Source organism: Anolis carolinensis, chromosome 4, assembly GCF_035594765.1.
Source record: "Anolis carolinensis isolate JA03-04 chromosome 4, rAnoCar3.1.pri, whole genome shotgun sequence".
Taxonomy (NCBI): domain Eukaryota; kingdom Metazoa; phylum Chordata; class Lepidosauria; order Squamata; family Dactyloidae; genus Anolis; species Anolis carolinensis.
In genome coordinates this window covers 222,031,512-222,319,869 of record NC_085844.1, presented here as the reverse complement: position 1 = coordinate 222,319,869, position 288,358 = coordinate 222,031,512, and the positions used below count along the sequence as shown (strand labels likewise).

At 39.8% G+C, this 288,358-nt stretch overlaps 1 protein-coding gene and 1 long non-coding RNA gene across 3 annotated transcripts; one reads left to right on the top strand and one right to left on the bottom strand.

Moving 5' to 3' along the window:
- Positions 1-67,312: 67,312 nt before the first annotated feature.
- On the bottom strand, positions 67,313-182,538 carry LOC134298474 (uncharacterized). Of its 2 annotated transcripts, XM_062978857.1 has the most exons (3): positions 169,945-182,538; positions 131,073-131,141; positions 67,313-68,722 (listed from the first exon to the last, which is right to left on the bottom strand). In XM_062978857.1, the coding sequence occupies exon 3, from the start codon at positions 68,368-68,370 to the stop codon at positions 67,402-67,404; it is 969 nt and encodes a 322-aa protein (XP_062834927.1). In that variant the 5' UTR covers positions 68,371-68,722; positions 131,073-131,141; positions 169,945-182,538; the 3' UTR covers positions 67,313-67,401. The 2 variants fall into 2 exon arrangements, with proteins under 2 accessions (XP_062834927.1, XP_062834928.1); XM_062978858.1 differs by lacking the exon at positions 169,945-182,538 and having other exon boundaries at positions 131,073-131,374.
- LOC103278767 (uncharacterized) lies at positions 177,377-182,999 on the top strand. The gene is made up of 3 exons (XR_506313.3): positions 177,377-177,436; positions 181,353-181,433; positions 182,888-182,999. It is a non-coding gene; the product is annotated as an uncharacterized LOC103278767 (long non-coding RNA).
- The last annotated feature ends 105,359 nt before the right edge of the window (positions 183,000-288,358 follow it).

Sequence of the window (288,358 nt, the reverse complement as noted above, 5' to 3'; positions counted from 1 at the left end):
TCTCATTAGTCTTTCTGAAATATTTGTCTATATTGGAGAAATCCTCTAATGAAGACTCACTTTTAAACAAAACCATTCTAAGATATCCCTTGTCATAATTTTGTCTTTCATACAGAAATTCTATTTTGTCTATCTTGCTAATATATCTTCATGGTCATGGTGTCTGCAACGCTGACTTTTGTTAAAATTCATAAATGTCAAAAATCAAACACTTTTAACTGAAAGGAATTGAGTTTTTTAAAATAAAAAATGAATGCAAAAGAAAGCAAAACTGGCTGATTCACCTATTTAAGAAGAGGTATTTTGAAGCTTTCCCCTTTAAAATCTGTCTTTGAATTTATGTGAATTTAGCCATATTTATAATTTTGGATTAAAGTTGTCATCTTATGTTCTTGAGGATTTCCTGATACAGCTACAAGAGGAACAAGAACTGTATAGACCTCTTCTTGCTAGAATAACTGTATAACTGAATGTTGCCAGCTCAGATGGTGGAGATTTTTGTTTGCTAATTTCTTTATGAATTTACTTAAAACAGCTTGAGATTCTTTTTAAAAAAGAAAATGAAGATGTGAGAAAGCAAAACTAACAGATTTATTTATCCTTCACTGTAATGAGTAAAGCACTAGAGCTGTATAAAATAAGTGTTAAATTTGGAAAAACAAAAAAGTTTAATTTTGTTCCTAGCCCACTCACATGAGTTCAAGATGAAACATTTACTAGATAGTCATGCATTAAAACCAGAGGTGCCCCTTATATTTATAAGACTGTTAACAATACTGACCTTCATGCACATACCTCAAATAATTTGAAACCAGCTGTTGCAAAGTGTGAACAACATGTTCTGCTAACAATCCATGTCATAGAGCCATTTGCACAATTAGCTGTTGGAATATTGAAAGAGAGCACATGTAAATGAGCACACAGACAAACAATTCTGAGAAGCAGGGTTGTTGTATGACTTTCAGGCTGTGTGGCCATGTTCCAGAAGCATTCTCTCCTGACGTTTCGCCCACATCTATGGCAGGCATCCTCATGTGGACAACTTCAACAGAAAGGAAGAAACCATGAAAATGAACAAAATCTGGCTACCAGTATTAAAAAACTCAAAAATCAGAACAGTAAATAAAAAGCAATACTCTGAAAACAGAGGATTTCCAGACATGAATCAACCAAGGGCAGTTAACGACTCTAAACAAAGGATGCCCCAGAGGCAGGAAGAAGACAGCAGATAAGCTTTTCAATGCTAATTAAAGTGATTAACTACACAACATTCACACTGACCTCTCTCACCCTAGACTTTCCACAGATATATATTAACCTCTTTGCTTAGTTTTCTCCATACCTCACAACCTCTGAGGATGCCTGCCATAGATGTGGGCGAAACGTCAGGAGAGAATGCTTCTGGAACATGGCCACACAGCCCGAAGGACATACAACAACCCTGTGATCCCGGCCATGAAAGCCTTCGACAACACAATTCTGAGAAGAATTTAGAAAGTTGCATAAAGTGTAAAACTACACTTTATGCTTCTGCAAAGAGAAGATGCAACTGAGAGCTTGTTAACATTTTCACACTCTGTGCTGTAAAGTGTGGGTTTTAATGCCACCATAAATATAAAATATGTGAATAAGTCATGGCAGCACTTACTTATAAAAACTAATCCAGAAACTCTTCTCCCTAATCTCAAAGTTTACTTGAGAGAAAAGAACATGATCTCAACTCATGCTCAGATACAATATTTTCTTACTTGGTTCTCAAGCTGTATTTCAGTTTTCATATATGGAACTCAATATAGAGTTTTCAGGCAAACTTTCATTTCTGGTGGTTTCATATTCAGGCCTGTTTAGATAAGCTGATACATTATGTGCTACCAGGCTATACAGTACTGTTGAGGCTCACTATGGCTTCCACTTGATCATATGAGGATAATGAAGATAGAGTTATGAGGAAAGTCTTTAAGGGATAGTTGATGCTAACCTTGAGAAGATATGGATGTGAAGAGTAAGGGAAAACATTATCCTACCATACAAAAAAGGGCTGCCGCAAGGAACAATGCAAAAGCAAAAACATTAGGAGAAGTGACTTGATGCTAAGAACAGATTAAGAATATAATTACTCAGGGGCCTTTGAGATAAATGTTGGATGTATAGTCATTTGTTAGGAATTAACATTCTAGATTGAGTGCACTGAGTAGGAGCTTATATTATATCGTATACAAAATTCTTCCAACTCTATAAATCTATGAGCAGAAAGAGCATTCAAAACAGGATCCATGCATACACTTGGGACTAAAATAACACTGAAAATCTGCTCATAAAGACCATACATTTGGCTGTAATCCTATTGGTGTATTGCGCCATTGCACAATAGACACTCAGACATATTCAGCTCATGATTGCAAATTTGGGTGTTCACGAGAGTAGCAGTTTCATAAATCTTGTTGTTATTCCCTGGTACATTAGAGCCATTGAATCAATTGGATTCTACCTATATATTGACTCAACATTCAACACCTGATTCAGTGGGTCTACTTTAGTCAGAATGAATGAACAGAATCCCAACTATGCAGTTATTAAATCTTGGATGCCAGTCCCTTCGGTGCCATTTTATTGACTAGGATAATAAAAACAGCCACCATGCATTGCACAATGGGACAAGAAGCAGACATATTGGCAGATACATAATTTGTTGTGCAATATCCATGGACAGTAGTATAGTTCAACCACCATGTAACCACATAAGTGTAGGGTTTATGCAACACAAACAATGTGGGATTTCAACCATAATGTTCTAAACTATCATATCGGGGGCAGGTTTTTCATTTCTTGTCCATCTGTCCAGTCAGTTCCCGGACCAAACTTTGATTTTTTTTCATGCTTCATATTCTGGAGCACAGGTCAGTCTCATCAAGCTTTTTTCTGAATTCATATGAACCAGAAACCTTTACCCAGAAGATAAAGTCAGTCTTCTCCCAGTTTTGTTTTGCTTTGGAGCTTTATAGAAGAAAATACTGATAGTGAAGTATGCAAGAGCAGCATCTGCTGAGCTGGGAGCTAGGCAGCAGAGATGGAAGCATGGTTCGAGTTATCTTTATTTTTTAAAGAAGCTAAACCAAATGTTTGCTTTATAAGCAGTATGTAAAATATATGTGACAACAGCAGATATGGCAAGTATTAGAGGACTGGAAAATGTTCTGTGATCCCTGAAAATGTATGGCATGTGTATATATGGGCTGTGAAATGTCTTCAGAGGAATACAGAACGTACAGCCAAACTGTGGTCAGTGCTAGGTTTTTGGGCTCCCCCCCCCCCCAAAGGCTTTCCATGCTGTACACTCCATTTATTAAGTTGACTTGTAGGTTACTATTTTTATATTTCTGAATAACCTAACAGAGGACTTGCCAACAAATGGAAGCGCAATGGAAGGTTCATGAATGTTGAATAGTAGTGTCTTCCACTCCAGTCGGCTTCTGCTCTCCAGCTGCTGTCTCTGTGTACAGACAATGAATCATTTCCCTCAAAATTAAACAACATATCTGGATAAACCACAATCTGTTATTGTCTCTGTTTGGTTATTTATTACAGGGAATGGACCAATCCAAACCCATGGTTTCGGCATAGAAGCCAGTGGAATTAAAATTCGCAGACACACTCAAAATGTGATTGCTAACTACTCTATAAAATATAGTATCAGGGTCATGCAAGGCTTCAGGCTAAAGGGGTATTTGAACAAGTCTATTAATAACCTAAAACTCAGATAAAGTTTGTGCCTGGATTGATAATAAAAAGGGGTTATTAAAATTCCAAGTTCCTGAAGTCATTACTGTTTGAATCTGATATTTGAAAATCTATGTATTTTTTTAGTTCCAGTATAAACAGGAGTAAGGTAACTTACAGGTCAATCTTGGGATAAGCATATTATGAGCTGAGACTATGAATTAAAACTATTTTCTGAGAAATTAAATGCATGAAAATAACATATACCTGTTTGGTATAGTGAATTGGGAATTGGGATCCACAGAACTATGAAATTCACTGGGTGATTCTGGGCCAGTCCCTGTCTCTCTATGACCTTGCTTAGTAAATTGTTGTAAGATAGAGAGGATGAAAATCATCTATACTGTTCTGAGCAAGGAAGAGTTTGGGTATAAATGTAAGCAATAACAATGTATAAAATAGATCAAATCTGATGAAAGAGATTATTTGAAAAGCCGAACAATGCAGATTAGCAGTCTGTACTAGTGAATTAATTGTACTAAAACATCTCCCAACCAGTGTTGAAGTAAATTTTTATTCTTTCTTTCAACTGAGTGGTGTGAGCAATGGAAAAACAAGAACCTGCACTAGTGATGTGAACCTGTAATGAGGTTATGATGGGGTAATTTCATGTCAACCTTATTTGTATCCAAAATATGAATAATATTGTTCTCCTAAGACTTAGCAGAGACATTTATTCATAGTATCCAATACCTCCACAAAAATTCTGGGCCATGGGAAGCTACCACTATGACACATTGTAAGTTGCCATCATCCTGTGGAAAGAATGTTCAAAGAAATGTATTTTTGACTTTGCAAAAAGTCCCACCAAGCTTAGTAGCATTTTATTTATAACAAAGGTCAGTATAAGGATAGCTTTATATCTGGCTTTCAGTGGTACTAAGATAAATAGATACTCATTCCTAATCATAAATTATGTACGTCGCTTTATACATGAACCCCTTTTCATAAAAGATAAACCCATAAGGAGAAGAAGCTAATTCAAAATTGCTGGTATAATATTGCTGTCACATCATCTGGCAGGTAGTGAGAAGAAGTTGTGTTTTGGAGTTAAAATAATGTGTGTCCAATTGGACACCTAGACCAAGGTTTTTGCCACCCAGTCATAATAGATGTATAATCAATGAATTGTCTGATTTTCACTACTTTTTCAATGCCTTCTGCAAACTTAAAACATACATAATCCTCAAATGCATCTCTTTTGTTTTTCTTTTAATTCAAATACTTTCTACTGGGAGGAAAGATAACAAATCTGGTAGATATTGATATCGGTAAATGTACTTCAGGCAAAGTCAAAGGATGCTCTGAAGTTTGCTGGAAACTCTGAAGTAGCCCATGATTTTAGAGCCATCTGATAGATCAGATGTAATTTGGATCAGTCTGCTGTCCAGACAGGACATAATCACCATTATCTTTTCCTTATGCTTATCAAGGCAGGGAAAAGTGGATGGATCATAGCCATGTTGCTGTCTCCACTCCCACCCATCCACAGTAGCCATCATGGACTCTCCATTCTGATATCAACAGAGGCACCTACCTGAACAGGAAGAAGTGAGAAGATTGGCCTCCTCCTTCTTTTTGGACATGTCACCACCTCTGCTGATGTTTGAACAGGATGCCTGAAATGGCCAGGAGCCTGCATGGAGCTCCATGTAATGCAGTGGCACAAAAGGTGAGGTGACAATCCAGTGAGGCTAATGTGATGTCAGTCTGGCTGGACTATGTGGATACCACACTACTGCTGACACAAATTCACCGCCATATATGGTCACCTCCGGGGCCAGTCTGGATTATTTTTGTTTGAAACTGACCATGGATTTACCAACCAGTGCAGATTAATGCTCAGACTGAGATTTCCCAGTCCAAAGAACAACTCTTTACTGAACTCCAATGTCTGCCTAAATTGAGCAGCATCTTAAGAAATACAAGTAGAGGAACTGTGAAGATGGGCAGCCATTCAGAATATACTATTGTTGTTTTAACAGTCTATACAACTCCATTGTTTTTTGCCAGAACAAAATAAGCTCCCTGAGAAATAATACAAAAAAGTCCTCTTACCTATTTTGTAGTCTTAGCCCCTTTCCCCTCCTTTATTTTCTTTTCAAAGAAAAAAAAAACAGCAGGAAAGTTCATAACATTCCACCCTGGAGGCAAGAGAATTTTTCCAATGTAAATTTCTTTTGGTCACTGCAATATGAACAGAAATCTTGGCTGGCCCTCTATTGCATCAGTTTTCATATTTTCTTTGCCTGCCTGGCTATTTGTCATTTTCCAATAATCCTATGCCCTGGAGATATTAATGCTGAGAGAATGGGCTTGCCCCATCACCCTGCCCTGCAAACATAATAATAATGTTGTGCTTTAAAAAATCAGTTCATCAGTGCTGATCGGAGAAAAAGATAAGATCTCTTCCTACATGTATGCTAACTATGAATGGAAGGAAATGCATGTTTGAGATCACAAAGCCCATAATTTTCCTGTGGAAATAAAACATAGATGTCTTTCCACCTCATGCCAACATGGTAGCAATTTAAAAAGTATACAAATGATTCTAAATGATGTATTCATGAGGCAAAATATTTTACATTGCCATATAAGGTAACAGATACAGCATCCTTAGGAGCTTTTCTCTCTTCTCAATATATTCATTACTTGTCACTAATAAATTTGTGATCTTAAATTGTTGTCAGATTCTGTGAACTTGTTTTCATTTCCAAAAACACAGACTGACTGACTGACCACAACCAGAATTCTTCCTCCAGAGCCTGATCCCAATTTGCTTAAGCCTCTTGTTGAAGTCATCATTTGGACAGTTCACAACTGACCCTAGGCTGGGATCATATATGGAAAAAAGGAAAAGAAATGAACAACATATTGCATCTAGCCAGCAGTTTCCTTGGATTCAGAAGCAAAATGCATAGATAATCCAGAGAAGACCTGCCTTTTCTCTTAACCTGTGGTTCTTGTCTAGTTTTTAAGTGTGCAAAAATAGTAGTCGTCACTGGCAACAGTTGCAATAGTGGGCATCTCTTTTTGCTGTCTATTCTTGCTCTTTCTTTTGCCTCACACAGACACAACCCCTAATTCCAATACAATTAAGATCTATGGCCTAAGAAACTTAGGTCCCATCTACAGTTCAAAGCTAGCTTCAAACTGCAACAGCCAGGCATCAAACTCCGACAAAAGCACATGAAATAAAGCCCTTAATGTGCATCAGTGCCATGTGGTTTGTGTAATCGCCGCCCAAGCCTCAAGCTGGTTCCAGGATTTCCTATGTAATCATCTTCACAGTGAAACCACTTTCTTCAATACCAGTTTGAAACTGCATTAAGTGGCATAGTTGGGATCTTAATCCAACCTAGACCTGACTAAAGGACTTAGACACTAAAACATTTATATATCAATTGCTGTGGTATAGCACAACAGGTTTCAAGTGCTATATTAGTCTGCTTAAAGTTTCTGAGCATGCTCTTAGTACATGCCAAAATTAATTCCTGATTTCTAAAAGAAGGCATTTCCGTTATGCTCTCCTGAGGCCTTTCAGTCTGAGACTGAAAGAAATGACTTAGTAGCTTTAATAGACTTAAGTCTAGTTCATCAAATACCTGGAATGAAAAAGTTATGCATGAAGTCTTGGGTTTTAATTACATGCTTCTGATTTATGCAAGAATACATACATTAACATGGCTATTCTCTTCCAGAAAATGGAAAGTGTTGCAGCGGGTTAAACTGCTGAGCTACTGAACTTGCTGACAAAGGTCGGCAGTTCGAATCCAGGAAGCAGGGTGAGCTCCCACTGTTAACCCCAGCTTCTGCAACCTAGTAGTTCGAAAACATGCAGATGTGAATAGATCAATAGGTACTGCTCCAGCGGGAAGGTAATGGTGCTCCATGCAGTCATGCCGGCCATTTTACAGAAGAGAAAAGAATGTGTGTGCTATAATCTGGTAAATGACCATAGTATTTCTGATTTCTAAAATATGCATTTTCCAGTCCCTTTTTGATCCTTGCCAGATTCTTTTGGTGACATAGCCAGGCATTGTACCAGGGTAAACATTTTTCTGCATCTTGTAAAAGGAAATAGCCTATATCTTCTTGTATGACTAACTGCGCTCCATGCAGTCATGCCGGCCACATGACCTTGGAGGTGTCTACAGACAACGCTGGCTCTTCGGCTTAGAAATGGAGATGAGCACCAACCCCCAGAGTCAGACATGACTGGACTTAACATCAGGGGAAACCTTTACCTTTACCTCTTGTATGACTATTTGGAAGTGCATTAGCTGCCAGATGCCACTGAGTTGCAGCTCTGGCTCTCATAGTGAAATGGCCACTAATTGGCCAGAATTGTACTGAAATAACTCTGTTATCCTGTCATTGGAGCTCTATGATGGAAGAGTAATGTGCCAGCACCTTTAATCAGGATCTCAGCCCCCCCCCCCCCCCACACACACACACACACAACTGCTGTGCTGGTTGATATTTCAATTTTTTTTTCACCTGGACAAAATGGAGTTTCCTTCTTTTCTTCAACCCCATAATAAGTTTCCGACTGCCCATATTTAGGGAGGTTTGTCTTCAGATTGCTTCCATCACCTGCCTTTCAGTCTCTTCTCAGTGCTAGGATTTCACTGCAGCTTTTGCTCCGAGTCTGACAACAAAGCTCTCAGGAATTCCCACTCAGCCAAGAATAATACCCATAAAAATAAAGACATTATTAAAGCCAGATTACAACTGATCTGATATTGCAGTAAGTGTAATGTGACTCAAATAAAAATCCCAAGTGAGCTGGAGACAGAAGGGGAGGAAATCTCTCACTTTCAAAGTTCTGAACCCCAAACTACTCCTGAGTTGGCGCAGATAATCCATCAAACAACCACAAAAAAGAATGCCTCCCCCGCTCCAGATGCAGCTGTATCTTGTCCCAGTCTGTCTTTCCACTGCATTGTGACTGTAACCACATCAAGACACAAGAGATAGAAATTAAAATATGACTGTCATTTAGGCTGGGCAGGTTGGAAAAATTCCCTGTCTATGTCTATACAGTTAAATATATACATATATTTTGTCATTAGATATGTGTGTATGTGTGTGTGTGTTAAAAAACAATAAGGCAGTCATTTACATGCATAGTATTTGCATAAAGATGAACTTTTTGTGCCTGATAATATGGCCCAACCGCATTAACTCATGAAAAACCTGAGGACCAATGTAGATGGCTGTTGGTAGGCAATTTCATGAGAGTAGAAGAGTCCCATCTGCTCAGGGTTTTAGATTAACTCCAAAGGAGTACTGTTTTAGCAAACTGGATATTTCATTTAAAGTTGAGACACAATACTTTATTGCATAAAGCAGGCACATTAATAATAGATCCACACTGAGATGAGCACCTTTCATATCACACCTCACATCATTCATACAATTGTGTCTATTCAATTATTCTTGGTCCTGTGATCTGCATACCCTTGTAACCCTGTCTTTTCTCAATTCCCCTGATCCATAATAAGAGCTCAGGTCCAAATCTGTATTCCACCCTCTAAAAAAACTTCCATTTGACTGGAGATTCAAAATGCCATCTCTGGTTTCTCTGAGAGATATTTAATTTCTAATTCATTTGTAATACAATAACACCCCCGTAATTGCAGAGCCCATATTCACAGTGTCACTGCCAAATGAGAACATGGTCTCTCCAGGAGTTTTCTAGGTCCTCCAGCATGATTCTATGGTGTGCTTCCCTCTGGAAATTACCAGAGTTGTGTTGGTGGACCTAGAAAATTCTTATAAATGCTTTCTCTCCAAAAATCTCTAGATCAGTGGTTCTCAGTCTGGGTTCCCCAGCTGTTTTTGGACTTCAACTCCCAGAAATCCTAAAAAGCTGATAAACTGTCTGGGATTTCTGGGAGTTGTAATCCAAAAACATCTGGGTACCCCAGGTTGAAAACCACTGATCTATATCTTCCAGCAGAACTCTATGGTATGCCAGAATTGGAAATCAGGCCATTTAATTGTGTTTGGTTGTCTGGCCTTAAATGTGTTCCCTATCGATACTGTGGTCTTAGTGTATTTTAAATTATATAAACATTTGATTATAATACTTAAAATTGATAAAGCATAGAAGTGCTCACAGAGTTGCTCTTGCCCCTGATTTGTTGGACTTGAAGTCCTCTTGCCTGTTTCCCCACAAGTTGCCCCAAAGGCTTAACAAATATTCCATATGGAAAGCAAAGGACTGGAAATCTTGATTTTAGTTTTTAGAATTTGTATTCATATCCTCCTCCTGACTTTTTTAAGATCATGGCACTAAGGGCACTTCATGAAATGAAGGAACTGTATGAACTAAAGCAAAATAAATGAGAAACATGGCCAGCCTACAAAGTCTGCAGCTGACAGAAATTCCCTATGGGAAGGAACAGGTGTTCTCCAGAAGTGAGATTGAAGAGAATAAAAATATCCCCACCTCTTTCTATAAAAATCCTTACACCCTCCTATATTAGCATCTCTCTGGAGAGAAAAGGAGAAGGAAACAAGGGAAGGTTGTTCATAGGCCAAATCACTCTCCCTCTGTTTTTTTTAAGTCTTCAAATAAAAGAAAAATGCAACTCTGTTTTTGTTTTTTTGTTTTTAAAAAGAACACATAACTAAAATGGCGGCAAATGCTCTCCAAGTAAAGATGGGAACAGCTCCTTAGTGGCTGCATTTCATCTATATCAAAGGATCATTTTGGAGCCCATCCCAGAAGGCTCCAGCTGTGTTTCAATAAAGTGACTGCAGGGTTTGAAAGCTCAGTCAAAAGCATTTTGAGAATGTCTTCAAAAAGGCATCCCATTCAATTAGAGACTATTTATTTGGGGGGGGGGGGTATAAAAATGAGGGGCAGAGGGAGGTGAAATATGTACAGGGTATATATTAGAGACCTGGCAATGTTGTTTTACATCCAATGTCTGGGGAAGAGAAGAGGTCAAAGCCTCCCCAAGGAATTATTGTCAGGAAGAGCTACTCCATTAATGAAACCATGCTATGCAATGCTTTACAATTCTGTAAAGGAAAACTGCCAATAATAAAATGGGGAGTACAAGAAGTGTCAGACTTCCAATATGAGCCATAAATTCATATCACGAAGGCTTTTTGAGTTTGTTTGAAAAGATCCATTTACCATGTGTTTTGAGTTAGCAATCACAGAAAGTGTACAAAATACTCTTCATCTGGGAATTTAACAAAAGTTCTGTTCTCTATGTAAAGCTGAAAATCCTGTTACGAGTGACCATGGCTCCTTCTACACTGCCATATAAAATCCTGATTATCCGATCTGAACTGGATTGTATGGCAATGTAGATCATATAATCCCGTTCAAAGGAGATGATGTGAATTATCTGCTTTGATAATCTGGATTATATGGCAGTGTAAAAGGGGGACCATGACAATAGCCTAAACTTTGCACTGCTATTTATGTTTTACAGCTGCATATTTGCTATTCCAGTAACTAAAGCATTCTACCTGTTAGTACAATCCTTTCCTTCCAACTGTTTTCCATTCTTCCTTTGTTTGTTTACTTATATGTGTGATAAACTAGGTTGGTTATATTAGCCATTCAGAGAAATAATCAAAAGTGCCCGTATGAACAGTCCAAAATGGATTGATTGGCTAAATTGCTCCTTGTTTTAGTATTTTCCAACAACAGTATCTGTGTCCATGGAACTTATTAGGGGTGAATATTGGGAGGATAACAGAAAAACCCAGAACACAACAGTATTAACAAAAAATCAACATGTGATTTGAAATTTGATACACCTTTACTGGTTAATGTGACATGGTGTCTAGCAAGAACAGGTTCTGGTTGATTTTCCATCCTAACATAGCTACAGAGGATATCAATGGGAATTACTGGATTATCAGTGTGTAATGCACTGAGAATTTATCATACATGTTTTTCTCACAACCCCAGACATAGGTAGCCCATAAGTTAGATTGAAACGTTCCTTCTAGTATTCCTTCAAAGAAGTCCATCTGTACATCAGCAAAGCCTTTGGAAGAGAAGGCTAAAGACTTTGTAAAACTACCACTCACATGATTACATAGCACTGGCCCATGGCACTAAAAGTGGTGTCAGGTTTCAAGAATTTTACAGTATAAATGTACAATCAGCAACATCAAGGACATACTTACTCTTCTAGTGCAAAAAATGCATTTCATAGTACTAACTTTGAAATGTGTTCTCATATCCTGTATGGATTGCCAGATAAGGATTAAGGTTAAAACTATCACATATGTGAAGACTGAAGAAAATGCAGAATATAATACTTTGTTCAAATAGTATTAAATACTATGTAATACTAAATACTAATATTTAAATACTATGCAATGGCAAATGATTGGATTCAGGTTTAGTCATACTTAAAGCAGTCTCTCTAAAACCAACGGGACTTAAGTAAGTGCTACCTAACCTAAGTACTTGATTTCTGTGGATCTACTCCAACTGTATCAAACCTGGATCAAATCCTAAGTATTTTAAAAAGAATATTTACTTTATATCTTACATATATATACAACAGAATAAGAAGAAAATATTTTATAATAGCAGAGAAATGCCTCATAAGAATTAATGTCAAGATTAAGATGACAGTTCATATAAACAATAATGCAGCTCAAGGCTTTCCAAAAGTTTTGCTTTTCTGTGTGCAATCACATAGCCACACATATACAATCAGTTTGGCTATTAAAGGGGCTAGATTCCAAATCTCTGAAAGCCCTTCTCTGAGTGCTGGAGGGCTAGAGTCACACCATTTTGTAGCAATTAACATTTGGCAGTGATTCGCAAATTCCAGACTAGTTTAGAAATGCTCATGATGCATCGAGACTTTAAAAAAAATGTAATGTATTATTTCTACCATACTTCTCCCCCTCCTTTTCCAATGTGTTCATGTAGTGAATAAGCTTGCTTTAATCAAGGAAGCCATAACCCTGAGTTTGCAAGGCCTGAGTAGGGCAATTGATGATCAAGGAGTAGGGCAATTGATGATCATAGGATCATCAAAAATTGAAATGAACTAGACAGAAAACAACTTTAATAAATTTAAAGTCACTGTCTATTTCTCATTCTGACTAGCAACTGCAAAAGACATCTGTTTGAACAGTTCTAATCATTAACAAAGTAGGCTTGGTCTGAATCATGTTTTTCTGGTTCGGCCCCTGAGTTCCATACAACAACTGAATTTGACTTTCTCAGACATAAATTCCACAAATATTGGTTATGAAGGGGAGATTAGTATCTCCAGTTCCTATATCATTGGTGCAGCAAATTTACTCTAGGTTTTAATCTAGAATTTAAAGAGCTATCCAAGGTATTGATGATAGGTTTGGCATTCATTCATCACACCATAGAGTTAGAAGAAACTACAATGCCTATAGTCCAATGCCCCCCCCCCTTCAACACAACTATAGTAAAACACTTCCAAAGAATGGTCACCCAACATCTGTTTAAAGATTTCCATAGAATGAGAATTTAATACCTTCATTCTATGCAGAGATGTTATCTGAAGTGACGACGACAATACTAGTCTCTGTAACATGACATTACTTTTGCAATAAGAGAAGCACATTATAGCAATACATTAACAAAAATTTGTATTATTTTATTCAACATTGTGTGTGTGTGTGTGTGTGTGTAAAAATAAAGATATAAATATGATTGTATCCAGATGCCTATTCCCAGCCTCGTTTCTCCAACTTCCTTCCCTCAATAATGCAGCACAGAACAAAGACAACACCTATGAGTCTGAAATACATGGGTGTTCCTTTTCCTCCAGGCAGCTGGACATGATACAATGGAATTCTGGAAACCCCCTCACTTTTTAAATTACTCCCTACCTTACAAATAGAGGATTTAGTTTGTCATGGTCTACAATGAGAACCTTTATTACAAATATTATAAAATACATGAGATGCCAAGCTCTTTTCTAGCAAACTGTTCCACTGAATTGAATTACACAAGAATAAATCAAGTATATTATCTGACTAATGTGCACAAATAAAGATTACCCAAACAGGAAATGCTGGAAATAACATCTTCAATCAAGAACTGGAGCCATGGAGATCAAATCTGACTTCTGCTTGATTCTTCAGACTATCCAAGTTGTGAAATCTTTGAAAACCACACAGTTTCCAAAGGCTTTTTCACATTTTGGGACTTATTCTGAGAAAGATTCTCATGTACTTGTTTTACAAAAAAAGGCTGTGGGTTTTTTGTATAACAAACAGCATTTTTTACACAGAAAATATATTAGTACAGAAATATTAATATCTGTGGAGAAAAGAAAAATTCATATCCCATATGCAAATTTTACCCCAAAAAAATCTTCATTTACAGATTTCCTGCACAGGAAAAAAAAAGAATTTGTGGCACAAAATTTAATATTTTTGCACTGAAATATTATTTCCCATGCCAAAAATGCTACTTTCCACAAAGACTGTGTGTGAATTGTGCACAGGGTAACTCCCAAACTGTGAAGATTCTCATCAGTCCAGGATTCTTCTCATTGGGGTTCGTCTACCATTTTTAATGTTTTTAAAATATTTTTCCCAGCTTCATTGAAGGCATGGGTTAAATAAAATATTCTAAACACAAGAAAAGAAAAATATATATTTACGGTGTGTGTGTGTATGAAATGTGTGTGTGTGTGTGTGCATGTGTGTGTACAGGGAATCTCAGAGCAGCTTGGCAATACATTATCTCTCCACATAATTATCAACTTTTCCTATATGACACTTTACAGGACTTGATTCAAGCATCTAAACACACAAGAGAAGAAACAGCTGTTAGACAGTTGCTGTACTTGCTGCTAAAGTGATTCACCAACAGCATTTCTGGTTTGCCCTCAATACCAAACTGTTGACTTAATTCTCATCCTGACACATTTTCCCTGACTCCCATTATACCATCGTTTGAAAGACAAATTTAAAAATGCATGTTCCTGATCCCTTTATTGAAGAACAAAAGGCAGAAACTTATAATCCAGTTATATATACTACCCAAGACAGAATCATTCATATCATATTGCTTTCATATGATAATTAAAAAGGCATATGTTATTACAGTAATCAGTCTGGATCCAAGTGAAATGTATATAATTTGGATTCATGTGTCAATAGTTTTAGATCATCCATATGGCAAAAGTAAAATAGTATCTATCCAGAGCAGGCATCCAATTTTTGACTATTATTGAATTAACTTGTTCATCCGTTAGGGATGACTAAGTTTTTCATCTCCCCAAAAAGCAATAAATACACTGATCTTGCAGAAAAGACAATCCTATGGAGATAAATGTAGGCAGTGGCACTATGTAGCCTGAAATTATCTATACAGTATGTAATATAAATAAATATATTAAATAAGGTCAGTAAAGTAAAATATTGTTTCTAAAATCAGTCAGAGCTTTAATGACTTTGATTACCATATCAATAGCTTAATCAAATCTCTAGAATTGATTGTTTGGATATCTATGCCACACATTTAATGCTATCAGGTTCAGAATTTTCTGTATTGCCTACCACAATATGCTTGTATTCTGAGGGAGCTCTAACTTAAAGTTTAGATATAGTGGGCTGGTGTATGCACTCCCACTCCCAAGTCTGCTTTTGTGTCCCTCTTCATATTGCTCAACTGCTGATTCTTGAAGTTTCCAGAATTGGTTATTCACATTTTAATAGGTCATAGTGAACCCACATATTTTTGAACATCAGGAGTGCCCGTTTTGAGAAATAGCTACTTTTGACACATCTCCCTCCTCAGTTTTAGCATTTATGTTGTACCATATGGATGTGTGAAGGATTTCAAAACCATTTTGTTATAGTAGAGGTAGTGGACAAAGAATATGAAGGTCTACAGCAGGCATGGGCAGACTTCGGCCCTCCAGACATACTGGGTATGGAGGGCCCGGGAGAAGGTGGGGCCAGGATGGGGCCGGGCCCGGGTCATCCTCAGGTTGTCCTCCCAGCATAAGGCCAGGGCTGCTCACTCCATCCTTATGCCAGGAGGAAGGAGGGACATGCAGTGACTGCCCCAATCCTCCCTCCCAATCCTCCTCACCCGATCTCAGGCTGTCCTCTTGGTGTTATGCCAGGAGGAGGGCGAGACAGGAAGGATCTGAGAGTGCTCCAGAGGCCTTTCACCCACCACGTGCCTTCCTCGAAACGTCCTCCTGCCATAATGATGGGGTTGCACAGTCCTTATGCCGAGAGGAGGGCAAGACACACGGTGGCTGAGAATGCTCCAGAGGGCTCTCAGCTGCTATGTGCCTTCCTCCTCCATCTTTTTGGCATAAGGACACGGTGAGCCACCATGTCCTTCTGCCAAGAGGACAGGGATAATTAGGAGGACCTGAGGTAAGCACCCAGGAAGCCGCATCTGGCCCCCAGACCTTAGTTTGCTCATGCCTGATCTACAAGATCAAAAAGGCACATTGGGCAATCAAGGATGAGCGGGGCAGCCAACACAGGTACAGATCAATGGAAAGGACAACAGTGTGTATGTGTCATGCAATTTGTTCCCAGTCTCATTAACTAGCTTTCTACCCTTGCTATCAGTGCTGAATTACGATTCACCATCTATATGTGGAATGGGAATTGAACTAATTAGTCACTTACCTCAGGAATGAAATTATCTTGACCTAGTAGGTAGGGGTTGACATGGGGTTAATCTGTATTGTTAATCTGTGCCTTGATGCACAGTCTCCAAGCATCCATTGGATTTGGGTGTTGTCTACAAAGGTGAAACATTCTGATTCAACTTGCAACAGTCTCTAGTGACTGCATTAACGCTGCACACATCCTTATTAAATTGAAGTGAGAGTGGCATTTTCAAACACATGTTTCTTTATGTGAGCTCATTTTGATGTTAAAGGGCAGTTCTGTGATGATCATGTGTACTGACCACATGACCACAAATGTTCGATTTTGTTTCTCCAACATGCATACAAATATATGTATGTCTCTATTTTTGAATGTTAATACACAGAGGTGCGCTAATACCAATATGCAACTTTTTGGACAAGCACACTTTCAAAAATAAAGTGGATTGCATGCTGGCAAAATAAAAAAGATTAGGCTTTCATTGTAGGAAGGATCAGGGGACCTCTTATCTACATGTGCCACTCACTTGCACGTGCATCTAAAAAGCCACTCAACACCAAAGCCAACTTGCACCATAGCATGAAAAAAAAATAACTTGGGTTTTCCAGAAACATGTGGGGTAAAAGGTCATTCTTTTTATCTCTGATTTTAGTCCTTAGGGATGAACAAGAACTGAATTAGATCCAAATTCTCAAAAGCAATTATGTTGTACCAACACCAGAGGTGACTACATTTTTTTGCCTGCATATACCTATATACAAAGGTTAAAATACTTAGATGTACAAACTTCTTGTATATATTATGGGCTTGGTTCTTAATCATTGTTCAGCACTTAAAGGCCTGGGAGAGCACATTGGCTGTACTTACTGTAGTTTGCGAATTACTTTGGGAAATAGGCTAACGTGAATTATGGTAGAAGAAATGTGAGCCTCTGCTGGCTTTTTCTTCAGACTAATTTGGAAGTATTCATTTATAAGACATATAGCAGGAGCCCCTTTATAACTAATGGCCAAGCATGTAGCCAGAAAATGGTGATAGCATAGGGGCAGTATGGCCACCATATGCACGCCCAGTATGTCCTCACATTTTAATTGAATGTGTGATCTTCTAAATCTAAATACCCTCCCCTTTGCTTCATTTCTCATTCAGGAGAGTTTTGTTTTATCTCCTGCTTTTTTCCTGATCAGTTTTATTTAATTTGGACATGTTCCCCTTTCTCTCCCTGCTTCTTCTGCCCCTAAATGTCAACCATTAATATTCTGTGGACCGTGGAACAAATGGGACTGTTGAAATGATGAAAGGGCAGGAAATGGAAGGTTTGGGAACAAGGTAGGGGGACAGATACATTTGGAGAGGCAAAAGACAGCTTGGAAACCTAGGATATGGACATAGAGTGCCTGAAAAAACAAACAAACCATTATACTACAAAGTCCTCAGTTTCCTTTTTCACATCTATGATGAGACTGTGTTCCATCTGGCTTGCAAAATGATAGGGCACCGACTGAGGAAGGAGGTGCAAGACGAGGAGAATGTTTTCCCATTAAGCTTGGCTTTTCATCTACTTCCCTGACAAATGTAGTTGATGCTGATGGTATTTTTTCCATTCCTATCTAATTCCTAGTAAGGCTGAACTATAGGCTGCTGTCTTGTGTCTTGGCTCAGATAATGTTTTTGTGCTAACATAACATAATGCCATACAATTAGAAATTATATGTTAGCTGTTAGTCATAGCCCACTGAGTTTACATTAGACAAAGGAAATTAAACGAGAACCAGAAGAGACTTAGTAAGTGCTGTGTTTCCTTTATACTCAAGAAATATTATGTTTCTATTGATGAACACACCGTTGATCTCTGCAGAAATAAAGCTGTTTATGCTGTGGGCAAGAGGTGTCTTGGATCTTTCTCTAGATTTGTATTGATTTGGCATGTGTTTGCAGTCTTTTATAACTGGGGTGGACAACAATAGTTGGTCAATGAGCTAATTTTCTGCCCCTAGTGCTTTCTGGGAGCCACATGGGCTTCCCCAAAGTGCTAGAAAAATGGGAAAACAAAATAAAAGCAGTCATAACCCGGCAGACAGTTCTACCCTGAGGGATGGGAAGTTAAGCACTGCAAGAGATTTCAGGCTCCTTCCACATAGCTGTATAAAATCCCACATTATCTGCTTTGAATTATGGCAATGTGGACTCAGATAACCCAGTTTAAAGCAGATATTGTGGATTATCTGCCTTGATATTCTGGATTATATGACTGTGTGGATGGGCCCTCAGCAATCCATTTAAAATGTGAATTACTGCTATGTGTTTCTAGAGAAGGGGATCCATATGTTGTTTTGCTGTAAAAGAAATGTGGGTGGCATCAGGAGCGGGGGAGAACCAACCTTGTTATCTTCCATTTTATTTATTTATTTATTTACAGTATTCATATTCCACCCTTCTCACCCCGAAGGGGACGCAGGGCAGATCACAATGTACATATACATGGCAAACATTGAATGCCATTAGACATGTGACACACACAGACAGAGACACTGAGGCTATTTAACATTTCCCAGCTTCTGGCTTCATGAGGGTATGCTCGATTCCAGCCACAGGAGGAGCTGCTGCTTCATCATCCACTGTAACACTGTAATGGAGTATTTCCTCATCTTACGGTACGTACGCACACTGCTGGACATTTTCATGGCGACGTAAATTAGTTAAATTAGCCTCCCCGCATAAGCGGTCCCTAAATTTCCTACTTTACAGATGCAACTGTCGTTCGGGTTGCTTAGGTAAACAACGAGCTGGGGCTATTTAATGGTTGGGTACTCAATCCAATTCGGGCTTTGAACTCATGACCTCCTGGTCAATAGTGATTTATTGCAGCTGGCTACTAACCAGCTGCGCCACACCACCAAAGTTGAATCCTTCTCTGCATCTTGAATATAGAGTCAGGGAAAACAGAAAGGGAAAAATCCTTTTCTGGATATGAAAACTGAACTCTGGAAGGGCTTTCCAAGGCATAGTAATTCTCCTTCTAAAATATCTTCACCTTGTCACATTGAGCAACTTTTCTCCTCATAATCAAGTCTCAAGGCATTTCTGTTCCCAATTACATGCAGAAGCTTGTGGGTGGATTCAACAAGATGTCAACTTGGAATATTTGGAATTTGAGCTTTTTATGATAGTCGGACACCTGTGGCTTCCCAGAATTAAAAATATGATAAAATTTAATAATGAAAATTATGTCTCTAAGGGGGAGGTTACTAGTTCAAGGCCAATCAAAATTCTACAGCTTTTATAGAAAGTCACTAAAATTAGGAATGTAAATCTTTGGTTATTTGATTTTTGCATGCAAGAAAAAAATATGTCAAAGGTTTCCTTCACAATTGGTATGATTACAGTCTTGAGAATGATTTTTCACATTTTGGAAATGATGGGGAAAAAACTGTTTTCTCAAAAAACTTTTTTTGAGAATTTTCCTCAAATATTTCCAAATGTGAGTGGCCTCATGTCTTGCTGGTTTTTTTTCAGTTGGGCATCTTGATGCATTGAGACTTCTTAACTCACTGAGGATGAAACAAGTACTTTTCATCCCTAAAAACAGTAGCTCCCTATAGCAGTTGGAAATTGTTGGATCACTTCATTTGACTCTATGGATGATTCTGTATTGCAATTATATCAGTTTCAGAGCACTTTAACAGTCATAACTTTATCCTATGGAATTCTGGGATTTGTGGAGCAGGACCTAGACTTCTCTGCTAAGATATCACAGGCTAAAATTCCAAGGATTTCATAGTATAGAGCTGTAGTTGTTAAAGTGGTATGAAAGATATTTTTTGTGATGAAAAAATATTCATCACAAAATGTAGGAATGATGTTCAATGTAAACTTTTGTATATGTTTTTTTTTCTTTTAAAATGCATACATTAGCAAGGAAATGGGAAATAATTTATGTGCACATAGCTTCAAACCAAACTGACTTGCCTACCGTTGCTGAAAATCAGGCCTAGGCTGACTCTGCAACTCAGATGTTCTGCAAATGTTATTCTGTCCTGTGACATTTCACTCTGCATTGTTTTTCATCTAAGACAATCTGAAATAAGCAATGTTTGGTTTAAAGAAGAGAATGTACAGAAATACTACCTAATCTCCAGTCATTTTTCATCTTGAAACCAGGGCATCCATGCTACTTTTGAATCTTCAGAGGGAAAGATATAGAGTCCTTGTAACTTTTTACATGCTATTTCCCTTGCAACCTAAAAAGTGTTTTCATGTGGATATGGACAAGATTCATTAACTCTTCAATTTCATACCAGCTGACTCAGCTTATATCTAACCACACAAAGATAAAATGGAATGCAAATAATTATTACATTTTCACACTTCTCTGACTTTTTGGAAGCGATTCTGTATTATTATTATTATTATTATTATTATTATTATTATTATTATTATATATAAAATCCATCCATGTGTTACATTATACACAAATAAGCATAACAAGAGAGTCTCTGGATAAACATGTGTAAAAAATATATCTGTGAACACAAAAATGACTATGAAGTTTGATGTAGTCTAATGAAAAATATGATAGAACCAATACATGCTTGAAAACATATGGATACTATAGAAGGGAAAATATAGTAGAGTCTTACTTATCCAACATAAACGGGCTGGCAGAATGTTGGATAAGCGAATATGTTGGATAATAAGGAGGCATTAAGGAAAAGCCTATTAAACATCAAATTAGGTTATGATTTTACAAATTAAGCACCAAAACATCATGTTATACAACAAATTTGACAGAAAAAGTAGTTCAATATGCAGTAATGCTATGTAGTAGTTACTGTATTTACAAATTTAGCACCAAAATATCATGATGTATTGAAAAGATTGACTACAAAAATGCGATGGATAATCCAGAATGTTGGATAAGCGAGTGTTGGATAAGTGAGACTCTACTGTACATGATTTTGTCAAAACCTTTAATTCTGAAGTGAAAAGGACATAGTTGTTAACCCATTTCTCCCCTACTTGCTGTTTCTAGAAACAAACACTCAGAAACGAAAATATGTGTCCACACAAAGTCTGCATTTATACTGTTTTGTCCCATCAAACCCCACCCCACCCTTTAGTCTCAGAAGTTAATGACACTTTCAAGCCCAGTTGTGAAGTGGATTAAAAATGAGAATTTATTCTATTTTTGTCTATGGTTCTCTTATTCATTAAGATTTGAGGCCTTTTTTGTTGTTGGATAGAATGGAGTTTTAGCTACTAATTAAAAGGATCATGTATTTATTGCTTAAGTTTAGCCCCTGGATGAAGGTTAATTTGTCCTTCATGCAAACCTAGTGAATAGGGAAGTAAAACCAGTCTGCCCATCCTAATATCCATCCTGCCTGTCTCTCAAATACTTGCCAATTGACCTTTCATGTCACATCTTTCCCAGGATGCATTTTGGTACTGGCCAATGAAAACCTTCCAGGGCATTGTAACCTTGATTCTATTGACCAGAGATGCTTTGATTTAAATTTCAAACAGCCTCTGATTTTTTTTCTTGCCTTCCCCACCTACAAAAGCAAATGTTATGGATTTTAGAGGAAAGGAAGCTCTTGCTGCACACTTGATTTGCACCATCTTTGCATGAGCAAAAAGGCAGTCGATAGAAACAGAATTAATTTTAATTAACCCTAATGTGCACACCCAATGCCAAAGGTTTTTTTCCCCCCTAGCAGCAAAATCTAGAAACAGCAACACAATACCATGCTTATTATTTACAGGTATAAGAAACAGGGTTAATTGCAGTGATTCTTATTACCAAACATTGTTATGATTAGAGTGAGCCATCATTTGGGTCAATAAATGTGTAAATAGGAAGGATTAGAGTGGCACCGTGGCACTCCACAAGAGGTCACTTATTCAAAAGACTTTTTAAAAAGCTGTGGTTTCTATTTAATAAACACCTTCTGAGATTCTCAAAAATGTTATGTGTAATTTAATTACAATTTCCCAATCAGAAAAAAATGAGTAAAAGAGTTACACTTTGATCATCAGTACAATTCAGAGGAATCAAGATGGAGAAATACCTACTAGCCTGCGATGCCAACATATCCAAAGGTGCCAGATCCTGTCTGATCTTGAAAGTTAAGCAGAGTCAGCCTTGTGATACCTGTATGGGAGACCATCAAGGAATAGCAGATGTTTTAGGCTATAATTCAGAGGAAGGAACTGGCAAAATTACCTCTGAGTATTCCTTGGCTAAGAAAACTTGAAGAGGAAACATGAAGACACATACACACACACACACACACACACACACACACACACACACACACACATACATACAAGTAAATACCAACTTGACTATTCACATTCATAAAATATTCCATTAAAAATAAAGAGTTGTAACACCAACATTTCCCCACAATATGCCAAGATATAGTAACATGTTTGCATTCAATTATTATTGTATTTGAATAGTTTATTCAACACTGCAGACTGGCAACCAATAGCTCACATTCCACAGACATTGAGTAACTTTGATCCAAATGAGAGCATGAGAGAAAATAAAAATGAGAGAGTGGAGGGTACAACTATAGATATAATAAGAGGGCATAATAGTGTATCAGATTCATATAATTTTAAGATTGGAAGAAAACATAAGATCCATCTAGACCAACCACCTGCCATGCAGGAATGCACAGCTAAAACACCCCTGAAAGATACCCATCAAAACTTTGTTTCAAGACCTCTGAAGTTGGAGAGTCCATCTCATCCAGAGGCAATAAACTGAGTTGTTTAGTAGTGGAAATAATTCTTTCAGTAGAAGATTTTAACAGTAAAAAGATTTTTCTAAAGTTCAGGTGGGATCTATTATGTTGTAATTTGAACAACTGGTTAATATTTTAGTCTCTGGATTATCAGAAAACAAGATGGCCCCACCTTCCATATGGCATCCCTTCAGATAGTTAAGATATCTAATTTGTCACTTCCCAGCCTTCTTTTATCAAAGCTGTACATACATGCCCAGCTCCCTAACACATTCCTCATACTGATAAATGTGTACCAAACTGATAAATGTGTATCAAATCTCCAGTTTCTGGGGATATAAAGAGATCCTGTTGGGAAATCGAAGGACAAGTGGGCTGGCATCCTTCATGTGGTGCCAAATATTGGAGGGTCCAGGTTCTTTGGTGCTGGGGAAAGTCTATTAAATGAGGTTATTCCCATATGAAACATATACATATGAAACATGTACCTTCTTTCAAAGCCAATTGCACTTTCAAAAGGTTGATAAGAGTCCTAACTCATTTTCAAACTGTTCACTCGTCTCACAACTCATTTTAAAAAGGAAGTGACTCATTTTAAAGAGGAAGCAAGTCATTTAATTGTGCTTTCGTTTAGGCTTCATTTAAATCCAGAAGCCTGGTGGCAAAACTGAAGGAAAAGAAACAACCCTTTATTGGTGGCTAAATATATCATCAATGGATGAAAGAAAGGATTCCTGAATGTCGGAAAACCCCTATGAGGAGAAACCTCTACAACCAGAAACTTCAGTTTAGAACTTACTATGCATGAAAAAAATGCCACATGAATTTTAGTGCAGAAAAGGGGTTCTCTTGAAAGATTGCTGTTTTCTGCACAGCATATGTACTTTTCTGTACAGAAAGCAACCTTATTATGGAGAAGGCATGATTTTTAGTGCAGAAGATGATGTTTCTGCATTGAAGATGCCATTTTCTGCATTAAAACCCTCCCAAACTAAGTGGTCTTTGCAAAATTTCTTGCACTTGGGAGAAAAATGATAAAGTTGTTCATTAAAGAAGATTTACATCTCTAGGTGGGAGATAATGATACCTATGCCCCTTCTTCACTACATCATCATGGGAAATACAAAAGACACCGGGCATTTATTTTTTCCCCTTCTCACTTCCGTGCAGCTTTCAGATTTGTTTGCTGACACATTACAACTTGACACACTCCCCCAGCCCCAAATTGTTAAAATGACTTTGGCATCGTAACAAAATCAACATGGAAAAAAATCATTTGCCTCTTTCTTACAGGCCAGTAAAATGTCAGAATTGCACTGTTCACAGAAAACCAAACTTTGAATGAAAATATTTGACAGTTAAACCACTTACTTAAGTGTGTATGTGTGCTATAATTGACTGCCATGTCAGTTGTTATAAGAAACTCATTTCCCTGTCATTGACAGGACACAGGCTGCTTTTTAAAATCTGGCGAGTCTAGCTATTTCTCTCTTCTGAATTAGTGAGGAGGTTTCTGAGTAGTTCTAGAAATCTGAGTTTTGCTAGCTACAATGGTTGTGGTTGTATTGTTATTTATACTCTTTCTTTTTCCAGATTTGGGACCCAAAGTGGGTCACACCTGTAAAAACTATTCAAATAAAAACATACAAAAGGTCAATATTTTAAACAGAATTAAATTAGATGCAATTATTAAAATAATTGAGTTAAATACAATTATAAAATAGAGGTATGAAATATGCCAATATATTACTTCCTCACACATACACAATTATTTATTCATCATCTGCCTCCAATTTTCCTGGTTACAACCTGCAACGTCTTGAATATCTTGGGACAAGGTCACCTGAAGAATCCTCTTTTTCATATGAGCTTTTGCTCAGTCTTGTTGATGCTTGCATGATGATGATGATGATGATGATGATTTTATTTCTTACCCATCTCTCCTCATGGATCGAGGTGGGTTACAACATTGCTAAAACATGTACCGTATATACTCGAGTATAAGCCGACCCAAATATAAGCCGAGGCACCTAATTTTATCACAAAAAAACTGGGATAACTTATTGACTTGAGTATAAGCCGAGGGTGGGAAATGCAGAAGTTATGGGTAAATTTCAAAATAAAAATAGATACCAATAAAATTTCATTAATCAAGGCATCAGTAGGTTAAATGTTTTTGAATATTTAGCTCTATAAGTGGAAAAGTAGAGGCAACAAAAACAATATGGTATCAACAATAACCTAATAATAATAATAATAATAATAATAATAATAATAATAATAATAATAAAAAAAAAAACTTCATTTGGATCCCAGCCGACTCAGGCCGGCTTCCAACATAGTAACAGGCAAACATTCAATGCTTATATAAACAATGCAGAGCTAGATATAGATCTATAATTATAGATACTAATTCACATATACATTTCCCCCTGAAACGTCTGCAAATCTGTGTGTGTGTGTGTGTGTGTGTGTGTGTGTGTGTGTGTGTGTGTGTACATTTCCCCTACAATATTTACAAGCCCTATACATTTGAATATGTATAAGGGCTTGCAAATATATGAATATGTATAGGGCTAGCCCCCCTATCTATCTAGGGACAACCTGATCCAGGCTACAGTCATCTCGAGACTGGACTACTGTAATGCCCTTTACATTGGCCTTCCTGTGTCGGTGATCCAGAAGCTCAAATTGGTGCAAAATGCAGCTGCCCGGCTCCTTGCGGGAGTCCCGATGAGATGCCACATAACACCAATCTTACTGCAGCTGCACTGGTTACCAATTGAGCACCGGATCACTTTCAAAGTGATGGTGCTTACCTTCAAGGCCTTACATGGTCTAGGGCCGATGTACCTGAGGGACCGCCTCACTCCCTACAAACCCCAGAGATCCCTCCGTTCTGAGGACCAAGACCTGTTGGAAGTCCCCAGTTTTAAGACCTTCCGTCTAACAACAACTAGACACAGAGCCTTTTCAGTAGTGGCGCCATCTCTCTGGAACACCTTGCCACCTGAAGTTCATGCCTTACGGGACTTGTCGGCCTTCCGCAGGGCATGTAAGACACACCTGTTTCGGCAGGCTTTTGAGTTCTGTTATTGATGTTTAAAAGGTGCTTTTAGGATGTTTTTAAGATGTTTTTTAAAGATGTTTTTAAGATGTTTTTAAATTGTTGTTTTTAGCCGGTTCTTGTAAGCCGCCCCGAGCCCTAGGGGAGTGGCAGCATATAAGTTTGATATATATATATATATATATATATATATATATATATATAGACATGTCTATATATATTTGTGTGTTCATTTCCCCCCCTGTAATATTTTCAAGCCCTATATATAGGTAGGTAAGAATATATTCATATTTATCCAGACATCTCTCTTTAAATAGATATTTGCAGAGACTTGCAAACATATAAGGGTAAATCCATATATAAAAATAATGTATATATATGGCTACAGATACACAGGTACATGGATCTATATGTATAAAGGATTTGCAAAGACCTGCAAACATATGAGGGGAAATTCATATATAAAATTAATGTATCTAGATAGATACACATATAAAGGTACATAGAGATTGCAAAAACTTGCAAGGGGTTATTGCCTATATCTGTAGGAGAGTTTAACAAATATTTCAGAGGAAAATGCTTTCATAAGATTAATGAATATATATTTTTCTTCTTCCTGACTTGCAAGGGTGTCTCTCTTTTCAAAACATTCCCTTGATTAAGAGCGAGGGAGGCTTTGCAAAAGTAAACACACCGGTAAGGGAGAAGAAGAAAGAAATAGATCACATATTGCAAGCAATAGCCTGCAGACTCTGTTGCCGGCCTTGACCTTGACCCAATTATAAGCCAGGGGAGGCTTTTTCAGCCCATAAATAATGGCTGAAAAACTCAGCCTATCTTCGAGTATATACGGTAATTAAAACACATAATCATTTAAACATATTAAACAAATTTCCATAAAATACATATTGAAAATACACAAAACAAATGTTAGACATAGAGTGAAAGTTTAAAATTCATCATTAAAACTGTCTGGGTAGGCCTGCTGAAAAAGATCAGTTTTCATTTCTATCTCAATTGGCTGAAATTGGAGAAACTCACTTCCAGTTGGATGCATACTAGCTGCTGATGAACCCTTCCTTAAGATCCCATTAACCCTTGGATGTCCTTCCACTATGACATCTTGCAAATATAAGGGTGAGCAGCATTGAATAAAGACAATTATGGGGAACACATGAGGAGTGGGAGAGCAAGTAGACAATGGCCTCTTCTTCTGAGCCTTGAAATCCTGGCTCTTTTTGTCCCTCTGGCACTGGTATATCTTGATAGCCACCGCCCAGTGGGCTGAGTATTAGCCTGAAATTTTGGGAGTTCACTGGGTCATCTTGGGACAAATCACATTCTCTCAACCTCAAAGGAAGGTAGTGGCAAAGTCTTTCTGAACAAATGGGAAAAAGCCCATGACATATTCACTTTAGGGTTGCCATAAATCACAAGTTGAGAGCACACAATATCAAGACAAATACTCCAAAAGTGATAACCAGGGCAGGAGGAGCATTCCTGGATGCATTTAGCAAGGCTTTGGAATGTCTGGATCTAAAGTCCTTTCATTATCCAAAATATCCACATATTCCCTCAACATGATCCTGGAATGGGAAGTAAAGTAATCCACACTTAAAGCTAGCATATTAAATTTCTCTCCAGATCTGTGCCCTTTTTATGGCCTGTGGGCTCAAACTCTGTAGGGCTTGGAGTTGGCAGTTTCCCTACTGTGGTTTCTCTTTCCCCTACTTTTTATAGATTGTTCCTTGTGTTACTCAAATGTATATCTCCATTTTTGTGGATGCAGACTGCAGACACAACAGCTGGATGATATACATGTGATGAATTGCAAAAGCATCACATTTTCTCCAATTGCCTTGACCACCACCATCTGCTTTTGACTCTGCTCTAGTGTGAGTCATTGGGCTCCTTATTAAAGTCCCTAGGATCAGCCTACCTTCTCTCAGATGCTTCTACATGATGTGAAACTGCCATAATAATGCCACTCATTGTACAGAATGAGCGATGAAACAATAGTAATATCTTGTTAGTATTGAGTTAATTTATGGCTGCCTTATTCATAAGGTGTTTTGCACTCTAACACAGAGAAATGAGCCATAAATGTTTAAAATACACAAATGAAATCCAGACAAGCCTACAGAAACAGAACCAAACACAACTTTTTTACTTTCAAAATAAGCACAGGGTTTCTTTACTTTTTAATTTTCCTTTTTATCAAATTCACATTTTATTGACTTTTTTTTATTTCATCAGCAATTAGTTTGCCTTCTTGATCTGACTTACATTGAATAGGTAGCCAAAGACCTGGTGACTTCTTTTGAATTCTTTGTAAAAACTGCTGGTTTTGGTTTAATAGGTGATCTGATGTATTTATAATACCTTCCAAATTCCATTATCAGACGAAAGTGCATCTTGTGTGCTGTCTTACCATTCATATAAAATCAATGGGTCTGCTTTAGTTGGAACTAGAAATTTGATTTTATGTGCATCCTTTTAAAAAGATTAATTTGTTTTTCATTTACTTCTTACATGGAACCTCTTCAAATTTGACACACACATTGAGCTATATCAATTGTATATGCAATATATCTTTTACAGCCAATCTTTCATTTGACAGTGTGCGTCTTCTTGAACTGTTGGCCTGCCAGCATATCCATGATAGACTAGGAATTCTAATCAGTGTTTTTTTTAATTATTCCTTTAGCAATAGTGTGTTGTTTTGTGGATTCTTTGTGTCCTTCTAATTTTATTTCAAAATAAAGGGGGTGACAGCTATGGAAAAATAATTTTTGTACTTATATTAGTATTTAAAGTGATTTTCCCTTGCCTCTTGTTACATAATGCCTTCATCTGGCCCTGTCAAATGTTTTTTGTTCCAGGGTGAAAACTGCTGGTGTTGAAAATATTTTTCCACAAAAGGACATTTTTGCTCTCATATATTGAAACGTTGGAGCTCTCCATATATCTGCACACATAAGCACAGATGTGCGTATTTTTCTGTCCCATTCTCATGTCTTAGTGGGACGTAAATTCCATTAACCTGAATTGCAGGCTTAGCTCACCTTTACAATAGCTGATATTGACAAGGTACTGGTGATCAATATGGGACAGATTGGAAGCTTCATTTCAACAAATTGATAAAAGTTCAGAATAAGGAGGGGTGAGGTAGTTTACAGCAAAGGTTAAATCTTTACATTCTTCTTTCTCTAATATTCACTCTTTTTCTTAGATGTTCCTAACCTTCAGAATTAACCCCATTTTAAAATACAAGCCGTGTCTTCTATTTATACCTTGCCCTTCATTTTCAACTCTCTACTATACCAAGGATACATCACTGTACTTATGATCGTGTCTTGCCTTATACAGGTGAAGCAGTATAATAGTGCACTAGTCCAATAGGCATAATGCAAATGTATGCAGCATGTTGGACTAAATTACACATAGTCATTCACACTATACAAATATAACACCATGATTCCATTTTAACAATCATGGTTTCATTCTATGGAATCACTATTATTGTTACTATTATTATAATATTTAATTTTTATTTCTTGCCCATCTCTTCTCAAGGCATAAGATGGGATATATAACATAGATAAAATACCTAAATAAAACCGGTAAAAACACATATACAGTAGACTGTCAACCTGCACCCATGGGGATTGGTAGATGCCAGATAAATGTATTTTCTGGTTGCTTGAGAGCTACATTTAAAATAGGCCTAACTAATACTATACCTCATACTATACTAGTCCATAAATTCTGTATTGACTATATTAATTTTGAAATGCAGTAATTAAAAGCAAATAAAGGAAAACCTAATTTAATATAACACAGCTTTACTGTATTGTAAAACAGCTGTGTGAATGCAGTATGCAATTTTAGTTAGATGGCAGTCAATACACTTTCAAACTTAATGAACTTCACTAGCTTAAACATGGGCTTACTCATGGTGCTGTGTGCCAGGTTTAAACTTACACTTCTACTAAAATTGATTTTATTTTAATTTCTATTTAAATTATTATTATTGCTTCGATTTCTTGCTGGTAGCTTGAGTTCTGGTTAACTGAAAGCCTTATGTATTAAAATACATAGACATAAGATTGAAACACATTAAAATCCTTTATACCAATAAAATGCCAGTTTAAAATCCATAGAATCCCAGAGTGTGTATTTTTTTTGCAAATTTGATGAGTCACTCAGGTTCTCTGGATGAGAACTCTAAATGTCCCTCTCTTAAGTGCAAATTCCAGCATTCCATAAAATTGAAATATGGTAGTTAAAGCAGAATTATAGAGCTATAATCGTGTAATGTGAAAGGGCACCTGGTGTATTGCACAACAACTCTAATACTGGTTGGGCTACTGGGGTTGACAATGCAATGGGTCTGGAGACTACAGCAAGTGAGTAACTGCTATGGGGAGGTAATATAAGAACACTGCCCACCAATAAGATTTCCCCATCCACCAAGAAATTTTATTTCTACTACAAAAGTTCTAGCATTGTAGCAACTTAAAACCTATGCTTTCAGAAAGGTCCCAACTCATGTCGACAGGAGCTTTTCCCCTAAGACTGCATACAATAGAAGAGCATTTTTCTGCCTGGAATCATAGCTAAGAAGGGAAGATTGTGCTTTCCTCCATGTGTCTCAATGAAAATTAGGGTGTGCATTTTGGAGCTGCTGAAATGAGCTGATATGAGCATAAATTGAAACATGTAACCACTAGTTTTTCAAACTAATGTATGCATCTACACCAAACCATTACAGGCATTTGATACAGTGTGTTAACTGAATAGAACAGTGGAATCCTAGGATTCATAGTCTTTGGATTTCAGAGGCTGGAGGCCTTCTGTCAGAACTGTTTAATTGTATTATCCTGCATGGCAGGGGGTTGAATTGGATGGCCTTTGTGGTCTCTTCCAACTTTATATTTCTATATGATTCAATGAACCTATAATATTTTATTTCCTGCTGAAAATCTCTGGTGCAGTCCTCTGAACTAAAACACTAGAGCTCTTGGAGCTCCACTGAACTACTGATTCCAGGATTTGTAAGATGGTACCATGGCAGGTAAACTGCTATAACTTGTAATGCAGACTCTACATTGGCAAAAACTAATATGTGATTTTCATATACGGAGGCCACTGGTTTGTTATCTTACTGTATTTTCAGCTGCAGCAGTGGTAGGCTTCTGAATGTTACTCTTGGGGCCTGCTTACACTACACAATTATAGCATTGCTATTCTACTTTAACTGCCACAGTTGTATCCTATGGAATCCTGGGAATTGCCATTTAGGGAGGGACATTTTACATTGTCCCTCCATATACCACAGTACTCTAGTCCCTCATCAAAGTACAAGCCCCATATGTCCATAAGAACAACCCATGGCAGTCTAAGTGGATAATAATGCTACAGTTGTCTAACACAAATGGCATCTAGATTTCCTTTTAAAGTAGCCCAATGCCTATGGCATGATTCTCTCATAGTCTGAACCAGTCATAAAATTAGACTGAACTGATAGTCGATCTGACTTTTATACATGGAATGTGGAGAGGACATCTTGTCTTTTCACCAGGGAGCAAAAGAGGTTGGGCTGGACATGGTCCAATCAATGCCTGGTTTACTCTAAATACTATAGTACAGAAATGCCTCTGAAGCGATGCACCAATCCACAATTCTGTCCATCATGTAAACTGGAGTAGTTAAACACAGTGTGCTTTCCATGAATTTCATTAATACTCTTAAACTTGATAACTGCTTGAATTTTGCTGTTGACACTTAGCTCTTATTTTTTGAGGCTGCTTCAAGTTACTTCAAGAAAGAAATCACTTCACTCTTAATTCCCCACAAACCCTATGCTGGTTTAAATTACATGCTTATATTGGGATAGGCAGACTATTTATTCAGCAGGCAAATTTCAGAGACATCTGAAATTAATTTCCTAACATTCCTTAGTACCAGCCTTCCATTTAGCCATGGAATTTCTTGGTAGAGCTGAACACGCTTTTAGTCTTTATGTTATAGGTTTCTCGGCACCACCAAGCTGTTGTTCTGCCAGCTGTGAAACTGAAGATCAACTCTTCCATAACTGTTGCCACCTCTGGATCGCTGCTGCTGTCTTTCACGTTCCAGGTTAGTCACCACAGCAAGTTATTCTAAGGTAACTCCAGTATCACCACCCTTACTGTGAGTAGTTCAAAACCCTTTATGTCTTGATTAGAAGATCCATGGGAGCTATTCCCCAGTTCATGAAGATTTGACAGCAACAAAGCTTTCAGATCATTCAGCATTGCTTTCCCCTCAATGGCGTAGCTATCTAGAATGATGAACAGAGTGAAATTCCTTTAAAAAGAAAAATAAATACAACATATATACCTATAGTTCAATGATCACTGTGCACTGAAAATTTTCTATATCACTGAAAGTGAGGCCCATCTAAGAAATAAAATAGATATGGCAAAAGTAGAAAAAGTAAAGGAGAGTTCTAAAAACACTGACTGAAAGCTTTAGAAACAATTACCTTTCTTCTTTGTAAATTATTAATTAATTCATTATATTAGGCCGCAACAACCTCCTCTTTCTTTCTGCAAAGACATAGAAAGTGCAATGGATTTGATTGCGATGGAATCGCCACATTGCCACTGATCCACATAGCTATACTGTATAAAGAGGTGAACAGTCAAACATCTTCTTTTCCATAGAAAAGGCTGTAATGTAGGCACCAGTTCAGCTCTCTGGAGGAAGGCAACAGTAAGATCACTTGTGATGAACACATTGATTTACAGAACAATCTTTGAAATGGCTGTCTACATGGAATTTCTAAAGTGACTTAATAATTGGGTTCCCAAACTTGGCTCCCCAGATGTTGAATTTCAGTTTACAGAACACCTAATGAATATAGTTAATGGAATTCTAGAAACAAAAGGCCAACAGCATTCAGGGATCCAAGATTAGAAATCACTGAAGTATGCCTATCTGGATGAGATCCTTCAGTCCCTTATACAAACAAAATGGATTCCCATAGTGATTTCCAGATGGCTAGTCTAAAGATTTGGATGAACAATGACAATATCAGATATAATAATACTACCTAGTATATTTTATGCTTTTTTCACATTCCTTCACTAACAAATCCGAACTAATGTGACCAAGCAAAAATTAGAGCAGATTGACTTTATGCCTTCACTGCCAGTGTACAATTACAATGCTGCTGCTTTGCTTTCATACAGAGGCCAGGACAAGTGTCTTCAGAAAGTGAAAAACAAACTGAAATAAGACATCAGATCAAGAAAAGAACCAGGCATGCAACTTCCAAAAGAGCATTGAATCATTGAAAAGAGAGCACAGTATCAGTACTGCCCATATCAAATCCTGCACATTCATGAGTACACCACTAAGAAACCTATAGACATTTGACAAAAGGTTTCATATAGAGTGTCAAGTGAAATTTTCTGCTTTTTAAGTAGTGTTAATCTCTGGCAAGAATCCTGGGAAAACTGGAAATGTTGTGTATCACTAGGGCCAATGTACTATGAATAAACACATGTGACAGGAGACGGATGTTTCTATGGAATTTAGAGAGCAGTTGATGTAGTGGCATGACCACAAGCCACATGCTGACATAACCATGTAATTAAACTCTGCATCAAAATATATATACATGCTATGGGTATAGAGTCCACATGACAGATTAAATAACAAGTATGTTATTTAATATACTTTCAGCAAATACACCATTGATTATAATTACTGCTCCAGCCTCTAGGAGCCTCCACTTAAAGACTAGGTCCCTATGCTGGTGGACAGTAAACAAACACAGGAAACACAAGTGGGTTGTATAACTGAAAAGAGGGAAGTAGATTTGAAGGACACACATGCAGTGAGACAATAGCAATGAGCCAGAGAAAGTCTATGTCTATGAAGAGAAAGTTTTGGTTAATTGCTAAAACAATTTCCTTTTTGTGCCAAATGTCTGCCTCCAGAGAGCATTCAACTACAGCATGAAGGAAAGAAATTCTCTAAGTGGGGAAAAGACACTGAGAAAGCCACTCAATATACTTTCAGTAATTATATCCAATACATAAGATATGGGGTTGGGTGATCAGAGATAACACGTATTGTCACTGCGTAGAGTCCAAACTATTTAACCCATAAGTATATTTCAAGGTTTATAAGACAAAATCAGCATCCTGAATTGTATGTGGGCTTTCTGACTTTTTTCTTTGATTTTCTGTCAGACAGAGATCAGCCTTTGGATATTGCCAAAATGCATTTACCATCAGTGTTTGCCCGTATAACCAATGGTGAGGTATACAGGAGAGCAAGAGTCAATTTCCCCAGTTTTAAGAGCTATGTAAAATTCAACACTTTACTTTCTGTACCCCCCTATACAAGAAAATATTTTAAGAATAGACCAAGATAGCTAGGAACAGAAACCCATGAAGAAGGATGAAGTAGATGATTATAATATACTCTACATCCATGCTCCTTAGGTTAACTGATGTAGGAGACCACTGATTATTCCAAGTATGGAAGGACCAGCATTACATTTGTGCCAAGCAGTAGCTGCCTCAAGGAAACAGCACTGGGCTCTTATTCATACTGCTTTATTCAGAGCTGTCTCTATAAAGCAGGCATCCTCAAGCTGTCGCCCTCCAGCTGTTCAGTGGTCAGGAATTCTGGGAGTTGGAGGCCCAAACAGCTGGAAGACTGCAGTTGGAGGATGCCTGCTATAAAGCATTTAGCAAAATTCATGGCAAAATCCATAGAACATTCTTCTGTGCAGTTGATATCATTGTAGAGCAGGGATGTCAAACTCAATTTCATCAAGGGCGGCATCACCCTTATGGTTTCCTTCAAAGGGCCATTGAATCCATGGATAGAGATTCTGTGGATACAGAGAGCCATACACACATACACGCAGTGGCCGGTGCTCTTTAGTATTTACCCAGATGTTATTGAATGACAACTCCCATCAGTTTTGATTATCCAGCATGCAGACTGGGGATAATTAGAATTGCAACCCAACAGCACTTGTGGTCCTGAGTTTGGGAAAAGGTCAAAGGACATTTTAAAATCAGATGTCATATCCACAAGCCTTGTACCTAAATTCAGAGCTCACTCTCTTGACTAAAATGAACAAACTGCAGTCTTCCAGATGTTAGGCCACATAAAATTACATGGGGGGGGGGGGGGGGGGCTGGATTTGGGCTTTGAATTTCACACATGTAATATAGGGGCACACTGCTGGGAATGTTCTGGGTGGGATTGTGCCAGGGGGGAGGGGTTTCATTTTAAATGTAATTTTAATTGTATCTTAACTGTATTTTAACTTGTATTCATGACATGAATATTTAATATTTTTAATTGCATTTTCTGTATTTCTAAATTTTATTAGGTTGTGTCATGTTATTGTTAACTGCCTTGAGTCCCTATAGGGAGGAAGACAGGACAGAAATAAAGGTGGTGATGATGATAGTAATAAAAATAAATATAATCTGCCCATTTTTTCAGATGCAGATCAAAATGCTGAGTCTTCTAAAGTCTTAGACTCAGGACTAAGTTAGTTGAGGTAGGTTATTTCTTATATTAGGATGCCAATATGTTTTAATATAAAGGAGAGAGTGACAGTCCTTTGTTTGAAGATCTCCACTATTTGAAATTCTCCTCTGCTTTAAAGTGTGTCCTTTCCAAATCTGATTTAAAGACAAAAAATCATAAAGAGAGAACAGGTGGCTTAATATTTTATTAACAGTTAACAGCTGAGCAGGTACATAAGTCACACAATCACAGTGTTCTCTACTATCATTTACAAACTGGCATCTGCCTGTATACCACATGTAAATACAGTGCAAACCTTTCACTACACTGGAGGGCCAGACATTTGCTTTTGGGGAGGCAGTATGTACATTGTCATCTCACCCCTTCTACCTTGCTCATCCATTACAGCAAGGTGGAAGGAGTACATCTAATCATTTTCAGAAGTTCTACTGCTTGGGACACAAGGCTACAGTTTTCGGCTAGTTCCCAGGTTGTAAAACTTCCTTCCTATAAATGTTTGATTGGACCTGTCTGTTTTCAGCTCCAGACATGCTGAATAAGACATTTTTATTTCATAAAACTCTGAATATGGGTTACAGTTCAGAATCTTTTCTTCTTCCCTGCTCTGAATTGTATTAATCCTGCCTTTAATGCACGAAACTGTGATCTTATAGTTTGAAACTTTTTATTGTAATTTGAACTAATTTGAACTGAAGGATTCCACTCATGGAAGCCCCTTCCTGCTAGTTTTTGGAGGATTATCCTTTTCACAGACGTACACCCGACAAACCACTTTTTGTTCGATTCAGCTAAATTTTTTGATACTCTGTGTAATGTTATCAGGTGGCTGAAGGGACTGCTGTAACACTGCATGTACAATAATTTAGCATCATGTTTATAGGAACTTAAGCAGATTTTGAAAATGTGGGGTGATGTTGTTGCTGTTGGTATTATTATTATTATTGTCCCAAAAATCATTTGAACAATAAGGCACTAAAAATAATAATTTTTCTGAGTTCTGAATTTGCTGATATATGAGTGGCTGGGCTGCATCATGAGTACTGCAGTCTCTTCATATCTTATTATTGCTAGCCCAGTCTCACAGGAACATAGATGTTTCCAAGTTAAGGTGACCCTAAGGTGAAACTATTATGGGGTTTTTTTTGGGGGGGGAGGACTTACAGTGTCTGACTCACCCAAGGTCATCCAAACACTGGTCTCCAGAATCATAGTCCAATACTAAAATTACTATGCCAAGCTGGCTCTCAGGGACAAAGGAAGTTACTATTGGAAGCTACCTTAGATCAGATTAAAATATTTGTCCATCTAAACTAATATCACCTGCAAAAGTTATCCCAGATCCTTCCCATCTACTGCTACCTTCACCTTTCAATTACAGTAACTGGGAGCAATTCTATGACCTTCTATACGCAAAGGATATATTCTTTCACTGAGTAGTGATTCCACTGTCTGCTGCATTATTCTTTATTTTTGCAGCTTTAGAATATTTCAGGAAATGTTTCCATTAGAACAACTCTGTACATCCTGTAACATAATTTCTCTGGCAAACAGAAGAGCAGAATCAAGGGCTTAGCTATATTATGGAAACCTGCTTTCAGAAACATTTTGACCTTAAGAATTCAACAGCCCCTTTCCCTCTTTTTTGATTCCCATTTCTGCTGAACTCCAAATCTTGAAAAGAAGCCCAGGATTGTGTGCATCCAATACAGGTTGAAAGTTTTATTTAAAGACCATATATATTGGATCAACCACTGCTCCAGGATCTAAAATCTGCCATATGTTAAAAAAAACTGCTATGTTCAAATAAGTGGGTAATGGGAAAGGGAAATGGGAATGTTATGAAAAGAAAAGCATTTTACTTTCCGCTTTTCTGCTCCCTTTGGGTTAAATGAAAGAAGTAAAAAAAATGCATCCAGGTTAGTTACACTTCTGGTTGTTCACAGAATATGCATACCTGGGTTTTTACCCTTACAGTGAGTCATATAGCTGTGAATGGTTTCCATTATTCTAACAACTACCACTGACTTACATATAAATCAAAGAAAACTCAGGCTATTAATTTTTGTGTATATTGGGCGGGGAGAAAATATATTGGTTAAAGTGTCCATGAAATATCTTAAAGATGAAGGAAGAGTGCCTGTTTAAAAACAAAACAAGATTTTCAGTACGAGTGCATGACTGAATATACTAAAAAAAAAACCCAAATATTTTAAAATAATAATAAAGCATGCATCAAACCTCTAGCACAATAAAGGAAGCAAGATGCACTTTCTCACATTTAACTCCAGGTGAACAAAAACCTGATTTAAGGGTAGCCATTCTTTGCTACTTCAAAGTCTTGATGGTATAAGTAATTCCTGAAGGGAGAGTTATTCTTAAAACATTTTGTTAACATTTAAGTTTTTTCCATCAAAACAACTAAATGTAATGCTTTCCAAATAGGGAGGGGTAAATAGAACCTTTTTTAAATTCTATAGTGTAAATTGTAGAAGGACCTTTTGTTACATATATGTAATTAGGTAAGGTAAAGCTTTCCCCTGATGTTAAGTCCAGTCGTGTTCGTCTCTGGTGGTTGGTGCTCATCTCCATTTCTAAGCCGAAGATCCGGCGTTGTCCATATACACCTCCAAGGTCATGTGGTTGGCATGACTGCATGAAGCGCCATTACCTTCCCGCCGGAGTGGTACCTATTTATCTACTCACATTTGCATGTTTTCGAACTGCTAGGTTGGCAGAAGCTGGAGCTAACAGCAGGCGCTCACTCCACTCCCGGGATTTGAACCTGCGACCTTTTGATCTGCAAGTTCAGTGGCTCAGTGCTTTAACACACTGTGCCACCGGGGCTCCTATGTAACTAGGTAGCTGATATCAAACATTGGTGATAGTCACTAAATTATTCTTGATACATTATAACTGCCTGGATTGTAGCTTGGCTGAATGGAGGGGGGGGGCAGGAAGAGATAAAAAGATCATGTGGCGATCTTCAGTGAAGCTCTGGAGACAGAGCCGGCCCTAGGTATTTTTCAAGTATAGGCAAACAGAATTTTGGCACACCCCCCCCCCCAAACCAATCACTGAAAAATAAAGCATTGGATAAGCGAAAATGTTTGATAATAAGGAGGGCTTAAGGAAAAGCCTATTAAACATCAAATTACATTAAGATTTTACAAATTAAGCACTAAAACATCATGTTTTACAACAAATCAACAGAAAAAGCAGTTCAATACCTTGCGGAGGCAGGCTGCAGGAGACAGGAGTTGCCTCGATGGTGCCCCCAACAAGATGGCACCACAGGAAACTGCCTAGTTGGCCTGGTGGTTGAACCGCCTCTGTCTGGAGATTCACTGCTGTGGACTGGCTCAGGCTTAACTGCTGAGACGGGGGTGTTTGTAAGTGTGTGTGTGGGGGGGGAGGGGTTGGAGGCGATGGAGTTGGGTTTGCTGCTAGTCCTGATAGGCTCAAGTGAGACTACGTGGATGGTCGCTATTTCCATTTTATTTTTTATTCATGTATAATATTTATGTCACTTACTGTCCAAGATTTCAAACTGGTTTATAGACAAATATATTCTAATATTACAAAGATAATCAAGTTTGTGTTTGTAATCTCACTGTGTTCCCCCCACCCAATATACCCAGTATTAGGAAAAGATATTGAGAGTATTTTCTCCCTTATAGTAAGGTTTTTTGTCACACTGAGAAATTCAGAAGAGAGAAAAAGACATACAACAGTATGTACAATGTATTGTATATAAAGACACACTGTTATCTATTCTTTAATGTGTTTCCTTTACAAAGAACCAATTCAGAACTTGTATCTCTTACACACTGAATGTGATTGAATGTTGTATATTTAACTTTGCATTGTAATTGATTCTAAACCACTATTGGTGCTCTAAAGGCCTGATAGAATGTAAATTTCAGAAATCAACTATCGGTTTTTCACATGCCTGCCTGAGAGAAAACCTGATCCAGGTGACAGTGCACTACTTTGGAGGTTAATATCAAGACATCACACTCTCATCACATTAGCACAGTGATGTAAAGATGTGTGATATAATCATTTATTGTTTGGAAGGGAGGGAGAGAATGGAACAATTCCAAAACCCTCCACACCAGGTTTTTATATATCTGATGATGGGCTTTGTTGTTTGTTAGTTAGTTTGTCTAGAATGTTTCTCTTATACAACAGACTCTCCCTATCCATGGATTCTGGATCAATAGACTCAACCATCCATGGCTTGAAAATATTCCCCCAATAAATATTCCAAAATGTGAAACTTGATTTTGTCATTCTATTCTATAGGAATACCACTTTTAATGCCATTGTGACTTGAGCATTCACAAGTTTGGGTATCCACTGGGGATGGATCCCTTTGTAGCCCACTGCCAGGCAGTGTACCAAAGTCCTATGCTACTGCCAGCAATATACAACATGGCACTGAAAACAATCACAGAAGTAATAATGGAGTTTAAATATTAGGCATTAGGTGCAAGGCAACCTTCCTGAGGAGAAAGTTTTCACCAGTCCCTATCCCATGTCTAAAGGGGAAGCGTAAGAGATCTCTCAGCTACAGTAATCAGACTGGTAAAGAGAAGATGAAGAGTCAATATCATGTCCACCCTCCATCCATGCACATATACACAGAGAGAAAAAGAAACAAGCATAGTGTTTTTGTAAGACACATAAAGGTAACTTTATTTATGCATTACTTTTGCAAATCAAATGCATGCTCTAGTGGAGGAGAGAGAAAGAAGAGAAAAATTCAGGTTATAGCAATGAAGAAAGAGAGAAGGTATGAAATAGCAAACAATCAAGAAATCACTGAAAAATATATTCTATACTTAAACTCCTATTAAGTAACATGGAAACTAGCAATTAGCTAGTATAGGCATGCAGAGCATGCTAACTCCCACTGTGCCGTCCGCCGGACAATAAAAAACTATAAAACTGAAACGTGCCGTCCTTTATCCGGGCGAACTGCAAATCCCTATAAGCTGTCCTAAAATATTGAACGACTGAGTCTGGATAACTTCAAAAAGGATGTTTATTCATACAAGGTTGTAAACCTGGCACAGATCTTAAAGTTGCAGAAAATGAAACAAATTTCTATAGGTTTTAGGTACAGAATTATCCCTGGTTCCAGAAAGCAAAGGTGATTATAAAACCACTATACCCTAATCACGCTGCCTATATTAGAAGGAGAAACTCTTTCCTTCCCTATCTTTACAGCAAAGATTAGTTCTAGAAGCGACAGAATAACCCTGCTCCTCCAACTAGATTTCCTATTCCAGATCAATATAATTCAATACTTATCTAATTTGGATAGGCTTAGATTGGCCTGGTTTTGAGGATGATTTGTCCCAGTTAGCTTTGCACAGCTCCAGCACGTTGGAAGACTATAGCCAGAATGAAACTCCAAAATGGAGACTAGACCCTGGTAAAAAGGGCGGTCCTAAGATGTTGCACTCTTTGACCAATCACTGCAAAGAAAACTGCAGCCAGCTCTTGCAGATTCCAAGCCACTTTTCCTAGGCTTTTGCAGCCAGAGGCTCAAACAAAATGTAAAGGAGGGAAAACAAACAAACGACCAATAGGTAAGGCAAACCATCGTCCTGGGGGACGGAACACTCCCCGCTAAATTCCCAGGATGTGGGAATTTACCAATCAAAAACATACAAACACCTTTGTATACACAACAATAAAACAGTATAAAACTTACACACTTTGGACAAGCAACACGAGATTGCTGGTTGGTCTGTCCAGGACAGACATTTTGTCCTTACTATGAGTCTTTACCTGAACTTTTCTAACCTTACCGTCAGGGCAAGGAAAGGTCTTTAGTGTAATGCCCATAGGCCAGGCATAGCGGGGCAAGTCTTTGTCCTTTAGCAACACAAGGTTTCCCACCTTGAAATTGTCCTCTGGGGTTTGCCAGAGTCTTCTGGTTGGAAGCTGGCTTAAGTATTCGGCCTTCCACCTCTTCCTGAAGTGGTTGGCTAAGGTCTGCACATGCAAAATTGGTGCCACAGTCCGATCGAATTGACTTAATTGGCCCTCTGAGGGCTATGAACCTTTTCAATGCATTTAAAAATGATGAAGTGTCCATTCCCTCTACATCCTCAATATAGACAGTTCGTTTTGACAAACAAGTAAACAAAACCGCACATCTTTTGTTATTTACAACACCACCCCTGGTTTTCCTAGTGACAACCTCCCAAGGACCAAACACATCGATTCCCACATGGGAAAAGGGGGGGTCTGTCAAAGTCCTGTCCTGAGGTGACTCAGCCATCAGCTGACTCTGAGTCGCCGACATTTGACACACTTAAAAATAACACTGCTGACCAAACTTTTAGCATTTACCACCCACAGGCCTTCATTTCTAAGGGTCGCCTCAGTCAGAGTTCTACCTTGATGATGGATTTTCTCATGGTAGTGACGAACCAACAACAAAGCAATATGGCTATTGGGGGGTACAATGATAGGGTTCTTTATACACACTTTGAGTTTAGCCTTAGCTAACCTCCCTCCCACTCTTAAAATGCCCTCCTTGTCTAGAAATGGGTTTAACTCACGCAAGAAACTCCGGCTGGGGGTGTCAATCCCTTGTTCTAACCTGGCTATTTCTAGACTAAACTCATGCCTCTGAACTGACCTGAATATTACTCCCTTAGCCTTCAACATGTCCTGAACTTGCAAAGGCTGACTATCTTTGCAGACTAAGCGATGTATAAGCCTAGCAACTGCTCTAAGAAGACTGTGCCACTCCGAAAAACGTTCAAAACGGTGTGGTTCCAGGCAAGATCTTTGGCCCATCTTGATTTCTGTGGTCATCTTGCAAACTTTCACCTCTGGAACAGACTCGGGCAATTCTGTATTATCGGTGGGAGAAAAGGCTGATGGAAAATTGACTTCGGTTAAGCATCTGGGGCCTGTCAGCCAACTTGAACTTGACACTCGTTGAGCTGAAGCTCCTCTGGAAGCGATGTCAGCTGGGTTGTTGCTGGTGGCGACATGGTGCCACTGGCTAGGCGTAGAACTGGATAGAATGTTGTTGATTCTATTAGCCACATACACCTTGAATCTTTTGGTTGTGTTGTTGATGTAACCAAGCACAACTGTACTGTCCGTGTGGAAATGGACATCTTGAAACAAGTCTCCTATCTCTTGCTGGATGATGCGCCAGAGCTGGACAGCAAGAACTGCTGCACACAATTCCAGCCGGGGTATTGAAGTTCCCATAGGAGCTATTTTAGCCTTTGCCATGATGAATCCTGCGTGACAAAAATCTCTGTCCCTTTGTCGCATGTATGCCACAGCTGCTATAGCTTGCTCAGATGCGTCACAGAAGATGTGAAGTTCTGTGGTGGGTTCTATCATCGCCTTGCAGGGAACAAATTGTCTGGGAACTGTGATGGTTTCCAGTCCTTCAGCTTGAGAAGTCCAATTTGCCCAAGCTGCTTTCACCGATGGGGTCAGCTCTTGATCCCATCCTATCTTCTTCAGTGACCAGAGTCTTTTTTCTGTCACATGCCTATTGTTTGGCAAAGTGGGTTTTTCTGCTTTAAAAGGCAGAGGGGCTATCCAATTTCCCTCGGGACTCCGGGAAACTTGAGAGTTCATGATCTCTAAAAACCTCTGTTCATCTTTGGAAAGCGCTGTAGTTTCATCCCTTTCGGAGACCTCAAAGATGGAAGAATACTCTGGTGTTATTGCTTGGCAGTAGACTGAGATATGACTTAGGCAACTGCGCACAAGTGTAGGACGTCCACCTTTAAGCACCTGTGCTTGATTGGAGTCCAACGACGATGGTGGGTGCATCTTGTTTATGCACACTGGGCCTATGACTGTCCAGCCTAATGGCAATTGTTGTGTGATAGGTGCACCTGGAGGTCCTTTAACTTGGTCGTTCACACAGAACAAGCTCGGGCAGTCCGAGCCAAGCAAAAGGGCAATGTCCACATCTGGCCGAAAGGCTGGTATAGCATTCTTTAACCGTCGCAAATGTGGATGAGCCTCCACAACTTCTCTAGTTACAATTTGTTTTTTGTTCCGAGGGATGGAGGAACACTCAATCAGGTCTGGCAACTTGAACAGTCTCTTCTGGTCACAAGAGGAGACAACAAAGCCGGATGCTATGCGACCCTGCAACTTCTTCTTCCCTACACAGGTGGACATGGTGTAGTCGACCGTCTGGGTTTTTATGTCAAACAGTTGGAAAAACTCTGGAGTCGCCAGGGAGGCGTCGCTTTGTGAATCCAAAGCCACGTAAAGTCTCTTTTTAAGCCAAGGTCTTCTGGCTGGATATACATCTGCTAGGCAGATGGGATGGCAGACTCTGAACTGGTGCACGTCAGAGCATAGTTCAGTACAGGCGACCGATGGAGCATCCTCCTGCATCCGTGACGCGGTCTGCATGTTGGTGGCTTCAGTAGATGACCCTTCTTTGGAAGACGTGTCCCCTTTGGCGCGGGAGACAGCGTCAGAGTTGTGCATCGCGGTGCAATGCTTAAGGCTGTTACACCTTGCGCATTTGACGTCCTCTTTGCAGTTGGATGCAAAGTGAGGAGTTGCTCCACAGCACCTAAAACATATGCCCAGCTTCTGTACAATCTGTTGTCTTTCTTTATAAGGCTTCTTGCCAAATTCCCGGCAGTTGGCCAAACTGTGAGGCTTTTGGTGAATGGGGCAGAGCACCTCCTTCACCTCTGACTTGGATTCGTTGGCCCTGTGCTGAGTTTCAACAGCCTTAACACTAACCGGTCTTTTGGCCTCTCTGGATGGTTTTTTCTCCACTTTAGGTGCCTTCTCTGGCTGGGTCCCTTGGTATAAGGTGGGGAGGCCCGTCTGCGGATCATTCCTTTCTCTGGCCGCCCTGGTGATGAACTGGACCAAATGAGAAAATGGAGGGTATGCCTGGGAGTGGGCCTCCTTGTAGTTGAAGACCTCCTGTCCCCAGCGTTCTTGCAAAGTGAAGGGCAGCTTGGTCAAGATCTGCCTCTGGGACAGGTGCTGATCGAGGCACTTCAAACCGGGCAGTTCTGGATTCTCCTTGGCCGACTCTAATTCCGTAAGGAGATCGCTGAGGTCCCACAAGAGTTTGAAGTCTTTGAGTTTCAAAGCTGGGAACCTTTGGAGCTTGTCCATAAGAGATGCTTCAATCTCTGTGCTGGCCCCATACCTCTGCTGCAACCTGGCCCAGGCCTTTTCCAGGGCTTTGTCGGGATCGGCTACGTGGGCTGCGTAGATCTTCTTAACTTGTGAGGATGAGGCTGGGCCCAACCATGCAGCCAGAAGAGTCAGTTCTTCCTCAGGCAATAACTTTAAGTCTCTGATTGCTCTCTGGAAGGTGGCCTTCCAGAGAAGAAATTCCTCAGGCTTGTCCGAAAACTTTTCGACACCCTTGTCCTTAAGATCTCTTCTGGGGCTTCTGATGATGGAGACAAGCTGGGACTCTGGCGTCGAAGGGAACAATTGAGGAGTTTGCTGTTGTGGAGTGGACTCCCACCGTGCACCTTGCGTCAACCTTTGGCCTCTTGGAGGGATGACATCGACCACTGACGAATCGGTGGCTCCCTGTGCAGCTGTCTGTAAGGGCCAACTAGCACTTGGCCTTGAGGCCCTGATTGACTGACCTAGGGATTTAGCAGGAGGCACAGGTAGCTCGGGCAAGGGTGAGCTCCCCGCTATGACGCTCTGCTCTGCAGGAAACTCAAAAGTGACTTTGGGGCCCTGCTCTGGGTAAGGAGAGAAGTCTTCCTGTTCCTCATCCGAAAACTGGCTGTTTAAGCTATTAAGATGCACAAGCACCTTGGAAGAAGGGTCCTGCTTCGGCAACTGACTTACATTTTCTTCTGTGAGTGGCTCAATTAGGGCCTTGGCCAAAGTCTCAGCCCTTACCCTTTTGGCTGTAGCATCCATCCTTATTCTAAGCATTTCTATTTCACCTTGCCTTTGGGCCTGTTCCATTTGCATTTCGCTTTGTCTACGGGCCTGTTCTATTTGCAGTCGTTGCTCTTCTTCTTTAAAGGGAAGGGTGAGATCAGCTGCCTTAGCATCAGCCTCCGCCCCCGCTACCTTGCTCTTTAGCTCCAGACGTGCAGCCTCCTTAATGTGCAAGGCAGCTAGGGAAGAGATGGCACTCCCAGCAGCAGAAGACTTGCTAGAGTGGCTATGTTTAGATGATGCACACTCCCTTAGCTTAGATACCTGGCTAGAGCGGTTGGACTTAAGACTAAGTGCCACAGCAGGTGATTTTAAAAGATTGGTCTCATGGCTGCATAAGGAAGACTGATTTCCTTTTGGCTCAGACCTTAGATTAACAGATGGAGAACTAAATTCCAAGGCATCTAGAATTGCCCTCACCTTATTTTCTTTCTCATTAGTGTCAGCTAAGACACTCACTATTTCTAACTCTGAATCCTTGGCGTTAATGCGCTCGAGGACCTGGACTATCTTAGACACCAAACCCCTCCAAATACCGAAGGTCTCTTCAAGGTCTGTCTGTAATATGGATGGCACCCTTGTAATACCCAAGCTCTCAATTCTGTCCATTAATGTTACAATTCGCTCCCATGCCGAACCTAACCTCACATGGAGGAGCTCCTTTTCATCTATTAGATGGGCTAGCATCTTGGCTGAAGGGTGCTTTATCCTTTGGGGCCTTTCATTCCTACTTTCAGCCTCAGAAGGAGGTATACCATCTGCATCATCTTGAAATTGCATAGACATTATGTATTCTTAATAGCAAGTAAATTTACAACAAAAGCAAATACAACATACCAGCAAGTAAATTTACAATAAAAGCAAATGCAATATATAATACAATGCACAACACTTAACCATAGCAATATATATCACTAAGTAACTATACTTTACAAAGATAGTGGCCTTTGGCGCCAGATTTTAGTGGGCAAGCTGCAAAATGCCAACTGACAACAACTTGCCACTTGATACCTCCCTTGCCCGAGTGACGTAAACTGCCAAAATGGCGACTTCGCCAAATTTTCAAGCACCTTGTGCTCCGCGGCTCGAGGCCTGCCGCCGAAGGAGCACCGAGGCTGGCTTTGGAAAGGAGGAGAGAAGAGACGCCTCCTCCCCGCTGTGAAGGGAGGTCACCACCGCAGGACGATGAGACAGGTCACCACCGCAGGTCAATGAGGCAGGTCACCACCGCAGGATGATGAGACAGGTCACCGCCGCAGGTCAATGAAGCAGGTCACCACCGCAGGACGATGAAGCAGGTCACCACCGCAGGACGATGAGGCAGGTCACCACCGCCGGACCATGAGGTAGGTCGAAGCCGGCCGAGTGCTCCGGCCGAACTCGCAGCAGCGTTGCCAGGCCTGTCCAGGTTCTAGCCTGGTTCTGGTGGGCTTCACGCCTCAGAGCCAGCCAAAGAACTGTCGCTGGTGCTCCGCGGCTCGAGGTCTACCGCCGAGGGAGCCCTGGACGTTGCTGGGAACTGCACAGCCTGTGCAAACCCAGAAAGCCACTGGGCCACGTGCGCACAAGCGAGCCAAATAGCAAGGAAATAGAGCCCCACTATTTGACTCCTTCAGGTCTGAGAGCGGGCTCCACTGCCTCAGACGCTGGTAGAGTCTTTAGGTATGCAGACTGAGCTCAGGCGGAAAAGCCGCGGCCTATACTAAACTTCCCAAACTATAAAAAACTATAAGCCGTGCAAGCTAGCTCAAGCGGAAAAACCGCTGATCTACCTCAAAACTGTGCCGTCCGCCGGACAATAAAAAACTATAAAACTGAAACGTGCCGTCCTTTATCCGGGCGAACTGCAAATCCCTATAAGCTGTCCTAAAATATTGAATGACTGAGTCTGGATAACTTCAAAAAGGATGTTTATTCATACAAGGTTGTAAACCTGGCACAGATCTTAAAGTTGCAGAAAATGAAACAAATTTCTATAGGTTTTAGGTACAGAATTATCCCTGGTTCCAGAAAGCAAAGGTGATTATAAAACCACTATACCCTAATCACGCTGCCTATATTAGAAGGAGAAACTCTTTCCTTCCCTATCTTTACAGCAAAGATTAGTTCTAGAAGCGACAGAATAACCCTGCTCCTCCAACTAGATTTCCTATTCCAGATCAATATAATTCAATACTTATCTAATTTGGATAGGCTTAGATTGGCCTGGTTTTGAGGATGATTTGTCCCAGTTAGCTTTGCACAGCTCCAGCACGTTGGAAGACTATAGCCAGAATGAAACTCCAAAATGGAGACTAGACCCTGGTAAAAAGGGCGGTCCTAAGATGTTGCACTCTTTGACCAATCACTGCAAAGAAAACTGCAGCCAGCTCTTGCAGATTCCAAGCCACTTTTCCTAGGCTTTTGCAGCCAGAGGCTCAAACAAAATGTAAAGGAGGGAAAACAAACAAACGACCAATAGGTAAGGCAAACCATCGTCCTGGGGGACGGAACACCCACTCCAGACATCTGCCTCACAAAAAGTGGCAGGAACACCCCGAAAAGGGCCTTTTGGGTGGGAACTAAGTACACAAGCATAAAACAGTGTTAGGTGGCATTGATTAATCTCTTCCAGACATTGGTCAAAACTTTTAAAAAGCAGGCCAGTCTATAGCATGTTGGATAGTTCCAGTAAAGTTTAGATTAAACACAAAGCAAATTCACCACTGTGTGATATGGAAGCTACCACTATAGATTCATAGATAAATGGAAAGATTACCAAAAGTGCCCTTTGCCCAACAATGTATACTGGTAACTGTGGAGGCAACAGGACCAACAGATTTTGATTACAAACATTTTATCTTGAAATTTGGGGAGCTCAAGAGTGGCCAAAACTGTCTTAGACATTTTATAAATCCTTGCTTGTCTTGCTGTGGCAGTGGCTCACCTCCCAGTAGTCACGGGCTCTTCTCATTAGCCACTGAGATAAAGGGCCCTTTTCCTTCTCACTAGGAATTCACCAAAATCCTCCACTTCATTTCATTGAATAGAATTGTGAGATCATTTCAACTCACCCTCAAAAGTAAATTAACTCATACTTTGCTTAGGATCTATTCATCAGTTATTTCAGATCTGTAGAGGAGATGAGAACTATGATGTTTCCACCTTACCTTCAGAGGCCTTTTATCACATGGGTGCCTGAATGGCTTTATTAGAAAAGAAAAGTAACACCAAAGAAAAGGAAAAGGAAAACCATCAGCATAACAAGCAAAAGAACATCTGACCTTCATCAGAGTTTGGCAAGTTATTTTTGAACTTGCTGGTATCCTGAAGCCACTGATAACTGGTCAGAGGTGGGGTGCTCTTCTGGGTCCCATAGCAATACCATTATTCTGCCACTACAATGCATATCTTCATGTCATTTCTCTCAAAAGTGCCCTTTCATTCTATGCCTTGGAGAGAGCATGTCAGCTGTAGGCTCTTAACAAAAGATCAGATTCTAGGGGACAGGAACAATTTGGTATCACATGTTCCTTTCTTCAGCTCACTTGTGCTTTCTGTTTTTCTCCCCCCTCTTGTTCTCTTCCAGTTTTTCCTACCACAGCAGCACTTACCATGGTGACAAATGAAGCAATAATAAGGATAGTCGTTTAACTCTTTGCATCCTACTTAAAAATCACCCTAATTACCATGTAATGGGTCCACAGAGAAAGTAGAGGCTGGGTGAAATCTACCCGGAGGGCATCAGTATAGTTCATCTGTCCATTCTCTAATAGAACTCTAAAGTTCACCCTTATAAACATGTCAACTAGTCTATAATTAACTGACTGGTCATTAGGTAACATATGTGGTACCTGTGGGTCACATATCAGTCAATTGATGATGGATATTTATCCAATAACTGTTCAGAAGTAGCTCTATAGGTCCCTGTCACCATACTACGTAACTCAGTCTGAACAGATGCAATGGGAACATGCAGACTAGTAAAAGTGTGAGACATGAATACTTTTTAAACAAAGGTGCATACATCACCATTCTTCCTCCATGTGGCCAAGTAAGTTAAGGATCCATAAACCAAGTCAAAAGTCTATGAAGAATTGTTGAAGAAGTTAGGTATGCTTATTCTGTACAAAAATAGATTGAAAAGTAGATATGATAACCATCTTAAAATACGTCAAGGCCTGAAGTGTGAAAAATTGAGCTTGCTTGCTTTCTTTTGCTCCCAAGAGAATGATCTGAACCAATGGATTCACATTTCAAGGAAGGAGCTTTATATTTCTTCTAGCTCTGCAGGTTATTTTAAAGTGTTGAACCTATGATTGGTGAACGAAAAGATGCAGGAAAATGAATTTCATAAATGATAACCCATTCAATATGTTAACTGTATCTTCAACATGTTACCATTTTCAGGTATCTATCAATCCAGTACAATCGGACTCTTTAAGGTAGCCTGAAAAAATTAATATGTCTGTTAAATGCAAAAGCATTTAAAATTGTGGGGAAATGAAGGAATGCTTTGCTTGCCCCAATATTTATCTGACAAGCACAGAAATAGTTTCAAAAATTACATAATTGATTCAGTAACTTCTAACTTACCTGTTTTGCAATGGGATTAATGAAATGGCTACTAGTGCCTCAGGCAAGAGAATATACCAGGCCCTGCAAGAATGAGCTGGAGTTAAAACTAAGAAGGAAAAATGAACTAAACTGAAGCTATTATACTTTGGTCATATTGGAAGATAATATGACTCAGTGGAAAAGACATTAATCTTTGGGAAAGTGGAAGGTAGTAGGAGAAAAGGGAGATTGCATTATAACAGATTACTTCAATCAAGGGAAACCACAGCCCTGCATTTGCAGTATATCAGCAGGGTAGTTGATGACTCTTTGAGGTCTCTCATTTACAGTCACCACAAATCAAAGTCAACTTGATGGCAAGTAACAATAAAAAAGCATATCGAAAGTCTACCTGTTGTTGCAGTATCAAACTCATAGGTACTTTTACCATGCAGTTTTAAAGTTTTTCTTCAGGAGAATTAGAAACATTCCCTGCTAGAAATGAGATTTTAAAATGTCCTTTTCCTCTCCCTGGCTTTAAATATGTAAAGAAGACATACAGTGCCTCCACTTGGTGTACACCTTCCTTTTACGGTTTGCAGTACCATTGAATGTGGTATCAATCATGCTGTGATTGACAGGTATCCTATACAAGGGTCACTAGAACCTCCGTTGTTTATTGAGCTGCACCACCTGACCCTCATTGAAAGTTGACGGTAGATCCATATGATTGAAACCTAATCAAAACGGTGATTTTCCAGTGTTAAGGACTCAAGATGCCACATGCAGATTGTGCCAGACTTAGAATGAGCTAAAGAAGAGAGAACAATGATAGTCTTCCTAAACAATTCTACCACATCTTCCCCTGATGCATTAACAAGATTTCACAATTTTTTAAAAGAGCAGTGGAAAAAGGAAGGATTGACCTTGCCTTTACCACTGTTCCCAGTTGACTCAGCGCTTGAAAAACTATGTGTTTGTACTACAAATCCCCAAATCCCAATCAGCATCACCACTACTCTGCATATCTTAAACAAAAATCAATTAGCAGCTATATCATATGCTTAACATTGTGGGCAGACTCATATGGGTGTTTTATACATGTGCAAGTTCCACATGGAACCAGTTGGGCTTTTTTCTGATATACTCTTTCTTTTTCCAAGTCATAGAGTAATGCACACAGTGACATCCACATCTCAGGTAATGTGTCTCTAGCTGCCCCTACTGAAACTGGCAATATTGTTCCTGACAGTCACAGTCTTTTGGTTGTCCCATTGCTCTTGCAACATTGTCATACAACACAAAGGTCATGTAGCACAATCAGTGCTTAACTCTGCATTCAGAGATTGTTTGGTGTATATCCCCCAGGTAGACCAATGTTTAGTTTGAACTTTAAAATGCTTTAAACCCCATCAAGGTCCATAAGACTTAAGCAGCCTTATCATGTGTGCTACAGGCTAAAGTTAAGTTATATGTATGTCTGCCTGTACCTACCTTTGCCTGGGGACTTATGATGATCCCATGAATTTCATAGGGTTTTCTTAGATAAGGAATACTCAGAGGTGGTTTTGCCAGTTCCTTCCTCTGAAATACAGCCTTCAAACATATTCCTTGATGGTCTCCCATCCAAGTACTAATCAGGGCTGACGTTGCTTGGGTTTCAAGATCAGATGGGATCTGGTGACTATTAGGCAGGGCTGAAACTGAGTTAAGGCCCATTACTGTAAAAGTACAGGGAGACTTACCATGTTTGAGCAGCATTACACTGCTTTCTTCCTAAATGATATTCAATTCAATACAACTGAATTTCCAGTGTGCAAAATCTGTGAAAATTCACGAGAAAGTTAAAACCTTTTCCTATCACACTGTTCTTGTGAGCAAGGGCTCTTATGGCTGCAGATGCACTGATGGCTAGGTGATCCTTTCCTCCCCCGTTCCTTTTCTATGGTTTACAAGTAGCCTTAAAGGCAAAGACACTTGGAGTGTTTTAACACATGTTAACCACTAAAGCTGCCTTTAAACACTTGAACTGTTTTAGTGCTTTGGGTCACCTCCAAGAGTATCTTGAGTTAATCAGAAAAGAGATACTTAAATCAGGACAACAGACAGGCTATGCTCTGAACAACCTTATAGGGGTCACTGCTAGAAGCATACTTCACACTCCTAGAAGCATACTTCAAAATGTTCCTGCAAGCCTTCAGCAGAAGAAAAAGGCTACACAAGAAGTATACTCTAAAAACCACTGTATTGAAATTTAAAACACTACATCTGATTATGCTTGTGAATTTTCAGCCCTAGGGACAAGAACCACTAGGGAGATACTAATGAGTTTGAGTCACTTGCAGATCTTGCAAAATACAGCATGTACAGTACAACAATGAGAAACAGCTCCATCTCTGTTGAGCGACTCACACATTCCAATTTCAGTCTGTTTTTAATGAACCATAAAACAATCAGTGAAAATTGCCTGCAATATTTTCAATAAATTCTCACAATCTCTCTATTTATGCCTGGTGTGTGAAAAAGTGTGGGGTGGCAAAGGGGAGGAGGACAACAATTGAAATAATTAGCCTGAGCTTTTCCAAACCTTCATTTGACCTCACTGCCTGGGGGAGGTAAGAAAGGTGCCATTAACCAAAAGTACTCCCTTTGCTAAATGGCTTCAAAAATAGTTCTTACATCTAATGAGAACAATGATGCTCAGGATTTGTTCAAACAATAAAGCTTCAGAATTTGCTTACAGGATAGGTTGTCACAAACGTCTTGCTGCCTTGGAATTCTGGGATAAGGCCAAGCTTCAGTTTATTTTACATTGGATTATATTGATGTCAATGAACTGGAATTCCTGTGGAGAACTATTTACTTTATTACTAATCAAAACATAGACCAAATGACAAGCAGGTTAGGATCATAACAGTGTGATTGTCCAGTCATGTGGAAATTGATGTGAACTGAATGCTTTTATGGTGGTGTAAGAAAATGATACGTGTCTTGAGCCACCTGTGTCCCATGAAGGCCATCTCTATGAGATTTAAGGAAAGGATCAGAAAAAAGAAATGGATGCTCCTAAATGTCATACAATCACACATACCTTTAAAAAAAATTCAGCATTTTTGAAAAACTAAAATTGATATCTGGATTCAAATTTTGGGAAGAGCTGGTGAGCACCTAGATGTGCTCAATAATGGCAAATTAGCCCCTAGATGACCCACCTCCACTTTACCAAAGGAATTTTCCCACCTCCACTATAGCCAAAGGAGAGAATAAAGCACACGGGCTATTAATTCAGGAGAATTGATTATATAAGCAGATAATTGTACTTTGAACAAAACAAACATCAACGAGAGCAGCAAAGACGTGGCTACTGCTGAAATTGGTCTGTTGGTGTTTACTAATCAAATGTTTTGGAAAATGCAAGAAAGCAAAGCTAAGTTTAAAAAAAATACACAGCAACATAGCTAATTACACTAGCCATGGGGGAATCACAAATGATTAGAGTGCCCAGCTTCACAAGGGCCCCTTTGGGATCCTTGGCATTTTGGAAAACGACTAGCTCAGCTGCTCCACAGACAATTCAAGTGAAACTGCCAAGTTAGATCTGGTTTCAATTAAAGGAAATAAAGATGAAATCAATGAATTAATTCCACATGGCTTCAACTACATTAAGAGGGCATATGATGTGTAGACAAATTTTAGTACGTTTGCAGGATTCTGCATAATTATTTTTAAATTTTGGAAATTTTATTATAATTTTCATGCTCCAACATAATTCTTTCCCTCCACTCCAACATACAAATAGAGAATTGAAGTATCACTGTTCTTTTGCATTCTTCACCTATAGGCACAGCTCTGGTAGCTAACTATTTGATTCACTTTCTACTGTGTGCTGTCACAACTGCTGCATTCAGTAGAGCATGGCCTCTGGGTGGCACCGTCTATCCAGCAAAGGCAAGGAAGGAAAGCAAAGAAGCATCCTTGGTAGTTGCTCTTTGGTAGAACTGGAAAGAATGTTCTGTTCTATTAATTCCTAGACTGATTAAACAGGTTCCTGACAGTCGAGGAACAACACTGGGAAGAATAATAGATTCTTCAGCAATGTTCTCCTTGTGTTCAAACATTCCATAGTGTTATGGCAAGATTATTCTGCCTAGAAAAACCTGTGATGTTTCTTTGAAAACCTTGGTTTTTTGCACAAAAAGATGTGGTTTGAGCAAAATAAATGTGTTTTTCTATTAAGAATAATTGCTTTACAAAATTTCAGAACATTCAAATGCAAAGGGAATCCTGTAGATGAATATTCTGCTTCCACAGCAGAAGAAAGCTACTTGAATTCATCAACACATAATAATGTTAAATTCTGGTAGTTTAGAACAGTAAGAAAATAAAAATGCTAGACTCAATCCCTTGTGAATATGGAGGGCCAACAGTATAGTAATCTCTTCTAACACCTCAGTTCTTAACACATACACAGGAGTAGGTCCCAAACCAGAATAAGAGCAGGTCCATCCAATGTTTGAAGACCCCCAGAGATGCCAAACTCATCGTCCCCAAGAACAGGATGGGTGGGACGGATTTCTACTATCATCAATCTGCCACTGTAGGACACACCTCCTGATATCATGGGTCAACCATCACATTGAATACAGGGTGTTTAAAAAAGAACTCCCTATTCACCATTTAAATTAAATTTAAATTAAATGGTGAATAGGGAGTTATTTTTCAAATACCCTGTACAACAGGATTCCAATGCATGAACCATTCCTGTGTATAAGGCAAAATGGTGGTGCCGTAGAGGAACCCAAGGCAATAGTTCAACCTTTCTGAACTTGGAAATGAACACAAAGAACTGCTTGGGCTGCCAGCAACTAGGAGTTTGGAAGGAAAAGAAAGATTTAATGTGGGAAAAGAAGTCAGCTCGGGAATGACCTTCTGCACTGATTGACTTTAGCAGAATGTAAATGATGGGCAGTAAATCAGGTGACACTCAGGCCCACAGTGAATCATATTGTTCCCTCAATCCCATCAAGAGTGGGAGGCATAAATCCTCCCAGTTCATGCCAGGCCATGAGCAGTCCTTTAAATTTCCAATTAAAGATATACTGTCCTTTGCCTGGTGCTCACTTCAGAGGCTGTATATTAATATGGTAATAAGCAACCAAGGAGTTCACCACTGTGGTCTTGCTGTCTTTAGAATATTGATCTTCAGACATCCAATGGGAAGAACTTATGGGACAGGTCCTTCAAAAAAAATTCAAGAGTTGAAGAGCTACTGTTATGATTGAGCCTCATGGCTCTGTTACTGACAGACGTGGGCGTAAGACTCCTCGGGAGTCAGATACTCTCGAGGAGCGAGAGAGAAAAAGACTGCGAGACATATTTGCAGCACCATCTGACGAAGAATCTTTCGAAGGGTTTACGGAGAGAATGGAGGAGGGGCTGGTTAGCTCAGAGGAGGATGAGATGGATTGGACTCGGGTAAGGGAGGAATTGGGTGCCACTGGCCATGATGGGACAGAAGATGAATGGGGACCTTCAGGATTAGACCCATGGCTTAGCTGGAGGGATGGGACGGGATCCACAGCTGGAGATGCTGTTGGGCGTAGTCAGAGGTGTTCCAGCTCTGACGAGGAAAGTGATGAGGAAACGCCCGGGTTAAGGAGGACAGCTGACAGTGATGAAGATTTGTAACTGGCATAAAATGGGGCTTGGGAGCAATTGCAAATTGCGTCGGGCAAGGTAATCTGGGCAAACGCTTGGGATCCGTGTGTGTGTGGGACGCTTCCCTGAAGACTTGTGTGCTTTCCTGTGCTGAGACGTAAGTTGATTGGAATCCAAGGTCAGACGGCGGGAGGGATTGTGTGGGCATTTGTTTGTGCAAACCTGTGCTTACTCTTATTAGCTTGACCTTCCGTCGTCTTTCTGACGGACGCCATCTCCTGCTTTGAGAACCCGGACTGAACTGACCACGGCTTGTCTTCCCCCCTTCTTGGACTTGGAAAAACTACAAACGTCTGCTTCTGGCTTTGATCTACGGAACGGAACTGGTCTACTCTACTTCTGCAATCCTTGGCTGAATTGCTCGTGTTGGAGATCCTGTCTACTGTGTGTGTGTGGGAGCGACGCAAGTTACTCTAAGCACAGTGCTGGCAGCAGAGAGGAATCTGCTGCCAATTAGTTGCATTCTTTGTATCTTTTGTTCCTTGGCTTTTGTTCTGTTAATACCTAGGCTGAAGCAAGCAGTTTGTTTTTACCCGGATTAAACTCCGGTTTAATCCGGTTTATCTTTTGAACATTTACTTTTGTCCCTTTTTGCTACTAAAGGCAAAAACTGCCTGGCCCTTGTGTTTTTACGGGCATTTTTGAGTTCTGTAATCTAATAAACTCTGTTACTTTGAATCTTGTGGCGTTCTGTCTTTGACAGATTGCCCGACGCCCATAAAAAGTTTATTGCAGCAATAAACCCGTCAGGAAGACGATGGATGAGTTAAGAGCCAAAGTAGACCAATTGCAAACGGCCTTTACCGTAAGCCAAACAGCTTTTGCTGTGAAAGGACATGTTTTGACTCCTGAACGCTTTGACGGAACCAGGTGCAAGTTGCCAACCTTTTTGGCACAAGTGGAGCTTTATTTTTCACAGCTCAGTGTTCATGCTTTTCCTACTGACACTAGTAAGGTGGCTTTTATTTTGAGTTTGTTGACCGGTCCCGCAGGACAATGGGCCACTAATTTAATTTTGGGAAATGACCCAGTCAAGGACAATTTGAATAATTTCAAAAAGTTGTTAACTGATACTTTTGGGGATCCTCTCCGCACGGAGAACGCTGGGTGGGCTCTGTATCGGTTGAAACAGGGAAAGGGGACTGTTTTGGATTACTTAAATAAGTTTAACCTGTATCGCCACCAGCTGGATTGGGGGGAAAATGCATTCATGCTTTTATTTACTGCCGGGTTAAGTGATATGCTCCAGGATGAATTAGCACGCTTGGAGCCGGCTGAAAGCTGGGACGCCTTAGTAGCTAAGGTGCTGCGTTTAGACGCAAGGTTCGAGGCTCGTAAACACTCAAAAGCAATGTGTGCGCCACCCATGCATGTAACCAGGGCACCTGTGGTGATGGGGGAAGAGCCCATGGAGCTTGGGGTCTTTAAAAAACTGTCTACAGAGGAAAAGAGCCGTAGGAGGCAGCTGGGCTTGTGTTTGTACTGTGGGAATGCTGGGCATTTTGCCAAAAATTGTAATGTGAAACCTTCCCAGCTTTCGGGAAAAGGCCAGCCCTAGTGCGACGTGAGTCCAACGCACTAGGGCTCCTCAAGCAGTCAACTGAGGGGAGGAAGCATGTTTTCGTACCCATTACATTATCTGTTGGGGGAAGGGAACTTGTTTCTACTCTGGCACTGCTGGACTCAGGAGCTACGGTCTCCTATATAGATATTGAGTTTGCTAAGAAGCATGGCATTCCTAGAGTGCGCAAGGCATGCGACGTGTGGGTGGAGGGAGCAGATGGGAGACTGCTGGAGACTGGGGTGGTTAACCAGGAAACCTCAGCAGTAACGTGGGAGGTGCAGGGAGTAACGGGAACGTTTGTGTGGGATATTACGAGCTTGCCTAGATATGATGTGATCCTGGGGATGGATTGGCTAGCTGTAGTAAACCCACAAGTGGATTGGGCAACACGTAAAGTGATCTTAAAGAGGCAGGATTGTTGCACTTTAAACGTTACTCATGCTGATATGGAGGGAGTGCCTGCTGAGTATGGGGAGTTCTCTGATGTATTTTGTAAAAGAGAAGCGGACAAATTACCACCGCACAGGCCATATGATTGCGCCATCAAGCTGGCAGAAGGTGCGAAACTGCCAGCAGGGAGGCTGTATGCCTTGACTGTACCGGAAAGGCAAGCTTTGCGGGAGTTTTTAGATGAAAATTTAGCCAAGGGGTTTATTCGCCCATCTAGTTCTCCAACTGCGGCACCAGTATTCTTTGTAGCCAAAAAGACTGGGGAACTTAGGTTGGTCTGCGACTATCGGATCCTAAACAAATACACCATTCGGGATAGGTACCCGCTCCCTTTAATCTCGGAACTGTTATCAAGGGTGCAAGGGGCTAAGGTCTTTACCAAGCTTGACCTGCGGGGGGCCTATAACTTAATCCGTATACGGGAAGGGGATGAATGGAAGACGGCATTTAACACGTGTTTCGGATGCCACGAGTTCCGAGTCATGCCTTTTGGGCTTTGTAATGCTCCTGCGGTCTTCCAGAGGTTCATGAACGATGTGTTCAGGGACCTAATTGACCAATTTTTAGTGATTTATTTGGATGATATCTTGATTTTTTCTAAGGACGAGAAAGAACATCGTCAACATGTCAAGCAGGTTCTGCACCGACTGCGGGCTAATGGGCTTTTCGCCAAGGCTTCCAAATGCGTCTTTCATGTGCCTGAAGTGGAGTTCCTAGGTCATGTAGTGTCAGGTAGGGAACTTAAAATGGACCCACATAAGGTTGACGCCGTCAACTCATGGCAGGAGCTGAAAACTAAGAAGGATGTACAAAGGTTCTTAGGTTTCGCTAATTACTACCGGGAGTTTATTCCGAATTTTGCAAAGCTCACGGTACCTTTGACGCAGCTTCTGCGCAAGAAACAGCCATTTGTGTGGGGGCGGGAAGCTCACGAGGCGTTTCTACAACTTAAGTCTAGTTTTCAATCGGACAACATACTAACCCATCCTGATGTTGACAAACCGTTCGTGGTAGAAGCGGACGCTTCTAGCTACGCGTTGGGGGCTGTATTGTCTCAGAAGGACTCCTCAGGGACCTTGCGTCCCTGTGGATTTTACTCGCGGCAACTAACACCCTTCGAGCAGAACTATACCATATGGGAGAAGGAGTTGTTGGCGATTAAGGTGGCGTTTGAGGTGTGGCGGCACTGGCTTGAAGGGGCACGGCACCAGATCGTGGTCAGATCTGATCACAAGAACTTAGAGCACTTGCAAACAGCAAAGAAGTTAAACCAGCGTCAAATCCGATGGGCTTTGTTTTTCTCCAGGTTTAACTTCAAGGTGCAGTTCGTAGAGGGGAAGGCAAACTTGCGGGCCGATGCTTTATCCCGCAAGCCGGAGTTTAAGACCAATGAGCAGGTTGTATGTCAGACCATCTTGCCTACTGCCTCTCTGTGTGTTGTAGATAATGAGCTCGGGTTACATGACCAGATCCTTGCGGCTCAGAGGGATGATGTGTGGACACAGGAGCAACTGATGCTGCTCTCAGCAGGTAACCGTACCATACTGCCGCATCTACAAGATCAAGACGGAGTATTGGTACGCAGGGGGCAGGTCTACGTACCAGTGGGGGCCCTCAGGTTGGAGGTGATTAGAGCCCACCATGACGAACCCATGGCTGGGCACTTTGGCAGATTCAAGACCGTGCAGCTCATTACCAGGAGCTATTGGTGGCCAAAGATGCGGCAAGACATTCTGCGCTTTTGTGACAGCTGCGCCGTTTGCCAGCAGAGTAAGACGCCTGTTGGGCGCCCTAGAGGGTTGTTGTCGTCTTTACCTGTTCCGGACAGGCCATGGCAAATCATTTCCATGGATTTCATTTCAGATTTGCCTAAGTCTGGGGGTTATACTTGTATTTGGGTGGTGGTGGATTTATTTAGTAAACTGGCTCATTTTATTCCTTGTTCAACCATTCCGGCGGCCCCTACGTTGGCCTTACTATTTACTAAGCACATCTATCGTTTGCACGGAGCACCCGAGGTGATTATTTCAGATAGGGCTCCGCAATTTGTGTCACGCTTTTGGAAACATTTCCATGAGTGTTTGGGGACTAAGTTAAACGTTTCTTCAGCTTTCCATCCGCAAACGGATGGACAGTCGGAACGGGTTAATGGGCTCTTAGAGCAATATCTGCGTTGTTTTTGTTTAGACCAACCCACGGCTTGGGTGAAGTGGCTACCGGTGGCGGAATTTGCTTACAACAATGCGGTGCACACATCTAGTCAGCATACGCCGTTTGAGCTAACTTATGGTTTTCACCCACGGGGAGGTGTGGCGCCGTCGACCAATGTGGTCTCTTCGGACCCTGTGTACCGCTCTACGGAAATGGCTGCATTGCATGATGTTGCCCGTCGCTTACTGCTGGAAGCTAAGGCAACGCAGAAGACTCAGGCTGACCGCCACAGGCAGGCAGGGGAGGAGTTGGAAGAAGGGGATTTGGTGTGGTTATCTTCCAAACATATTAAACAGGCTGGGGGAAAGTTTGCGCCTCGGTATTTGGGTCCCTTTCCTATCGTTAAAAAGATTTCTTCCGTTGCGTTTCGTTTGCGTTTACCGTCTAGTTTAAAGGTCCATCCAGTCTTTCATCGTTCACTGTTGAAACTTGATACCTCTAGTCGTCGTGGTGCTATAGCGGAGGGTATCACTGCCACTTCTCCGCCATCGGGGGAGGAGGCCTTTGTGAGAGGGGATAGTGTTATGATTGAGCCTCATGGCTCTGTTACTGACAGACGTGGGCGTAAGACTCCTCGGGAGTCAGATACTCTCGAGGAGCGAGAGAGAAAAAGACTGCGAGACATATTTGCAGCACCATCTGACGAAGAATCTTTCGAAGGGTTTACGGAGAGAATGGAGGAGGGGCTGGTTAGCTCAGAGGAGGATGAGATGGATTGGACTCGGGTAAGGGAGGAATTGGGTGCCACTGGCCATGATGGGACAGAAGATGAATGGGGACCTTCAGGATTAGACCCATGGCTTAGCTGGAGGGATGGGACGGGATCCACAGCTGGAGATGCTGTTGGGCGTAGTCAGAGGTGTTCCAGCTCTGACGAGGAAAGTGATGAGGAAACGCCCGGGTTAAGGAGGACAGCTGACAGTGATGAAGATTTGTAACTGGCATAAAATGGGGCTTGGGAGCAATTGCAAATTGCGTCGGGCAAGGTAATCTGGGCAAACGCTTGGGATCCGTGTGTGTGTGGGACGCTTCCCTGAAGACTTGTGTGCTTTCCTGTGCTGAGACGTAAGTTGATTGGAATCCAAGGTCAGACGGCGGGAGGGATTGTGTGGGCATTTGTTTGTGCAAACCTGTGCTTACTCTTATTAGCTTGACCTTCCGTCGTCTTTCTGACGGACGCCATCTCCTGCTTTGAGAACCCGGACTGAACTGACCACGGCTTGTCTTCCCCCCTTCTTGGACTTGGAAAAACTACAAACGTCTGCTTCTGGCTTTGATCTACGGAACGGAACTGGTCTACTCTACTTCTGCAATCCTTGGCTGAATTGCTCGTGTTGGAGATCCTGTCTACTGTGTGTGTGTGGGAGCGACGCAAGTTACTCTAAGCACAGTGCTGGCAGCAGAGAGGAATCTGCTGCCAATTAGTTGCATTCTTTGTATCTTTTGTTCCTTGGCTTTTGTTCTGTTAATACCTAGGCTGAAGCAAGCAGTTTGTTTTTACCCGGATTAAACTCCGGTTTAATCCGGTTTATCTTTTGAACATTTACTTTTGTCCCTTTTTGCTACTAAAGGCAAAAACTGCCTGGCCCTTGTGTTTTTACGGGCATTTTTGAGTTCTGTAATCTAATAAACTCTGTTACTTTGAATCTTGTGGCGTTCTGTCTTTGACAGCTACTGTATATTCTAATGTGCTGGAGGTATGAATCCTAGTGTGGAGTCTTTTTTAAAGAGTCAAATGCATCATTCAAAATAGATCAATCACTGAGACAAATTTGCAAGGATTTTCCACAATTAGCTTTATGTTGCATGTAGTTTGAGAAGCCATTCATTGAAAAAAAATTATGTCAGCTGCATGCAGATATGGATGTGGCTTAGAAGATACATTGCTTCATTACCATTCCTTTTCCACACCAAGATCACTAGAAAGTTCCCTACTTTATCAATCCATTTTCTACTAAACTTTGAACTGACACAGTTTAAGTAATACATTCAAATCAGGGTCAAGAAGCTTAAAGATACAGGCAGGATTTTTGGAGAAATTAGTCACACATATCTGTTTGAGATCTTTGCTCTTCCTATTTTTTTTTTTATTTTATTTTTTAAAAAGCCAGAGGAGGCCTGGATGAATGAATACAGAGAGTGGTGTAAAACACAGCAGAGTTGCGCCTCCGATAAGAAAATCTCCTTTGATCCTATCATACTGCTCCACTACCGACCACTGCCAAGATTCCATTTTGGGCTACTGAAGCAAATGGTGGTCACAGAACTATCTTTGTCGCCCTTCTCTAAACATGCTCCAACTTGTTTATATCCTTCTGAAAATGAGCACCCAGAACTGAACACAATATTCCAGATGAGGTCTAACCAGTGTAGAATATAGGGCTATGTTTTTCCTTGCCTTGGAAACCGTTTTTATTAACGTAGGCTAAGAAAACATTTGGCCATGCTTCTGCTATATGTGACCCTGATTATTAGGAATATATTCATAACCTGTTAGAATTATGATACCAATATGGTTAAATATTGGTGCAGAGTAGCAAAAATGCAGAAGACTAGGGGTTTATGTGAGCAGAGGTGAGAAAAAGCAAAATAGCCAGCCAAAGAGTCACTTCACCTGCGCAACCCTTAAATGGTGCCATCAACTTTGGAATGCAGCTTGGCTCAGGTTACTAAGCAACAAACAAAACTAACTACATAAACCATCCCACACTGAAAATGCATGCATGATTGCTTAGATAACCCAACACTGATCTAGGCTGGTATAGCGATTGTTTGTTCTTAACAAGATATATTCTATCCCTGTCCCCTCCAGGCATTTGTCACTCTGAAAAAGGACCACGATGCTTACCACCTCTGCAGAATCAGGTAGTTTCCTGCTTGGTTCATGTTCTGCCCCCAAAAGCTGTTTGCATGGAGGTATCCTGATCTTACTGGAAACAGAGTTGATATGCTCAAAGGAACAATTGATAAAGACCTTAATAAAACAATAGCAAGTTTCAAATCCAAACTCCTCCTGATCTAACTGGCAAAAGTCTCTTTAAAGGTTAGGGATTTGCTCTAACAGTGATCTTTGCCTACTTGTCTGTTGTCTTTTCTTCTTTGTTCTCTGTGTTTTCAGCAAAGCCATTTTGCTTACAGAACCAACTGTTCAACTGTTTCATTGTTTAACTTCTATTTATCAACCATTACCAATCAACCCTGACGTGGAATATTTTTAGCATTTTCACTCCTCTGACACCTCCTGGTCTAATGGCTAACTTCCAGAGATACGGCAGAGTCTAGCTAAGAGGCTCTGCCCCCGGGGAAGATTCTGAATGGGGAGGGGGAAGGGGATATCTTAAGATAAGGGCCTAACTCTGGATCCCTTCCATAATGGCAATTTTCAATATGCAGGCTAACCTCTCAAAACTAAGAAGGAAAACAGAGGAGGTTTCTGTGGGGGTATGACAGTCCATAAACCAATAATAATAATAATAATAATAATAATAATAATAATAATAATAATAATAATAATAATAACAACAACTTTATTTTTATACCCCACCCCATCTCCCCGAAGGGACTCGAGGCGGCTTACATGGGGCCAGGCCCGATAAAACAAACAAAACAGTAACAAAGCAATAAAACAATTATCCCAGTAAAAAACATCAACATCAATAAAAACAATCATTAAAATCAACAAGCAGGATACAGTGTTAAAAACAGGAGACTAATTCGTAGATCCCAGGCGAAATGCAGAGTGATACGAAATGGGAAAAGGAAATTTCACAGTTGGACAATAAAGTGCGGTATAAAATGGCAAGACAACAACAATGGGACTATTATGAAATGGACAGATAGATCAATCCAGCAACAACTAAACATCGAAGGCCTTTTGAAACAGCCAGGTTTTTAAGCTCTTCCGGAAGGAGAGGAGGGTAGGGGCCTGCCTGATCTCTCTAGGTAGAGAGTTCCAAAGCCGGGGGGGCACGACGGAGAAGGCCCTCTCTCTCGTCCCCACCAACCGTGACTGTGAGTGTGGTGGGAGCGAGAGAAGGGCCTCCCCCGACGAGCGAAGAGAACGTGTGGGTTCATAGAGGGAGATGCGGTCTCTAAGGTAGGTGGGTCCCAAACCGTTTAGGGCTTTGTAGGTGATAACCTGCACCTTGAATTGGGCCCGGAAAGTAAATGGCAGCCAGTGAAGCTCCTTAAACAGAGGCGTTGAACGCGCCCTGTAATTCGCTCCGGTTAGAAGCCTGGCTGCCGAACGCTGTACTAGTTGTAATTTCCGGGCCGTCTTCAAAGGCAGCCCCACGTAGAGCGCATTGCAATAGTATTGTCAGACCCCTGGCAGCAGGGCACCAAGAACCATACACGGAGGCCAATCTCTATCTAATATCTTTATTAAGGAAATGTATAAAAGTAATAAAAACAAGTGAAGAATATAATTCAGACGCAGACCTTTCAAATGAGGTCAAATATAGTCCAAAAATGTATTGTCCAATAAATGATATTAGAGTTCAAAGTTTAAATCCAATACCGAAACACACACTATTGCCAAGCAATAGTGTGGGGAAATGCCAGAGTCTTAGGAGTCCAAGGTAACTTGACAATAAGGCTGGATATATTCTTGGTTCTTTAACAAGGTCCGTGACTAGGAACAAGGCAAACAGTGATTCTTGGAACTAGATCCGTGGTTAAAAGCAAGGCAAGGCAGTACTTGAATTCTTGATCCGGGAAGCAAGGAACTGGGGTTACGAAGTCCACACACGATCTTACTCCTGAAGCTGCTCTGTTGACTCCGCAAAGATTCTCCCGCGTCAAGCACCTATATTGGGGTCTCGTTTTCCCGCCAACAATCTCTTTCCCTAGAGAACGGGAAGCGAAACCCAACTTTGTCCAGATGCAAGACTCCTTAGAATTTCCCAAGGGAAGCAGGTCTAATCAGCCTGTTGTTTGGCTGCAATCCGTAAACTCCTGCGATTCTGTTCCCTCACTCCTCTGTCAGCAGAATAGGATTCTCTCCTAGGGAACGGAGGAGAGGAATGTCCAGGGTCTGTTTTACTGAATTCTTGGGTACAAACATCAACATCCGGCAGGTGAAAAGACTCCGGCTCTTGTTGAGCCGGCAAAAACCCCATGTTTTCGTCTTCATCTGCCACGATGGCGCTAGGAACAGGACTACAAGGCCCATGAGGCATCACAAGTATCCAGAAGGATACCATGGTCGATGGTATTGAAAGCCGCTGAGATGTCCAAGAGAACCAGCAAGGTCACACTCCCCCTGTCCAGCTCCCTGCGGAGGTCATCCACCAAGGCGACCAAAGCCGTCTTGGTACTGAACCCAGGCCTGAAGCCAGACTGTGATTGGTCCAGAAAATCCGTATCTTCCAAGAATCCCTGGAGCTGAGAGGCAACCACCCGCTCCAAGACCTTGCCCAAGAATGGTAGGTTAGAGATTGGCCTGTAGTTACAAGGATTGGTCAGATCTAATGAGGTCTTCTTCAAAATAGGCCTTACCACGGCTTCTTTTAGGCTGGATGGAAATTTGCCCTGCCCCAAAGAGGCATTAATTATTGCCACAAACCAATCAACTAACCCACCACTGGCCTGTTTTAAAAGCTAAGATGGGCAGGGATCTAGGGCACAGGTAGTCACCCTCACCACTCCAAGAATCTTGTCCACATCATCAGGTTGCACAAACTGAAACGAATCCCACAAGATCGAACAGACAGATGCCTCGGTTACCTCACCTGGCAATGCTTCAAGACTGGCGTCCAAGTCGGAACGAATCTGAGCGACTTTGTCTGCAAAATGGTGAGCGAACTCGCTACACCGAGTTGCCGAGGAGTCAGGTGCCCCCCCCCACCCTGAGAAGGGTGGAGGAGCTCCCCAACAACTCGGAACAACTCTGAAGATCTATTTGTTGCAGACGCGATGCGGGCAGTCGTGAAAACCTTCCTGGCTGCCCGCAACGCCGCGGAATAAGCCCTAATAGCGGCTTTAGACCGTGCTCGGTCAGAAACGTCGCGAGTTCTCCGCCAGCGCCACTCTAGTCTCCTTCTCTCACATTTCATCTCCGCCAGCTCCCCGGTGAACCAGGGAGCCGGGGCAACTCCACGCAGCGAGATGGGACGTTCGGGAGCGATCATGTCAATAGCCCTGGACAACTCGGTATTCTAACGAGCGACCAAGGCATCGACAGGATCGTCAGCCTCCATAGCAGACAGAACCCCAAGAGACGTCAGGAGTCCCTCAGGATCCATAAGTCTCCTGGGGTGGACCATCTTAATGGGTCCACCACCCCTGCGGAGGTTTGAGGACACGGTGAGTCTTAAACTGATCAGATAATGGTCAGACCATGACAATGGAAGAATAGTTTGCTCTTCCACTCTGACCAAACCGTCGCCCACAACAAAGACCAGGTCGAGTGTATGACCAGCTTGATGGGTGGGACCCGATATTACTTGGGACAGCCCCATGGTCGTCATGGCGGCCATGAATTCCTGAGCCGCACCTGTCAAGGTGGCCTCAGCGTGGATATTGAAGTCACCCAATACCAAAAGGCGCTGGGAGCCCAACACCACGCTAGAGACCACCTCAGCTAGCTCAGGTAGGGAGACTGCTGTGTCGCGGGGTGGACGGTACACCAGCAAAATCCCCAAACTGTCCCGGGTACCCACCTTCAAGTGGAGACACTCAAACCCAGCAGTTTGTGGAACGGCGCATCTGACCAGGGCGATGGACTGCCGAAAGACCACCGCAACCCCACCTCCCCGCCCTCCAGGCCTGGCCTGCTGATGCACCCCGAAACCCGGAGGACAAAGCTGGGTAAGGTTTACCCCACCCAGTTCATCCAACCAGGTCTCGGTGATGCAAGCCAGATCCGCCTGCTCATCCAGGATTAAGTCCTGGATAATTGCAGATTTCCCACTGACGGATCTGGCATTAAGCAGCAGTACCTTCAGCCCGGAGGGACTGCCATGGAGGCTACCACACCTAACCTTCTCCAGGGTCGCAAGACACCTGTTGTGCTTCTCCCTGGGAAACTGTTGACTGCACCCCCTCCTCCCCTACACGACCTCGATGGAACCCTCCCCCACCCTCCGGACCCCACACCCCAGAGATCCTGGCTGTACTGAAATGTTATTAAGAGGGCCTAGTCAGCTCCCTGAATTCAAAGGGCTGCAAGGATCTCCATCTTATGTAGTGTCTAGAGAAGGGGACAGATAGAGCCTATCAAAGGAAGGAGACCTCTCGAAGCAGCTTGACAAGGTGTTAGAAAGCAGGGCTTGTGGGCAGGGTATGGAGAGGGGTTGAGCAGATTTAACTGAAAGCGGATTTACCGGGGAAGAGGACCTGCACAAAGGGTTAAACATCCTGTTTGACTTAGCCGGGGCTCGGGTATGTGAGGGCAGGTTGGGCATAAGAGGGCGAGTCGAGGGGTCTACAATTACCCTTCTGATGGTGATACCCCAAGAGTTCAGCTGGGACCTGAGAGCCCATAGTTCTTCTATTAACCGCTTGACCTCAAAGGTGGTAATGAGGCGAGGCGAGTGATCATAGGACTGGAAGTCCTTGTGAAGCCAAGAGATGGTCTTAATCTTGATTTCTTTCAGGCTCCTAGAAAGAATTTGGGCCAAGGACCTCCGAATCCCTCTTTTTGAGGTCCATCTGCCTCTATTCAGTTGAAAGTCTTTGATATCAAATGCCAGTTGTTCCACTTGAAACGGATGGTCATAATGGCATCCTGCAGACCAGAGGGGAAAGTCGATCCCCAACGAAGTGTTCATTATCTGCTTTGGTGCTCCCGTTTCAAAATCCATACTCTCATCTTTCCCCTGTCCATGTTGTTCACCAGACAGATTTCCTCCTCCCTCAGCTTCCCCATTGTCTAGTATTTCATCCTTGCTACCCTTATGTTGTCCAATCTCTCCCTCTCCGATCATATCTGAGGGCCAACTGATCTCCGTTGAGTTATGTCCAATGATATTAATTTCCTCCCCAGGGGTATTATGCTGAGGAAAGTTATTTGCCATCAACGAGAATCCTTTAAGAAGAAGATCTACTTTCTCGTTCAATGTTACTAGCTGAGAGAGGACTAGGCTAAAAGACCTTCCCATCAGCTGGCACAATTGGGACATTTCATGGTTTCCATAAATGTCGGTCATTTCTAGGGAATTGTGTGATAACCTAGTCCTAGTAAACCTATAAAATATCAATAACACTAACCAACAAGTATTAATGGCCTAGAATCAATTAAAAACAGTATAATTACTAAAAACAACATAAATTTAACAGGGGAGGAAAAGAACAGAAAAGGGGAGAAAAATAACTACGCCAAATGGTCTAGGATGGGTACACCGTTCAAATAGACCAATAGGTAAGACAGACTCTCGGTTCAGTAGCCAATGCTGAGGGAAAGCGAGGAGGGCAGTAGGCCCGCAGCAGGAGACAGAATGATTTTAACGTCAGTTCCTCTGCCTTCTTCTTCCTCCAGATGGCCTCTTCTGCAGCAGAACACTAAAAAGAGATGGAAAAGAAGAAAAGAGAAAGTTATGCCAGATCCAAACCTTGTTTGGACATTTGGCCATTTGGCCGTTAGGGTTAGGGTTGCCAGCACAACATCTGGGTGAGTAAAAATATTTTCAACAACTCCAGGCAGGGTTTAGATCCAGTATAGTTTCAGCTGGCCTAGTATCAGCTCAGATTACCATTGCCAGACTTCAACAGTAAGGATTGCTTTCTAATACAGAATCTCTTTCCATAATAAATTAGTGGAAAAATCAAAGCACATGCATGCATGCACACATGCAGTATTCTAAATAACCAACTGCCAAACAGATTATACAAACACATTTGAAAATTCTGTAAGAAGTTAGAAAAAATTAACTTCTGAAATGCAAGTTCCATAATCCCACAGCCAACATGACCACTGAACATACTGACTAGAGGGTTATAGGAATTGGAGTAAAAAAGTACACAGCAGTGGTTCACAAACCATGAGTCACCAAGTGTTTTGGTCTACAACTCCCAGAAATCCCAGCCCGTTTGCCAGCTGTTGGAATTTCTGGGAGTAGAAGGCCAAAGCATCTGGGGACCCACAGGTTAAGAACCACTAGTATATAGGATCAGAGCACAATGCTATCTAGGGTCATAAATGATGGGCTATGCCCAATGTGGGTCAGCATCTTTCCATGCCCAACTTCTTTAGACGCTTATGTAAGCTGAAGAAACTGAACTTTGAATTTTCAGCATATCAAACATGTGGTCTTTGCATCCTGGCCCACTCCTCTGAACTCAATTTGATGATTTTATTAATTAAACTGTACAATAGAAGCGAATGGATTTATTTATTTATTTATTTATTTATTTAATACCGTGCCCTTCTGACCCTGATGGGGACTCAGGGTGGGTTACAACAAATGCACAATTTGATGCATTGAACACATAACAACATATACTTTAAAATCACGTTACTAAAATATGTCAATTAAAACAATTGCTTAAAATTGCACAATCTGAAAACATAGAGAGAGCTGACCAAGAGAGAGCTGTCATGCAGCTTTCCATGCCTTTTGCACTCTGGTTGACTGCACAAATGGATAGACAAAGAAGAGATTGAGGAGCAATAAAAGTAATACCACTCCCACCTTTATTTAGTTTTCATTTCCATCACATTCCAAGGACTGTGCTTGGATATTTAAACTGAGGTACAGACAGCACCTGCTCTTATAAGCAGAAATGTTTCAGTAATGTGGAAGTCTTTTCAAAAGAGGTATTTGATTTGCCCTTAGCTTTCAAGTGGCTAACCTTCTGTTTAACTTAAGCAGTACAAGTAAATTGCTCCTTTAACTCAATAGTTGTTTATTTAGAGGCCAGATTATAAAACCCAAGTGCATGGAATTCAACTTAAGTTGCCATGATCCTAGACCAGCAGGCGCTGGATGTTTTGAAGAAGGAAGATTCAATTTCTAATGGATGCCAGGTGCCAGTTTGTAAGTAGAGGAATACTTGATGCCAACTTTATTCTATTTTAATATTGGAGCAAAATTTCTTCTAACTGTAAAAACCAACAATCTCTCCCAAGAAGATAGAAAGAAGGGATTAATACAGTATTGGATCCAGAAATTATTCAATTCTTTGAATGTTCTATAATGTCCCAGTTATTTTCAAGAACTCATTTCCTCATATTATATCAATGTACATATTTAAATACATTTCAGGATTCTCAGTATGGGTAAAAATGTACCATAGAGAGCATTTTAAAAAATAAAACAGAAACAAAAACACAGGAGACTTTAGCAATCAAGCACTTAGTTGAAGCAAAAGCGGTTCCCTGTATCAGCATGAAGAGCATTCTCTGAGTAACACTTTACAATAAAAGCAGACTTAATGAGCACAAGTTGTATAAATCTTGTTGAATTGCATATTGAAAAGCTGCATTCACACCCAAGGAGGCCATCAGGATGACTATTGTTAGCATGAATGCCAAAAGAATTGGGAAAATGAATTGCCGTTTTCTCATTAAGTACTTCAAATTTTCTCCATCCTGCCACCTGTGTCATCTGGAGGATGCAGAATTGCAGAGGGCCAAACTTAGACCATATGAAAAAGGATACATGAAAATCATATTTCTTAGGGAATTCCCACAGAGATGAGAGCACCTGGCACAATGTCAAATCTACCTACAATTCCTCACAAAATTTTAATAGTTTTAGACAGAGATGGAAAAAAAATTAAGGGACATAATTTCAATGGTAAAATGTGGATTTTTTCTCCACAAAATAATTTTGTTATTGATTTATTGACTAATTGATTCATTCATTTATCTATTTCATGTATATCCATTTTTTCCTGCCAATTGATCCAAGGCAGTTTACAAAAAGTATTCTGTTTCATCTGGTCTCCAGTCTAGTTGGAATCAGCTGTATATCCCAGGGATTACTTTTAGGACTAAAAAAAATGTTAAAAAAATAGAAATCCAGAATTTTTCCAACACTACTGCTACGAATAATAATTGCTGTTATTAGTATTTCATACACAACAAGGTTAGTACACAGAAAACAAGATCACTATGCTGGCTTTTGTATTGGATCACACGTCGGACACTACCCAAGGGTCTAGGACTATGTGATGTATTGTGAATAAGGCAGCTCAAGGCAGGGCACAACAAAGTTTAAACAGTTCATGAAACATTATATAAAATACATATATTAAATGTATTTTGATGAAATACATATATTAAAATACACAGAACAAAGTAAAATACAGTAAACATGACATGAAGTTAAAATTCATTGTTAAAAATTGAAGATAACATAGAAGCTTCCTTCACCCTGTTGCCAACTCCAGCATTTATCAAAATATATAAATATTTAGCCTCTCAGTTTTGACTAACACATAATGTTCATATCCAATAAAGGGCTGGTGTTACATTTCTATGTAAGGGGAGCCAGCAAAATGACTGATGTGTACTAGAACTGATACTCATTGGTCCATAATGCCTAGGTAACATTAAGTTTCAGGATACCAGCTAGGAAGTTGCTGATACACCTTAGACACTCTTTCCAGCATCCCATTACAGATAATATTTTGTGCAAACCCTGAGCCACAAATGCATCTTACAGTCAGATTCCATCTGCTTGCATTGTAACAAATTTGCTTCCTGCGTAGACTCTAATTGGCAGGGACAGTTCTGATTAATCCTTTGTCACTCCATTTTTCCAGCTAATTTTAGAGTGTCCCATTTTCTCTGTCTTCTGCCCACTATCCCTTTCAGTTTACTACAGTTGCTGCAGACTAAGTGCAAACTGCAAAAGTAGTTTACACCAATGAACCCACCAGGGGAAGAGTAAAGAGGGAACATAATCTTGTCATACCCAACAGGTTCAGGCAAAGGCAAATTTCTACAAGCTCTCCTAGCTTCTTTGTTCTTCCTTATTACAGACCTCCAAACCGCTCTGACATATTGTTGATCTGGTCCAAACCAACAGTGAGGATCTGGTCATTGGAGTGGAAGTGGTGGGATCCTTAGGTGAAAATCATTATATGCTCCTTGAGTTTGTGGTAAAAATGAAGGGTGAAACTAATAATAATGATACACTTCATTTATATTCTGCTCTATCTCCCCGAGGGGACTCAGATAGGATTACAGCATACAGATAGGCAAATATTCAATGCCATTATACAGTGAAATAACAATGACATACAAATACACATAACAAAAGTAAAGTCTTCCCCTTTCATCTCCAGCTTTCTGGAGGCGATGTTCAACTCTGGCCATGGAGAGGTGCTCTTGTTCCATTTCCAAGCCAAGAAGACTGTTGTCCATAGACATCTCCTGGTTGTGTTGCTTGCATGGCTGCATGGGCACCTTTATTATTGCCGAAGCAATACCTATTGATCTACTCACATTTGCATGTTTTTGAACTACTAGGTTGGCAGGAGCTAGGACTGAGACTGGGAGCTCATCCTGATCCATGGCTTCAAACTGCCAACCTTTAGGTCAGCAGATTCAACTGTTCAACGGTTTAACCCATAGCACCACCCTAAAAGAAGTCAAACAAGCATTTTAGACTTTAGGAAAGCTGACTTCAGGAAATTTAGGAAAATACTTAGCATGATTCCATGGACAGGAGTACTAAAAGATAAGGGTGAGATACTGAAGGCACAATTGCAAACAATGCCAGCAAGGAGTAAAAATAGGAGAAGTGTAAAACAACCAGAAAGGATGTCCAAAGAGCTTTTAACTGATGCAAGATTTAAAAGAGATATGCACAAGAAATGGAAAAGAGGAGAAATCACCAAAGAGAAATTCAAACAAATAACCAACATATGTAGGGAAAAGGTTTGTTGAGCTAAGGCACAAAATTAGCTCAGGCTTGCCAGAGAGATGAAAAACATTAAAAGGGGGTTCTTTGTTTATGTCAGTAGATAAAGAACGAAAAAGGAAACAGTAGGGCCTCTGCATGGAGAAGGTGGTGAAATGCTTACAGTGGATAGGGAAAAGGCAGAGCTGCTCAATACCTTCTTTGCCTCAGTCTTCTCTCAAAAGGAGATTGGTGTTCAACCTGAGCAGTATGGAGCGGACAAGGTAATAGGGGAAATGCAACCAAAAATAAGTAAAGTAGTAGTCCAGAAATACCTGTCTACTCTAAATGAATTCAAGTCTCCAGGTCCAGATGAACTACATAAAAGAGCATTGAAGGAACTAGAAGAAAACATTTCAGAACCACTGGCAATAATATTTGAGAATTCTTGTAGAACAGAATATGTCCCAGTAGATGGAAGGAGAGTCCCTTCAAGAAGGGAAAAAAGGAGGACCCAAACAATTACCGTCCAGTCAGCATGACATCAATACCAGGAAAGATTCTGAAGCAGATCATTAAGGATGCAGTCTGCAATCATATAGAAAGGAATGCTGTGATTATTAAAGGTCAACATGAATTTCTCAAAAACTAGTCATGCCAAAGTAATCTTATCTCTTTTTTTGATAGGGTTACAAGCTTGGTAGATGCAGGGAATGCTGTAGATGTTACATATCTTGATTTCAGTAAGGCCTTCAGCAAAGTCCCCCATGACCTTCTTGCAAACAAACTAGTCAAATGTGGGCTAGGCAATGCTACTATTAGGTTGATCTGCAATGTAAAGTCAGTGTTTCTCAAACTGTGCTCCTCCAAGTGTTTTGGACTTCAGCTCCCACAATTCTTAACAGCTGGTAAGCTGGGATTTCCGGAAGTTGAACTCCAAAACTCCTGGAGGAGTACAGTTTGAGAAACACTGGGTTAAGTGATCAAACCCAAAGGGTGCTCATCAATGGTTCCACTTCATCCTGGAAAGAAGTGACTAGTGGAGTGCCGCAAGGTTTGGTCCTGGGCCCAGTGCTGTTCAACATCTTTATTAATGATTTGGATGAAGGTTTAAAGGGCATGCTTATCAAGTTTGAAGATCACATCAAATTAGGAGGGATACCTAATACTCCAGTGGACAGGATCAGAATTCAAAATGACCTTAACAGATTAGAGAGCTGGGCCAAGGCTAACAAAATGAATTTCAACAAGGACAAATGTAAGATACTACACTTAGGCAGAAAAAATGAAATGCAGAGATACAGAATGGGTGATAACTGGCTTGACAACAGTAGATGTGAAAAAGATCTTGGAGCCTTTGTAGACAACAAGTTGAACATGACCAACAGTGTGATGCAGCAGCTAAAAAGCCAATGGGAGTTTGGCTGCATCAAAGGGAGTATAGTGTCTAGATCAAAGGAAATCATAGAGTCCTCTATTCTGCTTTGCTTAGACCTCACCTGGAATACTGCGTCCAGTTTTAGGCACCACAGTTTAAAAGAGATATCAACAGCTGGAAGGTGTCAAGAGGAGGACAACTAAAATGATCAAAGGTTTTGAGACTATGCCCTATGAAGAGCATCTTAAATAACTGGGTATATTTAGCCTGGAATTAAAATTGCTGGAAGAAACATTAACAACCTTAGATATGCAGATAATACTACTCTGATGGCTGAAAGCAAGGAGGAGTTGAGGAACCTTATAACCAAGGTGAAAGAAGAAAGTAGAAAAGCTGGGTTGCAGTTAAACATCAAGAAAACCAAGATTATGGAAACCAGACTGACTGATAACTGGCAAATAGAGGAAGAAAACGTGGAGGCAGTGACAGACTTTGTATTTCTAGGCACAAAGATTACTGCAGATGCAGACTGCAGCCAGGAAATAGAAGATGTTTACTTCTTGGGAGGAGAGCAATGACCAATCTCGATCAAATAGTGAAGCGTAGAGACATCACACTGGCACAAAGGTCTGCATAGTTAAAGCAATGTTATTCTACATAGTAACCTATGGATGCGAGAGCTGGACCATAAGGAAGGCTGAGCGAAGGAAGATAGACACTTTTGAACTGTGGTGTTGGAGGAAAATTCTGAGAGTGTCTTAGACCGCAAGAAGATCCAACCAGTCCATACTCCAGGAAATAATGCCCAACTTCTCACTGAAGGGAAGGATATTAGAAGATGAAGTACTTTGGCCACATAATGAGAAGACAGGAAAGTTTGGAGAAGAGAATGATGCTGGGGAAAATGGAAGGAAAAAGTAAGAGGGGTCGATTGTGCTTTCCAGCATGGCAGGGGGTTAGACTAAATAGCCTATGTGGTCTCTTCAACTCTATTATTCTATTATTCTATTAATCTATTAATAATGTTGCCATCTTGACCACATTCTGATATTGTTTCGTCACACATGTCCAATTTTCATCTATGAAATGTTGGAGGCTATGCATCTACACTCCCAATAAAATGCCATCCAAGGTAATGACAAAGAATTATAGGCTAGAAAGGTTAGTAAGTAGGTTGGACCAGTATTAACAAAATATATCTCCCTCCAGGATCTTTCAGTTAGGTATGGAAATCAAAGAGGCCCACAAAACCCATTCCAAGTGAATAGAAGTTACCGAACCAGCTCACAGCCTTTATCTGCATGAGCACAAATGTCCAAAGGAAAATAAAAATGCCAAGAGCATGGCCTCAAGAGTGCAACCACTCCAAGTTTTGGAATAAACTCCTAAGTGGTTCCTAGACTCTGCTGCACAAAGGTTTCAGGCTGTTGGCTGTAGTTTCTAATAGGTCTGATTTATTGTTGTCAGCATGGGACCTGATTCGAAAGCTCAATCACCGTGACTCCCCATGGTGGAGTTTGCATCCTGGAACGGAGCTTGGAATTGGAGAGAAATTTACCTCCTGCTGTAGAACATTACATAACAATCAACAGAAAACAAGCGGAGAGCAGCGGGTGGTCCCGTCATTAGCCTGCACAGTCATGTTAATGGAGATGGTGTACACACTCATCTATCTGGGCTTATTATGGAGTTTGCCAGCTTGAAGGATGATGCACAAATGAGAAGATGGAGGACAGAGGAAACAAATGGGCCAACAACGTGAAATTAAAGAAAAATGACTGGTAATCAGCCCATCAGTGGGTAGCTGAAGCACTCAGGTTTTCTTCTATTCTATGGACTAGGTCAGGATGCAATAAACAATTCTATACAAACTCCATAATTGAATTGTTGATATTAAAGTTACCAATGTGATTAATGTCCTACAAGTTTTCCACCCAACAACTCAACTTATAGCTCACTACCACATTATTTTTCAACATACACATATTATGAGTACAAACACTTCCTCTACCCAGAGTCTGCAACGAGCCCACAACAGTATTATTTCTACTAGTATCATCATTTTTCTGATATATTACATTCCTAACCTATCAGTTATATACAATTGCATGTTTATACGGAAAACATACACTCTGCAATACTTTTCTTTTGTTGTGACTAAAGACATGTCTCTTTATGATAATTTCCCTGACATTGCAGACTTCTCTGTATGTTAATTTTATGTGTATTGTTTTAACCGAATGGCCATGTAGAGTAGCAACATGCAAAATCCTCCTTAACTGAGCTGAAATTAATTGCTTGTGGGGTTTTAAAAAAAAAAAAAGAAAAGAAAAGAAAAGGAAGAAAGTCAAGGGATAATTCATGCATTTAGTCCAAGCCTTCAAAAACTTCAGTTATTTATTTTATTTCTTTCAATCTATTTATCCACTCTCACGGGTCTGTCTTCTCAACCTATACATCTATGTATGTGTGTGTTGACAAGACAAGAAACACTCTCTAATCCATTAACTGTACATAATATAGAGCAGAATATAGAGAAATTTGACCCTCCTGATGCACACTATGCTCTGCCTTTTAGTTCACGATTAGGGTCTTTAAGTATACATCTCAATCATTATTGTCTTTATCCTTTATTTGGGTTTGTAAATGTAGCCTTTTATGAAGTATGTGGCATACTTAATTTCTTAAAAAGTTTTCTTTATTTTCTTTATTAAAATGTAATAAAGAGCAACACAGGCACTACATTACAGCAACTTTCACTCTGAATATGAGAAAAAGAAAATGCTCATTTTGAGACAAACTTACTCCTCAAGAGTAAGAGGTTGATGGATATTCTGATGTGATCTTTAGTGTATCACAATGCAGGTTACTGTGCTTATCCCCCCTGTGCCAACTGAATTGGCCATGTTTTTGAGTTTCCAGAATGAAGCTCTCCAGATGTTTGTGGTGACACAGTGAGTCTTGAGCCTCCTCTATGGGAAGAGAATTTCGCAACTATTTCAGTAATCACAAGACAGCTTCACTTTCCCAAGCAAATATTCCTCCCTTTTCTTCTAAGGGAAGGGAATCAGAAACATTCCATAGTTCACCAGATAGGATGCCATCTAATATGCATGTGCCATGAGCACACCCACTGGTTTACTATTAACGTCTTGCATTTGCACTTCTTACTTTCCATAATGATGTGGTTCAATTCATGATTGATTAGATGAAGTGAGTACTTTCTTAAATCTATGCTGATCTTAGCTAACTGGCTGCTGAGTTCTACTCCCAGAAAATAAAGCAAGTCTCTTGTAAACCTACAACAATGTTAAATGTTAAAAGGGTCAAGACACCGGGATCACGCATGTTGATTTAGTATGAACAAGGCTTATCCATTTCCCTTCGATCTAACATTACCTAAATGCACAGCATTTCTTTAATGGCCCAATATCTCTCCCTTTAATGTCTCTAATATTCCCTCTGCCAAATATTGGCCCATTTCATATTATATTTCTTTTTTATTGTAATTAAAAGTGACAGTGTTAAACAATCAGGATTTCATAATCAAATCAGCTGGCATGTCATTAGTTTGTAGGCTGTCACTTCTGTTTGCTGATAAATGCTACAGTTTTCCATTAGGAACAATGACTCTTTCTCTTCCAACCCATAAGCGACTAGCACATTAACCCAGCTGAAATGGACTATTTTTATCCCTGGGCAAGTGATTAATCAGTGGGAAAGCTTCTTAGAGTTGTTCCCTATGTTTCCCTATTCTGGATTCTCTTAACTCCCTTTCCCTCCACCCAGACTTCCACCAGGTATTAATAAATATTTACAAACAATTACCTATCTATGCCATTCCTCACAACACTACTATTTCCACTACCACAATACTATTTCCACTAGAGCATTTGAAAATATCCTGATCTGATCTAGCACTAAACTTTAGTCATTGTGAATACATAGGAAGTCAGCTGAAGTCAATCACCAACCTGCGATTGCCTTGTTTCTTTTATATAGATCTGTTGTTATAATCAGTCCTCAATATGCCAGATAGTTGCTTGCACGTCTTTTTTCAAGACATACCCAAACAAGAGCTGCTTATAGAATCCCTACAGCTGGGGTAGATAACTTTGGAAACCTACAAGAGCAGCATCAGACTAATTTTGTTTTAAAAATGGCCTCCAAATGCCTCTAGGGGCATGAGAGCATTGTTCACCATGTTTTAGGTTTCCAAAAAAGAAGCCCCCTCTGAACTTATATTGGCTTGGGGGGGGGAGGTACAAAATGTGGTGGTACCTCACACCTCCAGTGGACACTTTGGAGGCAAGTAATGTTTTTGAAACATTTTGCAAAAAATAAATTGACCCCTGCAAAAGCTGAGGACCTCCCAACATGGCAAAAAAAAATATCTATACACTCTTAGTGGATTTGAGGGTATATTATTTTATGACTCAGGGGGTCATAAAAATGGCCTTGGTTTCCCAAGGATGAAGAACCAGATTAACTGGAAGTGGCTTCCATCCCCACAAACTCCCTCAGGCATCCACAAGACCACCAGGTGCACACACTCCATAGCCCCCAAGTCCTCGCATACAAACACACGCCCCCAGCTCAGCTGTTCAGCCTGAGCCAGTCCACACCAGTGAATCTCCAAGGCTGTTATGAGGATCACCCATCTTATCCTTTCCCTTCTCCCACCCAAGATGCAAGTCAAACAGCTAAAATGCAAAGCACCTCCATTTCCAAACTCCTGCTATTATGGATCTCTCTATATTTCATTTATTATTATTTTTCTCATTTTTCTTATGCAAACATGCAAATGTGTACATGAACGGAAAGGGGAAATACAAACATACAAACGTGGTTAGCAAAGCTTGCCAGACATCCCTCGGCTATCTACAGGACTTTAAAAAAAACTCCAAATTTCTGGCATCAGCTAGCCATACTACAACAAACTTGTCAGCTATCAGACACTGTATATTTAGTTCTGCATGGCATGCCACCTCCACTTCCAAGCTTTTTTCCCATAAATATTTTGAAACAATTTAGTAGCTAGGGGTTTCTAGAAATAATATAGGGTTATGAACTATGCCTCTTGTAGTGCAAAGTATTTGGGAATGACTTGCTTTTAATTGAGAGAGGCAAAAACTGGAGAGCACCCAAGAAAATCCACAGGACAATACAGATATATGTTCAAAGTGTTCAATACATGGCTGCTTTTATTATAAATACATTCCTACATACTTTGACCTCTACATATTTATGGCCTTCTTTTGAATATTGTATATTACATCAAAATGATAGAAAATGGGAGTAAGCACCTCATTGAAAGCTTTGCCAAGTAGAAGAAGCAGGCAGATGTTCTGTTTCTTTTATTGTTTCTATTTTTCTTTTCTGTCTTTTTCTCTGCCAAAAAATCCTACCAATTAATCTGGCTTTCAGGAATGATGCAGCAATGCCAATGTGTAGTGATTTTTTTCAGTGCTCAATGACAATATCTGACAGTGGTGTACATGGAATATCTGCCAATGGTGTAACACATGTGAAGCTATTGAACATGTAACTGTGCATTACAGTACACAGAATACTGTGCAAATGGACATTGTATCAGTGTATTGCCTTTGCATGTTATGCATTGTAGTGGCACAATGGGTTGCCAGTCATAACGCATTAACCACCACACTGTGTAGATTATGTGATATTAGTTTTCAGTATAAAGAATAACTCTGGTAACCGACACAAAACTAAAGAGATTTAGGATCTCAGCCAGAAACTAGTAATCCATGTATGTGTCAAAACACCTCAAGTCCTAACCCACTGTGGTGTTAAATCTGTGGATAACATCTGCAAAATTCCAGAAGGATACCTTAAGAGAGCTTTGTTATACAAGTTGTATGATCTTCCTGTCTTTTCTGCTAGTAAGTCTGTCAATGATTCTAGTCTCCGAAATGATTTTAAAATACCCAGGCTCCCAATGTGTTACTGTTTTGTTTGTTCTTTGCTTTATGTCGATAGACAGAAAGCTGAGTGTCATATTGCTCTCAAGGCTGGTTCTAAGTTACCCCAAGAAGAAGCTTTATGCCACAGTGAGCTATCCTGATAGTGTTTTTCCTACTGGTAGGCTATTTCTTATTTTTCTTGGCTGTTCCAGTACATTGACTTGAAGGACAATAACCTCTAGCTTGTTTAACAACTTGCACAGCAGGGGCAATTACACTCTCTTTGATTGCCTTGTGGGGTTTAATCATCCCCTGGGATACAACTTCCAGTGTTTCTCATTAATTGCCAGCTTGCATAGTTATTCTACAGAAGATGAGATGTATTAGAGGATGACAAACTAAGGGAAGCTTAGGGTCTCAAGAGACTGCAATGGTTACAGCCAAACAAGCAGTGGCAGGTGGTGACTTCCATCAGTGGGGTGGTAAATCTGCACCAAGCCTTAGTTTGAACTTTAAAGGTGTTGGACCCCATGCCTTAAAATAGGTTCAGCATCTTTACTAACTTGACCTGGCACAGATTCTCTGTTCCACCAACATGGAAACCACCAATCAGACAAGACAATGCATAATGCCAGTGGCATTTACCACCATATCATTGCATCTGTTACCTGATTCTCATGTTTCTCTTCCCCATTCTGTGCATGAAAGTGACTGATAGGTCATTGATGTTTAAGGTATTCGAGCATATGGATTTAGGTGATAATTTTATAAAATGGATAAAATCAATTTACACTAGACAGATGGCACAAGTGACTGTAAATGGAAATCTAACCAAGCCATCTGAAATTCAAAAAGGGACTAGGCAGGGATATTGCAGAGGACATGGCCAAGCTATCACCAAAATATTTATTTCTTTTGCTGCCACCAATTATATTTTATGTGCTTATGCTGCCACCATTTATAACATATATCTCCCACCGCTCACCACAGCTAGCACAGAGAGAGACCCAAAGATGGAGGGAAACTCTGTCTTATAGAGCAATGGCTATTTAAGCAGACAGACCACCTCTTAATACAATTAATAGGAAGACACACGAACACTTGAGGTGAAGTAAAACAGAAAAATATGATGTTTATTTGTATTTGAACCAAAATGTTGCACATTGGTTTCAATAAAATAACAGGCTTTTGCTTTAACAGAAAGTCATTCTTTTAACTTGAGTTTCTAGAAAATATGTTCCCTCTCAAAGGAATATAAACAGGTTTTTTAAACCTTTGAGTCCTCTCTTCTAGAGGTTCTAAACACAAGCACTCTAACCTTTAGAGGCTCACTACAATAATTAGCACTTCTCCCTAAAGGCTAATTAAACTTTCCCCTCAAAGAGGTTTCTCATTAACAGTTCCTAAACTCTTCCTTCATCTTCTAAATTACACTACCTAACTCTACAAACACCAAACCCTATCTCTTCAAACACCAAGTCCTACCTGACTAATTCTCTGGATGAATAGCTCTTACTGTCTCACTAACTCTGCCCACCTCTTATTGCTAAGCAACTCCCTCCAATTTCATCAGCCAATTAGACTGCACTTCTCCTCCCCCAGCTTTGATTAGCTTTTCCAAGAAAGGCTTTGAATTGCCTTTACATACCAACCCTGTCAGGTAGGCCAATCCGTTACTTTCTGCCCCCACCCACAAGACATTACGGATGATGAGGTGTTTTTACAACCTCATTGGAGCAATGGGTGAGCACAAAGACAGTAACAATATGCACATATAAACATATAAATACAATTCAGTTGCTCACTCTAATCTTTTATTTATACTAGTTCTTGAAGTGTTGTTAAGGGACATAAGAGGTGAGGAAAATATTTCTGGAATAAGGATTAAAAAAGAAAATTATAAATTACAAGCATTTGCAGATGACCTGGTAATTACTTTAGAAAATCAACTGAATGAAGTATAAACCTTGATGAGAAAGCTGGATGATTTTGGAATTTAAAATTAATAGTCAAAAACCAAAAAAAAAACTAAAAATATGGACATAAATGCTCAGGAAAAACTTTCAGATATAGCATGAAAAAAAATACCTAGGTGTTACTCTAACAAATAAAAACTGTCTACTGTTCCAAAAATAACTATGAAACCTTATGAACAGATATTTTAAAAGATCTGTTAAGATGGGATAAAGTGCAACTATCACTTCTGGCCAGGCTCCCTGTGATAAAATGAATGTATTGCCAAGACTGTTGATCCTTTTTCAAACAATACCTGTGATAGCAACAGATAAACCATTTAAGAAATGGCAAAAGATGTATCTAAATGTATATAAAAAGGAAAGAAGCTGAGAATTAAATTTGAGGTGCCACAAGATGCAAAAGAAAGGGGTGGATTAAGCATGCCTGATTTGAAACTCTATTTTGCTGCTTGCTATTTAGTTTGGATAAAAGATTAGGTTTTGTTATACTAGGATGTTAACCCTGGAGGGACATGATCTGAGATATGGTTGGCATGGATATGTGTTGTATGACAAAATGAAAGTGAATGTAGATTTCAAAAACCATTATGTTAAACATGCTTTACTACGAATATGGGAGAGATATAAATCAATCTTATGCCCAAAGAGCCCAGGGTGGGTATCTGCGCAAGAAGCATTTTATAGAAAAGAAACATGAGGTAAGAAGAAATGGTTAACATATCAAGATCTCTTAGAAAATTGAGAATTAGAATCAAAACAAGAGAACAATTAATTGCAGAGGGTTTTGGCTTCAAGTGGTTTTCTTATTTACAGTTTATGGAAATATTCAGACAAGACAAGAAGTCAGTTGGTTTTGAAATAAGCAAATCAGAATTAGAGTTACAAATATGTACAAATGATGAAGATTTAATTGCTAAAATGTTATTGAAATGGGAAATGGCAGATGAGCAAGGTAAAGAATGCATGTTAACATGGCACAAAATGTGGGGCACAATATAATGTTGGAACAATGGGAGAAAATGTGGAATAAAGGCTTATGTTATAACTTGAAATAAAATTTCTATAAAATGATGTACCAGTTGTATATGACACCTGAAAAGCTTTCTAAGATATTTAAAAAGAACTTCAATATTTGCTGGAAATGTAAACAACAAGTGGGGTCCTTCTATCATATATAGTGGGCATGTAAACATGCCAAGAAATATTGGATTCAAATACACATAGTGATCTAGAAAAATTAGCTGGAAACATCAAGCTAAAACTGGAAACATTTCTACTTGGTCTGACTTATATAAAATAACCAGGATAAACTATTGCAATATATGAACATATCAGCCAGACTGCTATATGCCAATTCTGAGTTTTGAAGAATAAATTTAAGGGTCTTTTTGTTGTAATATGATAAAAGAATTAGTATAGAGAGATCTAGAGGGTGAAGCATATGATATTAGCTTTCTTTGTGACTAGATTGAGATAGTCTGGAGGTCACCTATCTTCCCTTTCCCCACTTTTTTCTCTTTTCCTTTTTTCCCTTTTTTTAAAGAGAAGGGTGTATAAAAAGAGAGGGTGCAGATAAAAGCAATGTTACATGGAAATGAAATGTGCATAAATATGAACACCAATGGAAGCTAAGTGTAAGCAAGATATTGTGAAGTTGAAACAATAAAAATTGTTTAAAAAAGAAAGTGACTAGTAGTTTACAGTGCTGTGTACTCACATCACCAGCCATGAATTTATAAGACATTTTGTTCTTCACTATTGCTCAATATTTCTTCCTGCAGCTCAGTAAGATGTTTTGCATTCTGTCTACTCCACTTTTCTATTTAAACATCCAGTCTTTGAAACATAGCATTCAAAGTAACAGCAATAGATGATGTTATTTAAAGAAGGTATTGTTACCCTACAAATTCTGGCACTGCAGAAGCACAGCCAAGCACATTCTACATGCTGAAAAATTCTGGTACCAGAGCAGTGTCCATATAAAGATTATATTATATTAAGAGACTAAGATGAGAAAATGGATTAGGATCTACCTGAGAGAGCATCTGAAATGCAGCTCAACTGTTCATCTATCCTTCATGCACACAATAAATGGAATTGGGGTTTGTGGAGAAGGTTGACACACCAGTGGAGCCAACAGATGACAAGTCCGCCTACTTTTTCCATTTATGGTATGCATGTACTATATGTAATAAGAGTTTTTACATACAACTAAAATAGTGTTTAAAAGGAAGTCTTTTAGGTATACATTTAGTGTGCCTCTTAAAATTCATAGTGTACACTAGAGGTGTGCACTGTGTCATTTTTCAAAACGGGCTCCTGATAATCCAACATTTTCAGACACCAACTCACCCGCAACAGCATGGCTGTTTTTGGTTTCTTTCAGCTACACCTGGAGAGGCAGCCACACACGCACAAAAGGTTTCCCTATGAGCCCTGCTGCCTGAGCCAATCAGAAGAAGAAAGCCACTCATTTGTCATTTAGCTAAGCTGGTCTATAAATACTGGGGCAAGCTCCTCCTTTTTCCTGTGGTGTCCTAGTTGTTGAGAGAGATCTTGTGCTAGCTAGCGCGTTCGTTGTATCTCTCAGTGCCATCAGAAATTTTTAAAATTCTCTATAAATTGTGGACTGAGTGGATCTTTCTGAAAGTTTGCAGGAATTGTGCCCTGCCCTGCTGCTGCTCCTATACTGTCACTGTGGATAAATTTCAGAGAATGCCTCTTTGGATTTGTTTTAAAAGACATTTTGTTTCTAGAAACTTTAAGAATTTCCTAAAAATCAGTGGATAAGTCAAACAATTTGAAATTGGGGGGGGGGCTTGCAGTGGTAAATGAATCCTCCGGGTGTGGCCACTTTCATCCCAATAGCCCAAAAATGAAGGAAAGGGGAGCCTGGGAAGTCTCACCAGTGCTGCCAATAGCCAGCTCAGAACTGGAAGTTAGGGCTGCCATCCCAAAAAATAGCCTTTAGGCCCTCCCAATATAGGGATGTTTGAGAAAACGGAACAGAGGGGGGCAAAAAAAAGGACTGAAATCCAGAAGGATTTTTTTCTGAATTTCCCACCCCTAGTGTATATGTTATTTGGGTCATTTATGTCCTAGCACAAAACACTTACTGTATATATTCACATAGAGGTCTAGAAATTTTAGTCAAAAATCACTCCAAAAAAACTTAGGTCAACATGTCCATTGGTCAGTGTAAGTACTCTGCTATATCTCTTATCAAGAAGATTCCCTTTTTTGAGTAGAGTGGTGAAAGGCAAGAGTTTAGTCTATTCCAAAAGAACTCAAAAGAAGCACTGATTCCCTCTACCCAATCCACTATGGTACCACTTCTGACCTTTTCGCATATTTGGATGGGAAGATGACAGTGGCAATCAGAGTCAGCTGGTTCCCACAGATAGTGATAACACTTTTTCATCTCTTTGGAATGACTCTTGACTTATCCATAAGTCATATCAAAATCCATAATTTGGGGGCCAAAATCTAAATTTATATGTGAGGTTGACTTATGCATGCATATATACGGTATAAAGGGTTTTTTATCGTTTCATGTTTTATTATCAGTAGAATGAGAAAACCAGGGAACACCCATTCACACAAGGAATTCAATGCTGTTAGCACATTTTTGCAAGAGACCTGCTAAATCATTACTAGGCATCCCACTTCACTTGGCTGAGTTGGAAAATGGAGGATCCAGCCAATCTAGCAATGCTGTATTACAAGTCTAGCATTCAATTAGATGAGGTCAGGGGGATCAAGCTAAAGCCAGCCAGAGACTAAAAGACAGCTGCAGCAGTTTGGAGGCAGCTGCCTAGAGCCAACTTCATGGGAAAGGCTAAGTAATAGACAGTCTGGGATTTGGTGGACTGCCACTGGCAGGACAAGCCATAATCAGGGCTATGTTAAACTTACTCAATTGCCACAGCAGCATCCCAAGACATGATGTGCCAAACACACGGTCTGCAAGCCAAAGACTAAGTTCCATGTGCATAGCCAGGGTTTTTCTACTGCCAACTTTGCAATGACTTGTGCTTACAGATCCTTGACCTCAAAAACTGCAATGAGATGTATCTTTGTTCCCACTCATGTCATGTTCAGTAAAGCAATTCATTAGCAACAATTGGCACACTAGGTATGACAAATAGACTACAATATCTTTAGGCCAGTATAATAAAAAGATAATAGATTTGTGAAACCAGGATTTGCCAAGTTCTATGACAGAATGCAGCAAAGGAGGAAAAATGCACAATTCATGGTTGGTGGTAACACCTGGCAAAGAAGGCTTCTACCTCTCAGCACACAGATGATTCAGTTGCCCGAATTGAGCCATGGGCTGATGGTTTCTAGTTTTTGTGAATTTGAAAGTGGAGCCAGCACTGAAACCCACACATGAATCTATGTATGAGAATATTTCAGATATCATGAGCCTGTATCTCTCATGATACTTCATCATAGGCCATGCCAATTAGGACTATAGGTAAAGGTAAAGGTTTTCCCTGACATTAAGTCCAGTCGTGACCGACTCTGGGGGTTGGTGCTCATCTCCATTTTTAAGCCAAAGAGCCGACATTGTCCATAGACACCTCCAAGGTCATGTGGCCAGCATGACTGCATGGAGCGCTGTTACCTTCCCGCCGGAGCAGTACCTATTGATCTACTCACATTTGCATGTTTTCAAACTGCTAGGTTGGCAGGAGCTGGGGCTAACAGCAGGTGGTCATTCCGCTCCCAGGACTTGAACCTGGGACCTTTTGGTCCGCAAGTTCAGCAGCTCAGTGCTTTAACACACTATGCCACCAGGGGCCCCAATTAGGACTAAGTCCAACAATATCTAAAGTGCCATATGATCTAGTGCAGGCATGGGCAAACTTCAGCCCTCTTGGTGTTTTAAACTTAAATTCCCACAATTCCTAACAGTCAGTAGGCTGTTTGGAATTGTGGGAGTTGAAATCCAATACACCCGGAGGGCCAAAGTTTGCCCATGCCTAATCCAGTGGCATCACCAGTGTCTTAGGCTTAATCCTTACTCAGGCAGCAAAAGAGTCATTTGAATTGTACTACTTCAGACTGAAGATGGTGACTGTGTGGATACAGAAAACTAGCAAATGAGAAAGAAGTCTGGGTTAAACTCAAAGCTTGGAAAAGTTACTTTTTTAGATTACAACTCCAAGCCAGTTTGTCTAATAGGAGTTCCATTTAAGCAAACTCTTCTCCCTGAGATCAACTTTTCTCTATGAAAAAACTATTTGAACAGAATCATACTCTAAAATTTGAATGTGCACCACAAAATCTTAGGTTATTACCTCAGTGAGAAATAGATCTCCTTAACTTCTTGAGTACATTTTGTAGAGAAAACATTGTAATCCAGCAAGAAATAATAAATCATACAGATCTGGAAAAAGTTTACTTTGCTCCTGAAGTATCTTGTCCACCTTTCATATAAATTAGAGCAGCAGATAAAAGTAGATATGAGGTCAGTCCAGGACTATGACTCTATATTCACAAATTAGATTACATTAGATATTTTAAGATGATCATCTAGTCCACAGATGATTTTCCTAAGGAAATTTGAGACACATGGGGTCTTCCAAAGAAATAGGACTTTTAGCTTGCTTAAATCGAACCAGAATAAGAAGCCTTCAAATAGTCTTACAAGAAAAAAATGGCTTAATGGATTTATTTTACTTTTGCCTTTTTCACACAGTTCAAGCATAAATAAGTATCTAACCTCATGAGTGCTGATGCTACTCCTATTTGAAGTTTAGAAGTCATTCACCACGACGGTCACCACTAAATGCCAAGGACCTCCACAAAGCTAAGAAAAGTCTGTGTTTAGCATTCCGTAATGCAGTGGTTCCCAACCTGTTGTCGTCCAGGTGTTTTAGACTTCAGCTTCCACAATTCCTAACAACTGATAAGCTGGTTGAGATTTCTGGGCATTGAAGTCCAAAACAACTGAAGGAACAAAGGTTGGGAAACACTGCCGTAATTGACAGCATCCATTTACATCCTACTTTCCAAAGGCATCCCTCTACAATATACCAATGGCTGTCAGAGGACAGTCCTGTATTTGAAATCATCCTCTATATAAACAGCTGCTGGGTTTAAGTCTGGTTTAATGGGAAAGAATCATAAAGAATGGAGAAGAGGGGCCATGAAGTTGCCTATCAACCATTAGCACCCAAATGGCATGCTGAGCAGAGATACAAGCCAGTAACAACTTTCCCCAGTCTAGAAAGACACCCTATAATTCTATTCAAATTATAAGAATGCTCTCCAAGTGTTCGTCCATATAAATTACTAGTCCCCTGTGCACATGTACTGAAATATCTATCCTCTTTTTGTTTGATGTGTTCCCTCTCCCCACCCCAAAATACCAATGGTCAAGCTGATGGATTTTTATTTTAAGTAAGGAAGAAGAGAAAGGAAAAAAAAGAATGGTGTAGAACAAAGTTGGATGATATTTCCACCATGGCAGGAATTTGAAACCCAATTATTATTTGGTTATGCCCTGTAGGTTTGTTTGACACATACACACACACACCCAAATTAGGATAATGCAGCGCTCAATTCTTTTCACAAGGGAAAATGGTAGTTAATTATGAGTCCCACTGAAAGCTTAGAAATTATAACCAAATATCATAAAACGTTTACTTTTCAGTAGTCTTAGATTCAGCCACTTCCAGATAATGATGTTCTTTTTTCATATACAAAAAGATATACAGTAGAGTCTCACTTATCCAACACTCGCCTATCCAAAGTTCTGGATTATTCAACGCTTTTTTTAGTCAATGTTTTCAATACAACATGATATTTTGGTGCTAAATTCGTAAATACAGTAATTACTACATAGCATTACTGCGTATTGAACTACTTTTTCTGTCAAATTTGTTGTATAACATGATGTTTTGGTGCTTAATTTGCAAAATCATAACCTAATTTGATGTTTAATAGGTTTTTCCTTAATCCCTCCTTATTATCCAACATATTCGCTTATCCAACGTTCTGCCGGCCTGTTTATGTTAGATAAGTGAGACTCTACTGTACACACAAACTTTTTCAGCTGACTCACACTTGATTTTCTTCTCTTCATTAAAAGGCTTCTGGAACTGTTCTCTGTTAGATGAATCACATTCTGGCATTATAACCAGAAATTGGGTGGAGAAGGCAGACTTATCTGCAAATGGCATAACAAATCTCAGTTTGTAGATAGTATTTCAGGAAACAGTTCTAGGAAGATGATTAATGCACACTACACCAAAGTAGTAGAACTGAGTTTTTCTAGAAATTTTTCTCTCATTGTTTATGGGAGTTTTTAAAAAACTCTTTTTACATGCATCATTTTCATATACCCCACCCCCCAAAGAAAACTGCTGGGAAATGAAAGGGAATTAACAGTTTCCTGCCCTAATTGAGGTCCCATTGAACAATCATACCTATGTTTTAAAAAGCTTGCAAGTGTCTCATATGCTGTCATTTGCAGGACAATATTCTATAAAGGACATTAGAAAATAATGATAAGTGTCAAGTTGTGGATAAATAGATGTGTGATATTTGGTTTTGATATTATTTCTTTAAAAACAGTCACTTTTAAATTTTAACTTTATTTCTTTTAGAAATGTTGTATGGGCTTAACTGCATCAGGATATCAGGGCTGCCAGGTTTGGGATGAATAGACACAGGGACATTTGTGAAATACACAGTTTAGGAAAGTATTGAAGAAAGGCTGTTCTTATCTTATAGGCTACTTGTGAAGCATTCCTCTGCACAGAGGAACCCATAAAGGAAAAAAATGGAAGGTTTGAAAAGTATAAGGAGAGTATTTCATGTGAAATGAAAGCCCTATATTTGGGTAAGGCGATCAGTTTCAGATTCCACTAAGGTGTTTACACGCTCTCCTTCCAAACCGCAGGAGTGGAATCCTAGTGGTCCGGTGTGCTGAACCTAGTTTGGCCCCACTGGATGGTCACATTAATCTTTGATATCACTTGTTTCCACTTCTGGCCATCACCAGGTCTTCCTGTTGGTTCTTCCTTCCTTCTGCAGTTATCTTGGGATGTTAATTACAACCTTGCATCAGTTACACATAGTATGACTAAAGTCTGGTTTGACAGGCATTGAAGTCCACCGCATCTGGAAGACACAGAGGGATACATGCACTATACAGGTTTACTAGTGTGCTTCCAATTTGTTGTGTTCATCTGCTAGAGCACTCTGGTGTCATTACCCTGAACAGAGTTTTCAAGATACCTTCCCTGGGAACTCTTTATATAATATACCATCACACTGATTCAATCCCAATATTCTCAGGGTACCTTGAACCCATCTTCAAACAAAAACAAAAACAGGATTCCTTGTATGTAGCCATAACAATTACACCAATATCATCCCAACATAGTTCTGTAGCAATACTTCACAAGTTGGGAAAGGCTTGTCTAGATCTTCAGAATAGGACATTGTGGGTTTTTTTCCTGGTGGCAACTGAGAAGTAGGGGGCTTTCATACTATTGGAAGGAATTGCTGAAGGAGACACAAGGAGGTAGCCAAGCAACACGTTACAGGAATCATGCCTTCAACTAGACCAGTGGTTTTCAACCTGTGGGTCCACAGGTGTTTTGGCCTACAACTCCCAGAAATCCCAGCCAGTTTATCGGCTGTTAGATTTCTAGGAGTTGAAGGCCCAAACATCTGGGGATCCACAGGTTGAGAACCACTGAGCTAGAAGCATGCAACAAGAATGGCTGGAATCAGACATAATTTTGTATGTCCATTTCACATTGATTGGAAACACATTTGTGCACATTTCTCAAATGCATTTTAGTTGTGCACATTGTGTGTGTGTGACAGAGAGGGGGGGGGGGGAGAGAGAGGAAGAGAGACACAGATATTTTGACTTTATTTTTCTCTCTGAAGCACACTGCAAGCCTTAAAGATGTAGAGAGTTCTGGGACCAACAGTCTCAGGTATTGCAAAATGGCTTTTCCATACAGAAATGTGAATCAACCCATCTGTACTATTTCCCACTTTCAAGTAAAAATGTATAGCTTCTAGCCTTCGGTATCTCCCTAAAACAGTCAAATGGCACACCTAACAAAGCATATGCCTGGTGTTTATGGCCATTCCTAACTATCTCTGGTCTTACTTTTGTTGCCAGTTATTCCAGTCTTATCTTATTCTAATAAGTACAGTAGAGTCTCACTTATCCAACATAAACAGGCCGGCAGAACATTGGATAAGCGAATATGTTGGATAATAAGGAGGGATTAAGGAAAAGCCTATTAAACATCAAATTAGGTTATGCTTTTACAAATTAAGCACCAAGACATCATGTTATACCACAAATTTGACAGGAAAAGTAGTTCAATACACAGTAATGGTATGTAGAAATTACTGTTTTTACGAACTTGGCACCAAAATATCACGATGTATTGAAAACATTGACTACAAAAAAGCGTTGGATAATCCAGAACATTAGATAAGCGAGTGTTGGATAAGTGAGACTCTACTGTACTATATAAATGTATGGCATCCCATAATTCCTTTATGCCTATTTAGTCTTGTAAGATTCTGCTCCACTAAGTCAATTAATTATGTGAGATACACAAATAAAAGGTGATTAGAGTTCTTATTACAACTTTATCAAAAGCAAGCTGATTTAATTGAGAATAAGAGCAAATGGGTTTAAAAGAAAAAAAAAGTATGAGGAAAAGGGAACAAATGCAGACCCTAATTTCCCTTTTAAAACCTCAGACAGTAAAGACATTTTAGTACTGCTATCCTATATATGCTTGACCGAAGTAAATCTTTTGAGTAGGTGTATATCAGATTTCACTGTAATATGCTTCCCTCTGCTTCACATGAGAATGCAATGCTAAGCATATATACCTTGGAAGTAACTCCCAGTAAATTGCATGGGACATATTTCAAAGCATATATCCAGAAAAGGAGGATGGAATATTTTCTCTTGGTATGTAGCTCAAGTACAACTTATAGGGGGTTAAATTGTGTGTGTGTGTGTGTGTGTGTGTGTGTGTGTGTGTGTGAGAGAGAGAGAGAGAGAGAGAGAGAGAGAGAGAGAGAGAGAGAGAGAGAGAGAGAGAGAGAACGAACATGTACACAGATGTAAAAGCCTGAGTCTATTTTCCAATCAATGCAGCGAAAATCCATCTCTAACAAAATGGACAGATATAATTGCCATGCGCACGGGAAGAAGTGTGTGATTGATACAAGCAGAATGAAAGGTAGGGAGGTTGGAATTATAATGATCTATACAGATCTAGATGAAAGGGAAAAAAGAAAGGCAAAGAATCATTTTTAATATGATTAATACTGCAGCAAAAAGGGAAAGATAGGAAGGAGATGGGATTTCTCCACCGCCTCCCCCATCCCTAGTATAACACTCTGTTCCCCTGCAATTCTGCTTTGCAGGAAAAGCTTTCCAGCTGAGGGCTATGAAACAGTTATCACTGTTAGGTGATTAAGTTACTAATCCTTCAGGGAGAAGACATTTAGAGGCCCATATTAAAGGAGAGTGAGGCAAAATTACATTCCGTTTCAATTTAGTTTAGCAATTCTAGTGATTTAGTTAAATGAAAAGCAATTGTTCCAATTAATAGTATTGAATGTTATTCATCAAAAGTGTCAAAACAGCTGTGTTGGTGCATTAGTAACCTATTCTCTTGTCAGAGATATGGATAATTCCCCAGGACTGAAACAGGGAAATGGCATAGCTTTTAGAAACAACTGCAGAAAGCACTTTTTCCCCTACAGAGATTTTGTGGCACTTCAATTAAATTATTTGGTATCGTTTCAAAAGCATCAGAGTCAGACCAATATTCTGGAAAAGAATGTGCATTCTGGGAAACTATAGATCCATTTTAAAAATATATTTATTTATTAGCAAATCTATTGCCACATTTTAAAAAGGGGGAGAGATTGAGAGTCTGGCTGGAAAACAATAGAATTTCTATTAACTTATTTCTATGTTTAGCCTGAAAATATATAACTTACTAGGGAAAAAGAATAGTTATGGAGGGGATTACAAGAAGAATCATATGTGAAAAATATACAAGTTATATTTAACAGGAACACTGGCATTTCCACTTATTTATTGCAGTACATGTATGCTGGTTCTAGCAAGAATATATACAAATAGATATATCAGAACTTTGAAGTAACAATTATCAAGTTACTTATAGCAATATTACTCTAGTAAGTGTAATTAATTTGCTCATCTTTAGATCCACTCATGCCATGTGCCTGGTCGAAGCCTTCATGGTTAGAGGTCTCCAGCATCGTATTTTCTTCATCATGCAGAATACAACGGGGATAAGCAATCCCTCGGTCAGATAAAGCAGTTTCCTCAGCTGGCTCTAATAAGTCAGTTTCACAGCAGATTTCAGCAGAACTGTGGCTGCTTGGTGGTGTTAAGCCATGAAGGCTATGGAGCTGGGGAACTTGCAACAGGGAATCAGGGCCTGGTCTGTGGCAGGTAATAGAGCAAGGATATATTCTTTTGATGATCGGTATGTTCCAAAAGAGGCTATTTTGGTCCTGGGACCTGTGACATTGGGAAGCAGCCTATTGTTAAGGTGATCTAGTCATTTACTCTCTCTTACAGAGTCCTAAGTTGGGAGTGCCTTGGAGTTCACCTTTCAGTAAATCACTAGTCCAAGATAAATGCAATTGTTGGCCTGCCCTTGGAGCTTAGGTGTTTTGCCCAAAAGAATGCTGAGAAAGTTGTCAAGGGTTGCCTCTTGGCCTCAGCTGAACCCACACCAGGTTCTCCCTCTTATTCCTTTCCATATTTAACAAAAATTAAATAGATTATAGCTCAAATACTGTGGCCCTTATTTAACCCATTGTTCTGTAATTGGTTTTGCTATTCTGTGGGTGTTCATTACATGCCTAACCCATTCCACCAACTAATTCTTGGAGTTGCCAACAATTATCATTTGATCACTTAACAGGATTAAAACCCAGTTAACTTTATGGCTTTGCTAGAAGCCTTCTCACATTTTGGCCCACTCTGATTAACAATTTCTTCCATATTATATTCGGCAGCTCCATAACCTATACTTTTATGTATAGTGCTTCTTTTAAAAAAGATCTGTAAGTTATATTAAATGTTTCAGTTGCTCTTTCCAAGGAATCAATCCATCAAAACAAGTGATTAAAAAGCGAAGAGGAAAAATTCAGATGTAACCCCTGAATACAATGGGGTAATAAAACACTATGGTGCTGATAGCCTGGGAATATGACACTGGCACAAGATGGGGCCTTCTATTTTGGGAAACAGAGACTAGTCTGAATACAGCGGAGGGCATCCTGGAGCTCATTAATCTGTATGGGAATGACAGAGACAGGATAAGAGGTCCAATAAGGCTTTCCTGCAGCCCTTTCCTCACAGAACATTGGCCCTGCAGCTGGCACAGCTATCTCTACTCAATAAGGCTTTATTACATTTCCTCCCGGGACTTATAATTGCTGGCTCTGTATGTGTGACACTATCATCTTCCTTTCCTTTCCTTTCAAATTTCCACAGTCTTTTAAATGAGAGTTTACAAAACCCTTGTCTCTTTTCAATTCCATTGTTATGAAGGGGTTTCCCACCCCCTCTTTTTCTCCAACAAAGGGGGAGAAAAACACACATAACATATATAAACCATACTAGGGTGAAGGACAGGGGAAAATAATTTCAGAGGCCCAGATTTTAAGAAGTTGCTCATGACTATGCAAAGTTAAAGTCACATTTGGATCAAATTAGAATAGGGTAGCAGGTTAGCTTTTGCAGTTGTTGGTGGCAGTTGAGATTTTGCAGCTCTCAAAGCAATTTTCAAGGACAAATATTTTACCTGGTATTCAACAAATTATGCTCAGGGGGACAGCTTATTTCACAGTGAGCCAGATTGGGACAGTACTTGGTTTTAGACATTTGAGGACTTCATTCAGACACAAAGCAAACTGTATAACCCTGACACAAACATTTGTTTTCTGTTCAGCCTACCCAGGGAGATTTGTTTGGTTCTTTAAATGCCATCTTTCTCCTGAGGTGAAACCCAAAAGATTGTGTGCAGACAGATATGAGCTGCCATAGATAAAGTTCCACCATTTCTGCTTGAGGACTTCCTAACAGCAACAAAAATAGCCCCCCCCCCCCCCCGGCCTTCTGGAGCATCATTTCTATGACCCAGGAGGACTCCAAGAGTACTTTAATAGTGATCGGGTAAGTTGTTTTAATTTTTAAGGGTTTCCTTTGGGATTTGGGGAAAGGGGTGGATGCCCTTTCCGTTTTTCAGGCTCATGGAGCCCAGAAAAATTGACATAGCTGTGTAGATTGGGCCCAATTCACACAGGGCCCACACCTGGTAAGGCCTGGATCTTACCAGGTATCTAATTAATTTGCTTTTACCAGAGGCAATGTTTGGACACCTTCCAGACAGGCCCAAAACGTGGCGCCTGTCATACTTTTACCAGAGCCGTTCAAATGATACCTCTGGTAAAAGCATGACACGCCCTGTGTTTTTGGGCCTGTCTGGAAGGGCCCGGAAAAGAAGGGAAACAAATTGCCAAGTAGCAAATTCACAATAACTTGAATGTAGCCATTATGTATAAACATTCAAAGAAACATTCAAGTTGTCAGTGGTGTGTTAGAGAAAATCATCTAGCCTTTAGGTACACTCCATTTCATAGAGGCAGGCCCATAACCAGGATTTTGATTCCGGGGGGGGGGGGGGGGGGCTGGGATTTTGATTCTGCGGAGCTGGGATTTTGATTTGGGGGGGGGGCTGAGTATGAGTGAGAGAGGATCTACCCTAGCAAATCTTTAGTATCGTTATCCCAATACCCCCATGCATATGGGATATATTGAGCATGGTGATCAGGTCATGATATGAATAAACATAACAATTTAAATAATAAATGTAAGGCCTTCTCGCAGACCATCCTGAGAACAGCAATTCACAAGTAAAGCATGGCTGAGGGATATTAGTTAAACCTCTGTTTAAACGCCCCCCCCCCCCAAAAAAAGGAGAATCTGATACCCTCTGTTGACTACATCTTCATATAATAATAATAACTTTATTCTTATAGCCCTCCACCATCTCTGCGAAGGGACTCAGGCATCTTACATATGAGACAAAATGTCCACAAGACATAAAAACAAAAATGATCCATTACAACAACAAAAACCATTAAAATAAGAGCATCATAAAATACAACATGCCAGATAAAAACACAATGAAAACATAAAGTATAAAACAAGAACATTGAAGCAAAACAACATTTCTAATGCTTAGGTGTAATTGCCTTTCCTGGAAACAGCTGTATGAAGTTTTGAAAATTCTACCTCTTATTTACCCCACCAAAAAAGCTTAATTGGGGGCCCTTCCACACAGCCATATAACCCAGAATATCAAGGTGGATAATCCACAATATATGCTTTGAACGGGATTATCTGAGTTCACATTGTCATGTAATCCAATTCAATGTGGATTTTATACAGCTGCGTGGAAGGGCCCTTGCTTTCACATTTTCCCTTTCTTAGGCCCCTTCCACACAGTTGTATAAAATCCCACATTGTCTGCTTTTTCATATCTGGGTTATATGACAGTGTAGACTCAGATAACCCAGTTCAAAGCAAATAATGTGGATTATCTATCTTGATATTCTGGGTTATATGGCTGTGTGGAAGGACCTTTATAGATAAGCATAATCTCCTTTCCCTCTCATCTTCTGAAAATCTCCAATTTGTATAGATGTAAGGATATGTTTGGTTTCAGTAACATGGATTCTTTATTTTGATGAATGAGTTTGTAAGTGGGAGATGATCAATTATTGAGACTGCTCACTTCAAAAACAATTCCACTGTTTCCGTTTTTGTAAATCCTTCACTTATAATTATCCAGGAACTATTATAACTATTTTCTGAAAACACTTAACAACAGTTGTTAACTGTAGATTAGACCTTTGACATTCACTAATTAACATGCTAAAACAGATATTTGGCTGATTGGCATTTTATCACATCTTTCTCGGAAAGATGGGACTCAAGCCACCACACAATAATATTAAATAGAATACAATTAAAACACCAAGAAAATATGATTACAACAATTAGAACATATATAAATGAAAAACTCAAAAACTATTTTAAAACCAGCTTTAAAATGTGTTCTTAAGAAAAAGGCAATGTCATCCAAAGTTTTTGGAAAGACACAGGATGGAGACAGAATTGACTTCCATGATAGGGAGACAAGGCCCCTTCTACATTGCCATATAATCTAGATTATCATATCAAATAATCCACATTATGTGCTTTGAACTGGATTATATGAGTCTACATTGCCATATAATCCAGTTCAAAGCAGATAATCTGGATTTTATATGACAGTGTAGAAGGGACCCTAGAGTCTGGGTAGAAGTCACTGAGAAATGCTTCGCTGGTTTCATTTATTTCATTTCTGTATTTTTATATTGTTATCACACCTTTCAGGTCAGAAAAAGCTTCCTGAGCTGGGTCACAGATATAATATGGAACACATGAATAAAATATTAAAACAAACCAAGCAGAAAAGCAAAAAACAAAAACACCCAACAACTTCAAATCCCGATCAGCAATCCACATGTATTTAATCATCAGTAATCAAAAGCAGATGACAGGGGAAGATATTTCAGCCTTAGGTAAAAATGACACCCAGTTAAAAAGACTTAGCTCTTACACCTGCCAATTTGATTGGCTTTAATAATGTACCAATGAGCAGAGCTTATGCAAGCAATCTTAGAGTGCAGAAAGGTTCAAATGTGTGCAGGTGACTCTTGAAATAACCTGATTCAAACTATTAACAGTTTATAGGAAATCACTAACACTTGAAACTGGCTTGAAAGTAGACCAAGGTAACTAATATAAAATAGCAACCCTGAGCCCTGTGCAGGGATGAATGTAGGGAAAATCCAACTAACTAACTAAATAAATAAAGGGATTACATAAATCAGTAATTTTACTCCCACAAGCAAATCATATTTACAAGTCACCCCATGTATATCGTATTACATTAGTTTAAACAGGAAGTAACCTGGCTACAAACAATAGAAAATATTGGATAAGAGGAATGTTATTACTGTTAGACTTTAACTTTGGAATACAAAATACTGTTTCTTTAAAAAGTAATTTGATCTTTTGAAGACTCCATCTGCGTTTGTCCTGAATAAACAAAGGGCTTTATGCAGTAAATTAAGATCCATTGTTTCCACAAAATTACATCCATGTGCCATCTTAAGGTATAAACATATTAAGGGGATCTTGTGTATGAATGAGCCATCCTTGCCCTTTGAACAACAATTCACTTGTTGACTGTGACTCTAGGCAACATATCAATCAGTGTTAATATGAAAAGAGCACTGAGAAATCAGGATTCACATACCAATGACGATGTCCCATATACATAGAACAAGGATAGACAACTTCCTATAGAAGATCTGGCTTATACACATTGGCCTTTAGTTGGAAAGGTTAGTACCGTCTTGCAGAAAGTCTTCTTCAAGCATCCATATTGATTGTAGGAATGGGTGACAATTTAATTTCCCCAGAAATTACAAATTTCACCTTATTTGTCAAGGACAGAACGCCACAAGATTCAAAGTAACAGAGTTTATTAGATTACAGAACTCAAAAATGCCCGTAAAACACAAGGGCCAGGCAGTTTTTGCCTTTAGGAGCAAAAAGGGGCAAAAGTAAATGTTCAAAAGATAAACCGGATTAAACCGGAGTTTAATCCGGGTAAAAACAAACTGCTTGCTTCAGCCTGGGTATAAACGAAACGAAAGCCAAGGAACAAAAGATACAAAGAATGCAACTAATTGGCAGCAGATTCCTCTCTGCTGCCAACACTGTGCTTAGAGTAACTTGCGTCGCTCCCCCACACACACAGCAGACAGGATCTCCAACACGAGTAAATCAGCCAAGGATTGTAGCAGTTGAGTAGACCAGTTCCGTTCCGTAGATCAAAGCCAGAAGCAGACGTTTGTAGTTTTTCCAAGTCCAAGAAGGGGGGAAGACAAGCCGTGGTCAGTTCAGTCCGAGTTCTCAAAGCAGGAGATGGCGTCCGTCAAGAAGACGACGGAAGGTCAAGCTAATAAGAGTAAGCACAGGTTTGCACAAACAAATGCCCACACAATCCCTCCCGCCGTCTGACCCTGGATTCCAATCAACTTACGTCACAGCACAGGAAAGCACACAAGTCTTCAGGGAAGCGTCCCACACACACACGGATCCCAAGCGTTTGCCCAGATTACCTTGCCCAACGCAATTTGCAATTGCTCTCAAGCCCCATTTTATGCCAGTTACAAATCTTCATCACTGTCAGCTGTCCTCCTTAACCCGGGCGTTTCCTCATCACTTTCCTCGTCAGAGCTGGAACACCTCTGACTACGCCCAACAGCATCTCCAGCTGTGGATCCCGTCCCATCCCTCCAGCTAAACCATGGGTCTAATCCTGAAGGTCCCCATTCATCTTCTGTCCCATCATGGCCAGTGGCACCCACTTCCTCCCTTACCCGAGTCCAATCCATCTCATCCTCCTCTGAGCTAACCAGCCCCTCCTCCATTCTCTCCGTAAACCCTTCGAAAGACTCCTCGTCAGATGGTGCTGCAAATATGTCTCGCAGTCTTTTTCTCTCTCGCTCCTCGAGAGTATCTGACTCTCGAGGAGTCTTACGCCCACGTCTGTCAGTAACAGAGCCATGAGGCTCAATCATAACACTATCCCCTCTCACAAAGGCCTCCTCCCCCGATGGCGGAGAAGTGGCAGTGATACCCTCCGCTATAGCACCACGACGACTAGAGGTATCAAGTTTCAACAGCGAACGATGAAAGACTGGATGGACCTTTAAACTAGACGGTAAACGCAAACGAAACGCAACAGAAGAAATCTTTTTAACGATAGGAAAGGGACCCAAATACCGAGGCGCAAACTTTCCCCCAGCCTGTTTAATATGTTTGGAAGATAACCACACCAAATCCCCTTCTTCCAACTCCTCCCCTGCCTGCCTGTGGCGGTCAGCCTGAGTCTTCTGCGTTGCCTTAGCTTCCAACAGTAAGCGACGGGCAACATCATGCAATGCAGCCATTTCCGAAGAGCGGTACACAGGGTCCGAAGAGACCACATTGGTCGACGGCGCCACACCTCCCCGTGGGTGAAAACCATAAGTTAGCTCAAATGGCGTATGCTGACTAGACGTGTGCACCGCATTGTTGTAAGCAAATTCCGCCACCGGTAACCACTTTACCCAAGCCGTGGGTTGATCTAAACAAAAACAACGCAGATACTGCTCTAAGAGCCCATTAACCCGTTCCGACTGTCCATCCGTTTGCGGATGGAAAGCTGAAGACACGTTTAACTTAGTCCCCAAACACTCATGGAAGTGTTTCCAAAAGCGTGACACAAATTGCGGAGCCCTATCTGAAATAATCACCTCGGGTGCTCCGTGCAAACGATAGATGTGCTTTGTAAATAGTAAGGCCAACGTAGGGGCCGCCGGAATGGTTGAACAAGGAATAAAATGAGCCAGTTTACTAAATAAATCCACCACCACCCAAATACAAGTATAACCCCCAGACTTAGGCAAATCTGAAATAAAATCCATGGAAATGATTTGCCATGGCCTCTCCGGAACAGGTAAAGACGATAACAACCCTCTAGGGCGCCCAACAGGCGTCTTACTCTGCTGACAAACAGCGCAGCTGTCACAAAAGCGCAGAATGTCTTGCCGCATCTTTGGCCACCAGTAGCTCCTGGTGATAAGCTGTACGGTCTTGAACCTGCCAAAGTGCCCAGCCATGGGTTCGTCATGGTGGGCTCTAATCACCTCCAACCTGAGGGTCCCCACTGGTACGTAAACCTGCCCCCTACGCACCAATACTCCGTCTTGATCCTGGAGATGTGGCAGTATGGTACGGTTACCTGCAGAGAGCAGCATCAGTTGCTCCTGAGTCCACACATCATCCTTCTGAGCCTCAAGGATCTGGTCATGTAACCCAAGCTCATTATCTACAACACACAGAGAGGCAGTAGGCAAGATGGTCTGACATACTACCTGCTCATTGGTCTTAAATTCCGGCTTGCGGGATAAAGCATCGGCCCGCAAGTTTGCCTTCCCCTCCACGAACTGCACCTTGAAGTTAAACCTGGAGAAAAACAAAGCCCAGCGGATTTGACGCTGGTTTAACTTCTTTGCTGTTTGCAAGTGCTCTAAGTTCTTGTGATCAGATCTGACCACGATCTGGTGCCGTGCCCCTTCAAGCCAGTGCCGCCACACCTCAAACGCCACCTTAATCGCCAACAACTCCTTCTCCCATATGGTATAGTTCTGCTCGAAGGGTGTTAGTTGCCGCGAGTAAAATCCACAGGGACGCAAGGTCCCTGAGGAATCCTTCTGAGACAATACAGCCCCCAACGCGTAGCTAGAAGCGTCCGCTTCTACCACGAACGGTCTGTCAACATCAGGATGGGTTAGTATGTTGTCCGATTGAAAACTAGACTTTAGTTGTAGAAACGCCTCGTGAGCTTCCCGCCCCCACACAAATGGCTGTTTCTTGCGCAGAAGCTGCGTCAAAGGTACCGTGAGCTTTGCAAAATTCGGAATAAACTCCCGGTAGTAATTAGCGAAACCCAAGAACCTTTGTACATCCTTCTTAGACTTCAGCTCCTGCCATGAGTTGACGGCGTCAACCTTATGTGGGTCCATTTTAAGTTCCCTACCTGACACTACATGACCTAGGAACTCCACTTCAGGCACATGAAAGACGCACTTGGAAGCCTTGGCGAAAAGCCCATTAGCCCGCAGTCGGTGCAGAACCTGCTTGACATGTTGACGATGTTCTTTCTCGTCCTTAGAAAAAATCAAGATATCATCCAAATAAATCACTAAAAATTGGTCAATTAGGTCCCTGAACACATCGTTCATGAACCTCTGGAATACCGCAGGAGCATTACAAAGCCCAAAAGGCATGACTCGGAACTCGTGGCATCCGAAACACGTGTTAAATGCCGTCTTCCATTCATCCCCTTCCCGTATACGGATTAAGTTATAGGCCCCCCGCAGGTCAAGCTTGGTAAAGACCTTAGCCCCTTGCACCCTTGATAACAGTTCCGAGATTAAAGGGAGCGGGTACCTATCCCGAATGGTGTATTTGTTTAGGATCCGATAGTCGCAGACCAGCCTAAGTTCCCCAGTCTTTTTGGCTACAAAGAATACTGGTGCCGCAGTTGGAGAACTAGATGGGCGAATAAACCCCTTGGCTAAATTTTCATCTAGAAACTCCCGCAAAGCTTGCCTTTCCGGTACAGTCAAGGCATACAGCCTCCCTGCTGGCAGTTTCGCACCTTCTGCCAACTTGATGGCGCAATCATATGGCCTGTGCGGTGGTAATTTGTCCGCTTCTCTTTTACAAAATACATCAGAGAACTCCCCATACTCAGCAGGTACTCCCTCCATATCAGAATGAGTAACATTTAGAGTGCAACAGTCCTGCCTCTTTAAGATCACTTTACGTGTTGCCCAATCTACTTGTGGGTTTACTACAGCTAGCCAATCCATCCCCAGGATCACATCATATCTAGGCAAGCTCGTAATATCCCACACAAACGTTCCCGTTACTCCCTGCACCTCCCACGTTACTGCTGAGGTTTCATGGTTAACCACCCCAGTCTCCAGCAGTCTCCCATCTGCTCCTTCCACCCACACGTCGCATGCCTTGCGCACTCTAGGAATGCCATGCTTCTTAGCAAACTCAATATCTACATAGGAGACCGTAGCCCCTGAGTCCAGCAGTGCCAAAGTAGAAACAAGTTCCCTTCCCCCAACAGATAATGTAATGGGTACGAAAACATGCTTCCTCCCCTCAGTTGACTGCTTGAGGAGCCCTAGTGCGTTGGACTCACGTCGCACTAGGGCTGGCCTTTTCCCGAAAGCTGGGAAGGTTTCACATTACAATTTTTGGCAAAATGCCCAGCATTCCCACAGTACAAACACAAGCCCAGCTGCCTCCTACGGCTCTTTTCCTCTGTAGACAGCTTTTTAAAGACCCCAAGCTCCATGGGCTCTTCCCCCATCACCACAGGTGCCCTGGTTACATGCATGGGTGGCGCACACATTGCTTTTGAGTGTTTACGAGCCTCGAACCTTGCGTCTAAACGCAGCACCTTAGCTACTAAGGCGTCCCAGCTTTCAGCCGGCTCCAAGCGTGCTAATTCATCCTGGAGCATATCACTTAACCCGGCAGTAAATAAAAGCATGAATGCATTTTCCCCCCAATCCAGCTGGTGGCGATACAGGTTAAACTTATTTAAGTAATCCAAAACAGTCCCCTTTCCCTGTTTCAACCGATACAGAGCCCACCCAGCGTTCTCCGTGCGGAGAGGATCCCCAAAAGTATCAGTTAACAACTTTTTGAAATTATTCAAATTGTCCTTGACTGGGTCATTTCCCAAAATTAAATTAGTGGCCCATTGTCCTGCGGGACCGGTCAACAAACTCAAAATAAAGGCCACCTTGCTAGTGTCTGTAGGAAAAGCATGAGCACTGAGCTGAGAAAAATAAAGCTCCACTTGTGCCAAAAAGGTTGGCAACTTGCACCTGGTTCCGTCAAAGCGTTCAGGAGTCAAAACATGTCCTTTCACAGCCTGAGCTGTTTGGCTAACGGTAAAAGCCGTTTGCAATTGGTCTACTTTGGCCCTTAACTCATCCATCGTCTTCCTGACGGGTTTATTGCTGCAATAAACTTTTTATGGGCGTTGGGCAATCTGTCAAGGACAGAACGCCACAAGATTCAAAGTAACAGAGTTTATTAGATTACAGAACTCAAAAATGCCCGTAAAACACAAGGGCCAGGCAGTTTTTGCCTTTAGGAGCAAAAAGGGGCAAAAGTAAATGTTCAAAAGATAAACCGGATTAAACCGGAGTTTAATCCGGGTAAAAACAAACTGCTTGCTTCAGCCTGGGTATAAACGAAACGAAAGCCAAGGAACAAAAGATACAAAGAATGCAACTAATTGGCAGCAGATTCCTCTCTGCTGCCAACACTGTGCTTAGAGTAACTTGCGTCGCTCCCCCACACACACAGCAGACAGGATCTCCAACACGAGTAAATCAGCCAAGGATTGTAGCAGTTGAGTAGACCAGTTCCGTTCCGTAGATCAAAGCCAGAAGCAGACGTTTGTAGTTTTTCCAAGTCCAAGAAGGGGGGAAGACAAGCCGTGGTCAGTTCAGTCCGAGTTCTCAAAGCAGGAGATGGCGTCCGTCAAGAAGACGACGGAAGGTCAAGCTAATAAGAGTAAGCACAGGTTTGCACAAACAAATGCCCACACAATCCCTCCCGCCGTCTGACCCTGGATTCCAATCAACTTACGTCACAGCACAGGAAAGCACACAAGTCTTCAGGGAAGCGTCCCACACACACACGGATCCCAAGCGTTTGCCCAGATTACCTTGCCCAACGCAATTTGCAATTGCTCTCAAGCCCCATTTTATGCCAGTTACAAATCTTCATCACTGTCAGCTGTCCTCCTTAACCCGGGCGTTTCCTCATCACTTTCCTCGTCAGAGCTGGAACACCTCTGACTACGCCCAACAGCATCTCCAGCTGTGGATCCCGTCCCATCCCTCCAGCTAAACCATGGGTCTAATCCTGAAGGTCCCCATTCATCTTCTGTCCCATCATGGCCAGTGGCACCCACTTCCTCCCTTACCCGAGTCCAATCCATCTCATCCTCCTCTGAGCTAACCAGCCCCTCCTCCATTCTCTCCGTAAACCCTTCGAAAGACTCCTCGTCAGATGGTGCTGCAAATATGTCTCGCAGTCTTTTTCTCTCTCGCTCCTCGAGAGTATCTGACTCTCGAGGAGTCTTACGCCCACGTCTGTCAGTAACAGAGCCATGAGGCTCAATCATAACACTATCCCCTCTCACAAAGGCCTCCTCCCCCGATGGCGGAGAAGTGGCAGTGATACCCTCCGCTATAGCACCACGACGACTAGAGGTATCAAGTTTCAACAGCGAACGATGAAAGACTGGATGGACCTTTAAACTAGACGGTAAACGCAAACGAAACGCAACAGAAGAAATCTTTTTAACGATAGGAAAGGGACCCAAATACCGAGGCGCAAACTTTCCCCCAGCCTGTTTAATATGTTTGGAAGATAACCACACCAAATCCCCTTCTTCCAACTCCTCCCCTGCCTGCCTGTGGCGGTCAGCCTGAGTCTTCTGCGTTGCCTTAGCTTCCAACAGTAAGCGACGGGCAACATCATGCAATGCAGCCATTTCCGAAGAGCGGTACACAGGGTCCGAAGAGACCACATTGGTCGACGGCGCCACACCTCCCCGTGGGTGAAAACCATAAGTTAGCTCAAATGGCGTATGCTGACTAGACGTGTGCACCGCATTGTTGTAAGCAAATTCCGCCACCGGTAACCACTTTACCCAAGCCGTGGGTTGATCTAAACAAAAACAACGCAGATACTGCTCTAAGAGCCCATTAACCCGTTCCGACTGTCCATCCGTTTGCGGATGGAAAGCTGAAGACACGTTTAACTTAGTCCCCAAACACTCATGGAAGTGTTTCCAAAAGCGTGACACAAATTGCGGAGCCCTATCTGAAATAATCACCTCGGGTGCTCCGTGCAAACGATAGATGTGCTTTGTAAATAGTAAGGCCAACGTAGGGGCCGCCGGAATGGTTGAACAAGGAATAAAATGAGCCAGTTTACTAAATAAATCCACCACCACCCAAATACAAGTATAACCCCCAGACTTAGGCAAATCTGAAATAAAATCCATGGAAATGATTTGCCATGGCCTCTCCGGAACAGGTAAAGACGATAACAACCCTCTAGGGCGCCCAACAGGCGTCTTACTCTGCTGACAAACAGCGCAGCTGTCACAAAAGCGCAGAATGTCTTGCCGCATCTTTGGCCACCAGTAGCTCCTGGTGATAAGCTGTACGGTCTTGAACCTGCCAAAGTGCCCAGCCATGGGTTCGTCATGGTGGGCTCTAATCACCTCCAACCTGAGGGTCCCCACTGGTACGTAAACCTGCCCCCTACGCACCAATACTCCGTCTTGATCCTGGAGATGTGGCAGTATGGTACGGTTACCTGCAGAGAGCAGCATCAGTTGCTCCTGAGTCCACACATCATCCTTCTGAGCCTCAAGGATCTGGTCATGTAACCCAAGCTCATTATCTACAACACACAGAGAGGCAGTAGGCAAGATGGTCTGACATACTACCTGCTCATTGGTCTTAAATTCCGGCTTGCGGGATAAAGCATCGGCCCGCAAGTTTGCCTTCCCCTCCACGAACTGCACCTTGAAGTTAAACCTGGAGAAAAACAAAGCCCAGCGGATTTGACGCTGGTTTAACTTCTTTGCTGTTTGCAAGTGCTCTAAGTTCTTGTGATCAGATCTGACCACGATCTGGTGCCGTGCCCCTTCAAGCCAGTGCCGCCACACCTCAAACGCCACCTTAATCGCCAACAACTCCTTCTCCCATATGGTATAGTTCTGCTCGAAGGGTGTTAGTTGCCGCGAGTAAAATCCACAGGGACGCAAGGTCCCTGAGGAATCCTTCTGAGACAATACAGCCCCCAACGCGTAGCTAGAAGCGTCCGCTTCTACCACGAACGGTCTGTCAACATCAGGATGGGTTAGTATGTTGTCCGATTGAAAACTAGACTTTAGTTGTAGAAACGCCTCGTGAGCTTCCCGCCCCCACACAAATGGCTGTTTCTTGCGCAGAAGCTGCGTCAAAGGTACCGTGAGCTTTGCAAAATTCGGAATAAACTCCCGGTAGTAATTAGCGAAACCCAAGAACCTTTGTACATCCTTCTTAGACTTCAGCTCCTGCCATGAGTTGACGGCGTCAACCTTATGTGGGTCCATTTTAAGTTCCCTACCTGACACTACATGACCTAGGAACTCCACTTCAGGCACATGAAAGACGCACTTGGAAGCCTTGGCGAAAAGCCCATTAGCCCGCAGTCGGTGCAGAACCTGCTTGACATGTTGACGATGTTCTTTCTCGTCCTTAGAAAAAATCAAGATATCATCCAAATAAATCACTAAAAATTGGTCAATTAGGTCCCTGAACACATCGTTCATGAACCTCTGGAATACCGCAGGAGCATTACAAAGCCCAAAAGGCATGACTCGGAACTCGTGGCATCCGAAACACGTGTTAAATGCCGTCTTCCATTCATCCCCTTCCCGTATACGGATTAAGTTATAGGCCCCCCGCAGGTCAAGCTTGGTAAAGACCTTAGCCCCTTGCACCCTTGATAACAGTTCCGAGATTAAAGGGAGCGGGTACCTATCCCGAATGGTGTATTTGTTTAGGATCCGATAGTCGCAGACCAGCCTAAGTTCCCCAGTCTTTTTGGCTACAAAGAATACTGGTGCCGCAGTTGGAGAACTAGATGGGCGAATAAACCCCTTGGCTAAATTTTCATCTAGAAACTCCCGCAAAGCTTGCCTTTCCGGTACAGTCAAGGCATACAGCCTCCCTGCTGGCAGTTTCGCACCTTCTGCCAACTTGATGGCGCAATCATATGGCCTGTGCGGTGGTAATTTGTCCGCTTCTCTTTTACAAAATACATCAGAGAACTCCCCATACTCAGCAGGTACTCCCTCCATATCAGAATGAGTAACATTTAGAGTGCAACAGTCCTGCCTCTTTAAGATCACTTTACGTGTTGCCCAATCTACTTGTGGGTTTACTACAGCTAGCCAATCCATCCCCAGGATCACATCATATCTAGGCAAGCTCGTAATATCCCACACAAACGTTCCCGTTACTCCCTGCACCTCCCACGTTACTGCTGAGGTTTCATGGTTAACCACCCCAGTCTCCAGCAGTCTCCCATCTGCTCCTTCCACCCACACGTCGCATGCCTTGCGCACTCTAGGAATGCCATGCTTCTTAGCAAACTCAATATCTACATAGGAGACCGTAGCCCCTGAGTCCAGCAGTGCCAAAGTAGAAACAAGTTCCCTTCCCCCAACAGATAATGTAATGGGTACGAAAACATGCTTCCTCCCCTCAGTTGACTGCTTGAGGAGCCCTAGTGCGTTGGACTCACGTCGCACTAGGGCTGGCCTTTTCCCGAAAGCTGGGAAGGTTTCACATTACAATTTTTGGCAAAATGCCCAGCATTCCCACAGTCCAAACACAAGCCCAGCTGCCTCCTACGGCTCTTTTCCTCTGTAGACAGCTTTTTAAAGACCCCAAGCTCCATGGGCTCTTCCCCCATCACCACAGGTGCCCTGGTTACATGCATGGGTGGCGCACACATTGCTTTTGAGTGTTTACGAGCCTCGAACCTTGCGTCTAAACGCAGCACCTTAGCTACTAAGGCGTCCCAGCTTTCAGCCGGCTCCAAGCGTGCTAATTCATCCTGGAGCATATCACTTAACCCGGCAGTAAATAAAAGCATGAATGCATTTTCCCCCCAATCCAGCTGGTGGCGATACAGGTTAAACTTATTTAAGTAATCCAAAACAGTCCCCTTTCCCTGTTTCAACCGATACAGAGCCCACCCAGCGTTCTCCGTGCGGAGAGGATCCCCAAAAGTATCAGTTAACAACTTTTTGAAATTATTCAAATTGTCCTTGACTGGGTCATTTCCCAAAATTAAATTAGTGGCCCATTGTCCTGCGGGACCGGTCAACAAACTCAAAATAAAGGCCACCTTGCTAGTGTCTGTAGGAAAAGCATGAGCACTGAGCTGAGAAAAATAAAGCTCCACTTGTGCCAAAAAGGTTGGCAACTTGCACCTGGTTCCGTCAAAGCGTTCAGGAGTCAAAACATGTCCTTTCACAGCCTGAGCTGTTTGGCTAACGGTAAAAGCCGTTTGCAATTGGTCTACTTTGGCCCTTAACTCATCCATCGTCTTCCTGACGGGTTTATTGCTGCAATAAACTTTTTATGGGCGTTGGGCAATCTGTCAAGGACAGAACGCCACAAGATTCAAAGTAACAGAGTTTATTAGATTACAGAACTCAAAAATGCCCGTAAAACACAAGGGCCAGGCAGTTTTTGCCTTTAGGAGCAAAAAGGGGCAAAAGTAAATGTTCAAAAGATAAACCGGATTAAACCGGAGTTTAATCCGGGTAAAAACAAACTGCTTGCTTCAGCCTGGGTATAAACGAAACGAAAGCCAAGGAACAAAAGATACAAAGAATGCAACTAATTGGCAGCAGATTCCTCTCTGCTGCCAACACTGTGCTTAGAGTAACTTGCGTCGCTCCCCCACACACACAGCAGACAGGATCTCCAACACGAGTAAATCAGCCAAGGATTGTAGCAGTTGAGTAGACCAGTTCCGTTCCGTAGATCAAAGCCAGAAGCAGACGTTTGTAGTTTTTCCAAGTCCAAGAAGGGGGGAAGACAAGCCGTGGTCAGTTCAGTCCGAGTTCTCAAAGCAGGAGATGGCGTCCGTCAAGAAGACGACGGAAGGTCAAGCTAATAAGAGTAAGCACAGGTTTGCACAAACAAATGCCCACACAATCCCTCCCGCCGTCTGACCCTGGATTCCAATCAACTTACGTCACAGCACAGGAAAGCACACAAGTCTTCAGGGAAGCGTCCCACACACACACGGATCCCAAGCGTTTGCCCAGATTACCTTGCCCAACGCAATTTGCAATTGCTCTCAAGCCCCATTTTATGCCAGTTACAAATCTTCATCACTGTCAGCTGTCCTCCTTAACCCGGGCGTTTCCTCATCACTTTCCTCGTCAGAGCTGGAACACCTCTGACTACGCCCAACAGCATCTCCAGCTGTGGATCCCGTCCCATCCCTCCAGCTAAACCATGGGTCTAATCCTGAAGGTCCCCATTCATCTTCTGTCCCATCATGGCCAGTGGCACCCACTTCCTCCCTTACCCGAGTCCAATCCATCTCATCCTCCTCTGAGCTAACCAGCCCCTCCTCCATTCTCTCCGTAAACCCTTCGAAAGACTCCTCGTCAGATGGTGCTGCAAATATGTCTCGCAGTCTTTTTCTCTCTCGCTCCTCGAGAGTATCTGACTCTCGAGGAGTCTTACGCCCACGTCTGTCAGTAACAGAGCCATGAGGCTCAATCATAACATTATTAAAATTAAGAATTTTAAATTTTAAAAATTATGTCAGAGTGATGTTGAAATTTATGTGTAGGTTATCACAATATGCTTTCACAATTTACCTTAACAAGATGGAGTTCAGTCTGGGGACCACCCAGTATACTGGTCCATCATATAACCTGAACTGGCTTGATTCATAAGTAACTGCATTCCCCTAATATAGCCTGCTTCTCCTGGAACTTGGTACTTCTAAGTGTATGACAGATAGGCGACCATATTGTCAAAGTGATTGAGATACCAAAGCTGACAAATCTAAGGCTCCAGATGCCAGAACCATTAAAAAATCTGGGTTCCAATTGGGGAAGGCTGGAGACTTCTTATATTAGTGAGGCACTGAATTATTAAAGGAGCTAGGTGTTATTCCCAGAGGAAGTTCAGATCCTTGAATAGCACTTTTAATGGTCAGAATCAAACTTGAAGCAGATTCACTGCCACACTGATCAGGTATCACTGATTTGTACTACTATGTTTACCATATTAGTATTTAAGCTTGCAATTTCCTTCTGGCCAGTTACTCAACTTTAACAGCTCAAAAGTGAGCCATACAGTTCTCTCCTTGCTGGGGCAAGCTACACATATATTGTATTTGGCGGATTGATCTGTTGGACCACCTAGTTTGTTTGCTTTTGATAAACTACAAAAAATGAGACATTTTCTTCATATAGAAAGAACCTGAGACTGGAATAAATTCAGATGTGGGAGAAAGCAAAACTGTCATGAATAAGGAATGCCTGATGGGAGGTTATACTTGGACCTTTTTCCAAGTGGCTGTCAGTACTATTTGGTAATAACCAAATATGATCAGGTAATTAAGGCTAAAATTAGATCAGTAAAAATACTAACTTATATATAATAAACTAGCCATGCCCGGCTGACAAGAGGGAAATGTTTTTTGAGACTAGGCCTGATTTCAAGTTGAAATAATTAGAGGTTAAATAAGCTGCATATGAAAAAGGAGAGACAGATTTTGCAAAGTGATTTCTTAGCAGGGCAGTCTAAGAAAGAGAAAATGTGTGCTAAAGCAGCAGCAGCAGCAGCAACAACAAAAACAACATAGCTAATTTAAAGATAAATTTCAAAGTGCTAGAGCAAGTCTCAGAACTCCATTAATAGAAATTAAAGGGAAATCTAATAGGAATAGACAGAGAGAGAACATCCTCCCCATTGCTCCCTGGGGGAGACATGTAGACTGAGAGATGACACTTTATCTTTCCCAGTCCTCATGAGTCCAATAGGCACAACATTCACTCTGCAAATAATAATAATAAATATGGTCTGAAGTGACTCTAGCTATTCCAGTCTTAATAAATGGTCTGAAATAGTGGCAAATTCTGATACAGCGAGCATTTTTTCAATAAAAGTGAACAGGGTTGTTAATAATGTTAATAGAGTATCATACAGCTTTTCATGCTGAGAGACTCATACAGCCTATCATGCAATTTTATTATGTTTAATAACTATTCTGCTGTGCTCTCCTTATTCCATTGCCCTTCCTGCCTTTATATACACCCTCCTAGAAAACCTGTAAAATTCACAGGGTAGCTATAAGTCAACAGGCAACTTGAAGGCGCGCGTGCACACACATCATGTTACATTTTGCTGTACGTTGCCTGTGTTTTGTAAATGTAAATTTACCATTTAGTTTCTTCTAATGAGCTTTCTCCTCTAAACTTGATATGCCTCATTCAAAACATACACAGAAGGCCCAGGAGCATCAATACTAGAATATATTTCACATACATTGCAAGCAATGCCCAGAATCCTCTATAGTAATGTGTGTGTGTGTGTGTGTATATATATAATAGTTATGAGGCTACTCAATAAATCCCAAACTGATTTGCCTGATCTTTACTTACAAGGAAGCACCCAGTACGATCAATGGGGGAACCTGTTCTCCTATCATTCAGGAAGTAATAGTCTGCTGTTTCCACCTCCCCACATGAGTGAATTACCCGTTCAAATGGCAGAAGTAGGGCCTCTGTCATAATTCCTATTCACATCAGAGCTAACTAGCATAAATGGAGTGGGAGCATAAGCCAGTGCCTCCTGATCTACAGAGGAAAAGACCCTTGTTGATTGCAGTGGCTACTCCCTGGTAATTAGGGATTGGGGAGCTACATAGAGATTGTGAACACATAACAACCACAAGTAACTATGTTACATACTTGCAACTGCCATAAAGAATTCCAGCCATTGTTACTAGGTTTTGGATTAGGGATCAAGTTAGGATAATCAGAGTTGTCCCACAATTTTCTTTTATTGCTACAGAATGTAAGGTGACCCATTCCTTGAACAATTGCACTTGAACTTTGTTTGAATCGTGGCAATAAAATGGGGGGTTCTGTCTTATGTGAGAGTAAAAGGTCAAATCATCATCATCATCATCAGGATTTTGACTTTACATGGTTCATGAGATGTAAGAAAAGCCAAAAACAAACAGAAGCTGCATCACCATCATCATAATTATAATATCAAGCAGTCCAAGTGGCCAAAACAAAGCCACTTTTAGACAGTCCCAAAAGTGGAGGAAGCTTGACATAGCCAGAAATGGTTCTGAAGTTTCAGATGTAACCCTTTTTCCTAAGTCTAGCTATTTATTTCAAAGGCTTGTTCACATTGAAGTTTAGGAGAAGCAATTTGGACTCCTGAGCTAGAAATCCCGAATGCTTTATCAAAACACACAGCTCAGGATTCCATAGGATGTTGTCATGACAGTTAAAATGCTTTAATTATGTCAGTTGAAAGATTCCAGATTACATCAATCACAAATTGTCCTCCTGACATCTTGAAAAAAAATCCCTTTTCCAGACTGGAACCAGCATGTAACAGTTGTCTTGTGAATTGGGAGATTTTTGGAGTTGTAACCCCAAAAAGGAACCTTTTCAAATATTCTCTTTCACCAAATGGACCTCATCCTAGTGACAAAAATACAACATATCACATGAACAATCATCTTAAGGCCAGGTTTGAACTGGTACAGTGCCTCCCAATATAGACTTATTGCCTCCTTGGTCTTCAGGAAAGTTTGATTGCAAAAATGTATTATGTGGAGAATTTCTGTTTTTAAAAAAATATTAAGTCAATCCCCTCCCAAAAAAAAAACAATTAAAAATGAAGCAAAGTGTCTCTAGATTTCTTGACATTTATGGGAAGCCTTCCAGAAATGCAGGATGCCATTAATAAAGCTTCTCCTTCCTCGCTTTGATAATACGTCTCAGAGCACCAATTGAAGTCTCCTAGTACGAATTCCCTTCATGTGTTTCTTTAAGGGTGTTCTCCAGGTGTCAAATTCCTGGGAGACCTCAGGGAATTACAGGCAGATGCTTCTTGTCATTCCCTCTGTATTCTTCCCCCACCTTCTTTTAGCTTTGTTGCTACTAAGATGCACTTGGTTAGCAAACAGGATGGCTGTATGATTAAAAGAAGTATGTAAAAAAAAAGGCTTTTCTCCAGTCCCGCATATGGAGGCAAGAAAGTAGTAATCAAGAGCCCAATTGCTTTATATCACAGTGCTTTCCCCACAGAAAGTGAGTGGGGGTGAAATGGGCATGGATGAGGGAGAATAAAAAATTATAGAGTAGCAGAGAAATGAAATGTTTGAACAGAAAATAATTTCCCTAACTCATAGCCTGTGGGCATAACCTGTCATAACTCTGCATGAATTGAACAGTCAGGGAGTTCAAGTTTTCAGAAGCTTACCATAAACTAATATGCTCCGTCACTTCATCCTCGGGTGACAAGTGCTTCCATGTTTTAAGGAGCCACTGCTCAGCAAAGAAAAGGAAGGTTGGGGGTAAAGATGAAGCATTGGAATACCTGGATACAAGTCTAAAAGAAGCTTACAGACTGTGTTAGCCCTTGTGAAGCCATGAGGGGAGCCTTTTAAGAATGGAAGATTAAAGATTTCCATACATTTTAAACTCATGGAAAAGGAAGGGTTTTGCAGGGCAGGAGAAGAAAACATTGAAAATTTTAGATAAATTGAAGAGAAAGGTGACAGCAGTAAGCTTTGCAAACTGAGTGCTGCTATAGCACTTTAGGAACATAAACTGGGTTTTTTCTATCAATTAGTTTGAACAAAATTATAGCAGCGTGTAAGCACAATTGGTATAGCAAAAGTACATTTTTTCAGGCAATAATTACAAATTAAATTAGCATTTGTTTGTTTGTTTGTTCTTGGAAATAAGTTACTAGATCGTCAATTGCAACGAACTCTTGCAATATGTATACTGTGCAATTTGGGAGAAAGACACAGACAGAGAGAAAAAATCTTGAAAGCCTCTGCCTTTGCCCCCTCTACTAAAAGCTCATTGCTTCCCTGGATTGTTCCCTCACAGGAAGAGTTTGCTATGGCAATACCAGTTTATATATTACAGAATGAGTATCACAATAACTCCCATCTTAGAATCAGATCAACATGTTCAATACTCATTTTGAATGGGTTTAGTGACATGTTCCCATCCCCATGAGCCAGAGAAGGTATATATATATATGTCTGTGTGTGTAAAGGTTTTCCCCTGACATTACGTCCAGTCATGTCTGACTCTGGGAGTTGGTGCTCATCTCCATTTCCTAAGCCAAAGAGCCGGTGTTGTCCGTAGATGCCTCCAAGGTCATGTGGCCGGCATGACTGCATGGAGTGCTGTTACCTTCCCACCGGAGCGGTACCTATTGATCTACTCACATTTGCATGTTTTTGAACTGCTAGGTTGGCAGAAGCTGGGGCTAACAGCAGGAACTCAACCACTCCCCAGATATGTGTGTGTGTGTGTGTGTGTGTGTGTGTGTGTGTATAGCCTATTACACAATGACTGACAGTTCATCCAATGAGACTTACTCCTGAGTAAGAAGTCCACATGATTACATTTTTAGCAACTAACCATGAACTAACTTCTCTTCTTATTGTTTTGTGTATCTAGCTAAAGAAGGTTATCACAATGCTGAATGGTTCATTTTTTCCTAGCTAAGTAAGGGTTATTGAACTAATCAAGGAGAGCTATGTGTTTCTTACTGAAAGATGGAGTGTGCAATCCCAGATGTCATGTTGTAAGCATCTCTAGACCCACAAGGACATTAGTACCGAGACCTCTCACTATCCTTACGGCATTTTTCTATAACGAGAACCTGAAGGGATTGGAAACTCAAGCCAGCAAATGTCTTGTTAGAGTGGCACAATGCAGCAGCTCAAGGTAGCCTTTCAAATTTATGACCTGTCTATATAAAAGGATATCAAGTTGATTTCCTAGATTTATAAACAACTGTCACATCTGACTGTTTACTAGTATCCTCCATTCTGAGTTTGATTTGATGTATTCCATTCTTCCATCCATGTATTTCTCTTTCTACAAGAGTACAGTAAGGAGCCCACCTATTCACATTACTTTTATCATTATTTATTATATTATTATTATTATTATTATTATTATTATCATCATCATCATCATCATCACTATCATTTACATATATTGCACCATCATTATGCCTGACTTTTACAAGTAAAACAAATAAAGCAAGACAACCAATGGGGCCTTCCAAAGTATAGATAGATGATAGATAAATAGATGTTCGGCACAAACAAATACACAAAGAGTAGGAATAATGTTATGTCAAATTATTCAATCCAATTGTCAAACAAATATCCATATAAAATACAGTATAATATAAATGAAATTGGCCAATGTAATATACAAGATTATAAAATGATATTAAAATAAAATTCCAAAAGTTATGTAATACACGTTTTTTTAGCTGAGATTTTAAAATAATGAGGGAAGGAGCAGTTCTCAAATGTTTAGAGAGGCAATTCAAGGACACAGAGGAGCAAGTCAGAAAGGACAGAGCAAAGTCAAGGAAGAGGAAGCCCTTGGTTAGGTGAGAAGCCTAGAATTCCTAGAACCTAGAATCTTCAACAGGGCAGTAAAAAGAGACAAGGTGAAAGATAGGGGGAGCTAGGCTGTGTAAGGATTTGAATATTAAGGAATGGGTTACCAATGAAGAGATACCAAAAGTGGGGTAAGGTGATCAAGACGATGGATCAAAAAGTTAATCAGAAGAACGTTGAATGGAAACTGGAAAACTAATGTGCAAGGTAATGGAAGAACAGTTTTAAAATATTACAATAATTAAGTAGGGCAATGAGCAAGTGATGATTCAAGAGAAATTTATTCTTATTTTGGAAGAAATCAAATAATCATTCCACATTTTAGAAATCCCTCTGAAATCAATCCAAAGCTTGTAAGGCATCTATGTAGCAGTGGGAGTGGATATAAAAAGGAGTAACACTTAATCTAGGTTCTGCTGCACCTGCCACCCAACGCTAAGTAATAACCAATTGAAAACAATATAGACACACACTCATAATTGAGGTGGTGTTCCATGTGTCTTAAGCACCACAATCCAATTTAAAAGTCTTATTTAGTTGGACAACTGCTTTAGAAAAATATTTTAGAAAAAAACAAATTTATAAGCACATTTATCTAAATTCAAGATTGGTTTCCATCTGGGCAAGTCTGTCTCATTTTAGTCTCCTACTGAAATATCATTCCAGGTACAGTAGAGTCTCACTTATCCAACACTCGTTTATCCAACGTTCTGGATTATCCAACGCATTTTTGTAGTCAATGTTTTCAATACATCATGATATTTTGGTGCTAAATTTGTAAATACAGTAATTATTACATAGCATTACTGCGTATTGAACTACTTTTTCTGTCAAATTTGTTGTATGACATGATGTTTTGGTGCTTAATTTGTAAAATCATAACCTAATTTGATGTTTAATAGGCTTTTCCTTAATGCCTCCTTATTATCCAACATATTCACTTATCCAACATTCTGCTGGCCCGTTTATGTTGGATAAGTGAGACTCTACTGTATATCCAAAGTTTGCCCAGGACATAAGGAGTTACTTTTACAAAGGAACTTTTCATACCAAATGTTATATTTAAGCCTTCTTAATCCATTGCTGTTATTCACACTAATCAGGCTTGTCACACTGGTACTTAATAGGAACTGAGATTTCAATAGATATTTACACTCTTGTGTGCAATTTTTCAATCTTGCTGTAGTGCACATTACACTGCTCAGAAGAAAGACAATCCGTACACATGTCCCAAACAGCAAATTGATGTTGCTATTATCATTTTGTGTCACTGCCATGCTAAATAATAACTATTTTAAACAGTAAAAATTCTAAAAAATGATAAAGGTAGAGTTAGAAGAGTGATTAAGGTTGTAATTGTATACACTTCAGAATACGTCCCATTGAATTCAACAGAACCTGTTTCTGACTAGACTATAAGATTGTCTCCCATAAGATTCCCATGTCTCCTTTATTGCAGGTACTTTCATTCTCTGGTAACCCAGAAATGGCCGTATTGGGAGGGCTGCACAGCATACAAGGTGGGCCAGGAAGTTCTGTCAATTATGAAGTGACCCAAAAGTGCGTTGCAATGGTTTACATCAAACTTACTTATAAACAACTAGTCTTTTTATTTGGTGCTAATGTCATGCTTTTACAAATTCAACCCAAATACATTTTTGCTATTTCCCCAGCTTCTCGATAATATTGTCAGGATGCAGTTACGAAATAAACCAGGGGACTGCCCAGCATCGAAAACATGACCTCTCAGCTTGCCATGTTTTGCTATCTGTCTTTCATACCCAAGCTGAAGGATCATTCCAACACATGGTGGTTTCTTGAGTCCTTGGCAGCATAAATGTCCAGCTTCCCTTCTTTGTCCCCAGCACACTAAGAAAATGCCCGGGATGTGACCTGTTCGGTGACGGTGGCTTCCCCCAAAGCACTCCGTCTGACCTCAGCATAATGAACAGAATTAATATGGCAAAGTCACTAACACGGCACCACTTCCCAGCAGCACAACCACAGCCTCTAATTGATTAGTCCATAAAAACCTGTGCACTAAATTGAAAGGAGCTGCACTAATTCTCTTTTATGTTAAATTTCTGTCTCTCTCGCTTATCGAATTCTTCGTCCAATGCCCCTTTTTGCAGACTATTGTGGGCTTGCTGTGGGCCTGTTTTCCTCTTGGCCAGATTAAGTACCTAATCAAAATCTTGTCTCCCTTAATGGCATAAAATTGAAAGATAGATATTGCACTTTACACAGCTGATTAAACACTGGAATGTGGCTAAATGCTTTACAGGGCTTGTTACATTAACTAACTCTGTCATCTGCCAGCTATCTTATAATTGCATATGTTCATGTTGCTCCTGGTAAAGCCAAGGTAAGGATTCTTTTTTTCCTCCCTCCATTACCTTTCTTCATTCTCTCCCCATAGCCAAGATTGCCAAGGAATTGAGGTGTCAGAGAGCATCTGAAACCTGTCCTATCACAATTTCTGAAAGGAAAATGACCCCAACACAACATTTAAAGAAACCAGAGGAGTCTCTCTGTTTTCAAATCAAAGTTTATCAAATCTTAACATTTTGTTGCGATTATTTAAATGACCTAAGTAGGCCCAAGACATTTTATTGCCTAAGAAAGCACAGCAAATGCTACTTCCAATCAATGTGCAAGTACAGAATGGCCCAAGTTATGCTGATATATGTGGAAAAACATCCCACTCGCCACCCCTTTGCCATCCTTGGCAATAAAAAATACCAGTAAGACAAATTAAATAATAAACAACTTGCTGCTCTTTCATGACAGCAAGATTTGTTGCTTGTGGTAGTCATCTCATCCTGCCTCATGATAAGACCAGCCCTGGAAATGGTCCACTTGATGAAAGCACACCATTTTCTACACTAACTGCAACAAAAATTCCAGTAAAGCGACAGTGAACATGATTTCCAAGCTACAATACAGTCATTTGCTAATACAGTATCTATGTCTATAGGGTAGTAATATTTGGTAGTCACTATATTTAAATGAATGAATGAATGAATGAATGAATGAATGAATGAATGAATGAAAGAAAGAAAGAAAGAAAGAAAGAAAGAAAGAAAGAAAGAAAGAAAGAAAGAGAAAAAACTTCCCTACAATATATTTTGTTTTAATTTTGTATCTGGGCTCTCCTAGTCCATGCCAGCCCAATGTCCATCATTTGACTGCACAACTAACCCACACCATTTTGTGTACTCTTGTTGGCTGTTGTAAATTAATGTGGATGTTTGTTTAGATTTTATGTCATTATATAATTTTGCCTGAATATGTGTAGGTTATTTTATTGATATTAGGTTTAATTTACTGATGTTAGGCTTCAATTTGATGTTAGGTTTTAATGTTATTTTCATATGTGAGGTTTTCCTGGTTTTTATGTCAGTATTTGTTTGTTTTATGAGGCATTGAATGTTTGCCATTGTATGTTGGAATCTGCCTTGAGTCCCCTTGGAGAGATAGGGCAGAATACAAATAAAGTTTTTATTATTAATAATAATAATTTTATTTTGTCCTAATTCTCAGTGAGCTATTTCAAGTGAGGAAACATTTTAAAATGACATCTTCCCTGTGATTACATCATGATTATTCATCATTCTTCTCACATACATAGGAAATACCATTTACTATAATGTAGTTAATTAAGTGACTGCCATAGCCCATGTCTTCCATTTGTTCACAACTCTCATCCATTTATCTTACACTCTCCACATCTGTTCTACTTATTTTGGCCAAATAAAAATCCCTCAACCAATATGGCCTCTTCTCCAAAGTTTAAGTTGTCTACACAATTAGGACCATTTATTATTTATTTATTTATTTCCATCATTTATATGCCGCCCTTCTCACCCGAAGGGACTCAGGGCGGCTCACAGTCTGGCAAATTCGATGCCGGTATACAGTGCAAAAATAAACATAGCAATTAAAACAATCAATTTAAAACAATCCAATAAATACGTTTAAAACAGTATAATAAAATACTTAATCCATTCGTCCACATAAAACCTTGCACATAAACCTTAGTCCGGACCGAGTTAAAGCCATAATAATTCATTCATTAAATGCTTGTTCGCAAAGCCAGGTCTTCACCTTTTTTCTGAAACTCAGAAGGGATGGAGCCTGCCGGATGTCACTGGGGAGGGAGTTCCACAGCCGAGGAGCCACCACCGAGAAGGCCCTGTCCCTCGTTCCCACCAGCCGCACTTGTGAGGCAGGTGGGACCGAGAGCAGGGCCTCCCCAGACGATCTTAAAAGTTCTCATGCGCTCATAGGAGGAGATACGTTCAGATAGGATTTAGGATTTGTGAACCACAAAGAAGGTCAGTATTATTATTATATATAGTCACCTTCCAACCAGCCAAGAGTTACAGAAAAACTATATCTATTCACTCAGATTAATGTGCATTTCCCCCAAAAATGAATATTTCTTGATTGCTGCCCTGTGGTATACTGTAAAGCATAAATAAGAAATGGAAAGGATTGAATTCAGATCAGTAGCAGATAGAGCAACCACTGCAGTCGAATGCTGAATTGACTCTAGATTTTAGTTTGAACTTTAATTTTTGAGGTGAGTTCAGCACTTTAAATAGCCCTTTTAAAGTTAAGATTAAAATCCAAAGCAGATTCATCAGTCCACTGAGACCACCAACTGTGGGACGGAAGCAATTTGCTAAGGAAACTGTGAAAAGAACCAATTTGCTGAATAATAATTTGAATGACCTTTCATTGAATGGTTTTACTAAATAAAACTCACTCCTGTTTGCAAGTGCCCTGTTTCTTTTATGCTTGCCTCTTTTCATGCTTGCCCCATTTCCAACAGCAGAAGAATTCCTTCAAATCCTTGCGGGAAAGTCTTCCCAAAATACCTTCCCCCTTCATGCCCTAATAAAATGTAAAAAAAATTAATATGTTGCTATGGACCTATGTTTGTATCTTCTAATGAAAATACTACATATCCTGGCATTAAAGCAGACCCAAAGACCTACACATATCCCATGGGATGACTAGCTGTTGAATGAAATAGAAGTCATTTTTCTTTTCCATTTAAGTGGTGTTGAATTAAAAGGGACATGAATCAGACACAGCTGTCTGTCCTGAAGGCAATTAATAATCAATTCATCATTATTTCATTCCAATAGGACTCTTCTACTCAACTGACTCCACTTTCCATATGAAACCCATGAACGAGTTCATCAAACAGCTCAAAATGTAAGCTTGATAGAGTCTATTATGCAGACTTTACTAAGTGCTTCATATTAAAGATTCATAAAGGCATAATATATATTTTAATAAGGCAGGTTGTAAGATATGAAATTCAGCCCTGAACTAAATGCTTCCCACTTAGATAACATGGAAAGTTTTATCTCCCAGATCTATTCTGACTAAACGAATGGCAGGTTTGCTTGTCATGATCCAATCTTTTGTGACAACTTCATAAAGCAACACGTGTGCTTCAGAGTACTTGTGCAGATTCTATTGCCTGTATCCATTGAATTCAATGAATATTGGTGGAGAAACCAGTGTATGCTATATCCCATATAAATGTGATTAATCACTTGGCAAGATTTCTTTCTCAAGAACAAATGTTAGGACTCTAATCTATAATGACATTCATATTAATGATGTAAATTTTCACTTATCTTTTCCTACATAAAATAATAGCCTCAAAAATGTTATTCTCATTTGGTGACATTACAATATTTTTGCACATTTTGGGTTATTTCTCACACACATATTGTTGCCCAATATTTGGATTTACACAAAAATATTTTGCACAAAAAATAGTGCCCTGTGAAAAAATGCTGTTTTATGCGTGCATATACACACACTTACAAAATTCCTCTTGAGCAGGACAATCGAATTTTTCAAAGAGTCCTGAAAAGTAAAAGTCACACATCAGGTGATCCTTTTGTTTTCTATAGGGTCTATGTGGTAATTTCCTAGAGTGGGTATGATGAAGAATATGTCCCCCAGATGTTATAATTCTAGTTCCCATAAAATCTAGCTGCAGTAGACATGAATGAAGGATTATGAATCTTTCAGCCCAACAGATTATGCCTTGTCAATTCCAATCCTGCATTTAGTTGCATTGTAAATGTCTGTACTATGGATTGCTAATCATTCTAACTGTGCATACCTACTAAGTTTTTTATTTGATTTTTTTAAAAAATGGCAATGAAGTAGGCATCCAGGAAAGATAATTGACCTATCCCTAAAACAGCTGTACAGGTTTATCTTATTTCACATATATAGATTCAAGCTACAGGAAAAGAGAATTCAACTAAGCATTAGGAAGAACTTGACAGTAAGACCTGCTTGAGAGTGGAATATGCTGCCTTGGAATGTTATAGAATCTTATTCTTTGGAAGGTCTTGAACAAAGGCTGGGTGGCCATTTGTCAGTGATATTTTGAATGTGCATTCCTGAATGGCAAGCAGTTAGACTGGATTACCTTTGTGGTCTTTTCCAAGATTCTACCCAATGGTGTTTCCTTTCTAATTTTTCCATGGCCCTTCCTCAACTGGTAAAGAGCACTTTGTATCACAGTTCAGTCTGATGAACCAATAATAATCTATTTGAATGGAGCATCTGAGATAGTTATATGTGAAGTCTACTAGAGGCAAGTATCTTAATTTGAATCTCCAGTTCCCACTGGATTTGAAAGCCACCCTTCAATATTTTTGAGTGTTCCTTATACTTCTTGGAATTTTTTATTATTCCCATTAAATTGGTCTTTCTGTCATATTCAACCCAGTCCAAGTTAAACTAATAACACAATACCCTAACCAAGTCTCAAATATAACATATAAACAGCACAAAACTAAATCCTTGGGGCTTAGTGTTTAAGCATACACCAACAGCTGAAAGTAATACAAGGTCCAAATTCCAAGTCGAAATACCATGGTCATGCCAAGAGAGTTCCAGAGTCAACAAAGCTGGTCAGGTTGAAAATAACAGAGTTCAAGGTGAAATCAAAATCCAAATGCAGAAGATAAGTCCAAAGTCAACACAGCTGAAAAATCCAGAATCCAGTTTTACCATGAAGCAAGACGTTGCCTCCAGCAACAGGTATGCAAACGTTAGAGCCTTTTATTCTATGATCTCAGGTGTTGCTTGTGAAGAGTACGCTTTTCTGCTAATCGCACAGACCTGCGATTAACAGCACACTCCTGTCTAAATTGTAAGAGGAATGGAGCCCTGATGTACTGGCCTCTGCTTGCTCCTCCTGCTGGGAAGTGCTAACTTCTTTGAAAGCTCTTCTCCTGCCCTTACCAAAGTGGGCTGGGAGGGCTGCCATGGGGTGCTGATCTCAAAGGCAATATAGGCCCTTCTAACAACAACCTCGTCCTAGCTGTCAGAGCTGTCCAGAACGTTTGCAATGCATCCCAGATTTTGTAGTTTTTAAGTGGGAAGGTGATACATTTCCTTGTCTGACTGATTGATTGATTGATTGATTGATTGATTGATTGATTGACTGATTACATTATTTATCATCTATGAAAGCATTCCAGGTTGTTGATGAAACAGTTAATAAGGAGTGATAATACACAGTTGCCTGTTGTTTATATGATTTTAATATGTTGTAAGCCACTTTGGGTCCCATGAGGAATAAAAGTGGGCTATAAATAAAGATATTATTATTATTATTATTATTATTATTATTATTATTATTATTATTATTATGGCATTTTGAATTTTGCAGAAGCCCAAATTCCAATACAAAATCCAGTTCAAGAGATACTAATCCTAATTTATGATGCTTTGTCTAGCCATTATCTTTTTTCACATTGCAACAAGAAAAATGCGCTTAGAAGACCAGTTTGGATATTTCCAGAAAATGTAGAGAATAAGGAATAAATGCAATGTGTATGAATGATTTAAAACTGCACAAAGATTGTTCCCACTGCTCTCTTTCTAGATTTTTCGTTCAACCGCACTATTGTTGGAGGCCCTAGAAATGACTGACACTTAACACAGTGCCACCACGCTCCCATACCCACTTCATGCCTGATAGCCAAAGAGAGAGAAAAAAACCCATGCACACATCATACAATCATATGCAGATTTCAGATGCTTATGCTTGCTAGGTTCGTGCTTCCTCTCAGATACTCCTCAACCAAATCCCTTGCAAAATAACAATGGGGGAAGCAGCAACAGCAACAAGGAACCTTCCCATCTGGTGAAATGTCAAAATAATATCACTTCATTTGTCGCATGATTAAGAATCACTTCTCTCTCTGAAAGTAAACAGATACAGATAATTAACACACTTGAATGATGGGTGGCATCTTCAGTTTTAGCTTCCTTTTTTTTTTTAGTTATGCTACTTTTTCCAGCCTTTAATAAAGATGTTGTATGCGTGCAAAAGAGTAGGATGGGGGGAGAGAAGTTGTTGATTGTGGTTTGTGCAAGGTTTAACTTTGGACATGTATCATTCCAGATGTTTTGAAAAGTGTCAGAACAATTTTCCACATTAGCATATCAGTCTTCATGTGTGCTAATAGTATTTGTACCATTAGGTGGGAACATACAGTCCTTTAGTCTTACAAGGCTGAAGAAAGGGAAGGGGGAGAAGAAGAATACCCATCAAGCTTCTTTATAGTTTAAAGATACTATGCCCTTCATTAATTTACACATTAGATGGAGGCAGATGGTCCCCACACCATGTCCCCATATAGTTCACAATGTCTACCAATTTCACTGTTACAATCTCAGCTTTCAATTCATTATATTATAATCTGCTTCCTGTGGCAAGGTCATTTGAAGCCTAAACATCCAACAGGAAATGATCCAACTACAACAAAGAAGTAGATATCAAATCCATCACTTTGAGATTCTCTTCTACCAGTCTGGTTTAGAAAGCCAGATCCAGTGTGTCCTCCTGCTATATGTATACCCTGTTGAGATGATGGCCTAGCTGTCTTGGTAGCTATGAACTACCAGAACAAGTCAATCCCAGAACAGATCTTCATATATCACATCCCAAGAGGCTTCAACATCAAATTCAAGACAAATCTCTTTGCTTTGTCTTTGCTCAGGCAAAGAGACTGATTGCAACATGGTGATAGCTATGGCAAGTGTTGATTATATCAGCACTGGTAGAATTGTCTTGATTAGCAAAGTCCCTAATTTGTCCTGTGTGCCCAAACATAAAAAGGGTTCTCCATTAAACAAGATAATAGGGGTTCCTGCATAAATAGGGGTATAGCGTCTAGATCCAGGGAAGTCATGCTCCCCCTCTATTCTGCCTTGGTCAGACCACACCTGGAATACTGTGTCCAATTTTGGGCACCGCAGTTGAAGGGAGATGTTGACAAGCTGGAAAGCGTCCAGAGGAGGGCGACTAAAATGATTAAGGGTCTGGAGAACAAGCCCTATGAGGAGCGGCTTAAAGAGCTTGGCATGTTTAGCCTGCAGAAGAGAAGGCTGAAAGGAGAGATGATAGCCATGTACAAATACGTGAAGGGAAGTCATAGGGAGGAGGGAGCAAGCTTGTTTTCTGCTGCCCTGCAGACTAGGACACGGAACAATGGCTTCAAACTACAGGAAAGGAGATTCCACCTGAACATCAGGAAGAACTTCCTCACTGTGAGGGCTGTTCGACAGTGGAACTCTCTCCCCCGGGCTGAGGTGGAGGCTCCTTCCTTGGAGGCTTTTAAGCAGAGGCTGGATGGCCATCTGTCGGGGGTGCTTTGAATGCGATTTCCTGCTTCTTGGCAGGGGGTTGGACTGGATGGCCCATGTGGTCTCTTCCAACTCTACTATTCTATGATTCTATGATTCTAAGAGCTCTTGTAGACCTTGGTAACGCCACTCAAATCTGGGGCTGAAATGAATACCAAATCAGTACAGCTAGGAGAAATTCACCTCCATCCTCAGTTTTCACTCCTCCATGCATGAGTAAGTATATACTAGATTAGTAGAATCATAGAGAAATAAGTGTACAAAATCTTTACTTGGACTAATCACATGCATGGATGGGTGAAAGCTGAGGATGAGGGGTAAGTGTTAGACCTAGTGGTAAAATATAAGTAAATGCTATACCCAGTAAATCCACTTTAGCCTCAAGAACAAATATGAAGCAACTGAGTCTTATTCTGTTGAATTCCACCACATTTTCTATTGCCATAACCTGTCCTTTCACCTACTGCTGGCCTTGTCTCGATGCCAAAGCTTTTCAGATGCTGATCCCTTGGATTTGCTAGTATGGCTTCCAAGCATATGATGTTGTTAATGTGATTAAATCCTATTGAAATCTCAGGCTCATGGATGCCAGAAGGAGAATTTGGCAGGGAGCTTCTTATAAACTGATCTTTTCAAATTGGAGGGAAGAATATAACAGATTATATATAAAATGTACAGCAGTACAGTATCCCAATAGTTGGCAAAGTATATCCTGGGTTGTGGTGAGTTTTTCGGGCTGTATGGACATGTTCTGGAACATGGCCATACAACCCGAAAAACTCACTGCAACCCAGTGATTCCGGCCATGAAAGCCTTTGACAAAACAAAGTATTCTTAAGTGCCTAGATTCATCCAACCCAGGGATGAGGAACATATGGTCTTTCAGGTGTTCATGGACTGCAGCTTCCATTACATACCAACACTGATTCAGCTAGGACTAACAGGTGTTGCAGGATTTTTCGGAGGCAAGGCAGATGGAATTGTTCCAGGAGTTGAGTGTGACGTCTGTAGACAGTCCACATTTTGCAGGCACAAAACAGGATTGGAAGGACAATAGCTTTATAAACAAGCACCTTGGTATTCCTACAGATGTCCTGATCCTCAAACACTCTCTGCTTCATTTGCAAGAATGCTGCACTCGCAGAACTCAGGCGGTGTTGTATTTCAGTGTCAATGTTGACTTTTGTGGAGAGTTGGCTGCCAAGGTAGCGGAAATAGTCAACCTTTTCTAACATTACACCATTAACCTGCATTTCTGGTATTGCAGAGGGATTGGTTGTTGACTGCTGGAAGAGCACTTTGGTTTTCTTGATGTTCAATGAGAGGCTGAGCTTCTCGTTTGCTTCTGCAAAGGTGTTTAAAGTGGATTGTATGTCTTCTTCTGAATGCACACAGACTACATTATCATTGGCATATTGGAGTTCTATAACAGATGTTGTTGTGGCCTTGGTTTTGGCTTTCAGTCTGCTGAGGTTAAATAGCTTGCCATCTGTCTGATAGATGATTTCCATTCTGGTGGCAAGCTTCCCATCAACAAGATGAAGTATCATAGTGATGAAGATGGAAAATAAGGTTGGGACAATAGCACATCCCTGTTTGACACCTGGTTCCACCTTAAATGGGTCACTTTGGGAGCCATTGCTGTTCAAGACTGTTGCCATCATGTCATTATGGAGGAGCTACAGGATGTTCAAAAATTTGTCAGGGCATCCGCTTTTTTGAAGGATGGTCCAGAGAGCACTTTGATTCACTATGTCAAATGCCTTTGCAAGGTCAATGAATGCCAAGTACAGAGTTTGATTTTGTTCCCTGCATTTTTCTTAGAGCTGTTGTACAGTGAAGATCATGTCCACTGTTCCTCTGGAGCAAGGGAAGCCATTCTGTGATTCTGGGAAAGTGTCTTCTGAGAAAGGTAGACTGTCGTTTGCAAGGATTCTTGCAAGGATTTTCCTAGTGGAGGTTAGAAAAGAGATACCTCTATAGCCTCTGCAGTCTGTTCTTTTGCCTTTTTTGGAAAGGGTGATGATGGTGGCATCCTTGAAGTCTGCTGGGATTTTCTCAGTCACTCACACTTTTTCAAAGATCTGGTGGAGTTGCTGTGTCAGCTCAGGTCCACCCTCTTTAAAGATTTCAGCAGGGATCCCATCAGGTCTGTTGGCTTTTTTGTTGTTGTTGTTGGCTGATGGTGTTGCTGACTTCCTCCAAACTAGACAGTGCAAACTAGCAAACATTTGGCTTCTAAAAGTTTACCAGATCTGATGGAGACGTGCTGGAGCCTGGTCACAGATCATCTGCTATCTGCAATACCACTTTGTAGCACTGAAGTGGCATTTATACACCTCTGAGAGCACATCAGATGATCCTCCTTCTATCAAGAGCTATGGAATAAAAGCACCCAAAGACCACTGCCACAGGGCGCTTACTCAAGATCTCAAGCAAGCAACACATCTTTATGCCTTTAGTTTTAACTTGTTTAATTGATGATATGACGGTTACTTCAGAGCAAATTTGTACTCTCTTGATAATTAATAAATATAATAAAAAACAGAGCAATGAACCATTCCATTAGTTGGGGGCTCCTTGAAACCACACAACTTTACATTAACTACTAGTGGTGAGTGTCTCAGGCCACATCTACACAGACTTGCTATCCTGAAGGAGAAGAATCGGTTCCATGGCAACTGGATAATGCATGGCACTGATTCAGATTAACATGACCTTGAACCTCATGAACAGAAGTCATTGGTTGCTCTGAATTCCCCCCAAGAACCTGGAAGAAACAGCGACTTTGAGCTCATGTAAGCAGCTCATCCAGTTCTGAAACTAAACTGGCCACAATTGTTGTCATAGCCATCCCACATTCCCTAGTCTAAGGTGGACTAGAGACATGGAATGGCATTCACTATCCCCCTCCCATAGCGGCAGCCAGTCAGTGTGATATGGCTTGCTCATTGCCTGGAGCAATGTCAGCCAAGGCACCAAAATGATTGTAGAAAGGAGGGGAAAAGGAGGGATTATTCCTCGCCCCTTCCCTCTCCCACATTGCTTTGGTACCCCAGGCAACATCACTTCAGGCAATGAAGGACAGACACATCCTCTGGTTGGTACTGTGATAACAATGGGAAGGATAAGAGTGGCTTTCTGGCAATATCAAGCTAGGTTCAGTACTATCTGATGGTCAGGACTCCTTTCCATCTCTGCAGCAGCCTGGGATAGTTTTGACTAGTGGTCAAAACCATCCCAGGCCAATCCAGATTCAACATTCCAGATCAGTTCCAGGATAAAGGGTCAATGTAGATGTGCCCCAGCAACAGGGGCAATTACTACGAGCAAGCCTAAAAGGGCAATAAAATCCACACACTCTTCAAATTCACTTCTTACTAGTCCCACAATGTTTGCCAACTTCTGGAAAATATCATTGATTTTTCAGGTTAAATTAATTTGCTGGAAACTCCAGAGTATCCCATTGCTTTGGGAAAGTCTGAGCAATGGAATTGGGTAGACTCACCCTATCATTCCCACTATATCCCATTTCTTTAAAGCTTCAGAGTCCACACTGAAACATAGTTCTTTTACAGTCTGATCAGCAATATTACAAGTCTCCCTTTCTGGACTCCTACCCTTGTGAATGAAAATCAGCATGAATGAAGCTGGTTTGCCTCTGCTTATATCCGGACTCTAGGAAGTGAAGGTTTAATTTGATCTGAAAACCTCCCACAAGCCTATACGTTTGGAGGATCCAGTCACAAAGCCAATCAATAGGGACCATTCGGATACTTGCTGTCAGTGTCAAAAAAAGAAAATAGATACCGAGAAAGCCATAACTATGATAAATTTAGGGGCTGCTTCTGTCTGACTAATGTAGGCACTAAAACGCTGCATGAATATCCTACTTTGAAACGTGTCATATTTCTGAGAGGCCAATCAATCTCAGGTCCTCTGCGGACCACATTAAAATACATTTGTCACTGTGCGTTTATGAAATATTGATGGTGTTTTTAGGGGGGATTGTTAGAAGGTGGAGAGGTGGATCAAAATGTGGGGAGGAGAGCAACTTTAATGAATTATCTTTAGGCTAGAAGAAGAAGAAGAAACAGATTCTGAAGCTTATTATGGAAGGGTATGAAAAACATTAGGTGGGGTACTGTGCATCTAAAGAAGGTGTCTTGCTGTTTTACTTATTTAGAGAGAGAGAGAGAGCGAGAGAGAGGGGGGGATTAAGAAGACAACTGTAAAGTACACCAGCTTATCAGTTTGGTATATTATTTCATTCATCAGAAGAGGACAGGTGTCTCTACCTTTCTATACAGAGTACACTTTAATGAATAACATGTTATCATTTTAATGGTTATCTAGTTTGCTAAGCATTATTATTATACCATGCACCTATTAAACATGTCTCAATTACAGAAATCCAGCATTAAAAAAAAAACAAAGGGGACAGATTTAATATAATAAACATGATCTATCCACAGTTAAGTCCCTTTTTTTGTAGAATTAGCTTTTTATTATTGTAACATAAATAAAAGCTTTCTTAGTTCTAATTGTGTGATAATTACAGGATGCAGGTATATTCAAACAGGTTTTGGAATTTGGTATAACAGAGACATTTATGTAAAATAATCATGAAAATTAGAAAAAACAATAGGGGGGAAGAATCATATTAAAGGCTAGCTTAATACAAATATGCAAAACATACAGTACATGGGATAAGAGGTAAAATATTTTTTTTCTGAAAGGACATTGAATCTACATATACAAAATAATCCATCGTGTTGTCGAAGGCTTTCATGGCCGGGATCACAGGGTTGTTGTATGTCTTTCGGGCTGTGTGGCCATGTTCCAGAAGCATTCTCTCCTGACGTTTCGCCCACATCTATGGCAGGCATCCTCAGAGGTTGTTACCTCACAACCTCTGAGGATGCCTGCCATAGATGTGGGCGAAACGTCAGGAGAGAATGCTTCTGGAACATGGCCACACAGCCCGAAAGACATACAACAACCCCAAAATAATCCATCCTTACCTTGATTCCAGTCCTGCTTGAACACCCCACATTATTTCAGTTTGGAAGTAAAATCACTTGTTTAAAGATCTGTGGGATTTAATACAAAATAAATTATAAGAAAAATATTTTTTGCAATATGTTTCATATGTCTTGTGCCCAGACTGGGATCAGGGTAAAATTGGAGGGGGTGATTGGATAACAGGACAGATTGTATGCAACCTCCACACATAGTGTTGATATAGCTTAGGTATGGCACAGGATCTAGATCCAATCATTAGCTAGCTCCACTGCTAGCCTTGCTGATTTCCTAACCTAATTAAACAGGCGACACAATCCAACAACATTCACAGTGACAAACGGGATCCCTCATGCTGTGAATCTATCCTCCTGCTTGGCTTTGCAAAAGGTATTCTGTCCTCCAGGCCGGGTCTTTGCAAACTCTTCTAAAAATGTAATTTAAAAAAATGTTTTTGTTTCATTATCTATCCTTTAGTGATTTCTTAAGTGGACCTCTCTTTTGAGTGGGGAGGGGGAGAGAACCCACCCCACTCCTCTCAAATTGTTGGTCAATACAGTATACAAATTAGGATTTATTTATTTATTTATTTATTTCCAACATTTATATCCCGCCCTTCTCACCCGAAGGGACTCAGGGCGGCGTACAAAATTGGCAACAATTCGATGCCTACACATAATTAAAACAGCAATGAAAATCCAATTAAAATAATATAAAATATAAAACATATGATTAAAATCCATTCATCCAAAATCCTTGTGCTGTAGCCCTAAATCAGTCCGGGTCGTCTTTATCATTCAATCTTCAAAAGCCTGGGCACATAGCCATGTTTTCAGGGCTTTTCTAAAACTCAAAAGGGTTGGGGCTTGTCGTACATCTCTGGGGAGGGTGTTCCACAACCGAGGAGCCACGATCGAAAAGGCCGTGTCCCTTGTCCCCACCAGCCGTGCTTGCAAGACAGGCGGGACTGAGAGCAGGGCCTCACCAGATGATCTTAGGGATCTTCCTGGCTCATAGGAGGAGATACGTTCAGACAAGTAGATTGGGCCAGAACCGTTTAGGGCTTTATAGGTCAAAACCAGCACTTTGAATTGGGCTCAGTAGCCTATCGGCAGCCAGTGGAGCTGGCTAAGTAGGGTGCTGGTACGCTCCCTGTAAGCCACCCCAGTTATTAATCTGGCTGCTGCCCGTTGTACTAATTAGGGCTTCTGGGCCGTCTTCAAAGGCAACCCCACATAGAGAGCGTTGCAGTAGTCCAAACAGGATGTAACCAGAGCGTGGACCACCGTGGCCAAGTCAGACCTCCCAAGGAACGGGCATAGCTGGCACACAAGTCTGAATTGTGCGAAGGCTCCCCTGGCCACCACCGAGACCTGGGGTTCCAGGCTCAGCAATGAGTCCAAGAGAACCCCCAGACTGCGAACCTGTGTCTTCAGGGGGAGTGCGACCCCGTCCAACACAGGCTGTAACCCTATTCCCTGTTCAGCCTTACGACTGTCCAGGAGGACCTCCGTCTTGTCTGGATTCAGTTTCAATTTGTTGGCCCTCATCCATTCCGACACAGCGGCCAGGCACCAGTTCAGGACCTGGACAGCCTCCTTAGTGACAGGTGGGAAGGAGTGACAGAGCTGGACATCATCTGCGTACAGATGACACCGCACCCCGAAACTCCGGATGATCTCTCCCAGCGGCTTCATGTATATGTTAAACAACATGGGGGACAGTACTGAACCCTGCGGGACCCCACAATGGTTGTGGGGCCGAGCAGGTGTCCCCCAATGACACCATCTGGGAGTGACCCTCCAGGAATGAGTGGAGCCACTGCAGAACAGTACCTCCAAGTCCCATTCCCGCGAGGCGTCCCAGAAGGATACAGTGATCGATGGTATCGAAGGCCGCTGAGAGGTCCAGCAGAACCAGCAGGGACACATTCCCCCTGTCCAGTTCCCGGCGTAGATCATCAACTAAGGCGACCGAGGCTGTCTCGGTACCATGCCCCGGCCTGAAGCCAGACTGTGCCGGATCCAGAAAATCGGTATCTACCAAGAATGCTTGGAGTTGTGCGGCCACCACACGTTCCACGACCTTGACCAAAAAGGGGAGATTGGAAATAGACCGATAGTTCTCCAATTGAGTGGGGTCCAGTGATGGCTTTTTCAACAGCGGTTTGATAACAGCCAATTTAAGGCTCGCTGGAAAAATGCCTTCCCAAAGGGAGGCATTCACCACCACCTTCACCCACTCGGCCAATCGCCCTCTGGCTTCTCTCACCAGCCAGGATGGGCAGGGGTCTAGGATGCATGTGGTAGCCCTCACCTCTCCAAGCACCTTGTCCACGTCCTCAGGCTGAACCAATTGTAATGAATCCATCAAAATAGGAAAAGCAGGTGCTCGTGCTACATCCTCGGAGATTGTCGTTAATATGGTGTCAAAGCCAGAGCGGATCAAAGCAACTTTGCCCGCAAAGAACTGAGCGGAGGATTCCATCGTGTTTTCTATTCTATCTAGTCCCAAAAATGCTTGACAACATTTCTTAACATCATACTTCATAAAGAGAGCAATTAATCTAATGACCTCATCACACTCACCTAAAAAAGCATCATAGGATGCTTTCACCCCATTGTCTGGATGGAGCTACACGCCTGTCATTACATGATGTCATGTGACTCCCGATGGAAGCCCTGCCCCCAACCAGGGTGAAAGTGTTGCTGGCTCCTATTGAGCCAGCATGGGTCTTCCACGAAAGAGTGACACTTCCCAGGTGTGATGCACGTGGGATGACAGATTTGCCCTGCTGCCCCACTCTTTTTTTCTCTGAAGGCAGGCAAAGCAGGCCCTAAATGTGATGAGGCCCTAAGTGTGCAAGGCTAATTCACACATGACTCGAGCCTGCAAATGTACATACCAAACTGCATAGGAAAAAGCCTTGAGCTGAATATTCTCCAACCACACATATATTATTTAGTGTGCATGGAACACTGACACACACATACATATATATACAATTTTGCCTTGGCCCTGAATTTTGGTTACAACACATTGATGTTGTTTGTAAGTTGCACTGAGATCTTTTTATTATATAGTATGGGGTATACAGAAATAAATAAATAAATAAATAAATAAATATTAGGAAAACCCATTCTACAGGAGTTTATAATGGAATATAAGCCATATGCTGCACGGCCCTATGTTCCAGTTTGCAGACCATGCACAAAAATGAGAAACTGAAGTAGCCTATGCTAGCTGTACACTCCAGGAAACCTGCAGAGTGCCATGCTGAGAGTTTTCATCTTATCAGAGAAGCCACTTGGTATCCAGCCAAAGACATAGTGCAGGAATGGGCCAATTCCAGTTCTGAATGTTAAAGCCAAGGCCTCATTTTTATTCCTCCTACTTTGTACAGTCATTTATCTATCAAACTGATAGAGATAAAAATAGACCCAACACAAGGCAAGAGAGCCAGTTGCCAAATTCATTGTGCACAGAAAGGTTCATTATGCCATCTACGATAAGGTTTTCAAGTCAGCATTTCCAAAGGCTCTGTATTTACATTCCTAAGCACTTTGCAAATAGCTACTCCACACACAGAGGATTGGCAGCTTAGCTGTCAGCAAAAGGCCTTCACAATTTTGGAACATGGTTTATTTGGAACAGAGCCAGAACTAGGTTTGGCAACATTCACAGCAGCACATTAGGCGTTTTCTACTCAGTTGATTGTTTGATTCAACTTGTTCCCCTCAGCCAGCAATTTCAGCAGCAATAGTAGTTGTGCACTTGCGAACTTGAAGCAAATTACCTCCCCCATCACTATTTTTTTAAAAAGAACTCTTGCTCCAATTGGAGCAAATGAATGTCAAAAGGGGGCCTGCAAATAATTGTGGGAGTGAAAGAGGGGGGAAGAGAAACAAAGCCAGAGAGAACTGTCCTCTCGCTATCATCAGTAGAGTTGCCACACTGAAAATGAAAGATCATCTATAAACCTTTAATACCACAGTTCTAAGCATCTCTACTAAAATAAGACATGATGCAACCAGAGACATATTCCCTGTAAGTCTTCCAGAAGTGCAATAGGAGTTAATGAAACAGTAGCTTCTCTTAACTATTTCCTCCTCAACATTATTGTCCATTATAAATGTGTTTTGGAGGATCATAGCTGGAGGCATTATGGGTTGAACTATAATATATAGAAATGGGCAGAGATTTGACTGCTTTATCATCTGCTCTAGTCTTTCCCCTAACTCTTGAATGTTGTCCAGGTTTAATAACGGGCTGTTTGAAGGTGAGCAAGTGGAGGTTTAATTTAGACAACATGTGCAGGTTGCAGATAAAAATAAATCCATTCTCAAGACTGGAATGCTTTTATGAAAGGGAAAAAATTTCCATGACAATTCAGTTCCCTAGCTCCTTCATCCTATTCTGGCTTAATTATTTGGATACTAAAGTGGCAAAGAAAGTAATTCCACTATTACTCTCAGGGGGCCACTCACACTACACAATTATAACACTATAATTCTATTTTCTATGGAATCTTGGGGTTTGTATAAGTTTTATCTACCCCTTAAAATGGACCATGTCAACCTTGCCCTGACTACTGGTTCTCGATCCCTCGATGAAATGTTCTGACTGTAACTATGTCTATTTTAACTAAATTGTTTTGCCTTGTTATGATATGTTTATTATGTTTGCTGTGTTTCAAGTTGTTGTATGTTGTTTTGATAACTGATTGTTTTTGCAAACATGTTGGAAACTGCCCTGAGTCCACTCAAGGAGACAGAGTAGTATATAAATAAAGTTTTATTATATTATTATTGTAGTTTGGGGGAAAACTACAGTCTTCTGGCTCTAGAAGCCTCCACTTAAGATTCCAGAGGATAGCATTGAAGTGGAAATATAGTGCTATAATTGTGTAGCCTGAAAGGACCCATACTACACCAGTTTTACATATCTCTGAATCAATCTGATTCAGAAGCAGTTATCCCTATTGGTTATACCATGCTTAGATGACCTCAGTACCCTCTACATGAGTGGTTCCCAACCCCTTTTTGACCAGGGACCACTTGATCGGGGACAACTTTGACCAGGGATCACTCTCCAACATTAGTACCAAAAGGGTTGTGAATAAGTTTTTGGTCAACTTTAGATTTAGTTATTTGGGGTGTTGGTTCAGAAAATTGCATTGGATAGACCATATCAGCTCTAGTTTCTGATACAGAACACATGCCATTCAGTAGTTGCCATCTGCTCACCCACAGAAAACCATATTTAACAATTAAAGTTGATTTTCTCCACATGTCTCGTGGACCTTATTTTAGGTCTCACAGCCGTGGCCCACAGGTTGGGAACCACTGTTCTACATAGAGTAGAGGTTTAAGCTGGTGCAAAATGTGTCAGCTTGGTTGCTAGCCAGTGTACTGTAGAGAGAAATCCTCTTGCCATATTACTAAAAGACCTACACAGGTTGTCATTGTTTCCTGAGCTGAGTTTAAGGTGTTCATTTTAACCTTGCATGTACTTAGAGGCTGTCTGTCTCAGAGATTATCTGACTCATTATGACTATCTGGTTGTTAAGGAAGAAATTCCCACCATTATCCATAAAGACCCTTTACTGGGCACCCCATGTATTTCATCTGTCTCTGTTTGACAGAAACAGTTCTGACTAATCTTCAGTCATCCCACTCTTTCAGGTGCTTTTAAAATATTCCAGTCCTTGTGTCCCCCTTTGTCCTCAGCCTTGAACTGCTGCAAACTTTGTTCAAAGTGCAAAAGTAGTTTTCACTCAATTAAGAATGGAAGAAAATGAAGTAGCAATGGAATCATGTCTTAAGCATGAATTTTAAACTCGTGTCCTCTGTTTTAACATCTGTCCTGTATATTTAATATCTATTTTATATAAATATGTATATTTTATAGAACCAATTTTAATATGTGTGTTTATAGAATTTTTACAATGTTTTGTGTTTTGACTGTGATGTCTCTCCTCGAGCCATAAGAAGAGACAGGTGAGAAATATTATTATTATTATTATTATTATTATTATTATTATTATTATTATTATTATTATTTCCAGCAGACCAACAAAAGCAAATTGCTGCAATCTTTCATGAACTTCCTCATTAATATTTTTTACCACTCTGGTGCTACTTGGTCACATACGAAATATTAAAGAATGTAATGGTACTTATGAGTAATATTTCAGTATAACTATTCCTTGATACAGTTCTATTTTTATATATACAATGTTTTGGAATTTTGGGAAGTGTTGGACTGGGTGTAAATTGTCTGCTTCAGGGTTTCTATTATGTGCCTTGGATAGCTAGAGATATAGGTCTATAGCAGTGATTCCCAAACCGGGTGTTTTGGCCTTGAGCTCCCAGAATTCCAGACCATTGGACAAGCTGCCTGGGGCTTGGAGGACCAAAGTTTGGAAACCACTTATTTATAGCCTTGGACAAGATGATGCTTAATAACAAACAAAGCCTCCACCTTTTATGTATCTGAGGAGCTTGTTGTCTGGCTCCTGAGACCTCAGGCCTCCAAGCAAAGCAACAAGGAAGGTTTCTACTCCCACAGTGTGGAATGCATTATGATTATCCCACACACACACACACACAGACACACACACACACTGTATGGCTTTGACTTTGGGGAAAATGCTAGAACACTTCTCTTTAACCTAGCCTTTTCAATTATTTATAGAGTGCAATTATTTTATTGTTGTATTGCAGTTGTTTTTATATTTTAATTTTTTATAGTTCTAATGCCTCATTGCATTCATTTGCTGTTATTGTTGTGTTATAGAGGTAGAGCACACATTAGCAAAAAGAATGATATAAAAATATTAATAATAAATAAATAGAATCTAGGTATTCCCTAGTCTTTCTATTCTGACTTTTCAAAAAGAAACAAATGTGGGAGATGGAAATCAACACTAACAACAAAAATATTGTTCTGTCCTATATTATTCAATAGCATTTGATAGCAAATAGTAGTAGAAAAGGTAAAGTAATGTTTCCTCAAACTAGTGTGGCTTTTTAAACTAAAACCATGCTTTTGAGAGAAGCAATTTCTTATTCTACCTTATCCCCCCCCCAAAAAAAATTCCTTAATGTAAACCTAATCACGAAAAAATTTGCAGACTTGATGATAAACATTACTTCCTGCCAAGAATTATTGACAAAAAAATATCTGGGAAGTCTTTTTACATAAATACACTTGAAACAATTGTAAACTACCCTCCTGAAATTTACAGAGCCTGGATGAGGAGACTGAAAATTCCGATTGATTGAAAATGCAAACACATCAATCCTTTCCCCAAAACACAGCTTTTTCCATCACCAAAGATTTTCAAAAAATTATGTCTTACTCTAATAAATAAGCTGTTTTCTAACTCATCACATTATTCAAGTTCCCCCTTTAAAATTTTTATGACATACTAAGGGTCAGCCATGCAGCAATGATGTTTGTTTTGCATATATTAACATAATCATACTTTCTTCAAACCTCCACCCCCATCCTTCACAAAATGATCAACAGAAATATTTGTAGCTCTGTCTATATGTAACTGACAGCATTACCTGACCTGTTCCATAGAAGCTTAGCATCCGTTAGCTATTGAAATGGAAATAGCAAACAGTTGTATCTTTTAGAGTGGTTTCTCTAATGCCATGCCAAATTGAGGCATGCATTTTTCCTACTTACTATTGCTTTCTAATGAGGATAGAGTGGGGAATCCTTTCATTTCTTCTTTTAATGCAAATCCATCTAACTGACATGTCCCAAACCAAAACAGACTGAAAAGCAGTTATCCTTTGACATTTGAACTTCTCTGAATTTTGCAATGCAACCAAGATATGAACAAGAACTTCAGAGGAAATCAGACAGCAAACATTTATATTTGAAAAATAGTGTACAAAGTGCACTATATTAGAAGACTTTGCATAGCAGACTTTTGTATATATATTAAAAAGCTCGAATTGCTGTAGAACTATATTTTTCATCACAGGCAGAAACAATTGGCTGCAGCCTCTCCAGGTTTGTGTGTTCTTCCTTGTTAAAACATTTGCCAATTTGATTACTGTTGTACATATTGGCCTTGTGTATAAATCAAAGGCAGGTTTAGGGGTCAAAATTATGACTTTTATTATATCCTGTGGATAAGTCAGGAATCAAGCTCCAGAGAGGAGAAAGCAACTGCTTCCCTCAGAGAACTAACTTCCACTGGTCTCTGTCATTTTCCCATCAAGGCATTCAAAATGCCTTTTGTCTCTACTCGGAGAATGAGTGATTCTTTTTTTTTTTAACTATTTAGGTACTATATTAACTCTTATCTTTAAAAAGGACAATCTCCTTCTCCAAGTGGCAAAAGGTGAGAGCTTAATCCATCTCAGGAGAACCTAAAAGAAGCACTGAACCCTTCTATTCTCTTGGCACTCCATTTGGGGAGAAGCACCAATGATCTGCTACCATTCTTCACCCAGGCAACCAAAAGGTCAAAAGCAGCACCACAGTGGAGAAAGTAAAGGAAATTGGAGGCAGACTATTTATTTATTTTGATACGTTTTTCTCCCGTGATGGAACTCAAAGCGGCATACAACATGTAAAATCAAGACAATTACTAACAAAAAATATGAACATGAACCCCAACGAATGAGAAATTAACAATTTAAGACATTAAAACATTATGAACTCTTATTACCCATGAAAATTAGCACAAAAGTAGTGTAGCAACATAAATTAAAAGCATACCAGTTAAAACCCATGTAATGTCCTATTTCTTTATGCCGTGAAACAAACCAATAGTCCGCTATATAGTTCACATATTGTACATCACAATGCCTGTCAATCTACTGGTCTTTTTTGAGGAAGACCTGCTTCCAAAGGAAGGGTTTTATTTGCTTCTGAAATGACAGCAATGAGGGGGCTGTTCTAACCTCTCCAGAGCCATGGTGCCACCACCAAAAAGGCCCTCTCTCTCGGTCCCATCAGCTGTGCTTGAGACGATGGTAGAACTGAGAGTAGGGCTTCTTCTGACAACTGATAAGTAAGCTGGTGAGACTAAGCTCTCACCTTTCACCATTCTTATCAGAAAAGGGGATTCTTACATTTTTGGTAAGAGTTAAGGTACAATACTTACATTGATCTATGATTTTTGTATTGATTTTTTTTTGGCTAATAGAATGTACGGAATATATATGGTACATTTTAGTTTGCTTGGCCACACATGTCCCAGTTATCATCTGTAAAGTGTTTGGGGTTTTTTTTCCAGAATTGTTTAGTTCTACTACTAAACTATGGGATAACATGACCCTTTCAGGATGGCACAAAAGTATTTCATTTAGCCCTTAAAGACAATTGCAATTTGGGTCATGTGAAATTTCTAGCTGACATACATAAGGCCTTGGAAGGTGAAAGAGGTCTTGGTGCTCTCAAGCTATTGCCTCTTGGTGTCTTGGTGTCAGGTTTCTGCCAGACCTATATCATTCTTTGGTATAAGGGCCTAGTTTATTATAATGGTATACTTGCAAAACAGAGATCCACAAGGAGCTCAACACAGGTAACTGGGATAGTGGGAAGGTTCTCATAGAAGGAGAGAAATATTTGTGCGGAGCTCTGTTCTAAAAAGATTTTGTTATGGGTGATTGGCGATTTATCTTTAGCAAATAGCTACTTTCAAGGCCAGAAACTTTGCTTGCAGTCTCTGTAATGCTAGTTGTTTATCCTAAGAAAATAGGAGAAAAGTCAGATTGAAATCTAAGGCCTAGATAATTATTCTAAAAACACAGGAAGCTAGATGCTTAGGACACTGACTAAAAGCACAAAGGAACCTATAGGATCCAATATCGGTGGCATCTGGAGCAATGGAGGAGAAGAAAAGGTCATTTGTAGAACAATTAAAAGTTATGCTACAGCCTTGGGGGTCTTCCTCAGGGCATAGAGAAACTAGGACACAGCCAGATTCAGTGACGTCCTGTTCCTCTGTAGCCTAAGGAAGGCCCTAGAGGCAAAATGCCACTGCTAGTTTAATTCTCTTGTTTTGACAAACAAATTGACCTTTCCTTTACTAATTTGTTCTTTTGGAACTTGGAAGGTGCCAATTCAACACTGTATACCTTGCCACGTGAATTACATGTGTAGGTCACTGGCAAGAGGTCTGCACTCTACAAATAATTTTTTTTTCAAATTAAGTGCAAAATTTAAATTTCTGATATAATCTGAACAGCATTAATGAGCTCTAGTTTGTACTGACTATAAATAAGCCAATGTTTCTATTGCACTATCTCCTACTTCCACACTCTTTATAGGCAATACAGCCTACTTTAGACCTGGGCGAGAAGTTTTGGAGAATGAGAAAGTCACAGATTTTCCAGAAAGACAGAATGGCTTCCTTTTTTTAAAGCACGAGTTTATTGCCACTTGGAAATGTCTAAAGAAACAGAGGATATATAGTGTGATGAAGTGCACATCCTTTATGAATGGGACCCTTGTGGTTTCATGTCAAGAATGAATCTGAAGCAATGACAGGCAACTCATAAAAAGCCCTTCTTGGGACACTGAAAGGCTTCCTCAAAGAGCTACCTTGGAAGACAGGACTCTAGAGACTCATGGAATAACGAGTCCTTCCAAGACAGCTGAAGGTTCTTTGTGATAAGCAGCATTTATGATCACCATTATACCCTGAAGGAGCCAGTTTTTGGATATGAGCTGGTAAAGATTGATAACTTCTAACAAAAGGTGATATCTGATAGATATGGGCCAAGAACTGGGTTTATGAAGCTTTCTCAAGATACTGTTTCCTTCATTTGGTTAGCTTCTTATTGGCGCTGTGCACGTTGGGATGACTACTTGCCATGGCTTCCCCATAGTGAATGAAGAAACTGTTTTCAACTTTGTACTAGTTTTTGTGGGCTATTTGGGTGGTTGTTCAGAAGCAATACATAAGTTTAACAATTTTTCTTTTCAATCAACAGTCGTTAATTTTTGTAATTTCCTCCCACTTCAGGTGAAAACAAATATTTCCAGAGTTTTCAGCAGATATTTTGCATGCCATGGTGTGTTTTCAGAGGATTATTCTGTGCAGAAACTCATATCAGTTTTATATAAAACTCAAGACTTTTGCAGAACAACTCCCTATCATGTGTTTCTGGAAACAATGGTTTTTGAGGACAAACATGCCCTTTCTGTACCAAAAATATACAGAGGTTTTGTTTTGTTTTTTTGCCTGAAATGTGAGTTTAACTCAGATACATAAATATTAAGAAATGCTATGTACATTTTTGCACATAAGAATTTCCCCAAATTCTTTGGAATGTGCAAATGCCACATAAAAACTGCAAAATTCTCACCTCTGTCTTATCCTTTCCAACAAGTTTTCTAAGAAACCCCATTTTGACTGAATATGAGGGAACGTGGTGTGTTGTGGATTTGAGTGTTGCAGTATGACCTTGGAGACCAATATTTGAATCCCCCATTGGACACTGGGTGGCCACAAATCTCACACACTCTCACTCTCAGCCAAGGCAAACCTCCTCTGAATACATTTTGTCAAGAAAACCTCATGATAGATTTGCCTTAGGGTTGCTATAAGTTAAAAATGACTTAAAGGCAAACAACTGCACTTTCCCTTCCTATTGTTCAGAGGCTGAGTCATCATTCTGATTGTTTCTGTGCTGCTAAATTTTGGATAATGTCTGTTCTATCTGTTCTCTAGATACCACTGATAGGAAACCTCAAAGCTTTTCTCTTCTTTGAATTCTTTATCTTTAAACTGAATTTGGATTGACCAGGACTTCTAATACACCTTCAAATCTGTAAAGTACAATATATGGACATCTTCCTATGACATCATGATATCTTCCTATGACATCATGAAAACTACGTTCCCCTAACTACAGCCACAGAGCTGTTTTTTTGACTGCCACTTGCCTCTGTCTGATTGAATTTCAAATCCAAAAGTTATCTTCATCTTTAACGGCAAAGTGGTGCATGAAAACTTTATTAATTTAGACAGCGTTACTACAGAAGAAAAATGATGGAAATGGCCCTTGGGCTGATCATTTGTTGGTAGTGGCAACCTTTTAGATCTTATCACTTCCACATTTTTAAAGGAGGGTCCCTTTTTTGTAAATCGTTTTATTAAAGCAGAATTTACAAAGATAGTCTGGTGCCTGAGGTTTCCATACAGTTAGAGGGAACATCATAGTGCATTAGAATATGCTGTAGAATTACTGAGTAGTGGTACATTCACTCTTGAATGCAGAGAAAATGCTTGTGACAATTGAAGTGTTGAAATGCCATTGAAACAGACTGAGTCAGAATGTTTCCATTGACAAGAGGCATTTTAAAACCATAGCATTCTCAGATCGAACTTGGGAGAGTGAATTTTGGGACTGTAACTCCAATTATTATCCTAACAGTATGATCACAGACCATGGTGTTTGTGTGATTCTAGGCAAATCTAACAAGAACAGTATCAGAATACACATATCAGCCATTAAACTTAAATGCTGTTGCTGAGGGGACAATGATTGCTGTATTTTGGTTTACAAGGGCTTCTGGACACAGTTCCAATCCCTCCAGCCATATATTGTCCATTATAGTTCATCCTAATGCTGTCTGACTGCCTTTGAACATATCACGTACAAAAAGGAGGTTTTTTTACACAGACAATGGTCAAAGTTTGCTACTTTTTTCCTGGGTATACAATGGGCAGATGACAGTACTGTGTACTAGTCTTGTGTATTTGTATAGAATTGCTATCAGTTTCTGTTTGTTTCATTCATAAGGCCCTGTTTTTGTTTTTGAGTGCCTCTCACAAAAATGGGCACCTTTCTGAATTAGCTTTTTTGTTCCAGGTCTGAAAGAATAAAAAGTTTCAGACCACTGGCCAACAGACCACTTTCCAGGCTCCCCTTCCCCTCAGTTTTAGGCTAGAGGGGTGAAAATTGCCACACATGGAGGGCACATCTACCACTTTTAGCCCACCAAGGTTTATCAGGTTTGGTTCATTCCCTGATTTTTAGAATTTTTTTTCTTTCTATAAATAAAACATTCCCTCTTTCCCACTGTTGGCCCCAGGAGCAGAGGGAGGGAGGGAGGGAGGGAGGGAGGGTAGGGAGGACACCATTGCTTCCTTCCAAATGACAAGGATGCTCCACATACCACACACACAGCCCAGTGCCCACCCCTACTATTTCACTTCTTCTGTAACTTCCCATCATTTTTGGCAATGGCATGGTTTGTCCTTATATCCTTCATTATGACCTGGATTAAAAGCATCAGATTTACTTAAGATACCACTACTTCTGTGATGTTTTCCTCTCAGAAGACAACTGAGGTTAAATATAGATCTTAAGATAGCACTAATTCTGAGATTTTTTACCCTCCATCTGCAGAAGAGAATTGAGGTTAAATACAGTGCTTAAGATATCACTAATTCTGAGATATTTCCCATCCTCATCTGCAAAAGAGAACTGAGTTTAAAGACAGGCCTTAAGATACCAGAATTTTTGTGATGCTTTCCCCTCCGTCTGCAGAACGGCAGCAGGCGAGGAAGACAGGCAGCGGTCAAGGTTAATGGCATTCTTATCCTCCTATTGGCCCAACAGGCAGGGCTCAGAGGTAAATAAACAGCACACGGCTGTGCTCAGTGGGCCGCTTGAGGACAGGAGTGCCACATGGCCCAAAAATAAGGCAAAAAGATGGTAACCGTTCACACTCTGTTTCATTATTGGGCCTATTTTCATACAGTAGGAGGTGTTACGGTTTCATGCACAACAAATGAAACAAAAGGTACGAAACAACAAATGAAACAAAAGAAACAAATACTGTGCCCATTACTACAGTGTATATCACACAGCTTACTAGCAGCTTCATTATCTTTGCAAGACCAGAACAAAATGTATTTTCACAAGAAGGCACAAGATACCTCTTTGCAACATTTTCAAACACATTACGATACAGCAGTGTAAATCACCAACAGGTTTCTGGTCTCTGGGATGAAGTCCAAACAAGTAAGCCTTTCATATTCTGTCTTCAAACTTTTTCATAGAGACACCAAACAAGCCAGACAAAGATTTCTCCCATAGAGTGTATAGCAAACCACAATTCCCTTACAGTTTCATGCACACTGTTTCAAATACATTTGTCATATTAACATATGTAGAGACCAAAATATAGTGTTTGAAATGGTCGAAAGAAAAGTGTTATGTTTTGCAAATAGAGAGAAAGAAACTAAATACCAAACTACTAAATGGCAGCATTTTCTACCTGCCAGTTGGATTAAATAAGCATGCAAGTGAAGCAAGCAATTTCTAGGAGATTTAAATGTATCAATTTATATAATGAAAGATGAGTGTCAGTGTGGCACAGTGGTATGACTGCTAGACTTTGATTCAGGAAACCTGGGTTCAAATCGTGACTCATTCATGGAAAAACATTTGAGTGATCTTGTGCATGTTGTGTTTACCTCTATGGACCATCTCTCTTGAAATGGTTCAAGAAAACCCCATGATAGGTTCACTTTAGAGTTACCATAAGCTGAAAATGACTTGAAGGCACAGAACAGCAGCAACATAATATGTGGGGTGGTAACAACTTCCCATCTCAAAACCTAAGTCAGTCTCTTTGGTTCAAAATGGCAGAGTCCTGTAAGAACTCATGTGGTTAAAATATATCATATTGGCTGTTTTCTTATGATGATTTCATATTTTCAGTACATACCACTGGATATCACACTATTCTTCTGCTGAATACAGTACCACCCCCTTATTTATATATGTTCTTGAGGTTTCTATGGAAACAAGAGACCATGGATAATGGTGAACCCAACTGAAATGAACAACTTTCACCAGCAGTTACTATATACAGTAGAGTCTCACTTATCCAAGCTAAACGGGCCGGCAGATCTTGGATAATAAGGAGGGATTAAGGAAAAGCCTATTAAACATCAAATGAGGTTATGATTTTACAAATTAAGCACCAAAACATCATGTTTTACAACAAATTTGACAGAAAAAGTAGTTCAATACGCAGTAATGCTATGTAGTAATTACTGTATTTATGAATTTTGCACCAAAATATCGTGATATATTGAAAACATTGACTACAAAAATGCATTGGATAATCCAGAACGTTGGATAAGCGAGGCTTGGATAAGTGAGACTCTACTGTAATCTCCTTGCAAGACCCAGATATTATCTCTTAGCTAGGTCCTCTGGGGTGACTCCATGGTAATTTCCAGCAGAATCATACCTTTGAATCACCTGGAGAACCTCAAAAATTCCTAGAGAGGTCATATTTTGTCAGATGTAAGTAGATAAATCATGGTCCTGTAGGTATGATGATGTGTCATGGTGTATTGAGATACGACTTGAAATAAATTCTGTTTATTTATTTTTATATTTGTATGATCTTGCCAAGTAAATCCCATGATAGCTTCACTTTAGGTATACCCTAAATAGGAAAGTACTTGAAGGCATGCAGCACCACCTTTTTGCTATTTATCCAGTAGCACAGTCCTCCGTAGGCATTTCTGAACTGCAGATGGCCAGACTGTAGCTATAGGAGCTGACCAGAGTCTCCAGCAATTGAAGAAAAAGATATGTTGTCATATTACCCATAGAAAGCCACAAAGACAAAATATTTGATAGAAAGTATTACATAGCAATGTTCTGGAAAAAAATTTAATCATGCAAAAATTTTCCCTTAAGTCAGCATGATCAATAATAATGCACAATTAGAAGTAAATAAACACACAGTGCTGATATGTAGAGTCTAATTTACTGCATAGATTTTTTTTTATTTTTTTAAAACATACACACATATTTATCATTTTTCTATCTGTTGGATATATAACTTGCCTTTCTCCCAAGGTGGAATTCATATTACATACAAATTTCAAAGCTTCTTCAAATGCTGCTGTTGACATTTCTGGATTTGTGGGTGAGGGGTTCTGAGAGAATTTGTATAACAGAAAACAAACATTTTGGCTATAGTAATGTGGGAACTTTATGATCCTCCATATATGTAATTCTGCTGCATCTCTCAAGAGTCATACTAGCGTTGTTGATAGCCTACTTGCAAAATTCTCATACTGTTCAGGTGGGGGAAAGGATTTTACATTTCTTTTTTTTAATTGATTCTCCAGTATATAACCCCTGGGATTCCATTTTCCAACAGCCTCACCAGCAAAAGTGCAGCAGAGTCCAGGTGTTCCATATACACTGGTATAGAAATTGAATTGCTGGTCAGGGATGGTCTGCAAAGAATTTGAGTTGAGGAGCCCAGTTTTACCACTTGTTTGAGAGAATGCACCAATAATAGTACTAGGATGCTGCTCTGCTATACACCATCATTTGCCACTAATAAAGTTTATCTTATAGAAGCAATGTCTGGCAGTTTTCAGCAAAAAAAAAAACTCTCAAGGAGGCCTGGAACGACACCCAGTTCTTGAAAAGGACAGGGGGTACACAATTCCCACTACAGAGCTTGGAGAATGTGCTACAAGATATGTAGAGACATATCCAGTCATCTTCAGGATTTAGTTAGGAACATGGATTCAAATCAAGGGTCAAGGTTAACACTCTAGTTTAATAATTTCATGGAAAAGGAAATATGTAACCTGAATATGTAACCTGAAACATAAAATTTACTCAAATGGCTAGGCCAGCCTGTCTCTAGATCAGTTTCTCTATCAATGGATAATTATACTGTACAAAATCAATGCTGCATTTCCATCCAGAACAAAGCCCAATAAGTGATTTGCTTTGGTTTCAAACCATTCTGTCTTGTGCAATTGTGCAGGGCAGACCAGGTTAAACATGAATGGTTCTGCAATGTGCACAAGATACTCCCTGAGGCAGTCCTGGGGTTTTCTTTATGTTTTTGGTCTGAACAAGCAGAGGGCAAGTAAGCAAGATGAAAATCAAGGCAAAGGAACTGCTTAAGCCATTGCTGAGGTCCCCATAAATATTCCCTATGGAACTCATTACACATTTGAGCAAACATTACCTTCACTCACACAGCTAAATTTCCTGTTTGCTTGGCTGATCAATTCCTCATCAAATTTTAATGTGGGGTTCAGGACATTGGTGGCGTTTTAATTAGGCCTAAGACTGCACAGTGTTGGAGATAGAGCTAAGAACCATCTAAATCCCCTCTGCCTATATATTAAAGGGAGTGACTGAAAAGGACAGGGGCTTTGGAGGAAGAAAGGAGGGAGAGAGGCTAGGGGCTAAGGAAGGGAAAAAGGCTATGCACTAATTAGTTCTTGTTACTAGGTTAAGCCTGCTCTCTAGTGGTCACATCACAAAGAGACTATAAACATGCAAAAACAACCCTATAAAATAGAAAGATTTTTAAAAAGACATCACACTCACCCATCAAATAAAAGGCAACCTCGCAAATTCCACACAGGCTCACTCTTGTGCCTGCAATTTACATACAATTTGACTCCTGACATGAGTTCTCTCTACTGATTTCTTTACCGTAGCTTCAGTTAGTTTCTTGTCTTGGTTGCCTCAGACTCGATATAGCTGCAGAAGAAAAATAGTAATGATGACTGTGTGCCTATGCTAAATCTCTTCATCGGCATTTTGCTGCACCATCAGCAATAAGAGGTGTGAAGTATGCCAGAAAGGGAAATGTTCAGACTCTCCCTTGAAGTACTAATGAATCAAACACATAACAATAATCTGCTTCTTTGGATTGGTCTTCCAAGTCTTTTTAACACAAAATACCACTGATTCCTGTTGTGCCAAATGTTTCCCCATTGGATTTAATCATGTTTTTCCCCAATCCCTTCTGATATGCATGAATACTCTCATAGATTTCCAGCCTCTTCACACAGGCTTGATTTCAGCAGCAGTGGCAGGGGGTATTTTTTCAGTTCAACTACAGAGCCCGAAGGTTCCCATCACACTCCAGAAAAGTACTTCTGTGGTGGCTCTATGGCTGAACTAAGAAACAAAACCCTACCGCCACCAAAAAAATTCTGGCAGCAGACAATAGGAGACTTCCCATCTTTCCATAAGGTCCCCATGCTTCCTGAGCGGGCACCACCAACACACAACAATACTGACCGATTCCAGCGGCATGTGTGACAAGGTCCTTTGTCATTCTAAGACAAAGCCATCTTAGTGTGAAATATCCGTATGCAAAGGAATATTGTAGCACCTTAGAGACTAAAAGACAGAGAATTTGGTAGCATACATTTTGACCTTAAAGGAGCTGAGGGTGGCCACGGCCGATGGGGAGCTCTGGTGTGGGCTGGTCCATGAGATCACGAAGAGTCAGAAATGACTGAACAAATAAACAACGTTTTAATAGACTACCATATACACTCATATATAAGTTGACTCACGTGTAGGACAGGTTTGGGGGCCAAAATTATAGATTTTGTTATGATTAATGGATGAAGGTCCTTCCACAGAGAGGGGAAAGCACCAATGTCACCAGCTGCTATTTCCCCACTCAGGCAGGGTCACAACAGAGAGAATAGCAGGGATTGCTTCTTTTAGGTTGTTCCAGGAAAGGTTAAACACTTCCCTTTTGTCACTCAGAGAAAGGGATAGTTCCTTTTTTATATAGGGGGGATAAAAATTAAAGTACAGCACTCATATTGATTAATGGATGAGTTGACCCATATTTTTAGACATATACTTGAGGATATAGGGTATGTTTACTTACCCTATATAGGGCCGGGCTGTGGCGCAGCTGGTTAGTAGCCAGCAGCAACAAATCACCACTGACTGAGAGGTTATTGGTTCAAAGCCCAGGTCAGGGTTAAGCTCCCAGCCATTATAGCCAGCTTGCTGCCCACTTAAGCAGCTCGAAAACAGCTGTGTCTGTAAGTAAAGACTTCTAGGTACCGCTCAATGCGGGGAGGCTAATTTAACTTAATTTATGACACCATAAATGCCGGTGGCATGCGAAGAACATGAGGAAGTACTACCACCAAAAAGGGCTCAGCGTCACTGTGGATGATGAAGCGGCAGCTCCCCCTGTGGCTGGAATTGAGCATACCCTCATGAAGCCGGAAGCTGGAAAAATGTTAAATAGCCTCTATTGTCTGTCTGTATATGTGGTATATCTGTTAATGGCATTTAATGTTTGCCATGTATATGTGCATTGTAATCCACTCTGAGTCCCCTTTGGAGTGAGAAGGGAGGAATATAAATACTGTAAATAAATAAATAAATACTTCCACAGATGCAAGGAGGGAAGTGCCTAGGAAGACACTTTTATAGGCAGACTGTATGTTTGACTAGCCATACAAATTCAAAGCATATATAGTGATGTGGTGGCAAAGGCAGGAGGAAAGATGTTGCCTAAAGCCAGACTGAATAGATAAATGAATCATGGGACCCAGAAAGACAGCTTGTTCTGAAATAAGACATCTCAGACATTAGCAACAAGTATACATAAAAACCAGTTGAAGAACACTTCAGTGTTCTTGGGCATTACATCTTTGACCAGCCAGTATCACACGACATTCCAATATTGCCCTCCACTATTTATGTGTCTTATCTACTCATTCTGGCTCTTGTCAATATCTTTCCTCCTGCCTCCTACTAGCAGTCACCTTTAAAACTGAACTTGTAACAAAACCACTAAAAACCAGCAGATGTTGATAAATTTAAACCCCATTAATTTGGCTTCAATGTAATACCCTTTTAAAGCCTTCTAAATCTGTAGCCACCACCACATGTACTTTTAATGGTATCACATGTAAAGAAGAGCATCCTTTTGTCTGTTTTTCCTCGAATTGCAAAACAGTTGCTTTCAACTTCTTTCTGTGGCAAATGTCAAGGAAACTTTTAAGGATGCAATTCAGGGACAGCCCACCAGATGCTTTGCACTATAATTTCCTTAACCTTTGATGATTGATCATTCTGGATTGGGGCATTGTAGTACAAAGGACCTAGAAGGCAACAGTTTGTCTAATTCTACCAGCCATACATTTCTGGATGTAAATATCACTGAATATATTTTTTAAAAAACCTTGCTTTTGAAATAACAACATAATTTCTCACATAATAAAAAGGCAAGATAAAAATATTTTAGTAAATAAATAATTAATAAACTGCTTAAGTTAAGTATATGGACATGCTTATTGAAGGCTTCTGTAAGTAACCGTCCAAAAAAGTAGATTTTCCAAACGCTGCCGGAACCCCAATAAATAGCACTGAATGTCCCTCAATCATCCTTATTACCTGGCGTCATTTTTGTTCCGTTGATTCTCACAATAAGGCAACAATGGTGAAAATAACCTGAACCAACTGAAACTTTTAAGCTTCAAATAAATTCCCAATGTCTTCTGAACCATATATCCTTGATTCTGCAAGACAACATCTATGCTTGTTCACTGCCTGGCACCCTGAGATTCCCTGTCAGGCTGTTATAGAGGCCATTCACCCAAAGGAGCCTTCACTTCTAAAGGGTCTCTTCTACAATCAAGAACCTTCCTGGAATCAATGCTATCAATTCCATTTGTAATTTTTACGAACTTCAAAGGGTTAAGATGGCAAGCGCCTTTATTGACTGGCGCTTCTTGGTAGGATCAGTAAAGCATGACTGATTAGAGCCCAGTTCTAAAGAGCCCAGCTTTTGTGGAGCCGGAATAAATAGGAGGCCTGTCAATAACTCAGATCCAGGCGTATTGACGTAGTTTACAGCCTCAATAGGCAATTAACACTTTACAGTGGATATTACCCAGTGGCCTCCCCCATGCTTTACTGCACATTTTCTGCCATCAGCTGCAATATTGAAGATTGAGAATAAAAATGATATTGGACAGAATTCACCTTTGTTCAACTGCAGCAGGGATTTCTTGTAACATCTGGGAAAGATCACACTTTCGCTATTTCTTTTATGTGTGTGTTGCGTATGTGCATACACACAGTCACACACATACTTCCATATGTAAGACATACATACAGATATACATACATTCCCTGCTTGCCTTCTCTGTCTCTCATTTAAGTGCATATTGGAAAGCCTTAGAAACTTCAGCTTCATAAGTAATTGAATCTGTCAGTGCCACAATGCCAGAAAGAAAAGAATGATGGGCACTGCAAACCTGCCCTCTTCTTCAGGACACTTGAATAGTGAAATAAGTTAGAGGAATGCCTTGTTGACAGACCAAATGTATTTGATAATGAATTTTAAATCAAAGCCAAAAACTACACTGAAACAAGAAAAAAGCTATACTGCAACAGGCTAGAACTGGGTGAGATAATCTTTGGGTTTACCAGTTGACCCAATTTGTATTCCAATGGAACTTAGCAACAGAGCCAAATGCAATTTGGGATCAAATGGGGAGAAAAGAGGAAAATACTTTCATTAAATGTGTACAGTAGGTAAAACTGAATACTGTACTTCTAAAAATGCGCACAAACACACTTTACTTAATGTAAGACTAATTCACACATTTGAACATGTGCACAAAAAAATGTATATTCTTTGAAAAATGCATACAAATTTAAATACACAAAGGTAGAAGAAGCGGAAAACTGCGAATTGCAATGAGCACTGGTAATTCCCACTTCCTACCATATGCATGCTATGTTATGTCCTCTGGTGCACATTAATAAAAAGTAAGTACTACACCAACATCTACTAAGATTACATATCAGAAAAGATATGTAGCCTAAACACCTTAAAAACATCAGATCCCATCTGATCTTGGAAACTGGGGACGCTTCCAGACAATACTAAATACTGCAGAAGAGGTCCATATACAGACTTGTTAGTCCTGGGATTTCTGCCTCCGTTGTCCAGACTTGCTGCTTTGTTCCGAGATTTAAAGGCTCCCAAGATGGCTGCCATGGGACTTCCGCCAGAAACCTCAGCAACTTTTTTTAAAAAACCCAGAATGCCAATATACTGATATGCGGATCTCTGCAAAAGTTCCGTTCTTTGTCCTGGCCAGAAAAACTGTGCCCTCCAGACATTTCATGAAGTATCTGCCACACAAACAAACCTAATGGGGTAGGACCACTTCTGCCCAAGTCAGCACTGCACAATGAAACTTACTTACTTACTTAGGCGATCCCTCGTAGTTCGAGGATGATGGTCCTCCGTCTTCGCTATCTTAGGGATGAATCCATAGATGGCTGAAGAGACCTATTCTTGATCTGCATGTTCTCCTGCAGTGAGGACATCAGTTTCCAGGTGGAAGGCAGTCTCGGTCAGGGTTGTCTTGACGGGCCTTCTTCTTGGCACGTTTCTCCCTTAAGCCTCCATTTGTGCCTCTTCAAACTCTGCAGCACTGCTGGTCACAGCTGGCCTCCAATTAGAGCGCTCAAGGGCCAGGGCTTCCCAGTTCTCAGCGTCTATGCCACAGTTTTTAAGGTTGGCTTTAAGCCCATCTTTAAATCTCTTTTCCTGCCCACCAACATTACGTTTCCCGTTCTTGAGTTCGGAGTAGAGTAGCTGCTTTGGGAGACGGTGATTAGGCATTCGGACAACGTGGCCAGTCCAGTGAAGTTGATGGCATAGGAGCATCACTTCAATGCTGGTGGTCTTTGCTTCCTCAAGCACGCTGACATTTGTCTGCCTGTCTTCCCAAGAGATTTGCAGGATTTTTCTGAGGTAACACTGATGTAAACGCTCCAGGAGTTGGGTGTGATGTCTGTAGACCATCCACATTTCACAGGCGTAGAGCAGGGTTGGAAGGACAATGGCTTTATAAACAAGCACCTTGGTATTTCTACGGATTCCCGGTCATCAAACACTCTCTGCTTCATACGGGAAAATGCTGCACTCACAGAGCTCAGGCGGTGTTGTATTTCAGTATCGATGTTGACTTTTGTGGAGACGTGACTGCCAAGGTAGTGGAAATGGTCAACATGTTATAATGTTACACCGTTAAGCTGTATTCCTGACTTTGCAGAGGGATTAGCTGGTGCCTGTTGGAAGAGCACTTTGGTTTTCTCGATGTTCAGTGAGAGGCCGAGCTTCTTGTATGCTTCTGCAAAGGTGTTTAGAGTGGCTTGTAGGTCTTCTTCTGAATGCGCACAGACTACGTTGTCATCAGCATATTGGAGTTCTATAACAGATGTTGTGGTGACCTTGGTTTTGGCTTTCAGTCTACTGAGGTTAAATAGCTTGCCATCTGTCCGAGAGATGATTTCCACTCCGGTGGGAAGCTTCCCATCAACAAGGTGAAGCATCATAGCAATGAAGATGGAAAATAAGGTGGGGGCAATAACACATCCCTGCTTGACACCTGATTCCACCTTAAATGGGTCACTTTGGGAGCCGTTGCATCCAAGACTGATGCCATCATGTCATCATGGAGGAGCCGCAGGATGTTCACAAATTTGTCAGGGTAACCAATTTTTTGGAGGATGTTCCAGAGAGAGCTGCAATTCATTTGTCGAATGCCTTTGCAAGGTCAATGAATGCCATGTACAGAGTTTGATTTTGTTCCCTGCATTTTTCTTGGAGCTGTCGTGCAGTGAAGATCATGTCCACTGTTCCTCTGGAGGGGCGGAAGCCATTCTGGGATTCTAGGAGGGTGTCCTCTGAAAGAGGAACACACACTTTCAAGCCAGGAACAGAACTTTGTCATTATTGACACTTTTTAGAGCCTGGATGTTTGATCATCTGTCCAGCCAGATTTGGTTGTGTACTTGTGGCATGGAACAATAGGATGCTGTTCCTGGGTTATACATGGCTGTTCCTATTATCCACCTGCATGACCTTGGCTCTCAGAATTTACATTCCTCTCCAACACATCCATGTCCCAACAGCCAGTAGTACATTTTTGCCATTTATTAAACTGTACCCATGTTGTCAGCATACACCCAATGAGGAACCAACATGTATAACCCGGCAAAATCCTCCTGTTGTTCCCTGTGATGTCTCATGGGCCTTGTAGTCCCGTTCCTAGTACTATTGTGGCAGACGAAGAGGAAAACATGGGATTTACACTGTTTCAGCCAGAAACGGAGCCTCTGCACCTGCAGGATGTTTGCCCTCAAGAAGTTACCCAAACAAGCCTTGGGCAGAATTCTCCCCCGTTTTCTCGAAAGGACAATTATAATAAAGATAGAGGCTCTAGGGAGGCGAATCGCCGAAGCGCCAGAATCGCAGCCAAACAATTAGCTGATTAAGTCTGCTTCCCTTGGGAAATTCTAAGGAGTCATGCATCTGGACAGAGATGAGTTTCACTTCTAGTTCTCCAGGGAAAGTGTTCTTCTGGCGGGAAACGAGACCCTATTTAGGTGTTTTGCCGCGAAGGAAACCTTGCGGAGTCAATTCGTCAGCTTGAGGAGTGAGATCGTGTGTAGACTTCGTACTCCAGTTCCCTGTTTCCCGGATCAATTTCCAGCCTTGCCTTGTTCCACGGACTTCTATGGTCTCAGTTCTTGTTTCATGTTTGCCTTGTTTCAAGTTTGATCTTGCCAAGTTTCAAGTCTTGCCTTGCCTTGCGTTTTAAACCACGGACCTTGCTCCCTAGATTCAAGCCTTGTTTTCCAGTTTCCTTCGGATTTACCTTAAGCCTCGAAAGACTATGGACAGTTCCCCACACTATTGCTTGCCAAATAGTGTGTGTTTCGGTCAAGTGGATTATAACTTTGGACTCTAATATCACATATTGGACATTGTTTTCCTGGACTATATTTGACCTTTCCTGAAAGGTCTACTTCTGAACTATATTCTTCACTTGTTTTTATTGACTTTATATATTTCCTTAATAAAGCTATTAGATAGATTCTGGTCTCTGCGCATGGTTATTGGTGTTCTGCAGCCTGGGTCTTGACATTCCCTGGCACAAGTACAGCATGAAACCTGTCAGCACAGATGGTCATACAACATGGTCTGACTAATTACAGTAATGATGACATTCCATTCCTGGTTTGAAAGTGTCTGTTCCTGTGTCATTGTGTACTACTTAAGGTGAAAGTACTTGTTGCACCCCAGGAACTTCATTTTTCTGCCACAAACTTCATTAAACAGGTGAAGGATGAAGTTCCTCTTCCCAGAACAAAGTTTTTGCCTTCTACTAAATTGTCACCTTCTTTTTAGGAACTGACCCATCAGAAACAACCATCTAAAACCCGGGAACAAACCCGGATAAAACATTCAGTGATTTCTGACTGCAGAGACATACAGACATGTGAAGATCTGAATATTTGGCTAAAACCCACAATATTCCCGCAGTTGGAAATCTCACATTTTTTGCCTTTTGTAGTGATTGCTTCCAGGTTCACAGGGAATGGTGTCTGGCCTTTCACCTGATTACTGCAGGAGCTCCTGGGATAAAGGTACTGTCTGGGTCAGCTCCAGGTCTTTTTCACTGACTGGATGTATGTTTGCCACCTTTGGCTGCAAAGGATGTAGTCAATCTGATTTCGGTGTTGACCATCTGGTGAAGTCCATGTATAAAGCTGTCTTTTAGGTTGTTGAAAAAGAGTGTTTGTTATGCACAGTGAGTTTTCGTGGAAAAATTCTATCAGCCTATGTGCCATTTCATTTTGTTGTCCCAAACCATGCTTGGCTGTGATCCCAGTTGTCATTTGTCTATCCACCTTAGCATTCGAGTCTCCTGTAATGAAAATAATGTCTCCTTTTGGTGTATTATCCAGTAAGTGCTGTAGATGCTCAAAGAAGTGATCTGCTTCTGCTTCTTCACCAGCTGTAGTTGGGGCATATATTTGGATTACTGTGATGTTAAATGGCTTACCTTGAATTCGAATTGAGAAACGTACTTGAAGTTACACTCACTCAAAATAAGGAACATACTCTTTGATACTTGGTATGAAGTATTTTGTGGGGCTGGGTTGTTACACACCTTTAAAAAGCCCAGTCTTTTCCATTACTTCACCAAGGGATGGCAAGCAAGTACACGTGCTGTGCAAAACTTTGTTTGTAATTTGTTTTTCTTTTGTATTCGTTAGATTCATACATAAGAAGCAATATTTACAACCACACAAAAAAAACAACATTCAAAACACTGACCTATGACTTTTGGATGAGTTATGTAAGTCTCGTAAATGGTTCCAGGTCTCTGTCGTGGGTGCTGCTTCTCCCCCAAAAGGGCTGGGTTTGGTTCCCCCAAAGAGCCCTGAGGAGGATGGTGAGGCTGGAGTGGAGAGGAAAGCCCCACTCTTTCCCCAAAGGGGGCAACAAGGAGGGTGAAGGAGGGAGGGATGTCTGGCTGGATGGTCAGGCAAGGAAAAAGCCCTTCTGCACATGGTTAGCCTACAGAGAGAGGCAGAGACCACACTCACATTGAGGCTTTAACGTGGGAAGTGAACAGATTTCTGGAAATTGTAGTTTAGGGCAGGACCTTTTTAATTCTCTGCCACAGGGGTTCTCACTTTCCCAAACTTTATTTCCCAGAGGGAGGGAAGGAGGGATTCCTGGCCAGTCAAGGAAAAAGGGAGAGACAGGCAGAGAACACACTCACATTGAGGCTTTAATGCAAGAAGCATGCAGATTCTGGGAAATGTAGTTTAGGGCAGGGCTTTTGAATTCTCTGCTGCTGCTGATCTGGAGGCAATGCTGCACCTCCATTTTTAAACTAACTTCTCCAACTTGAAGTGAGAAAACCCAAGTGCTTTAATGCAGGAAGCGAGCAAAATTCTGGGAAATGTAATTTGGGGTGGGGCCTTTTGAATTTTCTGCCATGGGAGTCCTTGCCTTCCCAAACTTCATTTCCTAGAATTCTGCTTACCACCTTGTGCCGCTGCCTCCTCTTCCTCCTCCTCTGTGTTCATTCTCTAAAGAGATTTTGAGATAAAAGAAGGGGATTGTTGGGAGTTGAATTAACCCTGTGAGATAGGCAAAGTTGAGAGGCAGTAACTCCAAAGTTTACCTAGTAGGTTTTGTAATATTATTGTTGTTGCTGTTATTCCAAAGGCTGGATGGGGACCTGTTGAAGTGGTTTGACTGTGCTTTTCGTACCTGGACTCCCCCCCTCCCCCATGCAATTACTTAACAAGAAGTTTAAAAAAGTAACAAAGAATTTGTTACTTCATTATAGTTACAATACAGACCCCTAACAATATTTTAGAAACACTTTAGAAACGATTCTCCGTGCCCCCTAATTTAGTAATGAGTATTGAAATATTATTTTCATTGATCATACAGGCCTAGTAAGTACGTTTTGAGATATTTTGCAGAGAAATGGTAATTACCATCATTGGCTACCACCTTGCTTTCTCAGAAGGCACCAGATATTTAGGAGCATTCTGAAAAACATAATTGTGGTAAACAGACATAAGAGCTAATAGAGCGATCTAGCATTGGCACCCCATAAAACAGTTACAAATTCTTATTAAATCAGAAGAAAGAGTAATGATGCATTACAAAATGACAATTACTCTACCTACTGATTTTGTGAGAAATGAAAATTATCGAAATGGACTCAAATTCAATTCAGTGTTTAATTTAATTGGCTGCAAAATGAATATAGTAACAACACTTTCTCTAAGGATAGTTGATAATGTAGTGCTCATTAATTTTTTCAAAGGTAAGAAATTTCATAGTATGAAGAGAAAATTGTGAACACCTTAGATGTAGTAAAAGAAATAAAATGTACATCTCCCATAGCAATATATTTTTAATTTTTGTTTAAAGCATTGTTATTAAAAGTTTAAAATTAGCATGATTGTATCCTTCTCCCCATCTCCCACACTATTTAGCAAATTTGCAAAGATCTAAATCATGTCATGAGTAGAATCATTGAATCCATGGGATTTACCTGTATGTAGACTCACTATTCAACAGATGATTGAATGACTCTGTTCTAGTTGGGATAACCCAAAAGATGTCAAGTGTTTGATTCACAGAATAATGAACTAACTTGTTTTGATTTAAGCAAAAAAAATCTTAATCCCTTTTTGCACCAGGCCTAATATGCTCATTTTAAAAGCAGATTGTTCTTTTTCAACAATTCCCACACTAGGCAAGTGAGGATTTTCCCTGTAGACTCCTTTGTTGAGATACACAAATGTATTTCTATTCAAGACAACACAATTCAAATATATCATAGTAGGTGTGTACTAGTCAGGACAAGTCATTATTTTAATATGAAATATGAGGCTGAGAGATTCTCTGGTTTTTGCACATAACCAAGTGGAGAGTAATATATTTAAACACCTAAGTGACTTCTTTATATTCACATAAGCAATTTCCCATTTTATTGTACCTGTGAACAATTTGTATGCATTACACAGATGAATATTGGCAAGGTTTTCACATGTAGATGGGAACCGAGATAAAACCAATAAGCCTCATACTTATATTTTCAAAATATTAAACACACTGTTTAGAAGGTTTTGAGAAGGTCTATCTCTCCCTAGAGTTTCAATGAAAATCATGCAAATTCCAATTTAAAATTTTGAATAGGACCTTCGAAATCTTCAGGCATACTTGTTATTTGGCATTGCTCATTTAAAGTGAGTAATCCAATATGGTCATTCCTCGAATCTTCATTGTTAGTAAAGGATAAACATACCTTATCCAGAATTGTGAAATTCAAAATCTTTCAAAACCCAAATTGTTTCCCATCAGTAGTTAAGCTAGTGACTCCTTCACTTTCTAATGGTTCAATGTATACAAACTTTGTTTCAAACAAATAATTATTAAAAAAAATAAGATGCTGGTGGTGGGAATGGACAGAAAGTAGTCTAGGACCACAGATTCCAGAGTTGTAATCTAAATCTGAAAGTCAGCTGTTAGCCTCAACTGAAGTAAACCCACTGTGCTAATAGGAACTTGGTTATGTCAATGTTTACATAAGGTCTATTGATTTAATACATACGCTGTAGCTGGGACTAACATTTGGGTTTAGTCCTTGCAAAATACATTTTGGAGTTCCTTATAGGCCTTTTCTTCTCTACAACTTGGAAACTGATCACAGGTGTGGGATCTCTGTGGCCTGTGCTAGTTTATGCTCTGTTTTTCTCTAGTGTCACGTACGAGGACTCTGTTGTGAAACTCCAGTTCGTGTGTGCTACATTTGTATTTTATGCAGGCATTCAAGTATCATTTCCCTGTACTTAATGGATACTTAACGTGCTACGAATTATTTTTTGGTAACACTTTATTTCAGATTTCCCATCATTATGAATTCATTTAGATCTGGAAGTAATAGCCCTGCTCATAATGAATTCATATGGTATTAATACGGCTTTCACAAGTGTGTCCATAGGTGCCCAAATGCAATTTAGCATTAGTTAAACGAGAGTTAATGGACGCTTAAAGTGCCACTTATTTTCTAAGTGGTCCATAAAAAGGGAGAGAATAAGGCTTGCCTTCATATTACTCTTGGAATATAATATGTCAATATTCCTAGTAAATGTAGAAATTAGTTTTGGGGAAATGAAGAAATACTTAAGAATTGTTTTAAGGATCAGGGCAAGGTCAATTCAAGCTACTATTCTGCAAACCTAGGAGTAGAACTTCATGACTATGAATATCCTGCAAACAAATATGGAGGTGTCACTGAGTTATCATAACTAATAATTAAATATAGAACTACTTGTATTCCCAGTTTTCAGCCTAGATTTCAGTCTCTCTTTTTTAGGTCTTCTAAGGTATCAGTAATTTATTGCAGTCACACTATCACACATACTGAGATGAGAACCTTTGATATTACACCTTACCTTATTCATGCAATTGTGCCAATTCAACAATACATGCCCTCATGATCATACTTTTAAATTTGCTCTAAAAATATTTTACATTAACAATTGCATGCCTGAAGGACTCAGATCTATTTTATTCTTGTACCGCTTTGTTTAGTTACTGTTTGTTTATTATTACATATATGCTTACATAGTCCATGTTATTGGGGAGGGGAGTTGAAGGAGCAAAACCATTTCTCCATTTTCCTGTCATCCCCCCCCCCCCCGCCACGTTGCCATTGTTTATGACATGGGGCAGGGGATAACCAGCAATAACAGGGAAAATGATTTTCTACCTTCAAGTGTGTCCCCCCCCCCCCCCATAAAATGGACTATCCTTCTCTGTCTCGGCCCCTTTTTGGAGTCCACTCAGATAATGGAAAAGTACTGAATTCCAAAATCTAGGAACTTGCTAGGTCTTCTAGTGTACTTTTGTGATAACTTCAGATGGAAGTATGACATAAAATCGTTTGAGGGGCCTAGAAAATTCCCAGAGAGCACACATTTTGTTGGAAACCACAGGTATCTAGAAAATGCCTTGTAGAAGAAAGTAAAAACAGTTTTTAAAAGTGCGATCCCACTGTTTTTACCCCAGTAAGATCTTTTTTTAATTTTAAGATAATTATTTCTGGAAAATGATGACAGAGTGGGAAAAAATTCTACACAGGTAACAGAATAACAATTAATTAAACTCATGACACAGAGACAGTACAGCTTGTGTGATTAGCCAGCATTTCCCACCTTTTAAGAAATCACATTGTTGCCAACAGTCCAAAATTAGATGAAGTATTTAGGAGTTGTTGGAAGCTAACAGCAGGCACTACTGCACTGGTTTCTCTTTCCCTTGGTCTTTCAGCAGAACCCTAAAAGCTTAAAACCATAAGAAACAGCCCAAATACATACAACATTTGATCACTCATTTTGTCCCCTAAAGAAGCAATGTACCTCACAAGATTCATAATCAAGATTCAAAATCAACTGATTTGTTGTAATAATTCTAACATTGAATTCTTTAGTGATAGTTCTATTAAAATATTTGTATGTATATTTTGTAGGTTTTAAATTGTGTGATTTAAAAGGTTGGGAGCAGCTTTGGATCATTGTCCTGGGGTAGAAATTATTATTATTATTATTATTATTATTATTATTATTATTATTATTATTATTATTATTGACACAAAGACATAGCAAATGAGATATATATGCTGGATTTTGTATTATGATTATGATTATTATGATTATTATGATTATTATGATTATTATGATTATGATTATGATTATTAGGATTGAATATTCAAAAATGGCATCTAATCCTAGAAATGCCTTCTCAGAAGCATGTGCCCCAAGATAAGCATGTATAGAAAGAGTGAAAATGATGTGGCCCTCCAAATATTATTGGACTGCAGTTACCAGCACTTCTCATCACTGGCTTTCTTGGTTGGAGCTGATGGATACTGCAATCCAACCAAATTCTAAGGGACTAACAGTTCTTACACTAATGAACAGAATTGTAGCCTTAATCAGTTTAGATAAGCAAGTTTCTACATCAGGATATACAGTAGAGTCTCACTTATCCAACGTAAACGGGCCGGCAGAATGTTGGATAAGCGAATATGTTGAATAATAAGGAGGGATTAAGGAAAAGCCTATTAAACATCAAATTAGGTTATGATTTTACAAATTAAGCACCAAAACTTCATGTTATACAACACATTTGACAGAAAAAGTAGTTCAGTACGCAGTAATGTTATGTAGTAATGTCTGTATTTATGAATTTAGCACCAAAATATCACAATATATTGAAAACATTGACTACAAAAATGTGTTGGATAATCCAGAACGTTGGATAAGCGAGTGTTGGATAAGTGAGACTCTACTGTAATAGTAAATATAGTAGATAGATGTGTCATCCATGAATTTGTCTGCTTATCTATACAGGCAGTTCCCAAGTCACTTTCTGTCCCTGTGATAAATGGATCTTGAAAACTTTTGCTTGTTGTGGAAACATGAATAAAGTTTCAGTGCAAACACTTTTCCCCATGATAACTCTTCCAGGAGTGAATTTCCCTTCCAAGGGGTAGATTTCTCTCACTTCCTGTTGTCTCACCCTCATTCTAAATTATGAGTCATTTGTAAGTGGGAAATTTGCAAGTTGGTGATTCACTGTATTCTAAAACTGATTGGAATCATGAACTGCCCATATTTACTACATGAGAGCAGCACAAAAGAAAGTGGTATTGACAGAATTGGGAGAAATCTTGAGGTTTGTAGAAGTGAAATTCTCCTTTAGAAAGAAAGCATAAGGAAGATGAGTGGACTCTCAACACAGCCCAAATAAGGACCAAGCTTGCTCAGTGGGTTTTGAGGCAATCCTTAAGAGCCTACAAGGAATGAGACAACCACGAAAGTGAACGGTGAGAGTAAAAAACAAGGGTGTAGGAAAAGGGTAGAAAAAAATCTCATTGCCTAGAATACTCCTTTTCTAGGTCAAAATAGAAAGTAATTTTCAATGTCCCTGAGGATGGAAGTCAAAGCTGTTCATTTAAAAAAATCCCTGAAGAAATCCCAGATTTTAGCATGGGGAATATGGGACTCCACTGTGTTTACTCAGGAGCACTTGTGGCTTTAAATAGGCATTTTACTTTGCAACATCCTAGTCTCCAAAGTGTTAAAAAGGGATTTGTAAAAATTAAATAAATAATCAAGAAAGAAAATGAGCCTGGCAGGCTCCCCAAAAGTTGATGAAGGACACGATAGGATCTCCAAGTGATGAAATTGAGAGTTGAGCTGCAATAGCTTATAGCTCCTAACTCTTTTCAGTCTAGACCTGTGATTTCAAAACTCTTGCCTCCAGTTGTTTTGGACTTCAACTCCCAAAAGCATCAGCTGCTTTGGCCAATGATCAGGAATTCTGTGACCTCAAGTCCAAAAAAACTGAAAGCCCAGAGTTTTAGAAACACTGTTCTAGACCTTCCTTCGTCCGCTTTCAAGTTGGAAATCCTGAAGGTCATGGAGTCCCGCTCTCTTTCTAGATCCCCCCAAAAATAAACACAATAAAATAAAACTAAGTTAGAGGATGCTGGACATATTAGGATAAGTCATAACTAAAACAAACATTTAAGACTGCTCCATCTCTGCCTCTATTAGATGTCTGAGAAGGGAAGCATGTATATGAATACTAACTTTTCAGGGGAGATTCCAACTCTCCCCCTCCCCCCAGTTTTGGCTTCAAATCAGATCCTTTATTTCCATGTAGGTTGTTGTCTCTGGCTTAATTATCATTAAACTCAAGGTCTTAGTGGTTTAAGCAACCCTCCCTCACCCTCAACCCCCTCCCCAGATACATATTGCTGCCAAGATTAAAGCAATTAAGGAATCCTGAAACAGGGAGCTATAAAATGTCTAAAGAGAACAGCACTCATTAACAGGCAGGCATGACTTTCTGGGCCAATACTCCTCACCTAATATAATATTGTGCAGTTTGGGGAGTTAATATTGCAACACTGTGCATTCTAATCCAATGCAAAAGGATTTAAGCCAAGTCCCCAAGCCAGCAAAACGGTCCTGTAATGACTGGGAGGCCCAGTCTGCTGAAGTAGCCCTTGTTTCAAATAATAGCTCAGTGTTGGAGGCACCATTATAATTAGACTTGTAAAAGCATCAGCATTCCTTCCAAATTTAGCTTGGGATTGTTTAAAGAAAATGAATTGAGTTATTTCGAGTAACAATGCAACTCTCTTCTGAAGGCAAGCTATTCTCAGCAAACACTTTCTGTGTAACAAGGCTCCATTTTGGAAATCCGTGAACTGTGACTGGCTGCATAAGTCACATGACATTATTTTGAATTCCTAGCATGGCCATTGTGTATAATGCAAAAACTCTACTTTTATTATACAAGTAGCTATTTATGCCACAAAATAAGATAATGTTATTTATCCAATATTGGTTTATCCACTAGGTCAAATAGCAGATTGTCAATATTCTAAACCTCTATACACATCTCAAGGAGCCCCCAGTGGCACAGTGGGTTAAACCACTGAGCTGCTGAACTTGCTGACCAAAAGGTTGACGGTTCGAATCTAACAAGCAGAGTGAGCTCCCACTGTTAATCCCAGCTTCTGCCAACCTAGCAGCTCGAAAACATGTAAATGTGAGTAGATAAATAGGTACTGCTCCAGCAGGAAGGTAACGGTACTCCATGCAGCCTTGCTGGACACCTGACCTTGGAGTTGTCTATGGACAACGCCGGCTCTTTGGCTTAGAAATGGAGATGAACACCAACCTCCAGAGTACAACACGAGTAGACTTAATGTCAGGGGAAAACCTTTACTTTTACCTTATACACATTTCAATCCCTTCACCTCCTTGAAAATATCTATTATATTCATATGTGACATTACAAAAAGTATTTGATTATTATTATAATCCAAACATAAACAGACATCATTTTCTGAGAACTTGCTAGGTCCTCTACAGAACTTGCTAGGTCCTCTAGTTGAGAACTTTCCATCCTCAATGTCAACATTGAATATATAGACTCTTCTTTATTTTTCTTCTAGATCTGCAAGTTGCCTCCAGTACAAAAGGCACAGGCCTAAAAATAAAGACCATGGGTACAAGTAATCAAAAAGCAACCTAGGAAACTTACCCAAACTCAGGCACCAGAGACCCCTTTTAGCAGCCTGGTCTCCTGCTTTCATTGTCCCCACAACCAGGAAGACTAGTCTCTGTGCTCTTGGAGCCAGGAGCAAATTGCTGGATTGCCTTTTGATGATCAATTCCCTCAACAATCTTTCCCTCAGTCTGATCTGGACTTGGCACCTTTTGTTAGCCTTAACTTGCTTTGCAATAAGCGTACCATATGCTCATGGATTAAAGAAAGTTATTTCAGTAGGTCTGTGATACTTCGGCTTCCCCATATTTTGAATGAATTGTTCCACCAACCAGTAGTCACAGGGCGGAGAGATGTGGTGATGGTGGGTGTCAAGAATGTGGACTATTTTCTAATGTTCTTGTGACACCCGCCCCCCATTTAACTATATACTTAACATGGGATGTCATCATTTATTTATAAAAGTTATTTCTAACCTAATTCTTTGCATGTTATCCATAGGTAAGAAAAGTCACATATTCAGAAGGTATGGTGTGAGAGAATGGATATGTTTCTCCTCACTCCCATTTTCTTTTCAATACAGGACTGCCACACACCTAAATTAGTATGCAAGATGCAGGCCATAAATAGGTTCATAAATAAATGATAAACTATGGCTGCTGCTTTGTTTACCTATGGACTTAACAGAATGTGGGATTCTGATTAAATCAGAATTACTCTTCAGAACAAACTGTGAAGCTTAACAGTGGTAATTCTTAAAGTGTTTGTGTCCTTAAAGAGGAAGTTCCCTAGTGTATGCTCTTTTGAGGATGTTCTCCCTCCATCTCTCCTAGGAATGAAGTAAAAAACAAGCACATTTTGAATATTTGCTTGGCTGAGAATGTTTCAGGACCAAATTAAATTGTTAAAGAATTTACAAACTACAATCAAATGCACTTCTGTTCTGAAGAAAAAAGTAGCTGTATGCATTTCCAGTAAAAAAAACTTACATGTACAATACAAACCAACCACACCTTTTCGGAAAAATAGCAACTATTGAGGTAGTATGAACTGTGAATCCTTATTAGTTCTCTTGAAAGTATCTTCCATTTCAGTTGTTCTCAACCTATTGGTCCCCAGATGTTTTGGTCTTCAACTCACAGAAATCCTAACAGCTGGTAAACCGACTGAGATTTCTGGGAGTGTAGGCCAAAACACCTGGGGACCCACAGGTTGAGGACCACTGCCCTATTTGAATCCATTAATCTTTAAAGATCTTTAAAGATCTTCATCTAAAGAAGGGAGAGCATGAACCAGAAAGATATGTTTGCTTGGCAGGAACACCTGGACACAGTCTTCCTCATGATTGTGAGACTGTGTAAGGGCTAGTGATGAGGACAAAGATGAAGGTCTGCTTCACCCATCATCTGAGTCAGGAGTGAACAGGAGCCTGAGCAGCCTGACACTGGACCAGGTGCCTCAGGGAAGTAGGGACACAAGAGTCAGGGCAGAATCAGGAGTTCCAGGAAGCAGACCAGGAGTTAGGCATTCTAGCTAAGCTGTAATTAATAACTGATGCCATCCAACTGAAGAAATCTAATCAGCTGGCTCAGAATAGGACCAACAGGTGAGAGCACATGGGAAAGTGGCATAAAAAGCTAGAGTTGGAAGTTTGCTGGGAGCAACATTTGTGGAACTGCTACAGTCTGAATCCCTGTTGGTGAACTCTTGGGTGGAACTTTGACTTCGATGACTTTGTTTTTGTACTAATGCTTGAATTGATGAGATTGCTTGGCCTTGAACTTTGGAAAGAAGCCTGGACTATTCATATGCTTGTTGGACTGCTTGCCGTGTATGACTACGAAGTGCCTTTGACAATGAGACAGTTATGCGGCTACATTAACGGAGATTCTGTGTACAGATCTTTGACAGACTGATTGTATTCTATTTAAATTAGAATCATTTCTACATTTGAATCTGCTTATATGTGTTCTTCCTGTGCACTTGTTTGGGGTGATATATTTCTTCTGTTAGGGGATGTATAACTGGGTGCCCCATGAATACAAAAGTCTTGGGTTTCCAGAATGGCAACTGGAAGAGATTCCTGTCCTTTAAACTGATGTGTAAAATGGGGAATTTAAGCAGATGCTGCTTGTCACACCACCTGGTAACACAACATCTGCAGAAATCCCCTGTTCTGTACAAACAGGAAGGGAACCATTTTTATTGGGTAGGTGCTAGCTGCAATTCCCATTCAATTCCATGAAGGGGGATACTTGAGAGATCAAGTTTTTTTTAGAATTGAGAATCTGCAAGATCGGAAATGTTAATATTAACATGGTAATGGATGGCATCCTGTTAGTGACTTATGCAAGTGAAAGTCCATCTTATGCCTGTGTAAATTGTTTGACTTCTCAACTAACCTTGAGCAACAATCAAACTCCCACACAACCAACATTTTTATTGCTGCTGCGCCTACACTCCTTGACGTCCCAGAAAACAGCAGGATGCAAGTAGCTGTATCAACATAGCTGGGTGTGCTGCTTTCCTTTCGACTGGCAAGTACATTGGCATTAGGGAGTATAGGTACTGATAGGTGGATTGGCAGGATGAGAAGGAAATATTTATAGTTCCACTGTGCAGAACATTACAATACATCTCCTAATCCAGGATCTCAGCCAGTGAATTCATTTTCTAAACTGCATAACAGTCAAGCTCTGATCCTAATTTAAATCATGGTCTATTCTTAACGTTTTAAATCCTGTAACATTTTGGTTTGCTAAACTATGACTAAAACTGACAAGACAAGGCAAAAAAGGAAATTTGCATCATATGGCAGGAGGAAGTAGGAAGGGAAAGACACTTCAAAGGATGGATTTGATTTGTGAACTAGAATCCAGCCAAAGCCATGAATACTAATATTTGCACATGGATTTCTAAGTATAATATGCAACAGGCCCAGTGGCCCTGTAGACATCTGTAAGGACCTCCCCATACATTCATGCCTGAAGTTCAAAGGGCACCCAAGAGGGTATGCTGGAGCTGATTGGTTTATATTCTATGCACCCATCCAAACATTTTCTTGCCAAACTATTGGTTCTTTTCTCCAGCTCTTTTCTGGGAGTTGATTCACAGCCTGTGAACCCATTCTCTCCCACTTCTTTTTTCTCTGAGATGGAGTAGAAAAAACACCTTCAAGCATTTTTCACATGGCAAATCTGTGCTGCCATGTCAGGTTTCACAGCTGAACACTCCCAAGACACTAGTTCTGCCATTCCGGGCCTGGATGCGCTCTCACGTGCATGATGGATAGCTTTAAAATGAAGACACAATGAAAAGTACCAGCTGTCCAGGTACACACGCTGGATTATCCTGGTTCAGCAATATCTCCTCTCTCTCTTCATAGGCTTTTTCCTGTCTTTCTTCTTGGACAATATCATGTAATGAATTCGCAAGCTCAGGCAAATGATGGAAAGCAATTCATGTAGTCTCCCAAGAATTCGACCTCTCTTTGGGACTAGGGATTTCTTATTCTTTAATTTTCATGGGTTCTTTGACAAAACCTCTGTTTCTGCTAATAGATGGGTTGGAATTTCATTTACCCCTGTAAATGTGCTCACCATGGTGAAGGAGGCTTGCAAAAGATTATTTAGAAGTACATAGTTAAAATTCACAAAATTAAAAAGATAAAACATTTAAACCAGTTAAAAATATAGATTGTTAAAGGGGGACGCAACTAAATAACAGATAGAAAGTTCAGCATGTTGTTTAAAAGGGACCATCTTTATATAGTCAGTCCTTAAAGAGTTGTTGAAACAGAAAGGTCTTCAAGTGTCTGTTGAACAAGAGTAGAGATGGTGCCAATTGTTTTTCAATTGTTGTGTACTACTTTGCATCTCAACCACAGAAACAATTGATACCATAGAGGAAAGGGAAGAAGTAGTCATGAAGTCAAAATTTAAAAGCTAAGGAGGACAGAAATGACCAATCTTGATAAAATAGTCCAGAGAAGAAATAAAGCCTGACTGCTCACTGGAGGGAAGGATATTAGAGGCAAAGATGAAGTACTTTGATGACATCATGAGAAGACAGGAAAGCTTGGAGAAGATAATGATGATGGGGAAAATAAAAGAAAAAAGGAAGAGGGGCCAACCCAGGGCAAGATGAATGGATGTTATCCTTGAAGTGACTGGCTTGACCCTGAAGGAACTGGGGGTGGCGATGGCCAACAGGGAGCTCGGGCATGGGCTGGTCCATGAGGTCATGAAGAGTCAGAAGCGATTGATTGATTGAATAAATAAACAACAAAGGGACTGCAATTGAGGAGGGTCCTGCCTGGTGAGCTATACTAACCACCAATATTTCCTGAATAGAGAGCTCCACCAGGGTGAAGACAAGTGACAGAGGCTCTTTATTTATGATCTGCAGAAATGATGCAATGTACAGGAAAAAAAATGCCAAAATGTACAAGCATCACTAACCATATTGGAACATGTAACCATTTTATACAGTAAAAACTCATGCACGAACATTCCTTCTGTTTAATTTTCCCTCCCCTGTCTGTTATTGGCTGAGCACAGAGGCTGGCCACCCTCCCTCTTGCTCCTGAGTAATTGGTCAGGAGATGGGACTAATCCAACTTACCTCCTAGTTGGTGCAGGCGTTGATGATGCAGCCAGTGGATCCTCTTTCTGCTGGGCGAGGAAGCCTTGGGGCAGCCAATCAACTGGGTGGGGATGCCTCTCTGGGCAGAGGGAGTCCTCAGGAAATGCAGTCCACATTTGGAGGACTTAAGTTGAAGTTCTGAAGACAATGGATGTCCAGGTATGGAGATGACAGGATTATGCAGATATGGAGTCCATGATGCCAAGGACAATGGGAGATGATTTCTTGAGTTCGTTACACTGGTCAAATAAAGGAATGTCCTTTTTGGATGTGTGGGTGATCAGAAGTCTTTTGTGTCAGGATTTGTACATCTGATGGCTCGGCCACATCTGTGATGACTTCAGAAAGGAATCATAAGCTCATCAGCTGGAGTTGTTTGTTCCTGCCTTTAGCTGCTCTCTCTGCTTGAGGCACAGCAGGACATTCCTGTGGATTGTGGTCTCTGCCCTGGGTCAGGCCGAATTGAAGAAGTCAGTGCTGCTTGTCTTTCTTTAGTGTTCTCAAAATATAAAGTATATTTCATTAAAAAGCTGGGGAAGGGAGACAAAATATAAGGTGAATCATATTAGTTACATTTGAATATTGTCCATTTTAAACTAGTGTCCAAGTTATACATAAGTGCACATATGTGGATCAGTAGAGGTATTTCATAATCAATGACTCTTTCATGGTCCCCTATGTCAGTGGAATAGCCCATCTTGAGAGTTTAGGAAAGTCCTCCGGGAGGACAGCAAGGGGTGATGGCTCCAGTGGCTTGTCCAGGCAGAAAGCATAATTTGATTAATATATTAGATCAGATGAGCATAGATATATAGGAGAGGCTGAGATAGAGGATAAAAACATATCAAGAGGCTGCAGAAAAGGATACAATTTATTCAGAAAGGATATAGGGGCTGCTTTATGTGAGGGATCCACTGCTGCAGACCTCATTTAGATGAGCCATAGTACACCTATCTGTGGGTTGTTAATAAAAAAAGGAATAAAAGCCTATAAAGGGAAGATGGGCTTTTGGGGATCTGCTGCTGCTGGTCTGTCAAAAAGGTTGTGGGGACTCTTCAAAGAGCAGAGGAGAGGGAACAATTTCATTTGTTTTAGCACAGGTCACAGAATCACAGAATCTTAGAATAATAGAGTTGGAAGCGACCTCATGGGCCATTCAGTCCAACCCACTGCCAAGAAGCAGGAAATCGCATTCAAAGCACCCCCAACGGATGGCCATCCAGCCTCTGCTTAAAAGCCTCCAAAGAAGGAGCCTCCACCACAGTCTGGGGAAGAGGGTTCCACTGCCGAACAGCCCTCACTGTGAGGAAGTTCTTCCTGGTGTTCAGGTGGAATCTCCTTTCCTATAGTTTGAAGCCATTGTTCCGCATCCTAGTCTTCAGGGCAGCAGAAAACAAGCTTGCTCTCTCCTCCCTATGACTTCCCCTCACATATTTATACATGACTATCATGTCTCCTCTCAGCCTTCTCTTCTGCAGGCTAAACATGCCCAGCTCTTTAAGCCGCTCCTCATAGAGCTTGTTCTCCAGACCCTTGATCATTTTAGTTGCCCTCCTCTGGACAAATTCCAGTTTGTCAACATCTTCGTGTTCTTAGTGGAGTTGTCCTTGATGGACTATAAATCCTTCAAGGTGGTGGGTGCTGTGTTTGATAACAGTAGTACTTCTTGTTGTTGTTCCAGAACCTGGGAACAGTCACTGAGACAGTTATCTCCAATGTTTTAACTAGATGAATCTGTAAGGCTCCTTCCACACTGCCCCTATATCTGAGGATCTGTTCCTAGATTATCTGCTTATCCCAGAATATCTGGCAGTGGAGACTCATATAATGCATTTTAAATAAGATAATCTGGGATCCGATCCTGGGATAAAGGGCAGTGCAGAAGGGGCCTAAGATAGGTGGAATAGAGAGAAGGACCTCCCCAGAAACTCCAAACTACAGGCAGGTACATAAGGGACAAAAGAGTAGTTCAAATAATTTAGATCTGAGCTGTCCTTTTTAAAATCAAATTTGTCAATAGTTTACATTTGTTTCCATAGATATTGATCAGTATCTTGCATGGGATTTACATATGCATAAGCACCATAGTTACAGTATTACACAGTGAATCCTAGCCCGCTCCCCACTTACTAGGAAGCAGTATCTATCTATCATAGAAGATTCTGGCCTTAAAATTTATCAGAACATTTTAAATTAGGAAATGAAGAAAAAAAACATCCAGTTCACTAAATAGTGTGGAAAAAAATCAACTACTGCAGCCACTCTAAAGTTGGATCTATCTTCGTATCCCAGATTATCTGGCAATGTAGACTCATGTAATCCAGTTCAAAGTAGATAATCTGGGATTAGCAATGTAGAAATGTTACAGAGATGTTGTCCATGGTTATCTGTCGGAAAAGTGTCTTAATATAAAGATATTTTGACACTCATCCAATGTTATTTTTCCATAGGGATCCATGCTGAGACAGCAGGATAATGCTTCTCTAGTATCTTTCTTTTCTTTTTCCTTGAGATATTATTCAAGTTTTCCATAGAGAGTGGAATAGGAAACTGGGGGTGGAAAGAATAATATGAAATATTTCCTTTTCAAATGAGAGATATTCTTAACACATGATTTTACTCTCTCATTTATTTTGCAAAAAAAAATCAAGCAAATTACAGCTGTTGTTTAGACTATCACGTTACATTTTTTCAATTTTATTATAAATTTTAATTAGATATCCAATCCAATTCATCTATTAGTCCTCAATATTGTGACTATATGAGATGTTGCCTTCCTTAAATGATACACAGTTTTCTAAGCTACAAAAGCTGTGGCTTCTGCTTTCCTTGGATGGCACATGGATTGCAAAATCCCTGCCATGATTTCAATTCCTCTTACTTTTCCACTTTTTCTGTCTTCAGTTTGTTTAATTTTGAACTTAAATTTTTTCCCATTCTTACATTTCACTCATTCTGAATACTTACAGATATATATAGATATGAAATGCGCATTTCATGCACGATTCTCCTAATATATGCATCCTATATATACATTTTGCAAACGATTTTCCTAATACCATTTTAACATTATTTATACTGATGTATATAGTTTTGTGTGACCATTCCTTAATGTTTTAACCAATAACTGGGTTTCATTGTATATTAATTTGGAAGTCAAAAATTAGATGACACTACATTAAAATATGAACTGGAAAGAAATCTTCTCATTCCTAATCTACTATATTGAAAATGCTTTTGTGTGATTTCCTGCCCACTCTTAGCAATTTTAATTTCCATAAGTGTATCCTTCCTGTTTAGCTTACCAATATATATTTTTGTTGTTCCCTCTTATTGTAACTAGGCCTGGAATCATTAAAAAATATCGAGATAATTTAAAGGATTCCTTTTTTATTGTTCTTGGCACTTTTTTCATTTCCCATCCTCCTTCTAATCAAACAAATGTTTTGTTTTCTTACAATATAATTGTTATCTGAAAAAATTCAATAAGCAGTTGGAAGAAGGAGTCCATAGAAACTATTCATAATCTTCCAATGTATTCGATATTTGTAATGGTACTCATTTCATTCTTATTTCACTGATCCAATGTTCCAATTAAAAACATTCAGTAGCCTTGGGCAATGATCTCCACACTATATTACTACAATGGGAATATTTACAGCTCCACAGAGAATATTCCCCCAAGCATGTGTTCAGTAAATGAACATTGACAGAAAGGTCTTGCCCTTACTTATGAGCATTGATGTGCTGATTTCTGGATTCACCATTTCCAGTTATTGGGCAGGTTTTACAGCTTTTCACAAAAGTGTTCTGAGTATGATATGTTGCCCAGAGATCAGAGTGCTACGTGTGTAACATTCATGAAAGAAAGAAGTACCATGTTTCTGCTGCTTTTCTGTTTCATTCAGAAATTTCCAGATACTCATTTCATCAGATGCAATGTGTACAAGGAAGGCTTGTCCATGCTGCATGCTGTGTCTCCAATACTGTTTTATTTTACTTTTATCCCACTTTCCCTTAATTGTGGCTTTCAGGGCAGCTTACAATAAGTTTTTACAAAGCACAGCTAAATTTGTATTCTAAAAAAAATGTAGGGAAAAATACACAATTAAGCAAGGAATTTTATTAAAAGCAGATACATTTAAAACATAAATATAAAAGATGAAAGCACATAAACTCAATTAAACCTTTCTTTCACATTATTTGAGCCTAAACAAAAATAATTTTGCCTGCCATCTGAACCTTGTATAGGAGGAAGTTTGACAGCCTGATTGCAGCCACCAAGAAGGTTATCTTCCATGTTCTCAGCAAATGTACCTGTGATGGCCGTGGGACCAAAAGAAAGCCCTCCCTCAAAGATCTTAAAATGTTAGCAGGCTCATATAGGAAGATGTAATCTGATATTTAGAGCTGTAGAGTTCATAACCAGCACGGTGGAGTATACCGTATTTATGGGGCCTCTGGTGGCACAGTGTATTAAAGCGCTGAGCTGCTGAACTTGCAGAACAAAAGGTCCCAGCTTCAAATCCCAGGAGTGGAATGAGTACCCGCTGTTAGCCCCAGCTCCTGCCAACCTAGCAGTTCGAAAACATGCAAATGTGAGTAGATCAATAAGTACTGCTCCGGCGGGAAGGTAACGGCGCTCCATGCAATCATGCCGGCCATATGACCTTGGAGATGTCTAGGGACAATGGCAGCTCTTCGACTTAGAAATGGAGATGAGCACCAACCCCCAGAGTCGGTCACGACTGGACTTCATGTCAGGGGAAATCTTTACCTTTACCTTAAGACACACCAAGGACTCCAAGGTCTTTTTCACACATACTGCTGTCGGGCCAGGCGTCCCCCATTCTGTATCTTTGCATTTCATTTTTTCTGCCTAAGTGAAGTATCTTGCATTTGTCCCTGTTGAACTTCATTTTGTTAGTTTCGGCCCATCTCTCTAGTCTGTCAAGATAATTTTGAATTCTGCTCCTGTCTTCTGGAGTGTTAGCTATGCCTCCCATTTTGATGTTGTCTGCAAACTTGATGATCGTGCCTTCTAACCCTTCATGTAAGTCGTTAAAAAAGATGTTGAACAGAACCGGGCCCAGGACGGAACCCTGTGGCACTCCACTCGTCACTTCTTTCCAAGATGAAGTCGACAAATTGGTGAGCACCTTTTGGGTTTGTTCACTTAACCAATTACAGATTCACCTAACCGTAGTTTTGCCTAGCCCACATTTGACTAACTTGTTTGCCAGAAGGTCATGGGGAACCTTGTCGAAGGCCTTACTGAAATCCAGGTGCGCTACAGCCACGACATTCCCTGCATCTACCCAGCTTGTAACTCTATCAAAAAAAGAGATCAGATTAGTTTGGCATGATTTGTTTTTGGTAAATCCATGTTGACTATTAGCAATGACCGCATTTGTTTCTAAGTGTTTGCAGACCACTTCCTTAATGATCTTTTCCAGAATCTTGCCTGGTATCGACGTGAGGCTAACCGGATGGTAATTGTTTGGGTCATCCTTTTTCCCCTTCTTGAAGATAGGGACCACATTCGCCCTCCTCCAATCTGCTGGGACTTCTCCCGTTCTCCAAGAATTCTCAAAAATGATTGCTAGTGGTTCTAAAATAACTTCCACTAGTTCCTTCAATACTCTTGGGTGTAGTTGATCCGGCCCTGGAGACTTGAATTCATTTAGAGCAGCCAGATGTTCCTGGACAACGTGTTTCCCTATTTGGGATTGGATTTCCCTTCATCCACTCCATGTTGCTGAGGTTGAGGCTGGCTTTCTTTTTGTGAGAAGACTGAGGCAAAGAAGGCATTAAGTAGTTTTGCCTTTTCCCTATCCCCTGTCAGAATTTCCCCATCTTCTCCTCACAGAGGCACTATCGCCTCCTTGTTCTTCCTTTTTCTACCAACGTAAGCAAAGAAGCCCTTTTATTGTTTTTAATGTCTCTGGCAAGCCTGAGCTCATTTTGTGCTTTAGTTTTGTGAACCTTTTCCCTACAGACTTGGCTACTTCTGGGTTAGACTTGTGATGTACCATAAGGGTTAAAATTCTGATTTCTGTATTTTCCCCTGGTATTTGGGAGAATATGTGCCTCTCAAATAATTGAGATGATGGGTGTAGTTTACAAATAAGATATGCCAACCTTATGATACATAAATCTTGCTCACATTTTATCTCTTAACCCTTTTTCCTGCCATGTTGAATGGAGAGTCCCACAATTTCTATTGCCATTTGCAAGCAAAATGCTTCACATTGTACTTTCTCAACATCGTATGTTTCCACACTCATATAGCTATCACATTCAACACTCTTTACCTCCCTTTACATATGGTTGTATATACTTCAACTACATGCATACTTGAAGTACATACTACATAGATTAAAACAATCAATTTCCCTTTGGTTGGACAAATGTTTCAGAGTGAGTGGCTTACCTTTCAACTTGTACACACCTAACTGCTATATCATTGCCACCCAAAGCTATTTATAGTCCCCAAGTATATATTTATTGCTAGAAGGCAATATATTTAGCAGGCAACTTTTGTATGTTGTACGTATTTACAGCAGTCTGGGTGTATTTTAACAAGTAGCTACATCAGTTATCTGGATGTTTGGGCTATGTATTGAAAGGAGCATCAATTTCTCCCAAATGGCCCATTAAATCAACCGTTGTGGATAGAATTGCCTCTTAAGTGTCACACTTTACCACCCAAAAGAAAATAAAAAGTAGATGTTACTTTGTCTGAACATGCTCACTACAGGAAAGAGAGCTTAATGCAAGGGATTATGTATATATTTTCCATTTTGCACTCCATCTTCTCATGTCATGAAACAAATTGGTAAATAACCTCAGCATGGGGCCTTCAGTGTTGCATTAAATACAACAAAGAGTTTTTAGCTGCTCAAAAAGTCATTTAAAAATGTTTAGTAAATATTTATTTCATTTGAAATCCTGCTGCTATGGGGAAGATAATGAACTATACTGTAAATTGTTATTTTGCAACATTCATCAAATACACTATATGAGCAGTTTGTATGTATTCAAGAGTATTAAGAACCAGGTTGCTTAGTGGAGATTTGTCCCACATTTTAAAAATGGCAATCGAAAGAAAATTAACATCTCCTGGGAAGACATCTCTATTCCACATGGTAGGATGGATATGGCAGTTTCTTGTTCATAAAGACACTGGAAAATCACCAAATCCAAAATTCTGAAGCAGCAACTTGTGTTCAAATCTCCTTTTAAAGCTGTATTGTTATTCTGTGTCTACTGAAGACATAAAGGACTTTAATAATAATTGGCAATAGCAACAAGGGAGAGAGTCAAATACAAGAAAACTAGAAGTTTAGTAATAACTTTGAAGGAGGAGGAAAGATTACATTTAACAAAATTTTATGTTCTATTTTTACAGCCATATCTGATGGTAGAGAAAATTGTTGATCTCTGAAAGCTTTGCTACAAAACTACAGTTGTGAGTATTACAAGCCAGGTTTGTATGCTCATCTTGGATTAAGTCTTTGATCAAGGATATTTTTCTGTTTGCCAACCTGCCATTAAGCGGCAGTATTTTTAGCCCGTGGTACCTTTTGTCAAGGCTATCCAAAATATTTGAAGTGGCAGATAGTTTGGTGTCAACCAATAGTCTTTGGATCGTTCCTCTCCTTGGTGATAGAGCTATCCTCCACTTATGATGGATGATGATAGCACACCTCAACTCATCTTCACCAGCAACTAGTACTGATAGACATACCAAGTTGATATAATATATAGCCAGCATGGCTAGTAACCATTGAGGTTACTTTTCCTACATTCTTTAACCTCTGTTATTTCAGCATAAGTGCTTTAACCTTCTTCTACATCTCTAGCATTCTAATTCCTCAGACTCTTCACATATATAACTCTTTCCTTTTTCAAGCACTTAAAAATCGTAGTGAATGATGGTAGCCCCATTTTGTTAAATGAGAAAATTCTGTGCTTAAAATGTCAATTTGCAACAGGTAATAGAATCCAGATTATGACTTTCCATCAAAATATGGCAGTCCTCCCTCTTTTGCTTCTATTACCTTTTTTAGACTAGAAATTGGGCACTGCAGTTTGAATGACAACTAAAAACATTGCCAAATTTTGAGATCTACCACAATTTCATACATGCTGCTTATTATTATTTGTTTGTTTTGCTTTTGCAACTCTTCCTTTGGAATTTGAACTTGAAAATTAACACTACAATTTGAATGACAACCAAAAAACTCTTTGTCAGATTTTAGGACATTTGCCATGATGTCTGGTTGACTTATGACTGTCAAAACACATATGCATTCATTTCCCTTATTACAGATGTAATATAACTTGGAAACCAAAATATTGGGGCAGAATCTCAGGTTCCAGCTACTCTGGTGCACTCAATCAGTAGTCCAGCATTTTGATTGCCTTATGACCAAGGGAAATTCGTCAGAGTTTGTAAGCTCAGCACTGATGTATGACCTCTGGAGTTCTGCCATAAATCATTCAGTTCACACAATTTTTGCTCACTGACTGCACAGAGATGACTTTTTCTTGTCACAGTGCTGTTTACAGTCTAGAACAAAAGCCTGAGTTCAAAGGCACAATCAGAAAAAGATCACTTCACTATGATTGTTCCTTACCGAATCCTTGCTGAAAAATATCTGTTTGGTGTAATGTCCCAGATCAGTGGATTGGTCAATGATCACTCACTGTTAGCTTGAAAACAGAAAGCCCAGTCAACAATAAACCATTTATTCAGATTGTTGATTTTTGAACCCATGCCAACATTCATAATAAAGCCTGAAAGTACCTGTCAAAGTTCCTCCTAGGCCACAACTTCTCACATTACATCTATGGTCTGCGAAAAGTTGAAATGAGCAAGGGAATCACTCAGATGAAGTTAAAAAGAAAAGAAAGGGGGGCTTCATAGAAAATATGCAATCTAGCAGCAGCTTGATGACTGATTTCCATTTTAGCATGAGTATTTATACATATAAATCCACTTCATCAGATGCAATATAGATTAATACTGTTTTTATACCCTTCTTTTTTCTGATGCAACAAATTACCACAGCTACTTCTTTGATTTCCCTTGTGTGATCAAATATTCCTCCACCAAAGCATGGAAAAGACATTTTGCCAACAGCATTTATGATACTGGTGTGGTGCCAATGGTCATCTTAGTACAGTAACATTCCACTCAGCCAACACTGCATTAAGAATAGGCTCTACATGACATCAAATTTAAGAAACTGCTCATAACTACAAACCATAACCTGCAGTTTGAGGAAAGAAAATTGTACATGAATTGGACATTGCCTTCCAATTTCTACATTGATAGCAGCAGGTACTAATTTGTTCTTTTCTTGATTAGAGATACAGTTTTCTCTTTATCACAATCTTAGCTGTGGAACTGCATAGAAAAGTCAGGCTGGTTTTCAAGTCAAAAGGTCCATGAAGTTTTAAAATTTGAATACAGAAGCAAACAAAACTGGGGAGCTGCATTCTTTGCACTCATGGACTCTCTGCAAAAAATAGAGGATATCGGCAGTGCACTAAACCTAGGAAAATGGGATTAACTAGGAAGTGGCTGAGTTAGGGAAGCAGAGGTGACTAGTCAAGATGCAGGAAAAGGTGGAAATGTTGAAATGGAACACACAGAAATCAGAGAAAGAGAATAATTGCAAGAAATGTTTTTTTTCCCCCTTGGAAAATTATCCTCCTCTATCTAACTCGTTTTTTGGCATACCTCTTCGTTTTGGCTAGGTGAATCTGTCATGTAGTGCATCGCCGTTCCTTTTCTATAGTTTAGAAAATGGTAGAGTCTGGACAGAAAAAGATTAAGAAAGAAGAAATATAGATATTTGCTCCATACTCTTGTGAGAAAGTGAGTTTCAGACAGGGTTGCCAGGTGAAGTAAGTATATTAGTAGCACTGTTGCTGAAATTCTCTCTTCTACACATCCATTAAAGAGATAGAAATCCTATCCCTTGTTTCACCTAGTCATACTTATTTTAGACAGATTTTTTTTAAAAAATGTGCTGCTTAAGACGTCAGTGATAAGGAGATAGCTGGGTGATTTGCGGGAGATTATAATGATGTCCCCATAGTTATCTCAACAGGCACTACGACAAACCCATTTATCCTGCTCATCTACAAGACGAATGCCTGACCTAGTGTATCAGTGTGTCCAAGGGTTTGCCCAGCATAAGAGTTTGTAGAAGAAACATATCATAGATTTCATAGAGGTAATACTTTCTATGTAATATAAGAAGAATGTGGAATATTTTACTCCAGCATTTTTCTTAGGCCAGGTGCTAACTTTGCAGAGTTCTGCAATCGACTCTCCTTTCCCCTCCACCCCAAACAAATAACTTTTTAATGCACCTGTCATTTCAAATGTCAGACCCCAGACAGGGTCAAGCTTGGAGCGAAATCAGCCTGCTCCTTCTTTGACCCACCATTCATCACTGCATTTATCTACAACACAGGCACCCCAGCTGGCTCCCAGGGTGAAAACATACACATGCACACACACTACAATCTGACTAGTTCCAGATAGATCCCATTTCTCTGTTTCAGTGACTTTATTAATAGCGCTTGAAGGAAACAAGCCAGGGCCCTGATAGACAGCTTTGTACCAGCTTTAGCCCACAAAGGAAAACCTGGGAAATCCCACTGCTGATCAGAAAGCAGGAGGGTAAATACGGATTTGAACCACTGAACAGATAAAGTTATTCCATGATATTTTGTTTTTCAGAAGCCTGATTGTATGTGTGAGCTCATGTTCCCCATTATATAATGAAAGCAATATAATAGACAAGTAAAGGATACAAATTATCAGCCCTTCCACACTAATCCATGCATATTAGATATAGGAATCGGAATACGCAAAATATTACTATGGAAATTTCAGAGTTGGGTTTTTATTTACCAGAAAAAAATACAATAGGTAGCCTATTTTCTGGTGGCACAAGTCAAAGCTCCTGAACACACTGCTTTGTTGGCACTGAATACTTGCCTTTTATGATGTTAGCCACTCCGAGTCTCCTATGGGAGATGGGGCAGAATACAAATAAAGATGATGATGATGATGATGATGATGATGATTATTATTATTATTATTATTATTATTATTTTCTGAAATCAATTAAGATTATATTGCTGCCCAACAAAGGCCTAAATACACTAGATCCAGGACATCAGAAAGACTGTCTCCCCCCATTTGAAATTTCCCAGGGTTTGCTATCCACAATAAGTACAACTCCAAGAGGATGGATTGATGAGTATATGAACTCACTTTTGCTTTACCAATATCTCAGGTAAACATACACAAAACTGTAATATTCTGTATAGACATTTGGTTTTTATCTGGTTTTTCTTAGACACTTCAAATTTGCAAAGGAAGAAAGAAAGACCATTCAGGCAGCTGCCAACCAGCCATCTTCATATTAGGACAAAGAGAGGTTTGTCATAATTAAGAACATCATAGCATGGGTTTCTCAAAAATAAACCTTACTGATCTTATGACTTTTTTTTTTGGAGGGGGCAGGGAGAGAGATAGAGAGAGAAACTTCTTAGATGGGGAAAATGCTATGGGATGTACCATATTTACTTGAGTGTAAGTACCAAACAGCTAGAAGACAATAATCTCAAATAAACAGATATGGGGAATGTCCCATGAGCTTAGATGTCATAAAATTATAGAGTTGGAAGAGACCACATGGGCCATCAAGTCCAATCCCCTGCCATGCAGGAAAGCAAATTCAAAGTATTCCTCACAGATGGCCATCCAGCCTCTGTTTAAAAGTTTCCAAGGAAGACGCTTCCACCACACTCCGAAGCAGAGAGTTCTACTGTTTAACAGTTCATACGGTCAGGAAGTTCTTCCTAATGTTCAGGTGAAATCTCCTTTCTTGACCCATGTGGTCTCTTCCAACTTTATTATTCTATGATTCTATGAATTTCAAGGTCCCCAGCTCTGCTTCTTCATAGTTAAAATAAAGGACGACATCAATTTTTAATGAAATAGTATATATGTATATATCTTTGCTTGTTTGATGGTAGTCTTATCACCAGCAAACTCTTGAAATGAAATAAGTGAATACCCTTCCTCCCTCTTTTTCAAGCCACTTCAACAAGAAGGCACTCATGACCCATGCATTCTCATTCAAGTAATAGTCATTATACAGCTGGACAATGAAACAATGATCTAGTACAGTAGAGTCTCACTTATCCAACATAAATGGGCTGGCAGAATGTTGAATAAGTGAATATGTTGGATAATAAGGAGGCATTAAGGAAAAGCCTATTAAACATAAAATTAGGTTATGATTTTACAAATTAAGCACCAAAACATCATGTTATGCAACAAATTTGACAGAAAAAGTAGTTCAATATGCAATAATGCTTTTTGTAGTAGTTACTGTATTTATGAATTTAGCACCAAAATATCATGATGTATTGAAAACATTGACTACAAAAATGTGTTGGATAATCCAGAATGTTGGATAAGCGAATGTTGGATAAGTGAGACTCTACTGTACCATACATTCACTTCAGAAATAAAGGTTGGCAAGATCCACTTCAGACTATAAGTTCAAAATGTGTGTGTGCATATGTGTGTTTTCCCTATCCATCCATATGGCAAAGTTCACTGCAAAAACCACAAAAGGAATTTGTCACTGATCCACACAGGGAATTTAGGAAGCCCTGCATTGACTGCAGAGTCCATAGCTGCAATCATTCTTTTGCCATTTCCCTTTGTATCTTCTTGAGTTCAGTGACCTCATTACAAATCATTTGTTTCAACAAAAAGTTGGCTTCGTTCCCCCCTTCTTTCAGTCTTTATGGGTTTTTGTCTTGTTTAGTTCGGTTTTTTTCCTCTTTTTTGTTTCTGTGCTTTTTCCTCCACTCTCAGGATGACAGCTCTTTTATCACCCACAACAAGAATGCTGAGCCCGTTGTGTAGGCAAAACATTTGGAGCAGAGGAAGAGAGCATGCGTAGAGCAGAAAGGAGTGGAGAAAAGCCGACAAGCGAATTCCGTTAAAAAATGCCGACGTTCCTGTTTAGGACACACAAGCACCTGCACCTCTGCCCCTGGCAGCACTTCCTAAAGACATTCCTATTGTTTTCATTACTATTTGTGACTGGATTATTAATAAATTGCCATTTTTTTCCTCCTCATTGACTCTAGCTACCAGGGGAACAGGCAGGTGCACCATGCTAACAATTAGCCCTTGGTAATGCGTGCTTGGCAATAAAAAGTTGCCCTCAAGCTCCAAAGTTTACCAACTAGATTTTGTTTCTTACAAGTAATTAAGGGAGAACTTTTGCAAAGTGGGGACCTCAGCAACCATATGGACAAAGAGCTAACATGACCTGCTGCCGTGCAGGCCTGGTCTCCACTATACTAATGCTTAAAATTGGAAATACATGGTAACACTCAGAAATTTGTCTTAAAACATATGCAGCATCTAGCTGGAGTGTGTGTGTGTGTGTGTGTGTGTATAGTCATATAATTAAGGGTGGATTTTTTGTAAGTATTTGATTTTTTAAAAACAAAAACAAAGTTTTGTGTCCAGTTCTAGGCACCGCAATTGAAGGGAGATGTTGACAAGCTGGAAAGTGTCCAGAGGAGGGTGACTAAAATGATTAAGTGTCTGGAGAACAAGCCCTATGAGGAGCAGCTTAAAGAGCTGGGCATGTTTAGCCTGCAGAAGAGAAGGCTAAGAAGAGACATGATAGCCATGTATAAATATATAAGGGGAAGTCATAGGGAGGAGGGGGCAAGCTTGTTTTCTGCTGCCCTGGAGACTAGAACGCGGGACAATGGCTTCAAACTTCAGGAAAGGAGATTCCACCTGAACATTAGGAAGAACTTCCTCACTGTGAGAGCTGTTTGGCAGTGGAACTCTCTTCCCCGGAGTGTGGTGGAGGCTCCTTCTTTGGAGGCTTACAAGCAGAGGCTGGATGGCCATCTGTTGGGGGAGCTTTGAATGTGACTTTCCTTCTTCTTGGCAGGGGGTTGGACTGGATGGCCCGTGAGGTCTCTTCCAACTCTACTATTCTATGATTCTATGATTCTAAGTGTCAAGAACTGCAATGCGAAAAATCCAGGACTAGCAAGAATCTTCACAATTTAATTTTGTGCAAAATTCACACATGGTTATTTTGCGCAGAAACCTGCATTTTTCTGCACAAGGAATTATATTTCTTTCTATATCTAAACTAGTATCAATACCCAGTGTTGCCCTAATTAGGCATTTTGTAATGCTACTTATTAGAAATACTCATTATTTGCCTTTTGATTTTATGAATGGTTTCATTAGGAAATGCATACTTGTGAAATTGGACCTTTTATAAAATTGTACAGCAGCTCCCATCAGCCCCAGATCCTGCCATCTGCTACTCCATCAGCCCCAGATTAGGCCAGTGTCCAACTCACATAAGCATCAGATCTACATATACCAAAGAATTATAACACACAACTGTGGTTGCCACAAGTCAGCAGGTGACTAATTAATTGAAATTGACTGTTTTTCCTGTAGAACTTATTTATTTATTTTATTTTATTTACAGCATTTATATTCCGCCCTTCTCACCCTGAAGGGGACTCAGGGCAGATCACATTACATATATAGGCAAACATTCAACGCCTTTTAACATAGAACAAAGACAAACAAACATAGGCTCCGAGCGGGCCTCGAACTCATGACCTCCTGGTCAGAGTGATTCATTGCAGTGATTCATTGCAGCTGCTCTCCAGCCTGCGCCACAGTCCGAGCCCAACATTACTTCAAGTAATGTTTAAATTTTTCCCCATAAAACTGTATTCTATGGTTTGTTTAGTACTTATTACTTTAAAGTATTTTCACCCAATTTTCAGTCAAACCACCTACAAAGCAGCTACTATATAAATGAAAACAGGCTCATAATAGAAAAGGAAAAGGAATGTGTAGAGGGGGGAAGTAAACTACCATTAACTAGTGCAGTCCTCCACATTTGCTGCAGTTAGAGGTACAAAAACCACGCAGAAGTAAAACCTGAAATAATACCTCTCTCTAGGAATCTCCAGGTCCACCAGAACACCTGTATCACCTATGTAAGATTTTTTTTTAAAAAAAATCAAATATAATTAGAACACAGTGAAACTACATTTTTGGATTACAACTCTCAGAGTCCCCAAGCCAACATGACTATTGGCCGCAGTGCTTGCAAAACCCTGGAAACGGGGGTCCCCAAAAGTAACTTTTCTAAGTTCTTGGCCATAAAAATTGGGGAGGAACAATTAAAACTCCAAACTCCAAATGCCCTTACTTTCAAAAGACCCTAAGAAAAGATTCAACACTCACAGTAAGATATGCAGGTTTATGGATGAGTTCATGCAGATACAGGATCAAAGGTGGTACATGACTGCTGCAGAGCACAGTAGGGACCAGCAGAGGTTGAGAACTGGAGATTAATTTCTTGGATGGCTAGAGCCAAGGTTTAATAGCCGCCTAGGAGAGAACAGTGATTGAGTTCACTGCAGCTGGAACCTACGGTTCAGGTCACACAAAAGCCAAAAAAGAAGTTTTTCTGTGTTTCTCTTGCAGGACCAGAATCTAATGGCTTAACAAGGTGGTGCATCCACAAGACTCATTATGGAAGCAACTGCTAGTGAGCTTCTTGCTGCTGTGCTGGGGCAGGGGGTAGAAGCAAGAGAACACACCTTGTGTTCTTGGCAATTACATTTAACTAATAATAAATATGCAAAACCAGAAGTATACTTTTATAGGGCATAATGTGACTAAAGAATAGAGAAGGGCATATTTTTAATAAAAGAAAAAACTACAGAATATTCTACCTTGTCTTTTAGAAAACACTGGTAGACTTTGAACCTATGTGCAGTATACAGTCATAGTAGTCTTTCTCACTGAGATAGAAAAAATCTACTAGCGAGTTTCAGTACTGTAGTTTAGAAGATGGTGCAAGGACAGATATGCAGAGAATACTATGTGTTGTATAAAACTATAAATCCCAAGACTGAGCAAAATGGTACTATTACAATCTTCGATCTAGACACTGTACTCCTATTGCTGCAACCTAGAACTACATTGAATTTTTTTAGCTGCTGCTTCATCCTGATAACCCATGTTCAGCTTCTGATCTGCCATTTCTCCTCCTCTGCCTCCATCTATTTTTTTTTTAAAATAATTTTTATTGAGGTTTTACAATGAATTGTGGGGGAGGGGGAGGGAGGAGGGGATGTGACTCATGTATGTGAGGGGAAGCATAGGAAAAGATAAGGATGGAAATATTGGGGAATAGGTGGTTGGGGAGGGGAAGGGCAATAGGTAAATAGGGGAGGGGGGGAGAGCCCTATCCTAGGGGGGTAGGATAGGGGGGAGGGGTACATGACTTCCAGTCAACCAGCTTCCATCTTCAAACATGTAGTTTCTTCATTTCATCATCATTGAAGATATTCTTCCAGGGGTGACCAATTTGTTTCTCTCATTGGTCTTCCCGTAGTTTTTTTGATCAGGAATGTTAGTCTGTCCATGTTTTTAATGTCCATTAGCTTCTCCAACCACAATTCTTTTGAGAGATTTTTTCCGTCCTTCCAGTTTCTTGCAACCACAAGCCTGGCGGCCGTTACCATATATGTAAATAGTCTTTCCTTATTATTCTTCTCTTGCTCTGGAGTTGTTATCCCCCCTTCTTTAAAGTTATATAAACCTAGTAAATAATATTCCGGTTTGCACTCGAATTCCAGTTTTAATATCTTTTTACATTCTGTGTGAATTGTTTTCCAATACTTTTTTATTATCTTACAATTCCACCACATGTGGAAATATGATCCTACTCGTTCCCTACAATGCCAACATCTATTATCTCTATTTTTGTACATGAATCCTAATTTTTTGGGCGTTAAATACCATCTGTGTATTGTTTTCAGCCAATTTTCCTTTAAATCAGTAGAGTAGCATAATTTAATCTTTTTATTCCATATAGTGTGCCATTCGTCTATAGTTATAGATCTTCCCAGGTTCCTGGACCATTTTATCATTGATTCTTTGACTATTTCGGATTCCGTATTCCATTCAAGCAGTTTTTTATAAAGGATTGTTATAACTTTTTTCTCCCTTTTCAACAGATTGTCCCAAAAATTTGTAATGGTACTGAAACCTAATTTTTTATCTTTTTTATAACTTTCTTTTAATTGATGGTATTGTAGCCATGTGACATTCTTATATTCTTTTTTAATATCCTCCCATTCTTTCATCGGGGGTATAGATATCCCCGCCTCTGCTTTCTTAATAATTTCCGAATACGTCGGCCATTTTTGCCAGCCGAGCAACCTACGTTGCGTTGCCTCTAGCGGAGACAACCAAAGTGGAGTTTTTTCGTAAAGAAATCTCTTATATTTTTGCCAGATTGCCAATAATGCTGCTCTAACAAAGTGGTTACCAAATTGTTTATCTATTCTCGCTTTGTCTTGCCATAAATAGCCATGCCATCCCCATCTCAGATCACTTCCTTCTAGTGATAGTATTTTAATTTTTTCCAATCTTACCCAATCTCTTATCCAATCTAGCGCGCATGCTTCATGGTATAAATTTAAATTTGGAATGTCAAATCCCCCTCTTTCTTTTGGGGTAGTCATCGTGGAAAATTTAATTCTAGGTTTTTTATTTTTCCAGATAAATTTGTTTAGTTCGCGATTCCAATCGTTGAATAATTTTTTACCTCTAATGATGGGGATGTTACGGAAAAGGTATAGTAATTTAGGCAATACATTCATTTTGATTATTGCTATTCTACCCAATAGTGATATATTTAGGTTTTTCCAATTTTCTAGGTCCCTTTTAATCTCATTCCATTTCGTTCCATAATTAAGTTCCAATAGTTGATTATTTCTATTTCCTATCCAGATTCCTAAATATTTAAATTTCTTGACAATTTTTAATCCCGAAATATCTTTAAGTTCCCCCTGACTTTTGTTTGACATATTCTTTGTTAAGATCGTTGTTTTTTCCTTATTAATTTTAAAGCCTGCCAGGGTCCCATACTCCTCTATTTTCTCCAACCAATCTTTTATTCTTTCTTTTGGGTTTTCTAATATACAAATCACGTCATCGGCGAAGGCTCGTACCTTTAATTCTTGTTTCTCTATTCTTATACCCTTTAAATTTTCCTCTTTTCTTATTGATCTCAATAAAATTTCTAAAGTAAATATAAAGATTAAGGGGGACAGTGGGCAGCCCTGTCTTGTTCCTTTTTGGATTTCGAATTCTTCCGTCAGCCTGCCATTTATTTTTATTTTTGCGTATTGTTTTTCATAAATTGCATTGATCCCGTTTAGAAATTGGTTTCCCATGTCCAATTCTCCAAATAATATTTTGAAAAAATCCCAATTTACATTGTCGAATGCCTTCTCCGCATCTAATGCTAAGAGGCCGACTTCCTTTTGGTGGTTTTGTTCAAGATATTCAATGGTGTCAATGACAATTCGGATATTGTCTTTTGTGCTCCTGTTGGGCAGGAAGCCTGTCTGATCTTCCGCAATCCATTCATTTAAAAATTTTGTGAATCTTTCCGCCAATACCTTGGTATAAATTTTATAATCGTTGTTCAGTAACGATATGGGGCGATAATTCTTTACGTTACTTGGGTCTGTTCCCTCTTTATGTAACAAAACAATCTCGGCTTTTTTCCACGAATCTGGTATTTTGCCTTCGCTTAAAGCTATGTTCATTATTTTTTTTAGGTATTTCAATATTATTTCCTCATCAATTTTGTAAAAGCCGGCGGTGAATCCATCCGGACCTGGGGCTTTATCTGAATTTAATTTTGCTATAGCTTTTTTGATTTCTTCTACTGTAATTTCTCTATTTAAGTTAAATCTATCCTCTTCCGATATTTTTGATAGCTTTTGTTTACAAATATATTTTGTTATAGCTTCTAAATTAATTTCATCTTTTTTATACAATTTTTTGTAAAATTTCTCAAATTCAATTATTATTTCATCATCTGTACATATAGTTTTTCCATTTGTTTTAATATTAACAATTTGCTGTTTGTTTGTTTTTTTTCTTATTATTCTAGCTAGCCATTTTCCTGGCTTGTTGGCATTTTCGAAGGCATTTTGCCTTATCCACTTTAGTTGCTTAGCCAGATTCTCTAATTGGAGGTTCATTTTTTCTTTTTGTAAAGAATTTAATTTTATTGATATATTACTTTTACCCGGGTTTAGTTTCAATTTTTTTTCCCATTCCTCAATTTCTCTTTGTATTTTTTGTATTTTTTGGTTTTTGATCCTATTTTTCCTTGCCTTTTGTTGTATAAAGAACCCTCTCGCGTATGCCTTGTATGCGTCCCAAATAGTTTGTGGATTGGTATTGGAGTTATCGTTTAGTAGGAAGTATTCTTTAGTCATTTGTCTTATCCTCTCAATGTCTCCTTCTTGTTTTATCAAATTATCATCTAATCTCCAGTATCTTGTTAACTTGCTTCTGTTGATTGACATAATTATTGGGCAATGGTCTGATAGATCTCTTGCCAATATTCTTGTTTCTTGTATTTTAGATATCAAACTTTTTGAGGCCCAAATCATGTCTATCCTTGTCCATAGCTTATGTCTATTTGAATAGTGTGTAAAATCTTTTTGTTTAGGATTTTTAATTCTCCAGGTATCTAATAAATCGAATTCTTCTACTAGCTGTAGAAAATTTTTCGGGAGTGATTTCTTTTCCTTCTTTTGTTTACTTCTTTTTTGTGTTGATTTATCTAAGTTATTATCTATAATACCGTTAAAGTCGCCCATTATTAACCAATGATCCGCTTCTGCTTGATTAAATTTTTCCCTTAATAATTTGATAAATTTTCTTTTTGGCCCGTTTGGCATGTAGACATTACAGATTAGGATAGATTCCCGATCTAATATTATTTTAACCGCAATCATTCTTCCCTCACTGTCTCTGAATACCTCTTCTGGTTTTAATTTTTCATCTATATACAGTGAGACCCCTCTTTTCTTTTTCCCATCTAAAGAGTGGAAGGCGAAGCCCAATTTATTATTTGTTAAATGCCTAATATGCTTATTGGCAATACGCGTTTCCTGCAAAGCTATAACCTCATACTTATTTTTAGCAAAATAGTTAAACAACCTTTTTTTTTAATTTGAGAATTTAAACCATTAATGTTGTTAGAGAAAATCTTTATTGAACTTAAAAAACTACTCATCTGTAGCTATGTCACTTGCTGCTCCCTCCTCCTCATCCGACGCTTCCTTTGGATCATTCCTGGTAAACAGAGGTGTTTGGATGTCCTTTGGCGACTCTTCTCTTCTCTTCTTTGACTGTTTTGGGTTTTTTTCCCAACTTGGTGGTTGTTGTTTTGATTGGTCCTTCTTTAACTTTCTGTAAAATTCATCGGCTTTTTCCTCTGATTTTATCCAAACCTTCTCGTCCTTATAAGTTAACATTAAGCCTTCCTGTCTCTCCCATCTGAACCTAATTTGTAGGCGTTTTAGCTCGTCCGTTAGGAAAAAGTATTTTCTTCTATTGTTCAAGGTAGACTGGGGGAACTCTTTGTAAATCATAATTTTCTTGTCTTTATATATAATCGGATTAAGTTTGGACCTTCTGAATATTTCTTCTCTTGTCGTTCGTTTCACCATGTGGACAATTATGTCTCTGGCTACCTTGTTTCTTTTAGCATAGTTGGTGTGGATTCTGTGGGCAGTGTCTATTTGTCCTGATGCCTCTATTTCTGTACAATTCAGTATTTTAGCTGTTATTTGGACAATAATTTGTCTGATGTTTTCCTTCGGGTCTTCAGTTATGTTTCTAAATCTTAATTGATAGTCTGTTTCATTTCTTTCCAGCTTTTCTTATATTTTTTCTAGTTTAATGTTTTTAAATTCCATTGCTTCCATTTTATTATGTAATTTAGATTGAATTTTCTCTATCTTGCTGTTTTGCAATTTCAGTTCTGTGATTCCCGGGCATTATCTTGAACTTCCAATTTGATCTTGGATATTTCCTCTTTGATTTCTCTCTTAAGATCTGCCACGTCTTCTTGCAGTTGTCTTTGTTGTGCGTCCTGTTTGGTGGCAATTTCATGCATTTCTTTCTGTATAAGGTCCTGCTTCGCCGAAATATTCTGCATCTCTCGTAATAATTCTCTCCAATTGGAGTCCTCTGGTACCGAGTTCCTTCTCTGTATGGTTTTGGCATCCTTTATGTCATTCTTGCCCTTAGGTGTCGCCATTGTGCTATCGAACCTCTGCTTTTTATCCTTAAGTTATATCGGAGACCGCCGCTCTTGTATTTTACCGCTCTTATTAACTGCCAAGTAGATATAACAATCTGGTGTATTCCAACTTAAAGTATCGGACGCGGGGAAGGAAGTAACTAAGGCGCGGGAGAAACGTATAAGTCCTTCTATTTACCGTCTTCTTAATTCCTTTAATATGGGGAATACTTCTGGCTGGCCTTTGCAGTGAGAGTTCTGAGAACCCGCCTATCTGGCGCGTCACTCTTTGGTGTGTTGCTTCGAAGGATTTCCCCTCGCTCCCTTCCTGTTCGCTGGGAGCAAGTTCCGCTATCGGCTCGAGTTGCGGACTCCTCCCCAACTCTCGCACGATGCTTCGTGGGATGCGCCTTATAGACACAACACCTCGTTCTGTCACTCTCCGCCAAGGTCAGCCTTTGTTTAGCGGGTTGTTGGGTTATATTTTTTTTCTATTCCCCCATTGCCATTGCTATGGCGCCTGTGCGGTTTCTTTCCCAGTCCAACTTCCAACCGAAGGAGAACAATGGGTTGTATAATCTACGACAGACTTTCTATCGGCGAGGCGAGGAGATAAAGAGAGGCTCTCTAGAACCTCTATATGAATAAGAGTTCTATCAGGCACTGGCACTGATACCCGGTTATTCTCCTGAATATGCCGTTTCTTTGCTCCTCTAACCTATATTGAATCTATATTAGCTGTAGATTAGTTGGTGGTTGAAATAATTAATTATTGGTAGGATCTTTATCTTCCTTTCCCTTTGCGGCTGGTCACTCCTGTTGTAGATACTGTAAATACTAATATCTCTATCAAAATTGCCTATAATCTTCGTGGAAGTTGGCGATTCAAGAAGAGATGTTACTTACATTTTATCCGGCCCCCCCACCACCGGAAACTTCTTTTTTCTTGTATTCTCCATGCTATTGTTGAAGCGAGCACGGCGTACGGCTTGTGCCAAACTAACTTCGCTTCCCAATCCGCGTCTTGCACGCCAGAGCTCCCGGACCCTCTCGAGCCCCCACTCTTGAGGAATGAGGGCTCACTGGGGTCATCGGGAACCTTGCTGACTTGGCAAATCCCCCTTCGCTTCAATCCACGCCGGGGGTTAGGTTTCACAACCCTGTTGACGCGACATTGGGTGAGTCGCCGGAGCTCTAGCGACCCGTGTCCGCCGCCATGTGCGCTCACCCGGAAGTCCCTCTGCCTCCATCTATAACAAACTGCAGTGGGAACAAAGAAGTAACTCCTGTTGTCCAGTCACCTCCTTCCCTCCCCAGTCCACCTCCTCCACAGCCAATAAATGGCAGCAGCTCCAGAAGACCTGGGTATGCTCTCTGTGTCTCAAGCACTGTTTCTGCAATTTGCATATGCATGTAACATTTTCATGAAACTGCAAATGAAAATTCAGGATCTTAGGTGACTCAGACAGGAAAGAGGAACAAATGGGCAATGCAGAAGAAGTTAAAACTAGTAGCATAAGAGGGGGAAAAATTACAAACTTCCAAGATAAAACTAACTTTCCAATTAACTATACAATCGATTACTAAGAGTGACAAAGTACATAATTGTCTGTTCTTAGATATCTTCAATGTGGTTGCCAGAGGGGGGGGGGAGAAAAAGCAAGAACATAAAAGTATTCTGTTGTCATAGTGGGCAGCCAGTGCCCACAAGCAGGGCATGGGTGGAACAGTAGTATAATACCAATGGTATTTTCCTAGGTATTTTCCTACCTAGCTGCATGAGAAAGAATTTGTAGAGTGTGCTTCTCTCCAAAATTAGGAATTAGTTCCCCATGCACATAGACTAGACCCTGCATACAGGATAAATGGCTGGCTAACCATTCTTCAAAACTGTGCACATAGCTTTTGCTCCCAAAAGTGCATTTCCAAAGACTGACAGACGTTTACTTTGAGTGGCCATTGAAGTTGTGCTCCTGCCTTTCAATTTCTCCCTAGGGAAAAATGACTTTTTAAAAATGGCATATTGGGATGTAACTCAATGGCACAGGGAGCAGCAACCTATATTTCTTTAGGATGCCAAGATTCTGATGCCAAAATGCCTCCTAGAACTGGACTTCCACTTGCACTGTAATTAAATTGAATCTACTCCTTGGCTAGGCTTTGTCCCTGAACAATACTACCATTTGAGAAATGCATTCTCGGGACACTCATATATCACCCAGGCAAACTCTGTGTCCATGATGTATTGGTGTAATGCATCATCAGAGTGCACTCTCGCTCTAAGGATGTATGGGCATCGTAGATCATGGAGTTGAGACGGAGTCATGATCTACTACTCAGAAGATGGCACCAATCTCAACAAGGCTGGGTTAGGCATAAAGAAAGGAAAGTTGGCATCTAAAACAGCAGTATTGACATAAAAGAAGCTTAACAGTGTTGTATGTACATATGCATATCAGTGCCAACCAGGAGCTCTAATATAAGTGATATAATGATTCTCCTCCAGGATTTAGTGTGAACTTTAAGAGAACAGCCCAAGATACTAAATCTATTTGGGGGTTGGAGTTCAACACCACAGTTCCCTTAATGTTTAGACAAAAAACTCAGAACAGATTTCTACCAACCTGATATGGGGAGAACCAGCTGACCACTCTTGAACATATTTATTTTAAGCCATGAAGGACATGTTTACAACAGTTTCTTCTGGTCATTGTTAAGTGCCATAGTCCCAAAATTGGAAATCTGATGCACCACTAACCCTAAAAGCCAGTTCCAATAAATTTTCCCACTAAGTGGGTTATGCAGTAGCTAGCTATCCAACCAAGTTGCAGAATCTCACAGCATTATGAACTTGTACCTCTTTATCCTCTTTTTTGTATTTTCTCAATTGTGAACATGAGTTAATATCCTAAATCAACTACTAAATACCGTAGCTATCTTAGGGTGCAGCTTCATTGTAGAATTAATGCCGTTTGAGACCACTTTTACTGCAATGGCTCAATGCTATGTAATAATGGGAGTTGTAATTTTACAAGATCTTTGGCTTCCTTTGCTACTATGCTGCTGCCTTACCAAACTACAAATCACTGGGATGGCAAAAACAGCAAAATCTATAGTGGTAGTAGAAGAAACTTATTCTTACATTGTACCTCTTATTATTACATTGTAATGTATAGCAATGAGTCCTAATGTGTTGAAAAGCATAGGAGGCCTTTATTGTGTTGGTTTTTACAAATGCAAAAAATCTTCAGATATATTAAATAGACCAAGGAAAATGAACTCTCTGATCTTTTCCTCCTTATCCCATTCATGGTTCATGTGATAATAACGAATTCTTTGAATGAGGAATTAATTTACTGTCAAGCATTTGTACTGTCCTCCAAAATAAGGCCTTCATATGAATAGGGTTATAATACTGGAATAGGATGATAATACTGGATAACACTGGATTTCGTGATTATTGTAATTGTGAAAGCTTCGGTCTATGTATTGATGACCTCCCTTTCTACTCACTTTCCCCAAAAGACTAGAACACGGGAAAATAACATTTTTGCCCTCCTTTCAACTTCATCCTCAGGAGTTTACAAGAGGAGGAGAAAAGTTGTGGTATATAAACAGTGTGTGAATAATGACTTGCCACACTTTAGCTTGGCTATGCCAGTTGGAGCTCTTGGGTTTTTGTTTTTTGTTTGTTTGTTTTTTTGTCGGGAGGGATGATCTCCACACTTTCTGGTGTAGAATAATTTTTCCTCTCCATTTATGTAGATTATACTCTTCCTTTATATATAGATATAAACCTGATAGACTTGTTTATAAATAGCTGTGTGTGCAGCAGAACTGAACCCCAAAGCCTTGAGCAACGTCAGCAGCAGTAGGACTATTTGAGCCTGAGTTAGAAACCACATGGAGCTTAATCATTAATCACTAGTCTTTAATTAACACCTCTGAGCTTTGAACAAAAGACGCTTACCGCAAGGCTGCTGAGGTGCCCTGAACTGCTTTGGTATATTTTCATTTGGAGGGCCCAATGGCCTTTGAAGAGAAGCTGATGGTGCAGATAGCCTTTGTGTCAAGGGTCAAGATATCAAGGAAGGGCAGGTGTTTGTGGCCTTTTCTAGCCTGGCAGCTGTTTCAAGCTGACTCAACATGTACAGGGTTGCCAGGCCTCTAATGCCAGAAGGAACCAGTGTATCAGTGACTTGCTGAGAAAAGGAATCCAGGCTATCTGCAGTTATGGTACTTACCTATTTTGCACAGGTGAGGTTTAAGCGATAAAGAAGTTAAATTGCAGGAAATGTTGACAAGGAGAGACACTGTGTGGTTCTTTGGAAGAGTAGGGAGCTAAGCAGTTATTATTTGCTCTGTTATGGCATTTTATGTAGTCTTTGGGCCCTTCCACACAGCCTTATATCGCAGAATATCAAGGCAGAAAATCCCACATTATCTGAGTGTGGACTCAGATAACCCAGTTCAAAGCAGATATTGTGGGATTTTCTGCCTTGATATTCTGGGATATAGGGCTGTGTGGAAGGGCCTCTTGTCAACCAAGTTTCAATATGACATTGTAGTGAAATCATGGGGTCACTACTCTGAATTGGCAAAGACAAGGGAGGCTGGTGACTCTGATTTCAGTGAGGTAGTCAATCTGCCCCTGGTTTTAATATGATCTTTAAAGCAGCTACCTAAATTGTTGAACCTATTTTGGGCATAGGAATCAGCATCTTGGATAGTTCTAAATTTCAAACTGAAACCTAGAGTGGATCCACCGTCATTCTGGTATCCACTAGGGATAAAACAATAAAGTTTTATTGCATGTAATACTTTCTTGTGCGGTGTAGTGGAGTGAAGACATGTTGTATATTTATGTGTTGCTTTTGCCAAACTAACCAATCAACAAAACAACAAGCTGTGATGATGACGACAACATTCATATTGGTAGCATGTGGATCTCACGGCCAGCCAGTATTGAAATGAATTTTGGAAGAACATAGGTCTGACTTTGAGTGAGTATTACCAGATGTCCCCCTTGAGAAATTTAAAAGCAAATATTTAGAGAGTGCCTCTGCAGTGCACAAAGTTAATTTGATCTGACTTTACCAGCAAGACTCTATTCTATAGGGTCCTGGAATCTGTAATGTGATGGGAATATTTCATATTTCAGTATTTAGCAATTCAGGGAAATGCAAGAGAATTTTCTAGTCATAATAATAATAATAATAATAATAATAATAATAATAATAATAATAATAATAATAGTAATTTAATAATGTATGCCTCAAGTACCACCTCCCAGCAGCAAAGAACTGGTGGGATCACAAACCTGCAAAAGTATTGGAAAATGAGCACGCAAAGATACTGTGGGACTTCCGAATCCAGACTGACAAAGTTCTGGAACACAACACACCAGACTTCACAGTTGTGGAAAGGAAAAGGGTTTGGATAATTGATGTTGCCTTCCCAGGTGACAGTCGCATTAACAAAAAACAACAGGAAAAACTCAGCCGCTATCAGGACCACAAGATTGAACTTCAAAGATTCTGGCAGAAACCAGTGCAGGTGGTCCCGGTGGTGATGGGCACATTGGGTGCCATGCCAAAAGATCTCAGCTGGCATTTGGAAATAATAAACATTGACAAAATTACGATCTGCCAACTGCAAAAAGCCACCCTACTGGGATCTGCGCGCATCATCCGAAAATACATCACACAGTCCTTGAGAAGTGTTCGACTTGTGATTTTGTGATACGATATCCAGCATATCTATCTTGTTTGCTGTGTCATACAATGTTGTTGTGTCAATAATAATAATAATAATAATAATAATAATAATAATAATAATGTATGTCACAGATACCACCTGCCAGCAGTAAAGAACTGGTGGGATCACAAACCTTCAAAGGTAGTGGAAAATGGACATGCAAAAATACTGTGGGACTTTCGAATCCAGACTGACAAGGTTTTGGAACACAACACATCAGATATCACAGTTGTAGAAGAGAAAAAAGTTTGAATTATTGATGTCACCATTCCAGGTGACAGTCGAATTGACGAAAAACAACAGGAAAAACTCAGCTGTTATCAAGACCTCAAAATCGAACTGCAAAGGCTCTGGCATAAACCAGTACAGGTGGTCCCAGTGGTAATCGGCGCACTGGGTGCCATGCCAAAAGATCCCGTTTGCTGTGTCACACTATGTCTTTGTGTCAATAATAATTTAATTTCTTACCTGCTTTTCCTCGTGGCTCAAGGAGGGTTACGACATCACTAAAGACACACCATCATCTAAACCATTCTATAAAATACACATGTTGAAGCATATTTCAACAAAATACATATTAAAATACACAGTAATTCCAAGTAGATCATTCAAAATTGACAATACTAAGCACCACACCAAACTACACATCCCAGGGTTCTGTATGATGGAGTCATGGTAGTTAAAGTAAAATCATACTGCTTTAATTGTAGACATATACACAGTCCTCTAAAAATAGAGCTTAGGCTAGTTTAGCACTGAGTCTGTAACCATGTCTGTAACCATATATATATATATATATATATATATATATATATATATACACCCATTTATTATTTCATAAAACTTTTAGTTCACAAGTCCTATTGCAGTCATCTGATTTTTTATAAAATTCATAAAAGGTTTCCATTCTTCTTGCAGTGTTTGTGTATTATTTTGTTGTAGAATTAAAGTTAATTTGTTCATTTCAGCCATTTCAAAAAATTGTAATCCATTCATCTTTTTTTTTTGCTTCCATAATTTTGCATATTCAATTCTTGCTACAATAGTAACCACTTTTGACGTCCTGAATGTGTCTCAAAATATGAGTGCATACCTTATAAAATGCATTAAAATATTATAATATTAAATATGTTGTCAGTACATCTAGCAAATCAAAATGCATGTGTTATACCTTGTAAAATCTAAATATCACCATCATACAAACTTCCCAATTTGACATAACATTTTAGTCACAAAATTGTCCATTAAGCAACAATGTGCAGCACAATCTATTCAATGAATCCAATATGTTGGGTACAACTGACTCCAGCCAAGTGTCTTGGTTGTTGTTGTTTATTCTGACTCTTCGTGACCTCATGAACCAGAGCTCTCTGTTGGTCATGGCCACCCCCAGCTCCTTCAAGGTCAAACCAGTCACTTCAAGGATACCATCCATCCATCTTGCCCTTGGTCGGCCCCTCTTCTTTTTTCCTTCCATTTTCCCCAGCATCATTATTTTCTCCAAGCTTTCCTGCCTTCTCATTGTGTGGCCAAAGTACTTCATCTTCTCTTGGTTTCCTTTAGCTTTATTTTCTAAACAAGACATTGAGAAACTGCCCAAAAAAAGTATAAAACATTAAAGTTGACCCTATGCCCTATGTTTTAAAAACTCTTCCTTTAAATGATCAATATATGTGAGGGAAAAGCACTTTGCACATGAGAGAGGAATTCTTTATTTTAATGTTTAAGGGCCAAGATTTGACCCCAAAAAGTGGGTCCAGAGCTGAGGTAATGCAGAGGCAAGGCATCAGGTTTTGAAAATTGGAATAAATAATTCAAAAAATATACAAGCCCTCCCCACTCATATTGTCTTTCTTCCCCCAAATCGTCTTTCCTTTTTTTCATGTCAACACCAAACAAGACAGGACTAAAATTAATGGGGAAAGCAGCAATTAGCAAATTAGGTTAGCAGCGTGTTGCAGTGTGCCGTGGCTGCCAGGTGTGAGGGGTTCTGGCAGTATATTTATTAGCGGCTGTCAAAAAAGTGACACTTTGATGAATGGAGCTGGGTAATCAGCACCCTCCGACAGTGAGCACTTCGAGGCCTCAACATGCTAAACTGCAAAATCAAACCTTTTTCTAACCCCCTGTACAAAAATAATAGAAGTTTAAAAACATCCGGGGGGGGGGGAGAGAGAGAGAGAGAAAAGCATCATATAAGAAATATATTTTTCCATGCAGAGTTAATGACTATGGTGGTGATGGTGATTAAAACAAGGCAAGAACGCAAAAGTAGTTGGATGTCAAAGAAGAATTTCAAAACTATGAGACTTCTTTTCTTGTGAGATGCAATTTATAGTTTTTGAAGATCAGATGCTTATTGGGAAGGAGATGGATCAAACCACAAAATTATACTCATATCTCTGCTAAGGTGAAGTTAAGAGTAGGCAAAATGTCACTCTACTCAAAAACTCAGTTGGTGCAAAATATTTAAAATTAATTCAGCTGGTTTAGGATCAATTTAAAGAATGGTATTATTACTCTCTGTTAGGGCTGGATAATTAGTGGTTCAACCATTCTATTATTTTCTCACTCTCTCCTGGTCCCCAGCTTATTTCAGTTGCTGAAAATTGACTTCGAAGTATAAATTCAAAGTATAAAATTAGTTTGGACTCAACTCAGCAGAAAGGAAATTTGAGCAGTGGTTTTCCCCAGAAGGCACAAGCAAAAGCAAACTGCTGCCACCTCATCTAGCCTACATGATTTTCCTCATTAATAACATTTGCCATCTTGACCACACTCTGGCTACTTGGCCACACATATCTCAGTATTCAATCTCTAAATGTTGGAGGTATGGGATCATGCTGTTCATGGTGTCAGGGAGATTATATGGCTGAAAGTGAGTCTATAGTCTTTGTATTTTATTGATGCCACAACTCTTAGAACCGTGGTTCTCAACCTGTGAGTCCCCAGGTGTTTTGACCTACAGCTCCCAGAAATCCCAGCCAGCTTACTAGCTGTTAGGATTTCTGGGAGTTGAAGGCCAAAACATCTGGGGACCCACAGGTTGAGAACCACTGTCTTGGAAGAAACTACACACATGCAAAAAGTGAAGGTGGGGGAACTATCTCTATTTTGCATTTTTCCATGCATTTTGTGGTCTTCCAGGCAATGGAAAAAGAAAGGAAGTATGGTATTCCACTGAAGGTCCTCATCACATGGAGGTCCAGAAGCCGGGGGACAGCAGAGGAAACTGTGGGGTAGCATTCCGCTTTGTCCCCTTACTGTCGTGGGTTATGAGCTGTCATCTCATGACATTTCCCTGCTGTCCCCGGCTTCCTTCCGTGCTGTCCCTGAATTCTTCTATGAGGAGTCAGGTAGTCACCCAACTTCTCAAGGCTTTGTCTCTGCATGCTGCTGGCACACTGCCGGCACGGAGTCCCAACAGAAGTAGCCCTACGTAATTTGATTGGCTTTGATAGACTTCATCCTGGCAGCATCCCAGCAGTGAGTAGAGAGAGAAAAAACCACCTGTCTGATGAGGTTCTAAGATACTACCTTGTTTGAGCCCTTTTTGACTTTCATCTTATAGCAGTCATTCTTTCAGACTGCCTGAATTGTTTTCATCCCACATGGCTTTTATCAGAACTGGTAGCTTATTTTTTTTCCTCCTCCACATTCTTTTTTTCTTGGATTGCTAGTCTTTTTGTTGGTATGGATTGTCTTGCCACAGATTTTGAAAATTGTTCTGGTAGCTATTTGGGGAAGAAGCATTAAATAGATGCTTTAAAATGTTGGAAAAGGCAAATGATGTGCAAATCTAGATTACAATCTGAATTGCAAATTGGGCCAGAGAAGAGGGCTGGTTGTCAATAGAATGAGGACTAGTATTGAAAGGAAATCTTATCCTTCTTCTATGAAGAAAAATATAAGTTTGGGGGCAGTTGCTCTGATCTGTATCACAGCAGTCTTAAATATGAACATTTATAACTTCCTCTTGTTGACTTTATCATTTTCTGAATACTGAAAGCAGGGTTATAAATCATTTCTTATTTCATTTGTTGTATGTTAGGCAAAAAAGCATTTAAAGCGTTCTCCCCCATAGGGTCATTTTTTATTTTTTGGTAGTTTTTCACATTTCTGAATATGTTGTCATTCAAACATTTTTCCTCCAGAAAACACCAATACTTTTGAAGCTACAAAAAGTAGTTACAATGTGACTTCAATTTATGACAACTCTAAAAAGAAGAAAAGATCTCCAAGAGCCCCAGGTCTATCCCACCCATGGGAGAAAAGCAAGACAAAAATAAATATTAATAATAATTTTTCCACTGTTTTCATTCTTGATTATCCAAATTTAATATATAAAGAAATCAAAAACAGTATGGCGTGGATGATTCTGACTTTGATTTTTCATTATATTTCAACAACATTTGAGGATTTAATCTAGTTCCTTCATAGGTGCCCTTCCAAATGTTAACCTTCTTGTGATATCTTGACTACAGTCTCCATTTTGATTAACGACTTGTGAATATATATAAAATATTTAACATCAGTCAATCATTGTTCCTCAGTATGATCCAGATATTTGACTCCACTGAGAAGAATCTTCTGTGCAAAGCTATCCACCATCCTTTTGTTCAAGGGCTAACTGTGGATGGCCATTGTCAAGAGCTCTATATTCTCTTTGAAAGGATTGGTATCTTCAAATTAGATATGATCTTGACAGCCATCAAAGATAAGAGGACTATTCTTGGATAGCCTTGCAGTAAAGGGCTATTCCCTTTGATACAGGATACATACCCACTTTCTGCTTTTTCTTTCAGTCTACTGATAGTCCCAACTTGAATAGACCAATAGAATCAATCAGATTGTGAATTGACTTTTTATTTCAATAACTGATTTTATGTGTTTATTCTAGTTGAACATAACTGTAGGATTCAGATCAACACATTTCTATTTCTTTTTCTTGTGATCTAATGGCATTGTATGTCCCATAAATACTTTACTTAAAGTACCTACATTCAGACACTAATGGAAATTAAAATGGTGTCCTACAACCTTCATTGATTGAGTTCCATTTTGCCTTTCAAAACATCTTTTCCCATTGCTTTCACAAGTGACAGAGAATTTGTCTCATCAAAATGTCATCATGTCTAAATAGAGGCACTGTTTGAATCACAGCGAAAATGAGTAATGATCACAATTATGGGCCATATAACAGTCCAATAAAATCTAATTAAAATGATCCACGTCCCATCTGCCAACAGCATCTAAGCAAAACCAGCCATTTGGGAGAAAGTAAATATTGTCACGGTCATTTTTAAAATATTTTCACCATGAAAATCTTATTTGCATTTTATAGTTACCACTAAAACTGTAGTTCCAAAGAGACTGCTAGAAGCCTACTCCATGGATGATCTGAGAAACAGATTCTACTCACTGCTCAATACCAAACTACAAGACTATGGCCACCAGCACATACCAACTCCCATTGTCTTCTACTGTTATGATTGCTATGATTATGTCCTCTTCAATGTTTCTTCCAATATCTAAAGTTATTAAACCAGAGGTACAGGAAATATGGCCCTTCAGATGTTGTGAAATCACAATGTGCCTCACAGCATAGTAAGTGTTGCAGTCCAACAATACCTGGGAGATCATATGTTGCACACATGACTAACCCATTTTTCATTTCATTTATAGAGTCATAGAATCAAAAAGGAGCCTCCTGTGGCACAGCAGGTTAAACCACTGAGCTGCTGAACTTGCTGACTGAAAGGTTGGAGGTTCGAACCTGGGAGCAGAGTGAGCTCCCGTTATTAGCCCCAGCTTCTGCCAACCTAGCAGTTTGAAAACATCCAAATGTGAATAGATCAATAGGTACAGCTTCTGCGGGAAGGTAACTGCACTCCATGCAGACATGCTGGCCACATAACCTAGGAGGTATCTACAGACAATGCTGGCTCTTCAGCTTAGAAATTGAGATGAGCATCAACCCCCAGAGTTGGATGTGACTAGACTTAATGTCAGGGGAAACCTTTACCTTTACCTTTACTAGAATCAAAAAGTTGAAAGGGGCCTCATGAACCATCAAGTCCAATGTAGAATCTTCAGCCGAACAAGTCTCAGCAGGTAGCTGCCCAGCCTCTTTTTAAAGGCATCCAGAGAGGAAGACCACATCATTTCTTTAAGCGATTCCTCTATATGTTATTGGAAGTCATCTCCTGAAAGTCTTAGTTGCCTTGGCCAATGATCAGGCATTCTGGAAGGCGAAGTCCGAAATACCTAGAAGGTCAGATTTTTTGAAACATTGCTCAAAGAAATTATTTCAAATGGCCAAAGCTCTCTCACAGTTAAAAGGTTAATGTCAATGTTCAATCAAAAGCTACACTCCTGGAATTTTGAACCAGGACCCAACTTATGGGTCAGCAGAGAACATGCCTTCCCTCTCTTCTCTCTGACAGCCTCTGAAATATTTAAACGTTCAATCATGTCACTCCACAGTCTTCCCTTCACCAGGCTAAATGTGCCCTGCTCTTTCAACCTTCTCTCATATTTATTTCTCCATGCCTTGTATCATCCTTGTTGACCTTCTCTAAGCCTGCTCCAACCTGTTTATACCTTTCTTAAAATGAGGTTCCCAGAACTGAATGCAGTTCTCCAAATGAAGTGTGACCAGGGCAAAATGTAGTGAAACTATTTTTCCTTCAACTTGGAAACTATTATTGTTTATTTATATTTATACCCCACTTTTTCTCTCCACAAGGAGACTATGCTTCTATTAATGCAGGGAAAATAGTATTCAGTTTTTTCACAACAGCAGCACACAATAAGGTAAAGGTAAAGGTTTCCCCTGACGTTAAGTCTAGTCATGTCTGACTCTGGGAGTTGGTGCTCATCTCCATTTCTAAGCCAAAGAGCCGGCATTGTCCGTAGACACCTCCAAGGTCATGTGTCTGGCATGACTTCATGGAGCGCTGTTACCTTCCTGCCGGAGTGGTACCTATTGATCTACTCACATTTGCATGTTTTCGAACTGCTAGGTTGGCAGGAGCTGGAGCTAACAGTGGGCGCTCAAGCCGCTCCTGGGATTTGAACCTGGGACCTTTTGGTCTGCAAGTTCAGCAGCTCAGTGCTTTAACGCACTTCGCCACCGGGGCTCCCAATAGGACACAATAGGACAACAATAATCCAAAGGTCCTTTTGGCATGCAGTGCTGCTGAGCCATGTACCCCCATCCTATATCTATGTTTTTGTATTTTGTGACCTAAATGTAGAATTCTACATTTGTCTCTATTGAAGTTCATCTTGTTAATTTCTGCCCAATTTTCTAGTTCAACTTTGTCCTTTTAAACTCTGTTCATATCTTACAATGTGTTAATCACTCATCACAGTTTTGTGTCATATGCCAACTTGATAAGGATTCCATCCACTATCTAAGAAATTAAGAAAAAATGTTGAGAATCATGGCCCTAGAACAAAACCTGAACCAGTCCACCCAAGACCTCCTTCCAGTTTGAAGTAGAGTTATTCATGATGAATCTTTGAGCACAATTTTCTGACAAAATATGGATTCATGTAACAGCATTCTCATCTAATCTACATTTAATCCGTTTGGTAATACAAATATCATGAAGACACTTATCAAATGCCTTTCTAAAATCCAGATAAATGACATCCACAGCATTCCCACCATCTACTAAACTAGTGACCTGATTAATAAAAGATATAAGATTAGTTTGGCAGGATTTGTTCTCGACAAACACATGCTGGTTCCTATTTCAAAGTAATTATCATTATAATTGCACGTTTTTACAAGTAACTTTTTGAAGAGTAATTGAAACCTTATTAGCTGTTTTTTCAAGCATTTAAATTAAAAATACCACTGACTACTAACCTGAAACTCACAGTGTTGAGGCCTCTGAGGATGGGCAGAGGGACCTTTTGTTGGGGCCTGAGGTTTTTACTTCTGAGCCTGTTACTTTTGTAGGGTCTCAGGAAGTTTCCTTGGATGATGGGAATGTTTTGGTTAGATCTGCTTTTAAGGAAACAAAAAGTGGTTCTCATGAGAATCTGCCAGGGACTGACTCTGAAAGAAATGTGGAGGAGACAGGAACTCTGCCTGTAACTCAATGATTACAGTTCCGAAGAGATGGCTCTAAGCAGAGACAACTATGGTTTTTCTCAGAAGCTGAAAAATAAGCAAAAGGAATCCAGGTGTGAGTAAGAATTAGAATTCATAACTGATCTGCAACAATATTCGTTATGAGATCAACATTAGATTTTCATGTGTCAAGTTGCCTGTTTTGGGAGCTCTGTGTTAAGAGTTTTTCCCTTTGATTCTGTGTCCTGCTTTTCTGTTTAAGATCAGTGACTCTTAATTGGATTACAGTTTCTTGTTCATGTTTTCAAGACTTTGGATTATAGTTCTTTATTCATTTTTTCAAACCTTTGGATTATGGTTCTTTGTTTAAGTTTTTTAACTCTTGGATTACAGTTTGTTGTTTTTATCTTTTGGGAATTGATGAGGAGTTATATTCAGAGTTGGTCAATGCTGGTTGCTACACCAAAGAATATCATGTTTAGGGATGTTATTTTGAAAATGTGTTCCAAGTCTGGATTTTGAATGTACATTAGTGATTTCCCATTCTGATTATTTTGGAATAACTTTTGAATTATTGTGTATTCATTTTTGAACCTGCCTTTTCCATTATATATTCTTTTCTTAATAAACTTCTTACTTATTGTTGATTACCTTTTAACGGTATGGTGTTTGAGTGAAAAGGATTCAGGCAGGCAGCTGGGCTACAAAACACATCATAAAACCAGTACATAAAGATGTAATATTCTTCCTCATCCATCCAAAAGACCACACCACTGAAATGAGAAAGTAACTAAAAGGTTGCAGTTTTGCTACAAAGCAACAATATTCCTCATTAACATGTAGCTATTCTTTAACTATTTAAAAAATTGTACCTCAGCAATTGCAAAAAGAAATCTATGCAAGTCATCATAGGCTATCACTCTTGGCTGAGTATAATTGCCTTCCAAGTGTCAGGTCTTGGTGGTGGGTCTATAGGTGATTACATTCTTGATCCGCATGTTCTTTTGCAGTGGGGACATGGATTTCCAGATGGAAAGTGGTCCTGACCAGGGTTGGCTTGACGTGCCTTCCTCTTGACACATTTCTCCCTTTTGCTCTCCATTTGTGCCTCTTTGAATTCCACAGCACTGTTGGTAACATCTGACCTCCAGTTAGAATGCTCAAGGGCCAGTCCTTCCTCATTCTCTGTGTCTATGCCACAGTTTTGAAGGTTAGCTTTAAGCCCATCTTTAAATCTCTTTTGTTCTCCACCAATATTATATTTTGTTTTCCATTCTTGAGGTGAGAGTATACTAACTGCTTTGGGAGATGATGATAGAGAATTCAAACAATGTGGCCAGTCCAGTGAAGTTGATGACACAGAATCATTGCTTCAATGTTGGTTGTCTTTGCTTCTTCCAGAATGCTGTTATTTGTCCACTGATCTTTCCAAGAAATTTGCAGGCGACACTAATGGAATCATTCCAGAAGTTGAGAGTGATGTTTGTAGATGGTCCACATTTTGCAGGTGTATAACAGGGTTGTCAGGACAATAGCCTTATAAACAGTATCTTGGTATCCCTATGAATGTCCTGGTCCTCAAATACTCCCTGCTTTGTTAGAAAAAAATGCTTCACTTACAGAGCTCAGACTGTGTTATATTTTGGTGTTGATGTTGACTTTTGTGGAGATGGGGGTGCCAAGGTAGCACAAATGGTCAACATTTCCTAACATTACACCATTTCTGGCATTGCAGAGGGGTTGGTTGGTGTCTGTTGATAGAGCAACTTGTTTTTCTCGATGTTCAGTGAGAGGACAAGCTTTTCATATGCTTCTTCAAAACTGTTTAGAGTGGCTTGCAGGTTTTCTTCTGAATGAGAACAGACTACATTGTTATCATTATTGTATTGGAGTTGTGACCTTGTTTTTGGTTTTCAGTCTGTTGAGGTGAAATAGCTTGCAATTTGTTTGATAGATGATTTCCACACCGATGGGAAGCTTCCCATCAACAAGGTGCAGTCTCATAGCTATGAAGATGCTAAATAAGGTTGGGGCAACAACACATCCCTGTTTGACCTCTGATTCCACTGTTCCTCTGAAGAGATGGAAGTTGTTATGTGATTCAGGGAGGACATCTTCTGAAATAGGTAGAAGGCGATTTGAAAGGATTTTGTGAGGATTTTCACAGCAGAGGTTAAAAGGGAGATAGTTCTTTCCCCTTTTTGTAAAGGGTGACGATAATGGCATTTTTTTTATCTGCTGGGATTTTCTAAGTCGCCCACACTTTTTCAATGAGCTCATGGAGTTGTTGTGTCAGTTCAGGTCCACCCTCTTTAAGGATTTCGACAAGGATCCCATCACATCCACTGGCTTTGTTATTTTTTAACTGGCTGATGGCTTTGCTGGCTTCCTCCAAACTAGGAAGTATTAAACATTCCTCCCTGATTTGTTGTTGCAAGATTTGCGAGAGAACTTCTTTAGACACACTGTTATGGCAGTGATCTTTCCAATGTAGTGCAATAGGTTTTTTATCCTTTAGAAGTTTGTTTCCATCTGATGAATGTAGAGGGTGTATACCATGATTTGTTGAGCTATAGATGACCTTTGTAACCTTAAAGAATTCCAATTTATCATGTACATCTGTGAAGTGTTGAATTTTTTGAGGCTTTTTGTCCACCAGATGTTCTTGAGTTCTCTGGTCCTTATTTGAACTTTAGCTTTTGCACTGGTATAGACCTTTTTCTTAGCAGCACAGTTGGTGTCTCTTTGCCATATTTGGAAGACTTTCCTTTTCTTATTGATTAATTACTGGATCTCATTATCAGAAAAAGGTGTTGTCTCCTTTTTCTTTCTTTAGCTGTCCCTCTCCTGCTCTCCGGGTCTCTTCAAGTGCTGCTATATCAATGTTAAAGCACCTCAGATCCTTTGCAACAATAGCAGTCCTGCGTTCAGGGCGTTCATTGTCTGTGTTATCCAACAGTGTCCGTATGTTCCACTTCCAATATTCATTTTTCTTTTTTGATTGCAAGGTGGTGACCCCTCTGGATGCAATAGTCCAGTCAGGGATAAGAGAGACAGATTATGTTTAGGGCACCTTTTCTAGCCCCATCCCCATATGAGGTGAGCAGTGTGGTACCTAAATAGAGTTGCTCAATCTTGGATACAGCTCAACTGCCTCAGACCTCGAGGTAGAACAACTGAATCCATATCCACTGCCCATGTGCCAGACTGTGGCTAGGGGATTCCAGGTTTCACAGTCCGGCCCCCATTGCCACTCACTGATTGCCATGGGACTTTTATTGGTTTTCTTGGAAGACGTCTGTGTGTGAATTTGTTTTATGTGTGGAGATCAGTGCACACCCGATCAACATACAGTCTTCACAGAATGAGGTTCACAACCTGATGACTGGTGGCCTCTCATCTGTTTCAGCCTTCTTCCACATTCAAAGTCATTGTAACATGTACCATGTTTTCATCTGCCTGCTCCACTGTAGAGAGCTTCAGATTGTGCTTGATCTGGTTCCTCCTCGTGGCCTTGCTGCCCAAAGAGCCCCTTAGAAGCACATGACTCTGACGGCTTTGCCTGCAGGTTCATTGGAAATATTTCAGAGGAAGTAATAGGCAAACCATCTCTGAGTGTTCCCTGCCTTTAAAAAACTATATGAAAATTCTGGGATCACTGTAAGTAAATACTTGCACCTAAATACAGAAACATACACTTTAAGCTCTGAGAGATGGTAGGTATGAATAGCTTACTACTATATAAAATCATGACTGTGTTTATCAACATAGCTCTAGGTAGTCATATTGCTTCTTGGTCCATTTATTTAGATTGTCCTCATGCTGAGCAGAAACACTTTCAGTCCATCTTCTAACCTTTGCCTGTCCCACTTCTGTGACATCACAATGACCAAGTGCTATGATATCACAAGGGTCCCGCCACGTGATGTCACAAGGGCCTGCCTTATGATCTCAAACTGCGACAATCACAGGAAGCATAATGTTGTTAAGTTGGCAGCTGTATTTGTAGCAGGGAGATGAAAGCTGTCATTTTAATTATTTGTTGTTCCCAAGCACCACTACAGTAGAAGCATTGTGAGAAATTAAAATGACACCTCCTGACCAACAGCTAACTTTTCATAAGTTAATAAATAAAGTTGTACTAGATCACACTAAAGACTTGTCTGGACCACAGTTTCCTACAGTGGCCAACATGGGAAGTTTTCAAGATAGATTTGAGTAAAATACATCCTCTTACTAATGTATCCCAATACACTGGTATTGGGAGCCACACTATCTCTGATATTGAAAGTCATGTATAGTCTTCATGAATAATCACTATTGATAACAAAGACTCACCCAAATAAGAGAGGGTCAACCAGAGGGAATTTTGTTGAGGATCCTAGAAACTCAGGACCCAGCCCATTGAACGTTGTTCCAGCGGCAGTACTGTCTTGTGGTCTTCTGTTAACAGGATGGTCAATCCAATTGGAGTTTTAGTTCAAACTTTTTTTTTTTTATTGTGGGATACACACACACATAGAGACACACAATCAAAATACCAGTATTTTTCCCCAATCCTGCCACCTCCCCGTTATCACCCATGAATTTATTCTTACATAATACGAGGGTACAGAAATACTATTGAATATTTATACCTAAGTATAACTAAGCATGTAAATGTCCCCCTCTTTCTTTCTCCCTCCCACCCTTCCTCCCTCTTCCCCCTGGGAACAATTTACTACTCTTACTATGCTTATTATAGTTGTTCAATCATGAGGATAATCTTTTTTAATTCCTTATATTTGTCTTTCCCCTTTATCCTGGAAATGAGGCCCTTCCATTTTGCCTCCCTGGTCTTTTTGGTTTGACCCAACTTATAGTAGCTTTTTCTTTCACTAATATAATCTTGAAGTGGATAGTCGGCTAAATATTTATTCCAAGTTTTTGTATTCCATTTTTTGTTTGGTCCTTCGATCCTAGGGCAACTGAGGCTTTAATCGCATCTAACATATGTTTTATTATTTCCTCCCATTCTTTAAGTTCCCCATTGCCTTCCATTTTTTAACCAAAAAATGTGTTTTGTTCCAGTCTGTTTTTGTCCCCAGTAGCTCTTTCATTTCCTTCTTAATTATATTAGAGAATTTTTGGATATATATTTTTTGCATTACCACCACATGTGGGTATAGGTTCCAGTTTCCCCACAATTATGCCAGCATTGTTTTGGGTAGGTTACCGTTATATAAGCCAATTGCACTGGAGTTCTGTACCATTTTGTAAGTATTTCCCATTTCATTTCCTTAATCTTTAAATGTTTAATTTTATTAATTGATTTTATCCAGTTGTCTATTTTTCTCTCATTGCAATTTAATTCCTCCTTCCAGACTTCTATCAAGGTGTTTTTTGTATTATATTGTTTTTCCGTGATAATTTTGTAGATGAATCCCATGATTCCTTTCTCCTTCTCTACTTTCCATTTTATTATTTTATCCAGATTGGTTTCTGGAGTCTCCTCTTCCATTCTGTTAGCTTTTTAGACAACCCTCCCCATAGTAGCCAATTACCGCATTTATCTTTTATCTCCTCCCATTGTATAACTGTTCTGTCGGATTTCAGTAAGTCCCCAATCTTTGTTTTACCATGTTGTTCTAATTTCTTTAGCATATTCTGGTATAGTTGGGGTTTTCTGTTCTCTATGGATCCTATTGGGAGTTTGTCTATTTTATTTAATGGAAGTTTGTTTTGCCACTTTCCCCAGCATTCCATTGTTGAGGTCAATGGACCTCCTTTTATATTTTTTTAGGTCCTTTTCCCCAATTTTCCCTATTAAACAGGATGGTCAATCCAATTGGAGTTTTAGTTCAAACTTTAAAAATCTATCCAAGGTGTTGGAGCCTCTCACCAAGGTGCTGAATACTATATGGAAAATAATTTCAATTCCTTGGGTAGTTTCCAAGTTCACATTAAAACCAATAGTGAACTCGCCACCACACTGACATAGGAGTTCTTTTTTTTAAAAAAATTGTGTACTGGATGCTCTCACAAATCCCTGGGAAATAAAGCCACAAAAAGTTAATAGTCAACCTTGTTCAATTCACTCTGTGCAATATTAAGGCAAATCTTTAAAATCAGTGGTCAGTTTTCGAAATGAGATGCAATGCAAGCCCTTCCCATTGACACTTCTCCCAAACTAGGGAAACCTTTACACTCTGAAAAAAGAGATGTGCAAATGAAACAATAATCTTCCATATAAATATTACAATAAAAAAGAAAAGAAAATACATATTATAAAACATCACCTCCAGGAAACAGAAATCACAGAAGTTATTAACAGTCTGTCAGAGACTCTGTAGTTCCCTATCTTACCGACCTAGAGTTTTGTAAGTAATAAAGGCTGCTTCTTAATGTTTCCAACTCTCAAATGCATAATTTAATACTCCCAAGGAACAGACAGGGAGGAGGGAAAACATAGCATTTTCATAAAGGACTATGAAGTTGTCCAATTTTCCAGACCTTCAGGATGACAGCCTGTGAGTGCCGTATAGTAGAAGTCTGTTTATGCATTATGAATACATAGAGACTTTGCAATTCAAAGTGACAGAGTTTGGCTTTTGCATTGCCTGGCATTACTAGATTATATTGCAACACCTACAGAATCGCTGGAGACTGAGTAAGCATGCCCTGGGATATATAGTGGAAAAATCACCTGCCCAAGACCTAATGGCCTTATCCCAAGACATGCTGCGCCAGCTAATATATATTTCGGATGAGGCTTATGATGTTTCCTGCTGCCCCAGCTTAAAGTCACAAATCAAAAAGTTATGCTGCTATTGCAGTCAGTGTGGGGGGCATCTGATACTTTGCCAGTAGGATAGAGTTATGGCCTTTTATCCCACATGGCATATAGAAATTTCTAATACTGTAGGACAGAAGTACTAGATTTGGCTGTTTCTCAAAGGCTCCCAAACCAATGTAGAATTACATTTTTTTTAAAAAAAAAAAAAACACAGGTGCATTGACTCACCCAGGGCTGAAAATATAAGGATGTAAGCAACATTCACATGTATACATTGCATGCATGCACATACACACACACTAATCAACATTAGGAGAAAAGTCAAGAATGTGACTTTCTCAGTGATTGAGATTTTCAAATGTTCCTTTTAAAATAGTTTCAAGGGATTTTTAAAATCATGTAAATGTTAAGTTTTTGTTCTGATTCAGATGTTATTTATCATTTTTGGATACATTCAGCACAGTTTGTTAGAAATGGTCTATCATGGTAATCACTTTTTTAATGGTAAATCACTTTTGTGAATTAAGAAACTAGAATGTTCAACTTTAGCTTTCACAAAATATTCAGTGACCTATTTCAATTAATCGTGAGGCACTAATGTTAAATATAGAATCATAAAGTTGGAAGAGAAGCAAACCACTATATCTATTGCTTTGAACTCCACCTCTGAGGACTGCCTTCCAAGTTAAGTCACTACTAATGCTCTTCTTCCTCTCTAGACAGAGAAGATAGTCCAGGTAGCCATAGCGGCCAACGTAAGAATTCCAGTAGATTGTTTATATCAAGAATCTTGTCCTATGATGACTCCCCGTAAGAACAGAAACAGGCTGTTAAAGATGCCTTTCTCTCTGTCTTTGCTTTCCAGACTAATAATTTCATAAACCAAATAAATTTCCTAGAAACTGAGGTATGAAGGGTAGTGAAGACAGCCCTACATGTCTGGATGTGGACATCACTTTTTGAAGTACAGCAGTCTTCAAATTGTGATTTCCAAACTGTAGTCCTCCAGGTGTGTCAGCTGCCCTGGCTAATGATCAGGAATTCTGGGAGCTGAAGTCCAAAACACCTGGAAGACAAGAGTTTGTGAAACTGTATAACACAGTGGTTCTCAACCTGGGGTCCCCCAATGTTTTTGGCCTTCAACTCCCAGAAATCCTAACAGCAGGTAAACTGGATGGGATTTCTGGGAGTTGTAGGCCAAAAACATCTGGGGACCCCAGGTTGAGAACCACTGGAATAGCATGATACCTCAGGTTGTGTTTATGAGTCTGAGATTTGTTCCTAGGTCTTCTTCTTTGTTGTGGCAAAAACAGAAGTCAAATTTATATGTTAAAGGGATGGAGGAGTATGTCCAGTTTGTGAACTGACAGCTACATGCTGTGATCACACACTTCATGTTTTAAGAAGACCCACAGTGGTTGTGTTTGCTGATACTTTAGGGAAGTTGTTGATATCAGAACCACCAGCTGCCAATGGGAGAAGTGCACCACTTCAAAAGGAGAGAAGGGGGAGAGCAGAAACCGCAAAGATGTTCTGAGCATGATTTATTAGCACAACACATTTCAAATCACATAGCTCTTGTTCAGAGGAAACAAACTTAATCAATTCAAAGGATGGCTAAAGTTGTCATACAAACACACTTTCTTTGTCCTAGTACAAATGACCTTGCACCAGGGCCAAGGCCTTTACATTTGACAATGTCAACTGTTAAAAACAACAGCTCTCTGATTAAAATACAGGTGTGGGATAGAGATCAGAGGTTCTGACGAGACGTGGGAAATCACGCTCAAATTGATTTGCAAATTCTAGGCTCACATTCTGATCCTAAAGTACCTTACAGGGACATTGTGAGGTTATCAATTCTTCCATCATGTATACATCTCTGCTGTCACTGGAAGAAGATTGATATGCAAATGAAACAACCAAACTATCATGCATATAAATATGTCATCACCAGGGAACATTCTGGTCTCACAGAAATATGACACAAAGAGTCATCTGCAGTGTATTTGTCTTTTGCTATGGAGTTCTTTTGGAAAATAAGCAAGACAATAATCGTTCTTGTATACAAATAGATAGGAGGAATTATTCCCACAGCATGCTTATGTGCAAGTGCTGCTTATGTGCAAGTGCACACTTACTAAAGATGGGGTCTTATTACTGGCATACATTTATGAAACCAAACGTTGATGAGCATATATCTTTTCCGAACTTTGGGGAAGGGGACATTCAACTGCTGTTTGAATGACATCCTTCCTCATCGCACAGAAAGTGTTATCATGGCTTTAAATGTGTTCACCTGGCTTTGAATTACAGTATATTGAGGTCCAATGTAACATAAATTAAATCTTTGCTTCCCTAATTATATCACTTTTTATTCATATTTCAAGAACTGCACTAACTGGCTTTTGAGCTGACAACTGAGAGAGCTTCACCTTTTCTCTAGCTGCCTATCCTATTTGTTAAGGAGAGGAGTGCAAATCTTCCACCATGTGTCTAAGATGCCTATATGCACAAAAGTTTTATCAGTCAATAAGTTAAATCTTATTAATAGAAAGGAAGCCATTAAGGCAGTCAAATTTCCCTAAGTACAAAGCACCCAGAAGTGACAGTAAAATATCATGTAATATCATACTAATAGGTGTCCCAATCCCAGTCTCATGTGTACATGAACATTCAAGTTTCCTAATCTCTCAGAGGAGTTCTTGTCAAGTGGTGGGTTGCCTTTTACTCTCATACATATACCTTCACTCTGTTTCTCCCATTCCATCTCTTCAGACATCTGGAAAGTAGTTTAGGTTAGTGTATACTTAATATGTACATTTGGGGCTCATTTTCCTCATATACATATGTGCATGTCTTCCAATAGGAAATTTAATGCAAAGAGCTTCTAGCTTTGCAGTAAAGTGTGTACCTCATCTACTCTTGATGTGGCTTCTTTCGTAGTCCAATAAGCTCCTGGAGCAGGACTGGTCAAAATGTAATCTGCAGCACCAGGCATGTAGCTGGGGGGGGGGGGGGGGGCTTGAGGGGCTTCAGCCCCCCCTCCCGAAATTCTCAGGGTGGTCTGCAAGAAGGCCTTACATTTATTATTTAAGCTGTTATGTTTATTTATATCATGATCTGATCACCATGCTCAATATATCCCATATGCATGTGGGTATTAGGATAACGATACAAAAGGTTTGCTAGGGTAGATCATCTCTCACTCAGACTCAGCCCCCCCCCCCCCCGAATCAAAATCCCAGCCCTCTCAGAATCAAAATCCTGGCTACGGGCTTGTGCAGCACACATGTAGACCCCAAACCCCTTTTTGAACCTCCCTAGCACTCCCTCTATGTTCCCCAGAATTTTTTTTTTAAATGGACATGACAAAATTTAGCAGCAAGCTAATTGATAAACTACAGGAAATGAGGAAAACTAAATATACTATAATAAATGGGATGGTAAATATCAGAGTCAGTTTTGTTCAATATCATTTGTCAACATCATATTAAAGTCTATTTAAATACATTTAAAGTTCATTTAAATATAAATATAAATTTAATAGCAATTAATCAAGTATGAGATAAAGAATAATGAGTTGGGAGAGCTGTAGTGAATCAAATAATATTTAATTAAATGTTATTATTTTTCATTCATTTCATTAAGTTTTAAATCTATTTGTAGCTAATTTCAGCTAAAACTAGCCTAATGAAATAAAACCAAAAAGGTGCAACTGTCAAGTACTTGGCAGCCTGATCAGGGACCCTGTTGCAGTTGCCCATCCCAGCAGAAACAAACCACTTTGCATGATTACTATGTATTTATCTAAAGAAATGTTCAGATTCACCTGAGCTTTCCCCTTTGTCCTGATGTCTTGGGGGCTTTTGGGAGGCCTGTCAACCATGTGGGTTCTATGTAGCATATGGGGAGTCTCCATAAGCTATTGCAAATGTCCATTCAATTCAGACCACAACTCTTTGTGGATCTGGGAAGGAGAGCAGACACTCACTCAGGTTTCTTCCAAGGCTTAAGTCCAAGTATGCTACGGTAATTGAATGCTAACTATTCAAATGCCTTCAGCTCTCAGTTCCACCATGTACTATACAGACAAATGGGCTCTGTCATAAGGAAACACTAAATTAAGTCAAATAAATTTAATCTAGAAACAATGTGGAGTTGACTGGTGCATGTTCCAGCACCAGAGATGGCCCTACTATTAGGCAGGGTAAAGACCAGGTGCTATATTTTGGAGAAAGGAACTGACAAACTCACTTCTGCAACAAAGAAATTAATGGGGTCCCCATAAGTTGGCAGGTTACTTGATGGCATACACAAATATTAATATCTGAGGTGGAAGGAAGATGTCACTGGAGGAAGGTGGGACATAAATGTAAATTAAAAATGTACCAATAACAATAAATAGCCACCCTAAAGAGGAAACGTCCCTATTTAATCAATTCAACAGGCTGTGTTTAGAGCTCAGCTTGGTCCTCCTCACACCTACAACAGAGGATCTAGAAAAATGCACCATGCCTTTTCAAGTTACCAGATGGAATTCATCTTCCATTTCCCATTGCATATTATTTTATTCAGCATTCTGAATCTTACTCCAGTTCTATTAAGGGCTAAATCTACTTATATATTTCATATTCCCAAGCAGCCAAGTTAGTATTGATATTGCTGTGGGTTATATCAGCACAGACATGCCTGTCTGATGTTGCATCAATACTAATAGGACTTTTCATGTTGGCCACAGCTGTATGGGAATTTTCAGACGCTATTGTGTGTAGAACATAAATATTTATATACATGTATTTGCCAATGTACGTACGTGCACACAGAGGTAGTCAGACCTAGTTAATCAGAATCAGTTTGCAAACTTCATGGCTTGCAGATAAAGAAAAATATATATGATATTAACATATCAATAGCACATACATGCTGAGAGAGTGATTACTCTTTACATCTTCAGGACACCCAGATATGCCATGGTTGCATTAACACTCTAGTTTAAATATTCTCTCTGTTTTTATAATATGTCTCTCTTTTTTCTTGCACTCTCTTCATTCCCACATATTCAAAATCTCTTATCTCTGTTTCTCTCTCCCTTCCTCTTTTATTTATCTTTCTCATCTTTTCCTGCCCTCCCCTCTCTTAGTTCCATTCATCTTCTTCACATCTCCTCTATTCTACCCTGGTTCTCCCTTATCCCCTCTTCCGCCCCCCTCTCATTTTCTCTAAACTTGTTTCACTTGAAAATCTCTACCCTTGTGGTTGCCTACTGCTGACTTCACATTTGCTGTGGTGTGAACTTCACATCTGTGAATGGATGACAGAAAAGATTAATAACCCTGTGTTCCCCCTTCTTGTTGATGGTGGTTACTATCTAATGAATAAATAAATAAATAAACCCAGATTTTTTAAATTCCCCAAAATAGGTACCCAGAACTACATTTGCCTTATGGATTCTGAAGCAGCATGATGGACAAGATTGTGAAATATTCCTCTGAGGGGACATTATTTTAATTGTTCTGCAGTACTATAAATAAAGTCAAATACAAATGTGACAAAGAAGTGAGATAATTATAACCAGGCTGTACAAATTTTCTGCTTAAAAGGCAGGTATATTAGGAAAGTATTCAATAAGGTTAATGCATTTTTTGTGGTCTTACTTACCACAACACAGCTATGGTGGGAGCTGAAATGTATCTCCTTGGATTCAAAAAACCTGCTTTAAGGAATGAGTATCTCCCTGTCTTCTCTTCCTCTATGTATCAGCCTATGCCAGAAGATTCAGATTTGTTTTAAACAAAAATTTCCTTTTTCTGTCCAAATTAGGGAATCATAGTTTAACATTGGTTGCTAATTGGATCTGATCAGCATAATTTGGAATCTGCAACTCCAATTAAAAGTAAATCAAAATCTCTGAGAAATAACAACTATTTTTGAATATCCTTTCTTTTTACCTGTTTGGGAGTCAAGGGAGTTTACATAAGTAAACATTCACTGTGTGCAGTTAAAACCATAAACCATTAAAAAGAAAGCCACAAATAGAAAATGCACGATATTGGGCAATGCCCATTCCCAATAAGGAACTGTAGTGATTTCAGCTAGGATTGTGTAAAGAAAGGTCCATGCCTGGTGAGCATTCGCTAAACCAGATCCAAAAGATACAAGCATAAATTCACAAAAAATACATGGTATGGGCCGGACTTAACTGGAAGACACCAGTTAAGGATCAATACTGTTTCCTTGGATTGAGATAGAAAGAAGTAAAAGAATTGGGTATCATCTGTATACTGATGGCACCAAACCCCAGAAAACATTATCCAACAGTTTAATGTATGTTAAGTAACATGTGTCACAGGACTGAGCCCATCCCATCAATCCCATCCCATCAAAATGGCCCAGAAGACTACCATGGTTAATATTATTGAAAGCTACTAAGAGGTCCAGCAGAACCAACATTCCCTCTGTCCAATTCCTGGTCATCCACCATCATCAGTTATACAAAATGAACAATATCTGTTTTCATATGTCATATGTCCTTTAGGTAATGCCATCTGAGATGTGTTATCTAGTGGGAATGGCAACAGCAGATGGGAGCATGTTGCCAGTTGTGACTACTAGATAATATACAATCTTTCTGGTTCCAGGTTGTCTTTCCTAGCCGGTATGATCTTTGAACATATTGTGATGTTGCTTGGATTCAGGTGTGCCTGTTTTCCAAGGTAAAACAGTGAAAGGTATGACAGTGTTTGTGACCTGGCAACTCTCCCTTTGTTCCATGAATATACAACATACTATATTGCTCACACCCTCTCCTCCCAGGTCTCTAGGAATCCCATGTAGGTCACACCTAAAACAATATCTTTAAAACAAGAAAAATCCTCCACATTCCATTTTACTTTGTGTGCCATGACATGGAGCATTTCCTTTTATTTGTTTATCATCAATGTCTAATGATGTTCCCTGGTTCATCTGCCACTGTCTAGTATCAATAGCAAGAACTCACTAATTTACTGTTAACAAAGCACATTCCCTTAAATAGTGCTTGAGGGCAATTAGATGTACTTTTAGTAAAAAGACTTGTATTTTAAAATAGTTTATCTAACTCTGAATTCTCCTTCAATAATGAATCTGACCTTGATTTCAAATAAACAATCTTTATACTGGATAAAGAAGCAAACCCTGCCGATTTATACAAAAGATTTGTCTTATATCTTCACATGCGGTCATTTCAAAAAGCCGACTTCATGGAATACTTCATGAACTTTTACCCCAATATAGATGTAGGTATTAACATACATTTGGAACATAATCTTGCATGCCAAATCAGATAATTCACATCTTTGACGCATTTGTCCTAGTCCTACAATACTTATTCATCGACAGCATCCATTAAAAACATACAAGCTTCACTGAACATGACACTGTTTCATATTCTGATGCAAGAAACTAATATTACTTCCCCAGAAAATTGTGTTAGGGTTCATAAAATGATAGTCCCTTTCTGTTTGAAAATATGAATGGAATTACAGGAGAAAATACCTTGTAAATAATCAATGAGTAATTACATTTATTTTAAAACTGTACCAAAGTTCACACGGAGTGGAGGAGGGAGAGAGATTGAGAGACACACACACAAGCTAGTACAGAACTGCACAAAGAATCTGTCTGTATAATTAGTTATCTAGCAGCAACCAAAGCTCCTTTTATAAGGATTGATTTTTCCTCCGTTTTTGGAGATTGTATCGTGCACATCTGAAACTGAAAAATGCTTTTTATGGAACAAACACTCAGATGCCTTTGATAATACTACGGCCTAGAGATCCTAAATAGATATTTAATTTAAATTGAACAAGACACTTGCCATGGCAAATAAATAGCTGTTTATTAATGAAAAGACTCTTCACTGATGCTTAATGACCATTGAATCTGGCATTTCTATTAATCTGAAATAAATGTGTTTAATAATCAATTGGCATTTGTTTATCATGCAATAATGGTCTTATTAAATGAGAATTAAATGCCTATTAGACAATGTTAACTTTAAGCATCACCACATCTTCTGAATGAGGCTACAATAATTAATTCTCTTGCTGCTTAAAAAGGAGTAGCAGATTTCATTGTTACAGTATTGTAATGTACATTACAAAAACCCATAATTGAGAACTTTGAACTGTAGAACACAAAAGGAGAGAGATAAAATGTTTCTAAGGACCAATTAAAAGGAATACTCAGCTTTCTAATTTCAACATTCAAAGGATATCTTGGGCTGGATTTTCATAACTTTACATTTTAAAATGAAAAAAAATCTTTGATCCTTTGAGGGCTTTATTAGCTAGCAAGCAAACAATGCGTGGCATTTCCTTTTATTGACATCAGAGTATTTTAACAAAGCTGTAGATTCTACTTTTGAAATCAACAAAGTATTTAAAAATAGACACTTCTGCCATGTCTTAAAATACTGTTCTGAATTTACAGTTTAAGCAACAATCTTCTACAAGATTGTAGCTGAAAGTGTAAAACATAAAACTGTATCATGGTATCCTTCTCTCCATTTTAAACGTATAGCATTTACTGCCAGCAGAACAACCTCAGTGTTCCCCAATTTCTTACAAGCTGACTCCAGGCATATGCGCTTCATTATTCTCAAGTAAGTTTAACTCACTTCTATTCAAATTTAACTAAGTGCAACAATAATTTTTAGCAAATAAAAATCATTTCTATAATATTAGAAACCTACAATAGAGAGAAAAATGGCCAGAATATATATAATCCCTGGCAAGTGAATTGCCATTTTGTTACATCTGAAAAACAAAAGAATGTTTTTAAACAAGCAGAGGTTTTAAAGATAAGAACCGAATAGCCAATAATAGAAAAAAAACAGAAGGGCAATAAGTTTAAATCACTGATGAGTGGTCCTTTCTCGGAGTATAATGTCCCTTCAGTTTGCAGAGTACATCTAAATTTCTTCAAGCACAGAGTAAAATAAAGTTTTATTATAACTTAAAACTGCCTACCCATGCAGAGGTCTTTGGGCAATTAAGGGGCTTTACTTTTTAGTACACCTGTTCACCGACTTGGCAAGCAACATAAATTTCAGCTTCACAAATTAATTACATATATATGGCAAAACAAATTCCATTCACATTAGATGAAGAAGCTGACAATTTAAACCAGAGGTTTAAAGTACCAACACAACTGGCTTACCCTGTCCTACTGTCCTTCTCCTTTTTCTGTGGTACACAAGGGTTAAGAAATACCTCCACACTTTTAAAACCATCACTTTAAAGCAATAGAATGTACAGGCACATTGCACAATACATTTTCTCCATGAGGTTTCAGCCACAAGGTATGTATTTTATTTATCTAGCCATGGATACACTTCTGCTTTGACTTGTAGCAGCTGGCAATAAGCTTACATCAGTCGAGACTGTCAACTTCTGCACTTTAAAAATTGTTTCAATTAGGCTTTCATTTGCACCAATAGTTTCATTGAAAATCAATAAATTACAGCATCTAAACTTGTATATATTAAGATGGCCAGCGTGCACAGTTTTTGAAAGGCAGATGTATATCTTCTTCCATCTCAAGGAGACACAAACTAACAAACAGACAAATAACACAATCTCCCTTTTAGCCAATTAGGATACTAATAAATTTGTACGATTTCTTTGCCCCAAACAAAATGGACTCTATTCAGAAGCCAAAATCCATCTCCCAAATGAGCACAGATGTGGAATATTTAATACAATTCTGCAGAGACTTTATGAGGATAAATTCCATCTTCTTCTACAACTATTGATTCAGAAAAACTAGTATCTTAATCTTTATCATTAAACCTTTATTTTAAATTAACAGTATAACGTAGAATAATGCATAGGTTATCCAGCCTCAAACTTAGGATACAAAAGGCTCCATTGTATTTTGCTCTTCAGCTAGCTAGTAGCTAGTGGATTTTATTCTAGGAGATAAAAACTAATTATTACAAGTTTTAATGTATGCAAGACCAATTTTCAAAAAAGAACTTTTCTCACACAGAGTCATTCTATTCCAAATGTTTAGTTTTCTGCATTTTCCTATGTTCTTTCCACACTTCTATACATCTATGTATATAATCCCTCTATTTATTCCTTGACTGTGGTTTGTGTGAGAGAATGTGCTTTTAAATGTATGGGCAGAACTGCTAGTAACCAATCTCTCCAAATAAAATCCTTTTAATTCTTCCACTGAAAAGGATCATAATTAAATGCTCAAGATCTGTCACAACAGCTAGTCAGAGTGAACAGATCTGACATGCTTTGCACTCCTTGGCTCTGAAAAATGTACTACAAAGGGGAGGGAAGAGGAGGAGGAGGAGGAGGAGGAGGAGGAGGAGGAGGAGGAGGAGGAGGTATTGACTTTTCAAGGGGTTTAGGGGATGCAACAATGACCTATTCTGTTGGTCAAAAAACAAGAAAAAAGTCTCGAGCAATTGAAATTCTTGTTTTCATATGTGTTTGCTTTGTACTACTAAAATCTAATATATTCCCAAAGAAATGAGCTGCTTAAATCAAATTCTGAGGATTCTCAAAGTGACACTTTTCTCCTCGTCTTCCATTCTCAATCAGACAACAGAGATTAGCCAATAGGTTTGTAGGAGAACATGGTTATTTAATACCCTGCTTTAATTTAGAAAAGTCCTCCATTTATAATTAAGCCTTTAGATATGTCCTGTAGCATTTTTGGGCAAGAGCTGCTTCAAAACACCCAGAAATCATGCCCTGTATGTTCAGAGCATGATTACTGGGCATAAAACGCAGCTTAACCATGCAAGCCAAACAAGTCTAGCTCTGTGGATCGGAGACTTCATGGGAAACTATTCTAAGCTTTGAAAAGTGGAGGGTAAGTATAATAAATAAATGAATAATGAATAACTCAAAATATAAAAACCACCAGTGTCTTTTGAAAGTAGCAGTCAGAAAGCTCGACATTATATTGCAAAGAACTTTTGAATCCTCATTCTTTGGAGTGTTATATGTTCCTAAAATGTAGGTCATACATTTAAAAACATAGAGAGATAGATTTCCTGATTTTCAGAGTGCCATCCTCCAAATAATTCCTACAGTGTCTGATGTTTTAAAAAGATATCTTCAAAAGCAATGTTAACCACATTAAATTAGAGCAAGATTTCTAGCCACCAGATCAGTATAGCTGGAGTTGCTCCAATAATAGATGCGAGTGTAGAACAATCTAAGCTTTGTCTCCCATCTTAGGAAAGCAGTAAAGCCGTGTCTATGGAAAAATATCTGGTGACTGAAATGCATCAGGTATCAGAGCAATTGAACAGTTTAATAAACATGAAAAAATAAATATAAAAGACAAAAAGAAAAACTCACCCTGAAGGCAGAAAGTACCTTGCACTAGGAATTAATGGCTTGCTCTAGAGAAAACAGTAAGTCAGTGGACATGATTCAAGCTTCAATTGTAGCTATATGGGTGGCTTTGTTTTATTTTAACTGATGTTCAATGGTGAACCAATTAACAATATTTTTTCAAAAAGAAAAAAAATCATCTCACGGTTGTTTTCGCTCTTTCTTCTAGTACTAGAATATGTCAAGTTCAAAGTCCCAGAGTGCCATCTTCTGGCTATTTCTACTTATAAAATTAAAGTCAAGTGAATAATTTGATTGTTTCTTTCATAGGGAGTCAAACCAGCAATTCAATAGCCAACAATTTTTTGTTTGTTTGTTTGACATTTCATGTTTCCCTTAATATGCTGTCTCATGATATGTTAAAACATAATATAATTATAACTATTTCAAAGCATTTAAAAGATAATTATAAGAATACAGCAGTGTTTGATTAAAAGACTTTGGCTGGAATCCTCTATTACGGTTCTCTGTTATGTAGATTTATGTATACGTAGCTATGTTGCAGAAACTCTAGAAAACACTATTAGTGAATTGAAAAGATGCATGGCAGGTCATTAGCAAGAGTGTTGTGATACATATCAAGCTCTACCAATGCACGCTAATACTCCTAGTTGTCCTGATGCAGAACAAGAACTATGCCCATTGGTCCCAATGCACATTTGATCCACAACAGGATCAAGGAATAATGGGATCAAAGGTGGATTGATGGGATTTACACCCAGATATGTAAGAATGGGATTTTAGCCTAAAATTTTTATTTCCTTTCTAATCTGATAGTTAGAAAGTGTTTGGATAAAAGAGTCACTTTAGAGAAAATTATCTTCATCCCTTCCATCTTTCCCTTATTTTAATATCTATATTCATTGTTGTGGGTTGTGTGGGGGGCTGGAAGAGAAATGTGAAATTCTGGATCAATAAAATATTCAGCTCTGCAATGAAAATGCAATATTTCTGTAGGGGATTACTAGAAAATGGACAAAATAAATACTTCTAACATTGTCAGGTCTTTCTACATAATTTTTTACATTAATCTATGGTGCAACAACTCTTAGAATACTGTGAATTCATCTAGCAAAAAGGATATAGGAAGATGAATCAAAAGAAGCAGACTAGAGCATCTTCCTTGTAATGAAGTATTTCACTATTTGGGAAGTTCATTTTTTTAAATACAGCAGAATAGCATAGAGTTATATAATGCTATGAATATTCTGAACTATATTGATGGAAATCCCAGTTTGAGGGAAACAGTGTGGTTTAATTAAATTAATACAATATACAGAATAGGAAGAAGGGGGTTTTATCATCTCTAAAAACAGAACACAGGGTTGTCCTAAATAGGTAAATGCTGAGAGGAGACGAAAGAAAGTCATTCTACACATAGACTCAATTAAACTATATAAATTGTTACCAAGTGAAGTAATTGATGACTAACAGCTCAGCCCATATCATGCCTGTGACCACCTATGGTTCAAGCATCATTGGTAAGGTATCATTTCAAGAGTTTTTAAAGAACTGAAATGTGAATTCTTGATCTCCTAACTGTAATACATACTCAAGAGCCTTCTCTGGAACAGGAGATAAGTGAAGAATACATAAAAACTACTCTTGTATTTATGAATACTCTGAAAGTATTCATAAATACAAGAATGATGATGAGCTGATAAGTGTTGCTTGGATTTCCAAAGTATTTTTGACTTGCGCATCCTGAGCAAACTTAGTAATGGGGTAAGAAGGGCAGACCTCTTATATTTGGAAACCATAGAAGATCAAGCACAGAGTAGAAACGAATGCACCGTTCTCACGCTGGAGCAAAAAGATTCCCCTGTCCTGGTTTGGCACAGAAATCCTCTGTTCTTTCACCTTTTTAAGCTGCTTTTAAAATGCCCCAGTTTCTCTTGCCAATTCATACTCATAGGAGTTGTAGTTTTACAAGTTTTTTAGCCTTCTCTGCCAAAGAGTGCTGATGCCTCACCAAGTTACAACTCTTATGGTCCCACAGCATTGAGCCATGGCAGTTCAAGTGGTGTAAAACTATGTTATTTTTACAGAGTAGATGCACCTTAAAACTTAGAACAGATTTACTTCCCCATAGAGAGGGGAGCTACAAACCACTATGGGTGGCAGAGTGGGTTTGGTAGATTTAATTGTTTTTATTGCCACACAGTGACATCTAGTTCTCTACTGACTATATACAGATATTGCCACACAGTGACATCTAGTTCTCTACTGACCATATACTGAAGGAAACAGTGCTGTTTTTAAGTTTGGAAAGGGTTCATTTTTAATCCGAGATATTAGTTTGTAATACTGATTCTTTCCTCATTGGAATGACGCTAGGGGTCCTGTGACACATTTTTATCATTCTGTGAAAAAGGAAACTAACACAAACTACAAGTCTATTTCCAGGTCAAAAGTCACTAGATACCAATCAGTCTCCTCCGTAGTCACGACAAAGATAAAATATCACAATCTCTGTAACCCTGGATTGTTAATGTGCATATGAGTTTCTGGAAACGGTTTTTTGAAAAGAAAAAGGTGGAGGCAGAGGGAGAGAGAAAGGGACCCTGGAGTTTACTAATGTCTTATTTCCCTGCAATTGCAATTTTTTCCTATAATCTGGTTCTGAGGGAGTTAATGCACCTGCCATTCTGGTGCTGACAAACAGTTTTTCAGATGAAAATGGAACATTAAAAAAAGGAGGGAGAGAGAGAAAGAGAGACTCAATGATTGCACTCTGGAGACGTCCTGAGTCCTGCCAATAACTAGCAGGTACCAAACACATGAACATTTTTGACTGCGCTATGATTGATGGTGTGTATTTGTGGCTTGCTGCCTAAACCTCTCTTTTGCTTTGTGCATCTCACTTTCTACTTCCCAGTTCTCCTCCTCTTCCTTCCACCACCTTGGCTCTTTTGAATAAAGACATTTTAGTCATCTGGGATAAGAAGAATGATTAATCTAGTGCTTTCTCTTTTTTGAACTGTTTTGTTCTGCTGGGAGCTTGGGGAAAATAAGTAATTGCTTCAGGGGAACGAAAGGTTGTTGTAGTGAGTTAAGGCCTTTCTGTTCAAGACATGCCCAAAGTTTGTACTATAGTATGGGGACACAGAGAACAAAATCTTGGCCAGGAAATTGCACTTACCCAAGGTAGTTTGCTGCCTGTACTAGTGGACAATACACTTTTTCTCTCTAAGTACAAAGGTTGGCTAGATAGGACTATAGGGCAAAATTCCAAGGTCCCACTTAGATGAATGAGCAGAAGAACCTCCAGAGACAAAAGGTCACATTTCCCATGTTTTAAAGTATGTCTAGTAAGACACCAAAAGAGCCATGAGGTCATTGATTATGAATCATAGAATTGTGGAATCATAGAGTTGGAAGAGACCTCACGGGCCATCCAGTTCAACCCCCTGCAAGAAGCAGGAAAATCTCATTCAAAGCACCCCCAACAGATGGCCATCCAGCCTCTGCTTAAAAGCCTCCAAAGAAGGAGCCTTCACCACACTCCGGGCCAGAGAGTTCCACTGCTGAACAGCTCTCACAGTGAGGAAGTTCTTCCTAATGTTCAGGTGGAATCTCCTTTCCTGTAGTTTGAAGCCATTGTTCTGCTTCCTAGTATCCAGGGCAGCAGAAAACAAGCTTTCTCCCTCCCCCCTATGACTTCCCCTCACATGTTTATATATGGTTATCATGTCTCCTCTCAGCCTTCTCTTCTGCAGGCTAAACATGCCCAGTTCTTTAAGCCGCCCCTCATCGGCCTTGTTCTCCAGACCCTTAATCATTTTAGTCACCCTCCTCTGGGCGCGTTCCAGCTTGTCAACATCTCCCTTCAACTGCGGTGCCCAGAATTGGACACAGTTTTCCAGGTGTAGTCTGACCAAGGCAGAATAGAGGGGTAGCATGACTTCCCTGGATCTAGACGTTACACCCCTATTTATGCAGGCCAAAATCCCATTGGCTTTTTCCGTCGCCACATCACATTGTAGGCTCATGTTTAACTTGTTGTCCATGACGACTCCAAGATCTTTTTCACACGTACTGCTGTCAAGCCAGGCATCCCCCATTCTGGATCTTTGCATTTCATTTTTTCTGCCTAAGTGAAGTATCTTTCATTTGTCCCTGTTGAACTTCATTTTGTTAGTTTCAGCCCATCCCTCTAATCTGTCAAGATCGTTTTGATATCTAAAATTACCAGACTGCTCTTTCAAATGCCAGTATTGCTCCACCTCTTCTAGAATTATTGAATCTTAGAATTGGAAGAGACTACAAGGACCATCCAGTCCAACCCTCTGCTATGCAGTAGTGCACAGACAGATGGTCATGCAGACTCTATTGTAAAAAAAAAAATCAAAGAAGGAAATTCCATTACACTCTGAAGAAACGTATTCCACTCTTGAATAGTTCTTACCATCAGGATGTTCCTCCTAATATGCAGATAGAATCTCTTTTCTTGCAGTTTGAATCCACAATTTTTTACCCCAGTTTCTAGAGAAGCAGAAAACAAGCTTGCTCCATCTTCAACAGGCACTGGCCCAAGAGTGTGCAAAGAGAGACAGGCCAGAATGCATGGTACATATACTTCTATTCTGTTAGGATCTTAGCCCACCTATCTGATCCCAGCATCCTCTTCTGCAATGTTTACCTCTCTATGCCTAAACCCAAGCAGATAAAAGCTTTTAAGTTAAATGACTTTTCAAGACTGATATGTCATGAATCTTCTAATCTTCACTGAATTCCTTTCTTAATTAGTCACTAGCACAGAATAAGGTTTATTTAGAATACCACATTATCTAAACTTAAACTTCTGTGAGGACTGGATAAGATATTGGCATGCAGGTTATCACCAATTACAGTGAATCATTAGGCCATGTTTGCTCTATAGATACAAAATTGTTATGCAACACTGTCAGACATTCTTTCTTGTCAAACTTAGCGAATTAGTTTTTCACACACAAAATTTAGAATTCATTTTTTCTAGTCTGTTTTCAACTATGGAGCTTGTACGGTTGATAAACCATATCCTGAGAACATAGTACTTACTTATCTAGTCATCTTTATATGCTAAAGACCAAGAGTATGGCTGGATTACTGGGGAAATGGCAAAAGGCACATCTAAAGATGCCCAGCCTGCTTCAGCAGTAAGAGATGGAAGATCATAAAGGAATTTGAAACCAGGAAACTCATTACCAGGAAAGAACAACTGGCTTGAAAGTAAAGGACAAACATTATTTATTAATGTATGTGTTCTGTCATTAATTGTTGTACTGGGTTGTCTGCCTATTTCCTATTCACCCTAAATCTGGATATTAGTAAAGCAAACCATATTCCTATCATTCACTATGGATGGTATTGATTGTCAGTTGAATTCTTGGGACACTGTTACCTGATAGCCTCAGTTGCAGAGATCACACTGCCATATAATCCAGTTTCAGAATGCAGATTAACTGCACTGAACTGGATTATATGGCAGTGTTGACTCATATAATCCAGCTCAATGCAGTTCAATCTGAATTTTAAAAGTCTACACTGACCATTATAATGCACTTCTCACTGGATTATATGATAGTGTAGATGGAACCTGAGGCTATTACAATGAACTGACAAATCTGGAACTTGATTCTATCACTAGCAGCCAACCAGTTCCAAGGCTGAGAGGATGCTGGAAGTAACCACAGCATAGGACACCCATACACAATCCATAATGCCTCCCTCCCCCCAAAATGCATCTTTTAATGTGCATTAGCACCTGCAATTTCTTGGCATTTTCGGAGCTTTGGTATACATGAAAATGTATTTGCACGTGCTAAACCAAAGGATATTCTGCTAACTGAATCATAGTTAAAGATTTATCTACAAGTATTTCAGTCATTCGGGACAGTTTAAGCCCAGGTAGCTCCCAACAGTGAATATTACCTTTTTCTCTCCCACCACCCACAGACGGATGGGTTGTGAATCATTGTTGCTTCAGCAAAAACTAAAATGATTAATTATCTGAAAGCAAGGCTTGGTGTGATATATTAAAATAAATGCCAGAAGCCATTGCACTAAATGCTCAGTGTGGCAAAGGTCCAATATAACTCTGGCAAAGCAAAAACCTCACCAGCTTACTTATGCTGAATCCTGGATTTCTAGAGACCCCCAGAGGTGGTTGGGAAAGCAGTGGGCTATGCCAGCATCCATAGACCCAACTGTGCCCTACACTCACCCAATTAGTGGCTTGGCTTGTGAGGGGGAAGAGTAAAGCTGTGCCTGACTGGCAATGAGAACAAGGCAATTGTATATCTACATTTGTACAAGGAGATGTCAGATTCCTGACAGAATTGAATCCTGGCCACATTGTTTGTTACGATTTTGGAGTTTAAGCACTAATTAGTTATATTTTAAAGCACTTCCTATTCTAAGATTATTCCCAAAGCAGAGTGCAGAGCTATCAAAAGAGGGAAAATCTAGTTTGCATGGAGGCAGACATGCACTTCATCATACTGCTTTATTGGAGCTTACATTATCTGACAGAGCAAAGAGGCCTTATATATGCTATTTCAATTTTTCAGTTTGAGTCAGTCATTATTTTTCAGTCTAATCTCCCTTAGATGGTTGTTGTGTGGATCAAAAGGAGGAAGATAGGTTGTCATGAGCTCTTTGGAGGAAGATCGGGATATAAATGCAACATAGATATGTAGTGTGTAAACATTTCAGATTTACGTTTTAGATGTGAAGTTCAAATATTAGCATAGGACACTTGCATGCACCTATGTAATTTGAAGTGGGGGGAAACAAAACAGAACAAAATGTGACATTTCCTTTGAAGAGCATCCCTATCTACAGGTGCTTCTGGGCAGCCAGAAATCCATGCCAAAACAGGTTTTAAAAACCTGCTTTGGCGTGGATTTCTGTCCCCTGGGCTTTCCCGGGGGAGTGGTTACATGCCACACACACACACCGCCTCCTGGTGCATCATTTCCTCATGCTAGGAGGGTGCAAGGAGGAACTTTATGATAGCCAGGTAAGTTTTATTTACTTTTTACAGAAAAATTTGGGGTTTGGGGGGGAGGGGGGAGTGTCCTCGTGTTATTTTGAGCTCCTGGAGCCCAAAAAACCAGGATGGCTGTTGTTGTAGCCTGGTCAGATTCTGAGTGCTCAGAAGATGAGGAAGGGGATGCTGAGATAGATTTGGAGGTCCCAGAGAAGGATAAAAGTGGTCTAGAGAGAGTTGTTTTGGAATCTTTTGGCAGTTTCCATGAGACTGGAAAAAGCGATATCAGTTCTCATGAGAATCTGCCAGAAGTGTAAGCTGAGAGAAATATGGGAGATTTATGTTTGTCCAGATCAAGGCACTTGGAACTTCGGAAGCTGAGTGTACAACAAAGACAGACTCACTTTTCCCAGAGGTTTAGAGATAAGGAGAGGAAAAGCAGGAGTGTAAGGAATGATGTCATGGGAGGATCTGAGGCTTTTTACGTGGTGTTCTGCTGGTACAATCCTTTGTGAGAGCAAAGTTGTATTCAGGTGATGTTGCCCCCCTAGGCTGCAGAGACTCCTTGAAACCACACTGGAGACCCAAACTATAAGCAATGCAAGTTGTTTATTGAAGAACATATGTAAACAATAGCAAATCAAAGTTTGAAGTCAATGAAACAAGGTTTTAGTCCAAAAGGTACAAGATAGCAAGGGTCCATGAAAATCAAACACAAGAATAAACTTCAAGCAAGGTATCAAAATTAGTCCAAGTAACAGGATCAAAACTGGAACAAAGGACAGGATCTTTAACTAGAACAAGAAATCCAAACTGCAAAGTTTTCAGGAACAATGTATATTATGTTCAGACTCTAATGTTCTAATGTTTTGATGTTGATGTTTTATGCTGGTTTGTATGTTTATACTATTTTACCTGTTTTACATTGGTTTAATTATGCGGTATTTTATTGTATGTTGAAACTGGGCTTGTCCCCATGTGAGCCACCCCGAGTCCCCTCTGGGGAGATGGGAGCGGGATATAAAAATAAAGTTATTGTTGTTATTATTATTATTATTATTATTATTATTATTATTATTATTATGACTTGATAATCCAAAATCCCCAGGAGCAAGAACAAGAACTGGAACAAAACTCAAGATACAAGAATACAGGAACTTGACATGAAAGTCAAGATAACATGAAACAAGATTCCATGAAGCATGAAACAAGAGTCCATGAAACAGGAACAACTCTCTTGATGAGCAAAGTTACCACCTCTGAAAATCTCTCTCAGAAGCGTTCCTCTTAAAGCTCGAATCAAGGCCTCTTTCCGTGAGAAGTTTACTCAAAACCCTTTCTCATTAGCAACCATCTGCTCCTTCTCAAAACCTCCCATTATTGGTTTCTTTCTGTCAACATCATTATTCTTACCACGACTGGAATGTCCATCTGCCAAGGGATAACTCGACCTTGACTCTCCCAAAGAATGCGGTTCAATCTGCCTGCTTGAAACCATTGTATGCCTGGTCCCAGAATCCCCAGGAACAGCAACCTCATCTAACTCTGGCTGTTCCTGGGGATTCCTGGTCCTACATTTGTGTATTCATGTAATCAAGTTTCTAAGTTTGTTCCTGGTTCTAGATTCATGTGTGGAATAGGTCTCCTGCCTTGGATTCATGCTATCATGTTTATGGATACATCTGGGGATTGCCTCTGGAGACTATATTTGAAAGAATTTTGGAATCTTAGCTATCTTGGAAATAACTGTTTGAACTTTGATTTTTAGATTTGTTTATTTTTATATACTATTCTCTTAATAAACCTTTACTTACTGGATTATCTGGACAGAGTGAGGTTTGTGGTGAAAAGGTTTCAGGGCTCAAGCACAACAGCTGTGTGGATTGGGCCCGGTAATCATATGACACGGTCCTGGGTCCAATCCACAGAGGGCCCACACCTGATAAGAGCCAGATCTTACTGGGTGTTTAATTAACGCAGAACAAACCAAGGAAACCTTGGTTTTGTTCCAAATTAATTCAGTTTTACCGGAGGCATTGTTTGGATGCCTCCAGTAAAACTGAAACAGGTCCCGGTTTTGGAGTCTGTCTGGATGGGCCCTACATCTTAACTAACATGCACATCATCTATCACATCCTTAGTAACCACATGTTCACCTGAAAATGTATATGACGACTTAAGGGCACAGGGTGTCCACAAACAAGTTCCTTCCACTAAGTATAAAACTGATTTTTATTAGCGCTCCATTACTTTTTAAAAAAAGAAATGTATTATGCAATGTATGATAAAGCTCCAAAACAACTAGTTATCATCAATGCTGGCCACCACATCATACCGTAATGACTTGTTGCATTACTTGTTATGTTAGTACTTTTAGTGTCTTTTAAGACCAAACTATAAAAGTCAGAAGATGGCCTATTTTTAATCCCATTAAAAATTCATTTGAAAAAATGTTAGCACCCTAAATGTTAAAAAAGATGAGTAAACAATTCACATTGCATATTACAGGAAAAAGGAACAATTTTACCAGTCATTGTTTCTTAGAAAGTTCCATGTTAATTATGCCCCTATTAACTCAAAAAGTAATATGTTACAAAAACTCTATTGTTCGTAATTTGCTACTTCCAGGGTGTGCTGCCTCCCCTGCCCCCAACCAGATTAGCAGTCAAATGTTTGGAGCCTGTACACATATATATGGATTCTATGCACATCTTCAGCTAAAGAAATTGAGGTGAAATGTATAGACCAGAATGGAGAACATGCAGGTCCTGGCTGACCCGTAATATGGTCAGTTCTGTACTACTACCCCAATGAAGAAAAGCTGACCAGAACAGTTAGCTTACATTAACAACTGAAACTGGGAGTGATACTATGTTACACACATTTACTAAATATGTACCAAGTCACTTCAGTAATATAGGTATGACAAGCCACAACTTTTTATCACAAGTGGTAAGTCAGAACTTTTGAATTTTAAACTAAAGTTTATCCACCAGACTGAAAGAGATGCCCGTCATGAATGAGGTTTTTCTAATATTGTGTCTGAATGCTCCCTCTCCTATCTTCTAAACATATGTTTCCATTTCTGTGTAGTAATGCATTTGAAGATAATACCAACTTGAAAAGGGACCTGGGAGATGTAAAATGGTTTCATCAGTTCTGTTCAAATGCTGAAGAGATCTACTAAAACTGTGAGAATATTATCTACACACATTATAGAGCAGAAAGAGTCCACAAAACAGTACAAGACTTCCACCTACAGGGAAGAAAAGGAATTTATAGATATTGATATCAAGTGGTCCCCCGTATATCGATTGGGGACAGATAATAGCTCTAAAACTGTTAAAGGTGGTCCAAGAGAGGTTTCGTTCCTCTACTGTACAAACACATTTAATTATCTCCATTTCCCAACCCTCAAGTGCTTTCCATCAAATAGGTTTGGCTTTCTTTGAAAATAAATAGGATTTATACAAAAAGAGTACTATCCTCTATTTCAATTTGTTTGCAATTGTTTTGTGGGGAAAAGAAATTGCCAACCTGTGGTCTTTTTGTGTCCTTCCTATACTTTTTGTTCTAAAACAGTCCCTTCTCAAAATGAAAAGTGAATGAGGGATTCCGGATTAAACAAATCGGACTAGTCAGAGATTCTAAACCCTTTTATAAAACACATGATTGTAACTCCCAGTTTGTAAGGCATGAATCTCCTCCAAAGTTTGACTAGGAGAGACTTTACAATAACCTGAAACATTCTGCATATGGCTTAGCACCCTTTTTGTACTAAGCAGAAAGTAAAACAGCTAGTGTTTCTGCATCTCATGAGAGCTTCTGTCTGCTATGAACTCCATGCTAAAGACAGTGAGAAAGATTCCTTGTCAAAATCGTAACAGGCATCCCATTCTATATAGAGTATGCACATAAAAGGGGGTGCAAGAGGTTAAAATTGTCAAATTTATAATAAATATTGAAGCCGTGGGGAATATTTCTTCCCCAATAAATCTGTAAAAATCCCATATGAGCACACTTCACAGAATGAAAGTCACTTTGACTCTTTGGGAACATGCAATGTATTGTGTATAACGTTTAATAAAATATAGTTGTTTTGTATATTAAAAGTACAGTTTATTCATATAATAAATGCAAACTAAATTTACTTTTTAAAAATTTTTTACAGATGGATGTACAAGATTTTGAGCCTCTTTGTTTTGGCAGTTTATGAAGAGAAGGCGAACAATTTTTAAAACTCAAAAAAAAAACCCTTAATGTTAGTGATACAAAGAAAATTATTTGTCTCTTCTAGCCCTCTGTAGCATTAACCAGACATAAAGAACTTAAGTCACATTAATAGATGAGTAAAGGAAATTAAGATCAGGAATTGAAATGAACAGATCCTTTTCTATTCATAAATTTTCTTCACAAAATTTAGAACAGTTACCCTCCCTAAAACAGCAGTTCATTTCATTCTTTGTAAAGTTGATAGAGGAAAAAAATGAAATTGCTTACTATATTGTAAAAAGTGAAAGAGGGAAGGTTGAATTATTTGCATGTGTCTTCATGTTTGTGAGTTGAGGTGAGACAATTATTCATAATTAAATTTCTATGAAAGTGAACATCGCTAATGTTCAACACAATGATTCATGTATTTTTTCCTAGCTTCTTTACTTTTCACATGTATGATTTTGTGGGAGGATAATACTGAAGTATCTGTACTTGTGATGCTGAGACGTTTTTATGAACAGACTAGTTCGTTCTTTCCATGCAATGATCAATTCTACCTGCAATATCAATGACAATTATTGTATAGGCAAATATGCTTTTGTGATCTGATATAATGCTGACTTCCTTCAAACAATAACTAGCAAAATGAAAGTGCAGGCTCATGAATGTGAACCCAAAATCCTGAATCTCACTGGTTAGCTCCAACATGAGTAGGTCCATCAAATTAATGACTGGGTAATTGATTTGAAGGTGCTTACCCTGGTTGGAACTAACTAGATTAAGGCCAAAAATTTCCCCTATCTGCTGTTCATAACATTAACCATGCTTTTGGTTTACATTTGCACCAACATCTGCTTCAAATTATACTTATACACTCATTTTTCATGCTGCTAAATATGTTGGAGTTACAAAACCAGAAAGGAACAAGAGGCTGCAGAAAAGACATCTCTGGGATTGTTAAGCATGCATACACTTCTGGATATGAAGTCATGAGATCTTTCTGAAATGTGAAAATATTATACAACTAAGAATGGTTGAGGCAGAAATGTAGAACAGAGTGCAAGAGAAAAAAAATTACATAATAGTTGCCTGAACCAAATTTGCAATGACAATAGAAGTTCCATATGGATTCAACTCAAGCATTAAAAACCATGAACAGAGTGGAAATCACAATAGAAGACCACGGAGCTCTGTAACCCAATGTATACTACAACAATTCACTCAAATCTTGGGCATGCAGAGTTATCCTTAAATAAAGGATATCCATTAGGTTCCCTGAGCTGTTCTGAGTGTTCTGCAATGGAGTAAAATGTCTCTTAAAATAAATATAAGAGCCTCCTAGCTGTAATAACTTGCCTTGGTTTTGTTGCCTCTGTGTGATAATTTTTCCTGAGGGATAGGTACAAACTGTTTTCAGAATGGTATACTTTTTCCTTTAGTTTAAAAAAAAGGCACAGATCAATCTTACATTCAGAAAAATACAGTAGAGTCTCACCTATCCAACATAAACGGGCTGGCAGAACATTGGATAAGCAAAATTTTTGGATAATGAGGGATTCAGGAAAAACCTATTAAATATCAAATTACATTATGATTTTACAAATTAAGCACAAAAACATCATGTTTTACAACAAATAGACCAAAAAAGCAGTTCAATACACGGTAACGTTATGTAGTAATAGCTGTATTTACAAATTTAGCACCAAAACTTCATAATGTATTGAAAAATTGACTACAAAAACATTGACTACTAAAAGGCAAACTGCGTTGAATGATACAGAATGCTGGATAAGTGAAGGTTGGATAAGTGAGACTTTACTGTATATGTATATTTTCTTGGTTATTTATCCATTTGTTATACTAATACCCCTCCTTTCCTCTGTTGTGGAAGCTAACCACCATTTCTTGTCTTCACAACAATACTGTAAAATAAGCCAGGCTGAGAGGAAAAGGACTTGTCCAAATTTGCCAAGTGAGCTTGGCAGTCAAGGGGATATTGGTGCACTGCTCCATATGTTCCTAATCCAACATGCTAACACCAACACCTTATCAGCCCTGTAAACACAAGACCTTTGGCCTTCCCATTTAGATTTTGATGAGGGCTTATGATTTTGTGGACTCTGCAATGCACATGGAATCCCTACAATACTGATCAGACATATTCCAGGCTGCCTCAAGATGCTTTGCTTTATTCCATTCATTGGGATGATGCTTTCGGCAACTAGAATTCATTTTGCAAAGGTGTGGCTACAGTGATAGACTCTAACATCTAATGGTTGTTATCTTAGTGGGGTGAGAAATCAGCTCCAGCTTTCACTCTGAATTTTACAGAAGCTATTGACAGTTCCCAACCCTATCCCTCAAACACGTCTAGCACCTTGGATAGCGCTTTTAAATTTATTTTTAAAATTTGCTTTGTGTATATCCCACCTTTCTCCTGGCCCAAGGCAGTTTGCAAGAAGCCTAAAACAAGATAAAGCTAAAAGCCTGATAATTATAAATATGCATAACCTGAAGGTAGTTTTATATACAACATTTAAATAAGTTTGTGGGTGAAACAAAGGTTATGTATACTAAACCACTGAATCTTCAGAAATCAAGAGTGCTTCTATTTCAGCCACCCATGTGAACTACTTTGGAATTTGGAGTATTTCTGATTTCAGAATTCTAGATAAGGATTACAGTATATTAAAATTGCATGATATCCAAATTATATTATTTTTCCAAGTGTGAAATCAATTTAAAACATAATATTAAAATGCTGCACACACATAAAATAACTCCCCACAACCAGCTAATCATTAAATGTTTGTTTGAATAAAAAGGTCATACAAGTTTAAAATCAGGTTAAAGTTCATATTACAAGCCAGAGAGGATTCACAACTCCACTGATGTGCAAACCACTAGCAAAAACTAAAGGTGGGTTAATCCAACATCATGTGTCCTGATATACTTGTCTCAAAATGTGATGTTATGCAGAGCAGCCAGAAAGAAGAGGGATTTTTTTTTTTTTTGGAATCCATATCGAAAAACTGAAAATGCTGCTGGTTTTTTTTTTTAAAAAAAAAATAGTGATAGTAGTGATGACATAAATGTTGAAGAAATTAAAGCTTGAGGCAGTAGTCATTTGGGGAAGTTGAGCAATTAGAAAAAAAAGAAAGAGAAGCCTGTTTCACTGGCTGTTAATTTGTGACTCTCCTCTTTTCCTCCCCAAACGCACCGCCACAATAATCCTAATAGCTGCAGCCACAGCATTTACTGCACGTTATGGCATCTTAGAAACTGCTGACTGGGACAGCTGACAACCATTCTGCAATGTAATTCACACCATAATATCATCTCCCAGCCTTTTGGATTTCTCACTGAAAAAAATTATGTGATCGTTTTGGAGTCGGCCTGTCTGTCTAACTCAAAACTGACTTATTGATATGCAGCAATCCATGCAGACTTGCACTTGCATTGAGAGAGAGAGAGGGAGGGAGGGAGGGAGGGGGGGGAGGGAGGGAGGGAAAAGAAAACACTCCCAACTGATACCAAATTAGCTCTAAGCTCAAAACAAATGGGCTTGGGATTTTTCCCCCGTCTTTTCAACAGCAGCTTTGGGTTTAAGAAACACGTGTGTTTCATTACAGGAATTCAATTGCTTCAACATCTGGGTGAGCTGCTGTATCTAACTTTCTCTCTATTACAGGCTGTTTAATCCCTTCTTAATTTCTCTCATGGGTGTTTACACAGGCAGTCACCGAAGAGCCGTCTTGAACATTTCCACCTTTTGTACACCTCCCTTGGAAAATGTCCCCCTCCTTTCTTTTTCAATTAACAAACAATTTGCTCCTCTCCCTTTAGAATGTGTATCTTGAAACTTCATTGACACAGATCTTCATTGCCCACCTGCCATTTTTTGGGGACTATATCATTAAAAAAAACAAATGTTTTGGCTCCGTGTAAAATGATTTTAAATTAATATTTTTTGACATAAAGGAAATTAGTGCACCACTGTGGCTAAATGAAGAATACATTCTTTATCAGCCTATTGATGACAGGCAGGTATTCAGTCTTATATATTTTCAATATGTAGCATAATGCACCAAATGAAGAGAGCCCTGTTCTGCTGATATAATATTAACTTTAATAATAACTTTATTCTTATACCCTGCCACCGTATCCCAAATGGGACTCAGGGCAGCTTATATATGGGTCAAAGTACCGATAGACAAAAATACAAATAATCAATCACGCAAAAACATTGTTAAAAATAACAAAACTATTAAAAACATATATTCAATAAAACTGAAGAATATAAAATGGCAGTGTAACAATACTTAGTGAAACCAGTTGCATGATCGAGAAATACGAGGGCTGGGCATGGGGTAGTGCAAGTAGAATAGATAGGGCCGGGTATTGAATAAAGTGATGAGAGTAGCATATTTTGTGGAACCTAGGGACTGAGCATTTGTGACTAGGGACTAGGCATTGTCAAAAGCAAGCTGAAACAACTAGGTTTTCAAGTCCCTACGAAAGGTGGACAATGTTGGGGCTACATTAGTTAAGGGACCTACTTAAAGGACTAGATAATAGATAAGTGTATACCTTCCAACCTTTCACAGATGAAATTTGGGACAAGGGATATCATAATGTGGCCAAGCGATTTCAGAATTTGGTCAAGATGACAAATGTTATTAATGAGGAAGAACATACATGCTAGAAGAGGCTGCAGAAAATTGATTTTATCCTAAGCTTAATGAGAAGAACAATATTCTGCCCACTCTTCTTTTCCCTGCTGTTAATTGAACACAAAATACTTTTGCATTTCACATTAAGTTTATTGCAGGTGAAGAAAGCTGAGGGCAAAAGGAGAAGGTCTGAGGAAGAGACAGATACTGAAGCATTTTAAAATTACCTGAATTAACCATACTGTCCAGATGCATTAGTAACTGAACCAAAATAAGATAGAACCAGTTAGTTGAAGAACCATGTGCTCCTGTTTCAACCTAGTATCCATTCCTCCTTTCATTACATCCAGGTTGACCCTACCCACCCAGGACCAACCCAGAAATACTAAAACATATTTCTAAATCAGACTGGAATTTTGCTAGTGAAATAACTTACCTGTTGGGATATTTTTGAAGCCTATCTCACTCTAAGCCCTTACACTATCATGTTAAAACAGAACTGGCAAATATATGATTCTAGAGCTGCCTCTGGACACCTGTCTCAGCTCTTCAGGCTCTCCGGAGCATCTTTTTTTTTTTTTTTTGCCCCCTCCCATGACTTTAGGACTATGATTCCACTTTAACTGCCATGGTTCCATCCTATAAAATCTTAGGATTTGCAATGTGGAGATTAGTGCATAGACAGACAGTTCTCATGCCTCATCAAATGTTTACCACCTTGATCTAGGGATAGAATGGATGTTCAAAAATATTCAAAAAACGGTTGAATTCAAAAACCCTGATGAGAATAATAATAATAATAATAATAATAATAATAATAATAATAACTATTTTTATACCCCGCCCCATCTCCCCAATGGGGACTCATAGCGGCTTACATGGGGACCAAGCCCGAAAACATACAACAATAAAATGATAAAACAATTATACCAACAATAAAACATCAATATCAATAAAACCATCATAGTAATCATCATATAGCATAAGATATTAAAAGCAGGAGAATAAAACAAGGATCTGGGCCAAAGTGCAAAATATATCAAACGGGAGAGGTAGTTTCTCAATAAAGTGCAAAATAGTAGTGGCAGAAAAAACCTGTAGTTGAATGGGCAGATAGTTCAACCTAATAGTTAATCATCAAAGGCCTTTTTGAAGAGCCAGGTTTTTAGGCAAAGAATCCTTATCTTTGCCATTCATGACTTATTCTGCACAAAGTTCACATGTTGTTTTGCACATAAAGCAACATTTACTGTGCAGGAAATAGTATTTTCTATAACAATAATAATATTTCCATGCAGAAATATTAATTCTTGCACCAAAAATGCTGTTTTCTGTACAAAGGAAATTCTATAGTTGGGAGTCTATTCTAAGTAAAATTTTCACAGAGGCAATTTGCATAGAAAACATATTTTGTGTAGGAAGTAAGATTTCTGGGTTAAAATAGTATTTTCCATACAGAAAATGCTGTTTCCTGTCTAGGGAATTCGGTTTGTGCATTAAAATAACCACATGTCAATTTTGCACATAATAAGTTTTGAATTGCACACGTAATAGACTTCTAAAACTGCATGAATTTCAAAGAATTTCCCAATGGGAAGAAAATTGCTGAAATTACTCATTACTACTTTCAAGAAGAAACTTAGTGAAGAATAACATCCTAGGGGGGTCATTTTCCTCTGGGACAAGTTCTAGCTTGTCAATATCTTCCTTGAATTGTGGTGCCCAGAATTGGTAAAATGTGAATGGAAAAATACTATTATCTCCTTTAATCTGGACAATACACTCAGGTTGATATAGCCTAAAATTGCATTGGCTTTTCTGGATTTTCTGTTGTCATATTTAGCTTGCAGTCAGGAAAACCCTCTAGCTCCTTTTCATGTGTACTCTTGTCAAGCCAGGTGTTGCAGGATTTCCCTGTTCCTAATTTGCAATCAGGTACACATTTATGCCCTGTTCCTTCAGACAGGTTGTTTACAACAATAGTGAACAACACAGGGCACAGGGACAGAACCTGAGGCATGAAAGAGAGCCAGAATAAAAAGGACAAGTTGTTGTTGTTGTTGTTGTTGTTGTTGTTGTTGATGATGATGATGATGATGGCACCCATACACTAAAGTATTGGAGATTTAAGGAAGATAAACAGGACTTTGAAATGCAACATGAAAATAAATTAGCAGTTACTAAAGCTGTTATAATAGCAAAATGACAAGCTTCCTAACACTGATTTCAACCCCAAACTTTGCAGATATATTTGAAGTGTTTGATATTTCAGAAGCATCTTTAAAAGCTAGGCCATTAGCCATTAGGCCATAATGTAGGAATGTAAGCTTTATGTCACTAAGGCAAACTAACTTGGGTCAGATGAGTATCATTAGCTGCAGGCAACATCTTCCTGATCTTTAATGCCAGCTAATCTAAAAACATAACTGAATTAAAAAATATCCCAGAACTTCAAACCAAAAGCCAATTTTGACTAGCATCCTCTTAAGCTTTGGTTTGCTTGCTGAACTACACCCCAGTATTGATTCCAGGTATGACCTCAATACATATTTTTCCAGCCCCTGAAAAACAATATAGTCAAATCAACAAGCTTTTAAGTTGGCCCCGATGTAGTCAGGTTTCAAAAACATATTTCTAGTATGATATTAGCCTGGTGCCGTCCTTTAGAAATGAACTGCTGCCTCTATTTAATATCAATAACTTTCTGGTGCCAGTCACCACTTGATAAGTAGAATCCATGGGAGCCAAAGGAAACCTGTCAGTCTCCAAAAGAGTTAAATGTGTGACTGAGCCAGTCTTTTGGCTTGTTACTAATTTCTTCATTACATGTGCCACTTCAATAATTTCCTGAGTTAGGTTCAAAGTGGACCATAAGGAAGGCTGAGCAAAAGAAGATAGACGCTTTTGAAGTGTGGTGTTGGAGGAAAATCCTGAGAGTGCCTTGGACCGCAAGAAGATCCAACCAGTCCATCCTCCAGGAAATAATGTCTGACTGCTCACTGGAGAGAAGGATATTAGAGGCAAAGATGAAGTACTTTGGCCACATAAGGAGAAGACAGGAAAGCTTGGAGAAGAGAATGATGCTGGGGAAAATGGAAGGAAAAAGGAAGAGGGGCCGACCAAGGGCAAGATGGATGGATGGTATCCTTGAAGTGACTGGCTTGACCTTGAAGGAGCTGGGAGTGGCGATGGCCGACAGGAAGCTCTGGCGTGGGCTGGTCCATGAGGTCACGAAGTGACTGAACGAATAAACAACAACAACAAGGTTCAAGGGCAAACAGAAAGGAGTGCTCTCTGGTTCCTCTCATGACAGATTTCTAATCTCTAGAGTCTCACCACATGAGTTCATACATTAAATCCACACATTTGGTTCTCCTCAAACAAATGAATGCAAGTAGACAATGCAGAATATGAACTCACAGACTTTGATCCTATTGGTTAGTCTAAATTAGACTAGACTCACTAAACCAACAGTTTATATTTAAAGCAATAAGCAGTTTAAAATATATTCAAACATTTAGCAATTAAAGTGTTGAGCAATATGGCAAAACAGATTAATCAGCATAGGCAATCACTCATGGTATGAATTTTTTCCAAAGGTAGAGGTCTTGCAAATGGCCCGTAAGGGACTGTGAAGACCTATTCTGGATCCACATGGTTTTTCAAGCTGAGGACATAGATTTCCAAGTGAAAGCTGGTTATGACAATGGTTTGTCGTTTTCCTCTTGGCACGTTCCTTTGTTTTGCCCTTTATTTCTGCCTCTTCAAAGTCCCATTGGTAACAGCTGACCTCCAGTTACAACTCTCAAATACCACGGTTTTCCAGTTCTCTATGTTTATATCACTTTTTTTTTAAGGTTAGCTTTAAGCCCATCTTTAATCACTGACATTCCATTTTCCATTTTTGGGTTGAGAATACAGTAACTGGCCAGTGGTAGATGTATGGAGAGTGTTCATGTGAACTAATTCATACAGTGCAAAAAAAGAGAAAAAAGGAGAAATACAATACAGTAGAGTCTCACTTATCCAACATTCGCTTATCCAATGTTCTAGATTATCCAACACAGTTTGCCTCCTTTCTGGATCCACAGCTGTTTCTCTAGGCAGCAAGGATTGACCTTTTTAAGGATGAAATTTCCAAAAATGTTGTTACTGTAAGTTCATTTTATACAATTCTATCTTTATTTGTAGTCAATTTGTTAGTAGCCAATGTTTTTAGTCAATGTTTTCAATACATTGCAATGTTTTAGTGCTAAATTCATAAATTCAGTAATTACTACACAATGTTACTGTGTATTGAACTACCTTTTGTGTTGATTTGTCATAAAACATGATGTTTTGGTGCTTAATTTGTAAAATCATAATGTAATTTGATGTTTAATAGGCTTTTCCTTAATCCCTCCTTATTATCCAACATTCTGCCGGCCCGTTTATGTTGGATAAGTGAGACTCTGCTGTATTTAAAATGAAGAACCAACATAAACTTTACAGTTTTTCAGTGGAAGATTCTTGGGGCCATCCAGTCCAACCCCCTTCTGTCATGCAGGAAAAACACAATCAAACTAGTGAGTGGTGGGAGGGAAATAGAGTTTTGGAAGATAAGAAAGTGGGGGGGGGGGGGTCGAGGTGGCAAGAAAAAGAGTCTGGGCTGTGAGGGATGCAGAGAAGAAAGGGTCTGTGCTCCAGGAGGATGCTGCTGCTGCTGCTGTTTCCAACAGCTCAAAACTTTAATTTCTCTGTATTTCTCAGGAGGGGGCACAATGGGTTAAACCCTTGTATTGGCAGAACTGCTTACTTGAAGGTTGGGTTGCTGACCGGAAGGTTGCTGTTCAAATCCAACCCAGGAAGTGTGCAGATGAGCTCCCTCTGTCAGCTCCAGTTCCCCATGCAGGGAGAGAAGCCTCCCATAAGGATGGTAAAAAAATCAAAAACATCTGGGCATCCCCTGGGCAATGTCCTTGCAGACGGCCAATTCCCTCACACCAGAAATAACTTGCAGTTTCTCAAGTCACTCCTGGCACACAAAAAAAGGAGGAGGAAAGAGGAGGAGGAGGGAAGCAGCATGGCACCGCAGAGCCCTTCACTATCGCAGAGCACAGTTTGAGAACCCCTGCCGTATAGAATAGAAACATGGGAGTTAAATTGGACCAAACCACTTTAATTGTGTAGTGTGGCCACAGCTCTTGCTTTAGAACAGTTGTTCTCAACCTGGGGTCCACAGATGTTTTTGGCCTTCAACTTCCAGAAATCCCAACAGCTGGTAAACTGGCTGGGATTTCTGGGAGTTTTAGGCCAAAAACATCTGGAGACCCCAGGTTGAGAGCCACTGCTTTAGAATAACAGCAGGTGAAGCCCATTCCCGTGATATCCCTTTGTGACCTTCCGAGATCCATCTGTTTGGCCACCATTGGAAAGAGGATGTTGGGCAGATAGTTGCTTATTTTGATGTATCACAGTTCTTCTAAAATTCTCACTTTTCTGAATAAAAATGACAGCATCAATGCATTCTCACAGTACAAAACATTTCTACTAGTTAAGCAAAAACTGCTCACCCACTGCATTGAAAACAGCAATCCTTCCTCCCTCTGATCAGTTTAACATGCTACCACCATATGGCATTCCATAATCAACTGTGAAGTTCTACTTCAAACTCAGCACTGTATTTATAATATTAGTGTATGCAGCACAAACACCAATATTTAGGAAGAAAAATGTCCTTTTTATTGGACTCCCGCTGGTACCCCAGCTGTTAGCCAACACATAAAAAGTTTCTCTTTCTTTTACTTTTATGATATAAAAAAGAATAAAGCCCAAAGCATTTTTTTTCCTGGGGGAGGGAGATGGAACTCTCATATCGGAAAGGTACATTTTTACCCTGCCCCACTAGGTCTGTATAACTATGTTAAAATGTTTTTATTAGATGAATTGCATCATTAAATTACATTATAAAAACTAAAAATGCACCATTAATTTTCAAAAACAATAGTAAATACATCTCATTTCTTCTCATCCAATACATGATTCTGCATTTAATTTTTGCCCAAGGCTATGGGGGAGTTTTTTGTAGCAGCCTCACTGTCTCCCATTATGCAGACTATACAAATAGAGCTAAATTGCCAAAGAGATTTGTTGTGGTGGTTGTGGTTGTAGCCAAATGTCTGTAATGTGAAAATAAATGAATTTCTAATCGGCTGTTACAAAAAGAAAAATTACTTTTTGATCTCGGCTCAGCCAAGCAAGAATCTACCTACCTTGTATAATAGGATGGCAGGGCAGTGTATGGGGTGGAGGGAAACAAAGGCTAGACAGAGACAGACATGCTAGTAAATTAGGTTAGCACATTTCAGTTCTATATGAGTGGCGTTTCTTAATTAAATATACACAAGTTCCACTGAACTATATAGTCTCATCGCTGGAGGGTCTTCCCATTTAATGTAGCATTGGTTCTAAATAGCCATAGATCACTTGTGTTTATAATGAAAAGAATGAAATAAAAACACAATTGCTCCCTTCCAGTAGAGGAATAAAAAAGCTGGTAAATCAAAGAAGAATGGTAAGATATCTGCTTACAAGAGTGACAGCTTTAATATTGTAAAAATGCATGTTTAAATAATGTGCATTGGTTCTAATTGGAGTTCAGCTATGGTACTGTGATCTGTTCAAGGACCACCCAGTTGACCAGTCTAATATTATGGCAAAAATACACAAATACAACATCATATAATAATGGAACATCAAAAACAGATACTCTACCAGCACACATACCCGCAAAAATGCATTGAAATGAAACACTATTCAGTTTGCACAAATGCCTCTACTTGACATCAACATTTAGAACCAAGGAAATAAAATCAGGACAAAATAATTTAAAAGTTAGAGTTGGCCTATTTCTTCAGAGTAATTTCCTCTGGCAATCATTTATGGGTAATTAATTTCACATGCCCCAAATTGACCCAGACAATGCCTCTGTTTTGAGCTGGTTTTGTGATGAGCTTAAATATCTATGGTTCTTCATTTCCATTGCACAAATCTCCTCCTGGCATGACAATCCAGCCAAGTGAAAAGCCTGTATGTGAACTTAGCAGTTGAGACCTGACATTAAGTCTGTTGATTATCCACACTCTCTCAGGACCATGCATGTATGAATTATTTAAACAGGTTATCCCAGATAGTTGGAGGCCAAAGTCCAGAGTCTGGACCCCCCACCCTAAAATAGTGTTTGGGAATTTATCCCTGTTCCGTGCTACTACCCAAAAAAACCCAAATGACAGGAACCAGTCCAGTAACAAAGACAATCCTGGACAGATAAAAATCTTAACAGTTCATGACTCATTCTACATGAAAAATGAAGAATGTTCTGCACAGAAAACAAACATTTCTGCACAGAAAAAAATGTTCTCTGCAACATTGCCTCCAGAGAAGAACCCACTTTTTTAACAGAATAAATCCCACACTAAGAATTGTCCTTATGTGTTTCAAGGGCTTTCCACACGGTTTTCAAGGACTTTCTCACAGTAGAGATTAAAATGATAGAATTATTCACCCTTATTTACAGGATCAAAATTTACAAAGATATATATTCCAAAACAAAAACTTACCTAAAAAATAAATGAGCCAATCTTTTGTTGGAATTTCTTTTTGCCAGCATGGTGGGGACACATACAAACACAGATCCTGCCCTATCTGAATTTTGTTACATATAACAATGACCCACATTGTTCTTTGTTTTATTATATTTTTATCAATAGTTTTAGAATGAATTAAAATTTTAAGACTAAATTCTGTATTAGCTTTGTAATTATAAATTAGGCATTAAGGATATATCTATTTGATAGTAGTGAGAAGATTGCTATTTTTTAATCAAGAATTAGAAAGCTAATTTTATTTTATTTTATTTTAAATTGTGTGGGAAGGAGAAATTAGGGGTTTAATTAATTTGGAGGGTTATATTAATAATATAAAATGTTCATGATATATTAGGGTTATCTCTGTTTTGCTATAAAATTGTGCTTATATTAGAACAATAAAAAGAATTACAAAAAAGAATAAATAAATGATTTCAGAATTAAGAAAAGAAAGGAAATTTTAAAGGGGAAAAAAAGAAGGAAAGGGTTACTTCCAATCTTCCTTTCAACAGATTTATATATAAATACTAGAGGTGTGCAAAACTTCATTTGTAATTCATTTTCATTTGTAATTTGTTAGATTTGTACATATAAACAATATCTAGAAACACAACAGGCAGCCACACCAAAAATTTAAGATTCAAAAGACTGGCCTATGACTTTTGGATGAGTTATACAAGTCTCATAAGTGGCTCCACATCTCCATTTTGGGGGCCACCTCTCCCCCAAAAGGGTGGGATTTGGTTCCCTCCAAAGTGTCCTGAGGAGGATGGTGAGACCGGAGCAGAGGGAGAAGCCCCGCTCTTTCCTCAAAACGGGCATCAAAAGGGGAGGGAAGGAGGGAGGGATGCCTGCCTGGATGTCCAGGCAAGGAAGAAGCCCCTCCACATATGGCCAGCCCAGAGAGAGAGGCAGAGACCACACTCGCATTGAGGCTTTAAAACCGGAAGCAAGCAGAATTCTGAGAAATGTAGTTCAGGGCAGGGGCTTTTGAATTCTCTGTCACAGGGGTCCTTACCTTCCCAAACTTCATTTTCAAGAGGGAAGGAGAGAGGGATGCCTGGCCAGGCAAGGAAGAAGGGAGAGACAGGCAAAGACCACACTCACATTGAGGCTTGAGCATGGGAAGCGAGCAGAATTCTGGGAAATGTAGTTTAGAGAAGGTCCTTTTGAATTTTCTGGTGCTGCTGATCTGGAGGCAATGCCGCACCTCCATTTTAAAACTAAATTCTCCAACTTGAAGAGGGAAAACTCAAGCACTTTAACGTGGGAAGTGATCAGAATTCTGGGAAATGTAGTTTATGGTGGGGCTTTTTGAATTCTCTGTCATAGGAGTCCTTGCCTTTCCAAACTTCATTTCCCAGAATTCTTCTTACCCCCTTGTGCCAGCACCTCCTCCTCTTCCTCCTCCTCTTTCTCCTCTTCCTCTTCCTCTTCCTCCTCCTCCTCCTTCTCTGTGTTTTGAGATAAAAAAGGGGATTTTTGGGAGTTGAATCAACCCTTTGAGGTAGGCAAAGTTGAGAGTCACTAACTCCAAAGTTTACTAGAAAGATTATTATTATTATTATTATTATTATTATTATTATTATTATTATTATTTCAAAGGCTGGGTATTATTTCAAAGGCTGGATGCATCTGCTGGGGTGATTTGACTGTAGTTTTCCTGCCTGGCAAAATAAGGGGTGTTGGACTCCCCCCCCCCCCTTGCACAATTACTTAACAAAAAGTAACAAAGAATTCGTTATATCATTATAGTTATGATACAGACCCCTAACTATATTTTAGAAACACTTTAGAATTGATTCTCCATGCTCCCCTAATTTAGTGATGAGTATTGAAACACTTTTTCATTGATCGCACAGGCCCAATAGAGTTATTCATACCACACTCTCTAACAAATTACAGCCTTTCCCCTCTTTCAAGTTTGTTCTTTCTATCATCAAATCATTAAAGCCAGAGTTTACCAAAGTCTCTTTATTAATTTATTTATTTGCAAAAAGTCTTTAAGAGATTTACATCTTTAAGAAATGTCACTATTCACTTTTCTCTAATCAAACCAGACAATTTGTCCATTTCTGGTAACTCAATTCATCTATCATTCTTCCATAGTTAGTAATTTTGAATTCTTCGGTCTTTGTGCATACAACAGTCTTGCTACATGATCATAAATTGCTACCATGATCAATTTTCCATAACTCTTTTCAAGCTGTGCATCCAGCAATCCCAACAGAATAAGTGTTTGATGCTTCTCAGGACTGCAAGATGGAGGAGACTTCTGACTAAGTTGGAAAACTACTGAGTTGGTGAATCTCAAACAGAGAAGGCTTGATGTAAAGGTTTTCCTCTTTGCGGTAAACCTGAAAGCAGACTTCCTTTACTAACAGTTTCTAAATCTAGATGTCATGCTTAGAAAGTTTTAACAGTGATTTGTTATAGTGTTTATCACAGTGTTGTCACTTACACAACAATAAAACAAGGAACTGTTTGTTTGTTTTCCATTAGTACTTGTTACTATTTCTGAGGGGGGGAGGTATTGTTGACAAATGAATATTAACATTCTTGAAAATTTGCCACCAAAATACTTATTAAGCTGAAAGTAATGTTGGAAAGTAGCTAGAAACTAGAAACTATTACTAGTTATACCAATAAAGTTATTTTGCTATTACTTAGCAGGATAGCATTCTTTTGGCTTTATTACATTACTGTGTCACTTATGAGTCATAACTCCTATGCTCTGTCCCTTGCTCTCTACAAATTCATTTCCCTCAAGACTTAGAGGTTTATTCGGATGTATTAAATTGTTCTGTACTCTACTGAAAAAACAAACCTTGCTATCAGCTTTATCACCAGCCTTTCGAATTGCCGATTTAGTTTTAAGAACCCTCTGTCTATTTTTAGAAGGTCTATTAATTACTTCTAAGCAGGTGCAAATTTCACTATATCCACCCTCCCCAGTTCTCTTTATTATTATTTCTTTGACTCCTTAATGGCAGTTGTGAGCAAATAAATTCAGTTAATGCAATAAAAGGATTTATTGTCACCCAAATTTACACCAGCAGTTTAATCATAACACCTTTTCATCTGACATACTTTTTCGAGAACAATTTGCCCCACAATTTGTCAGCAGGGAAAATGGCCTTGTATAAAACGCCAGGAGGAAATGAATGCTAATATGCACCACCACAGTCTTTCATTCTTCTAATTGCCCAGGGAATTTAAAGGAGACAGACTTATTTACTCACAGTAGGAAGTGTGCTGCAATAAATTATCAGACATTATGGGCCTAAATAAGTCCCTGACATAGGTGAAACAGAGGTGGGAGGAAAAGATGATGAAGTCCTGGAAATTTACATATCAGTAAATGGCTAGTTGAAGGCATGTGTCTCTCTGTGAGTAAAAGAAACAGCAAGATATCTGTCTATCTCCTTAAGACATTCTCTGCTTTTTAGAATGATGACCACATGGCTGAGAACTTTCTGAATAGATAAATGATAGAAGCTATAATTTTATTACTCCATTTTTCCCTGCCAACAAACTATTTTTGTCCAATAATCAAATATACAAAAAGTCACATGTGCATTGTTGACATAAATTAACAGAAACCATCTTATAATCACAGTACAGTAGAGTCTCGGTTAACCGAGCCCTGGTTAACTGAGCCTCCGGATTATTCAAGGCACCACCGGGGGCGACCCTCCCTCTGCCTCTCCTTCTCTCGAGCGAAGGGAGCTTGAGAGAAGGAGAGGCAGAGGGAGGAGGAGGTGCCCTGGAAGCGCCCACCTCTCCCTCTCCTTCTCTCGAGCAAAGGGAGCTCAAGAGAAGGAGAGGGAGAGGGAGGGGGAGCATCCCAGAAGCATCCCACGATCGCTGCGCTTGTGGGTTGCTTTCCAAGGGGCGAGGGCTCTCTGAGGGACATCTCCCCAGATCTCCCTCAGCCAGGCCCTTGCTGGAGGAAAGAGTTTCCTCCAGCAAGGGCCTGGCCAAGGAAAACCCCCAGGACACTCCTCGTTTCTCCCTCGGCTAGGCCCTTGCTGGAGGAAACTCTTTCCTCCAGCAAGGGTCTGGCCGAGGGAGATCCGGGGAGACGTCCCACGGCGAGCCCTCGCCTTATCCGAGGAGTTCGGGTATCCGAGATTGGGCCCGGCCCTTTATCTCGGATAACTGAGACTCTACTGATAAATTTCACTGTCAACTTCAGCATGATATGCGACAGCAATAAATAAAGGTCCAGTTAAGTTTGGAAGTAAATGGTGACAAAAAACCTAGTTATTTGTAATCTGTTATTAATAAGTGTTAATATTGTGTCATTATTGTGTTATTGTCTCTAGGTGTGGGGCACTTAGGCAATGTTTGACAGAACCCCAAGTTATACATCCATTTGTCACCTATTTTTAGAACAAAGATGACATTCTCAAGGTGTCAGATTCTATATGTCTAAAGTGCCAGTGTAACCTTTGTGAATTATTGGTTTAAACTGGTAGACAGAGAAACCCTAACTAAAAAGCTGGAGAGGAGCTTCAGTTGCCAGTGATAAGGATTAGGCCCTTTCCATTATGAATAATGTAGCAGGATTTTCAATTCTGCATTTAGAAGGGGACAAAACATTAATTTATATAGTGAAATTTCTGATAGCATTTGTACCTATGTTGTATCTTTTATTTTGAGATTTAAGATTTATTTCCTGAGTTGCTTCCTGTATTAGCATAAACATAACAGAACATTTCACCAATCTAGCTCTGCATTGGCACTTCATTATAGTAATGAAAGTTTGGGGACGTTGGATAGATCTTCAATATATAATATATAATTTGCTGTTCCATTGTTTTAAACATAGGACTTAAAATTGTGATTGTTTTAGCAATATTCATTTTAAAGTAGTCTCATAGAAGCCAAAACAGGTATACCAGCCCAAGAGATTTTTACAACCTGAGAACAGCAAATTAACTGAAGACATGTGGAACAGGTTGACATAAAACTTCCAAGCAATTCTGTTACCCCTACAAAGTTACAGTTATCCCTAAAGGAAGAGACAGCATTGACAGAGAATATGTATAAGATACAAAGCACCGAAAGCAGGATCCATTTGAGTCCCCTACAATGGGAAAAAACAGCTTGACTTCTGTAACAGTGAAAAAAGCCATGTCTCACTTTCTGGTGCATTTCTTTTCTAGTCTATCTTTGGTTTTTGTCTGCTTTTTTGCCACTCTTTCAAGTGCAAGTCTCTCATTCCACCAAAACAAATTGCCCACAGCTTGCTTTCCCATACATCACTGAGTGTGGACCAGGCCTTATCAACACTATTCTGCTTTTCTCATCTATTACCCAGTTTGTTTGCACTTTTATCCCATCGTCCTTGCACAGGGGAGAAATCATCCATCATCTGCACATCTGCCACCTGTCTCAAAGCTGTCAGTAGTGTGACAGCCAACATGACAAAACTGTTGTAAAACCACACCATCTCTGGGGCTCCAAGTTAGAGATTAAATGCTACCGGGAGGGAGGAAGTGGGGAGAGAAGAGTAAAGATGTACATAATAGTGGTTGGAGTGGCATCAAATCTACTAGGTCTCCAGAGACAATAAAACAATAGGCAATTAGTATTTACAGAAATTGGTAAAAAATTTTGCATTGATTCACAATAAAGGGGAAGTTAGGATAAACTGGAGAATTTTGTGTTGCTGGTACAATAACTTTCAGGCTTCTTTTAAACATTATTATACAACAAAAAGGAAAGGGGAAAGAATTTGCTATTCAGTGCAAACTCAATTGTGAACCAATGCCAATCATTTTTATGTGAATACTAATATAATATGCTTCCAAACGCCTGTATTCCACATCTTCATTCCTATTTGTTGTATTTCATCGGAGACGATCTTTCGTGACCAAGTATGATTGTCTTCCAAGGTCTTGGCAGTAACTGTAGAAACCTAAGTATTCTGGATCCACATGATCTATAGCAAGGAGGACATAGGTTTCCCGATGGAAGGTGGTCCCAAAAAGGGTTTACTTGATGGCCCTTCCTCTTGGCATGTTTCACCCTTTCACTTTTCACTTGTGCCTCTTCAAAATCCATAGCAGTATTGCTAACAGTTGATCTCCAGTTACAATGTTTGAGTGGCAGAGCTTCCAAGTTCTCTGTGTTTACTCCACATTTTTAGGTTCACTTTAAGCCCATCTTTAAATTTCCTTTGCTGTCCAATGACATTCTGTTTTCCATTCTTGAGCTGAGAGTAAAGTAACTGCTTTGAGAGACAGTGATCGGGCATTCAGACAATATGATCTACTCTACAGAGCACAATCTTCTGTCTTAAAGAGTAAACATACACTGTTTTAAAGGCTAGCAAACTCTAGTCTGGCTTCAAAATATGGAACCATAAGAAAGGGGGAAAAAACATTAACGTTGCTCTTTAACAGTTTGCAAATGTACAAAGGCAGCAAGATTAATTACATTGAGATATCTCATTTTCCATCTTCTTCTAACTTTGGTCCATATCAAAATGTAAGCCTTTTCACCCCAGAGATGGTTGATAATGTCATTTTCCTTGAACTCAAAGAGACCTTCTTCACCCAATCTAGCAATGGTTTCTAAAGTAGGTTTGAGGGGCAGGAACAGGCTGGAACAGGCATGGGCAAACATAGGAATTGTAGGAGTTGAAGTCCAAAACATCTGGAGGGCCTAAGTTTGCCCATGCCTGTTCCTGCCCCTCAAACCTACTTTATTTAATATACCAATACACCTGGGTCACATAAAAATGTCTTGGGCAGAAAGGGGTCACAAGTGGAAAAAGTTTAAGAAGCTCTGGTCTTGATTAGCTTCTAGCCCATGGCTACATGGGTAGCCAGTAGGCTGTTAGGCCCTCCAGATGTTTTGGACTTCAACTCCCACAATTCCTAACAGCCTACCGGCTATTAGGAATTGTAGAGGTTGAAGTCCAAAACACCTGGAGGGCCTAACAGCCTACCGGCTACCTTTCTGCCCAAGACATTTTAATGTGACCCAGGTGTATTGGTATATTAAATAGGTATACAAATAACACATTTGCAAGGCTTGCTAAACAGGCTGATTTTCCTTTTTGTAGAGTACAACTGAAGCATTTTTGCAGGGTCCACTGTAAATACTGTGTGTTGTTGCTAACAAATTTGTGTAAATGGGTGGCATTTAAAAACTTTTATTATTGCCAATTTTTTCAGGTCCCAACATTGAGCAAAGGGGACCCAATTTGATGTCATGATGATAATAATAATAATAATAATAATAATAATAATAATAATAATAATAATAATAACTTTATTTATACCCCGCCACCATCTCCCCAACGAGGACTCAGGGCGGCTAACATGGGGCCATGCCCAGAGCAATACAATATAATAAAATATAAAAACAACATATCATAGCACCATTCAAAATACAATAAATAATGATAAACAGAACATCAAGAAATCAAAAAACAATAAAACAAGGGCAGGCCGCGTGAACACAAAGATAAAACCCGGAGTGAGAGGGACAGAGGGGTACTCCACTATGGGCAGGGACATTTGGAAGTGGGGTAATCTAGAGGATAGATGTTCGGAGGGGAGTAACACGGAGATATATAACAGAAATTACTCACCGAAAGCACAGCGGAAGAGCCATGTTTTCAATTCTTTCCTAAAAGCTAACAGAGTGGGAGCTTGCCTAATTTCAGTAGGTAGTGAGTTCCACAGTCGGGGGGCCACAGCAGAAAAGGCCCTCTCCCTTGTACTTACAAGGCGGGCCTGGGATATAGACAATGGTGATAACAGGGCCTCCCCGGATGATTGCAAAGAATGGGCAGGTTTATGGAAGGAGATACGGTCACGGAGGTAGGTGGGTCCTAAACCGTTTAGGGCTTTATAGATGATGGTCTGCACCTTGAATTGGGACCGGAAGATGAACGGCAGCCAGTGGAGCTCCTTAAACAAGGGAGTGGATCTCTCCCTGTAACTTGCCCCTGTTATTAATCTGGCAGCCGAGCGTTGGACCAATTGTAATTTCCGGGCCGTCTTCAAGGGAAGCCCCACGTAGAGTGCATTACAGTAGTCCAGTATAGAGGCAACTAAGGCATGGACCACCGTGATCAAGTCAGACTTCACGAGGTATGGTCGCAGTTGGCGCACAAGTTTGAGTTGTGCAAAGGCCCTCCCGGCCACCGCCGACACCTGTGCTTCAAGCGTCAGCGCTGAATCCAGGAGGACCCCCAAACTGCGGACCTGTGATTTCAGGGGGAGTGCAACCCCGTCCAGCACAGGTTGCCACCCAATACCCTGTCAGGACCCAGGCTGCAGAGCACCAATAACCATGCGCAGAGACCAGAATCTATCTAATATCTTTATTAAGGAAATATATAAAGTCAATAAAAAACAAGTGAAGAATATAGTTCAGAAGTAGACCTTTCAGGAAAGGTCAAATATAGTCCAGGAAAACAGTGTCCAATATGTGATATTAGAGTCCAAAGTTATAATCCAATAACCGAAACACACACTTTGCCAAGCAAAGTGTGGGGAGATGACAAGGTCTTTTAGTCCATGGAGGCTTGACAACAAGGCTGGAAAACAACTAGAAACTTGGCTAAGCAAAACTTGATACGAGGCAACAAGGAACAAGAACAGGGTTCGTGGCAAGGTCCGTGAAACAAGGCGGCTTGAAACTTGGTCCGGGAACGAGGAGCTGGGATTACGAAGTCCACACACGATCTCACTCCACAAGCTGACGAGTTGACTCCGCAAGGTTTCCTTCGTGGGAAAACACCTAAATAGGGTCTCGCTTCCCGCCAGAATAACATTTTCCCTGGAGAACTAGAAGGGAAACTCAACTCTGTCCAGATGCATGACTCCTTAGAATTTCCCAAGGGAAGCAGACCTAATCAGCTAATTGTTTGGCTGCGATTCTGGCTCTCCGGCGATTAGCCTCCCTAGCGCCTCTATCTTTATTATAATTGTGCTTTCGAGAAAACGGGGGAGAATTCTGCCCAAGGCTTGTTTGGCTAACTTCTTGAAGGCAAACATCCTGCAGGTGCAGGGGCTCCGTTTCTGGCTGAAACGGTGTAAATCCCATGTTTTCCTCTTCGTCTGTCACAATAGTACTAGGAACGGGACTACAAGGCCCATGAGACATCACATACCCCGATCTGCCGCACGACTGACCAGGAGGGCCTCTGTCTTGTCGGGATTGATTCTCAGCTTGTTCCTCCTCATCCAATCCGCCACAGCGGCCAGGCACTGGTTCAGCATCCGAGGGGCTTCCTTGGAATCAGATGAAAACGAGTAGTGGATTTGCATGTCATCTGTGTAGAGATGGAAACGCCCTCCAAAACTCCGGATGACCTCTCCCAGCGGTTTCATGTAGATGTTAAATAGCATGGGGGATAAGATAGACCCCTGTGGAACCCCACAGGTCAATGGCCAGGGGTCCGAGCAGGTGTCCCCCAGCTTCACCATCTAGGAACGGCCCTCCAGGAAGGACTGGAGCCACTGCAAAACTGTGCCACCAAGCCCCATCCCAGAGAGCCGCCCCAGAAGGATACCATGGTCGATGGTATCGAAAGCCACTGAGATATCCAGGAGAATCAGCAGGGTCACACTCCCCCTGTCCAGTTCCCTGCGGAGGTCATCCACCAAGGCGACCAGAGCCGTCTCGGTACTGTACCCAGGCCTGAAGCCAGACTGCGAGCAGTCCAGAAAATCGGTGTCATCGAGAAACCCCTGGAGCTGCGTGGCAACCACCCGCTCCAGCACCTTGCCCAAGAATGGGAGGTTGGAGATTGGTCTGTAATTGTCACAAACCGATGGATCTAGCGAGGATTTTTTTAGTAGCGGTTTAGTGGTAGACCCAATTTGATGTCATGACCCAGAGTTTAAGAAGCTATGATCTAGGGCAGTGATTCTCAATATGGGATCCCCAGATGTTTTTGGTCTTCAACTCCCAGAAATCCTGACAGCTGGTAAACTGGCTGAGATTTCTGGAAGTTGTAGGCCAAAAATAGAATCATTGATCACCTTAAAATGTTTAAGTTGCTTATTTCTGTCATCACTATCTGTACTCACGTTTTCAGAGTGTTATTTTTGAAATGGAATTTATCTTGGAAAACAACACTGGATTAGCCTATATATGGCTGTATCAGTGAGGTTACATATTAACCAGTGAAGTCTTTGAATTAGCTCAAGTATCAGCAAATGTTGGGAAGAATGCAAATCTTTGGGGGGGGGGGGGAGCTGTGAGAGAAAAAGTTCAGGCAAGTTTTAAAAGGTCTTGAAATAAATGTTTTCAATGAATGGTAACTTGAACTCTTAAAAGTTGCTGTAAAAACTTTAAAAGATTTCTGGCGAATATAGGAAGCTGTCCATTTCATGATCAAGAACTGAGTTTAGCCATTATATATATATGAGTGAGAGAATTGTTCTGCTAGTCTATTTTCTTGGTGCTGATGCTATTACCTTCTAGAGTCCCGCCATAATACTGGCTGACAATTTTGCTCAGCAGGAAATAAGGATTGTTATGGCTAAAAAAGCATGGAGAAGCTTGTGTGTTCCTTTTCCCTAACTCCTTTAGTGTTTCTGCTAAATAAAAATCCATTTTTATTCTTAAGGGAGCTGAAGAGAGCGTTGTTGTTTTATGTCCCAGTTTTTGCCACCAGTGATGTATGTCCCTTTTACAAACTTATCTCTGGGTTTTTGCTCAGTTTATAAGCTAGGGGCAATCTTTCTTTCTTAAAGCTTCCTTCCCTCACAGTCTGGAGGAACCTTGAGATTTCCTGCTGGTGATTTAAAGGGCTATAACACTTGCAGGCTAGATTTGTTTTAGTGTCCATAAAACTCAAAAATTTCATAAAACAATTGGTGAAAATAAAATTACCAAAAAATGATGTACTGCCAGCAGACTGTATAATAGTTACGGGGGAAATGGAGAATATGATTCACTGGGGTATAAAAATGACAATGTATTTATTGCAGTGCAGTGACAAGAAACTAATTTGTCCCTTTTACTTTTCAGACAGGGATAGAATTCCGATACTTCCACTCTCTCTCTCTCCCCCCCCCCCTTTTTTTTTTTTTTTTCTTCAGCGGAGAGACATAGCACTGTTTAAGCAGTTGCAGGACTTCTGTGGGTTTCTGCTATGGTGTTGTCTTCAGTGTTCGGCTGAATGGAAGCAGGTATTTCAAGTCATCAACAGAAGCCTTTTTTTGTTTAGAGAATGTTTCATTGGAATGAACTGTGTATCTTTGAAAGAGGCTGCATGATGAAAAGCGAAAGGTTGGGAGAGGTGCATGGGACGAAGTGAAGTCAAGCCTGAAACCATTCACTAATAGATGAGGAAGAAAATGTGCAAGCAACACAAAGAAGGAAAAGAGCAAGAAATTTTCACGAGGGGTGCTCTACACTTTGAATTAATTAAGTTTTACACCACTTTAACAGACATGACTCAATGTTATGGAATCGTGAGAGTTGTAGTTTTACAAGGCCTTTAACATTCACTGCCAAAGAGTGCTGTTGATTCACCAAACTACAACTCCCACTCCCATGGTTCCACAGCATTGAGATATGGCAGTTAAAATCATTTCAGGCAGCATTAATTCTACAGCATAGATGCACCCTAAGATTTAGAAAGGTAACTATGAAGGAACTTGATTAGATCCTCAAGTGTTAAGATATATCATTGACTAATGAAGTAAGAATAATTAATGCCATAGTATTTCTAGCTTCTCTGGATGCAAAAGTTGGACAATGGAAAAAGGTGACAACCCTTTCGAAATGCAGCATTGAAAGAGTGTTCTAGAGCACTGCTTCTTAAAAACTGTGTGTCCCAACCCCAAATGGGATCCCCTGAGCTCAATGTTGGGGCTACCAAAAATGGCAACAGAAAAGTTTCTAAATGTCACCTAGTGGCTGTTATTGGACCTCATCAAAAAGGCCCATGGGCTCTCGGTGGGGGGCATGGAGAAGCCGCTGATTCACACCCCACATCACCTGCCCCTTATCCAATGGGGGGAAATGTTGCCGCCCAGCTTCCCCCCATTGCCAGGAAGTAAACACAGGAAGGCTTTTGTGTTGCTGTGGTAGCAGCATGCACTGCTTCCTCTCGCTTTTTGGCATGGAGCCTGACCAAAAGTCTCTTTACATCATATGAAGGTCTCCATGCCGAAAATTGAGGGGAAGCAGCATATGACTGGCAAATCAGCCTATTTGATGAGGTGGTTAGATATTTACATGAATCTGTTAGGCAGTGTTTATAGTGGGCTCTGCAGAAGATGCTTCACCTGTACTTCATAAAAAATAAAACCAGCCTGTTTAGTAAATCTTGCCAATGCTAATTTGTTATCAGTAAATGTTTGGTGTTTATATTTATATATCTGTGGTCATGCAAACATTTATTGGGTGGAAAGGGGTTGTGAGTGGGAAAAGTTTAAGAAGCCTTGTTCTAGATAACCAAATGAGTGCAAGAGCAAATCAAACCTGAATATTTTCCAAAAGCCAAAAAGACTTTGGCTATATCATGATACAACATGGCTCATTGGAAAATATAATGCTGAGTAAATTTGAAGGTAGTAAAAACACAGAAAGAACCAATTGCAATGCAAGCAGATTGATTCAATGAAAGAAGCCACAGCCCTAAGTTTGCAAGACCTGAGCAGAATGGTTAATAATAGGGTGTCTTGAAAGAATCCCATTCACATGATTACCATAAATCCAAAACAACTTGCCACCAATTACAAAAGTTCTTCTGCTTTCAGATATTGCCTCCATCAAAATTACATTTTTAAAAGTTCTACAATGGAATGACATTCACATTTGTTTAATTATATTTAATGGTTAAAAGTAACATTATTAATCTACAGATTATTGTTTGACAACTTTATTTTCATTTAAATAAACCTTCAAGACAATAATCTATGGCCTCAGCCTGCCAAATATTTGTTAAACTCAATAGAACATAATAGTAGTTATAAAACTTTCTGCTTTACTGATTACAACAGACATTACATAAATTTTAGCAAGATTGAGGCCATTATATACTTTATCTGGACATCATAAAATATTTATATGTCATGTGAGAGAATTTAAAGAAAGAAGTATGGACACAAACCCATTTCTGTTTTACATTTCCAAATCCCAATTTAATTCACCCATGATCAGTTTATAGTTTCTGCTTTCATTCTCTTCTCTCTGCAATCATATTCTGAGGCTTGAAAGAGTACCTTTCATGGCAGAGATGATAAGCAGATTGGGTTTATTATTACCACATAAGGTTTAACTTCCCATTGCTAATTAAAACCTGTCTTGAAATCTTGGGAGGAAATCCTTTGATTTTATCAGTTCATCGACTCCTATCACCCATAAGGACTCAGGAAATGGCATATATCACCATCAGGAAATTTAGCCAAGTGAAGCTAATAGCCTTTCAGCTGCTGTGGAAACAGTGAGTCAGATATTAGCAAGTAGCCATTCCCTTATGTTCCAGCATTAGCAAGGCATCTTCCTAGATTACCTACTTTTCAGAACTGGAAGATGTCCATAATGAACATCATTTGTGTCACAATATAATGGCATGCCTGAAACACTCTAGAAGCAATATCCTAAAATGCATTTCCCAAAACCTGTGTATTTATGACAGCGTCATTTTCATTGGAGAAGACAAAATCAAGGCTCTGATAGTGGTGTTCCTATGGGAACCATTACACATCAGTAATAATGGCTAAGGAAAAAGACAGGGAAAACACCTGGCACATACTCTCTCTTTTTTCAGTGGCTTTAAAAGTGTCACAGTTTTCCTCCCACTTCCTCCAATTCTTCAGTATACTTCCATTGGTGCAAATTGAGTACAAAGTATAAATGTTGTTTTACTTAATTAATTCAATAACAAACAGATGAAAGAATGGATTGAAATCGAGTCCTTTCCAGTAAGCTCTGGCAAAAGTAAACTGCTGTATCCTCTCCTGTCTTGTGTGCACTTTTTCATTATATCTTTTGTCATCTTGACCACACTCAAGTGTCCTTCAAAACGAATTACAAAAGTCACAAAATATCAAAACATAGTTAAGATCTTTTGTTCAGGCAACAATGGACTCACTAAACCAGTAGAAACTTGGTAAATCAATATAATCAATGTATTTTGCATTGATTCAGCACTTTTCTCAGCCCTCAAATACAGCAAAAATAAATACCACTAGAAGTTGTAATAATTACAATATAATTAAACTATAAATACAGAAGATAAAAAAGTCATCAAAACATGTCTATTACAATGCCACAAATACACACAATACAGAATATTTGTTATTGTTTTGCAATGCATACGTAGTCACCCTGGTTGTGTGGCAAGAAAAAGAAGAGCCGTGACCACAGAATATATGAAACACTGCTCTGTGCTGAATCCTGTGCTGACAGGGTGAATAGGCTGCGTTCTGCCACTTCACTATTTCTTTCAAGGTCACTGCACACAATCTGGCAGGTCACAGCTTTTCAATTCCCAGTCAAACCAGGTGAAATTGCTGTATCCACATATACCAAAGAGTCTTTGGCCTGCTACATGTGGGGAGATGAGGCAAAGAGAGTTCAAATGTGATGGAACAAACGATGGTCTCATTGGTTTGTTAGATCTCAGGGTCTAGCTCCTCTTCACTAATCTTCAGGATAAGTTGGATGAACCTCAGGGCAAAAGCCTTGCCTTGAAAAGTGTTTCTATGGATGTATGGATGTGTATATGTGAATTTCTAATTTGTTCAACAAGAGTGTGTCAAAAAACTGGATGGCATATACTTTGTGCAACTGACGCTGATGCATAAGGTATTCTTCTTCGTGACATCACAAGGTGCTGTCACTTGATTTAAACATCCCCAGACCGCCATTACTCCACAGGGGTGTGTGTCTACGTTTCAGAGTTTTGAAATCTTGAACCTAGCATAGTTCTGCCCTATCCATCCTGGGCCTGAAACCTTTTATTATTCACAACTAGAAGAGATCAATTAAATCAATGTGAATTGTCCAGTGAGATTTAAGGGGAGGCAAAGAGACTCCTTACTGTAAATGCTTCCCTGTATGAAAAGAATCCTTGAAACTTAGCAAGAAAAAGGAGTCAAATTCTGTGGGGGGTGGAGCCGGCTCCTCTTCTCCTCCCAGGAACCACCATGGTGGCACCCCTTCCATCCACATCAGAGATATTCACCTTTTTCCACTTTAATTTCCACCAAATTTATCTGTGAGGGTTGTGGGAAAGATAGAAGGACCTCCCTAACAGAACTAAAAGCACAGGCAGGTTTGTGAAAGCAAAAACAGTCCTTCAAATAACCTGACCCTGAGCTGTGGGTCAAAACCAACACTTTGAATTCTGCCCAGAAATTGTTCAGCAGCCAGTGAAGCTGTTGCAACAAAGTTGTTAAACTCCCTGCAGTATGCAAACATAGACTTTTTCCTTTTCTGTGCTACTTTTCTACTTTCCGTGGGGGAACATGCAAAACCTGAACTCCCTACATGTTATTGAATCTTATCTTATACTTTCCTTTGTTGTATTTTACCGCAACTCCATTTTTGCAACACACAATCACATAAAACTAAGGAATACAAACAAGACAATTTTAAAAGATATAAAATCCAATATACAAATATAAATACTGCAATCACAAAATCATAGAGTTGGAAAAGATCACAAGGGCCATCCAGTCCAGCTCCCTGCCATGCATATAATAACAACCCAATACATAATCAAAGCACTCATCCAACATCTCTTCAAAAACTTCCAAAGAAGACTCCAGGACAGCATATTCCACTGTCAAACAGATCTTATTTTTAGGATGTTTTTCCTAATGTTTAGGTGGAATCTCTTTCCTGCTATGTTTTTCATCTATGTTTTTGTCAATAATAATTTTTCAGGTTTTAAACACCCTACCCCTCCAAAAAAAATTTCTGCCGATGGCCCTGGTTTGATGGTTGATTTATTTTTTCTATAATGTTCCTGTTTTTCTGTTTTTATGCTATTGTTATGCACTTACTACATACTATGTATGTACTTAGTATGTTCATCTATATATATAAAAGAGTGATGGCATCACGGCAATTCACAAAACAACAAAAGTACAGGCCCCCCAACCTCAAAATTTGACAACACAACCCATCATCCACGCCTCAAGGTTGATACAACAAAAAGAAAAGAAAAATGAAGTCCTAATTAGAAGGAGAGCAATAATTTTTTTTATCCAATTGCTGCCAGTTTAGAGGGCTAATCTCTGCCCACTTGGTTGCCTAGCAACCAAGGGACAGCCAGGTTTCAGTTAGGGGACAGGCAGATTTAGGCCTCACTTAGGCTTCTTCCACAGATTATCAGATTTGCACTGGATTATATGGCAGTGTAGACTCAAGGCCCTTCAACACAGCTATATAACCCATTTATAATCTTATATTATCTGCTTTGCACTGGATTATCTTGACTCCACACTGCCATATAATCCACTTCAGTGTGCATTTTATACAGCTGTGAAGAAGGGGCCTCATATAATCCAGTTCTAAGCAGATAATTTAAGATTATCAATATACAATAGAGTCTCACTTATCCAACGTAAACAGGCCGGCAGGATAAGCACATAAAATATCGCAAACAACACCACTCTGAAAACAAGGGAATTCCAGACAGGAAACAATCAGGGCCAGCTAACACCTCCCAACAAAAAATTCACTCAGGGAGGAAACAGCCAGGCTTTAAAGCTGCAAGGCCATTACATCCTAATCATTTTTCCTAATTGCAGCATTCATACTTGCCTCCAACAAACAAACAAAAAACCAATCAGAAATATTGTATATTCACAACCTTTAGGAAATAATATCCCCTGATGGTACAGCATGTTAAAGCGCTGAGCTGCTGAACTTCTGGACCGAAAGGCCGCAGGTTTGAATTGGGGGAGCGGAGAGAGCCCCCACTGTTAGCCCCAGCTTCTGCCAACCCAGAATTTCGAAAACATGCAAATGTGAGTGCATCAATAGGTACTGCTCCGGCGGGAAGGTAACGCCGCTCCATGTAGTCATCCCACATGACCTTGGAGGAGTCTACGGACAACGCCGGCTCTTCGGCTTAGAAATGGAGATGAGCACCAACCTCCAGAGTCAGACACGACTGGACTTAATGTCTGGGGAAAACCTTTACCCTTGACCTTAACTACCACCAATTCCTCAATACTTTATTTCCCATACCACCATACTTCGCCACAGCAACGCGTGGCCGGGCACAGCTAGTATTTTATATTTTAACTATGTTGATTGGGCTCATTCCCATGTAAGCCATCCCGAGTCCCTTCTGGGAGATGGAGGTGAGGTACAAAAATAAAGTTGTTGTTGTTGTTGTTGTTGTTGTTGTTGTTGAAAGCTATAGCCGGGGGGGGGGGGGAGTTAAAAGTTAAAAAAAAACCTGAAATGTGTCAGGTTAAAAAAAAACAACCTGGTTTACTTATAAATTGGTTAACCAGTTAAAATTCATGAGTAAACCAGGTTTGGGGGGGTTAGAACCCTTTTGGGGTGGGGTTAGAACCTTTAAACCCCCCCTCCCCTACAGCACTATTGTTGTTATAAAAACACTTTACTTATATTCCGCTCTATCTCCCCAAGGGGACTCAAAGTGGATTACAACATACACAGATACTAGACAACTTGTCTAGTAAAAGAGGTCTCTCTTGGCTGAAAGTATGAGAAGGAATCTGGCATAGTCTTCAAATGTAAGTGGAGATTGAGAAGGCCTAGAGATGGGAAGTATTGCAAAAAAGAGGAGAGCAGCATAGTATATGGATTAAATATTTCATTTTAAAATGTTAAAAAAAACCCAACATACACAGATAGGCAAACACTCAATGTCTTTAATACAGTGGAAAACAATTATGTACAAATACACAGAACAAAGTTAAAGGCTTCCCTTTCATCTCTGGCTTTCTGGAGGCGGCATTCAACTGTGGCCATGCTCTTGTTCTATTTCCAAGCCAAAGAGCCTGTTGTCCGTAGACACCTCCTGGTTGTGCTGCTGTCATGGCTGCATAGGTACCTTTATTACCTTCCTGCCAAAGCGGTACCTATTGAGCTAATCACATTTGCATGTTTTCAAACTGCTAGGTTAGCAGGAGCTAGGACTAACAGCGGGAGCTCACCCCGACCTGCAGCTTCGAACTGCCAACCTTTAGGTCAGCAGATTGAACATACCAGGATACCTTGTGAGACCAGTTGATCTGCTTTTCCTTTTCCTTTCTGTTTTGTTCTTCACACAAATATATGAAGTGATTCTTTCCCATATCGAGTTTTAATTCATTGTTTACTCTCAACACACTGTTGTCACCCAACACTGAAAGACTATCTTTTTCGATCTCTCTACGATTCCTGCAAGGTCGATGTTACCACCAAAAAAACAAAAAAACAACAACCTTAACAACAGCTAATAATGAGAAAAGTGGGGGTGGGTTGGGTTCCCACAAAATGGTTTTCTAAAACAGAGCTTCTTTATCAGAGGCTTTGTTAACTGAGGTAAGTTTGTATGTCCATTCCATCTGCAAACCAGGCCATGGGACATTTGAAAATTGTCTAACCCCTTCATCCTGTTGAGTTCTTTACAACTTATCTATCCAGAAGAACTCAAGGTAATTAGCTTCAAGCTATGTTTCCCTTACAGGTAGATGTGCTTTTGTCTATGAAAAATGTTTTTCATCCTAACTGTAGCTATATTTGCATTGATTGCAAGGTACTTGAGGTCGTGGATTTATTATCCAAATGCCACAAGTCTTATTATCACTGTTGCACTTTGCCAAAGCAATGAAAGATGCATGTAGTCTTCTGGCATTTTTAAAAAATCCTCTTATTTGTTGAATAGAATCTATTATCTATATTCACAAGGTAGGATATAAATTAAATGAATGAAGGAGAATAAAGAAATAAACAAATATTCACAAGCCCTGGTTAAGGCTATTGGGGACCTGGAGCACTTCCCCAAACAAGACTCACTTGCACATTTTGCACTTTGCACATGTGGGCATGCTCTTCTTTCCGGCATCCTCTTGTCACAAGTAGTTTGACAAAGGTCAAATTCTTCAGAGGCAGACGTACCCCCCCACCCAAAAAAAAAAACTACACACACAGATACACAACTCACCACCTATCACTTCACTCACTCCTCAGCTGGTAAAAGAAGCATAGTACTGGTGGCCATTTCTTTCTAGAGTCCTAGTCACTGAAGTCCCAGGAGCATTTGCTCCAGCCACTCCATTGGTAATCCAATATTGGCTATTTGTGCCTTGACAAGTGTCCTTATTTACTCATAGAATTGAAGAGTTGGAAGAGACCACAAGGGGCATCCAATCCAAACCTCTGCCATGTAGCAACACAGAATCAAAGCACTCTGGACAGATGACCACCCAGTCTCTGCTTTAAAATCTCCAGAGTAGAACAAGGTTATGATAGACATTATACAATCAGGTCATCTTTGTATGCTATACATATATTTCACATACACACACATTGTTAAAAGCTTTGATATTCTGGTGTAAGGTGGGAATGTTTTGTTTCAAATAGGTTTCATGTGGTTTACTATTACTAGAAGATGTAGAATTACTACTGCTAATTGGTGGCTTTATATACCAATAGTTATGTGATTTATATTTTAAAAAAAACTCCAGAGAAAGAAATTCCACAACACTCCAAGCATATTCCACTGCTGAACAGCTCTTACCATCAGATAGCTTTTCCTAATGTTTAGGTGGATCTCTTTTCCTGCAATTTGAATCCATTGCTCCATGTCCAATTTCCAGAGCATTGTAAAACAAGCTTGCCCTCTCCTCACTGTGACATCTTTTCAAATATATATTAACATGGCTATCATGTCCCCTCTCAACCTTATTTTCTCCAAGATAAACATACTAAGTCCCCTTAGCTGTAATGGGATTGGGAGGAGAAGAGTCCAAAGAAGTAAGAGGGTGTTGCACCCCTAGGCTACGGAGTCACCTCAAAACCACACTGGAGCCCCAAAATATAAGCAAGCAAGCTGTTTATTGAAGGTTATATGTAACCAATAGCAAAATCAAAGTTCAGAGTCAATAAAATGGGTTTAAATCCACAAGAGCAAAGTACTAGAAAATCTTGAAACAAGATTGTTGTATGTTTTCCTAGCTGTATGGCCATGTTCCAGAAGTATTCTCTCCTGATGTTTTGCCCACATCTATGGCAGGCATCCTCAGAGGTCACAACCTCTGATGATGCCTGCCATAGATGTGGGCAAAACATCAAGAGAGGATACTTCTGGAAGATGGCCATACAGCCTGGAAAACATACAACAACCCTGTGATCCCAGCCATGAAAGCCTTCTACAACATCTTGAAACAAGAGTCTATAAAAGTCACTCAAAGAACATAGTCCAAACCGGATATCAAAGTAAGTCCCAAGAAAGGTGTCAAGAATAGTACAAACAAGATTAATTCCAAGGCATGAGTCAAATGTCTACACAGGAAACAAGACTGGAATGCAGGATAAAACTCCAAGATAGTCCAAGGTATAAAGTCAATGCTGGAAACAAGGAGAGGATCTTGGCTAGAACAGATCTCCAAATGGCCAAGTCACTGGAACATTCAACTGAATTCACAGGCCGAAGAGTGGCTGGAACTTGAAGCAAGATACATGGCTGCAGGAAAACACAGGAACATAGAGCAAAGATCTTTCTCTCTTGAATTAGCAATGTTGCCACTTCTGACTGTGTCAGAGAAAGCAAACTTTTTAAAGGGGAATTCAAGGCCTCAAAGCATGAGAACAGTGCTTGTTAGTTCACTTCAAATGCAGCCGTCTACTCCTTCGCACAGACTCCCTCTTCTGACTGGTGTTGAGTTATCACTCCTTTCCTATCAAGCTCATTAGCCCTTCCCATGTTATCATTTTCAGCATCCGAACTGGAATGTCCATCTGGCATCAGAAGGCCTGGCCTTGACTGCATAGAGGAATGCGGTTCAAACTGTCTACTTGCAACCATTCTGTCTCTAATCCCAGAATCCATTGGGACAGACTCTGGTTGCATCTTAGACCCAAATCCAGAATCCTCTAACAAAGCAGGTGCAGGGACAAACTCTGGCTGTACCTCTGGCAAGCCAGGTGCAGGAGTAATCACAGGCTGAACCGGCCTTACCTCAGGGTCACTTGACAGCTCAAATGGAGGCTGCGCCACAACAGAGGGGGAGGTCTTCCTTAAGAATGATGCTCCCTGTCTCCTTGAGAGCAATGGGATTGGAGGGGAAAGTCAAGTATCTCAAAAGGTTTTTTTTTTCCAAGTTTTTTAATGGTGTGGGCAGGAACTGCACTCACTAATGTAATAAATATGAAAACGGATAATTTTGAGAAAAAGGGTAAGAAAGACTTTTACCCTTGCTTTAGATAATAAATAATAAATTATGATTAAAAGGAGTGATGGGATCTGGGAAATTATATGATTTGATTTTAAACGCAACAGGACTAAAAACCACGATAAGATGACCCTTCCCCCACCCCCCTCATGGGATGAAGTCCTAAGGGCCCTTCCACACAGCCACATAATCCAGAATATCAAGTCAGAACATCCCACAATATCTGCTTTGAACTGGGTTATCTGAGTCCACACTGTCATATATTCCAGTTCAAAGCAGATAATGTGGGATTTTATTCAGCTGTGTGGAAGGGACCTAAGACTCTTAGATTCCTTTCACATTAATACTGTTTTTAGGCCAGGTATCACCCATCTTATATCTGCACATTTCATTTTTGTTAAGCAGCTGTAGTACTGTACATTTTATTCCTGTTGAAATTCATTTTGTTAGTTTTGTCCCAGTTCTCTAATCTGTTAAGATCATTTTGGATTCTGATCCTGTCCTCGGGGGCAGTAGCTATCCCTCTCTTAGTTTGTAGTATTTGGGGTGCAAATGTCTTTGAAACAGGAGTTTGGTGGTGTTTCAAATCTGATTTCAAAAGCTCTGATTAATTGTGGAGAAAGTCCTATATGCTCAGATGTTACTGTCAACTTTATATGGACATAACATTTTACAGCTGCATACTGCCTGTTCATACAAAAGACACATTCACACTGACCTACCAGCTGCTCTGGCTTTCATCACTCCCTTTCTCCATAATTGATTATTTATCTAAAGCAAGGGTGAAATTAAATCCTCATGTTAGATTACAGTAAAAGGGAGGGGATGGGTAGATGGATGGGGCTGGAACTCATCTAATAAGGTATAGATTTCCTGAGCTACTGTACAGCTTTATAGACCTAATCTCTGTGTCCTGAAATGATAGCTAACAGTTCCTGCTACTCATCTTATCAATTTTCATAAAGAAGGCTCCGATCTACAGCTCAGCATTACTGTGGGTTGAATGGCTGGCCCAAGAGGATCACTGAGGCTATTACACTCTTATCAGAAAATATTACTGACTGGCCCTCTTTAGCATCACACTGTAGCAAAAATATCAGGCTGCAGCTGGAAAGATTCAGCACAAAAAATGGGATCAAATGGAACTGCTGGAATGGTAATCTTTCAGTTCCCTTCAGCAGAAATTTCAACTGCTAGAGGGCAGGGTGGAAGAAGCAAAGACAAAAAAAATATTAATACAGGTCCTCATCCAATCTACTCACCTCTAATACGCACAATAAAACTCGTATTAAATCTATTTTAATAGTAACCATCAACTGAATCTTGTAACTTCCTGTGACAATTCTAGGCTATTCATTCCATTACACTGATTATGTTTTACTATTTGGCATACACTGAACATATCATAAGAAAAATTCCAGACACATATTTATAATTCAGAAATTATGGAAAGCAACTGGCAGTTCAGTCTGATGGCTCAGCTGGTACATTTAGAACTACTATTTCTGAGTACACTGGGAAATAGGATATAAATATCCCAATTAATCAGTTCAAATACAGAACCATGTTAATCTGATTTACAATGCTTATACTTCCAAGTTCTTTCTCTTGCTACCTTGTTACACACGAGACCAGAGTCACTGCGGATCACCACACATCAAGTAGCATGGGGACCTATCACCCTGCGCCTCATACCATTCTGGCTCCATGGCAATGCTGTGGCACAACTGGAGTTGCCAACATTTACCATGTATGATGAGTCTCAAAGGTGCGATATGATCCTTTGCAAATTGATTAATGCATTGATTAATTTGAGTCAACATGGTATAATGGCTTAAGCATTGGATTACAATTCTGGGTACTGAATTTGAATTCCAGTTGCCCCTGGAAACCCATGAGTAACACTGGGCAAATCACAGTCTCAGAAGAAAGCGAACATAAACACCCTCTGAACAAATCTTACCAGTAAAACCCTATTATAGATTCATCTTAGGGCCTCCATAAGTCAGAAGCAACTTGAAGGCACACAACAACAATAGCAGCAGCAACAGCAACAGCAACAACAGCAACAACAGCAACAACAAATTGTTGTAGTTCTTTGTAAAGATTGTTTACTAGAAAAATAAGAGAGGATTTTGTGCACAGGAATACAATTTCTTCTCACAGAGATTCTCTTTGCTGACATACTATATCACATGAAAAACCACTGCAGTTTTGTATTTAAAGCTTTATTATTGACCTCTGTTAAATATCTTATCATGATGGATAAACTGTACCACAGACAAGCATGCATTTTAGAAAGAGGAGGAAGTTGTTCAGAATACAACTTCGGAATGTCAAATCCAAACAATTCTACTGATATGCTGAATATATTTATTTTGTTATCTCTGCACTGAAGGCCCAAGGCTTCCAAGTGGGTAGCATGTTCATACAGCTTTTTCCTTTCCCCTTTGGAATATGTTCTGGAAATACTCATTGTTACTTATAGCATGGCCCATGTGGAATAATTGACTGGTTACACACTTTTGCTGGCAATACCAGTTGTTCACATTAAGATTACAATCCCATGCACATCTGCTGTGATATATCTCAGAGTAAATAATACTTAATAATATGTCATACAGATATCTCTAGGATTTCTGGGTCTATTTATTTGTAAGCACCAATGCTTAACATATAAACAAGCAGTTCAGATGGACAGTGAGCTTCCAGGTCCAGCCCAAACTATTTAACTGTCTGAGGTAGCCATCCACTCAAGCCAACTATTAAGTAATTTTGATGTATGAGGTAGAAAATAACACAAGTACCCATCTCTAACCTCTGGCAATAGAAATGCAATACTGTCATCCCCTTGTATCCACAGATTCTGTGTCCATGGATCTAGTCATCCATGGTTTAAAAATATCCCCCTTAATTTTTCCATTTTATACAAGGGAAACCATTTTACTATGCCACTGTATATAACTGGACTTGAGCAACCACAAAGTTTGCTGTCTACAGGGGATCCTGGAACAAAGCCCCAGCAAATACCAAGGGCTTTTCATGATAACCAGAATCTTCTGCCAAATTGTAAAGTGAGCTGTGAGAGCTTGTTAGGGTCAGCCTTTTGAGCTAGAAGATCTCCCAAGAGAAAATATTACAATTACAAGTAGCAAAGGTCCTTCTCCAAACAATTCTACTGGTGTGTCAGCACTCTAATCTGCCACAATATTTTGCCAGGTATCTTCTGTTGCTCTTTGATATTGTCAGCAGCTGACCCACAAGGATCAGCATCAGGACAGTAACACGTGCAGTTGAATATTTTTATATTCTTCAACAGTCCTGAATTGGCAGGGACAGTCCTGATTAATCCTCTGTTTTTTGAGTTGCTTTTAAAATGTCCTAGTTCCTTTCTCCTCTTCCCGCTTTCTCCCTTGGTTCTCAGCATATTTCCACCGGTGCAAAAGTAATTTGCACTCAATTTGCTATCAAGGGAAGAGGAGGGAGGGGTAGACTTTTCTGACTGCAAACACAAGAAAAAGCAAAATAGTGTATCTTCTCCTAGTCTGTCTGTTCTTCATCATTAACAACTTTTATCAGCTGGGCCAAACTCTAATGTTGCCTGGCTACATGTGTCCTTGTCTTCATCTGTGAAATATTGAGGGATATATCTTTATGCCCAAGCCCAAGCTATTGAAATACAATGAAGTGTAGACTGGAAATTGAGATTCCCACATCCAAGGGCCAGTTCTCTTTTTATAGTGCTTTAACTTTCTGATCCTTTTATTCTTTCTGCGTAAAAGGTTTGGCAAGTAGTATGAGAATATGGAGCAAATATATCGTCCTTGGTCATCTGATGTATACATTTCAGACTTCCAAAAATAAATCAGAAGGCTAAATGCTACTGCCCAAACACACCAAATTGCATTAGAATGTTTATATTGAGGAAAATTGCATCCTGCAGATCTACATTATCTCTCCCCTCCCCCTCCTCTCCTACCTGCCATGGCCCATTTCCTATTATATCCCCCACCCCCAGCAAACCAATAGATGCTTGAGATCATGGAAAGCCATAAAGAATTGGAATCAAATTAAGTCTACATTCTAACTGCATTAGGTGCTGTCAAGCATAGTTTACTCACTTTTCACAGTTCTATCTAGAGGCTAAACAATTTTGTACCCTTTTCTCAACTAATCAAAACTGATTACTCCGATAATGGACCCCTGACGCTGAACACTTTATGAAGGTAAATTATGCCACACTGAACAGGAAGGGGGAATGGAGAAATCACCCAGCAATAAATAGGTCTAAAGATGCATATATTGATCTTGCCCTCATTCTTTATTTCTTCCAGTGCTTCGCCATAGCCATGGGTCCAGTCAATATTCTCAGTGCTGTAATGCCATCTTTCATAATAACATCATAATTGGCTGTTAGCACACTTTGCCCTACTATAAGCTTATACGGAGGCCTTTTAGTCTGAGGTCTTTTGTCCTCATCATCACCACCCTGCCCTGCCTAATGCGGTTGGAGGGGGAGGAGAGGCAAAATTCAATGCAACCTACAAAATTCTAAGCACGCTATCCTCTCCATCACCAGCTACACTGAGCTGTAATTGCTGGCTAATTCAGCCAACAAGAACACTCTAATTCATTTACCATACAACTTATAAAGCATATATTATGCTCCAGTTGCATTGATTTTTCTCCCCTTAAAGGCAATATAAATTTAGAGTACAGGCCTCTTAATATTCCCCCACCTCAATACAAAAATATCTGTGCACAGGAACTGAATGACATTAAATTAATTTCTTAATTAAGAAGAATTTGAGTTGTCAGTGTGTATTGTGACTGAAGATTAAAAAGCATGAATATTTTGCAGTCCCCCACTCACTAGCCTCTCTCTTCTTGCTGTGTGCCTTCAAGTTTCTTCCAACTTATGACAACCCTAATGTGAACCTATCATGGAGGTTTTCTTGGCAATCTTTGTAAAGAAGGGAGTTTGCCTTAGCATTCTCTGAGGATGAGAGAAGTACGATTTGCCCAAGATCACCCAACATATTGTGTTTACTTTCAATATGAGTTAAGTAATGGAGACTTTTTAAAAAGAGAGGCACCTCAATCTCCCTTTAGAACTGCCATACATTGGCATTTGTCAGTGTGTCTGCCTCAATTTACTGCTGCCACAGATAATTATTCTTACACAATATGATAGAGGTAATCCTCTGGATATATTTGGACAGTGTTTCCCATAAGTGGAAGAGAGCACTGCCAACCACTGAGAATGGTGGGAGATATAGTTTACAGTCACAAGTTACGCAAACCTATTATGTAGTTGTTTATTTATATCCCACTTTTTCTCTCCATAAAGATACTCAAAAGTGGCTCACAACTAAAAGTATTGCAATACAACTTAAAATGTATAAATATACAAATATTAGCATCATTAAAAGCATATAAAATCACAGCAGCCCCTGACGATCTTAGAAACTTTCTTTTAAAATAACTGCCTGAATAAAAAGGTTTTAACCTGCCGCCTGAAGGACAGCAGGGAGGGGGCCATTCTAGCTTCCCTGGGCAGGGAGTTCAAGAACTGAGGGACAGCCACAAAGAAGGCCCTCTCATTCCTACCAATTGAGCTTGAGATGGAGGTGGGACTGAGAAAAAGGTCTCTCCTGAAGATCTCAGGGCCCAGGCAGGTTCGTACAAGGGGATGCAGTCAGTCAAATAACCTGGACCTGAATCATCTAGGACTTTAAATGTCATAACCAGCACTTTGAATTGTGCCCGGTAACAGACTGGCCACCAGTGAAGCTACTTCAACAAGGGAGTTATCTGCTCCCTGTAGCCAGCCCCAGTGAGCAACCTGGCTGCAGCTTTTTGGACCAGTTGAAGTCTCAGAGGCAGCCCCACATAGAGCATGTTACAGTAATCCAGAATGGGATGTAACTAAGGCATGTACCACCATAGTCAGATCAGGCTTTGCAAGGAACGGGCGCAGCTAGCACACAAGCTTTAATTGTGCAAAGGCCCTCCCAGCCACCGCTGACACCTGGGCCTCCAGGTTCAGTGCCGAGTCCAGGTGGACCCCCAAACTGCAAACCTGTGCTTTCAAGGGGAGTGTGACCTCATCCAGCACAGGCTGGGTCCTTATTTCCTGATATGACTTATGACTGTCCAGGAGTACCTTCGTCTTATCTGGATTAAATTTCAATTTGTCTGCCCTCATCCAGCCCATTACTGATCACAGACACTAGTTTAGGGTCAGGACAACTTCCTTGGTCTTATGTGGAAAGGAGGATTAGAACTGGGTGTCATCTGCATGTAGGTGGCACCGAACTCCAAAACTGCAGATGACCTCTCCCAGTGGTTTCATGCATATGTTAAACAGCAAGGGAGACAGCACACAATCCTGAGGAACCACACAGGTCAATGGCCAGGGGGTTGAGTCCCTCAGCACCAGGGCTGTAGCCAGGGGGAGGGGGGAGTTAAAAGTTCAAAAAAACCCTGAAATGTGTCAGGTTAAAAAATTAAAAATTAAAAAGTTAAAAATTTAATTGGTTAACCAATTAAAATTCATGAGTAAACCATGTTGGGGGGGGTTTGAACCATTTCGGGGGGTTGCACCCTTAACACACACACACACACACACAGACACACACACACACACCGGCTACGGCCCTGCTTGCCACCATCCTTTGGGTACTGCCCATCAGGATGGGCCAAAGCCACTGTAAAACATTGCCTCGCAGTCCCATACCAGTAAGACGACCTAGAAGGATATCATGGTCAATGGTATTGAAAGCCACTGAGAGATCCAGGAGAACCAAGAGAATGTCAGGACCCAGGCTGCAGAACACCAATAACCATGCGCAGAGACCAGAATCTATCTAATATCTTTATTAGGGAAATATATAAAGTCAATAAAAATAAGTGTAGAATATAGTTCAGAAGTAGACCTTTCAGGAAAGGTCAAATATAGTCCAGGAAAACAATGTCCAATATGTGATATTAAAGTCCAAAGTTATAATCCACTTCACCGAAACACACACTATTTGGCAAGCAATAGTGTGGGGAACTGTCCATAGTCTTTGAGGCTTAAAGTAAATCCGAAGGAAACTGGAAAACAAGGCTTGAGACTGGAAAGCAAGGTCCGTGGTTTAAAACGCAAGGGAAGGCAATACTTGAAACTTGGCAAGATCAAACTGGAAACAAGGCAAACATGAATCTAGAACTGAGTCCATAGAAGTCCACGGTACAAGGCTGGGCAGGAAACTTGATCTGGGAACTGGGAACTGGAGTACGAAGTCTACACACGATCTCACTCCTCAAGTCGACGAATTGACTCCGCAAGGATTCCTTTGCGGGCAAACACCTATATAGGATCTTGTTTTCCCGCCAAGGAACACTTTCTCTGGGGAACAAGAAATGAAACCTAGACTGTGTCCAGATGCATGACTCCTTAAACTTTCCCAAGGGAAACAGACTTAATCATCTAATTGTCTGGCAGCTATCCTGGCGCTCCGGCGAGTCGCCTCCCGAGCGCTTCTATCTTGATTATAATAAAGCCGGCGAGAAAATGGGGGAGATTTCTGCTCAAGGCTTGTTTGGCTGACTTCTTGTGGGCAAACATCTTGCAGCTGCAAGGGCTCCAAATCTGGCAGAAACGGTGGGAAACCCAAGTTTTCCTCTTCATCTGTCACAACAGTACTAGGAACAGGACTACATGGCCCATGAGTCATCACAGAGAAACACATTCCTTCAGTCTAACTTCAGTCTAACTCTTCACGTGGAATCATCCACCAAGGCGACCAAAACTGTCTCTGTTCTGCAGCCAGGCCTGAAACCATACTGAAATGGATCTAGATAATCAGTTTCATCTAGAAATCCCTGGAGTTGGGAGGCTGCCACACACTCCAATTGTCCTTAATGATGTTCAATTGGCATCTCTCATAATTCTCTACTCCTACCCCACCATAACAAACTGTTTCATATAGTAGAGAAATGCTAATAAATTCCCTCCTTTGTTACTTGTTCCATTTCCATAGATGCTGTAAAACATTTCACTGTGTATATTTTCTTGAGTTGAAGAATAGAAATGAAATTCAAATCATGAAATTGAACTAATTCTTTTATTTCACATGGGTTCTATAACCATTACACTGTGTCACCTTTAAGGCTAATTCATGTGTGACAGTAACCATACAGAAAATAATTTCTGTCCTATAGCAAGTTCCAAGAGAGACAATCTATAGTAAGAACAAGCAGTGAAGAAATGGTTATGGGTGAGTCAATCCAATCTAGATCATATATAGGTCTTCAAGAAAGTTTACTGAGGCTGAAGTAAGCACAGTTGCAAGGTCACAAACTTCCTGGAATCCATCACTAGAAGCCAGGAATCAGGACAACCAAAGCCTCAAAGCAAAGACAAGGAGCTCATAGAATAATAGAATAATAGAGTTGGAAGAGACCACATGGGCCATCTAGTCCAACCCCCTGCCATGCAGTAAAGCACAATAAAAGAGATGTCCACCATATGCCAAGTGAGAAACAGAAGATCCAAATAAATAATTGAGCAGGGAGCACACAAAAGCCAGTGAGAATAAATAGTTGCAAACAACAATTCTCAGCTGTCACTGCCTAACCTTGAAATCCAAGGTTTTCTATTTAAGAGACATTGGCTTCTTTACTGTTCATCATCCTAACCATGTTCTACAGTCATCAGCTGCAACAACTATCCACTCAGATCTGGGTTTTGGGGAATTGCCTTTGGAAATAAAAGACATTACATATCTCAATCCTCTGTTTCGGATTCCTCAGATGAGTTCTAGCAATGTACAATAATATGTATAGATTGGCTTACCATGTGGATTGTCCATCTCACACAAGGCACATTTATGGTGGCGGAATTTATCACAGAGCATGGGGAATATAGTGCACAAAATCCCTGGCTAGAGGTTTCTGGGAGTTATAGTCCAAAACTGTATTTTTTTTTCAAGTTCTGGTTTAACATTACATGGATAAGCCTTCAGAAATCTTGGACTTACCTACTTTCCCTCTTCTCCTTTAGTGTGGTCAATGAAAAATCCAGCAGCTTCCTCTTTAATGTTTAATACTTAAGAGTCAAGTCGGAACCCTAAATGACAAATGTAGAGAAAAGCACTTGCATTTTCTGCCCTTGATTCAAAGTGACACATTTGGAAATCCCAACAGAAGTCACCAGCTGCAGCTCAGCTTGTCACCTTCTATAGGAGAGTATCGAGAAAGGCACTTTTACCCTCGTCTGTTTTTCTGCATTTTGTAGAGTGAAACAGTGCACCAGTGAAAAACTACCCCCTTTCCTCTTTATTAAGCAAAACACACAGAAAGCACAGAAGCAGAGAATTATTGATTTTTTAAAAACACACACACTCCATTAAATGCTTATATTTTTGAAAAACTCTATGCGACTAGGCAGCAAGGGTCACAGGCAGTACAAACTTCATTTGCACAATTTGATTTTAAACATTCAGTTCGCTAGTGTAAATAGCTTCCAAAAAAAAAAATCTCACTGACTCACCCAATGAGAAGTTAAAAAAAAAAGACATATGTGAAAATTTACTTCACTATCTAAAACTAAGGTTAGTATTTGGAATAGACTGCCTTGAAAGATGGTTACCTCTCCTTCTTTGGAAGTCTTTAAACAGAAGTTGGATGGCTGTGTATTCCTGCATGACAAGAAGATGGACTGGATGGCCCCTGTAGCAGCTCCCAATTCTATGGTTCTATTATTCTATTTTTAATTGAAGAAGTCAGACTTACAAACTGCAATTGGTTTTTCTGAATAATCAATAAGACTTCCCACAGTTTGACTTCACTCAGGTCAAACTGTGGTTAGGCTAATATAGAAGTACAAGCTTCTGAAATCTTGGCCACACCAGAGAAGGAAGGAGAAGGTGAGATATATTCATGTAGCACTTGAGCAAAGTTGCTCTTTCAGTGAAAAAACAGGTTTTTGTTGCATATGAAGGCCACCAGTATTTAGTGTTACAAAAATCAGGGTTATTCTCCTGGTATTACAGTGTGATCCCATTACCCAAGGTTTCACTTATCCACATCCAAAGATATATCTTGTCTCTAGGCATTTTCTAGGTTCTCTAACATGATTCTATGGTATACTTTCTCCAGAAGTCATTCAATTCAATAGGGTTCACTATTATCCACAGTTCTGCACTTCCATGGTAGGTCCAGGCACATATTCCCCGTGGGCATGGGGTACTACTGTATTGATGGGAGGCTAAAACTGTGGGATCAGTCCGCCTTGTGATAACTCAAATTCAAAGCAGAAAGATCTTGTTTACAGCTCAGTTCCTTCACTTTTGTTGTGCCGCAGTGATTCTGTTTGTATTTTTTGAATTAGTTAAAAAAATCTTTTCCTAATAGCTATTACTGATATTTAGCAGACCCTTATTTCTGTACCTACTTCCTGTGATGTGATCACAGAAGATACACACACATCAGCATAACCTTCATTCTTCCACTCATCCAATTTTATTTCATATAATAATTGTCACACTTACATAACAGGAAATAATGACAGTCCAGAAACAAAAAGAAGTAAAACGTGCCACATTCTGTTTTTCCAGGACTATAAAAGCAGGCAAAGAGCTAATTATCCATGGACCATCCATCATATCACTTGTATATAAAGAGATGCTTCAACACAACTGCTCTTTTGTATCACACACAGAGGAACTTAATAAGGTTGACCCAAGCCAACTTGCTTTAACATAGCTATTCCCATTTATTTGGGAATCACTTTCAGCCTTGGCCTGGAAAACATGCAGCCCACAGAATTCCTTTAGTAAACTCTTTATGAAAGCTCTGTGGCTGCATGGTTTCATATCGCCTGTCTTATGACAACCCCATGAATTTCATTGGGTTTTCTTAAGGTCCATCTACACTATAGAATTAATGCAGTTTGGCATCACTTTGCTTTTGCTTAATGTTATGGAATCATGGAATCCGTAGTTTGGTGAATGACCAGCACTCTTTGGCAGTGAAGTTTAAAGACCTTGAAACCTACATCTCCCATGATTACATAGCATTGAGACATAGCTGTCAAAGTGGTGTCAAATTGCATTAAGTCTACCGTGTAGATCAGGCATGGGCAAACTTCGGCCCTCCAGGTGTTTTGGACTTCAACTCCCACAATTCCTATCAGCCGCTAGGCTGTTAGGAATTGTGAGAGTTGAAGTCCAAAACACCTGGAGGGCCGAAGTTTGCCCATGCCTGGTGTAGATGCACCTTTGGCAAAGAATATCAGAGGTGGTTTGCCTTGGCCTTCATCTGAAACATAGCCTACAACATCTAGTATTCCTTGGCTATCGACCATTCAACTGCTAACCAATTCTGACTCTGCTTAGCCCCCAAGATGAGATCTGTATTCTTTAATTTCACACACACACACACACACACACACACACAATTTGCATTGAAAATGTGTGCACAGATACAGACACATAGCCTGCCTAAGATATTTTGATGTCTGAGAGAGACAGGATTGTTCCAGTTGAATCTTACTTTTAATATTGGGCTGGGGTAGTCTCCTCCAGAAAACACAAACAAGTTAGTTTAGAATGGGATAGACAAGATTAGCCTTTGGATTCTCTTCCAGTTCTGTAAGGATGATTCACAATTTACAGCAGTGGATTAGAAAAGGTACCACCAAATAAGGGAAGCTGAATGCAACTTCGGACCACACTTTGCCCACTCTTGCTGCAGTAGTCAACTAGCAGAACCAATTAAAAAGAACAGTCAGGGAAACCAACAAAGAATCAGATACAGCCTTGTGTTATTCCTGATTGGCTTTGTGTTTTTGACAGAACTAAACTATTAGAATACAAAAATAACCCCAAACCTTCCGAATATTTTAGAACTAAGTAAATGCTACTTGTTAGGTCCAAAAACAGTATTGATATTGCCAGTTCTTATGTCATGTTGTTGTGTTAAACTATTTATTTTATCTCCTGTCCTGGCAACATGTTATAAGGTAACATCATTACTTGCAATGCATTTTTTCAAAGCTGTACATATCACAGCCTACTCATGAAGCTCACCTTAGTTTTAAAAATGGTTTGCCATGTGATAAAAATGGGATATTATTTGAAAATCACATGTCCATACCGAACAAGACGCTGAAGTGTTTTAGTCCAGGAGTGCAACTTCATTAGAATGCAGATGAATCCTATAATTTTTCAGGTAAATAGGGGTGTTAGTTTGTGCAAGATCCTATTGATAAAAAGTGTGAAAACATGGATTGTGTCCTACCAGAAGATTTAATTGCTTCATCCAAAGAGAATGTCAAACACAGAAATGCAATATGTAGGCATGTAAGGACAGACACATACACAGCTTGTACATGCATGTGTATACATACGATTCCTCTCTACAGCTTTCTGCTTGTAGCTGAGCCTCAACAAGATAAATGTTCTCCTCTCAGAGACGAGATACCTATTCCACAAATCACTGCTCTCTTCCCTCTGCACCTACCCTTCGTTCTAACCCTCCTCCATTACTCATCCACTGGAAGAAAATGCAAAGAGTAATAATAATTAGACAAGTACAAATAGCCAGACAGCGATATGGATGGCGTGTCCCACTAAATAAAGGGCCGTTACCATACCAACAGGCGGGCAGAGTGCTGATCTAACAACGCTCCGAGGCGCTGAGGCAGTGGCACATCATCCGTTATCCGACAACTTGGGTCTCTCAAAGACACAAAACGTTGCCCAGATCCACATGCTCCTTCCATGTGAGTCAAGGGAAACTAGTGTTTTTCATTAGGGGAAGAAGTAGCAAGATAAATAAATGCATACCTTCGATAGTAGCAGCAGCAGCAGGTGAACAGAACTGTCTTTCTGGCCCAAACCAGAAATAGTTTTTAAAAGGGGAGGGTGGTAGTTAAAAGTGGCACCTTCTTAATATCACTGTGAAACAACAAAACACTAAACATCAAGGATTAGTCAATTATTGATTTTAATTTTTTTTTAAAAAAATTAGGTCACTTGGAATTCTCTACATGGCTTACTAAATGTAATTTGCTGGTGATGTTGTGTGCTGCCAAGTTACTTCTGATCTTTGGCGACCCTAAGGCATTTCACAATGTTTTCTTGGCAAGATTTGTCCAGATGTTTTCCTTTCTAAGGCTAAGAGAGTGGGACTTGCTAAGGTCATCAAGAGGGTTTCATAACTATGCAAGGATTTAAACTCAAACTACTATACCAATGATCATAACTAAAATTAAAATAAAATTGATTGTGTTTCCAAAATCCAAAGCCATCCAGACACCCTGCTATATCAGCCAATAGAAAAAAACATGAATGAATGGTTCAAGGGAACATAACACTACAATAAAGTTACATAATACTGACTCTAAATAGTGCTTAGCACTATGAGCTTTTTTTCTCTGTAACATGATTGAATAGTACTCTTTTAGAGCTATCATTAGCATATTACATAAAGCTAATTAAAACATAATCTTCAGCATAAAACACCAGCCAATTAAAATTTTGACAAATTTAAATGTGTAAATTTCCAAGTAACAGGTAAAGTGCAATATGAAATCATTTCGCACCATCTTACCTATGTTTAGATTTCTAAGCAAGTCCAGACTCAGGCAGAGGAGATAGTAAGTTTATTGCATGCATAAAAATATTTGCTATGCTATGCAATGCATATGTACATGGAATGCATGGACTGTATAGGATTCCACATGTTAAAGAGAGAGAGAACGGGCAAAAGGCACTGGTTCTGGCATTACGGGCAATATATCAGCTAGCTACTTTATTTCCTTCTGTATCTCCCCAGCTATGTTTGATTTTTTATAAATAAATAAATAAATAAAACCAAGTTCTTTCTGCCTGGAATTTGCTATTTGAGAATATTGACACATTCTACAAAATGAACAACACCAGAGAAAACAAGCACGAATAAGGTTGACTACCACCTTGGCCAGACATTAAGATCTTCATGAAAAATCTTCATGAGAATATCATCATTTCTGAAAGCCTAATGGGCTTCTGCCTGGATTGCTTTCAGATAGCAGAACACACTCTTCTCACCATTGCCATCAATCTTATTGCTTTTTAGAAGGGTATACAGACAAGAGGTCCTACAACCAGCCCTTGCATCTCTGTTAGTATTTAATGAATACTCATTTTGGTGGGTTTGCTGCTTAATTTCTGTCATAGAGATTATTCTGAAACACTGCCTGTTTTTAATAGTTATTTGCTCCCTTGAGTGCTGTTTTTTTTAATTGGCAAGGCAAGATAGAAATGCAAATTAATAATAATTATAATAGTCACAATAAAGTATTAATCATATACGACCTTGAATTCAAGCCAAGATATGAAAGAATTCAGGATTCAACATTTTGAACTTGGAAAAATCATAGAATCATAGAGTTGGAAGAGACCTCGTGGGCCATCCAGTCCAACCCCCCACCAAGAAGCAGGAAAATCACATTCAAAGCACTCCTGACAGATGGTCATCCAGCCTCTGTTTAAATTTCCGTTTCTCCCATATTCTATTAAAAGAAGACATCTGCCCATCCTGAATAAAATTTTACGGTCTTTGGCATATTGGTAATTTTTGTAAACAAATTAAAATAAAATTCACACCCATCCCACCCATAGCGGTAACCCGCATATAGTCTTGCAGCCGTTGTGAGACGTAACTGCCTTCTGCTGTAAGAATACAAGGAGCTCCAATGTAGTTGTGTAAGGAGTGGTGCATTGGCACTTTTATGCAATTGTATCTTCTCACTCAAGTTTTGGCAGAGGATAGGGTTGCACTAATAATAGATTAAGTCTGAGCTAGCAGATTGTATTTCCACTTTTCCTCTCTGTTGAGTCAGGGAATCTTAGCTGTGATAAAGAGGGGTAAAAAAATCACTCTCTCACAAATTGTTGCCTTAATAAATAATGACTATGTAAAAGGCCAATTGTAAGACAGCCCAGCAAAGTGTGAGCGATAAGACCGTGTTGCTTTCACTTAATGTGTTTGAAAGGCAGGGCTGAAAATAAGACCATGGTCATCAGTAGAAAATACAACATGCCAGGAGAGCTCTTCTTCTTATCACTGCTTGGCTTTCTCATCATATTATGATGTCCTCATAGTTATATTGAATTGTTTCTCAAATTGTCTGCTAAGGAGATCCACAAAGCCCATGTGTACTCAAATGGGCTACATCCATCTGAAATGATGAATTTTCCTTCAAAAAGTTATGGAGTCACATACATGTCTTCCGACACCTTCTCCCTCTCCCTCAGTTTGGATGCTTTTTTGTTCCTTCTAATATTTCTATCATAACTAAAAAAAATCCCCAGCAAAGCATAAAAGGGCCCAAATACATCAGATCCCACCCAAACCAGTAAAGATGCTCAAAAAGGGCTTCTTTCTCATTTGTCTAAAGGTTTATATCACCTGCAGATCATGGAAAAAGCACTGTTTGAACTACAGCTCCCAGAATCATCAAACCAGCATACCCTTGCTGGGAGCTGTAGTCCAAAATCACTCCTCCCCATGAAAGTGGCCTCATATAAGATGGCATGGTGGACCAGCATATCAGAGAAACATAGTACAAGCTGTTCAGCAAGGATTTGTACTTTTGAGAGGGATATTTAGAATTTCCAGCCATAGAGTAATAGTGCCTCATGAAACCACAAAACTAAGGATCCCATAGGTCACAGTCATGGTAGTTAAAGTGGAATCATAGCATTATAACAATGTAGTGTGAAAGGGGCACTTAGGATTTCAGTTAGGAGAGTAAACAGGAGAGTCCTCATACACAGGACTAAATTAACAACTAGGAGTGATCCTATCCCCCCCCCCCCCTTTGATGAATTGTCACCCTTATTGTGGTGAGGGGTTTGCATGTTTCAATGAACCTTCAGGCATAACCACCAGAGTTATGGACTCCAGGGGTGTGAGAGCGCAGGGGAGGTTCCAGACTGAGCACAATCCGAAGACCACAACGGCGGATCAAGCGGAAGATAACATGGTACATGTTACAATGGCTGTGAAGGTGGAATAAGGCTGCAACAGATTGAGAAGCCACCATTGTTGTGTTAACCACGCCACTGGTTGGGCCCCTCACTCTGTGAAGATTGTGTGTTGATCAGCTGTGTATCAACCTCCACACATTAAAAAAATTCATGCACAGGCATCTTCCAAGAATTTGGAAGGCCATCATACTTGGACAATGAAGGATCGCCTAAGATCCTATTTCCAGATAAAAAGGGTCCCATAAAACAAGCACAGAGTCTAAAGGGTATCTAACAACATCAATAATCTGCTTCTTAAAAGAAAAAAAAACCCTGAATTATTGAAACTGCTGAAACAAACCTTCTTCAGCTCAGCACCCTGCAGGGGTGTTGATCTTGAACTGTGATGGTGAATTGTAGTTCAACACATCTGAAGGACCATGTAGTGAGGGAACCTGGTCAAGCAATGAGAACCACTTTAGAAAGAGGTGGTTCTCATTGCATGAGGTGGTTCTCAATGAGAAGAGGCGGTTCTCATTGCCCTGGTGAAATCAGCGACACGTGATGAGCACATGTGAGTTTATCCTCCTGGCAGATGAGCAGCTAAGCAAGTCTGAACAGGTATCCACTTTACATGGGCAGGTACTGGCTCGTTATGAGTTTTCATGTGCAGGGAATTTAGTTTCCAGCAGTCTGCCTTTCACAGTTTCAGTCAACAAGACAAAGGAGATGGTTAACAAGAACTCTTGCAGCTAGGCTTTTTCCCCACCATCACATCCTCCCTATTTTTAAGACCTTCGCAAACCAGCTCAATCTGCTCTCATAGGCTTCTTGCTGATACGTCTCACTTTATTGGTGAGTTTGGCCTTGGGTGTCTCGGCTGTTTGATCAATATTGCAGGGGGTCAGTTATATTTTCTCCCTTTTAGTGTCTTGCTGCCTTTAACTTTGTCACCTGATGAACAGCGCTACCCCTGGAACGCTTATCTTGTATCGATTTTCTCAGCTCTCCTTCTGCATTTCCAGCTGTCCCGCCATTTCCTTTCCTGTCACCGGATGCCCATTTAATGTTAACTTATCCCCTTCTACACAAACTCCTTGCTCTTAGAGGGATTTCCCTCCCCATCAACACCAGCACCACAACAGCAGATTGTCAAAAAACAATTTGCTCCTTTTGAAGTGGAGTTGGGGAGAGGAGGCACTGACTCATTGATATCCTTCAACCATTTATTGTCTGTCTAAAGGACTTGTGCTTTTCTCCTTGTCCTCATCATGATTACTGCCATTTCAGAAGAGAAAGAATGCTGTAAACTGAGGTTTCTCTTTTGGACCTTTCACAAGAGAAACCACAGCTGAGCTCTGTAGTGATGGAAAAGACAAAATCTATGCCAGGGGAGGGCATCTAGAACTTCTGTCTGCCCCAAAGTGCCCTTGGACTGGACTTTTAAGTAAGTTATTGTCTATCCCAAATACACGTTTACACATTTTTAAAGAGATATTTCTCAAAAATAGAAGTGAACTTCTGACCAGTTCTGATTTAATTTGGTTTTTCATTTTATAGGGTAGCCCGTGTGGGGTCCCAGGGGTGCCAAGATTAGAAAAGTGATCTCTGGGCCACTTGAAGTTCCTCACTTCTGGTCTCTAGGGAATAAATTGGATAACATTGTAGCCATATTTGGAAAGGATCTGCTAGGTGCAGGTCCCTTTGACAAAAAGTAATTCCCAAGTTGGTCCAGTTACAAGACTTGGGAAAAGTGCTCTTTCATGGACCCTGCTTCATCAGTAGGCTGAGCTGGCTTGTGTTTAAGTATTCACAATATCCACTACATAGCATTGCATTTGGTACATTGCAATAAATTTGAGTGGGTCTAGATCCAAACACCAGGACACCAGACCAAGGGAAAAAGATTAGAAGAGATTGAAGTACAGGCCTAAAAATGAACTCCCTTATGGAACATGAATTATGTTAAATGCCCAAAAGCCCAGCTGTTGGCATAGAATCTGTTCCCTACATCCTCTCCTGCAATTGGATGTCTAGATTAGGGATGAGAATAATTGATTTTTTAAATGGTCAAAATTGAGATTTTCTAACAAGAAGAACCCTGGATTGATGGGAACCTTTGCAGTTTGTTGAAGGAAGGACAAGCATTAGACATTCAGTTCACGTCCATTACCTTTTACATACTTTCTGGCCAACTACCTATCAACTTAGAGCAGGGACCATTCGGCTGTTTGCATATTTTGGACATCAACTCCCAGAAACTCCCAGGCAGCATAACAAAAGGTAAAAGATTTGGGTAAGTGTAGTCCCAAATGTCTGGAAAGCCAGACATTTCCAAGTCTGGTCTTAAACTCAGAAATGAAGACAGAACAAAAGTTCTGCAACTCCGGTTTGTTCTTTTTAGGTGTTGGATCCTCTTTAATTCTCACTACTGCACTGGTTTCCATGAAGCCTCAATGCAAACTGGAAGCATTGTGTGATTGTTATTATTATACACATTCAAGTCATTTCCAACTAACGGTGACCCTACGTTGAATCTCTCATGTGGTTTCATTGGCAACATTTGTTCAGTGAGGAATTGCATTTGTTGTTCTGAGGTTGAAAGAGTGTGATTTGCTCAAGGTCACCCAGCAGATATTGGAGGGTGACGTCACATGTACCACATATCCTGCCTATACCATTTATACTATAATTTTACTGTTGTGGTTAATGTATGCCTCCAAGGTGCTTCTGACCTAAGAATGACCTTAAAGCAGGAGTCCTCAAACTTTTTAAGCAGAGGGATGGTTCATGGTCACTCACACTGTTGGTGAGCTGGACTATAGTTTGAAAAAAATGAACAAATTCCTATGCACAGTGCACATATATTATTTCTAGTACAAAAAGAACCCATGAAAGAACAATATATTTAAAACGAAGAACCATTTTAACAATATAAACTTGCCAGTATTTCAGTGGGAAGCGTGGGCCTGCTTTTGGCTGATGAAACACTCAAATTAATTAGGATTGCTGTTGTTGTGTGCCTTCAAGTTGTTTCAAACTTAGGGTGAAATTGCCATACCTGGAACTCATTTGAGGCTGGAAAGATGATTATGTTAAACAAGGAGCTTGACCTAAAACCACTCTGTGTTTTGTTTTGTTTTTCATTTCCTACAGAGGTGTACATCTAGAAGCAAAGGGAATGAAAAGAAGGGAAAGTGACAGCAGCACATGTAATCAATTACCCAGTTAGCCCCATGCTGCCCAGCCATGCCCTTGGGAGGTTACCAAGCAGCCACCATTCTGGATTCTTTACTTCACTTCAGCAGGGGAAGGTGTCTACAATGCGCTCCACATTTTGTAGGGCTGATTGTGCCTTGGCTCTGGGATACATTGGGATCTGCTGAAGCACATTCTATGGCTTAACTTGGACTTTTCTGCAACTTCCTAAAATGTGCTTTATACCTTTTAATGTGTGCTGCAGCACACATTGGTGGCATGCATTTTGTGACTGCTGTGGTTTTGAGTCATCTTGGAGCCACATTATAAAGTTAATGTTAATGGTATCAAAGCCTGGTCTCCAGAGCCATAGTACAATGCTCAAACCACAACACCTCAGATATGCTGACTATTTGTATATGGAGTGGAAGGCCACTGCTCTCAAGCAGCAAAATGTATTAGCCTAGATTCATCACAAGCACAGCAGGCAAGCAAAGCCTCTGGCAGGTAGAAATTGAAGGTTTTTTTAGTTAGCTAAACACTGTCCCCGATGGTGCAGTGGGTTAAACACTTGTGCTGGCAGGACTGATGACTTGAAGGTTGGGTTGCTGACCTGAAAGTTGCCGGTTCAAATCCAGCTCTATCAGCTCCAGCACCATGCAAGAACACGAGAGAAACCTCCCACAAGGATGGTAAAACATCAAAATAACCGGGCGTCCCCTGGGCAATATCCTTGCAGATGGCCAATTCTCTCAAACCAGAAGCGTCTTGCAGTTTCTCAAGCCACTCCTGACATAAAAAAAGGTTAGATAAAGGAAAAAAAATACATAAGAGAACCAATGTGGTAGAGTGAATTGAAAGACCTGGATTTAGGTCCTCACCATAACCAGTGAAAAACACTCAGTGATCTTGGGGCCAGTCATGACTTCTGAATCCAACCCACTTCACAGGAGTGTTGGGCAGGTTGATGGAATCAGGCAGGTGTCTGTATATTACTCTGAGCTATTTGGAGGTGGGAAAATAATATATTTAATACCTCAACAGGGGTCTTATGTATGATTTTGCTATTCATGCAGTTTAAGCT

Excerpts from the sequence above, each read along its gene's own strand:
- LOC134298474 (XM_062978857.1), bottom strand. The coding sequence starts at position 68,370 with ATGACCGACATTTATGGAAACCATGAAATGTCCCAATTGTGCCAGCTG.